General features: G+C 43.7%; 4 protein-coding genes, 1 long non-coding RNA gene and 1 other non-coding gene across 8 annotated transcripts; 2 read left to right on the top strand and 4 right to left on the bottom strand.

Annotated features, from left to right (window-relative positions):
* Positions 1-26,516: 26,516 nt before the first annotated feature.
* On the bottom strand, positions 26,517-82,417 carry CYFIP2 (cytoplasmic FMR1 interacting protein 2). 2 transcript variants are annotated; one of them, XM_075602187.1, is made up of 31 exons: positions 82,183-82,417; positions 78,192-78,359; positions 76,829-76,918; positions 72,996-73,073; positions 70,570-70,671; positions 68,323-68,504; positions 67,566-67,662; positions 66,176-66,304; positions 62,760-62,864; positions 60,911-61,002; positions 58,584-58,701; positions 53,796-53,915; positions 53,023-53,148; positions 50,558-50,724; positions 49,279-49,426; positions 47,566-47,719; positions 46,601-46,757; positions 46,182-46,278; positions 45,234-45,310; positions 44,560-44,668; positions 43,017-43,136; positions 41,547-41,746; positions 39,181-39,268; positions 38,736-38,879; positions 37,897-37,987; positions 36,983-37,113; positions 32,242-32,314; positions 32,034-32,128; positions 29,454-29,692; positions 28,378-28,525; positions 26,517-27,321 (listed from the first exon to the last, which is right to left on the bottom strand). In XM_075602187.1, exons 2-31 carry the CDS (start codon positions 78,306-78,308, stop codon positions 27,154-27,156), a joined length of 3,762 nt encoding a protein of 1,253 aa, XP_075458302.1. In that variant the 5' UTR covers positions 78,309-78,359; positions 82,183-82,417; the 3' UTR covers positions 26,517-27,153. The 2 variants fall into 2 exon arrangements, with proteins under 2 accessions (XP_075458302.1, XP_075458304.1); XM_075602189.1 differs by lacking the exon at positions 82,183-82,417 and adding an exon at positions 81,508-81,951.
* Positions 82,418-86,655: 4,238 nt separating this feature from the next.
* On the bottom strand, positions 86,656-150,773 carry ITK (IL2 inducible T cell kinase). 2 transcript variants are annotated; one of them, XM_075602184.1, is made up of 18 exons: positions 150,671-150,769; positions 149,360-149,543; positions 144,888-144,992; positions 144,346-144,427; positions 143,661-143,789; positions 104,992-105,032; positions 103,844-103,989; positions 102,348-102,413; positions 101,769-101,823; positions 95,071-95,150; positions 94,638-94,771; positions 94,035-94,109; positions 92,604-92,775; positions 91,971-92,187; positions 91,667-91,731; positions 90,377-90,495; positions 88,378-88,535; positions 86,660-87,851 (listed from the first exon to the last, which is right to left on the bottom strand). In XM_075602184.1, coding segments are annotated over exons 1-18 (1,902 nt in total). In that variant the 5' UTR covers positions 150,673-150,769; the 3' UTR covers positions 86,660-87,779. The 2 variants fall into 2 exon arrangements, with proteins under 2 accessions (XP_075458300.1, XP_075458299.1); XM_075602185.1 differs by lacking the exon at positions 88,378-88,535 and having other exon boundaries at positions 86,656-87,851; positions 150,671-150,773.
* Positions 119,160-124,771, top strand: LOC142495991 (uncharacterized). The gene is made up of 4 exons (XR_012801878.1): positions 119,160-119,261; positions 121,579-121,733; positions 122,791-122,846; positions 124,107-124,771. It is a non-coding gene; the product is annotated as an uncharacterized LOC142495991 (long non-coding RNA).
* On the bottom strand, positions 123,587-126,762 carry LOC142495990 (uncharacterized). The gene is made up of 3 exons (XM_075602186.1): positions 126,479-126,762; positions 125,010-125,087; positions 123,587-124,646 (listed from the first exon to the last, which is right to left on the bottom strand). Exons 1-3 carry the CDS (start codon positions 126,753-126,755, stop codon positions 123,595-123,597), a joined length of 1,407 nt encoding a protein of 468 aa, XP_075458301.1. The 5' UTR covers positions 126,756-126,762; the 3' UTR covers positions 123,587-123,594.
* An 11,188-nt stretch (positions 150,774-161,961) lies between the features above and the next one.
* Positions 161,962-164,191, top strand: MED7 (mediator complex subunit 7). The gene is made up of 2 exons (XM_075602183.1): positions 161,962-162,054; positions 163,013-164,191. The coding sequence occupies exon 2, from the start codon at positions 163,033-163,035 to the stop codon at positions 163,717-163,719; it is 687 nt and encodes a 228-aa protein (XP_075458298.1). The 5' UTR covers positions 161,962-162,054; positions 163,013-163,032; the 3' UTR covers positions 163,720-164,191.
* A 3,327-nt stretch (positions 164,192-167,518) lies between these two features.
* Positions 167,519-167,600, bottom strand: TRNAS-UGA (transfer RNA serine (anticodon UGA)). The gene has a single exon. It is a non-coding gene; the product is annotated as a tRNA-Ser (tRNA).
* Between the last annotated feature and the right edge of the window lie 34,548 nt (positions 167,601-202,148).

Here is a 202,148-nt window from a genome sequence, read left to right as displayed (position 1 = left end):
GTACAGACACAGCCCCGACGTACGTTTCGCTACCCCTTGTTCGTCCGGGGGCTTAAATTGGTGGCATTCTTTCAGGCTTAAAAAGGACACCTAACATGAAGATAATCCAATAACGCTGCGGGCAGCAGAGCAGCTGATAGTGAGTATCCAATAGACACTGCAGAGTAATTCAGTGGGTGGGTGTCATAATATTTTTGTGACCGTCATCACATAAGGAGGCTTAGGATTGGTTCCCAGAGTGCCATCTAGCCACTCATCATCACTCCATCTCCGCTACAGGACATTTATATCTATCATCTGGTGTGACTATTGCATTTATACAGCATGGTTCTTGTACTGTGTTTAATTCATACAAACTCCAAAATTGCTGTTCGTTGTTTAGTGGTACTATCTACATAGATAGATTTAGTGTCCTTATTTTATTAACCCCCCCTTTTTTGACCGGCCGGTCTTGGGTTATATGAGCAGGTTATTTACACTTTCTGATATCATTTATTGCAGTACATATTACGATTTTGTGTATTAACCAGAATTCATGTTTTTTGGGGTCCGAGGGGACTGTGTTAATATTGTATAATCCATGTGTTTTTCATTGAATAAATTCTATTATTATTAATTTTTGCTACAGTGCTTTTGGAGGGATTCTTTCTCTTTTTTCTTTCAAATATATATATATATATATATATATATATATATATTATATATAGAAAAACAACATTACCATTCTCTCGTCCGGTAAAGAAAGACTGCACTCGGTTCAGTAATCATGAAAAACTGTATTGGGCATCTGAATAAAAAAGATAAGTCACCCAATCCGACGTTTCGGTCCTGGAATAGGACCTTTCTCAAGGGGGTGCAATGACAGACTGATAGACAAGCATATATACCCTCACCACATGTGACAAACACACCTGACTCACATTACCTACAATCCAAATCTCTGCAAAAATCACCTGCCAGGTGTGTGTAATGAGCCGTCGCCATCTTGGAGGGGGTGTCTGTGAAGGTAATGACGTCACTGATCTGCCTTCATTCACTGCTACTATGTATCTACCCTATAGTAAGGTCAGTCTTGCAGCCTGTCTGCCTGCCAGAACGACCACTAGGTGGCGTACCTGCCTATTCCCAAGCTAAAGTCAATGGGGCATGCAGAAAGAGTGAAGGACAGCCTTAGGCTGTCTATACAGCAGCAAACAAAGCACCAATCAACCCAAAAAATGGAAATAATGATATAGCAAAACTATGGGGAGAGAAAAAAAAAAAAAAAAAAAGGGAGTAATGCTTCCCATAAATAACTGGTAATGTAGCCAAAAAAAAACCCTTACTGCACATCAATAAACTGGATCAATCCTATGGGACAAGGCTCATCAAACATAACAGTGTAACATAGAAACCATCCATACTAACACAAAGGAAAGGGATATGTGAACACACGAGGGATATACATATTTACACAAAGAAAACTAAAAACAATTTAGTCACGCCGTGTCTGATATCGATACATACTACTACCCTACAATACCCTATATCCCAGAGTCACACACAGAGAGACTGAGACAGCAGGCAGGAAGATAATACAAACAATGACTGCAGCAGCAGCGCACCGCACGTTTCATATATATATATATATATATGGACAAAAAACAAACAAAAGCGCAAGCTCCATAGCACGTAACTGAATAAAAATAAGGTACATTTATTTAAAAAATCAGCAACCCATAAGAATGTGCACTTACAGGTTTAAAAAGAGAACCATTCGTGGGAGAGAAATCTCTTGTGGTCATCTTGCGATGGTAGGGGGAGTCCCGGATTAGCAGGGTGGATGTAAACAGCCCCGGATCACCACGAACTCCTATCTCGAGTTTGGCAGCAAGGTAGAAAGGCATTCGATGCCTGTGCGTCCTTTTCTCCCTCATATGGTGGTTGCCAGCAGTCAAATTTGCCACCAGCCGGAGCGCAGGGAAGCCAGGAACTCCAAGTACACCAACATGAACGCGATGACGTCCACAGCCCTACGCGTTTCATCACATTGTGGCGACTTCGTCAGGGGAGATGTGATTGGTTGAGGGCAGCCAATGAAATAGGCTGATTCAAGTAAACCTACTTTCACGTTGATGATAAGTTTCACCACAAATCGTATCAACTACAAATGCTATAAGAATCAATATTACATTAAATAACAACACAAAAAAATCTATATTTATGTTGTTCGCACCAAACAATGAAAATAGCTAAAACTAAACAATAATTCATATATTAATTCACTAACACAATGGCGTGTTAAAAGAAAGCTGCCTCTTTAAGATTCATCAAATATGGAAAAATAAGATTTTTATGTATATACATATATATCAAATCAAATATTTAACCTAAACCTATAATTAAAATTGCAGAAATAAATTAAGTATTCTAATTAACATGTATGATAATATTTACAACCATAAATTCCTACACCATATAAAAAATGGATATTAAAAAATATACAAAAATAAAAAATATGGTAGTTAAAAGTATAGTAGTTTTCTGTTCGGGGATAGCGTCCATCTCCAGACCTGTGGTACGGCCATTGGAGGGAATGAATGAATACGTTAGTGTGGGGTCACACTTTGGAAAAAGAAGGAAGTGTATGTATATGTGATAATGATGTGTAAAAATGGCAGAACAAGAACTAATATATTGTATGCAGGAAAAAGGGGGAAATAACAGAAAAAACTGAATTATATATATTTTTAATGAATTAATAAAAATTATAATAAGAGAAAAAAGTTAAAATAAGGAGATAAAAAGATGGATATAAAGTGAAACAAATGGAAAAATGTAATGGAAAATAATTTTTTTAATGAAAAATGAGTTAGAAGATAAAAATATAAAAAATTAGGATAACAAAACTTATATAATGTAATAGAGTAAAATAAAACATATATGACAGGTAAAATGTGTTTAGTTAGGTAAATCCTTAGTCCAGGACATAAAAAAACAAATCCCTGGAGTCATGAGAAACTCACAAAAAGTGCTTGTAGTCCAGATTAAAGTATTCTTAGGGCAGTCAAGACAGGAGTAGAGTTTGATAATCATATTGGTGTGCTTAATACCAGCCAGAATATTAGGTGTGTTGTTGTTGCTTCTGTACTGGGATTCCTCTACCCCTTCAAGGCAGTGAAGAAGCGACCTTTACAATTGCGAAACGCGTTGGAGGATGAGTTAGAGGAGTTTGACCTTGCAAGCCATCTGTCGGAGCATCAGAGTTCCGAGGTGTGATGTCACCAGCTGCAACACGGGAGTCACGCGAGTTACTGTGATACAGATAAGCTCTTATTTCATGTACACTTGTGAGTGCATTTTACTTATTTACTAAATGTAATACACTTGTTTAGAGTCTACACAATGTGCATTTGTCTGCGCTTCACCCATACTCACTGGCATACGGCCAATTTCTCTGGAGAAAATCCTCTATTCCCGGAGGATTACCTGTGATTTCACTTACTGCACATCAACGTTGATTAGAGAACATTTCAAACACTTTTCACTTCCAATATTAGTACCTGCTCTTTATTAGTGCTTAAGGTCTATGTTTTGAATATATATTGGGTTAATGTGGGTTCCCTGCTAAGCGGCTGCAAAGATCCAATTCTACACAGTAGGAGACGAGTATCCGGCTGTCACTACAGGCACAGCTGTGAGGTTTCCATTCCAACGCACAGACGCCGTCACACCCCCTGACGTCATCGGCTGGTGACAAGGTGATACGGATCGACTGAGCGAGCTGTGTTATCGGAGATTACTCACCTTCCCATGTAGCGGCGTGCACCGACAACCAGGCCATTGCTGTACCGGGATATTTCCCTCAATGGGATTTTACTTTTGTTCTTGGCTGTCACATTAAAGGAGAGTTGCATTATCAACTTGTACGTAGAGCTCTCCTTTGTATCTCTGTCCCAGAGTACACCTGCACTTTGAAGAAATTGTTGTTGCTTTATAAGCTAGATGAAAGTCTCCGTGACTACCGGATATGACAGGATTACCATTTTGCTCCGACTGCCGGCAGTGTTTTTAAACTTTCCTCCCAAGGACCATTCTTCAATTTTATTGTTGCAATGTATTGAACTGAGGGCAGCACCCGTTTCTGACACTCAACATCACAAAAGCCTGTCCATGTCCATATTCCCACAATGGTGGGAGAGGGACAGGAAGACCTTGCAACAATGCTTGTCTCAAATGAAAGGGAGTAGGGAAGATTAAACAATGGCTATGTTGATGGCTTTTCTTCTTCTAACTACCTATTCAATGTATTTGCATTTCAGCAATCCTACATAAAAAGTGCCCCTTTAGCATGTTGTTTAAGTTTTTTTTATAAAGCTAGCAGTGGGAATTCTTATAAAAAAATATTTTACTCTCCAGCTGCATTAAATGCATATACTGTAAGCAATCGACAATGCCTAATGGCTTTCATGTTCCAGGAAGGCCTCCAGAAAGATGATGGTCATTTTTTCCCATCCAGGGCCCATGCTGGCCAACTCTTTGTATATATTACTGAGTCCATGATAGATGATGGAAACGTCTATTTTCTCCCTGATAAAAGTTCTCACCACCCTATGCAAGTCAATGAAAAGATGAAAGCACCCCCCTGGTTATTGTCACATACAGTTTAACACAGTTCAAAAAATCCTGGATCACTAGGCCCCTGTTAAATATATTAAGAAGCCTGAAAAGACACAGTTAACAATGCACGGACTCGAATGAAAGTTACCGTACTGCATTGTTAACGTAGCATTAACGGCTTCTTACTGTATTGAATAAAGGCTTAATGCCCTTATTCTGTATGAGCTGAAGCTGCTTCCTTGTGCTAGAGAAGCACTCAGTTGAATGGAGCTGAACCCTTCTCTGGGAACAAGAAGATGACATCACAGGTTAGGTATGATTTAACTAACATTTGCCCACATTCACTAAATGGTGCTAAGCATTAGCACGACCAGACTCCTATTGAAATGAATGGATGTTTAGACATGCTAAAACTTAGAAGCCTTTAGTGCAGGTGTGCGCAAACTGGGGGGCGCGGGATTTTTTAGGGGGGGGTGCGGCGGTTACAGAGGCCCCACGCTCTTCCCCAAGGCCTTTAAATTAAATGCCGGGGGAGGCGTGAGGCCTCTAACTTCTCTTACCTACTCTCAGCTGGCTCTTCGGCGACGCGTCACCATGACAACGCGGCGTCAAATGGCAACCACGTCGCATGACGTCGTGACGACATGATGCCAGAGAGCAGGTAAGGAGGGGGGTCGCGAGCAGGGGGGGAGAGCAGACAGGGGGGCGCAAACAGAAAAGTTTGCGCACCCCTGCTTTAGTGAATATGGGCCATAGTGTTATTTTCTGCCATTATTTCCCTCTCTTCTTTTTCTTAACTTGACTTAAAGCCCTAGTCAGATAACGCAACATTAAGTTACAATAACGTGATGTTAAGCTAATGCTATTGAGATGTAGCGCGGACGTTGTTTTTGCATATAATTAGCATTGAGGATACGCGTTCACCTTCGGGAACATAACTTCCGTACTTGTTTTAGGTAACGTCACATCCTGAGTTCTGATTTCATAGAGCTTTGTGGATCTAGCACTAAGATTTTCTCTGTATACAGTATAATTATCCTCATTTCGACTTAAAACTTTCAGGTCCAGAGGTGCCTTTAAAAATGTAACATAGTCATTTTTACATTAATCAAAAAACAGTAGAGGACATATATGTCCTGAAAGCTAAGACATAAAAGGTAAGAAGTACTGCAAAATATGTAACAAACTGTAATATTCCTATTATTAAATCTTATTAAAATGTGACACCTGGCAAAAAATGTATTTTATTGATGTTATGTACATCACCCTTGTGAGCGTGTGACCTGCATATGGGACAAGGGATATATATATATATATATATATATATATATATATATATATATATATATATATACAGAAACACAAAAAGAAAAAAAGAGTGTCTGTTGAAAGCACACAAAAAATATGTGAAAATACAAAATGGATTTTATTAGCAACACAAAACACAAAAAAAATATTAAAATATACCTAAACACATACAAAATGAACACTGCTGATCCAAGAGATACACAATATACATGTAGAGACCCAAAATATGTAGCATACAATATACGTGGGTATAATAATGCAAATCCAGAGGAAAGGAAATTCCCCTGGAAATGCAGTGAAGATCGGCCGATCAACAAAATAGAATAGTACAAATGACTGAAAGATTACCAGCATCTACACAAAACCCAAATATGAGCAGAAAAAAAGAGCAAAAATAAATAATGTAATAGTTATATACCCTAAATGCTGTACAGACAGATGATGGCAGCTACACCCTGGCAAATGTAATAAACCAGAGAGAGACAAATGATACACTGGCGACACACTTTATTCGAGCTCGGCTAGTCCCACGAATTCGGGTATACCCGGGTGTATTGAGGTTTGTGACTGTTTTCTGCCCGAGTGCATTGAGTTATTTTCCGGCAGGGATTGAAGCATTTTATTCCCGCTGGCTGCAATACTGCACAGTACATATATATATATACTGCATTACAATTCATGAATTTATGCCATCTGGTAGACACGCGAAGCATTGCAGCCTATTAAATCCTAATCATTATCATTTAACAGATCAGCCGCCCGTCAGCCAGGCATGAACCCAGGCTGGGAAGGCAAACGCAACGGGGCTTGTCAGAGGTGAGGAGCGGCGCATTCCAGGTATCTGCCAGGTACATACCGGGTATTTGCTCGAATAAAGTGTGTCGGTGCAGTAAATGTCTAGGATATGCAAAAGTTGGGTCCACCATAGATATGGAGTGTATAGCAGTGAGTCAGCAGAGAATACAAGGGAGAAAACATATAAGAATGACTCCCAAATGCCAGAGCTAGATGTAACTAATATAAGCTAAGGCAGACAGAGTGTGTTGTAGCCCAAGGGCTCCGTGGAGTATAATACTGTCCAGATACTTGCTATGACGCTGCACAGAATATCCAGAGGAGAAGGGGGGTCTGCTGCCCTGTGCTGACCACCACTCTGACTGGAGCTCTATTGCTGACACTGCTCTATCCTGTCTGTGACTGCTGCGTGACTGCTGCCTGCTGTATACAGTGAGCGGGATGCCGGGGGCTCACAGTGCCTCTTACTTACCTTCATTTTGGACTCCCCTTCTCCTCTGGATATCCTGTGCAGCGTCATAGCAAGTATCTGGACAGTATTATACTCCACGGAGCCTTTGGGCTACTACACACTCTGTCTGCCTTAGCTTATATTAGTTACATCTAGCTCTGGCATTTGGGAGTCATTCTTATATGTTTTTTCCCTTGTATTCTCTGCTGACTCACTGCTATACACTCCATATCTATGGTGGACCCAACTTTTGCATATCCTAGACATTTATCATTTGTCTCTCTCTGGTTTATTACATTTGCCAGGGTGTAGCTGCCATCATCTGTCTGTACAGCATTTAGGGTATATAACTATTACATTATTTATTTTTGCTCTTTTTTCTGCTCATATTTGGGTTTTGTGTAGATGCTGGTAATCATTCAGTCATTTGTACTATTCTATTTTGTTGATCGGCCGATCTTCAAGCTGCAGTTCAGTCTATATCCTGCATGTGTGTTTTTTTTAATAAATCAGTTCTGTAGTAAGAAATAATACTTTTAGCATTTTCTGTTTTAAAAAAACAACTTTGAAAGACCAATTTTCTTGTATTCTATTTTAACAAGCATTTGCTAAGGCACTGCCCCTTCATGGCCTGTCACAAACCCAGGCACACCCCTTTGTCAGCACTGCCCTCCCTCTCTCTAAACGTGCACTAGCATCTGGTCACATGATCTTCCTCATACAGTAGTACATTCAAGGAAGCTGGAGAAAAGGGATCAGCCATGCATAGCAGCTCGGATAGGCGATTTCAAACTTATATTACAGTGTTTATTCCATTCATTGCACGTGTATATAATGTAAAATTGTAATAATTCCATTTATAGCAAACGTGTATATGTGAATATTATTTAGATGTATATGTATGTTACTGAAATGTGGAGTGAGTGTGTAGGTAAATACACACAATACACTTCCACTGCATATATATATATATATATATATATATAGAGAAGAAATGACCTAGGCGCAAATAAGCCAGGAAAGAAACAAAGAGAAAAATATCATAGGGCAGTATGTCTGTTACTTTCAGAGTTAAGGTGGTAAGGTATACACTTACACTTAATCAGCCAAATAAAAGCCTTTAATCCACCACTGGGATTCAGGAACACTGCTGCTGGGATTTCTTTGCTGTTTGCATGGATCTCAGACTCTCCACGACTGCTGCTTGCTTCAGGGGTCACCTTTTCATCTGTAGCTGCGTGTCTCCTTAGCATGGGATATAGCTCACCAGGGAGGGGGGGGGGGGGGGGGGGGGGGGGAAGGGGAAGAGGGACAATGGAACAAAAATAGTATAAAACCTTTTATTGTAAAAACTATCTAAAAAATAACAAACAGTATCTCACTCACATGGTGTGAAATAATTTCAAGCAGTTGAGAGTTTGAATTGAGTCTCTCACACTCGTAGAGTAAGCTGTCCGGTCCACTGCACTGCTGCTAGCCTGGTTTACTTCCGCGTCACGTGCTCCGGCTCCAATTCTCGCGAGACTTCGACCTCCAATATTATGCCCCTGAGGAAGCCCTAGAGGAGAAACGCGTAAGGCAGACCCTGCAGTCATTGCAGGCATTGCAAACCGAGCAGAGTGAGACGCGCTGCAGAACGGAGTGGAGATAGCGCTGTGACGTCATTGGAGGTCGAAGTCTCGCGAGAATTGGAGCCGGAGCACGTGACGCGGAAGTAAACCAGGCTAGCAGCAGTGCAGTGGACCGGACAGCTTACTCTACGAGTGTGAGAGACTCAATTCAAACTCTCAACTGCTTGAAATTATTTCACACCATGTGAGTGAGATACTGTTTGTTATTTTTTAGATAGTTTTTACAATAAAAGGTTTTATACTATTTTTGTTCCATTGTCCCTCTTCCCCTTCCCCCCCCCCCCCTCCCTGGTGAGCTATATCCCATGCTAAGGAGACACGCAGCTACAGATGAAAAGGTGACCCCTGAAGCAAGCAGCAGTCGTGGAGAGTCTGAGATCCATGCAAACAGCAAAGAAATCCCAGCAGCAGTGTTCCTGAATCCCAGTGGTGGATTAAAGGCTTTTATTTGGCTGATTAAGTGTAAGTGTATACCTTACCACCTTAACTCTGAAAGTAACAGACATACTGCCCTATGATATTTTTCTCTTTGTTTCTTTCCTGGCTTATTTGCGCCTAGGTCATTTCTTCTCTACATTATCCATTGCGGCAAGTGTGGAGCCGCAGACCTAATTGGCTGCATTCAAGCAAGAATAGATTGTAAGGTATAACACCTCCTGTTTGACTGATTGGCAAGGGGTAGTTAATATTTTTACTACTACAACCCCACTAAGTGTTTGGAATTTGCGCTGATTGTATTCTGTTTTTTCTATATATATATATATATATATATATATATATATATATATATATATATATATATATATATATATATATATACAGTGCTTGACAAATCACCCAAAAATCTACTCGCCGAACCAAAAAATCTACTCGCCACCTAGTCCCGCCTCTAGTCCCGCCCCCAACCCCGCCTCTAATCCCGCCCCCAGCCCCGCATTTAAAAAAATCAATAAATGAAATAAATTTAATAAATTTCTAGTAAGAACATTCGTTTTTGACATAAGTTTATTTATTGTATTACATTATACTACAATTAGTCCTTGTTTTGTGTGTGTGTGTGTGTGTGTATAAATGTCGAATCTAGAAAAAAAAGCCAGATGTGAATGACTAGTTTCCTGCACCCCTTAACTAGTGCCTGGATGCCCCCGCTTCAGAATGTTTAAAGCAGCAATCCCACCTGGGATCTTACCTGATCCGCAGACCCTCAATGTCCAGGTACCTCATTCCCACAATGTTATACATTGGAGGGGATGTGTTCCCTACCTGTCTTCTGGGTTACGGGGGATTCCAATGTCTTCTGTGTGAAGCTTGAGTCAGATCTGGAAGAAAGCAGTATAGGTTATTTCGGTGTAGTATAGGGCAGTTAAGATATACAGGGTAAATAAAATATCCAGATCCAGATTTTGAGACAGAGAGAGGGTGAGACAGAGAGAGGGTGAGACAGAGAGAGGGTGAGACAGAGAGAGGGTGAGACAGAGAGAGGGTGAGACAGAGAGAGAGAGAGAGGGTGAGAGAGAGACGGAGAGAGGGTGAGAGAGAGACGGAGAGAGGGTGAGAGAGAGACGGAGAGAGGGTGAGACAGAGAGAGGGTGAGACAGAGAGAGGGTGAGACAGAGAGAGGGTGAGACAGAGAGAGAGAGAGAGGGTGAGAGAGAGACGGAGAGAGGGTGAGAGAGAGACGGAGAGAGGGTGAGAGAGAGACGGAGAGAGGGTGAGAGAGAGACGGAGAGAGGGTGAGAGAGAGACGGAGAGAGGGTGAGAGAGAGACGGAGAGAGGGTGAGAGAGGACGGAGAGAGGGTGAGAGAGAGACCGAGAGAGGGTGAGAGAGAGACGGAGAGAGGGTGAGAGAGAGGGTGAGAGGGAGAGAGAGAGGGAGAGAGAGAGGGTGAGAGAGAGGGTGAGAGACGGAGAGAGGGTGACTGTGGGGGGATGGGGTGACTGGGTGGGGTGATGGGAGACTGGGTGGGGTGATGGGGTGACTGGGTGGGGTGATGGGGTGACTGGGTGGGTGATGGGGTGACTGGGTGGGTGATTGGGTGGGGTGACTGGGTGGGTGATTGGGTGGGGTGACTGGGTGGGTGATTGGGTGGGGATTACTGACTGACTGGGTGGGGATTACTGACTGTCTGACTGGGTGGGGTGACTGGGCAGGGGGGTGGGATGACTGACTGGGTGGGGGGTGACTGACTGGGTGGGGGGGTATGACTGACTGACTGGGTGGGGGGGTTATGACTGACTGGGTGGGGGGGGTTATGACTGACTGGGTGGGGGGGTATGTTTGACTTGGTGGGGGGGGGGGTATGATTGACTGGGTGGGGGGGGTATGACTGGGTGGGGGTATGACTGACTGGGTGGGGGGGGTTATGACTGACTGGGTGGGGGGGTATGTTTGACTTGGTGGGGGGGGGTATGATTGACTGGGTGGGGGGGTATGACTGGGTGGGGGGTATGACTGACTGGGTGGGGGGGGTTATGACTGACTGGGTGGGGGGGTATGACTGACTGGGTGGGGGGGTATGACTGACTGGGTGGGGGGTATGACTGACTGGGTGGGGGGTATGACTGACTGAGGGGGTATGACTGACTGGGTGGGGGGGGTATGACTTACTGGGTGGGGGGGTATGACTGACTGGGGGGGTATGACTGACTGGGTGGGGGGGTATGTTTGACTTGGTGGGGGGGGTATGATTGACTGGGTGGGCGGGGTATGACTGACTGGGTGGGGGTTATGACTGACTGGGTGGGGGGGGTTATGACTGACTGGTTGGGGGGGTATGACTGACTGGGTGGGGGGGTATGACTGACTGGGTGGGGGGTATGACTGACTGAGGGGGTATGACTGACTGGGTGGGGGGGGGGTATGACTTACTGGGTGGGGGGGTATGACTGACTGGGGGGGTATGACTGACTGGGTGGGGGGGAGTATGACTGACTGGGTGGGGGGGAGTATGACTGACTGGGTGGGGTGGGGGGATGACTGACTGGGTGGGATGGGGGGATGACTGACTGGGTGGGATGGGGGGATGACTGGGTGGGATGGGGGGATGACTGACTGGGATGGGGGGATGACTGACTGGGTGGGATGGGGGGATGACTGACTGGGTGGGATGGGGGGATGACTGACTGAGTGGGGTGGGGGGATGACTGACTGGGTGGGGTGGGGGATGACTGGGTGGGGTGGGGGGATGACTGACTGGGTGGGGTGGGGGGATGACTGACTGGGTGGGGTGGGGGGTACCTTTGGTGTCCTACACGTTCTCTCTCTTACACACACACACACACACACACACACACACACACACACACACACACACACACACACACACACACACACACACACACACACACACACACACACACACACACACACACACACACACACACACCACTCTCTCTCTCTCATACATACACACACACACACACACACACACACACCACTCTCTCTCATACATACACACACACACACTCTCATACACACACACTCTGTGGAACCGGAGGGCAAGCGGGACAGGGGGGGGAAATCCCCTGCCCCGCGCGAGCAGCCACGGGGACAGGAGCGGAGACCAAAGGGGAAGCAGGTTTGAGGGGGGGGGGAACATTCCCCGCTGTCATCTCCTGCCCCGCGCGAGCAGCCACGGGGACAGGAGCGGAGACTGAGGGGATGAGAAGGGAAGCGCGAGCAGGAGACAGGGACCGCGCACGCGAGGAGCAGCCATTACTTACCCCTGCAGAGAAGGGCTCCATTCCGCGTCACGACCGCGTCACGGCCAATCAGCCAGGAAAATATTTTGTTTTGTTATTTATTTATTTTTTTAAATTTGTGGGGGGGTGGGGAAGCGGAGACAGCCACGGGGACCGAGGGGAACACCCCTGCTGGCATCGGGAGCAGCCACTGGCACTGGGGGAAAGCGGGGACCATAGGGCAACCGGGACGGGGGAACATCGCCCACTGTCATCTCCTGCCCCGTGCGAGCAGCCACAGGGACAGGAGCAGAACCGGAGGGCAAGCGGGGCAGGGGGGGGGGGGGGAGATGGGCGGAGACTGGAGGGGATGAGGAGGGAAGCGCGGGCAGGAGACGGAGACGGACCGCGCGCGCGAGGAGAAGCCATTACCCCTGCAGAGAAGGGCTCCATTCCGCGTCACGACCAATTGGCCAATCAGCCAGGAGGATATTTTTTTTGTTATTTTTTTTTTTTAATTTTTTTAAAATTTGCGCAGAGCAGGGGGGAAAAGTAGCTGGCCACGGGCCAATTTCCGTTCGCACCTGGCGAGTGGGCGACCGGGTTTGTCGAGCACTGTATATATATATATATATATTATATATATTATATATTATATATGTATGTATATGTGAAGTTATGTGAGTAAAAAAGTGACAAAAACCCTCCATAGCAAGGCAAATAGCAAATGGAAATATTACTGTATGCTCATTTGTATGTATATATATATTTATATACACACACACTTCAAATACGGATAGTGATTCACGTAAATGATATATATATATTCACTTTCTGGGAGTATAAGAGTGACTGTCCTGTTGTTCCTTTTTTTGTATCCATCATTGAATGGTATGCACCCTCTCTTTACGTTTATTTTATACTAGCTGAGAGACCCGGCGTTGCCCGGGATGTAATGTTCCCGCTCCTCTCTCTCTCCTCACCCCTCCCCCTCTCTCTGTTTGTCCCCCATTCACATCAATCCAGTTCCCCCCCTCCCTCCTTTACAGCTTCATGCAGTGTGTGTGCGTCAGTCATTGTGTGTGCGTCAGTCAGTCAGTGTGTGTGCGCGCGCGTCAGTGAGTCTGACGCAGAAACACAAACACACACACAGACAGTGTGTGCGTGTGTGTGTGCCTCAGTCAGTCAGTGTGTGCGTGCGGCAGTCAGTCAGTCATTCAGTCAGTGTGTGGGTGTGGGGGTGTGCGCGCGCGCGTCAGTAAGTGTGTGTGTGTCAGTCAGTGTGTGTGTGTGTGTCAGTCAGTGTGTGTCAGTCAGTGTGTGTGTGTGTGTGTGTGTGTGTGTGTGTGTGTCAGTGTGTGTGTGTGTGTGTGTGTGTGTGTGTGTGTGTGTGTGTGTGTGTGTGTGTGTGTGTGTGTGTGTCAGTGTCAGTGTGTGTCAGTGTATGTGTGTGTGTGTGTACCATTCATTGTGTGTGTGCGCGCGCGCGTCAGTCTGTGTGTGTGTGGGTGTGGGGGTGTGCGCGCGTGCGTCAGTCAGTGTGTGTGTGTGTGTCAGTCAGTGTGTGTGTGTGTGTGTGTGTGTGTCAGTGTGTGTGTGTGTGTGTTTGTTTGTGTCAGTGTGTGTGTGTGTGTGTGTGTGTCAGTGTGTGTGTGTGTGTGTGTGTGTGTGTGCAGCAGTCAGTGTGTGTGTGTGTGTGTGTGTGTGTGTGTGTGTGTGTGTGTGCGCGCGTCAGTCTGTGTATGTGTGCGTGTGGCTGTGAGGGGTTGTGTGCATGCGGCTGTGAGGGGTTGTGTGCGTGCGTCAGTATGTATGTGTGTGTGTCAGTCAGTGCGTCAATCAGTCAGTGTGTGTGTGCGTGCGTCAGTCAGTCAGTGTGTGCGTGCGTCAGTGTGTGTGCGTGCGTCAGTCAGGGTGTGTGCGTGCGTCAGTCAGGGTGTGTGCGTGCGTCAGTCAGGGTGTGTGCGTGCGGCTGTCAGTGTGTGTACGTGTGGCTGTCAGGGTTTGTGTGCGTGCGCCAGTCAGGGTTTGTGTGCGTGCGCCAGTCAGGGTTTGTGTGCGTGCGCCAGTCAGGGTGTGTGTGCGTGCGTCAGTCAGGGTGTGTGCGTGCGTCAGTCAGGGTCTGTGCGTGCGTCACTCAGGGTGTGTGCGTGCGTCAGTCAGGGTGTGTGCGTGCGTCAGTCAGGGTGTGTGCGTGCGTCAGTCAGGGTGTGTGAGTGCGTCAGTCAGGGTGTGTGCGTGCGTCAGTCAAAGGGCAGGCGTGGGGGGGGGGTGAAGGGCAGGGGTAGGGGGGGTGAAGGGCAGGGGTAGGGGTGGGTGAAGGGTAGGGGTGGGTGAAGGTCAGGGTTAGGGGGGGTGAAGAGCAGGGGTTGTAGGGGGGGTGAAGGGCAGGTGTAGAGGGGGGTGAAGGGCAGGGGTGGTGAAGGGCAGGGGTAGGGGGGGTGAAGGGCAGGGGTAGGGTGGGGTGAAAGTGAGGCACAAATTGTTGGCAGGAGTAAAATGTCCCTACACACACACACACACACAACGGGAGTGAGAGGTGGTGGAGAGTGGGACTGGCGCAGATCCGAGGCTGCTTGGCCCCCCAGCGGCTGGGGAGTTGGCGGCCGGGGGGGTAAGGGAGCGGGCGGGGGGGGGGGGGTAAGGGAGAAGGCGGGGGGGTAAGGGAGCGGGCGGGGGGGGGGAAGGGAGCGGCGAGGGGGTAAGGGAGCTTTGGCGGCTGGGGTAGGAGGGCCGCGCTTACCCCCTTTGTGAGTGTTTGTATGATATAGATATATATGCACACGCACGCATATACATGCGCACGCGCACACATACACGTGCACACGCACACATACATGCACACACGTATACATGCGCACACGCACACATACACACATACATGCGCTCACGCACACATACATGCGCACACGCACACAAACATGCGCACACGCACACATAAACATGCACACACGTACACATAAACATGCACACACGTATACATGCGCACATAAACATGCGCAAACGCACATATATACACACACAAACATGCACACACGTATACATGCGTACACGCACATATACATGCGCACACGCACACATATGCACACACACACAAACATGCGCACACGCACACATAAACATGCGCACACGCAAACATATACACTGTGTGCGCATGTTTATGTGCGTATATATTTATGGTATTGCTTGACCTGAGGAAGAGGAAAACTCTTGAAAGCTTGTCCCATGACACAAATTGTTGGTCCAAATAAAAAAAAGGTATCAATAAATACTGAAGAACATATATATATATTTATATATATATTTTTTTTTATATATACTGTATGTATATATGTATATGTATGTATGGATATATAGCGAAGGTCAGCAGCCGGCAGCGGAGGGAGAGAAGGACGGCATCCTGCAGCGAAGCTCGACAGCGGCAGAGGACAGTAGCCGGCGGCGGAGGGAGAGAAGGACGGCATCCTGCAGCGAAGCGTGGCAGAGGACAGCAGTGGTGGCGGAGGGAGAAGAGGACCATGTGAATGGGACAGGAGCGGGACAGGAGGGCGGTAGGGAGGAGTTACGCTGTAGCAGCGGCAGACACTGGAAGTCAGAGAATACTTCTGTCAGACCGCTTGTGTGTGTGTGTGTGTGTGTGTACACACACACACACACACAAGCGGTCTGACAGAAGTATTTTGACTTCCAGTGTACACACACACACACACCTCTATCTAGACAAATCACCCAAAAATCTACTCGCCCCAGTCCCACCTTTTAAAAAAAGAAATGGAATAAAATTCCTAGTAAGAACTAATAACATTTGTTTTTGACATAACCGTTTATTTATTGTATTACATTTATACTTTACTTCAACTTGTCCTTGTTACTGTACATAGTTCCTTACTAATCTAATAAAAAAAGCCAGATATAAATGAGTGAGGGAGAGAGTGGGTGGGTGAGTGGGTGGGTAGAGGGTGAGTGGGTGGGCGGGAGAGGGTGAGTGGGTGGGTGGGCGGGAGAGGGTGAGTGGGTGGGTGGGTGGGAGAGGGTGAGTGGGTGGGTGGGTGGGCGGGAGAGGGGGAGTGGGTGGGTGACTGGGTACTTGTGGTGACACACTAATACACACACACACACACACACACACACACACACACATATATATACACACACACACACACACACACACACACACACACACACACACACACACACACACACACACATGTATACACACACACACACACACACACATATATACACACACACATATACACACACATACACACACACACACACACACACACACACATATATACACACACATATATATATACACACACACACACATATATACACACACATATATATAAACACACACACACATATACACACACACACACATATATACACACACACACACACACATATATATATATACACACACACACACACACACACACACACATATATATACACACACACACACACACACACATATATACACAAACACACACATTTATATACACACACACACACATATACACACACACAATCACCACCTTGCTGCCACCACTGCTCCGGGACACAACCCCCCTGCATCTCCCGCGCGGCAGGGAGGCAGGCACAGGGATCGGAGCAGAAGTGAGACACATCTCCCGCTCCCCCCTCCCCACTGGCGGCACAAGCCCTCTCCATCTCGCGCAGGCTGACAGCCACAGGGATCGGGCAGAAGGGGGCACCACACAGCGGCAGATCGGGAGCGAGCACACGTCACTGGGAGACTCATGAATATTCATGAGCTTCCACTGACTGCCGGAGGCAAATTATAAACAAATGCCAGCTTTTAATATGTCACAAAAATTTCGCCGATTAATACATGGAGAACGGATTGACTGACAGCTATACAGTTCTTTAGGTAAATAGAGATTGCACAGATTAAACTATTAAAGTAAAAAAATAAATTAAAAAAAAAAAAAAAAAAAAGACTGAACTGCAGCTTTCATTGCATTTCCAGGGGAATTTCCTTTCCTCTGGATTTGCATTATTATACCCACGTATATTGTATGCTACATATTTTGGGTCTCTACATGTATATTGTGTATCTCTTGGATCAGTAGTTTTCATTGTGTATGTGTTTAGGTATATTTTAATATTTTTTTTGTGTTTTGTGTTGCTAATAAAATCCATTTTGTATTTTCACATATTTTTTGTGTGCTTTCAACAGACACTCTTTTTTTCTTTTTGTGTTTCTATATCATGTTGGGTTGTTAGCACTGCCAGAGGGTAATTTCCACCCCTACATCTGGCCCAGTGATTTATTTTGATTTATTGGGAGTGGTTCTGATTGCGGCTCCAACTCTGTGTGTTGGTTATATATATATATATATACACACTTGCTGAAAGTACACAGTGTTGCACGCAAGTTCTAAGAAACCAAAAGATACTGAGATTTATAAATGGATAAATTCATTTTTTAGTTTCTTGATGACATTTTTTAATGTATTTTTAATTCTAATCCTGTTGGGTACACTATATTTTAGTTATTTCCAACAGGCACATTTTTTCCCAGTTCCCACTCTGGAGCTTCCAACATAAAGTTGACCAATGAGCAAAACAGATTTTCTAAATTCAGTACTTTCCGCTACTTTAAGTGACTGTCCTTGAGATTTATTAATTGACATTACAAAGGCAAGCTTCACTGGAAACGGAAGCCGTTTGAATTGGGAAGGAATGTTGGTAGGACGAGTGGGATTCTTGGTATGAATGTCTTCTCCCTTAGCCCAGCCGGTTAAAATAGTGGCTTCGATGACATTAGGCAAAAGATTTCCATTACATAGTCTTGGAGCATCTACATTTCACAGAAGGATAGTTGAGCCAATTTTAAGCATCAAGTTATGTGGCGGCTTCCCAGATGGTTCGATCGAGTGACCAAGATTATGTGGTAGCCTGAGGGTTATGTGATGGGATCATGTAATTTGAGATGTCATCAGTGATGTAATATGTGAATTATATCCAAACATAAGACAAAAACCTGCTCCGTGATCTCAGGAACCATCATACAACATTTGGTTACGATATCTTGTCCAAATGCATAGCGAACAAACAACTTTACAAAATATATAGTTGTGTGTGTGTGTAGAGATTAGAGATATACAATCTTGCACTGCTTGGGAGATGAGCTAAAACATGCTATAAAAAAACAGTGAGGGAACAGTGTCCCAAAATACCACGGCACAGAGTTAAAAAGTTTTCAGCAGGAGAGGTGCCTGACCCTTTAAAATGTGGTAACAGAACTGATAACCACTGCATCCAGGTGGAGGCAGGGGGTGTCAGTAAAGTCCCCAAATAGCATGCGCTCTTGGACCCACCCACAAATAATAGGGAGTAGCTGCACAATTGCAGATGGTGTAATAATTAGGAGCCAAATGATAACTTATTATGACAAGAGATACCCCAAATAAACTCGACAGGGAAATGGTATGATTTAAAATACAAATAGTTTATTAAAGCAAAACTATATAAAATGAATAACAAACCAAAAGATAGTACCAGCACTCTCTGTCTCACAGCTACAGATATAAGCAAATACCAGTGTAGGGAATATGAATAATTTAATGACACTAATAATAAACTGAAAATATAGCAACAATAGCCAATACGCCAATGCAAGAATAAATATCACCATGGAGAAAATCAAAAATTAAAGGGGGTAGAGGGGAAAGAAGGAGAAGGGGAAAAAACACAAAAGAAAAGCAAAAAATCACAAAAATGGAAAAAGGAAAGCAAACTAGGGGGGCGACGTTTCGAGGGGTGACCTCTTCATCTGGCCCATTCCCCCTAGTCCCAAAGGGTCCCTGAGGTACTTCCCTAAGCCTTCCCTCCCCACTGTCAAATAATCCCACACTCAGCTAATGATATAAATCTAGAGTCTAAAGAGGGCAAATCACATAAGCAGATATCAAATATCAAACAATAAATGTAGATACAAGAATATTGTAAAAGACACAGAACATATGCAGATATCAGATGTCAATCAGTGAACAAGTATAAGCAAACCCTCTTCCTGGTGCCCTGTCGAGTGCTTGAGGAAATTATTCATATTCCCTACACTGGTATTTGCTTATATCTGTAGCTGTGAGACAGAGAGTGCTGTTTGTTAGTACTTCTGAAGGGAATTAGGGTCCCTTCCTGTTCCGTGCACCCTGCAACCTTGCTGAGTCATTGTGTCAGAGTGCTGTCTATCACCCCCCCTTTCTATATAAAATGAATGGGGCGATAAAAACACCTATAGGCAGCATCACTGCTCTAATGTAACACACAGTGCAAGTCACCTGAAGTGGGTGTGGTGACTGGTTGCTGTGTATTGAGAGGAGTCCAGGGCTAAGTCGATCTAATGTCTACACCAGGCATGTCAAACATGCGGCCCGCGGGCCGCATGCGGCCCCCAATGGATATTTTTGCGGCCCGCTCACAACCAGCGCGGCGGGGGTCGTGTGTGTCGGCGAGCGCGTGGGCGGCGGTAAAAAGTTTTGGCCGCGGGAGAAGCGAGCGCGGGTGTTGGGGAAGCGAGTAGCACGGGCGGAAGTAAAATCTGTCCTGCAGGGGCTGGAGGCGTACGGTGGCCGGGTGCAGTCAATCTGCACTCATGCCATGTGTGGGAGGACACGGGGGCGGAGTCAAAACCCCTGCGGAGAGACTGCATTCTCCTTGAAGCCTGGTAAACCAGAGAGATCATGGCCGCCCCCCTCCATGAGGTGCAGAGAGTTCAGCAGTTCAGTGGAGATCCCACGGACAGGGGTATGTCTTCACAGCAGCCCCCCTCCCCCCTGTCAAATCTCTGTGTGAGCTGCACGTGCAGAAGGAGATCTCTGTGTGTGTGTGTGTGTTTGTTTGTGTGTTTGTGTGTGTGTGTGTGTGTGTGTGTGTCTGTGTGTGTTTGTCTGTGTGTGTGTGTGTGTGTGTGTGTGTCTGAGTGTGTGTGTGTGTGTGTGTGTGTGTGTGTGTGTGTGTCTGAGTGTCTGAGTGTCTGAGTGTGTGTGTGTGTGTGTGTGTGTGTCTGAGTGTGTGTGTATGTGTGTGTGTGTGTGTGCCTGAGAGAGAGAGAGAGTGTCAGGGAGAGGGAGAGAGAGAGAGTGCCTGTATCCCTGTGCCCCTGTCCCTGTGCCCCTGTGCCCCTGTCCCTGTCCCCCTGTCCCTGTGCTGCTGTCCCTGTGCCCCTGTCCCTGTGCCTCTGTCCCTCTGTCTCTGTCCCTGTCCCTCTGTCTCTGTCCCTCTGTCTCTGTCCCTGTGCCTTTGTCCCTCTGTCCCTCTGTCCCCCTGTCCCTCTGTGCCTGTGTCCGTGTCCCTGTGTTCCTGTCCCTGTGTCCCTGTGCCTGTGTCCCTGTCCCTGTGTCCCCCTGTCCCTGTGTCCCCCTGTCCCTGTGTCCGTGTCCCTCTGTCCCTGTCTCCCTGTCTCCCTCTGTCCCTGTGCCTGTGTGCCTGTGTCCCTCTGTCCCTGTGTCTGTGTCCCTGTGTGCCTGTGTCCCTGTGTGCCTGTGTCCCTGCGCCTGTGTCCCTGCCCCTGTGTCCCTGTCCCCTGTGTCCCTGTGTCCCTGTCCCCTGTGTCCCTGTCCCCTGTGTCCCTGTCCCCGTGTCCCTGTCCCCCGTGTCCCTGTCCCCCGTGTCCCTGTCCCCCGTGTCCCTGTCCCCTGTGTCCCTGTCCCCTGTGTCCCTGTCCCCTGTGTCCCTGTCCCCTGTGTCCCTGTGCCTGTGTCCCTGTGTCCCTGCCCCTGTGTCCCTGCCCCTGTGTCCCTGCCCGTGTCCCTGCCCCTGTGTCCCTGCCCCTCTGTCCCTGTGCCTCTGTCCCTGTGCCCCTTTGCCTCTGTCCCTGTGCCCCTTTGCCTCTGTCCCTGTGCCCCTGTGCCCCTTTGCCCCTGTGCCTCTGCCACTGTGCCACTGTGTCCCTGTGCCTCTGCCCCTGTGTCCCTGTGTGCCTCTGCCCCTGTGTCCCTGTCCCCCTGTCCCCCTGTCCCTGTGCTGCTGTCCCTGTGCTGCTGTCCCTGTGCTGCTGTCCCTGTGCTGCTGTCCCTGTGCCCCTGTCCCTCTGTCCCTGTCCCTCTGTCCCTGTCCCTCTGTCCCTCTGTCCCTCTGTCCCTGTGCCTTTGTCCCTCTGTCCCTCTGTCCCTCTGTGCCCCTGTGCCTGTGTCCGTGTCCCTGTGTCCCTGTCCCTGAGTCCCTGTCCCTGTGTCCCTGTCCCTGTGTCCCCCTGTCCCTGTGTCCGTGTCCCTGTGTCCCTGTGTCCCTGTGCCCCTGTGTCCCTGTGTCCCTGTGTCCCTGTGTCCCTGTCTCCCTGTCTCCCTCTGTCCCTGTGCCTGTGTGCCTGTGTCCCTCTGTCCCTGTGTCTGTGTCCCTGTGTGCCTGTGTCCCTGCGCCTGTGTCCCTGCCCCTGTGTCCCTGCCCCTGTGTCCCTGCCCCTGTGTCCCTGCCCCTGTGTCCCTGCCCCTGTGTCCCTGTCCCTGTCCCTGTGTCCCTGTCCCCTGTCCCCCTGTCCCCTGTGCCCCTGTCCCCTGTGCCCCTGTCCCTGTGCCCCTGTGCCTGTGCCTCTGTGTCCCTGTCCCCTGTGTCCCTGTCCCCTGTGTCCCTGTCCCCTGTGTCCCTGTCCCCTGTGTCCCTGTCCCCTGTGTCCCTGTCCCCTGTGTCCCTGCCCCTGTGTCCCTGCCCCTGTGTCCCTGCCCCTGTGTCCCTGCGCCTCTGTGCCTCTGTCCCTGTGTCCCTGCGCCTCTGTGCCTCTGTCCCTGTGCCCCTTTGCCCCTTTGCCTCTGTCCCTGTGCCCCTTTGCCTCTGTCCCTGTGCCCTTGTGTCACTGTGCCACTGTGTCCCTGTGCCTCTGCCCCTGTGTCCCTGTGTGCCTCTGCCCCTGTGTCCCTGTCCCTGTGTCCCTGTGCCCCTGTGCCCCTGTGCCCCTGTGCCCCTGTGCCCCTGTGCCCCTGTGTCCCTGTCTCCCTGTGTCCCTGTGCCTGTGTCACTGTGCCACTGTGTCCCTGCCACTGTGTCCCTGTGCCTCTGCCCCTGTGCCTGTGTCACTCTGCCACTGTGTCCCTGTGCCTCTGCCACTGTGTCCCTGTGCCTCTGCCCCTGTGTCCCTGTGTGCCTCTGCCCCTGTGTCCCTGTGCCTGTGTCCCTGTCCCTGTCCCCCTGTCCCCCTGTCCCCCTGTCCCCCTGTCCCCCTGTCCCCCTGTCCCCGTGTCCCCGTGTCCCCGTGTCCCCGTGTCCCCGTGTCCCCGTGTCCCTGTGCCCCTGTGTCCGTGCCCCTGTGTCCGTGTCCCTGTGCCCCTGTGTCCCTGTGTCCCTGTCCCCTGTGCCTCTCTCTCCCTCTCTCTTTCTCTCTCTCTCTCTCTCCCTCTCTCTCCCTCTCCCTCTCTCTCCCTCTCTCTCCCTCTCTCTCCCTCTCTCTCCCTCTCTCTCTGCCTCTCTCTCTCTGCGCCTCTCTCTCTCTCTCTGCGCCTCTCTCTCTCTCTGCGCCTCTCTCTCTCTCTGCGCCTCTCTCTGCGCCTCTCTCTGCGCCTCTCTCTGCGCCTCTCTCTGCGCCTCTCTCTGCGCCTCTCTCTGCGCCTCTCTCTGCGCCTCTCTCTCTGCCTCTCTCTCTGCCTCTCTCTCTCTCTCTCTGCCTCTCTCTCTCTCTGCGCCTCTCTCTCTGCCTCTCTCTCTCTCTGCGCCTCTCTCTGCGCCTCTCTCTGCGCCTCTCACTGCCTCTCTCTCTCTGCGCCTCTCTCTCTGCGCCTCTCTCTCTGCGCCTCTCTCTCTGCGCCTCTCTCTCTGCGCCTCTCTCTCTGCCTCTCTGTCTCTCGTTTTTATCTTAACTGCCCTATACCTACACCGAAATAACCTATTCTGCTTTCTTCCGGATCTGACTCAAGTTTCACGCGGGGGACATCGGAAGACAGGTAGGAAACACCTCCCCTGCAGTATAGTACCTTGAGGGACTGCGGATCAGGTAAGATTCCAGGCGGGATTGCTGCTTTGGAAATCAAGAGGGGCATCCTGACACTGGTTAATGGGTTCAGAAGTCATTCACATCTGGCTTTTTTAGTTTTTATTTTCCCTGTTCTACATTTTTTAGTTTTTATTTTCGTTTTGTGAGGTACACACACACACATACACACACACATACACACACACACACACACACACACACACACACACACACACACACACACACACACACACACACACACACACACACACACAACTTTTCGAAATAAACCTACGTTTCTATGAAAATGTAAGTTTGTTTTTTTTTGCGGCCCACCTAGACTTAAACCTTGTTTATTTGGCCCTTGTTAGCATTTGAGTTTGACATGCTTGGTCTACACGGTATCTGGAGAAGGCTGTCTCTATGTGGGGTGATGCAACCCGAATTGGACACTATTCGTATAGAGCAGGGGAGCACAAACTTTTTATGCTGCGCCCCCCTGCCTGGCCTCCCCCGGTCTCGCACCCACTCTCCTGCATGGTATCAGCATCAAATGACGCTCCGGGTCACGTGACATCAGGTTACGTGACCCGCAGCGTCATTTGACGCCGGTGACATCACATCACATGACATCACGTTGCCATGGAGACGCGTCTGAATCCCTGTAAGTTTTAGTGTTGCAGAGGCCTCATGCGATCCCCCGACATTAATTTAAATGCCTTGGTTAGGAGCGCAGGACCTCTGCAACCATCCAGACAAATCTTCCGCCCCCCCCCCCCCGTTTGCGCACCGCTTGTATAGAGTAGACAATGTATCCTTAAGAGGTAGCTAGATACATGCTAGTTAGAGGTCTCGACGGGCTCACAGAAGGTTAGACTCCCACAGGTATATCCACAAGCCAGAGGTGTACTCAGTACTGTACATAAGTGAACAAGCCTGAGAGTCAGAGAAACCAAGGCTGGTGCGGTAACCTAACCTTGTAATTGTGGTCCTAGGGGTGTGGAGTTGCACGGTGGTCTTATTGTGTATTGCCCTAGTCAAGGCACAGGGGGACCCCAGAGTACCTGCTAGACGTGATCCCTATGTGTATTGGGGAGGGAGAGGGGTATTACCCTAATATGTCACGTATTAGGCATGCATAGTATAACCAATGGTGAGTGGGGACCAGGGAAGTCAGGAAGCCCTCAATTAAGGCTGACCTGATTAGCGGCAACCGGAGACCAATATAGGGAGTATCAAACCAGATTCCCCCTTCACTCCACGGCCCCGCCATAACTGCACTGCATGTGGAATTATACAGCACCGTGGTAGTTGTGGTTCTCAAGTGGAGGCAGCACCAGGGTGATTACCGCAGACTACAGCTGGACGTCTCTATGTACAGACGTACGTACCAGCACCGTGGTAGTGACGGTTCGTGGGGGAGCGCTCGTGTGCAGGAATACGCCCCATTATAGCAGGACACCAGTGTACCATTGAGCCTACTAGATATGAGTTTCTAAAAAAAACCTCCCCCTTCCACAGCCGCACTACAACTGTTTATATACGAGTTAGTAATTAATACAGCACCAAGGTAATAACGGTTCTCGAGCGGAGGCAGGAGCAGAAGTGTTTACCACGGTACAGCTATACCCTATTTCATGGGTGTGCAAACTGGGGGGCGGGAGATTTTTCTGGGGTTGAGCGGGCGGTTGCAGAGGTCCCGCGCTCTTCCACAAGTCATTTAAATTAAATGCCGGGGGATCGCGTGAGGCATCTGCAACAATAAAACTTACCGGGATTCAGACGCTGTGACGCGTCTCCATGGCAATGGATCACGTGACTTGACGTCACATGACCCCGGAGCATCATTTGCCGCAGCTGCAAGGTAGGAGGGGGGGCACGAGCTCTGGGGCAGGCCAGACAGGGGGGGGCGCAGCCTTAAAAGTTTGCGCTCCCCTGCCCTATTATTTGTGTGTGGGTCCAAAAGTGCATGCTATTTGGGAACTTTACGGACACTCTGCCTCCACCCAGATGCAGTTGTTATCAGTCCTTCTGTTTCTACAATTAACCCCTCTCCCCTAGTGCACCTACCACACTCTTCCTATATAGGAGTGCTGGTATCCCCCCTTTGGTTTTAGTCCTTTTAATTGTGGCCACACGTATAAACATATAGAAACAGTAAAACAAAAATGTCAGCACCCCAGGGACGTTTCAGGCCCCTACACAGCCTCTCATCACACTTCCCTGATGAAACGTCGCTTAATGTGTGGTATGTTCATTTCCTGAATAAAGGTAACGTGTTGCATCACCAAGCCATGTGTGCTGTTTGATATAGATCCGGGTGCAGCTACGAATTGTTGTGAGTGATACATTTGCTCTAGGACTGAGTGCTGCCTTTTTTTTTACTGTTTGTAAAACAATGCTATCGAAATCAAAGGAGGCTCAGTGAATACTCATTAAAAATGGCATTGAGTTGAATAAATAAAAAAATGCAGAAAGTATTATCTAATACTAAAGAACTGATTTATTTAATAAAACACACGTTGGATTTCTCCTTGAAGGGCTGTTTCCATGATCAACACTGATTTACCGCAATCATTTCACTATTAACATGCACCCATGGCAGTGTATCTGTTCATAAAATGTGAGTGCTCCTCCGTCCTGCTGTACAAAGTATTGTAGAATAAGGCCTCAGACTCTAGATAGGTTACCGCAATGTATAATGGGTAAAGCATGTTTTTGTGAATTGTGTATGAAGGAATGTACTTTATTTCCCTTTCACCTACTTTCAGAGCCTGCTATTCTCAGAACCTGCTATAACTAGTTTCTTCTTATCTCACCATAATACTTTTTCTACTGGTTCCTGTTTATCAGTGGCGAAGCCCACCTAACTGTGACACTACAAAACACTGAAATCTTCTGCCTGTGTGCAGAGAGCTTTTGCAGAGGAACAGCTTAGGATGCTGTTCTCACTCTCTCTCATGTAGCTACTCTAAATAAAATAGGCCCTGAAACACTGTTCTCCTTAAACAAGGGTGATGCCTTGTATCGAGTATAACCTCAGTATCAAGTTCAACGCTGAGCACCAGCCCATATTGTTAGCCCCCACCACATTAGAATAAAATACTGTAATGATTAGGTGGTATCTCATCATGTCTTTATTTATATGGTATTGTCAGCTAATGTGAAGTTACTTCTAGAACCTGATTGTGTTGTCTGAGACATGGCAGCCACTTACAAACTGAACAGATCAATCATTTATAAGCGGACACGCTGGCAAGATATTCTGTTAGCAGGTAGAATAAGCACAGTACTGTACAGAGTCACAATAAATAGAAAGATATAACAGCAGTTTAGGGATGAAAGGTAAGAGGTCACTCAAATACCCGATTTCCAATTAGACACTTAAGGAGCACAGGTAGACGAATGAGCACAGACCAATATATTTTTTTAAGGGGGAAAAATACTTAAAATTCTTTCATATAAAAAACCATATATACTGTACTGTTTGCATCAGGTTTATGCAATATCTGAGCCGTCATGGTGATTTACCCATTGGTAATTGATCACCGGAGTGCCTTATTGCATTGAAAATGAAGTTACATGCCCTGATACGGATGAACTTCATACTGTCCTGATGCTCCCGTATCCATGAGAACTTCACGGGCATGTAAGTGTATGGTGACAAGAGGACAAACATGCACCACGACATAATGGGAGCTCTTATGTAATTAAGACCATCTGACACTCCCTGGCCACGTCCTCCCCTCTTTCAGCAGGTGGTGGCCAGTGACTGGTGAATGGGAGGCTGGAAGCAGCGCACATGTTCCACCGTCGAGCTGTCGCTCTCCACCGACTTCATGTATTTGTTAAGGACGGCGAAAATCTCGTTATTTAGGATCTGGTACTTCCGGATTCGGTCAGCCATTTTCTTTAGAGGCTGGGGATATGGGGGTGACATAATAGACTGTTAGGGAAACACAGACCCCTGTACTATGACTCACAATTTTACTCCCCCTAACCATTTGATTGCCAGAGGACCTACTCTCTACATTTAGTTGCTGGCCCCTCGGGAGCTCTAGGGTTTAAAGCAGCAACCCACACTGTTTAACGTTTTTTTCATTTAATGATTGACTCTCTTCAATTCATATATACAATCAATATGGGTGACCAAAGGTGTTGCCTCTTGCTAGCCAACAGGAAGCTGCCCTGTGGCCATCTTGAAAGGGGAGGTTGGCCTCTTCAATCAAAAATGAATCTCTTCTGAGTCGGATACACTAGGACAGGGGTGGCCAACTCCAATCCTCAACGGTCACCAACATTTCAGGTTTTAAGGATATCCCTGCTTCAGTACAGGTGGCTCAATCAGTGGCTCTGTCGAAGACCGAGACACTGATTGAGCCACCGATGCTGAAGCAGGGATATCCTTAAAACCTGACCTGTGAGTGTCCCTTGGGGACTGGAGTTGGCCACCCCTGCACTAGGTTTCCTGATCTTGATAGATAATAAACCAAAGGGGTCTGTGCTTCTAGTACGTGCCACCAATGCTTATGGAGCAATATGTAAACCTGCACATTTTCCCTCTTGATGTAGCCCTGAGACACGCCTTTTTATGGCTCATGTTGATATTTTTTCCATTATTGCTCTGATGCATCACTCTGGAGATAACTGCTGGTAAATTCATGGGCTTTAAATGGCTACTATTTTCTACCATAGGAGAGACAGCATGTGTGATTATGAGCCATATTTACTAAGCGGTGGTATTCCATAAGATGCCTTTCTGCCCCATAAGCTGTCTTGTGGATTAGCACCACTTAATAAACATGGGATGTTGTATATTCTTTACGAGAGCTTTAGTCCCCAAACAAGGACAGCAAATAAATGGTAACACGGTTGCTGGGAAAATTGTCTTTTTTCCTTCTCTTCCCCCAACAATTGGGCAGTGCCACACATGTAAATGGCCTGAATAGCTTATGCGTGCAGTGCAGAGTCTCACCACATTCTTTATTATCTCATCCTTCCCATCCTGCCGTTGAACCTTCAGAAGGTGGTAACAGAAATCAAAGAGATCGAAACGCCGCTGCTGTCCGAGGAGCACGATGATTGCACAACCTGCCCAATTCAATCCGTCTCCGAAACACTGCCTGCAGTGGGAGGCACGGGCGGAGGGCAGAGGAAGAGGTGGGGGAAGAGAGATGGTACATAGGGCAAGAGATCCAGAAAATGAGGCAGGAAAGAGACAGAAAGGACGAGTGGAAAAAGAGACAGACGAAACAGAAGGAGGAAAAGATGAGGGCAGCAGGGATAGAGATTTGGAGAGATAAGAAACAGAGGCAGAAGAAATGGTACAGAGGCAGCAAGGAGGAGGAAAAGGGCAGGGGGACAATATTAGGAAAGTAGGGACCGAGGGAAATACATATAGAAAAAACATCAGAAAGAAGAATGATGATGTAAATGTAAAGGGACACAGAGGAGGAGAAATACAACCCTGATATATGAATTGCAGCAAATTGTGAGCCATCACAACCATTTTGTATGTTTTGGTTAACACATTAACATATGTTTTAATCGCTTTTCCAATTCAGGCCGAAGTAGAAATGTTATGTAAGCTCTGAATGCCAAAGAGTTTGCCATACAGAATGTTTTGGTCAGGGCTTAAAAAGGTGCTCAAGCAACACTACAAGAAAGAAGGCACCAATTTGTGTTGTATGATATAACTGTATTTGAAATGTATTTTTTTTTTAGGAGAACCTGTATCAATAGTTCCTGTAAAACTACTGGAGGATTTCACAACAAAATATAAATGTTAAAATAAAGGCACCTACATATCTTAGTAGAGGCAGTGAGACTGGAGATATAAGGACAGATTACTTGATGTATCATTGTAATATGGCAAGTAACACAGCAGAGGATGAATTGTTCCTTGACCATGCTGGTCTGCTGCAGATTTTGATGCGATAACAAATGATAACCTTATTTTCATACAGTAGTGAGCCTTTTACTGGTGAGTTGTGTGTTTGCAAACTGTAGGGACAGATATCCTGGCTCCAGACATCATGCACAGTCACTCACTCTGCTGTGAACTCGTTGGTTCCCACTGGTATACAGTACACAAACTGCATAGCGCTCCAGAGCCGGTGGAGTTCCACACACTCATCCACGTGCATCACGCCGTTAGTGGGTGGCGGCCCGCGCCAGATGGGGTCCTGCAGGTAGCTGCGAATCCGAGTCAGGATGACTTCGAACATAGAAAGTCCACAGCACAGCCGCTCCTTGGTCAGGAGGTCCCCCTCCCGAGCGATGGCGATTTGCTGGGAGGAAACACATTCATGAGTATACGCTACACTTGTTCACTGCATTAGATTTGCAACAGAGTCATCGTTCCATAATGAGTGGTCGCTGACCATAAAAATATCTCAATCTGATTAACTGCTCACCCCTTAAACTTTTCAATCTATGGGGTTGATGACGCCAAACCTTCTTAAAGAGTTTGTTATGGTTAACTTCTTAACCTCTCTCCAAACCATTAGACTAGTTGTCCTTTAATCACTCACTGTCTGTATGGTTGGTTACTCTTTGAACTTTTCCATAGCTAGTGGGGTTTACCCATTAACCTTGCCTCCAGTCTGCAGAACTTGTTAAACCTTAACCTTTCCCCCAAAATGTGATGCCAGCACCTCTCTCCTTGAGCTCTACAAAAGAATCTCTAGGACGCTCAGCGCGGTCAGCACAATGAATGCAAATCTGTCCGGTCATGTTCACGCGGCATGCGGCATACGCTCGCGGGCGCTTGGTGCTTGCCGAGACAGATTCATTTGTGTTTCAGGTGCGCTGAAGGGTCACATGACCTCCTCAACCAATCAGCACCAGTCACTGCTCAGCCACGGCTCCCCTGCTTGCCGGACAGCCAGCGCTCATGCTTGGAGAGTTGGTGACGTCACAACTCTCAAGCATGAGCGCGGTCAGCAGCACAGAGGACGCATCCAGGGAGGCTCCTCAATATGCCTTCACTGCCCGTCCACCAAGCCAGCATGGAAGAGGTTGCCAGCATGAGGACAAGAGCCGCTTTACAGCTCCTCCCCTTGGAGTACTATGTGCTGCTAGGCTGCTTTTGTCATTTCTACAAAGGAATCTCTGGAAAATAACACCTGAGTCGCCACAAAGGCGTGAGCCTAAGGCTAAGGCCCCGCTCCCTCAGTCAGCGCTCCCGCACTGCAGACAGGCGGGGCGCTGACAGACACAGACCGCGATATGCGGTCTGTAGGGAGCGGGAGCCGGAGCGGGAGGTGGGCGGGAGTGGGAGGCTTGAGCGGGATGGGGGGGGCGTGGCTTGAGCGGAGGGACCCGCTACTATCCCCCCCCCCTCCCTCCACGGGCTCGGGCTGGAGCTGCTGATGGTTTTTAATCAAAAGCAACACACACACACGCGCGCAGGCACTCAGGCACACACATACACAAACACAGATAGGCACTCAGACACACACACAGACAAGCACTCACGCTGCTTTCTCTCCACACTCCTCCCCGCTCCCCAAAGCCTCTCCTCCTCCCGAAGCCTCCCCTCCTCATTGGCTCACAGCCACACCACGTGACGCGTCGTAGCGGGTCCCAGCCCTAAGGGCAGCCCAAGAGTGTCGCTGTTTGCTGCTGTTTGGTAATATTGCAGCTGGTATATTACATGCTGAAACTCAGCAGCCCTCTCATCCCTTGTACCCAATGTTTACTTACACTGCCTATAGAATGTAAGTTCCTTGAGGCAGGGCCCCTTCTAACACCACATAGTAGGCATATCCTGCCTCTTGTAACACAATTTCAATCCTGTCTGTAAATGTTACTTATGCCCATAATCATATCTCTAACTGTCCATTAAATATCTGTAGACTGAATGTGTATAACCTTAGTTCATTTACTGTAACAAGGTATTATTCTGATGTTTCCCATCTCTCTTGTGTAACTAAATAATTGTATTTAATTGTAGTTCTCAAACTGACTGTAAAGTATTGCAATGCTCCCTTAAATGGAGGCCTATATTTACTTAACAAATAAATGATGATGATGATAATGAAGGGATTACTATTTTACCTCTACCTTAGTTTATGGGACTAGTAATACCTTTTTAATTGACATTATTATTTGACACAATCTAGGTTACTGTTGTAGCCCATAACATTATCCTCAGACTGCAGGATTTGTAATCTGATAACTACTTTTCACTTTGGTCGAATCATTAACTCTGCAGTATCTCTTAAGTCTAGGCTACTAGACCCCTATACTTTTCCCCTTGTGTGTAGGAACAGTAAAATCCTGCAGGAATCTCTCACCCCCTAGGTCTACAAATCATAGACTATTTAGATTTTCTTGTAGGCCCAGAAAGAACTGAACCTGTCATTCAGACTATGGGACTAATATTCCCTTATATTATTTCCCTGTCTATGGTACCAATAGCTCCTAAACCTCATCTATCCTATCAAACCAGAAACATGATCCTTAGACTGCGGTATCAGCAATCGTTTGTTGGTCTTCCAGATAATGAGACGTGTAACTATTGCAATGTCTACTTTATGTGGCTACTGGCCTCTAACATCCATTGAACCAGTAACCACTTCAAATATAGCCCATTACCGAGTAATCCAATGGCTTGAACCTTCTTACCTGTGGCGTTCCAAGCCTCTCAATTAGTGGGACAAGGTGCAGTGGGGCGTACTTAGCTTCTAGTCGCTTCATCCTCACCTCCAGACGTTCGCCCTCTAAAAGACCAAATGGAACAGGGTCAAGTCAAGATGTACAGGTAACTGTTGCATTGTGGTATAAAGAGTAACAGGAATAATGGCTCCCACTCAACCTTAATACCATCACTTGCCTTTGATGAAGACTCGGGGTAAGATGTTCTGGAAAGGAGCTGCATGAAGAAGGTCACACACCTCCTCCTGAGACTGGGAGAGAAAAGGAGGGAGCACAGAGAGAAGAAAGGTTTATAGAACGAGAGGGGAGAGGACACAGAGAGAGTAAGAGGAGAGAGGAAACAGAGGGTGGGGGTGAAAGGAAAGAGAGAGGGAACACACAAGTTAACATAGCAGAGTTACAGGGCACAGTGTGGAATACAGTAAGAGAAAAGAAAATAGATTAGAAGGGAGAAGTGAATGGAAGACCGAGAAAGGTAATAGGAAAGTGGTGGAGAGGGAAGAAGTGTTAAAAAGGAGGCAAAGAAAGGGCAAGCAGGGTAGAGAAAGAAAGATAAATCCAAATGATAAAAGGAGAGAGGGAGGTGGGAGAGAGAAAGAGAGAAAGACATTAGGAAAATGAGAGAGGGGAGGAGAAAGCAAAGACACGAGAAAAACATTGTGTAAAGTAATATCACTGTGCACACACATTGTGTAAAGTAATATTACTGTGCACACACATGATGTAAAGTAATGTCACTGTGCACACACATTGTGTAAAGTAATGTCACTGTGCATAAAAACAACAAAGAAAGGTAGCGCTAACCAACAAAGTGTAATGTGGTATATAATATATAATACCCTGTGTGGAAATAATTAAACCCACAAAGGGGGCTGCCTAGGATACAAAAACTGACCCCCTGGTCAGAACTATAGCATGGAAAGAGAGGAGTATCCAGAGGCGCCTAAAACAACTAATATATACAAAAAAGGATATATGAAAACCAAGCCTGTTGGCTGATGGAAGGTTGCTCCTCACGGTGTGCTTTAAAGAAAAGAGAAAGCACAACACATAGCGTAATACCGTAGAATTAGGACAAACAACACTTAAGACAACATATAATCAGCTGAAGACTAAACAGGTGAAATTACACAATAAAACAATTTAATAACAATTAATAATATTCCATATTATACATAAACATGTAATAATAGGACAAATAAAATTGATTGAAGTGCTCCGCAGCACCGATGGTGACAGTAGTAGTGCCTACTCACCAGATGGAATAGGTAAGCAGGCAGTGGATAATTTACAGAGTATCCCCTCTCGTTTCTGTAAGCTGGTTCCTGCTGGCTGGCGTCTCCATCCACGCGTGTGTGTTGGGCTACACGCAGGATCTCCCGCACCACGCTGGGAAGGACGCCGAGTTGGTTTAGAACGGCAACAGCTGATTCGGCTCGCCGTCGGTTACAGCAGGCTAGATGATTGGAATCCAATACAGATTCGACAATGCGTGGGGGAAATCACCAAGGGTCAAGCTGCAGAGTACAGGAATCGCCACCCTACGCGTTTCGGAAGCTCTCTGCTTTCTTCCTCAGGGGTATGTGAAGTAAAAGAGTCCCATAAAGTCCCTTATATACAGAGTCTTTGATTATAGGAATTAATTTCACCTGCAGTCTAATGCACATGCGCAGTAGCTGATGAAGTAGTTCTTGGGCACAATTGTGCTTTCTAGCACATGCGCAATGAAATATTCGAGATGATAATATAAAGTGCTGCTGCAAATCTACGAAATCTGCTAATATATGACACAAACAACTAAAACATGACAGACATACTATAAACAACAAAGAAACCTTTATAACTATATAAATACATATTTATAAACACAATACATACATTTAATTAAATCCTAATGAATATTCAAATTAATATACATATAATATTGATACTAAAAACATAATAATTGTGAACTATAGTGAGTTATTATACATATCAAATATAAGTGTATATATTACATTAAAGTGAATTCAAAAGACATACAAATATGTTATACACTTAGTTGTATTATTCACTATTAGTTTTAACTCAGTTGAGGAGGAACCTAATGCTAAAGGCTAGAATCAAATGGACAATGGTATCAATAATATACAAACTGAAATTACAATTGTAGTTCTATCCCACCAAAAAGGCTTTTAAATCGAATTCAACATTTAAGCCCATTGGGGAGAGAGTGCGTAATTCATATATCCAATAGGATTCTCTTCTCCCCAATAGGCTCAAAGTATTGCCTCCTCTACAGTGCGGTGTAATGCATTCTATAGCCACGCATTTTAGGCCTTTAGGGTCTTGATTGTGCACCCGAAGAAAATGATTGGACACATTGTGTGTAACTAAACCAATTTTGATATTGTATATGTGTTCATACAAACGTCTTTTTATAGCTCTAGTGGTCATACCCACATACTGCAGACCACATGGACATTCAAGTAAATAAATAACAAAAGAACTGTTTCATGTAATATGTTGCTTTATTTAGTGCTATATTTGCATGCCGTACTTTATTTGAAACAAATGTACGGCATGCAAATATAGCACTAAAAAATCTGAATTTACTTCCAATAAAACTCAAAAATCGTATAAAATAAAGCAACATATTACATGCAACAGTTCTTTTGTTATTTATTTACTTGAATGTCCATGTGGTCTGCAGTATGTGGGTATGACCACTAGAGCTATAAAAAGACGTTTGCATGAACACATATACAATATCAAAATTGGTTTAGTTACACACAATGTGTCCAATCATTTTCTTCGGGTGCACAATCAAGACCCTAAAGGCCTAAAATGCGTGGCTATAGAATGCATTACACCGCACTGTAGAGGAGGCAATACTTTGAGCCTATTGGGGAGAAGAGAATCCTATTGGATATATGAATTACGCACTCTCTCCCCAATGGGCTTAAATGTTGAATTCGATTTAAAAGCCTTTTTGGTGGGATAGAACTACAATTGTAATTTCAGTTTGTATATTATTGATACCATTGTCCATTTGATTCTAGCCTTTAGCATTAGGTTCCTCCTCAACTGAGTTAAAACTAATAGTGAATAATACAACTAAGTGTATAACATATTTGTATGTCTTTTGAATTCACTTTAATGTAATATATACACTTATATTTGATATGTATAATAACTCACTATAGTTCACAATTATTATGTTTTTAGTATCAATATTATATGTATATTAATTTGAATATTCATTAGGATTTAATTAAATGTATGTATTGTGTTTATAAATATGTATTTATATAGTTATAAAGGTTTCTTTGTTGTTTATAGTATATGTCTGTCATGTTTTAGTTGTTTGTGTCATATATCAGCAGATTTCGTAGATTTGCAGCAGCACTTTATATTATCATCTCGAATATTTCATTGCGCATGTGCTAGAAAGCACAATTGTGCCCAAGAACTACTTCATCAGCTACTGCGCATGTGCATTAGACTGCAGGTGAAATTAATTCCTATAATCAAAGACTCTGTATATAAGGGACTTTATGGGACTCTTTTACTTCACATACCCCTGAGGAAGAAAGCAGAGAGCTTCCGAAACGCGTAGGGTGGCGATTCCTGTACTCTGCAGCTTGACCCTTGGTGATTTCCCCCACGCATTGTCGAATCTGTATTGGATTCCAATCATCTAGCCTGCTGTAACCGACGGCGAGCCGTATCAGCTGTTGCCGTTCTAAACCAACTCGGCGTCCTTCCCAGCGTGCTGCGGGAGATCCTGCGTGTAGCCCAACACACACGCGTGGATGGAGACGCCAGCCAGCAGGAACCAGCTTACAGAAACGAGAGGGGATACTCTCTAAATTATCCACTGCCTGCTTACCTATTCCATCTGATGAGTAGGCACTACTACTGTCACCATCGGTGCTGCGGAGCACTTCAATCAATTTTATTTGTCCTATTATTACATGTTTATGTATAATATGGAATATTATTAATTGTTATTAAATTGTTTTATTGTGTAATTTCACCTGTTTAGTCTTCAGCTGATTATATGTTGTCTTAAGTGTTGTTTGTCCTAATTCTACGGTATTACGCTATGTGTTGTGCTTTCTCTTTTCTTTAAAGCACACCGTGAGGAGCAACCTTCCATCAGCCAACAGGCTTGGTTTTCATATATCCTTTTTTGTATATATTAGTTGTTTTAGGCGCCTCTGGATACTCCTCTCTTTCAATGTCACTGTGCACACACATTGTGTAAAATAATGTCACTGTGCACACACATTGTGTAAAGTAATGTCACTGTGCACACACATTGTGTAAAGTAATATCACTGTGCACACACATTGTGTCAAGTAATGTCACTGTGCACACACATTGTGTAAAGTGATGTCACTGTGCACAAACATTGTGTAAAGTAATGTCACTGTGCACACACATTGTGTAAAGTAATGTCACTGTGCACACACATTGTGTAAAGTAATGTCACTGTGCACACACATTGTGTAAAGTAATGTCACTGTGCACACACATTGTGTAATGTCACTGTGCACACACATTGTGTAATGTCCCTGTGCACACACATTGTGTAATGTCACTTTGCACACACATTGTGTAAAGTAATATCACTGTGCACACACATTGTGTAATGTCACTGTGCACACACATTGTGTAAAGTAATATCACTGTGCACACACATTGTGTAATGTCACTGTGCACACACATTGTGTAAAGTAATATCACTGTGCACACACATTGTGGAGCAATATCCCCACACAGACCCTTAATTCCACAAATCAAGGGTTGAGTCAGAGAGCTAAATTCTATATATTTCAAAGCAGTCGTTCTTGCCCAAAAATCCACATCCAAGTATTCAGAGTATATATAAAGTAACACAGAATGTATAAATACAAACCCCAGGTGATTCTTACCAGTGCCTGTTCTATAAGGAGGCAGAAGAGCACCGCGTTCCCCACCTCACGCAGGCTCTGAAACACGTCCGTCTTTAGCTCAGCATACTCTATAATGTCCTTCAACTGGTGATGAAAGAACTCAAGGATGCCTGGCAGGGGATAGAGAGGTGAATGAGAGATTATACGTGTTAGAAAAAGGTGGAGAAAGGAACAGGTGAGATGGGGCAGAAGAGTCAAAGACAAAGTAAAGACAGACGTTCGAGAAACGTGAATAGAAAATTTGAGAGTAATAAAGCGAGAAGAAAGAAGATAATGAATCCTAAAGAGAGACTCAAAAATGCTTGTTAACTCTTTTAAAAGAACTGAGAAACCTCTATTATGGAGTTATTAATTACTGTAAAGGAATTGGGGTTAATATAGGGTCTGCAGAGAGGGAACAGCTGGAATTATATAGAGATATTCTATCCTTATAACAGCAGCATGTTCATTTTCATGGTGACAGTTGTAACATCCCACTCACTTTCTTTCCAATCAATGCACTAAAAAAAATGAACAGAAAAACGTGGAGGAACTGAGAGCTTGATTTAAATATTTTTTAATTCAAGTATGTTTTTTTAATTGTACAATCTCCTATTCCCAAGGTTTGCATCTGAGTGCTTTAGTGGTCGGACACATTGAACTGGTGATAGAGGAATGGAATAAGAGCAAGGAATATAGGAAAATGTTTATTCAGAAGGCTATGAAGCTGCTTCTCCATGTCTGGTGAGCTCTATTTAAATGAATGCTGTTTAGAGGATTCCCTGACATGCAGCTTTACGGCATATTGAACAGAACGGGCCAGAGAGAGAGAGAGAGAGGCAAAGAGAAAAAGCAGGGCGGCATTTCACAAACCTTCCTCCCCTTTCACTCGTATGTATTACACTCCAGCTTACCTGGAGACCCGTATTCGTGCCGTGGCAACCGACAAATTTTGGGCATGACCTCGATAAGGGTCTTCACATATTGCAGTATAGTTCCCTGCAGCTGAGAGAGAAGAGAAACTCAAAGAGTTCACAGACACCACCATTTACCGTGCACCCCAAAACTGGAACAACCTACCGGAAACTCACATCCACCACCAGTTTAAGTTCTTTCAAAACTAAGGCTGTCTCACATTTGAATCTGGTCTGTAACTGTTACATAAGCCTATAATATACATCTCCTCTAACTGTGCATGCAATGTATTGTATATAATGTATACCCTGTTCATTTATGTAACTATTTGTAACCATGTATTATTTGTCATATTAACTATGCCCAGGACATACGTGAAAACGAGAGGTAACTCTCAATGTATTACTTCCTGGTAAAACATTTTATAACTAAATAAATAAAATAAAATTAGGGAATGCTATAGTCTCATCATGCCACTCACACTATGTCCTTTTCACTGGATGTGTCAGTGACACCCTCATGGAGCCACTCACACTCACTCACTTGATTGAGTAGATAAGTACATAATTGATCCACACACTCATTTAATCGATCCCAAATAGTCTGTCTCACACACCATAATACAGTATACAATGTAACTCATTTCTAAACCATACACTCAGCATCATTCCCTCGCCGTCACTCACTCACAGTGCCTCTCTTACACTCAGTGTCACCCAAAATAGTAGTATTGCTCAGTCACACTCCATCTCACATGTCACTCACTCACATGCACTGTCAAGAACTCCCTCGCTCAAACACCATGGCAGACCCCATTCACCTACCACCCTGCTCTCACCAGACTCTTGACGATTTTCAGCAGCTCCTCCATCACCACAGCAATACCCTGATACCCCAGCAGGCGACAGATGGTCTTGAAGTGGGGTGGGCCCACAAAGTTCCGGTATGAACTGTATATGTGGCTGTAGGCAATATTCAGAGGCTGCAGGACCAGGAAACCAACAAGAAGGTGCATTATAAAGCGGAAGATAATGTTTGGATTACCGCTTCCTTACTTTCATACATAATGCTCTTCTCCATGTAATGTACACGTATTTTAAAATGTATGCTTCTACTGCCTTGCCCTGTGTACATGGGCGGAGCTATATGAAAAGAGATAACAATTTGAATTTTGTGGCTGTGATGTTGCCCCTCGCCCATTTATCTTAAAACACCCACCTGCTCCTCCTCTGTCTCTCTTTGACGCTTTCCTCCACCCAATACACTCTCTCATGCCCACTTACCTTTGACCCATACAGGTAATATGGCTGCACATTTGCAGGTTTGTCCCTCTGCGGCTCCTGTGTGAAGGGGATCGCTGTACGGACGAACCTGGCAGAGTAACAGGAGTCAGGGTATCGGTGTACTCAGTGTGACTGTGTGAACGCATGCACAGATCAAGCGCCTACGCTATTTTTTTCTGATTGTGTCAAATGTAAGAACGTTATATGTCACATTCTGCACGGATTTGTTAGTCTTGGAGGTTTATGCTAGCCAAGGTCTGGGAGTTTTTTTTTTTTTTTACAAGAGAAATATAATGACCTAAGACTCAGAATTCAATGTATTCCATGATGTATAACGTGAGCATCCTGTAACTCATCCAAAGCAGGAAAGATTAAAAAGACCTTGTTTGTTACAAAATGAAATTCCAATATAAGCCTCAAAAACCTATTTCCATTTTTGAACATCTTTGTTTAGAACTGTCCTGTCGATCATGTACACAACGCTCTTAATCAACGACAAACTACAATGATATGGCCTTCAGAGGGCTTTGCTTTCGCTCCATTATACCAGGTGATGCATAACGATGTCACTTCACTGCAAGGTCTTCTGTTTATGCTCAGGGACACATCTGTTTGCTCATATTCACATGGTCCTGATTCTCTTATTCATTCACCTGGTTCTGACTACCATTCATTCAGATTTCTCACCCACGGAGAAGCAGTGAGTAGAGATACTGACTCTGTAAAATAACGACACAGAGTTTGAAGCAGGGGAACCTGGTTCACTTTCCAGTGTCGGCTCCTTGTGATCTTGGGCAAGTCACTTTATCTCCCTGTGCCTCAGGCACCAAAATCATAGATTGTAAGCTCATCTGGGCAGGGACTGTGTCTGTAACAATCCTGTGTGCTGCGCCCCACGCACAAGCACTATATGAAATAAAATTGTTATTATTATAATTATTCATTCATACAATGCAGACTCTAAGCCATTAATTACATAATGTATTCATTTAATCACTCATTCATTAAATAATGTATTCCTCAGCTTGTTGCAAGTTCCTATCTATTAATTCAACCGAGGTTAAAGCAGCAGTCCAAGCTGCTGTTTTTTTTTTTTTAACATTTTTAATTTTTTCCCTATAATATGTGCATCAATACTATCCACAAAATGATAAGTAATTAGCTAAGTTGCCAATCGATCCGTTCTCCTGTGATTGATCATCGAAGATTCGGCTCGGAGGTTCACTAAATGGCTGGCAGTGCAGCAGAAGAGGACCAAAGATGCAAAGTTCTTTGGGGAAGATCATGTGCACTGCTAGAGAGAGGGCAGGGCTCAAAAAGGGGTGTGACAGAGCCTGTTTCAGAAGAAGAAGGGGATGTGACTTTGTAAATGGTTACTATAGAAACAAAAAATGCTTGTTACATTATAATACATTAAAAATGTCATTCAGAGTTGTTGTTTTTTTTTTTTTTAAATGCTACAAGTATTTTCTCATAGTACAGAACTCATTTATTTAAAAAAAAAAACACACATGTAGGATATTGCTTGGTCTGCAGCTTTAACCACATTCATTCAGCCCATGCACTAGGATTGCTGCTTACATGCAGCCTACATATAATGAATGAGTGAATCTGCAGCAGGTGAATTGATGAATAAGCCTCCACAGGGTGCATGAGAGCCTGCAGTGGGTGAACACACCAATGAGACACAGAACAAAGTCAAATAAATAAAAGGGAGCTTGATTGGTATGAATAAAATTATTCACGGCTCAATAGTTAAACAAGTTAAAAGTCAAACAAGTGAATGACGACAACGGTGAATAAGGAAAATGAATTAAAGAGAGACTGAATGAGTAAATAAATCGAATTTTGCCCAACTGGTCCGTTGTTACTGATGAGATCTTCTTTCTCATAACACGGAAGGACGTGTGATATGACGACAATACTACATTCTAACGATAAGTGGTTACTGTAGGAGCAATGTACAAGCAGCCTGTTGGCTATATATGTGTTAAGTATAGTGTATACTCTGTACTAGACGGTTGGCCAACTCCAGTCCTCAAGGGCCACCAACAGGTCAGATTTTCAGGATATCCCTGCTTCTGCACGGGTGGCTCATTCTGACTGAGCCACCTGTGCTGAAGCATAGATATTCTGGAAACCTGACCTGTTGGTGGCCCTTGAGGACTGGAGTTGGCCACCCCTGGTGTAGCAGCATTAAAACATATAGTACTGTGCCTTATGTTTGTATGCGGTGGCTAATATAGGGTGCACAATGCATGATTTGGTTAGCAGAAGACAAGACTGAACAATTATCCTAATGTGCACACTATCTGTCCTGGTGTTCAGTGGCACAGGGCTCGCAGCATGTACATGGTGGCACCCACCGGTTGGTTGAGCCGTTATAGCAGTAGTTGGGCAGGAAATCGAAGTTGAGCTCCCAGAAGACGTGCAACGTGTTCCTTCCATATGGAGCTGACACGTTGTGATTGGCCTCTCGGAACATGGCGTCAAAACTGTCCAGAGTCAGGTGCTTGGAGAGCAGCCTGTGAGTAAGGCGGTTTATATCAAGCAGCCACTCCAGCTCCTGAGAGAGTGAGAAGGGAGTGCGCGTCACAGAGGAGCAAACACACGCCGTTTGGAGTGGTTTCAGAGTTTGTATGTGTGTATTCCTGTATGTGCGTGTGTATATATCTGCCCTTGCAGGGCCGGCTTGATGGCGGTGCTATCGGGGGTAACTGCACCGAGCCCCACGGTTACAGAGGCCCACGCTCTTCTCCACAACAATTAAACTGATTGTCGGGGGAAGAGCACGGGGTCTCTTAGCGCTTTTACCTTCTGTTGAGCGATCTCTTGCTGTCAGTATCCTTCGTGGTGTTGCGTTGCCGTGAGGAGGTATACTGACAGCAAGAGATCGAGCAGGAGAAGGTAAGAGGCCCCGCACCACTGCCCTGCACCGAGCCCCACAATTTCCCTAGCCGGCCCTGTGTCCTTCCTTGTCTAGCTGTGCTGCTGCCGTTTTTTTGGCTGTTTCTATGTGTGTTCTACAGTTGGTTTCCTTATAAATCAAGGACATTGTTCCTTCTCTCTTTTATCTCCCTCTCTCCTATTTCAGTGTCTGGATGGGAGTAACGCCAAGACTTAAACAACATCGTGTTATTTGAAGATAACACAGCATTCTCCTAAAACAAGGTGACGTTAGCCCTACGCGAATGAGCTCAATTATGGCTGCTATTTTGGCATTTAATTACTTTAAAGCGTTTACTCAGGGAAAGTAACGACTGATACTGTTTTCGGAGTCATGTTATTTGCCGTGTTTTCATTGGCTCTCTGATAAGAACAAGGTGGGATAAGGACAAATAAAACCCTTGATTTGCAAACACTTCACCAATTAGAGGATATTAAGAAATTCCACTTGTAATTCATTTAAGAAAAAATGAAAACAGTCAAATCTCTGCTATTAGCACGGTTAGAATTGCTTAGGGAAGCCAGTGAGAAATGATTTACAAAAGGGTGTTTACTGGACAGCTAGGTGGGATTGCACCTCGAGTGGCTTATTCATCAAACTGATATTTCAGATGGGGGCAGTACCGCACGGAATCTCCAAATTAAGTCAGTGGGAGTTTCCATACAATAGCACCCCGATTGGCACTATCATAGTTTAATTAATAACGACCTTAATCTCATTCAGTTCTGCGGGAGTAGGTAATGCTGCGCATTGCTAGTCTCCCTCTCCTCCCCCCCCCCCATTGCTGAACAATATTGAACGTATGTTGTGTCCCATGAGACTATCTGGGACCACTCGCAAATACTTCTTCATACTGGAGCACCAACGCTGCTGGAGAGGACTTTCTCACCACAATTGAGGTCAGGTCCTCGCTCTCAAAGCGGCTGATCGCCTGATCTAGAGACTTGTACATTGCAGCTGAGATCCGCTGGGTGATGAGTCTGTTCAGGTCAATTGATCTGCCCAGCAACTGTGCGGATGGGGTGTGGGGGGGAGGGAGAGAGAAAAATAGGAATCAAATACAAAATAAGAATATGGGAGGGGGGGTGAATACAGGGAAAACAGATAGGAGGTAAGAGAAATACGCAGGTGGAAGGGAAGCAGTAAACACACATATATGGATGAAAGGAGGTGGACATTTCAAGAACGTGAGAGATAGGGAAGAGAGACACAAATAGAAGAGGGGGAAGCAAAAGAGAAGTTAGACAAAAGTTGTGAAAGAAAGGAAGGTAACAGGGGAGAATTAGATGAAGAGAGATGGGTGAAATAAGATAGGGATTAGGGGTTAGAGAGGGAAACAGAGAGGGGAAAGAACAAAATCTGTGAATGGAAGCAATGTCTGTGCTATTCTACTGCACACAATGAGAAATTATGCAGCACAAAGAGCTATATATATATATATATATATATATATATATATATATATATATATATATATATATATATATCAATATATATAGCATACCCAGTTAAAATCAACCCCACACTGATGAGACCCATTAAGGTCGAAACAGCTGTCTGTGGGTGGTTTTCTGGGTATGCACCTTAACCCTGGCTGTGCTCAAAGCTGTGACCATGCAGCAAGCTTAAGCCTATAGGGAACCATGTTAAAAATGGTTTTTGAGGCAAAAAGTGACACTGTGTGCTCATTTGCATGTCATTTCCCAGAATCCCTTGCTGCAGTGGAAGTGCTGTATGCTGGGTGGTAATGGGGAAAGGCAGGGTTGCAGACCTGCCTAAGACATGCAGATGAGCATACAGTTGTATTTGCATATATATATATATATATATATATATATATATATATATATATATATATATATATATATATATATATAGTTAAACAATACAAATCTGTGCACGTACCCAAAGCATCAATCCTACATGATTTGTTTAATAGCATTGGAACCGGAGAGGGGTGATTCTCTGTGCTGAACCGCACAATTTTTAACTCACAGACCCACCAGTTCCCGAGATACTTACAGGTTCAGTTACTAAATATCCTGGGGTCCCCCGGACCAATAGGATCAACTCCATTGTTCGTTGCTTCCTATTGGGACGGCCGTTTAAATGCCCTAGGAAAGCACCTGTAACTTAACCAGTAAGCATCTCAGTCAGGAGCAAGGGAATTCAGAGCGGTTCAGCTCCTGAGGACCCCTTGGTTCCAACTTCTAAAAAAATGTTCACTCTGGCGGGCTACTTTCTATGCTAATATATAAACCTGTGTCATTTAATATCTTCTGTCGTACTGAAAAATCTACAAAGGGTTATTGATAGTTCCTAAATATAAATGTCGCATTCATTGAGCAAGACGTGCAAATTACGGCACAAATGGCACATACGTAACAGGCACAAAAGCAGTAAACTTCTCGTTTATAGGACGTTTCTCCCACCTGTACATGCCGCTGTTTGAGAAGCGTCTCATAGCGATTGGACGGCGGGTACGGAATAATCACACCGTAATTCTTGCACTCAGCACGGAAACGTTTATCAAGCAAAACACTGACCAAGAGAGAAGTGAGACCCGGTTAAATCCAACACAGTTACCCTGGGCCTAATACTGCATGTGCTGTAACTCCTATAGCAGGATGACTGACTCCACACAAGAAAGCAGCAATCGTATCCACAATTCAATTACAGCGAAATTCATATTAGGGGCTTCTGTGGTCAATCTCTGGGAGCCTTTGTAATCCATCCCTGATTTTTGGGGCTCTGTATGTATAAGTAGAACATAGCACAGAGACACAGAAGGCAGAGTTCAAGAGAACGGGAACAGCAGTTTGATAATAAATATCTATTTTTGAGTAGAACACCGTGGATTTCTGTTTTAGGGAACTGTGCAGCACAATGATAGAAATCTGCCAATAAAGTTAATTTATTGACTAATACACAAAGGAACATTTCCACGAGGTCCTTTTAAGACACAACGTTTAGTGAGTATCCCAGAGACATCTCCTGATTTTGAACATGGTCCCTACTTGCATACTTGTTTTCTCTCTGCTGTTAGAGCTATATCAGTCTCAGTGCTAAATCTCTTTGGCACGTGTAAATGTAAGCTTGTTCATACCTGCCAGACATGGCCTTGTAATACGCGAAGATCTGATCAGATAACTTGTACACAAATTGGTCAAAGCACAGGTTCACCTGCGAAAAATAAATAAAAAATATGTGTATATGGGGAACCAACATATTTACAGGAAAGAAAAGAAGGAAGGGGAGAGCAGAAGATATAAAGTCCCATATTTATTAAGTGCTTCTATTTCCCCAGACACCTTCAGGCACAGGAAGACCTTAGGGTCTATACACTTGAAGGAGCGATACAGTGTTTCTGGCTGTGGAAGGTGTCTTATGGGATAACACAGTTACTACACTTAGTAAATACTAGCTGATATACCTGGCGTTGCCCGGGATTTAATTTTCCCGCTCCCCCTCTCTCTCTGCTCCCCCCCTTCACAGCTGCGTTCCCCCTCCCCCCCCCCCCACGTTCACATGTCCGATTCCCCCCCCCCCCCTTTCACAGCTCCAATTTCCCCCCCCCTGGTCACGGGCCATGACTTAGCAGTGACTGGGTGGGTGCGAGGCAGTGGGTGCGAGGCAGCTTGGGAGGCAGTGACTTTGGGTGGGAGGCAGTGACTGGGTTCTAAGGTCAATCCCACAATATCATCACAACCATGATTCAGTGAAGAACCCAGCATCAACCCCCATCCAGTGAAGAAACTAACCAAGTCGAAATAGAAGAAACAACAGTTCAAACCAAATACAACAGCAACCGTATCTTCCCTCCCATTGGCCACCAGAGCACGGCTGACCTGGTGGACACAATATGGCTGCCAGTTGCTGGTATCTTTGGAACTTGGGGGTCCTTGGAGGTCTGGGCATAAACTTTGAAGGACCCTCAGTTCAGGTAGTACACAAAAAAATCCCATCCCCCTAAAAAAAAAAAAAAAATCGAGCAGACTGATACTTTAAGGTACCAAGAGCCATTGTGCCAAATGTGAGTAACTGCAACACTCACCTCAGCTTCAATCTCATCGTAGAGAAACTGCTTCTTAAATTTGGTCAGAGCATAATATGCACTATCATTATACAGGTCCAAGGGATACAGCACATACCTGTGAGAGACAGGAGTAAAGCCTAAACATGGGAATCTCAGTCTTGCTACATGTTCTACTCCTTTTATATACGGTGTCTGCTTTCGCACATATTGAGATGGGGGTTTGCCTCGTGGTTAAGGCACGGCCCAGGAAACTTGTGACCTTGGTTTTGGAACATCAGGACTTATAGGCCACCTAGTGTGAATAATTTTATGATAATTATCTGTTATGTATATTGATGTATACTATACATTGTCATAAGTCACCCTAACTACAGCGTATACGCATATTTAAAGGTTTCATCACTAAAATGCCTAAGCATGCTTAAGTTGTGTCTTACTCCATCATGGAAGGTTCCTTGGTCTCTAGGATATGGTCAGTAAGGATCCAAGGCATTGACATCTCAATAGGGAACTGGATGCGTCGTCCCATGGTGAGCTCCAGGAAGAACTCACGGAACCACAGCTGGGAAAGATCACAGCACTGCTGCAGGGCCTCTGAGGGGTGAAAACACAAGTCAGGGAAACAGCGCTTTCAGAAAGGAGAATCCATTGCAATGTGGATATCTTTTACAGGAAAGGCAAATGAGCCCAGTATACAGGTCCAATCTTACACAGGTGCAGATTTAGCTGTTCTCCAATCCCATTTATAACCACTTTACTAGTGTTTACAGCCCACAGTGATAGGATGACAGAGGGGGAAAAAAACGCAGGAGCCCGGCTTTTGACTGCCTAGAATCTACCGTAGAAAAGGACATTACTTGCAAATCAGGTACAGTTTAGTATAAAGACCAGGACCACTTTAACCCAAAAACTAGTGTGGGGCATTTGAGCCAATAAACCAGGACACGTTCACACAAAAGCCAGGTTTGGGTCAGCTAACAAATCTGCATAGAGTAAGGCCCATAATTATTATGCAGTGCTATTCAATAAGACATCTTCCAGTGCTGAAAGAAACCCTATGGCCCATTCACTTGAGGTCATGTATACAGTTGACGGGCATGCCACTTGAATTCAAGTAGTTGAGCCTTAAAGTGTCTTATGTAATAGCACTGCTTAGTAAACACGGGCCGTAACCTGTAAACAAAACTGCATGCAAAAACAGAAATGTCGCAAGCTACAAACCCTGACAGATTTAGTTTGGGGCTATTTCAGATGGGAGAGTAGAGATGAAACAACATCATGGTTTTTTTTTTAACTCCATCCGCAGCCTTGTGCTGGAAACGCTCACACATAAGGAGACCTGGTCTCTTCATCCTAATGCTCCCCGCACCTCTCTCCCTCGCGGTCGCCCCGCACTACGCACCGCTGAAGTTGAGTAGGTGAGTGAAGAAGAAGGACTGTTTGTGGAACTCCTCGATTGCCTGTACAATAGGTCCATCCAGACTGCTGCGCAACGTCTTCTTAGAGCCGCTCTTATCAGCGATCAGAGACTCCAGCATTGTGCGCACCATATATAACTGGAAGGAACGAAGGCCACTAATGAACGAGTACTTACAATAATACTTTTCTCATACTGCACTGAGTATGCAGAACTCTACATAGAATTTTGTACAAACAATGAGTCCCTGCCCCAAGAGCTTACAATCTAATTTCGGTGCCCTGAGGCACAGGAAGATAAAGTGTCTTATCCAAGGTCACAATGAGAGCTGGCACTGGAAATCAAACAGAGTTCACCCACTTCAACTGCAGTGATATTATCACAGAGCTTACACTTATGTATCTTTTTACTGATATAATTTTGACCGTATGTATCTCTTTACAAATAATTGCAGCAATCGTGGTTGCACTAGAGTAGGGACGGCCAACTCCAGTCCTCAAGAGCGACCAACAGGTCAGGTTTGCAGGATATCCCTGCTTCAGCATATTTGGCTCAATCAGTGGCTCAGTCCAAGAGCCACCTGTGCTAAAGCAGGAATATTCTGAAACCTTTACACGTTGGTCGCTTTTGAGGACTGGAGCTGGCCACCCCTGTACTAGAATCATTTCTCATAGGGAATGAGAGTAGTTATGTGGAGTAAATGAATAAGTGGAGGGCTGAATTCTGTGCTGTGTATTAATTACTTCCTGCTTTCACCTTCTCCCCTCTTTTTAATGTCATCTAAGCCACGGGTGCGCAAATGAAATGCCGGAGGATCGCGAGGCCTCTGCAACTTCCCTAACCCTGTCTCCGGCGACGTGTCGCCATGGCAACGCAGCGTCAATTGACAAGGTGACGTCATATAACCCCGCGGCGTAATTTGACACCGGAGACATGGAAGGAGGGGGGGGAGCGCGAGCAGGGGGGGGGGGTGCAGACAGGTGGACACAGGGGGGAAAGTTTGCACACCCCTAATAAGCCATGGCTGCCTAAAAGCCTGCTACAAATGTATCAGCCACGTATTAAAAATGCTACAGCATGAATACTTATATGATGTTCATACATAATCTGTTTCGTAAATACAGTCAAATAGTTTGACACAACTGATTAAACATTAAACAATTAAAAAAAGTGCAAGAGATAGTAAACGTTAAAACGAACAGCTTCCACGTGCCTAGAACATTACGTGGTCATAGTGTCAGCACCAGTACTTCTGGGACATTATGTAGTGCTCCATATGAAGCTGTATGCACACATTAAGGGCCATATTCTATATACGCCAAAGCGGTTGTTCGGGCCTTTTTCGGACGAAAATCCTCATTAAAGTCAATGAGGATTTTAAACTACTTGAACGCCCACTTGAGCATAATTACCCCATAAGGGTCATACGCACATATCCAATGCAATACATCCTAATACAGAGTGAATGGATTATTTGAAAGTAGATGCAAAAGCTTGCTGTGGCAGTAATGAATACCATATCACAGGCGTCCGTCCACATGGCTGTGTGTCTAGTACATTGTGACTGTGGACGGTCATTGCTTTGTGTAACTAGGATCCAGTGCTGTCAGTGTCCTGTGCATTCACGTCAGAGCCAGCCTTGCCATCCTGCGAAGCAGGGATGTGACAAGGATATATACAGTGGTGGCTAATACAAACCTGTGTGCTTGAGGGTCCAACCGCTCTCCGAGGGACTTTGATATCAAAGCCACCCTTGGGGTCCTTCTCCCCACGCAGACATGGATCGTTGGGAGGCTCACGGCCCGCCTCCCAGTCACAGATTGTCTTGCGTATTGCCTGCAGGACGCTGAGAGAGGGGACAAGGTAAGCACTGTGGATATTCTGAACACGATACAGAAAGCTTGGCCCCCTGCAGACGCACTTACCAGAACTCCCGCCTACCATCTCTGTACGTTCTCCCTACCTACCAATTAGACTGTAAGCTCCTCGTGGCAGGGACGCCTCTTCCTTAATGTTACTTTTATGTCTAAAGCACTTATTCCCATGATCTGTTATTTATATTATCTGTTATTTATTTTATTACCACATGTATTACTACTGTGAAGCGCTATGTACATTAATGGCGCTATATAAATAAAGACATACAATACAATACAATACAATTTCAGCTTCCAGATCGTGGTAACATGAACCTTGGTAAATGGATCCTTACTATGATCAATTATTGTTACCTGACTAAAAGCTCCTGTACTAGGTGAAAAGAAAATAAAGACACTAGAAGCAATATTAATACATTGCAGGCGGAAGGGGTGCATTGGTATAGCAATTATACACTGTTTTTCCATAACCCTGGTAGCAACCAACATAGAGAGCCCCAAGGAAAAGAGTGATCTTCATCAGAGACAAGTATTGATATGAGAAGATTTCGATCAGTATTGCAGTCCCTTGGCATTACCAGGGTGCAGCAGTGGTACAAAAATTGTGGATAGATGTAAAAAAAATAGTAACAGTTTATGTTAGATTATAATTCTATGAACATACTCCCAATTCATGACCCTTAAAGCAGACACATATAAATTTCCACCAACCCTTATCTTCTAGCTACACTGTAAATATCTGAAGCTGGAAGCACACATGCATGTCCATTATAAAGGCTGATACTGCAAGTACTGGCACAAAGGGCTAGCATTCTATACGTCCATACCATAATCACTAACTGCATTTTATGGCTCTATAATATTATAATATAGGGTAAGAGATCATTACCACGTAATCATTGGCTAATTAAAAGCTGTATGCACTTGAAAAGTTGTTATTCACACCCAATCATCAATATTAGAGCTTGCAGAGTAACAATGTGACACTATTTGTGTCATAACAGGCTTTACCGGAGTTTACAGAACTTAAATTCTTCCTATAACATGTCCCCACTACCCCCAACCCACCCTCTCTATAACCCCCTGATCCCATTGGTTACCTGATCAGCACATTCTTCTTCTTGCGCACAGCCTGCCTGAGCGGCTCCCGCAGGATGCTCTGAGCAAAGTCCTGCAGCGCGGCGTATATAGTGTTGCGTATCGCTTGGTTAAACACGCTCTCCATGCGGCCCATCAGCACCTGCAGCCCCTTCACCATCGCAATCACCTGTGCGGAAAAGAAGGAGGGACCTCACAATGAAGAAGAGCAGAAGAAACACACAACACCTAATAAGTAGCAAGAGCAGGGAAGGAACAACTGGCCCTGTTAAAAACATTCAGGAAAACATTTTAGATCAGGCCAGCAATCAAAAATAAAAACTTGCTAACTCAATGGATAATTCCCCCTTCCCCGGCCCCCCCCCCCCCCCCCAAAAAAAATATAATAAGACATTTTAAAAAAAATGGTAAATTTATAAAAAAAATCTATTTAATCAAACATCAAGTAATCCACAAAGAGTATACTGGCAAGTAAAACAAATAATAAAAGATACACAATCACCACAAGCATACCCAAATCATTTTTTTACTTGCCCGTGTACTCTTTGTGAATTATTTGCTTGATGTTTGATTACATTGAATTTTTGTAAACTTACCATTTTTTTTTGTAATTTCTTATTAAATTGATTGGGGGGGGGGGGGGGCATTACCCATTGAGTTAACAAGCTTTTATTTGTGAGTGCTGGTCTGATCGAAATGTTTCTCTGTATGTTTATTGTACCTGGTGGTGGTCTGTAAATGACACTGAGTGTGAAGCAGGAGAACCTCGTTCAATTCCCGGTGTCAGCTCCTTGTGCCCTTGGACAAGTCACTTTATCTCCCTGGGCCTCAGGCACCAAAATCATAGAGTGTAAGCTCATCTGGGCAGGGACTGTGTCTGAACCCATCCTGTGCACTGCGCACTATACTGTAAAGTGTGAAGCTCTTTGAAATAAAGTTATTATTATTAAAAACTGGTCACAAAGAAGAATGACTGACATGAAAGAAATGGCATTGAGACATTCCAAAGCAGTCTTTGTTTTTGGATACAGGTAAAATCTAGCAGCATGTGCTGCACACGTTGTGAAAGAAATGAAATCAGTCATGTGAATCATTCTCTATCAAAATATATGTTGCTTTCACAATTTAAGGTTTAATAACTTTGCAAATTGAAGCCCAAAGTCCTAACAGTAAAATGCAGAAAGACAAATATAACTAAATACACATTTGATATTTTTTTGTGGAAGAGAGTAATAAAGGGTCCATAATTATACAAGGAAAGATTGCAGCAATTTTGAAATTCAACGATCAGCCGTTTTCTTTAGAAAATGGCACCACCGACCCTTTTTCTTTCAGTGACATTAAAGCAAGAGATCGGGGGAAAAAGGGAAAATTAAGGCAATTTGTCAAAATATCTTTTTCAGGCTGGTGATTGTTTAAATTAGTAGGTAAGTAGACGGCCTTTACTTGAGAGATCTTTCTCATATAGGCGCTTAGGGTTAGTCATTTTGGTGTGGTCCCTACGTTTGCATTTAACAACAAAACACTCACACTGAAGTCTTAGTGGCTTTGTTAAGTTCCTGACAGCCAGCCTATAAAACTGAAGATGCCAAGGCTGGATTCTGCACCAGGTAATGTTATTGCCAGGGTAATAACACACTCGGGAGTTGAACTGTCATCAGCTAATGTCATAGCCCGAGAAGGAGTGGGTGATCATTGTGTGCTGCATAGTGATGTACAAATCATAGCTTATGGAAGAATGGTCTACAATATTTTCCATCTGTATTGAAATAATGATGCGTCCTAATATGTTCCCGGGCTCTCCAAGGCTCCAACAATGATGAACACACAAAGTTGGAGATACAGAACAATCACATAAAGTATACATAATACCAATAATAGTTGTTTTTTTCTTGTATAGTGCTACCAGTGTAAGCAGCATGGTATATATCAATGTTGCAGACACAGGTCCCTGCCCCATAGAGCTTACAATCTTACAAGCAGCTGGCACCAGGTTTGAACCAGGCTTCCCTGCTTCAAAGACAGTGTCATTGTTCTCAGTCAACGCCTTTACTCACTGAGCTGCTCCTTCAGCCCACACACTTAGAACATCAGTTCTCGTACATGCAGCTTCAGCAGAGAGGATCATGGTTCAGAACATTTAATGCTTAGCACAGGATGTTATGAAGATTGAGACGTGCATACACTTATGATGCTAAAACATTTAAATACAGTATATTGAACAATAGGGTCAACATTTATTGGCCCAAACATGATCCTTTCTTATCTTCGACTGAAATGCAGACACGAGTGTTCAATAAATGCATTTGTCTTTACACTGTCAATGTTTGCACAGCTACATCCGTGTTAGATTCTATAACAATTTACAGTGCATCCTACGCAGTATTGTTCACAAGTGCCCTTATAAATACTGTTTAAAGAGTTAGGGCGATGCTTAGCGGTGTTGGCAGAATTTGGGGTTCCCCACCTCTACAAAGGCAAATTTCTCCTCGCTGGTGTAGTTGTACCGCGTGGCTCGCTCGTACTCCTCTGCTGTCCCTGGGCAATCCTTGTTACAGAACTTATCTGTGGGGTGAACCAGCTTCCAGGAGTACTGGAATGAGAAGACAGGTTGGAGACATAAGTTCATAGAGGTCAGCTACATAACAATATCACAACACAGCACCACACAACAACGGATCAGCACACAGAAGTTATACAACACAAAACAACATTAGATGGAAAAAGAGAGAAATATCAACACAGAAATACATCACAACACAGATAAAGACATTGCAACATGGACAAAACATCATGACACAGAAGGGAATCAAACCTATTGCCACAGAAACCATAATACAGGCATACCCCGCATTAACGTACGCAATGGGACCGGAGCATGTATGTAAAGCGAAAATGTCCTTAAAGTGAAGCACTCCCTTTTTCCCACTTATCGATGCATGTACTGTACTGCAATCGTCATATACGTGCATAACTGATGTAAATAACGCATTTGTAACAGGCTCTATAGTCTCCCCTCTTGCGCACAGCTTCGGTACAGGTAGGGAGCCGGTATTGCTGTTCAGGACGTGCTGACAGGAGCATGCGTGAGCTGACATTTGCCTATTGGGCGAAATGTCCTTACTCGCGAGTGTACTTAAAGTGAGTGTCCTTAAACCGGGGTATGCCTGTACACATAAAAGCTCCACCGAGCACACGTAGCTCATCTCGAACACCAAATACTGTGCTTTGGGGACTCACCACCTCCATGACATGAGCACTCCACTTTGACAGCAGCTGCAGACCCCTCAGTGCCAGGTCAAAAAGCTCCCTGTATTCCTCATCTGACTTCTGGCTGTCCAAACCTGAGCCAGTTACCACCTGCCAGAAGACAAAGTGACCACAGAAGCATGGACTTTCTACCCAACCCATAAAAGAGACACCAATCAGGATCTATCCTGCACATATTTGTACTTATTCAGCATGTATACAGTTCCATCAATTTGTACAAGTAATACAAAGACTTTATATAACCGAGACACAAGGCTGACATGTTACACATTGTTAAAACATTGCATAAAGCAAAAGCCCTTTTGGGAACTCGGTTGCTGTCAAGAGAGGAATTTGGCATTATAGACAATACGAACAAACAAAACAGGATGGATAAAGGGGATCAAAAAAGTAAATACTAGGAAAACCTCAAAGTAACAAAACTGCGGCAGCGCATAAGCTGGGATTTACATGAGTTATGCGTGTGCCTTTAAAAGAAACATTATCATTGGTATAAAGCCCTGTTTATGTTTTTCTGTGTCTTACGTTTGTCTCTTACCCTTTTGGTTCGGGCAAAATAATTTACATGATCAGATGAACTGATCAAATTAAACAGATTCAACACACAAAGGCAGAAAGGGTGTATTTCTAAGCAAGGATACGTTGTTGAAAGAGTCCTAATTAGTTTCAGTGAAATCCAGGTGTTTCCTTCAAGATAAATAAAATACATTATATATGTAAACTAGCTGAGAGACCCGGTGTTGCCCGGGATGTAATGTTCCCGCTCCTCTCTCTCTCCTCTCTCTGTTTGTCCCCCATTCACATCAATCCAGTCCCCCCCCTCCCTCCTTTACAGCTCTGTTTGTCCCCCTTTACAGCTTCATGCAGTGTGTGTGCGTCAGTCATTGTGTGTGCGTCAGTCAGTCACTGTGTGTGTGCGCGCGTGCGTCAGTGAGTGTGATGCAGAAACACAAACACACACACACAGACTGACGCACACACACACAGTCAGTGTGTGCGTGTGTGTGTGCCTCAGTCAGTGTGTGCGTGCGTGTGCGCCTCAGTCAGTGTGTGTGTGTGCGGCAGTCAGTGTTTGTGTGCGCGTCAGTCAGTGTGTGCGTGCGTGTGGCAGTCAGTCAGTGTGTGTGTGTGCGTGCGTCAGTCACTGTGTGTATGTGTGTGTGTGTGGGGGTGTGTGTGTGCGCGCGCGCGTCAGTCAGTGTGTGTGTCAGTCAGTGTGTGTGTCAGTCAGTGTGTGTGTCAGACAGTGTGTGTGTCAGTCAGTGTGTGTGTCTGTCAGTCAGTGTGTGTGTTTGTCAGTCAGTGTGTGTGTCAGTCAGTGTGTGTGTGTGTGTGTCAGTCAGTGTGTGTGTGTCAGTCAGTGTGTGTGTGTGTGTGTGTGTGTGTGTGCGCGTCAGTCAGTCAGTGTGTGTGTCAGTCAGTGTGTGTATCAGTCAGTGTGTGTCAGTCAGTGTGTGTGTGTGTGTGCACGCATCAGTTAGTCTGTGTGTGTGTGTTTGTGTGTGTGTGAAGGGCAGGGGGGGTGAAGGGCAGGGGCGGGGGGGGATGAAGGGCAGGGGCGGGGGGGGTGAAGGGCAGGGGCGGTGAAGGGCAGGGGCAGGATGAATGGCAGGGGCAGGGTGAAGGGCAGGGGCAGGGTGAAGGGCAGGGGGGTTGAAGGGCAGGGGGGGTGAAGGGCGGGGGGGTGAAGGGCAGGGGGGTGAAGGGTAGGGGGGGTGAAGGGCAGGGGGGGTGAAGGGCAGGGGTAGAGGGGGTGAAGGGCAAGGGTAGGGGGGGTGAAGGGCAAGGATAGGGGGGGTGAAGGGCAAGGGTAGGGGGGGGTGGGGAAGGGCAGGGGTAGGGGTGAAAGTGAGGCACAAATTGTTGGCAGGAGTAAAATGTCCACACACACACACACACACACACACACATCCGAGGAGGCTGCTTGGCCCCCCCAGTGGCCGGGAAGTTAAGGTAGCGCCGGGGAGTTAAGGGAGCGGCGGGGAGTTAAGGGAGCGGCGGGGAGTTAAGGTAGCGCCGGGGAGGTAAGGTAGCGCCGGGGAGTTAAGGGAGCGCCGGGAAGTTAAGGGAGCGCCGGGGAGTTAAGGTAGCGCCGGGGAGTTAAGGTAGCGCCGGGGAGTTAAGGTAGCGCCGGGGAGTTAAGGTAGCGCCGGGGAGTTAAGGTAGCGCCGGGGAGGTAAGGGAGCGTTGGCGGCTGGGGTAGGAGGGCCGCGCCGCGCTTACCCTCCGTGTTTCCGGGAGCCGGTTGAGAGCGAGGGGGGAGGAATCTGCAGTTGGCGGCAGGGGCAGGAGGGCCGCGCTTCCCCTTCGTCCGGGAGCCGGTGCAGGGCGGCGCACATGATGGGGGGGGGGACAGAGTGTGTGTGTGTGTGTGTGACCTTTGGCCCGTCACTCCGCCTCAGGCCAAAGAGGTGTGCGGGGGCGGGCGGGCCAAAGGAGCATTCTCATTGGCCAGGCCCAAGGTCCAATCTGATTGCCGCTAGGGACACAGGGAGGGACACAGGGAGACACATACAGACATAGACACATAAGACGCTTTCACAAATATATAGTAGATTAAGTGAAATATTTGTTTACATATCTAGGTTAACCCAAGGTTTTTATTAACCACTGCAGAAAATTATGTAAATTGAATAAAACTTAGGTATTATATGAAAGGATTCAGGTAGAGCTAGAAAATCAACCCCCAAAAGGATAGATCCCTTTCAATCGAGGTGACGATTCCTCAGTACTGATACCACTCTGACAGAGATGGATGAATACATTTAGTACAAGCAAGAAAGTCACAGGAATTCACCTTCTGCCGATAGGACCTTCAAAGTGGTGGGCCATAAACAAGGGTTGGTCGACCGAGTGGCTTTCCAAAGCGTATATCAGTTTGACTGGGAAATAGTTAAGATCTCCTTCCGACTCAGCTGAAACAGTTGGAGAGGGTTTCATCCACTTTCTAAAGGCCTCAGTTTAGTAGGATTGGAGGCGGACGTAGCTTGTGAACCATAAGTGCAGGGAATTGTGGCTTTTTGGGCACACGAAAAAGTGATACAACAGAGCAGATGACATTTAAGATGGGCGCTGACTCAGGAATTTCAGCGGCTGAGAGGGTATCTCAGCGCAAAACAGTTTCAAACTTGGCTTTCCAGCTCTGTGATGTTTCAATGGGGTTCCTCTGAGGCATATCTTGTAAGAGACAAAGTGTGACTTTTATCTCTTTTTTGTGTGTTGATTTGCTGGTTCTGATATTATTGATCAGGTTCGCTCAGATTGCCCCAATAAACAACTTTGGCAGAGGTATTATTCTAAGAATTCAATGGCAAGGTGGTCTCCAATATCTGTTTGATTAGTATTTGATCCAGAACCTGAAAAGTCCAAGGGGAAGCTCAAGTTGGCCCAAGACTCTCTCTCCTGAAGTTAGGTCTTCAAAGACTCATGTTTGCAACGAGAACAGCCATCACAGTAAAATCACTAGGCACTATACTTAAAGAGGCAGTTTAGAAATTATATAATGGAAGATCTTGAATTATGCTGAAATTAGTTTTTTGGCGTTCCGATGAAGGGTGAAACGTTGTGTCCCCGTCTGGGACAGGAACCCTTGGAATAAGACGACTAGAAGCTGCGTAGATACGGGGCATTTTGTGCCATCTGCGACCAGCGTCTCTGTCTCCAGCAGATTGCAAACCAGCAAAGGCTGAAACCTGAACTGAACTGAAGAAACCAGTGCTCAAGAAAGCAGCTCAGTGACCACAGCAGGGTAAGCTGGCTGTTGCATAAGGAATGTACTTCAGGCCCAGTATGATGCCAATATTGTAGTCACAGGGGAGAAACGGTAGGCTGCAGCTTGGATACAGAATACTTGACAATAGGAGGAGAACAGCAGACAATACAGGCCTCAAAAAAGAGCATCGATTTTGTTCTAAAATCCATAATGGATACTCTAGCAATTTTAGTTGGTTGAAGGAGGATGGCTGTGGGTTAGGAATGGTCTGCCACAGAGCATCGGTGTTAAGCTGCCATCTTGAAGAGACGCTTCCGGGAAGTCTGTCCTACACATTTAATTAAGTGTCCAAGGGACATAAAAAGAAGACTACAGATACGAACCATCATGCCATCTTAGTCCCACCCATTAACATCCCTTTCTCTTATTTTTTCCTCTTTAAAAAGGTATACAATCTGTATGTACGCATTTATTTTTTTATTCGTATTGTGATGCATACTTTTCTGGATTGTGTCTAGTCTCCCTATGCTCTTTTGAGATACAGTGTATTATGCACAAGATGACTCATGATGTGGTACCTCCCACCACCTTCTTTATGTCTGTGATACTGTTTCTTATACACTCCCTAATCCTTCCTTGTCACGTTTTCCATTAATCTATAGATCACCAGGTATAATCATCCCCAATTTTGTTTGTCGCAGTCGTCACTTAAATTCTCTCCGAAATCTATTTATTTCCCAATGGTTTATGTGCCTCGTGGGCAAAATGTAACATTTGAAATAAAAGTTACCACAATCTTCAACACTTCACACCACTTACCCAGGTCTTTCCTCATTGCCATGTACAAACCTGATGAAAATCTAAAAGCGCTACATAATAAATTATTAATCTTATTTTATTCCATTTTAAATGTCACAGAGAAACCACTTACTACCCATTCCCAGACTGCTAAAATGGTCTGCCTCTGTGGAATACTAAAGCGACATTTACAACCCCTGATGAAGTAAATGTGATGGCAACAGTTTGCTCTCCATGACCTTGCTTACCTCGCTGTTGCTGTAACGTGCCAACTCAGAGATGAAGCGGATATGGTCGTCCCGGATCTGCACCATCTGCTCACAGATATTGTACTGGGGGCTGATGCTGCTCTGGGTGCAAGTCCACCTGGGCAGGAAAGCAGCTGCTTAAATCTGGGCATCCTCCTTATTAGGGCACATGGGAAGAGCCCCGGGAACAAACAGTAGGAGGTGCTCCACTGCATCAGAAGACACCTAAACAGCTACAGAGACTGTGCATGCCCTTGAAGAGCCCAAAACATTAACAAAGCACCAAGACAGATCCAGATCTGCTGCAATACAGCAATGTATTCTAAATTCTCCACTACAATAATCTAAACAAGAATTTTCACCCACACATATTCCAATGCACCTCCATGTTGTCCTGCAGTTACAGTAGCTTTGCTATACCAGAAATGTCACCCATCTTAAAGACCAACAGCTTTGCCATGTTATCTCAGTCCAGCCATCAGAAAATCATTGTATGTTTATCACTTATTCACACACATCTTGGCCATTGTACAGTACTTAAATCCTGTACAGTACTGTCACCACAATACAACGATTAACCATGAGTTCTTAGTGTGCACCTCAACCATGCCCTGAAATAATCGCCCCCTCCTTCCCCTACACACACATACAGTATCTACCAGCACCGTCTCAAGGCACATGCAGCCCAGACAACACAGAACCATCTACTCTGCTATTGTTACCCTAGCACAATACATATATAGGTATGCATTTGTACCCCAATCCTGCCCCTGTGGAACCCTACACAGTTGTAAATAAACTGCAATGTATGAAAATCTCTCATGTATTTACATATGTATGTTCAATTGTAAATACATGAGAGATGTATCACATCACAGCCCTCACATACACCACAAACTGTCATTTAATCTACATACTGTGACAGAGTCACTGTCCTTATGGACTAGAGACCTAGTAGCTATGGGACTTTTCAGCATACATGGAGTTAATTTCCCTTGGATAAGCTACCCTCAGGTGCAGCTAATCAGCCTGGTCTGAATGAACAAGGATGTCTTTTAAAACAGACACAGGAAGCTGCCATGTGGGGAGTGATACAGAGAGTTTGGCTGCTTTACCTCAGAGAAGGGGACAGAGGAGAGTTTCTCTGAGCTGACGTGGGGCCGAGTTCCCCTAGGAAGGAAGGACGCGAGGCTGTGCTGAAGTGGGGACGTCTGCTCCAATGGACTAACAGATAAGAAAGACGTTATATTGATGTGCTTAAGACTGTTCATGTGGGGTGGATATGCCGGGGCATGTTTTAAGCTGGGAGCCAGTATAGTTGGCCAGCTGCCGCTAGAAAGGGCTGGAGTGAAGTCTAGTTAGTTTCCCTAATGGGAATAGGTGTTTATTTTTATTATTTGGTTTTCTTAAAGGGACAGTGCACCCAGTGTTTATTTGTTTTGTGGCTAATAAACCACTACAGTTAAAGTTTCATACCGTGCCTAGCATCTTACTGACCCTGCCGCGAGGCCGTCCTGCCACAATACGCAGCACATAATTGTGTGGTATGGAGAGGCATGTGGCTTTAAGAGATTTATTTTAAACCCTGAAAAAATTGTTTCAATAACCTACCCAGAGCCAGACCACACTTAACACATACACACAGAGGCTGCTGAATGAACATGTCAAACCCTCAACACACATACCTTTTACTACAAGCAATTCAGAGGTGCTGCTGAATAATGAAATCTGGGAGGCTTCTGCGTTGTAAGCGAATATTCAAATGTTCCTATGGCAAGTGGAGACTTAGAAAGTGCAGACTGACCTAGTCAGCCACTTCGAGATAAGTTACTGCTCCTGATCATTTCAACTGCGGAAACCTAAACCCTGCCATTTACTAACTAGGGTTCTCAGATAAAAGATTTGGAAAAGTGATGAATGGCTGCAACAATCCCATCCCGACCCTGTCATTTTCAAGTCTTTCACTTCTAAACCCAGGTAAGTACCAGGATTCAAACGCCTAATAGTAAAATGTCCAGAAGCAGTTATACTCGTTCAGCATCTTATCTCCAAGTGGCCAAGTAAGTGCAGCTGCTGCTTAAAGACTCCTACACTACTGCAGCATGAACCAGCTTGTAGCTGCAAAACAGGTTCCACAATGAGTGCCTCTTTACAACCACAAGCTGCTTTGCACTGCAATGATCCCGAACGTCTTTAAGTGACCTGGAACAGTACAGTACAGTTTCACCTTGAAGAATCATGGATGACTGCACTTCTCTCTCACCCTCTTCTTTCCATCCCTCCTTATATCTCCCTCAGAGCTGGGACACATTACGGCAGGCACTCACTTTGATTTGTTCTCCTCATAGTGAGCACTGGTCTCAATGTATCTGGCCAGCTCTATCTGCATATCCCCGAACAGCGGCACCACCTGCAGCTGCTGCAAGAGAGAAGAGAGATAGACTGCACACTTAGACTCAGGCAGCACAGGGCAAACAGCTGATAGAGAGTTCCATCTATGTGAACGGAGGCATGTGGAGATCAGTCTGAGACAGCACAGGGGAAACAGTGCAACAAAGAACTCAGTAACGCAGGAGAACTGGAATATCAGTCTGCCCCAGACAGCAAAGAGAAATAGTGAGGTCAGTCTGTCTGAGGAAAAGGGTATCTTTGTTGAAACAGGGAGCTCACGTCTGACAGTGAAAGCATGGAGAATACAGAAGCAGCCTGTCTGAAGCAGCACAGAGTATGTAGGAGGTCAGCCTGTCTGAAGCAGCACAGAGTATGTAGGAGGTCAGCCTGTCTGAAGCAGCACAGAGTATGAAGGAGGTCAGCCTGTCTGAAGCAGCACAGAGTATGAAGGAGGTCAGTCTGCCTGAAGCAGCACAGAGTATGAAGGAGGTCAGCCTGTCTGAAGCAGCACAGAGTATGAAGGAGGTCAGCCTGTCTGAAGCAGCACAGAGTATGTAGGAGGTCAGTCTGCCTGAAGCTGCACAGTAGGAGGGAGGTCAGTCACTGCACATGCGAACAGAGAACCAAGATTGACTAAACGTTGCACAGCCTTGGAACACTTTACATCCCATTCAAATGCATAGGCTTTAAGGTGTGGTAAGGGTTAACAATGTTTAAAACATTTAATAAGCTTGGGTCAGTTTAAGCCAGCAGAAAACACTAGGAAGCAAGTCCAACTACATAAGGAAATAGGGACGTTAGCTCCCTCAGGTGATCAGAGAATGAGATGGATGTGGGATGTTCAGTGGGAGAGGAGACAGGAAAGTCCTTTCCTGGACATTACGGAGAAGTTGTTACGTTTGGCAGGTCTGGTTTGAAAAAAGGGGCTGTTTTTGTGGCTTTAAGAAAATGTTTTAGAGAGGGTCGGGTGAGGCACTTTATGTCGTAATGAATCCCTGTCTGGCAGACTGGTAAAGGGAATTAGTTTACATGTGTAGTAAGAGGCTTTTTGAAAAATTTCAGACAAAGTTTGGTTGGGCTGCCGGAGGTTTTGGGGGGGAACTGGAAAAACCTACTTTCCCAAGGGGTTCTGGTAGAGGAACGTTTTGTGGAACTTTGAGAGGCTGCGAGGTGAGAAGCTGTTAGAGGGACATCAATGGGTTTAGTAATTACTAGAGATGTGCGAATGTGTCCAAAAATGGTTTGCCCTTTTCTTGACGTATTTATTTCGCCAAAGTTGCGAAATTTCACATTGCTTAAAAATTTGCAAAAATTCATCAAAATCACACATTCCAGTGAGAATTTGCAGTTTCTCCGAGCCTGGTTAAGGCACTCCAGACCATGAAATAGGGATTTAGCTTGACAGGAGGACAACAACTCTATTTTAGGGCCTGAATTAAAAAGACTTGGCAAATCACTCTCACGATGGCTGGAACATTTTGTGCATCTGAAAATGGTTTGAGAACTTGGGCAAAAGCTTTGTAACATCTCTAGTAACTACAGCAAGACAGCCGTTTTCACTTATTAACAATCTTTTACATGAAAGGCCCTTAACGAGTGATAATGGCTGTAGCACGTTAGTGAATGTAGCCGTCATAGTATGTTTGAGGAACATTGAACGGCTGTGTTAGGTACGACATCAAGAGGCTATGTTACAGCGATATTAACAGGCGTATGTTCTGGTAACAGTAAGAGGCTGTGTTCGGTGGGACATTGAGTGGAGGGCTCGAGAGCTTTAGACATCACCTTGAAGTACTTGTCGATTTTGCTCAGGTTGATTCTCTTCTTGGCGTCCAGTTTATAAATGTTACTGACATTTCCATCCATCAAGTATAATCCAAATCCCATCACCTGCAACAGAAAAAGGCTGTGTGTTTATCCTGGCCCCTACACCGTGATCCTGAACCTCATACCCCATGACACTTTGCACACTGAACCTGGAGGTACAGAAAACAGATACAGTGTCACCTCCTTCCTTACATTCTAGTGAATTGTTGTGGAGCTACGATCACCCAGCATGACCTAGAACTCAAATGCAGATAACAGACAACACGTACAGTAGAAGCTTAGCATCTGTCCACTTGTCCATCAGTAGCCCAACAGTCACTAAAGTTGTCTCTGATATGGAGATGCTGCCACCTACCTCAGAATAGAAGAACTGTGGGTACAAGTAACATGATAGTGGAGGCGAGGAGTTAGAAATACTGTAGATAAGCAATTACACAGAATTCAACAAGGTGACTCATCTTATTTATTAAATAGCTGTCCAATTAAGTTTGTCAGTTTTTTTTTGTTACATAGTCCATCGTAAACGAAAAGATTTTTCTGTTTTATATATACTGTACATGCAAAATATTTTTTGGGTGCTCCACTGTGGCGTCTGCTTTATATTATATCCAGATCACTACATACAGCTTTTCTTCCCTTCAGACCCTTTACTATTTACCAAAACATCCATGGGTGGATCCTCAAAAGTGCATTATATTTTTAGCGTTACGTTGTCGCCATTTTACGTATCGATATACGTAACGCGTGTCCGCAAAGAGGATTTGCGTTGCGATACTCTCACGTTAACGTCAAAAATATCGCATCGATACATTTTACTGGACGTCTGGCTTACTCATATGCAAATCCTATGGTAATGAGCACTTCACCTAACAACTGAGATCCTCAGACCTCCGTTCATGTTAGCGCATGGGAATAATGCTCCCCCTGGATCACGCACGAATTTGCATAACCTGAGGGACCAGTGGAACCAGTCCCTAACCAGCTGGGTTGAGCAGGGGTTTTTTATACATTTTTTATACATTTTCTATATACTTTTTTATACACCTTGTCATCAATTCAAGTATTTATCACTTGTGTATATAAGTTTGTCACTTTTTGTATCAATAGATTCAAGTAATATCCACTGCACATTAATAGTGGACACTAGTAGAGTTAGCGCTTTATATTCACTAAAACACAGCGCATGGGAATAACGCTGAGATATTTAGCACCTTCAAAAAGCTGGTGTCGCTCACACCCAGGCGCTGATTATCCATGTGTTATTTCTGGGAATAGCCTAAAAGCTGTGTCCCGAGTATAGGACTTAATCCTTTTATTACAAAAAGTCACATGTCATACAAACATAAAATTAGGGATCATATATATGTCTGAAACACATCATAATAGGTAGGTGAAGGGACTCTGAGCACTGCTCGATAGTACCAGGCTGGAGGCAACGTGCAATGAAAAATCTTTATTATGGCATGACAGCCTAGGTTAAAAAGACATGAAAAACAATCCTCTGACGCGTTTCGTCTTGCGACTTTATCAAAGAGTGATTAGTGGCAGCTAGATACACACTTTAAATAGCCCTGAGTTCCCGCGCGTGGGTGGGTGAACCCGCCCCCCTGTGACATAGCGGGGTACTATCGAGCAGTGCTCAGAGTCCCTTCACCTACATTTGGATCCTGCCGCCGGGACGGACGCACGCGACGGGGCAGCTGAGTTCTCTCCCCATTGCAGCACACCGGAACCGGGGTCAGCAACGTGAGTACAGCTACTCTCTGCCACGAAGACCCACTGGGACCGTGAGACCCGCCCAAGGAGGGACCGCCGGGTGCAGCCTTTACTCACCGGTCAGGTTAGAGGTTTCTCTCCCTATAGTGGTTTTGTTTACGGTGTTATGAGATTTTGCTGCTATTTAATTACTGACTTTATTGTTCTACTGGGGATAGGAAAAACCCTGCCCATTGATATATTGGATACTCTGGACCCACTAACTTATAATTGAAGAGAATACATAGTCTTTCACAGGTGATGTTTTAGAGCACCCAATTAGGGATTTTTTTTCCCTTACTAGTTGAAACACATCATAAACTATATTATGGTTTATAGTGATTAAAGTGATATGTTTGTGTGAACTAATATGGTATATACTGTACTAATGACTGTATTAATTATGGGTGAACAATAATGTATATCCATACATACTGCACCGACACACTTTATTCGAGCAAATACCCGGTATGTACCTGGCAGATACCTGGAATGCGCCACTCCTAACCTCTGACAAGCCCCGTTGCATTTGCCTTCCCAGCCTGGGTTCATGCCTGGCTGATGGGCGGCTGATCTGTTAAATGATAATGATTAGGATTTAATAGGCTGCAATGCTTCGCGTGTCTACCAGATGGCATAAATTCATGAATTGTAATGCAGTATATATATATATACTGTGCAGTATTGCAGCCAGCGGGAATAAAATGCTTCAATCCCTGCTTGGAAAATAACTCAATGTACTCGGGCAGAAAACAGTCACAAACCTCAATACACCCGGGTATATCCGAATTCGTGGGACTAGCCAAGCTCGAATAAAGTGTGTCGCCAGTGTAAACAACAATAATAATTCATATTTATTTTTTATTCATGTACTAGTAAAATAAATGAAGGAAGGCTACTATAAATAATGGAAAAAGTTAATAAGTGTAAAAATGTTCCATTTCTCAATATTATAACAAGATGTGCATTAACATTTGGTAACCCACATGAGTAATGAGTCTATCGCATGCGTTAATAACGTACGTTAAAGTTTCACCAATGCGCATGTGCAGTGTATTGGTTAACGCGTCCCTGAGAAATGCAAATCCGCGTCAATGGCGCTGGTACTGCTATTAATGGACGTTATTTTTGCAGCTCATTAACTTTTAGCACACCTGTTAAACTGAAAAAAAAATAACGTCCGTTCCCGATTTCGGTAACGATCGTCATTAGCGCAGATGTGACGGACTTATGAGGATTTACCCCTGGAGTCATATTTATGAAGCAGTGATACTCAATAAGGCTGTAAGGCACTTTACAGACCATTAACTTGGCACGGTGCCTTCCAGAGCCGGAACGGTGCTTTACGGAGTAGCACTGCTTTGGAAACATGGCCATATGTATTGTCTGCTACGTGATGTTTCTTCTGCTTCTTCAAGTATGGTAGAGGTAGAAAATGGTAGAGGTATCGCATTGTTGAGAGCTTTCATGTACTGCAACGCCAACACGTGTTGGTATGTTGGCCTCCACCTTTACATGTCACTAGCTCTGGTAACTACAGGTTTAAAGCGTCCATCCCATTACCCATTTCACACGTTAGACCTACACAGCCCATTTAGTCATACTGAGGAATCTTTTACCTTGAGCAGCATGTGCTTCTCACTTGGGGTCAGGTACATTTTGTTCTCATAATAATCAATGCAGATATTTACAATGTCAGCCAGGAGCTCCTCATAGCCAGGGATCACCTCCAGCTGCTGGTGCAGGCACTGCAGGGGAACACACACAGAGATGTAAAGAGAACACGTGCAGCCAGTGCAGGACCTGCAGTAAAGGGTTAACCGTGACATGGTTACTGGCTTATAATGCTTTGGCCAAAGGACTGACTGATGACCCTTTACTTATGAGAAGAATAACAGATAGTATTTAACATAATGATTTGTCATGTTGGATGTAGCATTGGGATTAGGTTGTCTTTTGTTGAACACAGACAGATCATTAAGCGTTTAAGAACGTATACCACACTCACATCTTACATTGAGGGCTATGCATCAGGCTTCAATAGTGCAATGCAGCACCAGAGCAATTTAGTATTCTGCTCTTTCATGCCTCTGTTATATTTGTAAGAAACTCCCTTTTTCAAGTTTGACAAAAAAAGGGGTATGCAATAAAGTAATTGGTTTGCTTGCAAAAGTGCCCGACGGGCACTATACCACTTTAGTGAATAACCCTCATAAGATGACAATGCTCACACCAGCTCAGAGCTGGCAATTTAACTGGCACACAAGTAAAGAAACACCCTAATACTGGAATATTCTTATGCTATGAACATCAACTGGCTCCTTCTCAAACTCCTCTGACTGGTCCTCACAACCAGTGGTCGAACCTTGATGGTACTAGGGGGTAATGGGTTATCACTGCTTTTATATATTCCCACCCAGAGTACCACTACTTTTGTTTTTACGTACTGGCAATACCACTTTTTTATTACAGAAAATGGGATTTATTTTTTAAAGCCACCTTTCTATTTTTACTGCATAAATATTGCTGAAATACAATGGAGCTTTGCCCCAATGTTTCATGCAATGTTTTTCAACCAGGGTTCCTAGGAACCCTTGGGTTCCCTCGCAATTTTCTGGTCATTTGCAAATTGTATCAAACACAGAAGAATTTACAATGTATCTGATCATAGAGTTGCTATTAGAGATGGTTGGGGGTTCCTCACAATTTCACTTAGGGTTCCTTAACCAAAACAAGGTTGAAAACCACTGCTTTAATGAATGTACATCTGTAAATCTGGCATAGGTGAACCACTTCTCTTTAAGCCACTTTGACCATTACTCATAACCACTCCCCAATCCCCATGCAGTTTGCTCATACAAGAGCCGCAACACGTATACATGAATAAACAGGGACACATATTTGACAAGACTCTATTTCTAAGCCATATTTTATTTCGCAAAGCTTTCTACATATTAGCAACACACGCTGACAGCGTGCACACAGTGTGCAGGAGAACGTGGGACCTACCTGCGTGATCCGGTTGTGATTGGCCAAGAACATGGAGAGATTCTGTGACTCCTGGATAGACTGGGGGTCCGCCATCTTCCGAAGAAACTGGGCAGCTCTGCCGGGAGGTGGAGAAGCCAATGTGAACACAACAGGTACATTAGAAAGATGAAGCAATGTATGGCTAGAACACCCCGGCTCTAATGGGGTTTCAGCCAATTGGGATAAGGGAAGGGTTACAGACTTTGACAGGTGACTGTTTTATTGATTGGTGATTGGACTCCTTAGACCCAAAATGGTGCTAATCAATTGTGGGTCCTAATAAAAAAAAAATAGAATGACCTAAAATCTAATAACAATGCTTTGCAATACTGAAACAGTTAAAATACTAACTAGGGTTCTTTTCATTCAACTACAGCAAATACAAATACAAGTTGTGAGCACATTCACATGTCTTAGACAGGTCTGCAACCCTGTCTTTCCCCATTATCTCTTTGTATACAGTGCTTGCACTGCAGCTAGGGATTCTTGGAAATGACATGCACACAGCGTCACCTATTGCTTCTAATCCATTTTATCATGGAGCCCTATAAGCTTATGCCTGCCGCATTACCCAGCTTTTCAGCACAGCCTGGGTTAAGTACAGTATAGTCATTTAACCATGTTGAATCAAATGAAAGCAGAACATATTTTTTTTGAAATTCAGGAATAAAATAAATAATAACTGTGTATAGCAGACCTACTGCATATAACACCCTAGCTTCCTCTGCCCGCTTACCGTTTATAAGCAGAGTGGTCATTCTTGACACTGCACTTCATGTTTTTCAGCTCATCCAGCACAGCGAACATGTTGATGAACTTCCCCAGGGTCAGCAGGTACGCCTCTGACACGAAATCCTTCCTGCGCTCCGCATGGCACAGGCGCTTCACCTCGTTACAGAACCGCTCTATCGCCTTGCGCTGCAGGGGCGAAGGGAAGCATTTTAACATCACGATACTGGAGTCATTCACAACACAATGATATCAGAGTCCGTTCTCTGTGCATGCTGACTTTGTGTTTTAAATATTTTTAGAAGAAATCCCAAATTTGCCAATAAATACACGAGGTTTGGCTCTAACAAAGAAATGATCTAATTTCAGCAAGCATCGTTTTTTTTTCTTGCTTTCACATTGAAACGGCTTTTCTGCCAGAGGTGTCTGCAAATCATTGCAGTTCAATGCATGTCAGCTAGAATAAGGTGATGATGTATTAAGTTTTTATTTAACATTTTCTGGTGCGTCAAAATTTCAGTGTAAAAAAGTAATAGAAACTTACAAAATATGTGCATCGTATGTGTGAAGAATAATTTGCGAATGTAAATGATTTTTGGCGCATCCCTCATGCTTAGTACCCGATTGATATAATTTAAATGAAAACAGAACGATGTGTATTTTTTATTAAGCTCTAGTATTAGTAAATATCAATTATGAGTGTAATATTATTGATAATAGCCATAATGTAAAAACATAAGAGTCTTTTTATGGTTTACGCCAAGTTAAACTTGGCAGATGATTTTGACGCAATTTTATTGATTTTGTGGCACACAAAAATAGTATTTTTTTAGTATATACCATTTCAATCTGTACGCCAAGTGCGTCTGTTTCTGTGCGCCAAAACAAATGTAAAAACGTTTTGACCAAGCTGGCGCGGCTGGGGAAGTACAGATGGACACACAAACGCAATTTAAATAGATCAGCGGTGCGCAAACTGGGGGGCACGAGCATGCTTGCGGGGGGGCACGCGGTTTACAGAGGCCCTGTGCGATTCCCGAAAGCACTTAAATAAAGTGCCGGGGGAGCTGCAAGGCCTCTGTAAACCTTTACTCACCTTGGCTCCACACGCGTCGCCATGGCAATGCGGCGTCAAATGACGACGCAAGGTCATGTGACGCCGGAGCCGAGGTAAGTGGGGGTGAGGTGACCGCCGGCAGGGGGGGGGGGCAGGGAAAAAAGTTTGCGCCCCCCTGAAATAGATTATGACATGCGGCAATTTTGCACCAAAACCAGGTTGTAATGCTTTGTACATACTGTAGGCCAGGGTTAGGCAACTCCAATCTTTGACTGAACCAGTGATTGAGCCACCTGTGCTGAAGCAGGGATATCCTGAATATCTGCCCTGTTAGTGGCTTTTGAGGACTGGAGTTGCCCACCCCTGCTGTAGGCCCTTTAATATCCACAATTTGCCCTGCTAGTCAAGTGCAAAAAGACAATACAGGCATAACCCGGTTTAAGGACACTCACTTTAAGTAGACTCACGAGTAAGGACATATCGCCCAATAGGCAAACGGCAGCTCGCGCATGCGCCTGTCAGCACGTCCTGAACAGCAATACCAGCTCCCTACCTGTACCGAAGCTGTGCGCAAGCGGGGAGACTATAGAGCCTGTTACAAATGCATTATTTACATCAGTTATGCACGTATATGACGATTGCAGTACAGTACATTGAAAAAAAGTAGTGCTTCACTTTAAGTACATTTTCGCTTTACATACATGCTCCAGTCCCATTGGGTAAATTAATGCGGGGTATGCCTGTAATGTGTTTCTTTCTGCTTCAGCTCACCCTTCTTGGAAGTGAATCAGTATCTTCTCCCTGTACCACCTGCCCTTCATATAACAATGAAATCGTGATTCCTCTGCTCTCATCATAATAGCACAACTGTTACAAGTCTATTTGATGAAAGAACGCCATCGGAGTGGCATATTTGCAGTATTTTCAGAATATGACAGTTAAACAGGACATGCAAACATGTTGGAGCATCCTTATTTCTCCAGCGCAGTAGGAGGATTGAATAATTAAGTATATAACCATGAGAAACTAGGAAAGCCAAAGTGCCATTTTTTACTGGATTGTCTAAATGGGATTGGGTCTTTAGGCTCAGAATTTCAGATTTGATTCATGTATTTTCAACTTTATGTCAAGGGCGCAGAAGATATTGGTTTGTCATTTTTATTTCTCACCCCTCTGCATCCGTCCCCTTCCGCTCACCTGGAAGTACATGAATTTCATCAGTTTTGTGACTTCAGGTTCTAAAACTTCTACAGTCTTCTCATAAATCTCCACACGGTTTGGCTGCTCGTTACACTTCACCTAGAACAGGCAAATGAGACACGAAAACGTGTAAGGTTAGGGGTTCTTTAGGTCTCTCATTTGAGAAGCATTATGTAAACTGCTAGCATCGCGTAGAAAAGTTGCAGAAATGCATTGAACCACTCTGCAGAGAAGTAAACAAAAATATATTATGTATGTCTATCTTTATGTATGTAGTGCCATCTATGTACGCAGAGCTTAACAGCAGTAATACACGTGACATAATATAACAAATAATGGGAATAAAGCACTTCAGACATAAAAGTAACATTAGGAAAAGGAATCCCTCCCCCAAATAATATTATTATTATTATTAATGTTATTATTAGCGTTATTTATAAAGCGCCAACATATTCTGCTTTGCAGTACAACAGGGGGTACCGAATTATATAAAATGACATAAACAGAATGACATACCCAATAAGGATAAAGAAGCGCACACAGATACAAAAGGTAAGGTGGTCTCTGTTAGTGAGAGATTACAACCTAGAGGGCATAAGGGGCAATACTGAAACAAAACATAAAGTGGCTGCTCATTGTGGGATGGAGTATGTCTCAGGATGGAGTTTGGTCCAGGAACACAGCTGGTCCCTTTAAGGTTTAGGGGTGTCAGGTAGCATGGAGTTCAGTTCAGCAGAACAGCTGGTCCCCAATTGGGTCAGGGGGTGTGTATGTTAGGGGTATGCCAAACAGACTGCCTTTAAAAGGTCGGTTTCAGGGAGCTTTAAAATGGCTGAAAGGTGGGGGAGAGTCTGATGGTGCGTGGTAAGGAATTCCAGAGGGAGGGTTCAGCACGGGAGAAGTCTTGTAGGCGGGAGTGAGAGGAGGTGGTAAGGCAGCAGGAAATAAGGATGTCGTGGGCAGAACAGAGGTGGAGTTATTAGAGGAGAGTATTTAGTGATGAGGGTGAGATGTAAGGGAGGGCAACATACTTGAGAGCTTTTTAAGGCAGAGCTAGTATTATAGGAAGCCAGTGAGGGGGGTTTGCGTAGTGGATAAGCAGATCTGGAACGTTGAGTGAGGTAGATGAGTCTGGCGACAGCATTTTGTACGGATTGGAGTTGAGACAGGCAGCCAAGAAGGATGCAAACTAGGAGAAGGTTGCAGTATTCAAGGCGGGAGAAGATGAGTGCGTGCATTAGGATTTCAGTTGCGTCATGTGTTAGACAAAGGGCACATTCTAGCAATATTTCGGAGGTGGAGATGGCAGGACGTTGTGAGGGACTCAATGTGAGGAATGAGGGGGAAGAATCAAAGATAACCCTAATGCAGCGGGCTTGGGGCGTTGATGAGATGGTGGCATTAGTGACAGTGAGATTTTGGGTGTAAAGGTAACAGTGGAAGGGGGAGAAATTAGTAGTTCTTTTTTGTACAAAATATACCCTTGAGTCTTCTTTATTCAGTATTAATCCTAAACGTTATACTCTTGCAGCTGGAAGGGCCGGCTTGATGGTGGTGCTATAGGTGCCACTGCACTGAGCCCCACTCTCTTCCCCACAGCAATGAAACTGATTTTCGGGGGAGAACGCGGGGCCTCTCTAACTCTCTTACCTTCTCCTGCACCATCTCTTGCTGTCAGCATCCCTCCTCATGGCGCCGCAACGTTAAGTGGTGTCGCGCTGCCATGACAACGGGACACCACATGCTGTCATATGGTGCCCTTTTGTCATGGAAACGCGATGCCATTTGATGTTGCGGCGCCATGAGGAGAGATGCTGACAGCAAGCGATCGAGCAGAAGGTAAGCGGGGCACACCACAGCCCTGCACCACACCCCGCAATTTTCCTAGCCGACCCTGGCTGGAAGGGACTGCAATGAATTACCTTGCAATGTATCACAGGTCCTTTCGACAGCAAAAAGTGTTAATAAGATCAGCAGTGACCTGCTTTCTATGTTAGGGGTGATCTAATCCCTATGTGAAGAGGACGTCTCAAAAGCAAGATGGTGGGTTTGGATCTCACTCTTTTAAGTCAAAACAACTGCAAAGTTTGAAGTGGTCTACACCTTCATTATTTGGCTATCAGATCTGAGTCAAACATTAAAAAGTTGATAGGAACATTTCTTATATTAATACACAAATAAGAAAAAAGTTTCAACAGTGAAACAGATTCAAGTCCAAAGCAACAAAGAGTCAATGACAGTGTTCCATGTATGAGCGCTCTGCATTAGCACTGGTTACAGGGAAATAATATGGTGTCTCCACATAAAATGGAATGATCTGGGTGGTTAATAAAAGGACTCTGGTTATTGGAGAGGAGGAGCAGAGCTTTCTTGTTAACCTGGCCATTCTCTCCCTAAACTGCTGGTCCAACTTCACCACTCACCTGTGGAATGGCTCGAGAGCAGCTTCTCCATGTATACAGCATGACAGCGTATTCCTGCCCCTCCTCCAGCATCTCATTCTGTAACACAGGAACCAGAGCACATGAGTGTCAACAACACCGCAGCAGTAGCACCATACTGTGTGTGTTTGCATATGTATATATATATACAGCTGAAACCCGTTATAACGCAGTCCTCGTGGGCCACCCGATCCGACCGCATTATAACCGGGTTCGCGGTAAAAAAAATAATGGACGCTGCGATCAGGTGTTACACGTCCGCCGGAGGGGGAGAGCCGGGATAACTTTCCCAGCTCTCCCTGAGCCCGGCGTCACAGCGGCAGCTCCGCACCCTCCCCACAGCAGCACGCCCCGGAAGCGAAAGCTGCGCGTGGATCACAGTTGGGCCTCGCGCAGCATATCATCATTGGTCCCTGTCCTCGGTCAGCCCATGTACGCGTGTGCGCTGAGGTTACCAGGGCTCCACTCGCAGTCCCCGCTCAGAGAGGAGCAGGGTTGGGGATTGCGGCACAGCGGGTCCGCCTCAGGCTTGTCGCCCCTCTCCCGGCACCATGTCTTCACTCCGCGGGGCCCGGCTCGCGCGATGTGGCCCGGGGAGAGTCCCGTGGGTGCTGCTTCCTTCTGGCTCCTTTCGCTGCTCCCGCGGGCTGACCACGGTGGCCGAGCAGCAGCAGCAGGGACTGTGCAGCCGACAAATCCACGTGGACTGTCAACGGAGTGTGTAAATCTGACTTTTCATTATGCAGTTGTACATTCTTGTACATTGATCTTATTCATAGAACCGGGAGTTGCATTTTATGTATTTCAAACTCCATGTGACATAGAGGGGAGTGGAAACGGGAGAGCTCATGGCTTTCTCCTACCAGATTCACTATAATCACTATAATCATTATTGCATGTCACTTTGAAAGCAATTCCCGGTCAGCTTTACATGCCTAGTTTTCAAATACTCACTCCGTAGGTACAGGGAGGGAAGGAAAGGTGTGTGTGTGTAAAAAAAATAAAAACATTTTTTAAACGGGAGCCATGCTCACACCGCGTTATAAGCGGATCCGCGTTGTATCGGATCGTGCTATAACGGGGTTGAGCTATATATATGGAAATGGAATATATATGGAGGAAATGGAAAAGAAGAGGCAGGCGTTTAGATTCTTTAAGTCAGAAGGGACGGAGACATCATATCAGAATTATAAGCAATGTAACAAAAATTGCAAAAGGGCAATCAAATTAGCAAAAATGGATAATGTAAAAAGGATTGCAATAGAAAGTAAGAACAACCCTAAAAAGTTCTTTAAGTACCTTAATAACAAAAAAAAGAGAAAATAAAATATAGGCCCTTTTCAGTGTGAGATGGGCAGGCAGATTATTGGAGATAAGGGAAAAGCAGAGGTATTAAACAAATTATTTGCCTCTGTGTTTACCAGGGAAGAATCAATTTCAATTGTAGTGCCACAGGAGGAAGCCACAAGCTCCATATTAATGAACAATTGGTTAACTGAGGAAGAAGTTCATAGGCGGCTTGATAAAATTAAAGTAAATAAGGCACCTGGCCCCGATGGCATACATCCAAGAGTTCTCAAGGAGTTAAGTTCAGTAATAGCCAAACCATGACATTTAATATCTCCATTTCTACAGGCTCAGTACCACAAGATTGGCATAAAGCAGATGTGGTGCCTATATTTAAAAAGGGAGCTAGATCACAACCAGGGAATTACAGACCTGTAAACCTGACTTCAATAGTGGGGAAACTACTTGAAGGTTTAATACGGGAATATCTAATGGAAAACAAAATTATAAGTAATAGTATGGATATATGAAGGATAGATCATGCCAATCTAGCCTTATTTGTTTCTTTGAGGAGGTAAGTAGGAATTTACACCAGGGTAATGCAGTTGATGTGGTCTACTTAGATTTTGCAAAGGCTTTTGATAAGGTTCCACACAAGAGGTTGGTGTACAAAATAAAGCAAACTGGACTCAGTAAAAATATATGCACCTGGATTGAAAACTGGTTGAAGGATAGACAACAGAGGGTTGTCATAAATGGAACTTTTTCAGGTTGGGCTATGGTCGTGAGTGGAGTAAATCAGGTATCGGTACTGGGACCACTGCTTTTTAACATGTTTATTAATGACCTTGAGGTTGGCATCGAGAGCAAAGTCTCCATCTTTGCTGATGATACTAAATGGTGTAAGGTAGTAGAATCAGAGCAGGGTGTAATTTCTCTCCAGAAGGACTTGGAACGACTAGAAACTTGGGCAGCTAAATGGCAGCTAAGATTTAATACAGATAAATGTAATGTTATGCATTTGGGAAGCAAGAATAAGCAGCGACTTACAAATTAAATTGGGATAAATTGGGGGAATCCTTCAAGGAGAAGGAATGATGACTGCTTGTAGTCAGCAGGCTTAGCAATAGTGCCCAAAGTCATGCAGTAGCTGCAAAGGCAAACAAGATCTTATCTTGCATTAAAACAGGCAATGAATGGAAGGGAAGTAAACATAATTATGCCCCTTTACAAAGCATTAGTAAGACCACACCTTGAATATGGAGTACATTTGTGGGCACCACTCCTTAGAAAAGACATTATGGAACTGGAGAGAGTGCAGAGAAGAGCCACCAAATTAATAAAGGGGATGGACAATCTAACTTACAAGGAGAGGCTAGCTAAATTAGATTTATTTACATTAGAAAAGAGGCGTCTAAGAGGGGATATGATAACTATATACAAATATATTCAGGGACAATACAAGGAGCTTTCAAAAGAACTATTCATCCAAAGGGCAGTACAAAGGACTCAGGGGCATCCCTTAAGGTTGGAGGAAAGGAGATTTCACCAGCAACAAAGGAAAGGGTTCTTTACAGTAAGGGCAGTTAAAATTTGGATTTAATTACCCATGGAGACTTTGATGGCAGATACAATGGATTTGTTAAAAAAAGGTTGGACATCTTTTTAGAAGGGAAAGGTATACAGGAATATACCAAATAAGTAAACATGAGAACGATGTTTATCCAGGGATTAATCCGATTGCCAATTCTTGAAGTCAGGAAGGAATTTATTTCCCCCCTTATGAGATATCATTGGATGATATGACACTGGGGTTTTTTGTTTGCCTTCCTCTGGATCAATAAGGAAGTATAGATATAGGATAAAGTATCTGTTATCTAAATTTAGCATAGGTTGAACTTGATGGGCGTACGTCTTTTTTTCAACCTCATCTACTATGTAACTACAGTATGTAACTCACCTGCCCTTTCAGGTCATGTTATTATTTTTTAATATGATGATCCGTTAGGAGATTTGAGCAGCTGAAGTGTCCGGGAGATTAAAATGAATGTCTCTCCAGAGCCTAGTACAGCCTGAGGTTCTAAAACATTTTGTTTTTTAAAGAACAGGTAATGCTCATAGGGAAAGATGCTAATATTATAGGAGTTAAACTCAGATAAGTTTCTGTGGGGATTGCGGCTTTCAAAGTATCCATTACAGTAGTAATAACCCTCATTAATTATATATTATAGAATACATATATGAATATACTATATTAACTGAAATGTCTTGTCATCCGCTCAATGTATAGAAAAGGTATATATATAGAATATACCGTGTATATGAAGAAAGGGTGTACACAAAGTGTTCACCACACTGCAATGCATTCTTTGTATACATGGTTTTTATAGCACATAGGAAATAAGTGGAGAATATGTACATTCCATATTACTTGTACATGACGTGCTCACTGTGACATAACATAAGGTATGTATACTTAGTACACATGGTTTTCATATGGGAATATTAGGTGTATAAAAAGTACTCACCATGCTTGAATGCACAGTAGCCTGTTCAATGTATCTGGCTATTCCTGTTACAAATGCGTTACGATCCTCAAAATTGGTGTCAAAGTTAGCCTGTGAAGTTATAAGATAAAGGACTTTAGCACTGAGCGGTATAAATGCTGCTCCTCTATCCAGATCTGTAAACACTCCTCCTCTATACACACCTATAGACACTGATCCTATACAGACAAATAAGTATTGTTCCTCTATACTGACCTATAAACACACAACTCTTCCATACACACACATTATTCTTATTATCGTTTATTAGTAAAGTGCCAACATACGCCGCGTCGCGGTACAGTGGGGGGCACAGAGTGACATCAATGACATAAACAGAATGACATACAAGTAAGGACAAACAAGCACGAACAGATACAGAGTTAATGAGAGCCATGCTCCTGAGAGATCACGGTCTTTCTAGAGAAAAACAATGTCGTTCTATGCAGAGCTACTGTATGAATATTGCTCATGTATACAAACCTATAAACAATACTGCTCCGCTATAAAGACTTAGGGGCAATCCATGCTGCCGACAACCGCGCGGAGGCGTCTGCGTGTGGCGCAATCACATGCCTTAAAGCATTGATCGCGCCCATAGACAGCGCGCGTCAGCAGGAGGGGGTGCTCGTGAGCGTCAGGTCACGTGAGTGGTTCGCCCAATGAGGGCGAACCAGCTCTGTGACGTCACAGACACGCCCCTGACGGCGCGTCTAGCATGTGCCGAAAAACACACCCGCTTCACGCGGGTAACATCACAGACGCACGCGCCTCTGCGCGGGGGCGAAGGCTGTATGGACGCAGCCTTAGCCATGCTGTTCTACTATGTAATCCTATAAATATTGCTCCTCTACAGTACATAGACCAGAAAACACTGTAGTTCTATGTAAACCTATAAATATTGCTCCTCTATGCAAACCTATCAGCACTGCTTTTCTAATAATAAGAAAAGTTTGTTCTTGTATAGCGCTGCTAGTTTTACATACAGACACAGTCCCTGCCCGTAAAGCTTACTATCTATGTTTTTGGTGCCTGAGGCACTGTGAGATAAAGTGATTTTCCCAAAGTCACAAGGAGCTGACTCCAGGAATTGAACCAGGTTCCCCTACTTCAAACTCAGTGCCAGTCAGTGTCGTTACTCACTGAGCCACTCCTCCTGATACTCCCTCAATACTTGCCTGTCAAACATTGCTTCTCTATACTGACCTTTCTATACAATTGGGAAAGTTGCCTCTATGTGATAGATGTAGTGCTTGATGGAGGGTGTATCTCATATTGGATGGAGAGGAAAGGGGAGGTATTAGAACTGTAAATGGCATGTCCTGTGGAGGTCCAAACATGGTACCTGGTACATGATGGAGGACGGTGGGGGCTCAATACATGGCTGCTGGTCAGGGAGGGGCAGCTCCTCCAGAAGGTCCACGTTGGACAAAGCATCCTCCAGCGTCACGTGGGTTGTCATGGTTATCAGATCAGTCGGCTACGCGCCGCGGCAAACCTAAGGGAAGAAAATCTGTGGAGGGAGAAAAGTATGAAAAGCGTCAAAGCAAACATGGCTGACTCATACAGAGAGTGCACCAACAACTAACCATTCTCTTTGATTAGGCTGGCACAGAGGAAGCTGTTGGTGGCCATTTTGTGTACATAACACCTGTGGAACCAGGGACTCTGCGCAAACACTACGATTTAACGCCTTTTATCTGTGGGATTAGGAGTATGACATTCATAAACTGTAAGACTCCCGCAGCTGAAATCATCAAGTAATTAAAAAAAAAAAACATTTGTTGTTGGAGGGTCGGTTGCTTTGTTGGGGCATTATATGTTTCCTTTCGATTGGGAAATATCTATTGCCCAATCAATAATGAGCTTGTCACTAATACTGAAGATGTGACATTCTTCGTAGTAATTGGCAAGGGGGCTGTTTATTCCTTCAATGATTCCAGGACCTATAATGGAAAAGCCATAGATCTGGGGTCTCTTGGATGTAAGACCAGTGGCTCATGCTCCAGGCGACCCCTGGTATCATGTATATTTTAACACATTTTTTTTGTGGGGGGGGGGGGGGGGGGTTGGGGATACTGCAGCTTTAAGATTAATTTCAGTTATTAATACTCCATAGTACTCCACGACATTTTCTACTAATGACGTCGCTGATCTGTCTCAAAAGGCATCAGCTTTAAATGTCACAGGACACGTTCTCAATCGCTGCCGTCTGAGGCAGGAAATGCTTCTGAAACAAGTATGAAAGCATCAGTTCTTCTTGCATGGTTTGTTATCAATAGAATATTTTTTTTAACAGCCATCCAAGGTCTTCTCTCTCCTTTATTCCTGAATTCCCAATATTTCACTGAGAACTCTGGGAAAAGCTGTGTATCAAGGCAATGCATGTAATAAATTGGGTTAATCTTTCCCAGACCCTTTTTTTGATGCTCCACGCACACTAGGAGCTAAGTACCTTGATACTTTGACGTAAAGAGGACATTCCACTCTTTGCACCAGGTTTGACCCAAAATGATACAAAGACCACACATACTGTGCAGTTTGTCTTGGTTATATTTATATACTTGAGAAACGTTTGAGCCTGCAGACCAGAAACATGTGTAAGGCATTGCCTCTTAGGGAGCTAATATTTGATTGATTCCCTATTCATACATAACCCACCCCTACAATGAAATCCTTTATTTGAAGTTGCCATGGCAATGGCCTTAGCACTAGTCGCTTAGAAACAAAAATTGCTTGAGAGGCCTCACATACTTTTAGTACTAACCATCTTCCCATTTCCATTTTAATCCGTAGCTTAAAACTCATGATGAAATAATTGAGTCGTTTTTCTTTTTGAACTACTGTTCACCCGATTAAACAATAATTAGCATTGAAATAATAATTGACAATAATTGACATTTTCAAAAACTGCATTTTAAGCCACTGCACGTTCAGAATTATACGAGCACTAATTCCTCTGGCAGGTACAAATTACCTGTTTACAGTTAGCCTTCCTGGAATAAACTTGTAAAGCCATTAAACAGTTAAAACAAAATTAAACGTTAACTTCCATAATGAAATCCACGTTGCGTGTCTGAATTCTTGTTAACTATTCACTATGGAGGACGACGTCTACAAGAAACAAAACACTGTATCTTAGAACATACATTGTATTTCCATTTATTCAATATATTATACCATGGAACAGAGTATACGCAGAAATATTATGTTCCTTGTATCTAAAGAAATAAAGAACATGCCAGTGCATTTCTTTATATTATATTGTACTGTATCACATGGAATGCAGAACAATCACAGCCATTTCTGTCCATTTTATCTTTTATACCACACGATATGCAAATCCTATCCAGCCCTTTTTATCCTCATATCACTGTAGTACAAGAAATGCAAAACCCAACCAAGGCATTTGTGACCTTGCTTCTCACAACATCACACGGAAGTCAAAACAATAATATCTGCAAAGTTATAACCATTCTGTTTTACTGGAAACAAAAGGGATAGTCAAGTAACACAGACTCTTGCCATATATTGAATCCTATCACTAAGAGTGCAACTAAACACTTTGTATCACTGTGTCACAAGGCAAAAACCATACAATCACTATTTTACCATCACCATTCCTCTCCTGCGTGTCTCACTGTATCATCGCTGTATCACAGGGAATGCTGTGCATATCTTGGCCTTCCCCTTCTGTATAATTCATTGTATTTTATATTACAGAAAATCCAGTGCAAATCCAGGCCAATCTTCTCAGATATCTGAGTGCAGTAAATGTCCACACATATCTCTCCTGTATATCAAAGCACTCCACAAGGAATACACTTGACTATGAGGAATATCTATCAATCTATATTAGGCCATTTGGAGAAAAAAAATGGATGCAAAGAACACCATTTTTTCATTTTGCTCCTCAATGTCAAATTAGCAGGGGTTGTTGTTCCAATTTGAGCCATCTGATTGAGAGTTGTGTAGTTTCAATAGGAGGAATAACAGCAACATGAGTAGCAATATTGCACACATATTTTAGTGAGATGTCAATGGCACTTAATGCTGAATGGGGGTCCAATAGCCCGCACCGGAACTTAGTGAATCCCGGCTATATACTAATACCCAGGACTTTCTCTTCTGTGTATATTTGATTATGTAACATGGAGTGCAATGCATAGCCAGGCCTCTCTCCTGTATATCTCACCACATCACAAGGGGTATATGGAACAGCAAAGTCTTTCTGTTTCTGCTACAGAACCCCAATAAATCACATGGAATGCAGAATACCAAAGCTCTGTGTCCTGCAAGAAATACACAACATGCAATGTACACATTCTTCTTAACTGCATCCTATCAGCTCGTGTGGAATATATGCAGATATGTCCAGCCATTTTCTGTAACATCACAAGGTATATACTGTAGAACATACCATGTTATTTCTATACAATATGTGTGACTATATCAGGGGTCTCAACCTCAGTCCTCAAGGGCCACCAACAGACTATATAATAAAGCACACAGACAATGCCATAGCTTTTTTACCCCTCTCTGTAGCAAAGCTACAGGGTACCTAGGATATACTCATACTGTTACATTCATGTCCCTGCTCCATTAGCTCCATCACAATAATAACATATGGCTGGTAGCCCCTGTGTCATGCTTGTGTTTACCTCTCTTGTGCCTCTGCTTGCTGGGGGAGGAAGGCCAGCTCACAGGGATAATACATTACAAGCTGCCAGCCTGTGATGCTGCGGATGTGTGTCCTCTCTGCGCTGTGGGAGAGCAGTCAGCGCTGCAGAGCTAAGCCCGGCCCTTCCTGTCTGAGCACCTGCTGCACAGCACATCACATGCACAGTAACAATAACCATGCTAATACTGAGCCAGGCAGGGCACAGGCAAACACATAGGAGACATTGCAGGACGGCCTGATGGGTGGGTAGGGCTGATACGGAATACAGTATCAAAGGAGAAAGCTCACAAATATAGGGTCACACAACAGGAAGAGGGTCACATGCAATACAGACCCTATACAAAGGAACTTCTGGGGTAGGGTATGAGGTAAATATTAATCAGGTTGCAAAAAAGAAGGGGAGATCAGCTTCACACACACAGCAAATCATGGGGTAATGTGGTTGGTATACACCAGCTCATCGTGGGAGGGGCACGCAGGGCATTAATTTGGAGTGGGCGGTGGATGAACAAAGCTGTCTAGTGCTGATACAGATCGAGTGGTCTGGATAAGATCATCATGTTACCCGCGTTACATCCGATGACCAAAAAAAAAAAAAACATCAATGGCACAATGCTAAAATATCAAAGTAACCCCAGACAGGACATTCACATACCAGGATGTCCCTGCAGGTCCCAGCACTGGTCCTCTCTCAGCTGCAGTAGGATGGACACTTGAAGACCTCTCTCTTGCACCAGATGACTCTTTGTCTCTCCCTGTGTGCTTTATTTTACCGGTCCCCACTCTCTCTTTCTGTTATTGTCCCTGGTCTGTCATTGTGGCTGATGTCTCCCACCATCCTCCATCTCTTTCCCCCTCTACCACTCTCCTCCCCTCCCCTCCCACCCCCTCACAAAGAGCTGAACATGGCTGCAGCAGAAGAAGGGAAGAGCTGCTGTGATGATGCTTATGAGTGAGCCGCACCCCCTCCCACCACTCACAGTCACAGAGCTTAACACACATCAACATGCAGACTGTTACAATATATCATCCTGGTGGTCAAATCACACTGAATTGAGGGTGTGGGGGCAGCTCTGCCTTTCATATTATTAGTGCTGGAAATGTGAAGTCCCTGAAAGCCTTTAAGCCATTATTTGCTGCAGGGGTATCACATGCATTGTAAACTTCAAGGGTTGATCCAGTAATGAAGAGGTTGCTTATATTGTAACTGAAATTATATGATGGAATATCTACTAGATTGTAAATGAAGTGATGGCTCTGATACCCCCATATATGTGAAGCATGTGCCTCTACTGCGTCATTAAAAGCACCCCCCCCCCCCCCAACAGATGGCTCCTAAAAACAGTTACACTTTCATTCCTCTGTCAGTGTGAGGTAGGTGGAGCCATAGTAACATATAACTTTTGTATGATGTTTATTTGTATACACACTCTCAATATAAGAGGTGATAAAGTGCCATATTTATCACATTCTGCTACAGGACACCTTTCACCGCTGGGAGGTACTTCACAGCCCATGCAAGTCAATGGGTATTTAGATGTCTAGCTGAAGCCAGAAGGTGTCTTATGACTGAAGACTGCTTAATAAATATGGGCCAAAATCCCTTTGATGATAGCATTTATCAGATCTCTTTCTCATATTAAAAGTAATAAGTATATCAGTATCTGTCAGGTGTCCTAATTGACTGAAGGGAGGAACCTCAAACCAATGAGTGCAGAAGAGAGACAGTCTCCACTAATCTCAAATATTGGCAAGAATAGGTACAATAAGTAAAACAGTGTTCTACTGGGTACAGAACACAAGACGTACTCAGCAGCCTAATAAGGTACAGTTAGAGTGGAGGGTATGTCAAGGCAGCACAGGAAGGCATGGTTGGGTGACAATAACATGGTCACATTGGCTAATGATAAAAAAAAGTATATATATATATATTTTTTAAATAGTCTTTTTATTGGGTTTCCAAACATATTATATTAAACAACAACGTAACATTACAATACAAAGAATAAAATTGGAATAGAGAAAATAAACTTTATTATACACAATAGTTTTTAAGTATTGCACATCATACTGGTAATCTCAAAGTTATACACAATTACACAAATAATAATTTAAAAATATTTTAAAAAAAAACAGACATAACTTGTCCTAAAATTAAAGTTACAGCTATCATCATACTATTTTGAATCATAACCTGGTATGAGGTGGTCCAATTATCATCTCACACTATCCTGTATTATCGTATTTCCTCACAAGTGACGTTATCCATGGCTGTCCGAAATTAGTCTGAGGAGACCCCAAGAGGTGTGCTCGAAGGTCTGTATAATTGAATCCCTATCTTGTTGTGGCATAATATCAATAAATTTTTCCCATTTAAAAAAAAAAAATCTGGGTTCTAAGTTCATTATTGGTCTCCACTTCCAACTTGTCCACCACCATCAATTTATTCAGATAATCTTTATCGTGGGAGACTCAGGCTTAATGCATTTTACAATCACCGTTTTAAGAAAGTAGTTTTTAATCAATTTAGAATCAGAACACAAAAAAGGCAAAGAAGATTTCTGGCACCTCTGGTCAATTCACTGTAATGATACAGTGTAAGTAGTTCTGGGGTCTTGAATGTCTGTAGATATATTTAGAAGAGTTTTTGGGTGAAGCATGAAAATTTATGTTGTGCATGGTTCTCGTTTCTTTCCCTAGACATTTACAGCACAATAACTCAAACTGCCCTGCAGTTACACAGCAATCCAATGAAGTCCCCCAAGGTCCAAAGGGAGCTGTCTTAAGCCCTAAGCAAAGTGCAACCATGACTGGCGGGCCATGCTCCCTTTTACCTTTACGTTGGCTCTCGGGTCTCTCTTCCTCCCCGCCTTCGGGTGACGGGGGTGACGCTGTCAGGGGGTGGGGGAGGGGCGAGGCAGATTATTTGTTCGGCTGGTAGGATGCATGGTCAGTCCGCGCCCTGCCAACAATTCCCGCCCACCTGCCCCTTTTTTGCATATGTTGTTAATGATGTGGTTGTTACAGTTTGAAGTTTAATTTAAAAAAAAATTAAAAAACCAAACAAATCAGAAATATGAGAATAAGGACTGACGTTCCTTGAAGGAGAGATGTCTCTGTTTTTTGTTAAGGGGTCAAAGTGTTGAGACGTTTGTTGCCTCTGTCGCGGCGGCACATGGGGGGTAAATGTGCTTATATCCTTGCCAGAAGGGGCTCCGTAGTTGGTAAAGCCCAATGGAGCTGGGAGTGGCAAGTGGGCGGGGCTCATTTAAACGTGCGTTCCGGGAGCCCACTCGCGTCAACGGCCGTGTCACGTGGGCCCGGCTTGAGTGTCATGAGTCATTGGTTCAAGGACCTTTGACCTTTAACCCTTTGAACGAGCGCTCCGGCAGGGGTAGCGCTTACCAATTATTTAATGGTTAAATAAAAAGTGGCTGTACCTCCAGACCATGTCTTGTCGTTATTTGTGGGGTTATTTATGTGGGGTTCCTGGTACTTGGGATGGAGGGGAGCTCCCTCACAGTCTCCCAGGTCATGTAATGTGGTTGCATTGTGAGCTCAAATTACAGTAACCCTAATGTCTATGAGTCCGTGTTTAACTCAGTGACTAAACCAATGGTTGAACCCCTTGTATTAAAGTGTTCCATTTGAAAACTTCCCCTTTGGGTATAGCCGTATAACATGATTACCCCACCCTTTCACTAATACTGTGACTGTTACACGTCATCAACCACTCATTTCCTTAAAAACTGAAATGTAACCTGCAGCTTCCACCTGCAATAGCGTATGTGGTTAAAGCTCAGAGTACATAGAAACAGCAGCTGCTTAAAAGCTGCCATGCACATTGCAAAAGTCGTATGCATTCTGCAGAAGCCTGTTCTTCACATGCCCTACACCTGCACGTGCTAAAGGTTGTTCTGTATATCCCCCCAAAATGTTCTGTTTCTTTCAATTTTGGATTTAAAATCAAGGCCGCCACTTTAAATTTCAGAGGTAAAATTCAATCGTTTTACAATCTACTCAAACACGAGACGCTGCAGGATGCTTTGAAATCCACATCCTTCCCCACAACGTCTCTTGGCAGACTCTCTTAGTACTGTATGTTAAATAATATTATATAGTGGCATATTAGTTTACAACAGTCTATTTCATTGCACTTAGCACATATTGCATATGCTTTAGTTTGACTCAAGTCTCTTGCATTATATTGCACTGCAGTTTAGTACGCTGCTTATTGCCACATTATTAATGCTGTATGTAGCTGGATGTTATTTATGTATCATGTCTTTTACATATCGCTGGGCGATTTTTTTGAGTGTACTTATAATAATAACTTTATTTCATAGATCGCCTTTCTCCCAATAGGACTCAAAGCGCTTCACAATTACAATATAGTGCGCGGTACGCAGCCATAGGAGTTTTTGAAGTGAAACCTCTATGCTGGCACCTACCAAATGAACATTTTTGCTTGGATTAATCGCCTTGTTGTAGATGGAAGTGCAGTCCCGGAAGTGACGTCACTGCTGGCAGACAAGGCTGTTATAGCAGCTGGAGCGCATGCGGAGGCCTGCCACGCTCGGCGCATATGCGCAGGAGCCGTTGCCGGCGGCTCGGCTCAGCGCGCCTGTTCAGTAGGCACCGGCTGGGCACGCATGCACTACAGGCACAGGCGCAGAGCACACACCACAGGCACATGTGTAACACGCGCACACACACACAGAGACAGACACACACAGAGACACAGAGACACACTCACACAGACGCCAGCGCAGTAGCAGCCGTCACACACAAACACACAGACATAAACACACACAGAGACGCGTGCACGCACACACAGAGACGTACACACATAGAGGCACACACACAGACAGAAACACACACATTGACACACGAGGAATTCACAGTTACTATACATATAGACATACAAATAGCTAAAACAGGGGGAGTGCTGCACACACGCGTTCTAAGTCAAACTTCTTTGCGTTTTGGCACTGAAATTGTGTTTTGATTTTTAATTAAAAACATCACCATCACAAATAAAATTTCTGCGACAAAACACAAAGAATTTTCACTTAAAATGCGCGTGCTCGGCCACACACTTTTTTTTTTACAGACTGTCCCTGCCCAGAGGAAATGACAGTCTATGTTTTTGGTGCCTGAGGCACAGGGAGATAAAGTGACTTGTCACAAAGAGCCGACATCGGGAATTGAACCAGGTTCACCACTCTGTGTCATTGTTTTCAGAGTTAGTGTCTTTACTCCTTCTCCCTGTATTTATGGACGATTTATGTTCTTATATCAGTAAGGATTCAACATGTTACATAAAATTAAGAAACAGTGCAGACAAATCCAGAATTGTATCTTGAAGTGATAATCAGAAATAAATAACCATTAACCCATCATATCCAATATTCTGTAGGTTCCTGGATCCAGTATGTGAAAGTACATGTGAAGCTGAGGGATGGATTCAAATAAAAACAACTTACTTACTGTAATCTCAAATGACATTAACAGATTCGTGTGAAAACTACTTCCATAATTTCAACGTCCTTATTTTATTGATAATGGTACATACAGAACGTTAAACACAAGAAACATAAAATAACATGAAAGCCTTATGATTACTTGAATTGCTTGTTGCTTTTCAAGGACCAGATAAATACTGTACTACATATACATAGAAAGGATATGGCTCATGAGCCTGGCATCATCATGTACATTGGATCACTTAGGCCCAATAGCAGTGCTGTTTCATATGACACCTTATGGCCCATAACATAAGGTGTCTTCCAGTGCCTGAAGGTGTCTTATTGAATAGCACCGCTTAGCAAATATGGGCCATACCCTTTGCCTCAATGTGAAAAAGCATCTACCAGGGCGAATCTCACAAATCATCATCCCCTTTACTGGCGAGTGCCACTCTCCTTATGACAAATCTCCCACTTATACACACATCCCTTGCCCTGATAATCATATCTGTATCCTACCCTTAAAGAAAAGCTTTCTCCCTATAAGCTTTCATGGGATAATTGGACTATTACTTGGGTTGCCATTTCAAACATTGTTCTATTTGCTGCTTTGTCAGGAGATATTATAGTATTGTTATTAGATTTCGTTATTGGGATATGTGATGTTAAAGAGGTTATGCTAGACATGTATGGGTCTCTGCCCTCCCACTTCCCAATGACCTATGGTAACATATATCTAAACATTTGATAGCAGTTCTTCACCATCTTTCTCCTGGCTGACGGGTCACATTTCACACTCCGCAATTTCAACGATCTCTTTCATCAGGCGGTAGAATGTTGGACGTAGCTCTGGTTTCTGTGAAAACATATGAAAAACAGTGCTACTACATACCAAAATCCAGTATGGTCCATATTCACTAAGCATCGCTATTCCAGAAGACAACCACCAATGCCAAAAGACACCTTATGACCCATTCAAGTGAATGGACCGGAAGGTGTCTTCTGGTGCTGGAAGCTGTCCTGTGAAATAGCACAACTGTTAATATTAGCTAATATCTTATATAAGGAATTTTCTACCCTAACTTCAGGTACTCACATTCGAACTAGGTTTTGGGTACACACATGAATTCTCAATTTAATCTCAGCTATAATGTGTCTGCATAGATATTGGCCTCTGTAGACATTCCTGATTGTGACTATGGGTGGGTTTGGAACCTCCTGTTCAAAAAGTTCTAGTTAGCTAATTACCACTGTATCTTATTTCTTGTAAAAATGTGTGTATATATATATATATATATATATATATATATATATATATATATATATAGTATACAGTTAAAGTAAGACTCATTGCAGTCAGCTATGTACCCAATTTATCTTACCTCCAGCCAACAGCTGCTCATTAGCTGGTACATACTGGGCGACGCCATCTTAGGCTTGTAGAGTCTCAGTCCAGCTGAGATTTCTTCCACTGCGTCTGGGTTACTAAGATGCTCAAACGGCGTCTTCCCCTCACTGAATATTTCCCAGACCAGCACTCCTACCAGGTACAAAAGCACTGAACTTAAACCTATGGCAAGCACCACACACAAACTATACTGTGTATTTCACATTAACATGGCAGATACTAGCCACAATTTACTAGTATAGAACACAAAGCCCAAAGGTATATGGCTACTGAGCTATTTAACCCAGGAGTGGCTAACTCCAGTCCGCAAGGGCCACCAACAGGTCAAGTTTTAAGGATATCCCTGCTTCTGCACAGGTGGCTCAATCAGTGGCTCAGTCATTCACTGAGCCACTGAGTGAGCCTCCTGTGCTGAAGCAGGATATATCCTTATAACCTGACCTGTTGGTGGCCCTTGAGGGCTGGCATTGGCTATCCCTGATTTAACTCCTTTTCTAAAGGGCGGAGAGGAACCTGTCTTTCTCAGTGAAGCCACAAGTGCGACGCAATATAATTTGATAGTTGTAATCACATTTTTGTTAAGCTGAATAGAGGTATGGTGTAGTGGTTAATGTACTAATTTCTGGTCACACAAACGTCTGTCAAACGTCTAGAAAAGAGAGGCAAGCTTTTGTGAAAAGTTCAAAGTTTGATTGAATTTTGAAAAAAATTGATTGCTTTTCCCAAAATTGTTAAGTCCAAAATCAAAAACTCAACATTTTTTATAACCAAAAACAATTAAGTGAAAATGCCGACCCTTACCTAGTTACTTTACCTTTCTGTCCACAACAATACCATCTGCTTGTGAGAAGTTAGGACAGGGATGAACTTTGTCTGTATTTTGTTAACTTTTAAAGTGTAGCAGTAACTTAAAAAATGGATATTCTCATGCTGGCCCATCCTCTGGTTACCAAAAGGCTATTGTGTGATGTGGGGAACACATAATCCCAGCCAGGCATTGAAAAAGGAATGCGCTGTATAATTTCATAGAAGCCCAAGCGGGTGGAAGGTATCAGCAGCAGTTGGCTGAACAGCCTGGGAATCTACAGTACATTGAAAACATGTCCAGCGAAGTGATGCAGTGACACTGTACCACAGGCGCTGAACTAAATACTGAGAAGGGTGCATACTGTCCAAAAAGATACCGGAAAGGGAAAACAGGACAGGCACTCCTAATGCAAAAAGGTGACATTTATTGACTCAACGTTTCGTTCCCCACTTTTTCTTGAGAAAGATCCCAGTGGGGACTGAAACGTTGAGTCAATAAAATTCACCATTTTGCATTTAGGAGTGCCTGTCCTGTTTTTGTATGTATGTGTGTTAGGTATTAAAAAAAATAGGAGAAATGGTATTGGTGAACTTCAAACATCTTAAGTGGGAAATTCATACCCCTGCCTCTTGTGCTTTTTTTTGTATCAAATCATACCATAAAAGTGTATTGTATACCTTTAAAAAAAACAACTGATGACAATTAATTCAACAGTATATTGAATTGTAAGACAAACAACAATTGTCGAGAATGTTCAGAGCAGAGAGCCGCATTGTTTCCGATTAACAGAATGTTCCAAATAGAGTAGCTTGATAGATAGATAACGTGCATACTGTATGTATACATTTTGATGATACATTTACAATGACTTAGTCATTGTACAGTATGTATAAATTAGGTGCATACTTACAGTATATATTTGACTTTTTAGAGGGAATTTAGCACTACTACTGAATATATAACTGTATTTCTGACGTCATTCTACCATTAGCTGATACATTGGTCAGTGGTTCACAATCTCAGGGGCTATTACATTCTGGTCTGGTATGTGGCTACCAGCAAGAAAGAGGTCAGGTTGTGGCTGACAATCAATTAAGGCCAGATATGATGACTAGTGTGGAATGGAGTAAATTGGAATTGTATCCAACTTAACTAAAATTCATACCAAAAGACCACACATCAGATTTGCTGCTGTAAAGTCCAAACCGGAAGACCTCTGGAGCTGACCATTTCACGGGGAATTTGGTGCCTGTGGAGCTGGTGTACTGATCATCAAGAACAAATCTGAGGGGCACAAGATGAGAAGATCAGAATTGAGCAGGGGAAAGTTATTTTTGGACCAAAAGACTGTACAGCAAATTCTCGATCATCACCATAGTATTAAATAAAGAAGCACGTTTGTAAGGCTCTCCTAAACAGTCTTCATAGTGGTTGTAGTTGTATGTCTAATGGCAAATAATGCAGCAAAAATAGACCTAAAATTTAAAACGATCAAAATGTAGGTACATGTCTTATTAACGCAGCAGTTCAAGCTGCGGTCTTTAAAAAAAAAAAAAAAAAAAATCCATTTAATATGTGCATCAATAAAATCCACACAATGATAAGTAAAAAGCTAAATTGCCAATCGATCCGTTCTCCCATGATAGATGGGCGAAGATTCGGCTTGGGGGTTCACTAAATGGCTGTCAGTGCAGCAGAACAGGATCAAAGATGCAAAGTTCTGTGGGGAAGATCATGCAGTCACTAGATACAATTGGTGCACTGCTAGAGAGAGCACAGGGCTCAAAAAGGGGTGTGCCGGAGCCTGTTTCAGACGAGAAAGGAGATTTGACTTTGTAAATGGTTGCTATAGAAACAAAAAATGTTTGTTACAGTATAATACATTAAAAATGTCATTCAAAGTTGATTTAAAAAAAATGCTACAAGTATTTTCTCATAGTACAGAAATTATTTATTAAAAAACACAAACATGTAGGATATAGCTTGGTCTGCAGCTTTAAAGGACAGATATCATGTGGAGGTTGATGTGGGTGCATCTCTAGGACTCTAAAATGTAACTTACACTGGGAACCAACGCTCTGCTTTCTTAAGTTGTGTCTCATAATGCCTTGCATGGCACTATGCAAAACATTGTGGGGCACGACTTCAGGAAGCAGAGCATTGATTGACAGTGCTTTCAATGTGGTTCTTCGACATCCGTGCTCTTCTCAGCACCATACATTGCACCCAATTTTCCACTTTTCCTAGACCCTGGATTTTTCTGGGTAACTATTGCATTACATGGATATTTTGTACTGCACATAACAATTCTTCATTATGTAAGCCATACGGATATAGAATGGAGGAAAGGGCTCCCAGGATACTAAAATAATCTGCATATCTTTGCTTTTTTTAACTTTAAAGTGCATTCATTGAGAGCTTATTTAACTGCGTAGAGTTCAAAGACGCTTCTCACCTTGTCATTCCAAAATCTGAAACCTTAACCACTAGCGAGTCTCCAATCAGACAGTTACGAGCAGCCTGTGGGGGGAGATAAGACAATAAAAAATAAGAAGATGTAGTTGTACTCGTAGTGTTTAAAGGGTCCTCAGATCATTTTAATAGTATTCAGAAAGACAAATACAGCAGTGGCCCAACATCTCAGGGTAAAAAATTAGCCATCCAGCTGCATAAGATAATGATAATTATTATAATTCCTCAAACCTTGCTTACAACAAAGTTGGCAGGAGAAGTTCTAGTAAATAACACGTGGGACATACCAAGTCCCTGTGGATGAAGTTAGATCTCTCCAGGTACTCCATCCCTTCACACACATCTTGGCCCATCCCCGAAAGTGTTTCCTGGGACAGCTTCCCTCGATGGCTGTGCAGGTACTCCAACAGGCAACCGTGTTCCATGTACTCAAACACAAGGAAGATGGGAGTTTGCTGAGTGCAAACACCTAGCAGTTGCACCAGCTTAGAATGAGACAGTTTCCTGCAGAATAGCAAAGCAGAGAAAGTGATAATGGACAAACAGACCAAAGATAGGGGTCTGGGGGTTGACAAATAAAGAGAGAAAGAAATACATTGGGACAGTGGAGGTAGTAGAGACAGAGAACAGGTGAAAATGTGGGAAAGATTGAGAGAGGAAAAGGAGGGGAGACGCATAATGATGGAGAAAGGATACAATATGCAGAACAAGCAGAATACATAACATGGGTGAATTTATAGAGAATAAACTAAGATAAGAGAGATAGAGATAGGTGGAGGGAGAGGAGAGAAATAAAGAGTTAGAAAAACACAGTGAGGAAGAGAAAGATTGGAACATAACCACTATATACATTATATAAGCCACCCGTTTCTCACATCATTAAACAACACCAATCAAACAGCACAAGAATATTATCTTACATTAAGACGTGTGCTTCCGCCACAAAGTCCTCTTCTGACATCATCCCTTCCCGAATCATCTTCACCGCCACTTTGGTCAACCCCTGCAAGTACGCAAGCTGCACCACCCCAAACTGACCACTGCCGATCTTTTGTACCAACGTCAGGTGTGTGGGGTCAATTTCCCATTTCCCTAAGGGCAGGAGTATAGAGGAATAATTGTGAAGGCTCATATACTCTTCACAGAGCTTATTATACAAGTAGCCTGTAAAAAAAGCAAATGCAGAATACATTTGAAAATGCTATCCTGTAAACTATTCACATCCCCTTCTAAACATACTCACTACTGAAATCTAATGCCCTGCAAACACACTCTGCCAAGTAGCAGTAGCCAATAAGTTACCATTATTCACATCACGTTCAATCCCTGCAAGTCCCTTCAAATGACTTTGCTGTTCACTACAGATAAGGGAGGAGATGAATATTTGATTGTAGCATATTTTGAGTTAAAGCTATGTCAGGGTCACTGAAGAAAATAGAGTAGTTGATTTTTTGTAGTTGGGATAAGGATTGTAGATCTTATTACAGTATCACTGGAACTGTGTCAGGAGTTAGGGGTATCCTGAATAGTTGGAGAAAGGGCAGGAGTTTGAGACATTATTTAAAAAATCTTTCAAGCTTAGGTAGGAAGTACAGTATAATGGGAATGAGAGATATTGCCGTGTTATATAATAGTTGGAGATACTGCTCCGGAATCTCTGCGGCTTAGGTGCCAGATTGAGATATAACTCCAGTATAGATGGAGCTCGGGTAGTAGCTGAAGATGTTACTCTGAGAACAGTGGAGCAGAAATATCCCTCAGGATATATTCACTATAGTAGGAATTAGCAGTGAATGCACAATCTGGAAATATTACTCTAGGTCTGAGGTCTTTGGAATGAAGGTAGGAAATTGAGTTATAAGGTTTATACTCCATGGTCCTCAGAGGAAAGATAACTCTAGGATCTTTGGCATTAAAGCAGGAATTAGAAAGTTATTACCAGGACCTTGGAGATCCAATAAGAAACAGATTAGATACAGTATGTGATATTATGGGTTCTGTGTACCAAAATATACAGTATACCATGTTATCATTAAATTTGGGGTTATTTACACGGCTGCAAAACTAGAGGGAACAAGTGCAAAATACTGTAATTGCACCAGATTTATCAAAGGAATACTGTATGTGCAATTGTCTTCAATGGGTTTCATTTTCTTTGATAAAAATTGTATTGTTTTTTGCACTGTATTTTCACCAGTTTTGCACCCAGGAGAGAGTTAGTTAAGTTATACACAGGGGCACAAAGAAACAATGATCAATAGGCCCCAAAGTGTGCAGGAAACACAAGGTAGGAGATGGATATGTGAAACATTGGATAGCAGCGACGAGACTGACAATTCAAAATGGCTCACCATAGCTCAAGCCTGCAGTAATAGGAGCCGTTTCCCTCCAGGAACACACGGGATAACGTAGTCGCGTCACCAGACCTGCAAAAGTGACACAAGAATGGATACTAACCATCAAATTACATGTATAACTATATCTGTGACCTACAAGAGATCCATTAATGAACTATAGCAGTAATATTTTATTCTGACAACCAGGTAACTAAAGGCACCTTAAATTAAAGAGGCACACGCCAAAATATCTCAAATGGAATTCAATGTGGTATCTAATTTATTTTCATTCAGCTATGTTGGCTCTTGGAAAAGTATTTAAACTTGAGGCTATGCATTCTGCCTCTGCTTATAACATTGCTCAAAAGTTCACTGAAAGTTAGTGACAGTACATCAAATGTATGTGTATATATATATATATATATATATATATATATACACACACACACACACACACCGTATATATATATATATATATATAAATATATATATATATATAAAAATATATAGTTGACACCCTATATATATATAGGGTGTCAACTCACAGGGCACAATGACACTTTAACCAATACATAATAATAATAAATATGCATATATGCATACGCACGGAGCACTTACCCCCTCCATTGTGCTGGTGGTAGGTAATGAGCTGTGGGATAGATTTGAAGATAAGTTTCACTGCCAAATAATATCTGGGTGGAGAATCAGTCGTCTCGTTGATATGATAATGCTTGACTGTGTGGTTTTTCTCACTGTGGAGATCGCAAGACTAGATATTATTCCCATTCATATTCAGTGTTGGAGAAGAATACGCTCAATCCATTCATGAGTGGGTATTACATTAGATAACTAATTGGTAGCTTGGAAGTGAAGGGTTAGGGTAGGGTTTGTAAACTCCAGTCCTCAAGACCCCCCAACAGGTCAGGTTTTAAGGATATCCCTGCTTCAGCACAGGTAGCTCAATTAGTGGTGGGGGGGGGGGGGGGGGTCTTGAGGACTGGAGTTGAGAACCCCTGGATTAGTGGATACGAGAAGGTAGCATCAGCATTACCCCAAAGCTTTGGTGAAGATGGATACAGTGTATATTCCTGGATGCCTTGAGTCCCGAACCATAAAGGCGCCCTCTTTGCCCTGTGCAAAAGAGAAACCGGGAACAGTGAGAGTGGAAGAAAAAGGGTGTTGATGGGGACAAGAGAGTGCAAGAGAAGCGGAATAGAGTGAGAATGAAGATGTATGTAGACAGCAGAGAGAGAGAGAGTAAAGAGACGGAAGATCAAATCTGAACAGATGTTTTAAAGCAGCACTCCAGGTTTTTGGTTTTATTATAGGCTTGAAGAAGGGGGTTTCCAGAGGTGAACTGCGTTAGTTTCAGCTTCGTGGACCCCCTACTTCCTGAAATACTTACCTCTGTAGGGGGTGCCGGTATCTCTGCAGGTAGCAGCTCCGACGAGGCTTGTTGGGGCTAACATAATGGCGGCTTTAATTGTCACATCTTGCGGGCCAATAGGAAGCCGTGACGTCATCTCTTGCAGCTTCCTATTGGCCCATGTAACGAGGGACATTTAAACATGAAGGAGATTCCGGCACCCCCTTCGGAGGTAAGTATCCTGCAGGGGGTACACAGAGCTGTAATTAGTAGACCCCCTGCTTCAATCCTGTAACAACAACAAAATAAAAGAAACAAACTGCAACCTGGAGTGCTGCATTCAAATAAATACTTTTTGCTCATGAAAAGAAGGAAATGGTAGGGCCGGAAAATACTTCAAATGCACCTCAATCACTAACAGAGCCAGGGGTTTCCCCCGTTGCAACTGATAAAAACCTGAGCACCTCTCTTTCTTACAATTCAAGTTTACCCTCTTACTGCCTAATTTTTGCTGCGCTCCCCCTGCCTGGTCTCCTCCATTGTGCGCCCCCCCCCCCCACTCCTTACCTCGTGCGGCATTAAATGACGCCGTGGGGTCATGTGACGTCACGTGACCCACATCGTCATTTGACGTCACGCAACCAAGGCAACCGGGACGTCACATGACCCAGTGGCAACATGTTCCCTTGTTGTTCAGTCCCAGCCTGCTACTTTCTCTTGAAATAGTGAATATGTTTAGTCCACAAGACAATATGTATTTACAGATGTAGCCATACCTGTTTTCGGTGCCACGATCACCCATTACGGCCCCAAAAACAGTAAGCGACCCGGGAGGGTTAACTCTGTTGGGGGTCCCTGCTTCTGAATGGGACCGCACAGCTGCGCAGCTGTGTGAAGAGCACTTGCCGACCGCGCTTGGTTGATCTGCACTTCCCAGAGCTGCTCGAGCGCATGCGCGATCGGCACTTACCGACTGCTCCTACGCATTCGGGCCCGGCAAACGCTGTTCGCGCATGCGCAGTTAGCAAGTGCCGATCGCACATTTGTACGAGCGGCCGGGAAGTGCCAATCACCCAAGCACACAGTAGGCAAGTACTCTTCACATACACCAGTGCCGACTGCGCATTCGTGAGATTTTGTCCTGGTTTTCGCAGGGACAAATCTGGTCACCATATGTCCAGGCCCTGTTATGACGTAGATCAGGTGTCTTGAAACTCAGTCCTCAAGGGTCACCAAAAGGCCAGCTTTTATGGATTTCCTGCTTCTGCACAGGTGGCTCAATCAGTGGCTCAGTCAAAGATGAACGAATACGGTCCTATAGTATCCCCCTCATGATGTAGAGACCCATATTCAGGCATCTACATCAACCAAGGGGCTGGGGCAGACCAGAGACAGCTTCTTACCTTCAGAGCTGCTGGAACGATACACGGGCTCAGCTGTGCAGCTCATCTCAAAGGTTAGTATTGATGGCTCGTCAAGTGAAGGATTAACTAATCCTCACGGGCCGCAAAACATGCTGTTTTTTGTGCCACGGACGGGCCACGGATTTCAGCATGTTTCATCTGCGGCACCGAAAACATTAAATCTGGCTACATTTGTAGTGTAAGTACAGCTCAACCCTGTTATAGCGCGATCCGTTACAACGCGAATCCGCTTATAGCGCGATTTAAGCGTGGCTCCCAATTTTCGTATTTATGAATACTTTACACCACAATTATTGGTATCTTAAATACTTTATTGTACAATTGTACATTATTTCTAACGCGGTCCGTTTATAACGCGATGTGATTCTTTGGACCCCAAGCACAGCGTTATAAGGGGGTTGAGCTGTACCATCTTTAATTTGGCTTAAATTGCCGTAGTTAGCAAGCTTAAATCATTTTCTGATCAAAAAATGCAACCAAATTACTTCTTTGTGAAAAGACTTAGAAACGAAAATGTAAAATGTCCCTAATAAATTCCAAGCCAATTTGGAAAGTAGCGGAGGGTTTTTGTATTTGTTTTCTGTAAATGTATGGTCAATTCTCTTTCCCAAGCAGCACTCCCAAGGCATTGATACATAGAAAGTGTTACTGATGCCTTTTGTTACAGGGTGAGGTCTGTTTTGCTAAATGATTTTCTAAAGGTGCCTGGTCCCTCCTTTTAGGTTCTGAGCTCTGGCCAATTCTCCAACTAGCAAATAGGTACAAAACACACCTCTTCAATGTGGTAGTCTGGAGTATATATATATAATCAAAAAATAAATAGATGATACCGTTCTGTGGCTAACGAAATGCTTTTATTTGTGCGAGCTTTCGAGATACACTGATCTCTTCTTCCGGCGATGTTACAATGAATGAAGCAAGCAAAAGGTATACTTAAAAACAGTGTCTCTAGAGCATCAAGGCTCATGGCAGTCTCGAACTACTTAGATAGTTGCAATCTCCAATTTTTAACAGAGAAGGAGAATGAGACACTCAACGGGAAGATCACGAAAGAGGAATTGGCAGATGCGGTATCAGCACTAAAACTATCCAAAGCCCCCGGCCCTGATGGATTCACAAACGCCTACTACAAGAGGTTTCTCCCGTCTCTATCCCCTCACTTGCTAGACTTGTTCAACTCCTTTATGGAAGGTGACCCCATACCAGCATCAATGTCATTGGCTAACCTAGCAATAATTCACAAAGAGGGGAGAGACCCAGTGCAGTGTGGGAGCTACCGCCCCATATCGCTGTTGAACAACGACCTAAAGTTATACAGCAAAATACTAGCTAACAGATTAAACCCCATCTTACCCAGACTTATCCATAACGACTAGGTGGGATTTGTCTCGGGCCGTCAGGCCTTGGATAACACCCGTAAAATTATAAATATAATAGACCACATTAACCTTACAAATACCAAGGCAGTTCTCTTGAGCTTAGATGCAGAGAAGGCGTTTGACAGAATAAATTGGCTATTTCTAGACAAAACCTTGCAAAAATTTGGCTTTAAGGACTCATTCCTAGAGGGGATCCGTGCACTGTACCAAAACCCGTCAGCAGCAATTAAACTCCTGGGAGGCACAACGCAAAGATTTTCAATAACAAATGGCACAAGGCAGGGTTGCCCCTTGTCCCCTCTCCTCTTCGCCCTGACGATCGAACCACTGGCGGCAAAAATACGCGAAAATGCAAACATTCAGGGCGTACCAATTGGCGATACAAATTATAAAATTTCGCTCTTCGCCGACGACATAATATTGTCTGTAACTCACCCCCAAACATCGCTCCCCAACCTTCATAAAGAATTGGCGGAGTTCGGCACAATTTCGGACTACAAAACTAATAGTGACAAATCAGAAGCCCTACACTTAAATGTACCGGAACCGGAAGTTAACTTAATGAAACTGAACTTTAATTATAGATGGAGTTCCTCATACATTAAATACCTGGGAGTGAATGTATCAGGCAACTACCAATAATTATACAAATACAATTAACCGGCTTTGTTCAGAAAAATCAATAAAGATCTAGACAAATGGGAAGACTACCAGATCTCATGGATCGGGAGGATGATCTCGGTAAAAATGAATATACTCCCCAGATTGCTATACTATTTCCAGACACTCCCGATCCATGTCCCCGGCTCCGAACTTAAAAACATCCAGAATAGAATGTTTAAATTCATTTGGAAGGGCAAAAGACCCAGGGTTGCCAGGTCTGTCCTCCTAGCATCAAGAGGAAGGGGGGGCCTGGGTTTCCCAGATATCACAAAGTATAATTTAGCATCCCAGTTGAGGCAAGCCGTAGTGTGGAACGTAGAAACGGGTCTCTATTGTTGGCTAGACATTGAATCCCACTACGTAAAAACGCCTTCTCTGCAGGCCCACCTTTGGTGCATAGACAAGGGGGATAGACCACCCCGTAGGTTTGATCTTGGAGCTATCAGACACACCTGGGTAGTTTGGCGGAAATGCAGAACGAAGTTTAAGTTAACTGCTCTAGGCTCGCTGCTTACTCCGATACACAACAATCCCCACTTCCCCCCAGGATGTGAACCAAAACAATTCGACTATGTCCGTTTGAAGGGGATTAGGGTGGTCGCCGACCTGCTGAGCGATGGAAGGCTGCTGAACTTTCACGAATTACGAACAAAACATGAGGCCCCAGAACTGAGCCCATTTCATTATCTCCAAATTAGACACTTTCTCCAAAAATTGTCCCCAAAATTTGAGTATCCTACCCTCACCACCTTTGAGAGGCTTTGCCGAACTGGCATGCACTAAACAGCCTTGATCTCTAACATATACGCTGGCATGGAGAGAACAGAAGGCCCCTCCACTCACGACTACATGTCCAAGTGGGCGGCAGAATTAAGTATAGACATAGATAGAGAAGACTGGGAGGATATATGGGACGCAGCTTCAGGAACTTCCATTTGTACCACGACAAAAGAGAATATCTACAAAATCTTGTTCCACTGGTATCTTACCCCAGTTAGATTGAAGCAAATCTACCCCCTGGCCTCAGACCTATGTTGGAGAGGCTGTGGACAGAGAGGAGACATGGCCCACATTTGGTGGTCATGCCCAAAAATCCCAAACTTTTGGCTTTCAATCCAAACTTTAATCCAAGAGGTAACGAGCCTCACAATAGCCCCAGATCCACTGACCTTCCTTCTGGGCAGGCCAATAGAGGAAATTGACCACCCGGTAGGAAAATTAATCTCCTCCATCCTTACCTCGGCTAGGTGTGCTGTGGCATTCTCCTGGAAAAAGATCTCCCCCCCTCCATTCAGGCGGTTAAGAGAAGAATAGATGACGTAATGCTTATGGAGCGACTGACAGCGTTCCTCAAATGTAAGACCGCAAGTCACTATAAAATATGGGAACCCTGGGAGGTTCATTGACAACCAAGAGAACCTGAAAGGAGTAACCACGACCAACCAGACCATAGTCTGAAGAATGATGGGGTCAGCGGGATAGGGGAGGCTCACCCCCAGCCCCAAACCCCTCCCCCCCACACCACCCCCCCCCCCCTGTTACGCCCCCTCTTTTTGTCAGACCTCTCACTCCCCTGGTCACCCGGTGACCAAGAGGTCGCGCCAATCTTGGCGTTACCCCCCCCCCCCATTCTTCAACACGAAAACCAGTAAACCAAAATGTATTAGGATACTGTGATGTGATATAAGCCTGTAATTTTGTCTGTTTCTTAATAAAAATGTTCAAAAAAAAACAAAAAAACAGTGTCTCTTGGAATGTTATCTGTGCTTGTCCTTCCCCCGGTGTGGATGTGTTAACACATCCACACCGGGGGAAGGACAAGAACAGATAACATTCCAAGAGACACTGTTTTTAAGTATACCTTTTGCTTGCTTCATTCATTGTAACATCGCCGGAAGAAGAGATCAGTGTATCTCGAAAGCTCGCACAAATAAAAGCATTTCGTTAGCCACAGAACGGTATCATCTATTTATTTTTTGATTATTGAAGCTCGGCTAACACGGTACTGATACCTCTACATGTATGTATATATACACACACCATATTGTCCTGAATATATAGAGCTATGTTTTTTTCTTAAAAATGTCCTTCCGTAAACTGTATTTGTATTATATGCACAGTGTAACACCTTTTTATTTTTCATGTAGAACACCTTCAAAACTTTAGGGTCGTATTATGTGCGACGCTGTACTATATTCGGGCCAATACGGTATATAACTTTTTACTAAGAAACTTGTGCACTCACATGTTTTTCCTTCATACAGCTAAGGGAATTTAATTTCTGTTTTTTGCCAGTATTTAAGTGCACTGAATCGCAGATAACGTACATGCTTCATTCATTTAACCCTTCAGGCATTTTCACTTGCCCAGTTGTGGCTCAGTCCCAGCCTGCTACCTTCTCTTGTAATAGTGAAGATGTTTAGTCCACAAGACAATAAGAAATGTTCTGTATTTATAGTGTGCTTGCTTAAATTGAGTTTACCTTGATGTGGTTAGCAGGCTTAAATCATCTTTTGATCAAAAGATGCAACAAAATGTTGTTAAAGGAAATGCGACCACTCCTTTGTTAAAAGACTTGGGATCAAAAATGTAAAATGTCACTAATAAAATACAAGCCAATTTTGAAAGAAGCGCAGGGTTTTTGCATTTGTTTTCCATAAAATATTTCCACAGCCTGATAGAGAGAAAGACCTATTTATTGATTTATAGACCTCCCAAAACACTGACCTATACAACACGAGAGTGGTACCTGTGAACACACAACTTTGTTCGAACATTCAAACCTTTTTAAAAGTTTCAGCAAGACATACGCGAAGCAAATTTGGGCAAATTCGCACCTCTCTAGCAGACATGCTAACCGTATCCCTAGTCATTTTACACTTTGCCAGTTTTATCCAGCATTGGATCAGAAGTTTACCTGGTTAGAGAGGAGTCTTTCTGCTTGGTTTCTGCTGATGTTTCTGTTGTACCATCTAGAGGAATGAGAACAATAACTTCTCAGTTACCACTTAATAACATTAATTAGTTAGCAACTAGTAAGCAAGTGACCAGTTACTAGAAATAACCAAACAGTCGATGACTAGTTGTTAAATTGATAACAATCAATTATTGACTTGATAACTAGTCAGTAAGCAGTCAAAATCCATCATCAGGCGGGGAGTGGACTGAAAACCATATTACTTATTAAAATAATATTTTACCAGGTAAGATACATTACATTGAGGTCAATATGGTGATTTTGACACATATCCTCGGTTACATACATTACCAAGAAAATACAGTTCAATCACCCAGTCAATAAACGTGTAGTAAACATTTTTGATATGGGGTAGAAGGTAAGTCAGATTTGTGCATGAGATGATGAACTATAGGGGATGTCCGGCATGGGTCTTGTTAATGCCATCCTCTTAATTCTCCATTATGTACTGCATGCAATTGCTTATGTCCTTTAGGCCATGCGATAGGATGTAAAAGCTCATGAGATCAGGTCACTCACTCATATGACAGCAGACTGTCTTCACTCTTCTTTGCTAGGTAGCTGCTTGGTGCATATCCTATGTGCCTGTAATAAGGAAATACAGTATTAACATTGTATTCCTAGAGAGACCAAAGGGCAACACGTCCTCCCATGGACCAACTCTACTTGCGCATCCCATCACTTTTATTACAATGAATTGTATACCCACAGAGAGTCACATTACCCCACACACTTCCCCACATGTCCACAGAACAGATGTGACCAAGACAAAGGCCCATATTTACCAAAACGTCTTCTACCATAAGACACATTCTGGCTCTGAAAGATACCTTACAGCCTATTGACTTGAATGGGATGTAATGTGTCTTCCAGCGCTGGAATTGCCCTATGGAAGAAGAGTGTTTAGTAAATATGACTCAATCTCTCTGCAGTTCACTATACAGCTAGAGTCATGTAGATCAGCAGTTACCAACCTTAGTTTATATTGTATTATTATGCAAATGTAAGACCATTCTCTGTAATCACAACTTTTTATAGATGCATCAAGGTATGTACATACATTATGGTATTCTCTGAATTCAATTGATTTTAATACTTACCCTACAGAGCAATAAACAAAAAAGCCCCAATGCACATCCAATACGACAAATTATTGAGTACATTAATGTATGGTTTTTTTCTCAGAACGTTGGGTCATTTAATTCAATCTTTGCTGGCTTGAAATGTTTGGGCCAAATGATTGAACTAAATGACCCACAGTTATGAGAAGGAAAAACCATATAGTAATTCATGAAATAATTTGTCCCGTTGGATGTGCATTGGGGCTTTTTTTGTTTATTGTAGTAATAGTTGGTGACTTTCCCAGTAGCACTCCAATTGGCACGAATGAATATCTACATATGTAATATGGTGGCTCTGGGTTTTCAACTTACGAAGATTGTGTATGTCGAACCTACAGAGCAATACGAGTATGGATAAGTGCTGCACACCAAAAATAGCATACAAAGTCAAAGATACAGTTACCGGTGCTCGCGTCTTTGAACGAAAGGCTTCATCCAATCCAAAACACGCAACGACTGATCGAAGACGAGGCACACGGATTTGAAATATAATCAATTAATTTATTGAGCTAAACACAACGTTTCAACCTAAGTGGTCTTTATCAAGCCACTTAGACTTCACTTGATAAAGACCACTTAGGTCAAAACGTTGTGTTTAGCTCAATAAATTAATTGGATATTTCAAATCCGTGTCTTCCTGTCTTCCATCAGTCGGAACCTACAAAGCAAAACATTATTTGTACTCTGTGCAAGAAGCGGGAGCAAATAGAGGTAAAAAAGACCATGTCATTAGAGAGAATAGCAGTTTAAACAAGAGATTAACATTTAATTTTTCCTTTTCCTTTGTAGTGCGGAACAGTAGAGGTAATTCATGCAAGACAATGGTTCAATCACTGCATCTACATTTTTTGGAATTGGGAGGGATTAGAGATGTGGCCAAAGTTGTCCCCCTACCCATTCTTGTCCTGCACTTTCCACCAGTGAGGTTCAGAGGTGTCCAGCGGCAGATACTCTTCCCCCCGGCAGAGTGCTAGCGCTTGAGAATCTTGTGTCTTGTAATCATATAAAGCCAGTGCGTAGCCTGGTTCCAGCAGGGAGATCTGGAGGGACAGGAAACAAATGCAGTAGGTATCAAAGGAACCGCGATATCACGTACAGAGCACAAATGAGGCTGTACATTGATACTGTATGTGCTTTATAGGAGACAGTAATAGGGTTTGGTACAGCTAGATTTACAACATTTGTAGCAAGGGGCAATTTATCCAAATATCGCTGCTGCAAAACTATTGCAATATTGCAAAAAATATGTGTACCAGCACCAGGAATGTTAGAACGATAAGTTATACATGAGCAAGTCATATACGACAAATTTTATACAGTTCAGACGAGGTTTTAAAAACGTATCATCTCCCAAATCTGCCAATGCAGCGTTTTTTTTTAGCTATATTAGTGCCGGGAAGTTTAGCTTAGTCGTTGGTCGTGATGCAGCTTAATAAAGGGAACATTAGAATTCCTAAAGCAGGCTGTTGTACACAAATTTTGAAGACCTTCCAAGACTCATCTTACCTTGTCTGACAGTACATCTGACAAAAGGACTTTTGATGGCTCAACTTGTGTATAAACGGCACCTCTATTGTTTACTCTAACTCATGTTTATTTATTATATAATATGCAATTGACCTTCAAATGTCTTCTATGAACCCCCAAAGTTCCTTTATTCTGCTTCCACGACTGGGAAACTGAGTTTTCGACTGTAAAGTGTTCACATAAAACCCATGGCTACTGCAAAATATAATGCACAACCAGAACCGGGTTATAATTGAAAACACACTCTTAGACTCTGCCCAACTTAGTTGGAGGCTACTGTAGGTGTGTGTATTAAATGTGTCTTGAGCACTGGTATCCCCATGTATTCTGGGGTTCAGCGGAGGCAGAAAAGCTTTGGGAAGTTTTTAGCCATTTTTAAAAGGTTGAAAAAAATGCATCTTTAGAGAATGTTGCCTTCAAACTTTACACAAACATGGTGAACTTGGGTTCTGTATCCCAAGGTACGTGTAGATCAGCTGACCATCGTAGCGGCAGCGCTGTATGGATACACTCACCCTGTTGTCATCTGGTGTGGGTGGCAGTGGCTTCATTGAAGCTGCAAGAGGAAAAACACAGGCACATGTATAGAAACCAGGATAGTTGCATGAACTAATACAAATGTTTGACACTCTAAAATTTCACTCATGTGCCAATCTATTCACTAAACTATCAAAATCGCTATTAAGTAAGGATGGGCACTTTCACTGGTGTTTTGGTTCTAAAAAATATTAATGTTTGGTTGTGATTCTCGTTCTACATTTTTTTTTCTTCGTGTTTTGGTTTTGCCAAAACTCCATTTGTTTTGGTTTTGCAGTTTTAATTATGAAAAAATATCAAAATAAGAAGGGAAATGCTAACCTGACATCATGAAGCATAATAAATGCTTAAAATAAGTATACATCATCAACATTTGGAAACTAAAATGCCATAACTGGAATCTTTATGCCAACCTATATACCCAAGACATGTAACCAACTGCAACGGATTGACTGGTATAGTGGCACACAGTAGAGACAGTCAGATGGTGGGATCTCTATGTCAACCTAGTATACATACCCAACACCCACAGGTAACCTGGCGGTATTAACCCAACTGGAAATGATTGACTGGTATAGTGATATAGTATAGACAGGTCAGATGATTATATATCTTTGCCAACCTAGATTACTATATTAATATATGTATACAAGGCACCCAGGTACAGTAACTTATCAGTGTTAACCCAACTGGAACTGAATTGACTGGTACACTGGTACAGTTTAGATGGTGGAATTCCACTCTATTATACAATATACTATATACTCAACACTGAAGGGTAATCCAATGGTGTTAACCCAACTGGAACTGAATTGACTGGTACACTGATACAGTTTAAATACTGGTATGGCACTCTAATATACTATATTCTATTGATCAAAAAAAGGGGGGAAAGCACTAACAATATTAAGCAAGTATCTCAAAATTAAAATAGTGCAAACAATGTGAACATAAAATCAAAAACAAATGTGAAAACACAACAAAAGAATCTTGAAAAAAGTCCTGAGAAATTGTGCTGCTATACTCCCACCCTTCCCTCCCGCTACCAACATGAAATGTACAAAAGGGAAGGGAGGGGCATTTTTATAGGAAGGAAAATGCAGAGATATCCAAGCAGCAATCGAATGAGCTTCTGTTTCGGTGTTGATTTGTCTCAGGTAGGGGAGCTGTAAACCACAATTCGGATTCATACGAACGGCGAGAAAGCCCAATACTGGGATTCGAGGAATCCAACAGACCAGAAATCCCACACTCCCATCTTTACTTTTAAATTGTTCCAATTAATGGGAAAGTTTAACAAACGTACAAATATGACACATATATAACTCAGTGGGAGTTACATATTAAGTGTAAAACTGGAAGTATTGTTTCCAGTGGATTTGTGTTTTTATTGATTGTACGTAATTCTGATCTTGTGTTTAGAAACCAGGAACATTCTGATACATGAGACCCTTTTGTCTTTATCCTTATAAACTAAGATCCAGATTCCTAATAAGAAAATAGGATTATGGTGATCCACTGCACCATGTATGTACAGCTCAACCGGTTTTTAAAAGCTAATCAGCATTTATTTAAAAAAAACATTTTTAAATAAAAATATTCAATGCTTTATTGCTAGCAAACACACACGGGGAGAGACACACACACGGGGAGAGAGACACACATGGGGAGAGAGACACACACGGGGAGAGAGACACACACGGAGACACACACACACCACTGTGCCCTGAGTTTAATGCAACCGTTTTATCTGCAGCATTCCTGTGCTGTACAACAGTGGGTGCAGATAACACCTATTTCCCTGTTCTCAGGCACATCACAGTCATACAAGACCTATTTCGGAGCCACAATAAAGCACAAACACTAAATCATTCAATGCCATTTTTAAACCCGTATCATTGTAGCATTTTGTAAACCTCAAACAGATCAGCTGCAAAAGTAATTTTATTGTCAATATTTCTTGTAGTATGTGATCTTGACCAAATAAAGGGTCTCCAGTGTCATGTAGCTTTCTGCTTCCACTTCATTTCTATTCCGGGTTATATTTTTCAGTGGAACAATAACTTTATCGACACAGCAAAGGCAGATCTCAATCGCATTAAGTATAATAAGTGCCTCCTGATCAGCTGCGGGTAAATGCAAAGTGCAGCGATCGCTTATCTGCAAAGATTCACTTATTTGCGAAGAGGGCCGGAATCGAGAAAAAAACATTGGCAATTAAACCATTGATGTTAATGGCTGTTTGTGTGTGCAGATTGTAAGGGTTCCAGTCCAGGCTTTGGCTGTAACCTGCCCTTACCTGGCTGCTGTGGACATTTTGATCACTGGCAGTCTGCTATATTTGCTGCATGTTTTTAAGGGCTTGACAAAGTTGAGACATTAGGGGGTCTGGCATAACAACATAACAGCATTTAGGATGAAGCCATTTTGTGTGAATATTTCAATCCGCCATCTTGTCTTGTCTTTGTGAGTCTAATTTCTGTGTTTCATTTCTGTATAAACAAATGTGTGAAGCAGAGAATGGAATTTTTTCGCTCCTAGCTAAATTTATTGACTCTTCCTCATCCAATCAGCTTCAAATTAAAAGAGTAAACAGGCTAAAAGTTATGAGAACCCATGAGATAAACTTAGATTCTCGCAGTGAAACTAGTTCTCACACAAATGCCAGGTGGTAGGATAGGCACATCCCATTTAAACCCAGAATGGTTTTTAGCTGACAGACAGTTATCCAGTATTGTTTTGTATTACAAAATGACATCAGCTTTAGTATTGTTATGTATTACAAAATGAGGTAATGTTTAGTGACGTGCAAGCCCCCCCATAAAGGGGTGGAGCTTTAGGATTTAGGGTATAAATATATGGCATACCATGTTTATTGTTTAGAGAGCTTTTGTTTTGAAGCTGTCTCCGTTGTGCACTTGACTTGAATAAATTCACGTGTTATTCTGTTTCAAAATAACCTCAGACTGTGTTTTTTATTTACGCTTTTCACAGATGGCGCAATCCTCATAGGGACTCAATATCATCGGAATCGAGCACCCGGATGAATCACTCCTCCATCGCTCAAACCTGAGCGCTCATATGAATCAAGGTAAGGCTACCTGCATTTTTTAGACAAACAGCCTGATTAAATTGTTTTGAGTGGTGCGTGGAGCTGATTTTTGAACGGTGTCTTATCTGATGTGACGAGTAAGAATCCCTAGCAGTTTCACGTGAATTTATTATTCTCTGTTCCTATTCATTTTAAAGTGTAAGAGTTGTTAAGAGTTGTTAGGGGCTAAGGTAAGAGTCCCGTTAAAGGTTTTGGTGTTTTGGTGATGAAGGTGAGTGTTTGTGTGCTTAAAGGGATTGTTTTCAGACCGTCCTGGGTTGTGATAAATACTTTTGTTGTCTGAGCAGGACGGGTCCCTGATTGTACATTTGCTCTGTTTTGTCATTTACATACCAAGTGAGTTATTCATGGATATCTGTTTAGAAGGTCTTATCTGTATCCATGTTATAAAAGTATAAGGTTTATCAGGACTGGGTTGGACCCGCTGAAGTGATTCAAGTTTTTCTTTGGTATAGTTATGGTGATAAAATGTGATTGGGGAACAGTCTTGTGACAGGTTCTTATTTGCATATTTACACTATTCAGAACAATAACATGCCAAAAGAGTTGTACGTAATCAGCTTGCGCTGATTATTGTAACGCTAAATTGTACAGGTCAATTAACAGTTGATTGCTGTAGCCGAAGTATTGTACAGGTCAATTAAATTTGATTTCTGTAACCGAAGAAGTATTGTACAGGTCAATTAAATTTGATTTCTGTAACAGGGGAATAAAGGGAAACCAAAAATTCCCAAAGGATTGTGTGTCTGCAGACAAAGATAATAAAGAATGAATACAGAGAACGAAAAGAGACAATATAAATATATTTTGTTGGCCAGTGAATGGCACTGTTTGTACTATTATCAACAAATTGCGCAGATGTTTAAATGAAAGAGGGGTCTTTTTCTGTGGGATTGATAAGCTGAGGGAGCGCCATCTCATGTGTTTTTGAATCCCACAGGGAAACATACCTTACGTTAATATGGGTCAAAAGAATTCTGTTGAGGGACAGAAGGGTCCCGCTGCATTAATTTTTACCATTGCCAGGACAGAAGTTAATATAATAACAAGTGAAAAAGAAGGTGAATAGGAAAGAAATAGCAAGTGAATTTGCCGATAGATAATTAAGGCATATGTGTTGTTGAGGAAGTAGATATTGAGGGTTATTTTTATGACAGGTTTATATGCAGAAATTGGGATAAAATTAGAGACTGTGTGTATATCGTTTGGAAGGGACATAAAGTGTTATAAGTGTAAAAAGGTAGGACATGTTGCCAGTAATTGCAGAGCAGCCCTAAGAGAGAGAGTAGAAGAAAAATAATGGAATTTAAAAGGTTTGTTCGTACTGGCCACACGAATAGGTCTTTTGAACCAGAAAATATTCTTTTTCCTTCTGTTCTAATGGCAACTAGAAAGAGAATAAAAGCAGGTTATTTATATGAGAAGCTGATTCGCTGTGTAGGAGAGAAGTTTGTGTCTATGTTCTTTGTGTGTCTGTATTGTGGTTTCTGTATTGTGTGTAAACCAGTAAAAACATGTCAATTGCATTTCTATAGGATTAGGAGAGATTTTAAGCTTGCACGTATTGTTTAAATTATATAGGGTGTGTTCATAAGTTGATCTAACCTCAGTTTAGTTCATTGTCCCATTTTTATTTTTTGAGAGGCCATATTTTTATTTTTGAAAGGTCATATTTTTTATTTTTGAGAGGCCATATTTTTATTTTTGAAAGGTCATATTTTTTATTTTTGAGAGGCCATATTTTTATTTTTGAAAGGTCATATTTTTTATTTTTGAGAGGCCATATTTTTATTTTTGAGAGGCCATACATTTTTTCGGTTTTATTGCTGTGTAGACAGCTCCATTTTTAACTTTGAGCTGAAGTTTCAATCCAGTAATTAATATTTAGAAGACGGAGAAACTGTTTTGTTATCTGTTTTGCACTTTCAAGGTCTTTTTTGGCGAAACGCCCGGGCTGGCAAATTGCCCAAGATAAACAAGCTCTGAATTTTTTCTCTGAGTGTCTTTAAAAAATAATAACGCTGTCAGTGTGTTCGGCACTGTGCAAAGAGATTATATTACAAGAAATTTAGTGTGAAGTCCTATACAAAAGCATTTGACTATTATATGAATATGTGATGTATTTTATAACTTCTAACCATTTATTTTTTCCATAGGTGTACAATTTTATTATAAGCAGTAGTTATTGTTAAAATATTTGTAGAATGTTTTGCCAATGTGGTGCATTGGGAGTCACCTCTCGTTTTTGGATATTTTCTAGGTATAGAGTTAAAGGACAGGTGATACATATTTACAAATAGAGTTACAGAAGTGAGCAGGGTATACATTATTTGCAAGGCATTTCACATTTTTAGCAGAATAGTTACAATGGAGTGTTTGGGGTGGAGGCCAGACTAGAATTGGCTAGGGGCATTTGTCTTAGTATAGTAATTGTTTAATTGGGAGTGAACACATTTTTGACCATGACTTTGGATAGTATTGTAGTGTATTATGACTTTATTTATATATATAGCATCAAAAATATACTCAGCACTTCAGAAAGAATACAGTAGAGGGAATTATGATAGAATAGTAAGTGCATCAAAATCAGACCATAGGAAAGGAAATCCCTGCCCTTAAGAGCTTACAATCTAAGGTTTGAGGGGAATTTACAACAAATTGCGCAGATGTTTAAATGAAAGAGGGGTCTTTTTCTGTGGGATTGATAAGCTCAGGGAGCGCCATCTCATGTGTTTTTGAATCCCACAGGGAAACATACCTTACGTTAATATGGGTCAAAAGAATTCTGTTGAGGGACAGAAGGGTCCCGCTGCATTAATTTTTACCATTGCCAGGACAGAAGTTAATATAATAACAAGTGAAAAAGAAAGTGAATAGGAAAGAAATAGCAAGTGAATTTGCCGATAGATAATTAAGGCATATGTGTTGTTGAGGAAGTAGATATTGAGGGTTATTTTTATGACAGGTTTATATGCAGAAATTGGGATAAAATTAGAGACTGTGTGTATATTGTTTGGAAGGGACATAATGTGTTATAAGTGTAAAAAGGTAGGACATGTTGCCAGTAATTGCAGAGCAGCCCTAAGAGAGAGAGTAGAAGAAAAATAATGGAATTTAAAAGGTTTGTTCGTACTGGCCACACGAATAGGTCTTTTGAACCAGAAAATATTCTTTTTCCTTCTGTTCTAATGGCAACTAGAAAGAGAATAAAAGCAGGTTATTTATATGAGAAGCTGATTCGCTGTGTAGGAGAGAAGTTTGTGTCTATGTTCTTTGTGTGTCTGTATTGTGGTTTCTGTATTGTGTGTAAACCAGTAAAAACATGTCAATTGCATTTCTATAGGATTAGGATATGTTGGAGAGATTTTAAGCTTGCACGTATTGTTTAAATTATATAGGGTGTGTTCATAAATTGATCTAACCTCAGTTTAGTTCATTGTCCCATTTTTATTTTTTGAGAGGCCATATTTTTATTTTTGAAAGGTCATATTTTTTATTTTTGAGAGGCCATATTTTTATTTTTGAAAGGTCATATTTTTTATTTTTGAGAGGCCATATTTTTATTTTTGAAAGGTCATATTTTTTATTTTTGAGAGGCCATATTTTTATTTTTGAGAGGCCATACATTTTTTCAGTTTTATTGCTGTGTAGAGAGCTCCATTTTTAACTTTGAGCTGAAGTTTCAATCCAGTAATTAATATTTAGAAGACGGAGAAACTGTTTTGTTATCTGTTTTGCACTTTCAAGGTCTTTTTTGGCGAAACGCCCGGGCTGGCAAATTGCCCAAGATAAACAAGCTCTGAATTTTTTCTCTGAGTGTCTTTAAAAAATAATAACGCTGTCAGTGTGTTCGGCACTGTGCAAAGAGATTATATTACAAGAAATTTAGTGTGAAGTCCTATACAAAAGCATTTGACTATTATATGAATATGTGATGTATTTTATAACTTCTAACCATTTATTTTTTCCATAGGTGTACAATTTTATTATAAGCAGTAGTTATTGTTAAAATATTTGTAGAATGTTTTGCCAATGTGGTGCATTGGGAGTCACCTCTCGTTTTTGGATATTTTCTAGGTATAGAGTGTGACAGAAACCAGGGGATGGTAATAAATTCCGTATATAGGGCTCCCAGGATACTAGACAGTTTCTATCCTGTTTGGCCTGGGAGTGCAGCCTTATAATACATACACTCCATCCCACAGTTTGGCAAGCGCTGGAACTGAGGGATGAGAGATCCAGACCAGAGTTTGTCTGCTGCCTGATTTCTGTCACCTGTCATGCTAATTAGGAATCAGGTATGAAAGACTGATTTCCTGTTTGCTCTGGTCTCTCCCCACAAGAGCCAGGAGGCTGGAGGGCTGCTGAACTACAGAGGGGAGAAGCCTCTTCCCCAAACAGGTTCAATCTTTCTGTTCATTTGTGTAAGACTGCAAAAGTACCGTGTTTTGTTGTTGGAAGTGGAAAAGCCACTTCCAACCCTGAGTCAGGGATATCTAAGTTAAGTTATCGCTCAGGTGAGCAGCTTTTGTTTTGATCTGTTTTCTGTTGTATGCACTGTGGCAGTCTCAGTGCCTGGGACTGAATAAACCAGGCATAGCCTGTTTAAAGGAACAGTACGTGACGCCTCATCATTTAACCTACCCTAAAAGACCGTGTTCTAAACAGTCCCGGACAAACGACGGAGCCCCGGAGTAAGCCGTTTGTCACATATGGTGGAGAATGCGGGCAGAGCACTAGGGGGTCTGCGGGTTGAAGAACTTTGAAAGAAAAAAAAAAAAAAAAAAAAAAAGTTTTTTTCATCCTCTGCAAACAAGATGGAAGACGTGGTGGGTGCCGCAATGTCGCTGCCCAGAAAGACGCGAATGAAATCCAGCAACAGCTGTTAATAGCCCAGCAAGAGATTAATGCAAACCAGCAACAGGCGAATGCAAACCAGCAACAGGCGAATGCAAACCAGCAACAGACGAATGAAGCCCTGCAAAACGCGAATGCAAACCAGCAAGAGACAAACCGCTTGCTGAGAGAGGAGCAACAGCGGTTCGCTCAGGGCTTACAGCAGGAACTCGAGATCCTGAGGGGGACTATCAGTAACCTTCCACTGGCAGCGGCAGCCCCAGTTCCGAAAATGACCAGGGCAAGCCACTACCTTCAGAAGATGGGACCCTCGGATGATGTGGAAGCCTATCTTCTCACGTTTGAACGCACGGCGCAGAGAGAGGGATGGCCAGAAGCTGAGTGGGCTGGTCTAATCGCACCCTTCCTAAGCGGCGAACCCCAGAAGGCTTACTTTGATCTAGAGCCAGCCGAAGCTAACGTCTATGCAAAATTGAAGTTAGAGATCCTCGCCCGCCTCGGCGTAACCACGGCTGTTCGTGCCCAAAGGTTTCACGCATGGTCCTTCACGATGGATAAAGCCACCCGAAGCCAGATGTATGACCTCATCCACCTCGCCCGGAAGTGGCTACAACCCGAGATCAACTCAGCCAGCCACATCGTGGAACGGTTGGTCATGGACCAGTTCTTGAGGAAACTTCCCTCTGCCTTACGCCGTTGGGTCAGTCGGAGTGACCCCCACAATGCGGATGAGCTTGTGGCCCTCGTAGAAAGGTACAATGCAGCAGAAGAGCACCCGCAACAAACAGTCGTGGAGCAACCCCACTACCCGAGGTTCCAGGACTCTTCCAGAGACGGTAAAAGGGTACCGGGGTTAAGGGGTGCTGAAGAGCGGCGACCACCTTCACGCAGCACCAGCAACAGTGGTTCGCACACTAAGGGCAATAGCCAACATGGGGAGCCGGGAAAAGGCTCTAAGTGGGACACAGACTATGTACCTAAATGTGTAAATTGTCATGAGAGGGGCCACACAGCAAAAATCTGCCCACTAAATGATGAGCCCATGCAATGCAACAGCGTGGAACATTATTCGCTGTTGTCCCAATGTATGGGCCCTAGCCCAGAGGACCCCTTGAATAACCATCTGTGGGCATTTGTAAAGGTTAATGGTAAGAGGGTTCGGGCACTTCTTGACTCTGGGAGCATGGTCACACTAGTGTCCGAATACCTCTTGCCCATTAAGAAGAAACAGGGAAACAGTTCGCAAAGAGTGGCAATTTGTTGTATACATGGGGATAATCATGAATATTCCACTGTTGATGTTTTTTTTGAAACAGAGTTTGGTTCTTTAGATTTCAAGGTGGGTATTGTACCCAAACTGGCACATGATGTGTTAATAGGGACCGACTTTCCCCATTTTCTAAAAATGTGGTCCCCCGCTCAGAACAGCGCCCAGAGTTCAATAGCGGACCATAACGAAGTATTAGAAGAAACAAATCCTTTCCCTTTTTCAGAAATGGAGCTTGACGAGGGCCCAAATAAGAAGGGGGAAAAGGAGGAGTGCTGTAAAATTCCCTTCCCCATCACTACTTTGGTAGGGAATACCCCAAATCAAGATGTTGAGCAGACACTTACCAACCCAGAACCGGATAAGACCCTCGCTGACCTAGAGGTCAGTCCTGGGAGTTTTAAGAAGGCCCAGTGGGAGGACCCCACATTAGCGGTAGCAAGGGGAAATATACGGGACCAGAATAGTACTCCTGGCCAACCAGATAGGTCACTTGCTTACCCCTACTTCGAGGTAGAGAACGACCTAGTATATCGGGTTGATAAAAGGAAATCAGTTACAACTAAACAATTGTTGGTACCACGGACATTCCGTAACGTAGTATTACACCTCGCACATAGTCATCCATTGGGGGGACACCTAGGGGTGGAAAAGACAAAAGAAAAGGTTCTCCGAAGCTTCTATTGGCCTGGGGTTCTGGCAGAAATTACGAATTATTGTTCCTCATGCCCAGAATGTCAGATCACCGCCCCGTTCAAGGCGTACCGCAGCCCATTGGTACCCCTTCCCATAATAGAGGTACCATTTGACCGGATTGCTATGGATCTAGTAGGACCCCTAATAAAGTCTGCTAGGGGACATCAGCATATATTGGTAATATTAGATTATGCCACCCGATATCCGGAGGCAGTTCCCCTACGTAGCACCTCTGCTAAAAACATAGCAAAAGAGTTAGTAGTTCTGTTTTCCCGGGTCGGGATTCCTAAAGAGATTCTATCTGACCAGGGAACACCATTTATGTCCCAAGTAACAAAAGAGCTATGTAAACTCCTAAAAATCAAGCATCTCAGAACCTCAGTCTATCATCCACAAACAGATGGTTTAGTGGAAAGGTTCAATAAAACCTTAAAGAGCATGTTACGGCGGGCGGTTGATAAAGATGGGAAAAACTGGGATTGTTTGTTACCGTACCTGTTATTTGCCATTAGGGAAGTTCCCCAATCATCCACAGGCTTCTCCCCATTTGAACTATTGTATGGCCGACACCCAAGGGGCTTACTGGATATAGCCAAAGAGACTTGGGAACACGAGGTTACCCCTTACAGAAGTGTAATAGAGCATGTTGCCCAGATGCAGGACCGCATTGCTGCAGTCCTACCCATAGTGAGGGAACACATGGAGAAAGCTCAAGAAGCACAGAGGAATACGTATAATAAGGGTGCTAGGGTCAGAATTTTTTTTCCAGGTGATAGGGTACTAGTTCTGGTTCCCACCGTGGAGAGTAAATTCCTTGCTAAATGGCATGGGCCATATGAGGTCTTGGAAAGAGTGGGAGAAGTAAATTATAAGGTAAGACAGCCAGGTAGGAGGAAACCTGAGCAAATTTACCATATAAACCTACTCAAGCCCTGGAAAGATAGAGAAGTCTTGTTAACCCTAGTACCCCCAGGTCCGTCAGAGAATCAAGAAACTGACCCAGAGGTTAGCATAGCTGAAACCCTGTCTGTTCATCAGAAACGAGAGGTTCAGAATTTAGTGAGAAGAAACAAAGAAATCTTCTCTATACGGCCAGGTAGAACTAGCGTAATTGAACATGACCTAGGGCCTCATGCAGTAAGCGTTGATAAGGGAAATATGGCCATGTTATAGCCAAAATTGGGTTTGAGATTCAGTAAGCGCCGATAAGTGCTTCATATCGTCAGGTTTCGGAGCCGATAATTTGGTTATGGCCAGTCGCCTGCCGATAAGCCTGTTTTCGACACTGATCGCCACTTTTTTAAATCGGCTGGATTCAACAAAAAAAAACAGCTTATCGGGGCTGATCGGCACTACGAAATTGAGATGTTATGGCCGATTTCTCCCGCCAACTAAAGTTGGCATTTTGGACGGGAGAACGATCGCTAAGGCTGCCGGAACGGCACTTAGAAAAAAAAAATCTTCTGTACATCAATGGAAGTCAATGGAGCGGGGACGTATAACAGTATAGTACTGTTTACGTTTCATTGCTCACAATACAAGGGGGATTTGCATTACAGTGTGGGGGCATTCCCTGCATTGTGTCACAGCTGACGTGTCTTATTTGCATAACATTCGACTTTTACATGTTTTCAGCATTTGCGGGTCACATTACTCATCATGTGATGATGTGGCAAGGGAAAATACTATACTACACTCTTAAAGGAGAACCTCACATCATATCACACATTTTACTCAACTCAGCGACAATTATTTACATGATGTCACACATGTCACACATGTCACACATACACAGTATATTCATCTTCCTTTACATTACACAATGCTTGTAATGTGACACGCATCTTTAAACGTTCATGTACATCTGTCTTCTCATGTTTACATATACTTTTGGGTCCTCCCTATTTTCATGACGTCACTTATTGGACGCTCAATCACATTGCATGTTTACATTGTAACCGTTGCATTACAAGCACTTCAACCTAACTTATACACACATGTACAGTAATTCATCATTGGGACACCTTGTAAACTCATTCTATACCAACTATCCTCCTTACACAAATGCATGCATATGCACACGACTATTCATTGTTGCCAACATGTCACAATAACATGGATAATTACACATGTTACACAAAACTTTTCCCACGTCAATCTCAGCCTTTTTGTCTCATTACATGACTGACTCTTGCGTTCACAAGTGTTACATGCATTGCACATGCAACTATTTATTTGCAAGCAATCTTTGTACAAAGCTTCACGTCACATCATTGCCAAATATCATCATTCCCTGCAGAATACACACAACAAATACTTAGAACAACAAGTGCACACAGCTTGCCACAGAAGTACTTTATTATGTTAATGTAACACCTTGCATTTTACTATGTCACCTGACATCATCACATACCTATTTAAAGGACGCACATTACCTGCTCATTCACAGCTACTCATTTCAAAATGTTGCGAATGTTTAGGAGACGCAGGAACATTCTTTTCTATGACATGCTTGATGATCAAGAGAATCATATAGGGCAAGGTAGGGACACACCGAGGGACAGTGACAGTGACGCGGATACGACAGGGACAGGGAGAGGGACAGGCCGAGGGACAGGTAGAGGGACAGGAGATCAGAGGAGAAGACAGAGGAGACAACTTGTGCCTCGTCCGCGTCTGTACAGGGAGAGAACCCTGTTAGATGGGATGAGTGAGGAGGAGATTGTAAGTCGCTATCGTTTGAGTTCAGCAGCAATCTTAGCTCTTTATGAGGAGATAAGGGGGGATTTAGATTTTTTCACAGCCAGAGGTCGTGCAGTCCCTGGGCTTGTTAAAATGCTGTGCTCATTACATTATCTTGCTTCCGCGTCATACCAGACAACTGTGGGCATAGTGGGCGGGGTCTCGCAATCTACATTCTCGCGGGCCTTGACCCAGTTTCTCTATGCACTCAATAGACGCGCTAGGAATTATATTCATTTTCCTACAGAGGCAACAGAGTGGCTGGAAGTCAGGACTGGCTTTTATAATATAGCAGGGATACCATCTGTGCTGGGTGCAATCGATTGCACACATGTTGCTTTGATTGCACCTAGTCAGAGTGAGCATGTGTACCGCAATCGGAAGCACTACCATTCACTCAATGTACAGGTGGTATGTGATGCCACGATGAGGATAATGCATGTGGTACCCAAGTTCCCTGGTTCCAGTCACGATTCCTCTATCCTGAGGAACTCTTCAGTCTTCCATGCGTTCGAAGAGGGACATTTTGAACCTGGTTGGCTGCTGGGTGAGTACATATTTACATGTTCTAACACAAAACACATGTTGATTTAGGAATGTTGGCATTGTACAATTTGATCACTAATGTCAGCTTATGTGTGCTCCATTCATTATAGGTGACTCAGGATACGGAATTAGGCCGTGGCTCTTGACTCCGGTGCTAAACCCTCAAACTGAAGCAGAGGACAGGTACAATGCAGCCCATATATCTACAAGATCTGTTATAGAGAGGACATTTGGCCTACTCAAGACCAGGTTTAGGTGTCTGGACAGAACTGGTGGGGCTCTTCTATACAAGCCTCAAAAAGTGTCTGATATTATCCTTGCCTGTTGCATTTTGCACAATGTTGCACTCAGGCACAATGTACAGTCAGACCTAGCTGAGGCTTTGGTAGACGAGCATCCCACCCATGTAGCTGCTGAAAATGAACAAACAGCCAGTGGTGGCCAGACACGACAGAATCTCATCAATTCATTTTTTTCTTGTAAGTACAAACTCATATGTTCCTAGTACTACTTTTATAGTTTAATTATGTTATATTAACAATAATGTTTCTTTATATAACCTTCTGTTAGGACACAGATGAATATGGGTTGCACACCTTTCTTTTCTCTGCTGTGTGCACAAAGGGATGTGGCACCGGTATGTTATTGTTGCACAGGTTATATAATCCCTCTTCAATTGTACTTTAGTTGTGTGTATGTGAATACAACTTGGGTAACAAAGCAATAATATTTTAGCATTGTGTTATTCCTTATGCTAAGACAAAACACATATTATGCCCATAATCATTCATGCTTCTAGTATGCTTACATACAATGTTATTGGTGCAGTGTAACATGTACATCCATATGATGTGTACACCAGGCTGATTTACATTTTGAATGTCATGAAATATACATGGTGTTGTACATTTAACACCAAATACACACTTTGCTGTGTTGTTTACGGTACTGAAGATGGCATGTCAATGTTTGCAATTTATATATTGTTCCTTTGCATTATAGGTATATCTCCAGTATGACTGATCATGGTATGTATATTTGCTGACATCTCTCATAAGATGTGGCTACCTCAATCTTCCTATAATTATTGGAACTAAAAACCCAACATATTGGTTTAAACACAAATGTTACATATATGTACTTTCTGTATCATGTATATGCATTTAGCTACTCTTGAGCTTTCATGTGCATTGTATTACAAAATGATTACTCACATTTCATCACATTTTATGTATGTTTCCTTATAATTTCCATTAATGTAATATAGAGGTGGTTGGAGAAAAGGGGATAACTGTACTTATTTGTTTACTTACGGGAGCACATTCATCACTAGCATAGACACACTTTTTAAGACAACTGTTTGTGTCTCTATCAATTGGTGTAGGATCCATGTATAACACCGACAAATGATAACACCAGCTTTATTATGGTAGCTTATATCATCATATTGACTATACTATGTATTTCTAAACGATTAATAAACACAGTAAACTATAGTTAGTTAGGTTAATGAAATATACACAGAAACGTACTTCATAACATGATGGTGATGTCATATTCAGAACATCATGCATTGGAGGGGACCATAACATCTGGCCAGTAACATTATTTGCTACAGTCCCAAACCATTTTATCTACATACCCATGTAACAAGAGATTTTAAAAATAAATGGCTACTTGGTTGTAAGTGTCCTTTACATTGGGAGAAGGAGTGGCTCACTGAGTAAAGACACACACTGGCACTGATAGTTTGAAGCAGGGGAGTCTGGTTCAATTCCCGGTGTGGGCTCCTTGTGACCTTGGCCAAGTCACTTTATCTCCCTGTGCCTCATGCGGCAAAAAAACATTTGTACGTTCCACGGGCCAGGGACCTCAGGCTGAAACATGTGTCTGTAAATCGCTGCGTACAACTAGCAGCCCTATACATGAACATGCTCATATTATTATTATTATTGTTACATAGTTTCGACAGTCATACGTTCCATTACATATTAGAATACACAAATGTGTTAGCAGAGTGGGAATGGTTGTTATATATAAAACACACCATGTCATAAAATGTTAGTAGTCATTAAAGAACACTCAATAAAAATTCATGAGGCACTCTTTTGCAACATCATTATGTTAATTAAGTGCTTATGCAATATAGGCATAAGGGTATCACATTTTTAATTGTTTGTTAATAAGCGCTGCAAGCAATATAAAATTAGTTCCATATGTAGTATAGTAGTCGGTGGCTCCTCCTCACAATCATCTCATATAAAGGTAGACTCTTCTGAAATCATACATTGATCCGATTGTATCTTCCCCGACATCTCTGAAATACAGCAAACACATGATGGTCAAAGATGGCACCTTACTAGATATGCATCCGTGACAACGCGTTACGCAGCTCTATATGATTGTGTAGATACACACGTCAGTCACTTATATGTTAGAAGTAAAACTGTTCATCAGTATGTAATGTTTCTTTAAATTTGTAGCAGGCATAACTATGTATAAGAAGTGAACGTTGCCTGTATACTGAAAGATGTGCGCGCACATCTTTGTGTGCGCACGCACTTCACGCTTGGCTCCACTAACTGTTAGCGCATGCGCAAAACAAAGCGTACGTTGTGCGTTCAATACATGTTGAAAATACCAGTAAACATAACATCTTTATTTCAAATACAATGAAGACGAAACTACATTCGTTCTAAACGAGTACATCTGTATTCTTTTTAAACAGACGTGTTTGAACAGAAAGCACGGCCGATAACACAATGCGCAAATGCAATACGTGTGACGTCATGTTAAGCCAGCGTGAAACGCACGCTAACACTCCTCCCACTCAATTAACATTCGGCTAACGCCCAGGGTACGCCTACAAACACTGAGCCGCACGCATCACACACTGCAGTTACCGTTACTATAACAAAACATGACAGCCAATAGGCTTTGAGGCGCGCACGTCGCTTGGGGGCGGGACTTACATCACTAATCCTTTTTAAGGACGCCTTGGCCCATGACAAGGGTCCCACGTCATACGTGGTGGACCCGGTTTTCAATGTTGTAGATGTTGCATGATAACAAAACAGGTATGTGTTAGAGTAATGGTAAAATGTTGCTAATATGTTTAAAGGGATAGGAAAGTACGTATATTTATTCCGTCAGCAATGTGTACTACTCTTTCAGGTCCTACTATATTGTATTAGGAAACAATTTGTTTGTGATCGCTACATGTTATGCAGTCTGCAATGTTACGCTGTATCCACGCATTGAAAGTGAAAATGGTGGTTACAAAAAAAAAAAAAATTTAAACGCAGAGTCAACGCATAACGATTGTTATATTTACCATTCTTCTAGAATTAACTCTTCGCCTGGCTGCAACTGGTCGCTCCAGAAATGCAAGCCATTTTCATCCACGCTTAACCCAACCGCTGAATCCAGTATGGCACATATCTCCTCCAGGATGCGCTCATAGGAATCGCCACTGCTTTCTTCAAATAATTGGTCGGGAGGTAGGTTCATTTCTTCCGGTTCCCATTCCAATGCAATTTCAGCTGAAAGGCTTGGTACATAATCATAGTACTTTTGTTCTTGTATAATGTGGGTTTCAGGAATGGAGGCTGCAGATATTGCAGCACGTATCGATTCAAACGGATCAGTAGTAGCGGATACATTGCTATTGCCATTAGGAATAAATATGCCTTTCACGACAATATAAGTGCCGTCTTTCAGGAGAAATTGTTTTTCCGGGGCAATCTTCCAGAAACCATAGGTGTGTTGTAGCTTATCCTGGTCACGTTCAAAAAAGTCATTACTTGATAAAGTGAATCTTATTGAGGAATTAAAATTCCGTGCATGCTTACGGTCTTGGTAATAAGGATATTTTGCTCGAATGAAATCATCGATTTGGCGTGTGCTTGCTTTCTGTCCGCGACTGTTCAAGATGGCTTCACAGATCATGTACTTATACCCTAAAAGGGGATTAATATTGTTAACGAATTCATCAGCCATGTCTGAGTAGCACAAAAGCTGTGTGCAGGTCTGTGTTATTTGCTCATCAAAATGAATGTGCTGAATGGCTAACAAACTCCTGTTTTTCCTTGTCAAGGTCAACAAAACTAACTACTTTGACTCCTTATTTCAAACGCCAATTGGATTTGTTTGTCTAATTGGGTTAACAGTTGTGGTTCGTGATATGGGACTGTGGGAGAAACATTTCTCCTTCTTTTATCTCGTTTGTGAAAAACATCCCTAGACTGTGAATGCGTTCACATAGTGTTTTTTTGAAAACTAACAAAGACCAGTGTGTGAAAATATTTCTTAGCCAGGCATATCAGTAAAAACACACCTGCAAAAAGAAATGTTTTTTCCCCGCTTACATTTCTGTGTGTATGTGAAAGTCTGGTTAACTCCCTGTCTGCATGAGTTTAAATACGTGTGTATATATATATATATATATATATATATATATATATATATATATATATATATATATATATATATAAATATATCTCTTATAAAAATATATATATATTTATATATAATATTTTATTTTTTTTTATATTGCAGGAGTACACACAACATTGATGGCATTAAGTATACCTTGTATGAAACCTATTTAAATGGTGAGAAACATGATTGAATTAAGTAATAAACATTTGTTTAAGCACAATACTGTTAGAGTCTCATACTTAGGATATTTCTCAAACATTAGGCCTGTATTATTAAAATAGTGTTTTCACAAGGAAGCATGAAGTGTATTAGTTTGTGTATACCAGTTTATATAGTACTATATATATATATATATATATATATATATATATATATATACATATACACACTCACACACTCACACTCACACTCACTCAGTGTGTGTGTGTGTGTGTGTGTGTGTATATATATTATTATACATTCTGAGATGTTATAGAAACGAACACACAACTGATTAAAGGACAAAATTACAATGGCCAAGCAAGGCAAAGGTAAGTAATAATTTACACATAATCCTGCTGTACACGTACAAGAAAGATGTTTGCACTTACTTAGGTGTTTTAATAATTGCATGTGACTAATATGCATATGCAATTCTTACATCAATTAACACACCCAAATGCAATGTTTTGCTGCAAAGTCAATGGCAGCTTCTCTAAACTTAGCAACTGGCTCCTGGTGGACCATTACTGAACAGACGATTACAACATAAATATTTATAACACAATTAATTATGAGTGTTAACATTTCCAAAACTTCACGTGTACAAGAACATAGTTGAAAGTTTGGAAACAACACAGTCTTCAGCATACATACAATAGTAATTAGATAATCTGAAGTCAACAAAACAAGGCCAAAGACATATTTTCTGAATTATAACATTTATTTTTTTTGTTCCTTTTGCGAGCGAGTAACAGGCCTGCTTGTTGTCTCTTGAATTTTCCTTTTTCTTTTGCCACCAACTTTAGGCACAACAGAGCCACTTTGAGTGGCCTCTGGCACTTCACGGGCAGGGCTTGTGGCCAGTGACTGTTCACCTACGGGGCTTGTGGCCAGTGACTCACCTACAGGGCTTGTGGCCAGTGACTCACCTACAGGGCTTTTGGGCAGTGATTCACCTACAGGGCTTTTGGGCAGCGATTCACCTACAGGGCTTTTGGGCAGCGATTCACCTACAGGGCTTTTGGGCAGCGACTCACCTACAGGGCTTTTGGGCAGCGATTCACCTACAGGGCTTTTGGGCAGCGACTCACCTACAGGGCTTTTGGGTAGTGACTGTTCACGGACAGGGCTTGTGCCCAGTGACACATGTGAGCAAGTTGGTAGACACTGCACAAGTGATGGTTGGTCTGTTTCATGTGTGTCTTGTTTTGTTTTTGTCGCCTCCTTTGTAGGTGTCTGCTGCTGAATTTGTACAGATGGCAGCGGTAGGATGTCATCAGGAACCTGCACAGCAATGTCTGCTACTTGACCGGTAACATTTGGGCCTGGTGAATGAATATCAGATGAATGTGGTGAAAACTGACCTGCATGAACAGATCCTGGCTGGGAGGTGTTGAATTGTGGTACATTAGTCATTCTCCAGTAATTAGCTTGTGTTTGCTGAACAACTAATGCTTCGAATGAGGTGTTGATTTTTTGCAACTGTTTAGGCACTTCAATGAAGACTCTGTGGAGATGTGCCAATTGTGATACTGTTTCTTCCTGCAGTCCAATCATCCTTTCCAGCACTGTCATCATGTCTGAATGGCGACGATTTTCTGCGTCCACTATTTTTCCCTCTGAAGCTACAATTGCATCGTATGTGGAAGTTGATGGACGATTTGGCGGTACAACAGTTTCTATTGGCACCTCTTCATGGTCACATGATTGTATTTCAGTCTCTTCTGTGGCGTCATCCTCATCATACTCATCATCCTCATCACCATGATGTTCTAAAAAGAAATGTACACATTATTAAATGGCATGTTAATGTTTGCTGTGTTACTATGTAATTGTACTGTGTCCTAAGTAACACCTAACATGTTAGCATACGTTTTATAACCTCATTAAAAACTACCTTGACTTACGAATAATGTTTGGACTCAGTATGAAATATGAATGAATGAAAAGTTGCTCTAAACTCAGAAGTCCTACATGATAATTAACATCACTAACACAATACATGTTGCCTTACACTTAATTTTCACTGACACTAAGTAATCCTATTTAAAGAAGATGTGCAAAACAAATAATGCACATGACAACATAACATATAGAAGAGCACATATTATATGGCCAGCAAATGATACACTCACCTTCTAGTAGTGTTGAGCTGGCTGACCCAGGTGAAGACACTTGTTCCATCTCAGGTGACACATGTCCTCCAGGGGCAACTATATATAACAATAACATAAGTTTTACATTTACATGTGTAAATATTGAACAAACACTTATTGTATGTTCTGTATTTATGATTAACTAACAACATCAGTTCCTTAACCGAAAATGTGTGTGAAAGTGAACATAAATAGTTGTAATAACACTGTACATGCCTGTGTACTTAGAATTTTTGAGTTCCCTAACATACAACATACTATGTTTCTGCAGTAATGCGTGAGGATAAATAGATTAAATGAGTACATAAAAATCATATGTTGTGTAGTGATATCAGTATCATAATGTACATAACTATCATGAGATGACCATTCACAATGGTTATCATGAAGGTGGTCATATTGCAAAAAGTGTTGTTTTTGGTAGAGGATATGTGTGGTACATTAATCGAAGATGTGGCACACCTGAATGTGGCTGTGACTCAACAAGACAACACATGCAGTGTGTGATAATGTGTCTTTCATAGTAGTTCAACTATAGATATGAGTGAACTAATGTGTGACGTACGCTTTGATAAGTAATGAGTTGTTGGGGCATTTAGTAGCTAGAGTTAAGCTTTCAAATGAGTGTGATTAACTTCAGTTGTGCTATTCAGGTTGTAAGAAAGGTATTCCCTTCCCCAAAAAGCCTAATCAGCCACACCTTTCAATGACTTGAAACAGGTGCAAATGGTCTGAACTAAGTTGACCGTGAAATGAGGCTGTAATTAGTGTGTGTGCTGAACCCCACCCCCTCTGTTGAAGTGTATGCTGTGATGAGATATTAATTGCAGCTGCTTTAACACAATGGTAGATGAGCTAAGTAGTCATCTGCAGTGTTTAAGTTATGAAAACAATGACATAACATATGATACGTGTGCCTCATTATGCTGTCTGTATATGACATAAAGCAAAAATGGACCTTTTCATAAGCAACTATAGATGTGTTAGTGCCAGTGATGTTTGTAGGCCGTTACATGCAATTTCTTTGATGCATGCTTAAAATAGGCAGTAATGTCATGTTTGTCGGAGTAAAATCAATAAAATACACAATAATATGATACATATTTCTGTTCTGTACCTGTAGCTACTAATAATTTCTCATGAACATGTGTTACACATGTGTACTACCCTGTTGTTCCCCATCTTCGCCCACCATCAATTGCTTCCACTGCAGCTATGCATTTTGGGAATTCACATGTAAATGAGCACGCAATGGCACGTGCTATATTAGTTACTGCTTTTAGTAGGACTACTACATATATGTCTATTTTGAGATATATATATACAGAATCAGACATATACATATATAGATGCAGGTATGCTTATATTGTGAAGACAGTATAAAAAGCAGTGTAAATATGCAAAATAACTGTAAGCAACGACACGCCTAGTACAGTAATATTTATCACCTGCTGGAAATTGTGACGGATAAATTCCAATGTCACGGTCACCAGCCAAGCCTTCCACGACGACGGTAAGTAATTTTGGCCGAAGCAGCTCCTCCAATGGAGTCAATATGAGACGTTGTGGTGTGGGCCCACCTCCAGTGCCAGTAGCATGCACGCGTTGGTCTTGTATTTTCTTTTTCAATTTGGACCTAATATCATCAAATCTTTTCCGACAATGATACTTGTCCCTGACACTATTCCCACAGGCATTGACACCAATGACTATTGTGTCCCACATTTCTTTTTTGCTTGCTGCACTTGTCCGCCCTTGAAAAACATATAAAAGATATGAGGTAAATTAATAATAATATAAGCACCAGTTTCCTACACTGCTAGCTGTTCCAAGAGATAGCAAACATGCTGTTTTATGTGTAATATGTGCAGCACATGAGCATTCACTACTAAACCTATACATGTAAGCAAGGTTGCATTCATATTGTATGCAGTTCTGGCAAATTGACCGCCTGTGTTTATTTGTCCTTGTAAGGCATGATAAAAAGCTGTGTTTCCACACTAATGAACATAGAAAGATATTGTGTACCCATATTTGCATATGAACAAAACTCAGATGACCTAGGATCACATGTATTTGAATAATAAATGTAAAGTTACACTTACCTACTAAATGTCCATAGAGACTGTCATAGTGCTCCAGAATGCCAGTGACAAGAGCCCTATTTTCCTGGTCATTGAAGCGAGGATTACGTGGCTTCTCCACACGTTTTTTCCGAGCAGGTTTAGGGTCAGAGCTTGGCTGGTGCTGACTGGACTCTCCTTCTTCCAATGGAAGAGCCTCCAAAAGCTGGCCACCAGCAAGCACGCCACCACCAGACACCCCATCAGCAACTGCGCCACCAGCAGCACTCCCAGCACCAGCACTCCCACTCCTAGCACCAGCACTCACACTCCTAGCACCAGCACTCACACTCCTAGCACCAGCACTCACACTCCTAGCACCAGCACTCCCACTCCCAGCAACAGCACTCCCACTCCCAGCAACAGCACTCCCACTCCCAGCAACAGCACTCCCACTCCCAGCAACAGCACTCCCACTCCCAGCAACAGCACTCCCACTCCCAGCAACAGCACTCACACTCCCAGCAACAGCACTCCCACTCCCAGCAACAGCACTCCCACTCCCAGCAACACCACTCGGTGCACCAGCAACATCACTCCCCTGAACAGTACGTTCACTCCGACGCGTACTCCCACGAGTAGCACTCCCACTCCCACCAGCATCACTCTTCCCACGCTTTGCGGGCATACTTCCAGCACTCAAAAAAAACATACAAGATATGTACAGGCAATCACACGACCCACTTCCACATATAAAACAAGACAAAGATGTAAACAAAACAACAAAGGACAAAGCTCACCCAATACACAACAAGTCTCTCAGTCAATATGCAAATCTTCAATCGTCCAGCTCTGTGCGTCTCTCTCTCTCTCTCACTCCCAACAACACAGAGAATGATTAGCAGTACACGTTGCCTTTAAATATGGCGCGCAATCAAAAACATGCTTGTTTCGCCTGATTCAGCAAGATTTGTGATTGTGCAACCTAACAGCACCCCGCCACGCACGCCGATACACCTGTGTGTGATCGGCTCATCATCGTGAGAGTGGGCGGATTTGTTTTCTGGTTGATTTTGAATGTATTCGGCACTTACTGCATACGGAGAGGGAAAAACGCCAATAACATGACTAATCGATAAGCTTGCCGATTTCACATAATCGTCGCTTACTGCATGAGGCCCCTAGTCTCTGAACCGGGGGTTCGAGTTAACCTTAAACCGTACCGAATCCCAGAGGCCAAAAGAAAGGCTATAAGTTTAGAGGTTAAAAAAATGCTAAAACTAGGTGTAATTGAGGAATCCCAAAGTGGGTGGAACAGCCCTATAGTCTTAGTCCCAAAGCCAGATGGTACAACAAGGTTTTGTAATGACTACCGGAAACTAAACGCGGTGTCAAAATTTGATACTTATCCTATGCCCAGGGTAGATGAACTTGTAGAGAGACTGGGCAAAGCCCGATATCTCACAACCCTAGACCTAACAAAAGGGTACTGGCAGGTTCCCCTCACAGAAAGGGCAAAAGAAAAGACAGCCTTCTCAACCCCAGACGGCCTCTTTCAGTATAAGGTGTTGCCTTTTGGCTTACATGGAGCTCCCGCCACATTCCAAAGAATGATGGATAAAATTTTAAAACCACACGCTCGGTATGCTGCCGCCTACCTGGATGATGTGGTAATCCATAGTGAAGATTGGCAATCCCACCTTCCAAAGGTCCAAGCTGTGCTTGACGCAGTCCGGTCTGCTGGACTAACTGCTAACCCCGCTAAATGCACTATTGGTCTGGAGGAGGCCAAGTATCTGGGATATTCTATTGGCAGAGGTTTACTCAAACCCCAAACACTCAAAGTGGAGGCGATACAAAATTGGCCAAGGCCAGTTACAAAAAAACAAGTAAGGACCTTTTTGGGGTTAATTGGGTACTATAGAAGGTTTATTCCCAATTTTGCAACTAAGGCAACCCCACTAACTGACCTCACAAAAGCAAGAGGACCGCTAATGGTAAAGTGGTCCCCCGAAACCGAACAGGCCTTTAGAAGCCTGAAAGAAGCTCTCTGTGCCCAACCAGTGTTGGTCACACCTGACTTCTCCAAAGAGTTCGTAGTCCAAACCGACGCATCTGAGGTAGGGCTGGGGGCGGTACTCTCCCAGGAGTCTCAAGGTGAGGAGCACCCCATCCTTTATTTAAGTAGGAAACTAAATCCCCAGGAGAAAAATTACTCCATAGTAGAGAAAGAGTGTCTCGCAATAAAGTGGGCTGTAGAGACGCTCAAATACTACCTGTTGGGGAGAAAATTCCGGTTGGTCACAGATCATGCACCCCTTACCTGGATGTGTCAAAACAGGGAAAAGAATGCTAGAGTGACCAGGTGGTTCCTAAGCCTACAACCCTTTAAATTTTCTGTGGAACACAGGTCAGGGCACAAACATGGCAATGCTGACGGGTTGTCAAGGATGCACTCCCTAATATCCATGGTCGCTCATCCCTCGAGGTCTGAGCTGGGGGGGAGGATATGTGACAGAAACCAGGGGATGGTAATAAATTCCGTATATAGGGCTCCCAGGATACTAGACAGTTTCTATCCTGTTTGGCCTGGGAGTGCAGCCTTATAATACATACACTCCATCCCACAGTTTGGCAAGCGCTGGAACTGAGGGATGAGAGATCCAGACCAGAGTTTGTCTGCTGCCTGATTTCTGTCACCTGTCATGCTAATTAGGAATCAGGTATGAAAGACTGATTTCCTGTTTGCTCTGGTCTCTCCCCACAAGAGCCAGGAGGCTGGAGGGCTGCTGAACTACAGAGGGGAGAAGCCTCTTCCCCAAACAGGTTCAATCTTTCTGTTCATTTGTGTAAGACTGCAAAAGTACCGTGTTTTGTTGTTGGAAGTGGAAAAGCCACTTCCAACCCTGAGTCAGGGATATCTAAGTTAAGTTATCGCTCAGGTGAGCAGCTTTTGTTTTGATCTGTTTTCTGTTGTATGCACTGTGGCAGTCTCAGTGCCTGGGACTGAATAAACCAGGCATAGCCTGTTTAAAGGAACAGTACGTGACGCCTCATCATTTAACCTACCCTAAAAGACCGTGTTCTAAACAGTCCCGGACAAACGACGGAGCCCCGGAGTAAGCCGTTTGTCACAAGAGTTAAAGGACAGGTGATACATATTTACAAATAGAGTTACAGAAGTGAGCAGGGTATACATTATTTGCAAGGCATTTCACATTTTTAGTAGAATAGTTACAATGGAGTGTTTGGGGTGGAGGCCAGACTAGAATTGGCTAGGGGCATTTGTCTTAGTATAGTAATTGTTTAATTGGGAGTGAACACATTTTTGACCATGACTTTGGATAGTATTGTAGTCTATTATGACTTTATTTATATATATAGCATCAAAAATGTACTCAGCACTTCAGAAAGAATACAGTAGAGGGAATTATGATAGAATAGTAAGTGCATCAAAATCAGACCATAGGAAAGGAAATCCCTGCCCTTAAGAGCTTACAATCTAAGGTTTGAGGGGAATTTACAGAGGTAGTAGGTGAGGGAATAAGTGCTGTAGATAGCAGTGCTTGGCCACAATGGGTGGTGGGAGTGACTGTGTGTGGAATAATAGCCATGAGTGCAGGCTATTGGGATGCTTAATTTGTGGGGCAAGTTTTAAGGTTAGTTAGTATTTTATGAAAAGGTTGATACCATTTGCATCGGAGGAGATGACAGTGAGGCATGAATGAGAGCAAGTGTGTATGGGGAGAAGAGAGATTGGTCTGTAGTTTGAGACAGTGTTTTTGTCCCCACTTTTGAAGATTGGGACAGCTCTGGTAGTTTTCCAGGTCTTAGGGATATGGCCTGTAGACAGGATAGAGTTGATTATGGAAGCAATTGGTTTGACAATGACTGAGGCACAAAGCCTTAGGAACTTAGATTGTAGTACAGTAAAGTCCACATTAGCTGCTTAGTTTTAAATATGAGGAGCATTAATAGGAGATACCTCTGTCTATATGCGGATGTTAAGACAGTAGTAAACACATTGATACAAGAATTTGTTCCTAGGTATAAATTATCTCCCTATGGGACACTTATGGGATAACTTATGACTATCAGTAGTTCAAAGGAACAAATTAAGGACCATCTATTGGTAATAAATCAATTAATAAGTATTGTATGCCACTAATACATTTTTTGAGTCTCGCTAGGCATAAGGTATGATAAAAGTGCACCTACACGAGACGAAGTTAAAGGTCAAGTAGTTCCTAAACAAGCATGCTCTTCATCCCAGATGAAAGGGCCCATACTAACCACCAATACAGCAATTAAAGTGGCAGATTTCTTTCCCTGGACCCAAAGTACAGTAAAGCTCATTCCAGCTCCACCAAAGACCAAAGTCACCTAAAGCACAGCCGCATCAAGTTAACGTTTTGAAGAGACATAAACTTTGACCGTTAACCAACGAGGAAAATAAGATACCAGGCAGAGACCTGATCTTATCAGGAACATTTCATTTTTTCAAAGACTCAAAACATTCTATTTTTTCAGAGACTCAATATTTCTGATTTCTATCAGAACATTTTATTTTTCAGAGACTCAATATTTTTTATTCTTTAGAGTGTGTTTAAGTTAGAAATTTAAGGTGTATGTACAATTGAGCCTTGATGGGAGGATTGGTTTCCTGGAAGCGTGGCTTGTGAAAGCTCTTGTATGTGTTTTGGCAGTACTCATCACTCTCTATGTATGTGTCATATGCAGCAAAACTTTGATCCAGAAGTGTGTTGCACCTCCACCGAGAGGAGGGGGTCACCCAGGGGGTGTGTCAGCCACAAGGAAAGGATCATAAGTCAGCCATGTTGACCATCGCAGACATTGTCTGTTCTGATATTCTGAGTGAATGATGTATATAATGCGTGCAGGGGTGAGGATCATGCATTTCGCTTCCACAGATACCAAACCCCTTCAATTCTCAGTAATAGCTGAAAATATATGATGATAGAGATAGATGCCATATCCTTTATCTAGCAACTGCATACCCAAAGAAAGGTTGCTTGCATAAAATAAGGTGTTTAGTATTATGTGTATAATTTCTGTATTTTCCCATTTTTTAAGGGAACCTCTTTAAAGGGTGTATCACACACTAGGAACAAGAATCAATTTATGGGTCAAGTGTCTCCACCAAACAATGAAACCTGTGTAAAAATGTATGTTCAGTCAGATAACAATTTACAGGAAAAATGTGGCCTTAATTTTGCAGTTTTTAATTTCATCATTAAACCAAGAACAGGTTCAGATCAGGCTTATGGCCTTACAAAACAGAATGGCTTTAGATTACATTTTAGCATCAAAAGGAGGTGTATGTGCCCTAATTAAAGAACAATGTTGTGTTTTCATCCAAGATCAGAGTGGCAAGGTACAACATGAGTTAGATAAGATAGGAGAAATTCAAGAAAGACTTAGTAAGGAAGGTGACACAGACTGGGACCCTTTGGGGCTGACTGGATTGGTAGGATCACTAGGAGCGAAATTTTTGAATGCAGCAATGTGTGTGATTGTGATACTCGTTGTCATCTATGTTTGTGTTACGTTTGTCAAAGGCATGATCCACAAATATGCAACCCCATCTGCAGACATAATGCCATTGTTTGCAGAACCAATCTACAGCAGTCCCTTGAAGAAAGAAGATGCCAAGTACAATGTTCTAACTCTGGAAAAGAATTTGGCTATAACGCCATACTACGAGACTATGACTACATTTGGCAGGCACCCTCGTGCACTGTCCTATACCCTCAGGCAGCATTATGAAATGATGGAGCACCCTTGTGCCTCCCAACGTGTTTCTGGACTAAAATCATACCAATAATTCTCAAAAACAATGTTTTAAAGAATCAGAGGAGGGACTGACAAAGTTGAGACATTAGGGGGTCTGGCATAACAACATAACAGCATTTAGGATGAAGCCATTTTGTGTGAATATTTCAATCCGCCATCTTGTCTTGTCTTTGTGAGTCTAATTTCTGTGTTTCATTTCTGTATAAACAAATGTGTGAAGCAGAGAATGGAATTTTTTCGCTCCTAGCTAAATTTATTGACTCTTCCTCATCCAATCAGCTTCAAATTAAAAGAGTAAACAGGCTAAAAGTTATGAGAACCCATGAGATAAACTTAGATTCTCGCAGTGAAACTAGTTCTCACACAAATGCCAGGTGGTAGGATAGGCACATCCCATTTAACCCCAGAATGGTTTTTAGCTGACAGACAGTTATCCAGTATTGTTATGTATTACAAAATGACATCAGCTTTAGTATTGTTATGTGTTACAAAATGAGGTAATGTTTAGTGACGTGCAAGCCCCCCCATAAAGGGGTGGAGCTTTAGGATTTAGGGTATAAATATATGGCATATCGTGTTATTGTTTAGAGAGCTTTTGTTTTGAAGCTGTCTCCGTTGTGCACTTGACTTGAATAAATTCACGTGTTATTCTGTTTCAAAATAACCTCAGACTGTGTTTTTTATTTACGCTTTTCACAGGCTTAAATAGCTGTCAGTGACTCCCAGCCCCTGCCTGAGCATTGTATGCATTTCCCCGTGTGTCTGGGTCCCTTGTATTCTGATTCCTGAGCCTGTCCTGTTCCTGAGCCCTCCCTGTTCTTTTGGATTCCCTGTTGCCGACCTCAGCCTGTTACCCGACCACTGCTCCTGTGCCGTCTGCCTCGATCCCAGCCTATACCCGGACTTGCACCTTTGCTGCCTGCCTTGACCTCTGCCTGGATCACGACTACTCTAACGGGACTCTGTCCCCTGGCTCTGGTCGGTGATCTTATACCTCTAACTCAGCCCTGCGGGTCCGCTTCCTATTCAGATAAAATGCCTGTACTATGCACTGTATATTGTCATGTACAGATACTGCCTATACAATCACTAAGGTCTTAGCTATTTTGCTCTTGGTCCCAAAGTGTCTGTACGTTCTCTGTACTTCAGACACTAAGCAGAGGGATTTGCAGAGTGCACAAAAAGCTGAAGGAGCGTGGCTCCCATTTAAAAAAAGCTAAGCACACGCACACACACACATACACACATACACACCCCCACACACACCCGGGCCGACCTGTCTTTAGGATCTGGCACTTCCTGTCTCTCTCTCCCACTAAAGCCTCGTCCTGCTTACTCCTCCTCCCTCCCCCAGGGTAACCCAGGCTGGGCCACTATGTGAGACAGCCCGGCTCAGGTGAGGTCTCGGGCCGCAGGCTCCAACAGGGAGATATTATAGGGGCAGGAGAGAGTGGGCCTAATGGGGGCAGCATGGTGGTCTGGGACAGCTGGGAGAGTAATCCCAGCACTCCCCCTCCGGCCGATGCAGAACACCTGATCGCGGTGGCCATTTTTTCCCCTGCGATCCCCATTATAACGCGGTCGCATTATGTGGACACCAAGCACCGCGTTATAATGGGGTTCAGCTGTATTGTGAACCTGATAAGAGTGAGCCTCATTGACAGGATTCTGTTAAGGAAGGCAACTATAAAGAAGCTAAACTGTGGCTTGGATTAACAAAACCAAAGCTACAAATTTATTTATTTATGGTCCATATTTTGTTCCAAAGACAGCTGTGATTGGATGTATCCATTAGGGACTGAAGCAAACAAACTACTTGAATTGAGATATACTGTCTGACTCACAAGACTCCAGGGAGAGAAGATACTTAAGAAAACATTACAAGTCTCAGAGAACCCACATGCAACGCAGCCTATTATAATATATTCAAATTAACTTATTATAACGTCTTATTATGTCTTAATTTAAATGTAGAAAAATGGTTGGATATAATGTAGAACTTTTTGAAAGCATTGCTCTTTTTTTTAACATTGTTAACTTGTTTTGCACTCATGATTTCCCATGCTGATAGCAAACTGTTACTTCTAAACCCAAGGACTGGGTGGCTAGCCCTGCAGACTTCCAACTTGCACTATAGTCATTGGGCTATTAAAGGAACAAGCCAAGGCAGTGATTTTTTTCGTTTTTTTTTTGCAATTTATGTTCCTATTGGATTGAAGCATGGGGTCCCCGGGGCTGAACCCCATAAATTTCAGCTCCGGAAGCCCGTGCTTCCGGAGATATTTACCTTCATAGTAGGTGCTGGTATCTCTCTGTTTTTCAAAGCTTCGGTGTCACGCGGGACAATAGAAAGCCGTACCGGATAACGTCAAGGCTTTCTATTGGCCCGCAGGGCGCCGGAGCTTTGAAAAGCGCCCATTACATTATCCCTGCTAGTCGAGCGGAGTGGCCAGCGGCACCTACTATGGAGGTAAGATCTCTGGAAGCAGGGGCTCCCCAGAGTTGAAATGAATGGGGTTCAGCTTCGGAGACCCCCTGCTACAATCTTATGGCAAAAAAAAAATTCGCTCGCTTGGTTTGCCGCCTTGAAGGATTAAACAAATTTGCTGAATCATATATCCATGTATTGATGTGCTTTAATACATTTGATGGTGATTTTTGCAACACTTTTAACTTCAATATCACAGCCACGAGACTTTGATAAAGTATTCCCATAATATACAAATCAAACCTTCTGTTGCGTCTTTCTTACGATCTACTGTAACCTACCTATACAGAGCACAAATGAGGCTGTACATTGATATGTGATTTATAGGAGACAGTAAGGTTAGATTTGGTACAGCTAGATTTACAACATTTGTAGCAAGGGGCTATCTATCCAAATATCGCTGCTGCAAAACTATTGCTATATTGCAAAAAAACATGTACCAGCACTAGCACCATTCTCTCTCTCTTCCTATAAAGAGATACAAAGCTGAGTTTCGACCACTTTTTCTAAGTAAATAACAAACTGCAACTCCCACTGTCTCTTCTTGTATGTCTCTTTTGTCTTTCCCCTTTGTGTCTCTGCGTGTCTCTGTTTGTCTCCTTCTGTATTTCCCTATATGTACAGTATGTCTTTCTCTTTAGGGTCTATGAACTAAGGCAATATTGGAGCAAAAAGCATAATTTTCATCGTGCATCAATGTACCAAGGTCTTTGCTAATTTTTTGCCCTGTGTGCACCAGCTTGCGATTGGTGGAGCGACAACAGGAGGAGTGAGTTACATGCACATATTATAATGAGATAATCAAATTATGCTCTACATCTAACGCAATTACTGTATGCATCAAAAGTGGTGCAGAGAATCAAAGCAGACTTTCTCTGCTTCAAAATTGTCCTAGTTCCCCCCTGTGGCTGTCATACACAGAAGCTCTGGTGGTATTTACGGGAATTCCACCCTAGTTTACTGTATCTATACAGTTGATTTCTTCGCCCATCTGCTTTGACTCATCAACAGTTCTATGGGGGCAGCATCCGTGGAAATCCCTGATTGAATATTTTTGCAGCTAGAGAAGCCTGCGCAAGACTTTGTTGTTTTTCAGCGTGTTCCTGTGGAGTTGTTGCCTTTTCCTAAATAAATATTTACTGCTAATCTCCTGCCACTTGAGGTTGATCCTATTGAGCACATTGCATTTGGGGACAACGAATGGATTCTATGACTCGTCTAGAAGGTCTTTTCATATATATATATATATAAAAAAAAGAGTTAAACTGTAATACCTGGCAAGAAACATGTCTACTTAAAACGCCATGAATTTAAACCCCTTCCCATGATTTGCTTGGGCAACGAAGGGGTTAAAGTCAGCATTTTTAATTCTAACTACCATGGATCGATGGTTTTAAACAAATTTTAAAAAAAACAATGAAAAAATTTTAAGAAAGGGATTTTTTGTTTTGTTTTCCGTTATCGCAGGAAATGTTCTGCCTTGTTCTGGTTAGCAGATTTTTGCAGGGCTGCAAAGTCAATATATATATATATATATATATGGCTATTTTCTGCTTTATATATATATATATATATATAAAATATATATATATATATATATATATATATATATATATATATATATATATATATATATATATATATATATATATATACAGTGTTCGACAAACCTATACATTTGAACAGGGGAACATACATTTTCAAGGTACAACAAGATGCAAACCTCATCCCTGGACCGCAGTCCAGTTAACCCCTTGTCTCTCTGGTGAGGTCAGGGGATGGCCATATGGGGTGCAACCCCTTTAATACCGGGCCACCCCTTTTCTCCCTCTACACTAACATAATACAACATTAACTAAAAACGAACAACAATCGCAAACATTTGATTACCATTAAGCAGGAAAAAACAAAACAATGACATCCACATAAGAAACTGTAATTAAAAAAACCAACAGCAATACCAAGCCAGAAATGCCCCCCCAAATATTGTCATAATAATGTATTAATCTGTACCCTAAAGTGGTACAGATTAACATATTATCAGTCAATGTGCCTCCCCAAAAAAAATCAAAAAACACATCCAATGAAAAAACCTGTGAAAAAAGACATTTACAAACATTCAATATATTACTTACCATTAGAAGCGGTGGCCCTCTGACTCCCGGGGTAACAGGAAGCTCACGTACCTTGAAGGCCTCCAACAGCATCTGATGCCATCCGCCATGAAGATCCGGATCAGGTACCCCAATCTTCTTTTTTCTTTCTTTAATCACCTTCTTCTATCTTCATCTGTCACCATTTCTTGATCTTCTTAATCTTCTATCTTCTTGTTGTAATCCAAAAAGCCCCATGGTAGATCCCAACCGATGTTGTCTCGTCATCTTCTTGGGCTCAAATGAGGCGTCACGGCCTTAAATAGGGCTTGTGACATCACATTTAGCCTCAAAATGGTTAACAGCCACCTGATTGGCTGTTAAAACCATTGCAGACTTTAATGATTTTTTTTTTAAAATGACGTTACTTAAAGGGAATGATGCCAGCCAATCAGAATGGCTGTGCTTCATTTGCCTTTAAGATGACGTCACGAAGCCGGATCGTGGGTTCAATTCCACACTCTGATTGACTGAAATACCATGTGACGTTGATAGGGTGTTACTGCACCTGTTAGAGTAGAGCACAGGGTTTATATATTCAGCTATTAGCATGAATAAGCCACTCCTGAGGAAGACGTCATTACGTCGAAACGCGTTGAGCGTGGCTCGTTAGCCATCTTGGAGGAGAGAAAGAAGCAGAGGGATTCAAGCTTAAAGAGCTGACCCCACAAAGAAGAAAAATATGTTTTTAAATAATTATTTCTCAATGTACCTGCCTTTGATTAAAATGATTTAAACGTCCTAACAGTAATATTTTCCCTTATTTCCTCCCTGTGCTAAAATGAATATGTTTATTTTCTGTGTTGTACTGCCATTCCTTGACAAAGGCTGCCCAGTCGGCCAAAACATTGGATAACTCTGGCGGAATACATTTGTATTTGGCAAAATCCGTGGTGCCGCTACTTTTCTGTTTTGAACTCTGCATTTGGGACACAGCGGGCCTTCCCCTTTGGTGATGAGAGCACCAGCAGAAGTATCAGCTATTTTTTCTTTGTTGTCCTTGCTATATATATGTAACGGTATTTCTGGCCCGGCCTGACCCACCCAATCTCACATTGGCCCCTGTGGTCTAACCGGTCCCCATTACAGTGTGGTAGTGTCTGGTGGTGCACCTGTTGGCAACAGGACTCCTGAGTCTCCCGCATGATGGTGTGTGGGGAGAACCCGTCCAGACAGGCAGCTGAGGTAGTGTGCTGAGTCCTACCTAGTTCCAGTGCAGCGCCTCCACCTCATCAGGGTTCCTTCGGTCACTTGGGGATGGTACTGGTGAGGAACTCCTCGGTGGTGCAGCCCCCTGTGCAATCACTTGACTCTTACACACGAGGGTTTCTGTGATCAGCTTCATCTTTATTGATACGGTGGGCTAGCTGCCCTCCACAATGGGGTGTCTCTAACCCATCATGGTGCCCGTGCTTCCCTTTAAAAGGTATGTCACCTTGATCAGGGATTCCCTATCCCAGCCGGGATATCTTTATTCTGCGCCAGGTCCCTGGACACAGACTCCTACTGCAGCTATTAGAACATAACTGTCTTGACTACTTGACTTGAACTTGACAGAACTGCTCAGAACTCAGGTCTCACATAGAACTCCTGCCAGAACTAACCAGAACTCCTCCTCCACTTAGCAGAACTAACTTTTAGACACAGTGCTGTGCCTTATGTACATTCTGGAACTGACACACCTCTGACATCACTAACCATGGAGTCAGAGCATTTGACCACTCCCATCCATACACAGGGCACCCCACCAGGGTGTGAGGGCAAACCTCCATAATTACTGCTGCATGCCCACAACTTACCAGGCCTTACTGTCAGCAGGAGAGATGACTGTAGCCATTTTACATGACCGCTACATATATTTTCTGTGAGTCATGTCATTCTAATCTTCTCTGGAAATTCCCTTTATCTCTTTGGTTAATGAGGGCGACATACATATTGTAAACAAAACAACAAGAGGGAAAAGTTTCCCCTACTCAATAAGTTTTTGACCCCCCTATTTTTACATGGACGGGAAGCAGTGGGTCCCTTGAGCTGAAACACTCTACTTCCCAGGGACTCTCTGAGATACAGTTGATTATATTGACTACAGTATATCTTTGATCTTTGTTTCCGCTTTTCTCTATGCAGTGGAGGAAATACAGGCATAACCCGCTTTAAGGACACTCACTTTAAGTACACTCGCGAGTAAGTACATCTCGCTCAATAGGCAAACGCCAGCTTACGCATGCGCCAGTCAGCACGTCCTTAACAGCAATACTGGCTCCCTACCTGTACCGAAGGTGTGCGCAAGTGGGGAGACTATAGAGCCTGTTACAAATGCCTTATTTCCATCAGTTATGCACGTATATGACGTTTGCAGTACAGTACATGCATCGATAAGTGGGAAAAGGGTAGTGCTTCACTTTAAGTACATTTTCGCTTTACATACATGCTCCGGTCCCATTGCGTATGCTAATGTGAGGTATGCATGTACACAGAACACAGTATAAAATTGATAGTGTCAGTACCTTCTGATAAGGTCTAACCTTGATGTGGTTGCAGTTTAACATGTTTTGGTCAAAAGATTGAACTAAGTGACCCATACTTATGAGAACAATAACATATAGAAATGAATCAAATAAGTTGTTATATTGGATGTGCATGGAGGTTTCTTTGTTTACTGTTGTATATTTGAGGTCACTTTCCCAGTAGCTCTCCAGATGGCACAATTAAATATATAAATGTATAATACTCCGGGACTGGTTTTTGAGCTCGCTAAGATTGTGAATGTCTAATTGGAAACTTGCCTCTGAAGGTACTGTAGCATCTGTACGGTCTCCTCCCGGGGAAACAAAATCTGATCTAAATCTCCCATATCACGCAGGCCAATAGGAAGCCACAACATCATCCATCACGTCTTCCTATTGGCGCATGTGACATGGACCATTTAAATGCAAAGACGTACTGGTGCTACCTTTCCAGATAAATATCTCTGCAACCAAGGGTGTTTCGGAGCTGAAATTAACGTGGCTCAGCTCTGGGGACCCCCTGCTCCCCAACCATGTTAAAAAAAAAAAAGGGAGGGGTTAGTGTTTCTTACTTAGTAAAAATACAAAACACATACAGTATGTACAAAATGTATATATATTTATAGTATGCATGTAGGAAATGGCTGCACACTCTATTAAGTATCCTAAAGACGGTGACTGTGCTAGATAGAAAAAAAATTTCAACTTGAAGAAAAGACCAGAATGGTCTAATTATCTAATTACCAGATAAAATGAATGCCAAATAGAGGGTGTTTATTAACCCATAACACACTGGAGCCTGACATTACATATATGGCAATTAGACAGAATATCTGAGAAATACACTTACAGTCCAAGTCTCATCAGCGTGAGCATATACCGTATAGATCAGGGTTTCCCAAACTTTTTTTTCCGTGACCTGGTTATTTTGGAACTTCTCCTTCGTGACCCACTAAAAATTTTATCGCCTATACTGGCCTATAGGGCCTGCACAGACACACACACAGCCACTGATACACACACACACAGCCACTGATACACACAGACACACACACAGCCACTGATACACACACACACACACAGCCACTGACACACGTAGCCACTGACAAACACACACTGATACACACACACAGCCACTGATACACACACACAGCCACTGATACACACACACGCAGCCACTGACACACACGCAGCCACACAGAGACACTGCTACACACACACACTGATACACACACAGAGACACTGCTACACACACACACAAACACTGACACACACACACAGCCACTGATACACACAGACACACACACAGCCACTGATACACACACACACACACAGCCACTGACACACGCAGCCACTGACAAACACACACTGATACACACACACAGCCACTGATACACACACACAGCCACTGATACACACACACACAGCCACTGACACACACGCAGCCACACAGAGACACTGCTACACACACACACACACACTGATACACACACAGAGACACTGCTACACACACAAACACTGATACACACACACAGACACTGATACACACACACAGACACTGATACACACACACATACACTGATACTGATACACACACACTGATACACACAGACACTGATACACAGACACTGATACACACACACACACTGATACTGATACACAGGGTGGGAGGGGGGACTGGGTGGGTTGGTGGGAGGGGGGACTGGGTGGGTGGGAGGTGGGAGGGGGGACTGGGTGGGTGGGAGGGGGGACTGGGACACTTGGGTGGGAGGCAGTGACTGGGTGGGTGTGTGGGAGACGGTGAGTGACTGGGTGGGTGGGTGACAGTGACTGGGTGGGTGACAGTGACAGTGACTGGGTGGGTGACAGTGACAGTGGGTGGGTGGGTGACAGTGACAGTGACTGGGTGGGTGGGTGACAGTGACTTTGACAGTGACTGGGTGGGTGACAGTGACTGGGTGGGGTGGGGTGACTTACCTTGCCGCCGGACGCTTTCCCCTGCTGCCCCCGATATCCCCTGCTGCCCCCGATATCCCCTGCTGCCCGGGACGGGAGGTGGGCTTGGGGGCACGGGAGGTGGGCTCGGGAGGGGGTGCCATGGGAGGTGAGCTCGGGAGGGGGTGGCACGGGAGGTGAGCTCGGGAGGGGGTGGCATGGGAGGTGAGCTCGGGAGGGGGTGGCACGGGAGGTGAGCTCGGGAGTGGGTGCCACGGGAGGTGAGCTCGGGAGGGGGTGGCATGGGTGGTGAGCTCGGGAGGGGGTGGCACGGGAGGTGGGCTCGGGAGGGGGTGGCACGGGAGGTGGGCTCGGGAGGGGGTGCCACGGGAGGTGAGCTCGGGAGGGGGTGGCATGGGTGGTGAGCTCGGGAGGGGGTGGCACGGGAGGTGGGCTCGAGAGGGGGTGGCACGGGAGGTGGGCTCGGGAGGGGGTGCCACGGGAGGTGAGCTCTGGAAGCGGGTCGCGGGGGGAAGCGGGCCGCAGAGGAGCTGGTACTTCCTCCTCCGTCCCACGTTGGGAGCAGGGGGGAGGAAGGGAGCGGGGGGAATCGCTGCCATTTTTTTAAACTTGAGCGGGGGGGGGGGGGGGGGGGGAGACACCGTGCGGCCAGCCTCGCTGCGACCCAGCAATTTTGGTGCCGTGGCCCGGTGCCGGGTCGCGACCCACCATTTGGGAAATGCTGGTATAGATAATAATGGTGTCATCCCTCATAACATTGTATTACTAGTTAATCGACCTCCATTCTGTTTACCCCATCATGACCCAGGGCGTCTAATCTACTGGGGGTGCATATGAGCTGATTAGCAGCGGGAGCTGTATGCAAAACAACAAGCTTTCCTTTATGTATTATATACTGTATATATTGAAATCCACCACTTTAAAACATAAATCCACATTGTACCCTGACTCCCCTCTTTGTTCCTGTTTGTTGTGTAGTTGCAGGCTCCTTAAAAAGGCAGTCCAACATAAAGCATATATTAAGGAAACAACTTATCAGTGTAATGGGCTTTCTTGGAAAGATTAAATCACCCTTAAAGTAACAATTCTACTTATTGGCATCCTGTTAAATTACAGGCATACCCCGCATTAACGTACGCAATGGGTCCAGAGCATGTATCTAAAGCGAAAATGTACTTAAAGTGAAGCTGTTGCAGGGTACATGCAACTACACACGCGGGTTTCTTGACAAGGCTTATTTATTTAGCCTCAAAAGATATACAGCACACAAAACAAAAATAGCTTTTCATCAGCAAACAAAAGGAAAAAATGGCTTTTCATCAACAAACAAAAGAAAAATGGCTTTTTCTTCAGACACTACCGCATGGAAACGCCCATTAAAGTCAATGAGAACTTCCGTGTGGTTCAGCCAAATGGGCACTATAGCCATTTATTGAATAAGCCCAATAGACCCCAGGATTGTAGGTGAAGAGAGATCCTAAATCTAAATTGCAACACATATTTGCAGGAGTGAATGCATCTTTGTATATGGTTCCAGTAACGGCACAGAAATGGCTTCACTGCCCTTCCAGCATTAAGGGTTTTCCCTGTTGCATACAAAGTAGCCCCAAACCCCCTTTGTATACACACAAATAGAGGACACCCCTCACCGTCTTTGGTTGGGTCATACACAGCACACCCGGCTGCCAACTTTTCAGTTTGGGAGCAGCATATCCATCTCCCCTCCAACCAGAAGTTGGGGTGATACTTAGGTATTAGAACATTATTGTTCTTGATCTCTGCAGATAAAGAAGGAAAGAGTGGGTACTAGGGCAAAACAACAAGACTTAAGCCACTGACACATTTTTTGTGTTTATGTGTGTGAGTAGGCAATCAGAGATGGGAGGGACGTGGCCGTAGGTTGTAAATTTTAGAGGGATGGACAGTGAGTTTGTGATGTCAAACATCAGGCACATAGGCATGTGATGTCAAACATCAGGCACATAGGCATGTGATGTCAAACATCAGGCACATAGGCATGTGATGTCAAACATCAGGCACATAGGCATGTGATGTCACAGGCATAGGGCAGTAGATCAGTAATAGCAAAGGCAGGAGGCGGTGAGTCTGTAATGTCAGTGAGGCAGAGTTACCAAGTCTATGATTTGGACACTAGAGAAGGACTTGTTGATAGTTAGACTTAACTTTGTTACGCCAAGTTGTAGAACAGTGAGTGTTTGATGCAAAAGGACAGTGCACTTATAATATCAAACGTGTTGGTGCCCTGAGTCTGTGATGACTGATGAACAGGGGAGAGCCTCTTACGTCTGAGGTACAATATACATTTCTTGTTACCTTCTTTTAGAGAGAGCACCCATTGCTGCCGACTCTCTCTGTCTGGAGCGAAGACATACAGCAAATAATTATCATGGACGACCTGAGGAGAGAAACGAGCTGTCAAAACGGGCGTGTACTGATTGAAAACTAGTGTGTAATGACTTAACCTGATTAAAGCAGGTGTGTACTGAATCATACTGTTGTGTACCTATTCACACCTCCTTGGCCCAGAGATAGAAGTGTGATGTTACTAGCGTGGTTGAAGGGATTAGTTCCCTCTCTGTTTTTAAACCATACTGTACATATTGTACAAACGGCGCTCCAAAGACTATTTATAACAGGTTAGGAATTTCTCAAGCCTAACTAGAACCATTACTTTTTTAAGGCTCTTCCACTGTTTGTTGCTTATGCTTATACATATTTAGTATCATATGACTTGAGTCCAAATAGAGTGTACAGATCCAGTTGGTTGTGTACCAGCTGTGTGTCTTACATCAGATTGCCATGTACCTGTTCATATATGTCTATACATTTGTTTGTACAAGTTTGCACAGTCTTACCTGGAAGGGGTACTTGTTCCTGCAGGCGATGCTGGTATTAGATGTCACAATCTCTACACATTTAATTCGAGCCAATTCGATTGAGCCCCGAAGAGCACGAACTTTCTGGAGAAGACATTTTCAGTAGTTATGAAGCAGGAAATTGTACTGTAAATAGTACAATAATTATTTCACAGATAAGATCTCATGCTATACAAATAGTGCAACACTGCGTAGTCATAGGAGATTTTTCAATGAGCATCAGCCATGCTCAGATATCTTTGCTGCCACTAAATGTGCAGAAGACATATATTAATATATTCCAACGTATATAATTCTACATAAAGTATTTACACCTGCATCCCTGCTGATGCATACTACATATACAGGTAGCACATACAAATAATCTGTTACAAAAGAAAATGGTGTCTTCAGCACTCAAAAGAAAAAACATAAAGCAAGAATAACCCTAATAAAAGGATTATACTAGTGATCGACTTAAACCAGGTGAACCTAGCCACCAAAAATGTATAAATCACACGAGAGACAAGGTGCATAATACACGCGAGCAAACGTGTAATGAAACATATCATATCTGAATACTCATCAGAAAAAAACATGTTGTGTACACCAAAATACTCCTAAACTGTAAACACCAAAATACTCCTAAACTGTAAACACCAAAATACTCCTAAACTGTAAACACCAAAATACTCCTAAACTGTAAACACCAAAATACTCCTAAACTGTAAACACCAAAATACTCCTAAACTGTAAACACCAAAATACTCCTAAACTGTAAACACCAAAATACTCCTAAACTGTAAACACCAAAATACTCCTAAACTGTAAACACCAAAATACTCCTAAACTGTAAACACCAAAATACTCCTAAACTGTAAACACCAAAATACTCCTAAACTGTAAACACCAAAATACTCCTAAACTGTAAACACCAAAATACTCCTAAACTGTAAACACCAAAATACTCCTAAACTGTAAACACCAAAATACTCCTAAACTGTAAACACCAAAATACTCCTAAACTGTAAACACCAAAATACTCCTAAACTGTAAACACAAACATACTCCTAAACTGTAAACACCAAAATACTCCTAAACTGTAAACACCAAAATACTCCTAAACTGTAAACACCAAAATACTCCTAAACTGTAAACACCAAAATACTCCTAAACTGTAAACACCAAAATACTCCTAAACTGTAAACACCAAAATACTCCTAAACTGTAAACACCAAAATACTCCTAAACTGTAAACACCAAAATACTCCTAAACTGTAAACACCAAAATACTCCTAAACTGTAAACACCAAAATACTCCTAAACTGTAAACACCAAAATACTCCTAAACTGTAAACACCAAAATACTCCTAAACTGTAAACACCAACATACTCCTAAACTGTAAACACCAAAATACTCCTAAACTGTAAACACCAAAATACTCCTAAACTGTAAACACCAAAATACTCCTAAACTGTAAACACCAAAATACTCCTAAACTGTAAACACCAAAATACTCCAAAACTGTAAACACCAAAATACTCCTAAACTGTAAACACCAAAATACTCCTAAACTGTAAACACCAAAATACTCCTAAACTGTAAACACCAAAATACTCCTAAACTGTAAACACCAAAATACTCCTAAACTGTAAACACCAAAATACTCCTAAACTGTAAACACCAAAATACTCCTAAACTGTAAACACCAAAATACTCCTAAACTGTAAACACCAAAATACTCCTAAACTGTAAACACCAAAATACTCCTAAACTGTAAACACCAAAATACTCCTAAACTGTAAACACCAAAATACTCCTAAACTGTAAACACAAACATACTCCTAAACTGTAAACACCAAAATACTCCTAAAATGGACTGTATACAGTAAAGTATACAGTGTACACAGTAAATATACAAAATAAGGGGTCAGAGAAAAAATATGTATCAAGTCCAAATTTACCAAAATGACTACAGTATATACATATACACACAAGTGGATACTTATTCCCCACCCGGAATAGAAGCGGAGAGCAAAAAAGGAGGAACAGCTGCAAAAGTATCCAACATGCTGAGAATTCAGGAAACACAAATCAAAGTGGGAATCAAAGGAAACGGGGGGGGGGGGGGAGCAGGAGAAACATGTAATACATAACGTTCCCAACACTGTATCTGAAAGTGGAAATGTACAATCGTCCTCCGTGGATCCTCAGTGGATAGAAAAATCAGCATGTTGTCCTCTGAGGCTGATTGTGTCTCCACTTTCACATACAGTGCTGGGAACATTTTTTTTGCAGCGGAGAAGGGAAGTACCACGTGTACTTGACACGTGAGAATAGGCCTTAAGGGGGTTGTCCCCCCAAAACACGTTGCCGCATTTATTTAATTTTTCTCCTTCCCCCCCCCTCCCGTTTCCTTTGATTCCCAATTTGCTGCAGTTCCTCCTTTTTGCGCTGTTACCCGATATCTCTGCTTCTACTCCGGATGGGGAATAAGTATCTACTTGTGTATATATGTTACTATGTATATAGTAATTTTGTTAAAGTTTTCCCTGATATATATATATATATATATATATATATATATATATATATATATATATACTTTTGACCCCTTAATTTGTGTATTTACCGTGTACACCGATATGATAGGTTTCACTCCACTTTTACTCACGTGTATTATGCACCTTGCCTCGTGTGATTTTTGGTGGTTTGCTTCACCTGTTTCATGTCTATCACTAGTAAAATCCTTTTATTTGGCTTTTTCTTGCTTCATGTTTTCTTTTCATTTGAGTGCTGGGGACACCATTTTGTTTGGGAATAGCGGTTCCCGTGAGTTCCCGTGAGTTCCCGTTGCACCATTACCTAATATATCTCTTTTCCTTTTTGATAAGGGTTGTGCTGTGTGGTCTCTATATTTTGGTTACATATCAATCTGTTACTACACTGAGATAAGAGCAAAATACAGTGCTACCGACAGACATATATACAGAGTTATGAGGGTGCACATGTATCACAGTATGAAGCACACTACTGTAAAAGGGCACACACCTTAAGTGTGAAAGACACAAGCACATCTGACACACATATTCTTGTGTGGCAGAGGTATCCAGAGCTTACTATGACAACCACACACATAGCTGAAGACCAAACACTCCAGTGATACAGACACACTGGGCCTGATAGCGTGAGGACACGCACAAAGCTACAGACACACACATGGAAAACACACACATTACTATTCTTAGACAAATATAACCCAAAATCTGGAACAAATGTCTCCCATACCCTTGTGTGACAAAGAAACACGCACACACCTTAGAGTAACAAGGGCATAAGACTCAGACTATCACTTGCAGTAAGAGAGCAACACATTGGTGTGAGAGAGACAGATAGATGTCAATATGAATAAGATGTGCACTTTGGACATTGTAGTAACACTCGCATGAGAGAGCCACATAAGCTTTTCTTGGATAGAAAGAATGATACACACCTTGGTGTAGGATAGAGACACACATTGATTGCACTAATTAATATGTAGTGAAGCCACCTTCCCCATGCTGGAGAAAAATGTAGTCCCCTCATTTGAATGGAGCTGAAATCTGTCCCAGTATAGGGAAGACAGCTTCACAGCACATTGAATAAAGTGTGATAGCACCGATTCACGCTTACCCCATGGAATGCCCCACGGAAAGAGGATTGGCGCTCTCACACTTTATATAGTAAGGCCCTAAAAGAGAGACTCTTCTTGGATTAAGAGCTACACACACACACATTAAAGTAAGAAACACATACTTTGAGGAGAAAGGACACACACCCTGATTGTGTGTGAGAAAGGTAGACCCTTCTGGGGACACACACACGTGAAAATAAAAATCTTGAACTGAGAGACACACGTCAGGGAGAAGATAAACACAAACACATACAGTATCCCAGAATAAGGCAGAGGCACAGGTGTTAATGTGACACACAACAAACTCAAAACTTGAAGTGAGAGACACATGGTAGAGTGACAGACACACACAGATATGCTAGAGTGACGGTGACATACACACGATTGAGAGATACAAGTGACACAGGCACACACATGATTGAGAGGACTGCACACTGAAGTGATGTAAACATGTATGTATGTATGTCTTTATTTGTATAGCGCCATAAAATGTACATAGCGCTTCACAGTAGTAATACATGTCATATAAATAACAAATATAAATAGCAGATCATGGGAATAAGTGCTTCAGACATACTGTAAAAGTAACATTAAGGAAGGGGTCCCTGCTCCGAGGAGCTTACAATCCTGTATTTTGTGAGTGAGATAAAATGGGATACAAATGTAAGAAATTCACTTGCAGGAGTGAGAATCACAGCCTGGAGTCAGAGCCACACACATACCAGGGTGAGAAATATCACTTGTCACCAATGAAAAAGACACCATTCAGTTCCTCTGCCCTCCCATTTGCCTGCTTACCCCGTGGCGATGCTCGTAATAGCCGAGTGAGGACTGGGTGAGGATGAAGACCCGGGATTTGAAGTTTGCTGGGGATGTGCGCCTCTTCTGTTGGGATTTCTTAATGAGCGGCTGCTGTAGGATAACCGAGTCATTCATCTGGGACATGAGCCCTTGTTTCCAGGACCAGTAGACCCTGAGGCACCTAACATACAGAATTCCTCCAAATCAGTTAAAATAAGAGAAAACACATTTTATAAGAAACACTCTCTCGATGTGACAGTCACGGATGCTGACACCCACAACCGTGTGACAACATGAGCTCTGATGTACAAGAAATAGTGGAGGGAAAAGGGGGAAGGATCTGGTATACAGAGCGGAGGAGTAGCTCAACAGACCTTATCTATCCATCAGCAAAGGTGTTAAACTTGTGCTATGACCTCAGGCTCCAACCACATCCTGCCTTTGTGTTTGTATCGAGCGACGTACAGAACACTTTATAAGTTAGAACTTATACAAGCAATATATCTCTACTGCACAGATCATCTAGCCATTATACTGAAGTTCATATCCATACTGCACATCAACATATAGGTAAAAAGTGTTTAAGCAATGTAGAAACTCATTTTTATGGGCACTGGATTTTCTAAGTTGTATTAGAAAAGTGAAATCGCCCATACGCCCATTGAGTTGTCAATGATGTGGAAGAGAACAACATGGCAGCTGGCAACTAGACTAATTCTGGGTGGCAAGTTTGTAGTCAATAGCCCCCTACATTTCAAGAATCGTTGATTTCCCAGAGAGCTGTGATGAGGAAACCAAGGACGCACATCACTTCATTGTCCAGGTCGTCCTTTCCTGAATCCTCAGTGTGATGGCAGGGGCAGGATGGCACCCACAATAAACTACCCCCTTCACCCACCCTCTCTACCCCACAATAAACCAAGTACTCTGGTTTAACCCCTTCATTACCTTAGTGGCTAGCCGCTAAGGTAATGATAGAGAATATCTGGGGCGCTCCCTCTAATGAATATAAATATCAAATAAAAAGATGTGCACAGAAAAACCAAATGATACAATACTGGCCCGGTGATATGATGCTGCTCAACCAAAATGAGGATCCTCCATTGATCCTCATGAAACGACAGAGATAAAGGGCGGTGAGAACAAAAGAAAAATAAACAGTGATTAGTAATAATAATGTACTCCAATATAAATCAGCTCTCTAAATAAGGGGAGGAGGGGGGTGATTAAAAAAAAAATATATATATATATATATATACACCGTATGTAAATACTGTACTCACACGGCCATGTGTGAGAGTGACTCACATCGGTTAGTTCTTTATGCACTGTTGTGCCTCCTTCCGTCAGCAGCTGATTCTGGGTATACCTGTGTGGTGTATACGCAGACGCCCAGGGTCTTCGCGTTAGACCCAGTAAGGATGACAGACAGCCACAGGGAAGATGTAACTGTAACGTTTTGCAGTTTATTGGTTAAAAAACAGAGTATCAAGTTACTCACATATAAGAAACTCATTTCCGGTACACGCAGCCACTCTCCGCACCTCAGCACAGCGTATTCCTGCTCCCACGTTCGGTCAACAGGACTTTGAGCAAAGCGCTTAGGGAAGCTATGGTGGCCGTCAAAAAGCTATGGTGGCGGACAAAAAGCTACACGTCCCAGCTCGGAAGCGCTTCACTCACAGTCCTGACACAACCAAAGAAAGTAACCACAAGAAACCAGGACCAGTCATTGCCCAGTTTCGATGTTGTTAACTGCCTATTGAAAGTCCTTCGAAGTACCCTACAATCAACGTAAAGTTATAATCTTCCAGGACTTTGCTGCTGAACTCACAAGAAAGAATCAGCTCAGCTTTATACGTATTGGCCAACCCTGCTGTTCTAAAATTATTTGGAAACGATGGCAGAAAGTCCTCCTAGTCTCCAGATGTTGCCAAAGAGTTTCTGTCACAAATGCTTAGCCCTGACTTAACTTTAGACAATTAAATGGTCATATCTTTTCTTTATGTTTTACTTGCATTCATATCACCTAACTGCTATATATATTGTATTTGTCATTTAAGGGCAGTCATCGATGCACAAGGTAACTACTTTGCTTTATATTCATGTTTATGGGGAAAATCCTGTGGCTGAATACTCAACTTTTTGATTCTATTACTATCACTGAGAAGCAGCGGCTCAGTGAGTAAAGACACTGACTGGCACTGAGTTTGGAGAAGGGAACCTGGCTCAATTCCCAGTGTTGGATCCTTGTGACCTTGGGCAAGTCACTTTATCTCCCTGTGCCTCAGGCACCAAAAAACATAGATTGTAAGCTCCACGGGGCAGGGACTGTGCCTGCAAAATGTCTGTGTGTGTGTCCCCAAAAAAACTTAGGGTGAGGCACTTGTGCTAAAAAAAAATAGGACTAATTGAAAGAGCCCGTGATATAGTCACGAGTGCCTTCAGAGGGGTACATTTTTGGTGCACATCACACTAATAATTTTTTATTTTTATGTGGAATACATACAGTGAAAAATCAAGGTGAAACCTAAATCTAAAGTGATAGTAAAATGTTAATAAAACAGACACGCCGTGCTTCCTGCTGTTACCAACCACTTGTATGTACACTCTGGTAATTGTGACTTTACAACAGTGTGAGGTGTGCTTGATACACAATAACAACACTAATATTGTCCTCCTGCTGAACACTATGTAACTATGTTGAAGTCACTCATACAATTGCATCATTGAGCCAGTCCTTTGCATATACCAATAAATATTGAGGTTAACGCAATCAAATAATCATGACCCTGCACTATACGGTTTGCTGCTTAGGGTTATGATTATTTGATTGCGTTAACCTCAATATTTATTGGTATATGCAAAGGACTGGCTCAATGATGCAATTGTATGAGTGACTTCAACATAGTATCTGTGAGAGTCACTATTTACCAGATTGTATTCAGCAGGAGGACAATATTAGTGTTGTTATTGTGTATCAAACACACCTCACACTGTTGTAAAGTCACAATTACCAGAGTGTACATACAAGTGGTTGGTAACAGCAGGAAGCACGGCGTGTCTGTTTTATTAACATTTTACTATCACTTTAGATTTCACCTTGATTTTTCACTGTATGTATTCCACATAAAAATACAAAATTATTAGTGTGATGTGCACCAAAAATGTACCCCTCTGAAGGCACTCGTGACTATATCACGGGCTCTTTCAATTAGTCCTATTTGTGAACTATTGTACATTGGCTGCACTCATTTGTGTCGATTATTAGACACTAGTTAATGAAATATTAAGATTGTATAATTAAGAGTGAGCGGTGTGCAATGCTGTGTGTTTTGTATGCTAAAAAAAAAGAGCACACTTGAGATAACTGAGAGATATGCTAGTTCTATGCAAAGAATATTTAAATGAGTCACATCCCACACTTTCTGAAAGGATTTCTATAAGAATTATACTGAGTAAGCTTGCCTAAGGCACCTAATAATTGGAATGTTGTACTGGTGTCAGGCCCAACAGGATTAGAATCCCCAGCCTCTGCTATGCAGTTCTAGTAGTGTGAACTAAACAAGTGGCTGGGTAGCACTGTAGTCACATTAATCTTTTATATTCCTGTTTATGGGGAAAATCCTGTGGCTCAACACTCACTGCTCACACGTCTAGCTAATCCACCTATTGGCATATCTCACAGGTATGCGCCACAAGGAACAGTATACTGTCAACCAGGAAGTGGTCTGCTTTTAAAGGAAGTCAGGGAGCTATAGGTATGAGCACTTAGTGAGAAGTAAAGCTCAATAATTTACATACATATGTAGCCCCCTGTAAACAGCACGGGCTACTAAATCTTCCTACTACTGTGGTAAGCCCTGTTAAAGGCAGGCCCCAGTAGTAATCATGGGTTTTCCCCCTTGCAAAGCCCTGCCTGTGTGATTAATACAAGCCTGTCTCTGCTGCCGGCCTGTGCAGAGGGGAGGTCTTGTTGATGTCATGAGGGGCGGGGCTGACCAAACTTAGTAGCGAACTGTGAGCTCTGGAGTCAGTCTGTCTACTCCCTGAGTTGAGAGAGGAGTGAGTCTGGAGTGAGTTGTTCAGAAGGTCAGATGAGAATGTTGGAGTGTCTGGCTGGACAGTCAGATAGTAAGAGAGAGAGTGTAGCTAGGTTCCTGAGGAGTAGGGCCTAGTGGTTTAGAGGTGGATCCATGCTTCTCACCCTGCTTAGGGGGTGAGGGAAGATCTAGCCCCACCCATAGCGCCCTTGGTTGCGGGTGGAGGCAGGGAGAAAGATACCCTTCAGACCATCCTGAGGAGAACGATCTGGTGGGAGAGGAGGAGGAGGCATATCGTATATCTGTATTGCTGTGCTGCTATTACTGCCCTGCCGATAGTGAGTACAATAAAGACTCTGTTGCTTTCGACATTGTGCCGTGTGATTCTGGAGCATTCACCCCGGGACCAAGGGGGTCCTCCTATAAGGGTCTCTTCCCATATCCCTGGGAATTATAGGAGATGGAGGCGCTGCACCAATAAGACCACATGGAGGCCAATACCTCAGAAGCCTGGTCCTGTCTCCCCCATAACATTGCGGGAAGCTCAGGTATGCACCACCCATCACCTTGTAATCTGCCCTCAAGCACCCTAGATACATCAGTTGAGTCTAGGGGGGGGGGGGACAAGGGTTACATTTGGAAACGCTGCTGAGAGATGGATGCCAGGACAGGTCAGTTATAGCAAGGCGGAACGGGCAGAGTGAGATGCACTCTCTCTGCAGGTGCTGGAGGAGGAAGGGTGCAATTGCACAAGCCGGGGGTAGTCAGGGGAGCGTAGCCTCTCGCACAGTACGCCATGGGCGTCCTTAGGAGGTAGCGTTACGAGGGGTGAAGTAGCTAGAGCTGCCCGAGTCCCTTGAGGCAGGTAGCGTGAGGCAACTGGGGGGGTCATAGCGGTAACCAATCCGGGGACCATGGCCCGCATTACGAGTGGCCAAAAGTAGGAGACACCTGTACCGATGGAGTTGCCGGTACCCAGCTATCAACCACACAGACGCACCACAGAGCACTTGCACATAGACACCGAGAGTACAGTGCATAGGAGGAGAGGAGTTCCGCTGAGCCTGGGGTAGAAGCCACCTCATTTTAGTGGGCAACAGACAGTATGAAGATGCCGAGTTCACATTTGGAGGGAAAACATGATCTAGGTATGAGATACCCGTTAGACATGGAGAGTAGGGCACAGGCACATTTGGAGGGATTATCCAAGATGGCGGCCATCCCTACATGTGCTCCGAGGAGCAGGAGAGGCGAGCTATAATGGCAGTTCCCGCCAAGCCTGGAGCAAGCACGTGAGAATTGCAAAAGGACGCTGAGACAGTGGTGGCGGGAAATGTGCAAGAGTCTGGCGCCAAACCCAGATTCCTTGCAAGAGGAGAGGAGCGGCACGAAAGCCGAGAGTCCACCCACCTGTGCCGTGACTGGTCAGAAGGCCAGACCACGTCACTTTGAAGGAGAGAAAGCCCCACCTATGGATTCCACCAGAGGGAGGAGGCCCCTGGAGAGCCAATCAGGAGAGTCCGCCCCAGCAAAGGGAGGGACAGGAAGTGAGAGCAAGGAGCTTCATTTCCTTCTGAAAGTCACAGAGCGGAACTGAGCTATTGAACTGTTCCAATCCTACGAGAACTATGTCAGAGATAAACACTACCGTGGTCCAAGTACCAGGCGGCCTGCTGGTGGTCCAGATAGCCGATCAGGAGTACCTGCGGTGCCTGTACGCTCATTGCGGAGTGCCCAGCGAGGTACCCAGCACCAAGGCCCGATGCTCCTTGTGTGGTACCTACTACTTCTGGCCTACGGAGCCGGAACAGATGACCGAGACCCCTCGGGGTGCCTTTCCGGGAACGATATCGGAGGTGGCAGAGAGCAGTGAGAGAACGGCACTGGTTCCCCGTTACAAAGGAGCGGGACGAACCCAGGCCCAACCGGCTGTCGAGCCGAAAGAATTGTCCAAGGAGAAGAGCGCGACCGCAGTGGAGGTACCGGAGCATGCTAGCTTCGTACCTCTACCCACTGGCTGTATCACCGAAGATTCCGGTGATTCCCGAGCGGAGGAGCCGATCATAATTTCATCCGAAGAAGAGGTTCGTGTCCCATCGGTGGCGATGCGCCTACCGGCGAACCACCCCAGCGGCATCAAGGAGGAGCAGCCGAGCGCGGACCTCGTACGACAGCGAGCGCTGGTGCGGCCGGAGGCCCGAAGCAGTCCAACAGCCGTGGTGACTCCCAGTGCGGAGGAGATGGAGATCGATGCGAACCTCGAGGAGCCTGATCTCATCAAAGAGCAGCGGAGCGGTAAGGAGACTCCACCACCCCCTTATCCCCGCCAGGAGGAGACTGTAACCACGGAGGACGAGAAGGAGAGGCTTGAGGCCTACTTGTTCGGCCATGTACCGGATGCTCTGCCATTGCCCATGCCGGTCCTCGACGTACTTCTGGTGCGTGACCACGGGGCGGATGGCAATTCTGTGGGCACACCCGACGACATCGTTTCTGGGTCCACCGGAAAGAGAAGGCTGAGATTATTGTTTTCCTCCCGAAGCATCGATACAGCCATTGCTCTGGCTACCCTACGGAGCCGAGGTCCATCGAGAGAGGCGCGCAGCATGGTGGAGCGCGAGTCAAAGAAAGCGTCCATGGGTCGCGGAATTGTCCGCTTGCTGGACACTGATCTGGACATTGCCCCAGCCCCAGTCCCTAGCTCCACTGCCCCGGCCACTGCCCCGTCACAAGTGATACCCTTGGGTCCTACCAGGGATAAGTTGTGTAAATTCCCCACCTACTCTCAGGACTTGTGGGATTGGGAACTGAGTGATGAGGGATCTGATGGGGAGATACCGTATTCAAGCGTAATACCTGTGCCTAACCCTGTACCGTTTTGTCCTACAGCTAGAGGGAGAGCCCGTAGGTCACATACTCCAGCAGAGGCTGGGCCTTCCAGACCAGAGGTGCATAAGATGAATCCTACAAGGTACATGAATGCCAAGGGAAGAAGAGATTGCTCGCGATCTACTGATGCGGGTACGTCAGAGGTAGAACGCACAAGTCATTCCGCAGAATCTGAACACTGTGACAAGTGGTGGGCACCCTTATTCACCGGTTACCACAAAGGGATGGACCGTACACGGTTCCTTCTTATAAAGAATAATGTTGTTGATCATTGGTGGGCGGCTGGGTCTTTCACTCAACAGGAGGTGGAGGATGAATTAGACCATAGGTACAAGGAGATAGAACAAAAGCTCATTGTACCACGCGGCCAAAGTATTTTGTATGACGAGATAGCTCCAGAAGAGCCTGTGTTTTGGGTACTGCCCAGCAGGGTGGGTCGCCGAACACTCACCAAATTAAGTAGGGCTGATAGAGCCATCGTGGCTAGATACCGACAGTCACACGGTTATGAGTACCCTTATGTGCCTGAGTCTATCATGTGTGAGATTGAAGAGAATAGAGACAGTTGGTTAAGGGAGGCGGTCCAAGAGTATTTACGAACAAAGTTTGGTAAGGCCGATTATCACAATGAAGACACAATTAGCGAGCAAGTGCGCATATGGAGTATAGGGAGATGCATCTACATGCATGGTGTGAGTTACCGACCGGAACATGGGTCAGTTAAGTCGTTTTCTGTAACGGTCACTGATCACAATGGCAGGAAAATACGAAAGCCAGATCCTAAGCATTATTATTAGTTTCTCCATGTTAGGAGTAACTGGATTCAGTGTGTACTAATTACTACCTCAAGATGTTATGACCATGTGTGTGTATAACCTGTGTTTGTTCCCCAGGTTGTTCACTGCAGGATGGTACTGCCAAGCGAGGTCCAAGTGGGGACCATTGGATTCCACCATAGGGAGAGTGTAGCCCCCTGTAAACAGCACGGGCTACTAAATCTTCCAACTACTGAGGTAAGCCCTGTTAAAGGCAGGCCCCAGTAGTAATCATGGGTTTTCCCCCTTGCAAAGCCCTGCCTGTGTGATTAATACAAGCCTGTCTCTGCTGCCGGCCTGTGCAGAGGAGAGGTCTTGTTGATGTCATGAGGGGCGGGGCTGACCAAACTTAGTAGCGGTTCCTGTGAGCTCTGGAGTAAGTCTGTCTACTCCCTGAGTTGAGAGAGGGGTGAGTCTGGAGTGAGTTGTTCAGGAGGTCAGATGAGAATGTTGGAGTGTCTAGCTGGACAGTCAGATAGTAAGAGAGAGAGTGTAGCTAGGTTCCTGAGGAGTAGGGCCCAGTGGTTTAGAGGTGGATCCATGCCTCTCACCCTGCTTAGGGGGTGAGGGAAGAGCTAGCCCCACCCGTAGATCCCTTGTTTGCTTGTGGAGGCAGGGAGAAAGATACCCTTCAGACTATCTTGAGGAGAACGATCTGGTGGGAGAGAAGGAGGAGGCATATCGTATATCTGTATTGCTGTGCTGCTATTACTGCCCTGCCAACAGTGAGTACAATAAAGACTCTGTTGCTTTGAACATTGTGCCGTGTGATTCTGGAGTATTCACCCCGGGACCAGGGGGGTTCTCCTATAAGGGTCTCTTCCAATATCCCTGGGAATTATAGGAGATGGAGGCGCTGCACCATTAAGACCACATGGAGGCCAATACCTCAGAAGCCTGGTCCTGTCTCCCCCATAACATCACGGGAAGCTCAGGCCCTCCTGTTCCAAACAGGTATGCACCACCCATCACCATGTAATCTGCCCTCACGCACCCTAGATACATCAGTTGAGTCTAGGAGGGGGGGGGAACAAGGGTTACACATAGAATACTACCCACAATATCCCAGCAAGCTCAAGAACCCCAAAACCCACCCCATCATTTATAAAGCATATATATAGTGTCAAAAAGGAGAGCTACGTGCAGTAAGTATTTTGTCACATTGGATGTAGCATTGGGCTTTTCTGTCTTTTGTTGAATACATACAATACTAGTATGCTGTTAGTGACAGTGGTGCTACATGACGGATATGCACAAAGGTGGCTACAGTGTAACAGAATTTTCATTTCCCTTAAGAAAAGTTGCATGATGTAACAATTAACCCTAAAACAGATAAATAACATGACAAAATATTGGGTGTAAAAATATTATTTGTACTGTTAAGAACTTGAGCTATTCAATAGCCACACTGCAGCCAGGGACAAAAATATTCACCGTACCATCTGCCAGACACATACTGAATTGAAGTTAAAATAAATAAAAGTAGAATGTGAAAAAATCAGCAGCGCACAACCTAGGGAGCCAGGCCAGTTGATAGTAAAAATATAAATGTATTGATAAATCACAAAAAAAGGAGGTCAGAGACCTACGCGTTTCACGCCTTTCGGGTGCTGATTTTTGCACATTCTACTTGGATCTTTTCTACCTGTCGCTTGGCCCACCTCACCTGAGAAGCTCTAGGAGTGGGTAAGAATATCTACAAACTGACATTTATAATCTACAAACTGACATTTATAATCTACACAAAAGTGAGTACATTGTCTTATTGAAGAATTTAAGCTACTTGGCCCCCCCATGAGGTTGCAGCATCGTGGAACACCATCTTTTGCTGTCACCTCCAGGAAGGTTTACAACTATTTATATGTGTAAGACATCTTACGGATCCTGTTTAATACCCACTCTATGCATGAGTGTTCTCTTATTTTTATTATTTTTTTCTACATTTGTGAAAATTACTCAGAATATTTGGACCGGAACTATTTGAGCACCTACTTTTCCTCTACTGTGCTAAAATAAATACAACTCTACAAACCGCAGGAAGGGATCCAGTTGGCTTCCCACAAAGCACAAACTGTTATCGGGTTAAAAAGTCTAAATCACCTTATGAGGATCCGGTGTCCTGGATAACAGAGGTTCTGATCCTCATAAGGTGACTTAGACTTTTTAACCTGAAAACACTTTGTGCGCTTTGGGAAGCAGTGAGGGGTTCAAAATTATAATGTGAGAATAGTGCTACCCAGCCACTGGTTTAGTTCACACTAATAGAGCTGATGCACAAAAAAAGCAGTGGTTGTGGGTTCTAATCCTGTGTGGTCTAACAACAGTACTCCATTCCAGTCAGTATGTGCCTTAGGTTGCCTACTCAATATAGTTCTTATGGAAATCCTTTTAAAAAGTGTGGGATGTGACACCTTCTCCCCTAATAACTGATTTTGACAGATTTTGAAGAATCCAGCCAGCTTTAAAATGAAGCAATCTGATGGCGGATTTCATTCTCCTCTTAAAAGATTTCTATAAGACCTAAACTGACAAGCATAAGTCACCTGGTGAGGAAGGGGTACTAGTGTCAGGCTCAACAGGATCAGAACCCATATTCTCTACTATTCAGGGCAGCACGTCTAGCAGTGACCTAAATCAGCTGCTTGATGTGGGTTTTAATCTGGTTGGGCCTGAAACCAGTACCCCTTCCTCACCAGGTGCCTTACGATTGGCAGTATTGGTCTTATGGAAATCTCCCCACCGCCACCATTTCGTTCTCTTTATTCTGTATCCCTTCTCTCAACTCCCTGCAAAACAATTCACTACGCTTTGAGTTATAAACAAATAAATAATCCTCAACCATACTGGACGCTGAGTATCCAAACCTGACCAGATATCTGTAATCATTTCAGTGTTATATATCACTTTTTTTTTTTTTGTTCTCAATTGTTGCTGATTGGCACCAACATAGTATTTGCTAGGAAACTGAGAAGACAGAGCAGCTGCAGCAGGAGAAGCTAAAGGACCAGCAGATACATCACGTGACATTTCAGCTGACACATTCGCAATAGGGATTTCTTTAGATCTGTGCCTGGTGGAAGAAAAGAAAAAAAGACAAGTCTAGATTAAATTGGGGATCCAACATGGTTGCAAAAATTTACCGCTCAGATTGCAAAATAGTTGAAATACTTGGGTTCTCGTGAAACACAGTAGAGCAGTTATAGACAATGCCAATCTCTAGGAGCATGTTTTTGAAAGTTGTCCTTCCGCTTCTCCAGCTGATTTTCTGGAAGCTTGATGAGTGGTATGACTTGACTTAGGTTGCCACTCTTAGGACTGATGTACCGTGTTGCTACTTCAAATAGTTCTAGTAGTTCGCAAAAATATGCATGGATTTTCTACTGTGGTAGAGTGAAAAAAGTCCCACCCACAGAGGGTGTGGTACAGCTAATAATGGCTTTCGGTAACAGAAGTATATAGATGGATGAATGAATGCCACCTTGTTGCAACCTCTTGATTATGTGGATGACGTAGCATCTCCAGGACATTGAGGCCCGTATGCTTCTTGGTGAAGCCAGCAATACTGCACATAAATCATCTTGTCTGGGAATTACCATCTTCAACGCTATGGAAAACAGAGGATTATGATGAATGAAGAAAAAAACACCCAGTGGTCGTCACTGTCATGTCGTCCTTAGTTTAACCAGTACCTCTGTCCTCAAATCTGTAGCTAAGTGAGTAGTTGGTACAATGGAATTCTTTATGGCGTTTGTCTAGAGGAGCTTTTCTGTACAAATGATTTCTGAATTAAATTTGCTATCATTGGCATGCAATCTCCATTACCATATGAAAGCCGTCTGAATTAGTGGCAGATGTAGGATACAGATCCAATTATAGCATAGCTGCTATGGTCCTGATTAATTGCTGTGCAACAGGGTATCTGTAAATATACTCCATTCATTTTTCAAAAGATTGTTGGACAGTTAACGGTTTCCGAGGAATAGTGCTATTTGGGGAAAATGTGAAGGATGAGATCTCATTACCGTCTCAGAACACTCAACTTCAGAAACAGCACAGAACAATTCTAGAGATCAGGGACGGATTGTTGTGGAGGATTCTGATAATAATGAAAAGTATTGCACTGGCTTGGAAACTGGACATTTCACAAACACAAATCAAATAATCTTTCTCTACACTACAGTCAATATATGACATACATAGATATTGTGTTGTTGAAAATCAGTGGATTGGAATGTGCCAAGGACACTAACAAAATAAAAAGCGAGCCTGCTATTGGTGTCCATGTTTTATCGCTCTTGTTTTACTGGGTTTGATTCTACTGTGCCTCACTGCTGCCTCTTTAATACAATATTGCAGTGAAATAAAGTTCCTGTAATTTTCTGTTTAAACGAAGGAAGCCTTGTACAACCAGAGACAAATACATTTCACAGGGTTCCCTGAGGTTGACGGAATAGAAGAGGAATTCCTCTGAGGACCAAAATATTACACGTGGAGTTAATGCCTCAAATATAACTTACTGAGTGGTGTAGCAGAGGCAAAGAGTAAAGAGAAGATGTCAGATGATGGTATGACCTCTGCCCACATAATAGTATAATAATACACTAACTTGGAACTAACTGGGTGTTGCAGAAAACACACTGGTAGAGAGAATGGTCAAAGAATTGAATATTAGTTATATTAGTTGGCATTACAGTGTCTGTGTGACTATAGCAGCGGAGAGCTAGGTGGCAGCAGAGCAGCGCCCCCTGCTGCCTGTCCTCGTGTGAGCCCAGCGGCGCATGCGCAGTGTAACATCACGAAACCGGGCCGCAGCCAATCATTGCTCAGCCGGGGAGAGGGCGGAAGTGAAGCTGAGAGCTGGCATGACGTGTATTCTCCGGAAGTTGTCAGTGGCGGAAGCAGCGGAGAGTCCCCGGTGCTGGTGTGTGTAGAGCTTCGAGCGCAGGTACCGTGTATAACGCTGGGGCGCTACAGAGGGACGTTCATAATAGTGGTTCTGTTGTAACTGTATCATGGAGACAGAAATATAGCTGCCCTTCATTGAGACGTGTGGATAGTGTGTGTATATATATATCTCTCTCTCTCTCTCTCTCTCTCTCTCTCTCTCTCTCTCTCTCTCTCTCTCTCTCTCTCTCTCTCTCTCTCTCTCTCTCTCTCTCTCTCTCTCTCTCTCTCTCTCTCTCTCACACACACACACACACACACACACACACATTTAAAGTTATGGTGGGTGGAAAAGGCGACAAAAAACCTCCACCGTATAACATACAACAACTGAAAAGATAACGTGCACTTAGGTCTGCAACCCTGCCTTTCACCATTATCACCTAGCTACAGGGGTGCGCAAACTTCTTGAGCTGTGCCCGCCTGCCCAGGAGCTGCAGAGTTTGTGCCCCCTCTCCCAATGACTCAGCATCAAATAATGTTGCGTTGCCATGGCCCCGCTGCGGCATTTGACGCTGCGTTGCCATGGGGACGCGTCGCCGAAGACCCACAGAGAGCAGGTAAGGGAGTTACAGAGGCCACATGCCTCCCCCGGCATTTAATTTAAAGAGCGCATGGCCTCTGTAACCGCCCGCGCCCCCCATTTTTCGTTTTGTGCACTCCCTGTCCCTGTTCTTCCTACTTTTTTAGGGTCCACTGACATATTTCCCACTTATGTGACATATCTCCAAGTTTATTGTCATGTACTCCAATGAAACATTACCAATTTGGTATATACCTTGGTTTACGTTTTTACTTAAATTGAGAGTGCTGGAACAGTGGTTATGTTACCCCTGAGAGTATTGATCGTGAGACGTGAAATTCTTCAGCTCTGGGTTTTCTTGGATTGTTGCTGTCATGTAAAAATATTAATACAAACATTGGGCTTGACATTCTGTCCCTATTTCTTTGTGTTGCAGGTCCTCCTTTCCCTGTCATCATGGGGGAGCCCCAGCAAGTAAGCGCCCTACCTCTGCCTCCCATGCAGTACATCAAGGAGTACACAGATGAAAACATTCGCAAGGGCTTGGTCCCGAAACCTCCACCGCCCATTAAGGACAGCTACGTAATGTTTGGCAACCAGTTTCAGTGTGATGACCTCATTATTCGCCCTCTGGAGGGTCAGGGCATTGAGCGTCTCCATCCGATGCAGTTTGACCACAAGAAGGAGCTACGGAAGCTCAATATGTCCATACTGATCAACTTCCTGGACATGCTGGACATCTTGATTCGAAGCCCTGGCAGCATCCGCCGGGAAGAGAAGCTGGAGGACCTCAAGCTGCTCTTTGTTCACATGCACCACCTCATCAACGAGTACCGGCCGCACCAGGCTCGCGAGACTTTGAGGGTGATGATGGAAGTGCAGAAGCGGCAGCGGCTTGAAACTGCAGAGCGGTTCCAGAAGCACCTGGAGCGAGTAGTAGAGGTGATTCAGAACTGCTTGGCCTCATTGCCTGATGATCTCCCTCTGCCGGATGGGGTAGCTCACGTAAAGAGTGAACCCATGGAGCTGCAGGAAAGCTGCATAGAACAGCAGGAACTGCCCCAAGAGGTGGCTGCCCCTGGGAAAGAGGCCACAGTGGACAAAGATGCAGCAATGTGTGTCATCATTGACGAAATGACCTAGAAACTACTAATCAAGTGTGTCCTTGTTTGCAAGTTATAGGACAACGTTGGCTCTTAATGGCATGAGCAGTGACACAGGCTCGGGGTTACTCTACCCCGGCATTGTCTGGCAGACACTTTCTAATTTGCAATAAGACTGACGTTATTGCCACTTAATTCATTCTTTCACAGGCAGCTAAGCACTTGGGAAATGGGGTGCCGATGTCAGATTGATACTGCCAGAGGGAAACGCATATCCTGTTTGCCAAACCTTCCAGAACTGGGTGGCATTGAACAATTGTTTGCAACACACTTGCTGCACAGAACTGCATCATAGCACACTTCCCATGTGGGCTTTGAGTAACCCTCTGCTAAAATGTACTTTAGAAGTTGGTGGGAAAGTTGGGATTGTGCTCAGTGGTATGAGGGCATAGTTATTTTCTATGGGATTTTTTTTTCTTTTTTTTTAATAAACATGCTCATAAAACCTGAAATAGGATATGTTGTATTCTTTAAAACCAACGTGACTGTAGGACTGTTTTATTGCTAAACCTTTTTTATCCTTTAGGATAAAAAAAAAAAACCATGGCTGCTCAATCATTTGAAATTCCACTGATCCTTTCCCGGTGTCCAGGGAAAGATACGGACGCAAAAGCAACATTTGAATGGGTCACAGCCCAGTTTAGTTTTACTGAGAGAGTTACAGGTTAAGCAATGTTTTAGGTGTACTCTGAAAGCAGCTGCAACGTTCTGGAAGAGTAAGCTGACACTTTCCATAAACACATTATGCAACTGCAGCAAAGGGGCAGTAGTTCAAAACTGATCAGCAAACAATAAATTATCCTATTCTCTCACACACTCTACGTACAACCAATATTCAGAGTAGAGTTGTGTGAATGTGGCATGGGGTGGCCAACTCCAGTCCTCATGGGCCACCAACAGGTCAGGTTTTCCAGATATCCCTGCTTCAGCACAGGTGGCTCAATTGGAGGGTCAGTCATTGATTGAGCCACTGGTTGAGCTACCTTTGCTGAAGCAGGGATATCTGGAAAACCCGACCTGTTGGTTAACCCTGGAGTAGGCCAAACAATCCATTGTAAACTGTTTAACTTAGGTTGATCTGCTGTCAGACTGGCTTTATTATACATTGTCAGAAAATACCTCGCTTAAGAAGAACTGTGCTTTTCTAAGTACACCCCCTGTCCTTTTAACAAAAATGTGGATTATATTTTGTTGTCTGCATAAATAGAAATAGTAACTTTTACATGCGCAATAAATCTCTATGCCAAAGAAATGACGATATTAATTTTGGTGCATTACTGGCCCTCAATGAGCTAGCACACAGCCTGTCCTTTAATCACTTGATGTTCTATGGAAACCTATTTGTGGTGAAAAATATATTAACATTCACAGGTTATTCTTGCATCAAATATCTGATAATGTAAGGAAATGTATACATCGCCGAAGCCAACTGAATCACGGTAAGTGAAGTTGCAGAAGCCTCGCGTGGTCCCCCAGCATTTAAATGAAATGCGTTGGGGAAGAGTGTGAGGCCTCTGCAACTGCCACACAATCCCCCCCCTCAAAAAATCTTACGTCAACCTGTCTTATAGCAATAATATCCCCATAAACTTGAGTTTAACTCCTATAATGTTAGTATTTTGTCCTCTGAGCATGTCCTGCTCTTCTTTTTATTTAAAAAGAAACAAAGCTTTTCTAGTGTTGAAAAAAAATATATATTTTTTTTTTCATCTCCAGCTTCTGAGGTTATCATAGTAACCTTTAGAATGGACTGGCCTGTGGGGAGAGCTCCATTTTAACTTCCCGGACCCTTAACATTTCATCTGAATGAAACATTAGATCTCAAAAAGAAAAAAAAAAACAGTGTTTGGAAGCGCAAGAAGAGATCTATTTAAAGTAAGCGGTGGACACGGACTGTATAAAGTTTTTTTTATTTTTTGAGTGAAAGCAACTTCGTTTTTGTACAGAAAAAGGTGCTGGATACCTAAGCAAAGAAATAATAATTTGACTAAGATACAATAATTAATTTTGTTTTACATAAAGAAAGATGGCAGAATATATCCACTCACTGTTAGTATGGCAGTCCCATTCTTAATAATTGCATATCATATTATATATACTAAATGATGTGTCTTATCTGTAAAAAAAATTAAAAAAATGCAGCAGGCCGCCCGCCCGCCCCCACACCTCTCATTGGCCTGAGGCGGAGTGACGACACACACACACCTTCAGCCAAGATCCACAAAAGGAGGGTGAGCTTTGGCACGCCTTCACTCCCATTCATTTGCATATAAAGCTTAGCAGCGTTTTGGGGATCTGGGCCTTAGTGGGTTATGTTAAAACAGAAAGATGATGAATGGAAAGCTGCACCGATGTCCCCCTGGTTCATGCGGATAATCCTTCTGACACCTACTGTCTCTCATTATTAAGATGCTTGCTCGCAATCGTTTTCATTCCCTTTAGTTCATAATTTAATTACATCTGTTTAGTTTATTCGACTTTTGGCCCCCCACACGGTCTACCAACAATTATTGCACATTTATCGTTACTTCCATATGAAAAATGACCCACGCGTCAAGACAATAGAAATAATATCAAGATAATGCAATCATCTATAATAATAAAAGCGTCTGTGTGTCTGTCTGTCAGTCATACCTCCAAGTCCATGAAACTTAGGGAGCTGAAACTTTTTATGCATACTAAGGGGACTCTAGGGGTGTGCACCTGGGTTATGTTATTTATTTATTAATTTAATTAAAACGCATTCGTTCTATGAGTTATTAACATTCTGCTGACAAGCAAATCAGAGCAATTGCATTTCTTACTGACGAACTCTAGAGGGCAGCACTTTCAAAGTAAAACTAATGCTGTCAAAGCCACAGCTCCAAGTTCATGAAACCTACCAAAAGTTGCGGGGGGGGGGGGGGGGGGAATGGGGATTTAGAGTGAGGGGGAGGAGGTAAAATTGTGAGTGAGGGGGTGGGGGGGGGAGGTAAAATTGTGAGTGAGGGGGTGGGGGGGGAGGTAAAATTGTGAGTGAGGTGGGAGGAGGTAAAATTGTGAGTGGGGGGGAGGTAAAGTTGTGAGTGAGGTGGGAGGAGGTAAAGTTGTGAGTGAGGTGGGAGGAGGTAAAACTGTGAGTGAGGGGGGGGTGGAGTCAAATTGTGAGTGAGGGGGAGGAGGTACAATTGTGAGTGAGGGGGGAGGAGGTCAAATTGTGAGTGAGGGGGGGGGGTGGAGTCAAATTGTGAGTGAAGGGGAGGAGGTAAAATTGTGAGTGAGGGGGAGGAGGTAAAATTGAGGGAATTACTGCAACCCGTGTGATGCTGAGTACTTTAGCTAGCTATCAAATAACATACATACACACGTCAAGATAGTAGAAATAATATCAATGTAATAAAATAATTATCCAATAAAAATGTATCTTAATGTATTTATGTTTTTTAAGACATCAATCCCCTACTTTCAGTTTATACAATCCCTAGGGGATCAGAAATTTATTTTCTTTAGCATTGAACAGATTAAGCCTGCATATCAAAGCCATTATATTCACCATTATATCCAGTTTAATCACATTCGTATGTGTATTCAAATAACTGAATAGCAGCATTAATAATAATGAGTAGATAGCCATATACACACAGTGATCAGAGCTGTTTACTGCAGGGTGACATTAAGTAGCAGCATCCGAGTGGTAGCTTGGAAGCAGCGTGTATTTATGTGATTTTTTTTGTAACAATGTATTCAATGACGTGTTGAGGTGATTTAAAAACAAAAAAAAACAAAAAAACAAATCCACTCGCTGCGAGCAGGGTTCGAACCTGCGCGGGGAGACCCCATTGGATTTCAAGTCCAACGCCTTAACCACTCGGCCATCACAGCACCACGAGGTTTCCTCTGGAATATTTATTTTTACAGGTTCGGTGCTGATTTAAAAATAAAATGTATCTACGGTACATCATAAAAGTCAAAGTTTTTTTTTATTTTATTTTTTAATATAAGGTTATTCCATTTTTTTTTTATTGTGCAAATGACCATTTAATTTCTCTCATCTGGATTATTTTTTTGGACATGACCACACATTATGGTAACAAGTGGGGAAATGCAATAAGATCGCTTGTCTGTAAAGGAAGAGGAGGGATTTAATGTGTAGAAGAGACCTCCCTCTTCTCCCCCTAATTATAGCAACACGCTACTGCTCCTGTCATGCTGCTGAAGACTCAACACTCATCTACCTCCCTCTGCTGGTCATCGGTATGAACTGCACCAAGTAGAGATTGTATTATGTTGCATTGAATCAGTGTTGCCTCCCTCCATGCAGAATTAAATAGCCCCTCAATTGCCAGAGTTAAAACTTCATGAGGAAGATAGTTAACCCCCTTAAATTATGGGAAAGAAAAGCACTGTATGTTTTTCCAGCTATGAAAGGGGTTAAATGAATGGCAATGGCTTCAGTTTCAGAAGTAGTTGGGCATTTATACAAGGTGGTGGAAAAAAAGGATTTGGCAACCAGTTTGACTCATCTATTTAAACCGAGTGAGAAATAAAAAAAGAAGAATATATAAGGAAGGGTTACTCATCGCTCTGCGAGACGCTGGCCCATCTGACATTTCAGGGGATTAAACAACAATCAAACAAATATATTCAAAAACACATGAAAGTGGAGACACAGAATGAGTATTAACTAGCAATGCCTCTAGCAGTGAAGGTGTTAATGTACGTTGGATAAATTGTTGCTATTTATTAGTGTTGTGTTGTGTTTCTTTGCTTATTCCTATATTCAAATGTGCCATTACGGTGACTTTATAACGCACATGGTACATCATGTAGGGGCGCCAGACCCTTTCAAGGGCCCCCGACCTTTCAGAGTCTCCACAAATACTATGCTCCAAAATGTTAACTGAACTAGGATTGCCAGGTGGCTTCTCCAAAAATATTGGACACAATGGTGAAAGGTGTGACACGCTCGAGACACACACACACACACACACACACACACACACACACACACACACACACACACACACACCTCTCTCCGCTCCATGCTGTTTCCTCCTCTCCTTGGCCCCAGGTTACTGACAGCTCTTGCTGGTTGGCTGCATTACCCAGCAGCAGCAAATCAGAATGGAGGAAGTTGGCCAGCCCCCCAGCAATAGCCCTGCTTGGGGAAATCCCCCACAAGCCGTCAGGTCACTATGTCCAGAAAGGTAATACTGGACATATACATTATACATGTCCAGTATTACCTCTCATTTTTTACTGGACAAAGTATATATTGCTTTTCATTTTGTATAGCCTAACTTTTTATTAAAAATAAAATGTATTCAAAGATAACATTTCTACAATTTTTTTTATAGAAAGTTTAATTAATTTGTCTGGAATGTATTAAAAATATGACACACAACAAATAACAATTACAGCACGGCCAACTGGAGTCCACATTTCCTAACATTGAAATTGCGTCACGGATTTTCTTATCGATGATTTGCCACAAGCTGCAAAAGGAGAAAAAGATCTTTTTCAAAGTTGAAACTTATTAAGAACGAGATTCCGCAGTCGCTGCTTCAGCCGAGACTGAACGTGCTTTCCTAATCGAATCAGATCTACTTCCTAAAATCGAATTTGACGACGTTATTTGTGACTGTGCAAATAAAAAACCCAGAAAGAGACGTGTAGATAAATACAATGGTTGTGTTTGTAAGTAATATTTGCAGAATTTCAATAAAAGTTTTGAATTTTCTTCAATAGAACTACAGCCGCTTATCCGACGTAATGCGTCCTGCAAACCACTGTGGGATTGCGGGTCCATGTTAATCGGCGGAGGTGAGCGTCGGATAGCGAGGACTATACTGTATTTGTATTTAAATGTGACCTTTTTAGGGGCCCCACAAATTACTCTTGGCCCAAGGCCCTAAAAACTCTCAAGACGATTCTGAGTGGTAGCACTGATGCCACGGACTGCCGCCACCGTAAAGGTTAATAGTAATTACAGTACAACGTTTGGTGGAAGTGTGATGGTACTAGATGGAATTACTACTTTCACATTTAAGGGGTCTGTGCATCACGTCAAAAGTGGTGCAATTCTGGGGCAACAAATTTGCACCATAAACATCAAAGAAAATGCAATTGAAATCAATAGGATTTTTTACATTTCATACATTTGTTTTCTAAGCCTTGATTAAGCTCAAATATATTTAACTAAAGGGCGAGCTTACTGCCCCATACTGTAGCTGAGTGTTCACATTATGTAATGGGGGCATCTCTGATTCTGAAGAACCGTCTTGAAATGTCATCACGTGCTGAGTAGATGCAACTTGAGCACCATCGTTTGGAAGAAAGAACAGACCTTCAGCCGTCAGGTAAAGATCACCATATTCCTCATCGTACTACTCATTTCCTTCTACTGTCACACGGCAGCCACATACGCCATCCTACATAAAAATCAATACATACTCTCTGTACACTCATAGGCTCTCACATTGTTTTAACCACGTCTGCTAACTGCAGCTGTTTTTATTCTTTCGTTCACGTTAATAATTTTACCCTATGAGTCATTAAAATTGTTTTTATAGCTAGTTATTAGCAGCACCTATAATTCCAAGTGCCTGCTACCATTTCATCATTTAGGTCTCACAATTTGGTACTAGCCCTTATTAGCTCAATTTTGATACTGGTTAGGCTTTAACTCTAGACATTATCTGCCTCTATAGACCAGCTGTGCAGCTGGTCTCAGCTGTTTTTGGGAGGGTAGTGGCCCCTCCCCCCCCAAGGTTTAAGCTTGCCCCTCCCCACTTTCCAAGTTGACTGGAAGTAGCTTTGGGCATCTTTGTTTGTTTTTTGTTGTGTTCTCTATAGACCACCAATATGTTTTTCTTCTAATTTGATGTTGATGGCTTATATGGCCACCTTCCTTACTTTTTAGAGTGTACACCAAGAAAGAGAATTCCTGTTCTACTCTCTCTACTTACTCCTTAGCTAACTCAATACATACAGAACAACCACATGTTGTTCACAACCATCAACCGTATACGAATTTCACGCAACATAAGCTAAGTACTGTATAATTTCCTATCACATTATATATGTAGCCTCTTTTTGGACGACTACTAGGTACGGTAAAGGGGTTAATTGCCTTAAGGTCCGCCATCAGGGGGGGATAGTTGGGATGAACGTCCCACGGCCTGGTGGCTGCAGGGGACCTGCCCGGTGCTGGACGTTGGACCTGGCCAGTGGCGAATTTCCCATTAAGCTGAGTTAATAACAATTCAAAGATATACAAACAAAGATTATCCTTCAGGGTTATACAAATAAAGTAAATTGGGAACGAGAGGGGGGGGGTAGGGGGGTTGGTACCATCTTACTCTATACTAATTCTTCCACCTTTTGTATATCTTCGAGGAAGAAATGAAAACATATAGTAGTTGCTTCCAGACTAGAGCCATACCCCTTCAGACAACACTATATTGAATCTTTTACCTAAATATTTAGGATTACCTAGCTCACCCCTCTACCCACGGGTCCCAGGTCTTCTGGAACCAGTTTGTGGAATGATTAAGGATAGCGGTAAACTTCTCCATCAACATCACATCGTTAATCCTCCTCTCCTCCACTGGCCTGCAAGGGGGTAGTTGTTATTTCCAAGCGGCCACGATAGCGCACCTAGCAGCGGTTAGGATATGTGAAATCAAACATTTTGGGGAGGGATTCAAATCCTCCACTGGTTTTGCTAAAATATATATTAGTGGGTTTAGGGGGATTTTAAGACCTATTGTGTCTTTGATAATCTCTTGGATGATGGTCCAGAAGTTTTGGATAGCCGGACAGATCCACCAGATGTGGACCATATCTTCTTTCTGACCGGGGTGGCAATTTTTTAGGGAGGCAATGTGTGTGTGTGATGTGTGTGTGTCTTACGTTTTCTGTAGCAGGCCGTCTCCTTTAGCATTGGGTAGTCATGACAACACGGCGTCACATGCCGCGTGAAGTCCGTTGCCATGACAACACGGCCTCATATATGACGCCGCGTGCTTCATGATGTCATACACCGAGAAGGGCCGCCCCCAGCCTACTGGCGGCAGAAACCAAAACCCACCTCTGGGTCCAACTTCTGCGTCCGGCTGACTGGCCTCAAGTTGTTGCCGGGCCCAGCTGCTCCTGGCATCTCTCCCCCACCAGTCCGCGTCAGAAGTTAGGCCCAACTTCCACATCCGCGCACAGGAGGACTGAGTCCCACTGAGTGAGAGGGGGGGGGGGCATTCAGTGAGAGAGGAGGATGGTTAAAGTGTGAGAAAGGGTGTAAGATGGGGAGAGGAAGAAAGAGAGAAGAAGAGTGTAAGATGGGGAGAGAGGGGTAAAGCGTGTAAGATGGGGAGAGTAAGAGAAAGAGGGTTGGGCTCGCAAGGCTGCCAACATGGGGTGGAGTGGATGTAGGTGAGGGCCAGGTGGAAACTGCAGTCCTGGGCCAATGGATAGCTGTTGGCCGTCCTGACTGTGTGGGCTAAATCAGGTTACTCCCCTCCCCACTATGTGATGTACGATGTAGATATAAGTCTACAGCATATATAGCCATCCCTTATGTTCTAGAAGCAGGTTCTTCAGAGTTCATGAAGATACCAGCAAGATAAAGATCAGTTAACGAGTGTGGCAGGGAGACATCATGCCAGCAAAGCTTTTCACACTAACACTTTAAGAATTATTTAAGACATTGAATTGGGAGAACAACGGAATCAAACCCGTAAATACTTGAATCATCTACGATTTGCAGATTAAATTGTTACTTTTGCCACAAGTCCATAAAATCTCAGAGAAACTTCAGAGAACTCGCTTAAACAAGTAAGAAAAAAGTGGGCCTCCGTCTGAATATCAACAAGACCAAAGTGATGTTCAACAAATGTGTCAACTCTGCAAATAAATATATGGAATGAAACTAGAAGACGTTGAAGACTATGTGTTCTGTGGCTGTCAAGTAAGATTCGCTGGAAATCTTTTGAATGAAATCAATGCTCACGTATTGATGTGAAACTTGGACCCTAAATGTGAAGCTAATTCAGAAGCTTCAGACAACTTAAAGAAGTCTTGATAGATGTACATTCTGGGTATTGTCACTAAACAAAAATCTGAGACATCATCAAGAAATTAAATGGGTGGTGGGCAGGATAGTCACATATAGAAGAAATGACCATCGTTGGACAAAGATGGTTCTCGACTGGATTCCAAAGGAAATTAAAATACTAAGACGGGCGACCAAAAGTAAAATGAGAAGATTAAATCAGAAAATTAGTTGGAGCGACGGGTTGCAATCGCAGTACATGGAAGATCATTGGGAAGCCCTTCATCTAGCAGTGGATCGATGAGGGATGAAGATGATTTTATTTATTTATATTTATATATATATATTTATATATATATATATATATATATATATATATATATATATATAAAAAATTCCATTAATGATTTAAAAATCAAAATCCTCAATGGAATGTTTAAACACACCCAAGAATGGAAAACATTCGGGGGCCTATTCTATAAGCCTCGATAAGCCACTTATAGAGCACTTATCGGCCAAAATGCCTACTGCTATTCAGTAAATCTCGATAAGTGGGCGATAGAGGCATAAATCGTCAAAAATTTCAGCTGTCAAAAAAAAAATCGCTGGTATTGTTTCTGGCATCGGAGGACATGGGTCTGGAGTATGCTGACGAGGACGCCCTTCCTGATGGCAGGGGTAAGTAGAAAGGTTTATTTACTTTATTTATGCTGGCTGCCTAATGTTTGATTTTATAATGGGCAAATGAGCTATTATCCATATGTGGATAATAGTTATTTTTCCCATCAATGTACTGTATGTGTTGTGGGGTTTTGTTGGGGGTAGAGGAGATGGGTAGTAGCACTGTTGGGTTTATTATTGTTTCTTGGTGGTAGAGGTATTGGGTAAATGGGGTAGTAGCCCAAATGGTGGGTGTTTAGGCCTTCCGGGGGGTAGCGAGACTGGTTAACCCTTTAATTATCATAGCTGTTCCCACCGCTATGGTAGTGGAGGGGTTAACTCCTCTTCCAGGCAGGCCTAAACACACACCCTGGGGCTACTATCCCCTTTATCCACCCCCTCTGCCCCAAGAAATAGGCTATTGATGTTTAAACCCTTGTGTTGCCTTAGTGCAGTGATTCCCAACCGGGGCTCCATGGAGAAGTCCCAGGGGTTGCCACCCGTACTCACTGCTGCCCCTGGCTCTCCCCCCTCCGCTCCCGCTCTCCTCCTCCCTCCTAGGAGCGCGCGTGCAGTCCTCACTGCATCCTGACTGTGAGCTGAGAGGGGAGGGCGATCTGTGGTATCGGCTTCTTTTTGTAAACATTTCATGTGAGCTATGGGAGAGAGGGGGGGAGGAGGGGGAGAGATGCTGCTTCTTCTGCTCAACGTTGCTTGTGTGAAAGAGAGAGTGTGTGTGTGTGTCAGACTGTGTGTGTCTGTGTGTGTGACAGACTGTGTGTGTGAGTTTGTGTGAATCAGACTGTGTGTGTGTGTGTGTGACAGACTGTGTGTATGTGACAGACTGTGTGTGTGAGAGAGGGGGAGGAGGGGGAGAGCAGAGGAGGGGGAGAGGAGAGAGGGGATAGAAGAGAGAGAGGGGAGTGGAGGGAGAAGGAGGGAGAGATGTAGAAGAGAGAGGTAGAGGGAGAAAGGAAGAGGAGAGAGAAGGAGGGAGAGGGGAAGAGGAGAGAGAATGAGTGGAGAGGGGGAGAGGAGAGGGGGAGAGGAGAGGGGGAGAGGTAGAGGAGAGAGGTAGAGGGAGAAAGGAAGAGGAGAGAGAAGGAGGGGAGGGAGAGGAGAGAGGGGCAGAGGAGGGAGAGAGGGGAAGGGGGGAGCAGAGAGGGGAGAGAGGACAGGAGGGACAGGAGAGAGAAGGAGGGAGAGAGGGGAGGAGGAGAGAGGTAGAGAGAGATCAATTGATCAGTGGGGGATGATGTGAGATGCAGGGGGGGGGGGGTGATGTGAGATGCAGGGGGGGGGGTGATGTTTAAAACAAAATCATTACAAAATATATACATATTGTTTGTTCAAAAGTATGAGTTAATTATTATCTATCACCCCCACTACTTTACACGTCTATTTTGTGATTTACCCCTGTCGAACATGTGTCATCCAGATAGGGGTTCCCCGAAATTTTACAAAATACTTAAAGGGTTCCTCCAAACAAAAAAGTTTGGGAATCACTGCCTTATTGAATAGCCGCTAAGGTAATGAAGCTTTTTTAATATAAATGTTATTACTAGTGTAGATGATCAGGGGGTCTCTGGAGCTGAACCGCCTCAATTTCATGTCCGGGGACCACCTGGTTCCCGAGATACAAGCCATGTTATGGGGTGTCTCTATCTCCTATGCATTTAAATGTCCCGCGTCACGTGAGCGTGTGAATAAAATGCACAGGAGATACCGTCACCCCATAACAGGGCCTCTATCTCGGGAACCAGGGGGTCCCCGGACCTGAAATCAATGCGGTTCAGCTCCGGAGACCCCCTGCTCATCTACACTAGTAATAAAATTTATATTAAAAAACATACATTTCTGGCGATATTTGCGCAGGGAGAGGCGGCTCTCTCCGTGCAGCTCTCTCAGCAGCTGGAATAAAATCACCCAGTTTGCTCATTTGAGACAGGCGATCATCACGTCGCCGGCTACTCGCCCGTTTTGGGAATTTTGCTATGACAAGTAATCGAGGCTTTCGGAATACCGTGATATCAACTGTAAAAAAACAGGCGGCGTAAACGGCAGGGCGATTTTTTTTTTATGAAGGCTTATAGAATAGGCCCCTTGAACTCAGAAACTCACCAAAACAAGAAGACTTAATGTGGATATGGGGTTTCTCACACACTATCATAGGCCAGGTCTCCAGTGGCCGCTGCTGCTGTGCGCACTATGGCGTGCTTGCCACACACCATGGCACAGCCCTCTATGGTGCGCGTGCAGCAGTGAGCACTGGGACTGAAGCCTAAGACAAAGTGAAACCTTTTAGATATACACATTAAAGACTTTATCACCACATGACCTTGATCTGGCAGCATTTCTCTAAATACTACCTCCATGGTTCCCCTGTAAGCTCTTTTATACCTATATTCACATCCCTATGTATCTCAAATTAATTTGGGGATTGCAATAAGATTATTTTTAAGTTTTTGGTTTTAGAGTAGTTTTACACACACACACACACACACACACACACACACACACACACACACACACACACACACACACACACACACACACACACACACACACACACACACACACACACACACACACACACACACACACACATTTTTTTCTCCATTTTTATTATCTTTGTTATTATCTAAAATGTTATACTTACTTCCGTAGGGGATGCTCTGGTTCGCTAGCTGGGTTCATGTAATGGTGGTGGGGTTGGGGGGGAGGGGGGGTTTCAGCTTCGGAGACCCCCAGCTTCAAACCAATGTAGAAGAAAAAAAGCCTAATTGGATAAAATTGATCATTTAATATATTATTATTACCAGAGAACAGCAGCCTCACTGGCAGCTTAGTGGTTAAGCTCATGGCGTTTTCTCTTTTGGGACCAGGCAAAACTGGAGCAATTTTGTGGCAATAGACCTGCGCCATATAGTATTTATCAAAGGAAACCAATCCCATTTAAAACCAATAGGATATTTTTCTTTGTGCAATTTTGTTGCCCCAGAATTGCCCCACTTTTGCCTTGATACATAACCCCCGGGGGCTCTATGTAGCAAGAGGTACCTGTCGCTGGCGCAGTTGTGTAAGAAAATTAGCAGTTTTCTCCGCCTGAAATGCGACATATTTCTGATGTGTATTTCCACTGAGGTACAATTTGGCGCTTCCGGTGCTCGTATTCTGCGCTGAAAAAAGGCTTAAGTGGTCTTTAAGGTAACAGAGAAAACCAACGCATAAAACGATCAGCAAACGTAACGCACGCCAAACATTTCTCAATGTGTAGAATTGCGACAATATGCAAATGTGACCCCGCCCCTAACTCCTCCCTCATGCCCCATAAATCCCTCGTCGTGGACGTTCGTGAAAGTGGAGCAGATAAAATGAAGACGCGGACGTGGCCTCGCACAGGTATGTTGCAGCGCGAGGTGAGACAAAATAACGACTTCGCGCCAACATTTTGCCTGTGGTACATAGAGCCCTTGGTATTTAGGATGCTTGGGGGGTATATCTATCGTGGCAAAAGAGGTGCAATTCTGGGGCAAACTAACTGCACTTGAAGTATCAAAGAAAAAAGGATTTCAATAGGATTTTTTCTTTGATACATATGGTGCAGATTGCCCCCCCCCCCCCCAATAGTATCACTATTCCTTTGATACACAATCCCCTAAATGTATCAAACACCCACTGAAATTAGTATTAACAGTTGAGTGAAAATTGTGACGCATCACCAGATCACTCACAGAATGTACATTTGTGGTGCACTCCACACTAATTGTTTTTAAATTTTATGGTGAATATACAACGTGAAACACAAGGGTGACAAAGTGAAAAATAAAAATATTTAAAACTGACACGTGGTGTTAATGTAGCTAATTCCTGCTGTATAGTGTGTAAATCTATATAATATATAGTGCTAAACTGACCTCCTGCTCAAGTTGAAAAATCAAGATTTTTACACACAGTTGATCACCCAAAAATCTGGCAATCAAGCTCATATATTATTGCCCCAGCAATTAGATGAATAATGCATAGACTGAGAACAACACAACGTCCATGCAGACTTCAGAGTCTCTAATAAACCGTTTCTCTCAGAGGTATGTTTGCAGGGTGGAAAAGGGTAATTTAAATTAGTGAGCGGTGTGATATGTCTCTTGTGTTTCTTACCCACTGAAATTAATAGGATTTTTTCTTTGATACATATGTGCAGATTGCCGCCCCCCCCCCCAATAGTATCACTATTCCTTTTATACACAATCCCCTAAATGTATCAAACACCCACTGAAATTAATAGGATTTTTTTGTTGTTGACATTGTGGGGGTTATTTATTAAAGTCTTCTCTAAAACAGTGCAAAGGAAATGACCACATTGAACAAAGTAAAGACCCTATAGCTTTCTAGAGAACTTCTTTTCTAAGATAACTACTGTATTGTGTTGGTTGTCCCAGTCTTTCAGCCAAGAGACCCTAATAGACCCTAGTTCTTTTGCTCCACTTTTATTTTGATACATAGATCTTTATGACACTATTATTTTAACGTGAGCATTCATTTTTCTGTGTGCTGTGGGAGGCACTATGAAACAAGTCACTAATCACTTCCCCTTGTCTTTTCCTGTACACATGCACCCTTCATAACATGCAAGAACGTCCTCTACGAGCAAGGAACCCAAGTATCAATCCAGTTGCCATTCACTGGGACGTCACGAGAGATGGCACTGTGCTTCCTCTGGACATGTATCCCTATCCTGCTCCTCCAAGGTACTGTATGAGACAGGGGTTAAGGACTTAACGTTTACCCACTGCAAAACTGGGGAAAAAAGTACAGTAAAAAATAGCACAATATTTATTGAAGATCAAAATCCCCTTGAAAGAAATGGGGTATTTTGGCTTTGATACATTTGTTGCTATTTTTTGCCCCAGTTTTTCAGCTGTTATATATCAAGGTCTGCAAAACAAGGGCAAGAAACCTGATTTATTAAGAGTAAATATTCATATTGAAACCAATGTGGTTTTCATGCTTGATAAAACTAAGGCAGTTTTGCAGCTGGGACAGTATGATACAGAGGGGTCATTTATTAAAGTTTCCCATCTGCCAATCCATGGAAAAACAGGAGCAAAAAAAACCGCACAAGATTTATTTAAAAATGGTCCAATAGGAAACAATTGCGTGTTTATTTTACCTTGCTACATTTGGTGGTTGTTTTGTTCCAGTTTTAGTTCTACACCACATAGAGAGACTACCAAGAGGCTTTGCTAAAACCACATTGGGTTCCCTGGGCATCCCTAAGGCTGCGTCCCCGCTAGCTCTGAGCTCACTGAGCGGGCGGCGCTTGGTATATATATGCAAGTCCCTGCTCACGCGATGCGCGCTCGCGTATGCGCGTGCACACACGCTCACCGGCGCTTATGTAAATAATTTTTTTTAACTTTCCCGCTCGTTCAATGCCGCCCCCCTCTCACTCCCCTCTCTCCCCCCCTCACCCCCGAGGGCGCGCGAGCAGACGGAGGACACCCGGCTCGCATGCTTTGAGCACCAGCGCACTCAGCGCCAGCGGGGACTCAGCCTAAAGTGTTCACTGCAAGTTTTAGGTAATTTGAAATCTGTACCAAACCCAGAATAATTTACAATGCATCTGATCTCAGACGCGCTACTCAAGAGGGTCGGGGTTCCTTACAATGCATCTGATCTCAGACACGCAGTTAGAGAGGGTTGGGGTTCCTTACAATGCATCTGATCTCAGAATCGCTATTAGAGAGGGTTGGGGTTCCTTACAATGCATCTGATCACAGAATCGCTATTAGAGAGGGTTGGGGTTCTGCAGAATTTTCTCCTTTGATACATATCATGCAGATTTTTTTTGCCACAGATTTGCACCACTTTTACCTTAATGCATATGCCCTGATGTATCAAAGTCCCCCAGCTGTAAAACTGAGTCCAAACGAATTGCACCAGATTTATCAAAAGAGAAAACCTTTATGTTTTCATCGGGTTTGCGTTTCCTAGATACGTAGACTAGTGTAGGTACCCCCGCATCAGCTATAATGAATTGGTCGGTGGTGGGTCTCCTTGGGTGAATATACATATAATCTGAACAAAGGAAAGAAACCCAATTTGGGCATTCTGCCATCAATCTGGATGATTGTTATTGTTGATACAATTAAAAGTACTTTATTTACAATTTATGATTAAAATAAAGGGTGTTAAAATCGAAGCGTGACGTATACACGATGCACTCAGGGGTGCTATGATAGGCACTCCGGATCAACCAAAATGGGCGGGATAAACAGATAGCACTGTAGCACCTCTAAGGGGAGGTGCCTTGGCTGGTACAACAATTAATTAACCCCCGTGGTGTCTGTCTGACAAAAAATTATGGGGGGTGGGGGGGGGGGGGGAGTACATGGAACAGGCAGTGATTACTACAACACGGAGAGTATAATATAGTGTTGCAGGCTGCAGTTATAGCACTTAGAGAAAAATGTAATATATAAAGTATTAGGGATCAGTACCCTCTACACACTCTACACACTAGTTGAGCAGCTCAACACAATGGAAAATGTATCTACCTTTAAAAAGATAGCAGTGTATTTGTCAGTACCAGCCCAAAAAGTGCTAAAAAAAGAGGCATCAAAGAAAAAAATCCCATTGAAATGAATAAAAAAAAATTATTGTGTGCATCTGGAGCAGTGTTTTGCCCCCGAATTGCCTTGCTTTTGCAATGATACATGCCCCTGGAGACTTTGTTTCTTCTGTAGCTTTTATTTACTTTTGTAAGGACCTTACTCTAACCCAGGGGAGCGCAATCTTTTCCCCCTGCGCTCCCCTGCCAGCTGTCCCCTTCTAAGTGCCCCCCCTTACCTCAGCTTCGGCGTTCTGGGAGCATGACGGCATGTTGCCATGGCAACGCAACGCCACTTGACCCTGTGGCATCATTGGATTTGCCATGGCGACGCGTCTCCAGTAGCCATCTGAGCCAAGGTAAGAGAGAGTTACAGAGGCCTTCGCCGCTTCCCAGCATTTAATTTAAATGCCTTCGGGAAGCACGCTGGGCCTCTGTAAACCCTGTGCCCCCCCCCCCCCAGACAATCTCAGGGGCACCCCTGCTCTAACCCACTGTTTTTCAACAGGTATTCCTAAAGGTTTTCCTGCAATTTTCAGGTAATTTGAAAATGGTACCAGATACAGAAGAATTTACAATGCATCTGATCTCAGAGTCTATTAGGCCTCGGGGATGGTCAGCGCAGGTGCGCTCTCACTTACCAGTGAGCCCCTGCAGCCGCAATAAGAGCGGCTTTAGTAGGGGCTCGCCTATGCTTCCGCAAGCGTGTGGAAGCGTAGGTCTTAGGAAGATTTTAAATTTGCGTGCTCACGGGAGCGCAGGGCCGGTCACGTGAGCGGTTCGCCCAATGAGGGCGAGCCAGCTCCGTGACGTCACTGGCTCGCCCCCCGTCACGCCCCCGGACGGCGCGCTAACCAAGGCCAGGGAAAGCACCCGCTTTCCCTCAGCCTCAGCGCGCCCCCGCACGGGCTGAGTCACCATGGACTCAGCCTTAGAGAGGGTTGGGGATCCCCAGAATTTCCCATAGGGTTCCTTAACCAAAAAAAGTTGGAAACCACTGCTCTATCCTTATTGGCCAATGTAACTGTGAATCTGAGGGCGGTGTTTGATCCTTTTTAGATTGCATTGTTATTTTAAGGATTGTAAGTAAAATGCATGTGTTTTATGGTGATGTTTCCTTTTCATCAACATGTTCAATCTATATATGCTTAAATGTGCAGTCCCAGTTAAGTTCAAAGGGACATCAAGTAAGTAATAGTTGATGGGTTTCATGGGTTAAAGACAGGTTTAAAACTGAGTCTTAACATGTTTCAAAATGCATACATGTACTATACAAAGTATACAAAACAAGAGACTGTTACAGTAAATAAAACTGCAGGGGAAGTAATGGTACTGTACACCTATTTATATACATTTCTCTCACATGTTTACTCTATATGTATAAATCACTTACATGCTATAGGTGAAACAAATAATTAACAATATAAAAAGAAGCTTTCACTCCTCGTACATAAATAAATTATGCTGTATATGTAGCTAGAAATATGTTGATAAAAGTGCTGTCACATGTATGTGTAAGTACACTGAGCAATACTTACCTGTGAAGTGTGAGAAACACGTTGAGCAATATCCAAATGTGTATTTATCAGTATACAGGGCAGTATATGCCTATGTACAGTGATGACTAGGTAGAGAGCAATGTGCAATTGTGTATGTACGTGATATTACAACAAAAGACAGAGAACCCCAATACGACATCCAACATGACAGATCATATAATTAAGTACGTATCTGTTATTTTCTCATGTGAGGGTCACTTAAATTCTTTGGCCTAAATATATATGGTGAGGTGGGTCTCATTTTGAACTTACAGTGGTTGTATGTGTACATATTGCAACATCAAGCAGTCCAGCCCGGAAACCATGGTTCCTCTTTCTCTGCGACCAGGTCAGTAGTGGCTAACGCCAATCTGTTCTCACTGTTGGGCTGCATGTCAAATGCATATAAATGTTGCCTCAATTTTGCAAGTTTACTCATGAGAATACGAACATTGAAGTATTTAACTATATATTTTGTCACATTGGATGTAGATTTTGTAGGCATTTTTGTCTTTTGTTTCACTTTGTTGGTAGAAATATTTGATTGATTTCTCTTAATATTGTCTGTGCTACTTTTCCTACTATGTTAGAAACCAGACACAATAAAATCACCCACTGCACAAGGTACAGAAAAGCCATGAAACGCAGAGGGTATCTGCATGTTTTTCCTCAGCCACGATCCTGCTCCATTCACCTTATTGTCACATAGAGGTGAAGCGCAGACAGTTTCTGAGAGGATGCTAAATACAGTTATTTCCTTGAATGCTTTCTGCATTTTATATTAAAAAAGTTATGTGGGTAAAAAAAAGAGGTGACAAAAACCCTCCACCGTGCAATAAATAAAAATACTTCTTGTGGTGCATTTATATTTCTGCATCCTTGTCTTTCCCCATTGTCACTTAGGAAACCATGCTTCCACTGCAGTCAGGGATTCTGGGTAATGATATGCAAATGGACCCTATAAGCTTATGCCTGCTGTATTACACAGCTTTTCAGCACAGCCTGGGTTAAAGAAGTGCATAGCCAGTAACCCTACTCACAGACAGCTGTTTCAACCATTTGGATCTCATCAGTGCAAGGTTGGTAAGCTTGTACATGGTTATAACCAGCATCACATTGCATGCAGAAGACGAGCAGGGGCATATCGAGAGATGAAATTAAGGTTGTCTCAATTAGAAGAGAAGCATCTAGAAGATGCTATGATAACTAGGTATATATTAAACATCAATAAAAGGAACTTTTGAGGGAATTATCCATCCCAAAGAGTCTAAGGGGGCCTATTCAATATCTGCTAAATGGGCAAATCGGGCTGTTTTCAGCCCAAATTCTCCATTGAAGTAAATGAGGAATTTCGACCAAAAACAGCCTATTCAGCTGCTTTGGCAGATATAGAATAAGCCAAGTACATACAGTACATAAAACACAGGGTCTTCCTTTGAGATGGTAGGAAAGAGGATTTAATCAGCAGTCAGGCCCGATAGGATCAAAACCGATGACCTCTTCAAATCAGGGCAGCAGCTCTAACAGTGAGTTAAACCAGCTACCGGATATCGCCACTGCCACAGCATACTTTTGAGTTCCACCTGCCTACTGCTCACACCTGTTACTGCCAATCAGCCTTGTGGACACGCCTCCTGGCTTCCTTTAAAAGCAGACCACTTCCTGTTTGTCAGATCAATGGCTCCACTCAGTTCCGCCTGCTCCAGCCATCGGGTTCCCCTCCCTGTTGTTGAGCTCACCATCATTGGTGCCTTACAAAGGTTCTTTACAGTAAGGGCAGTTAAAATATGGAAATTCCTAACGATGGAGACTGTGGTGGCAGATACAATAGATATCTTTAAGAAAAGGTTGGACATCTTTTTAGAAAGGAAAGGTATACAGGAATATACCAAATAGTTAAACATGGGAAGGATGTTTATCCAGGGATTCATCTGATTGCCGTTACTGGAGTCAGGAAGGAATTATTTTTTTCCCCTTATGGGAAGTAATTGGCTAATGTTTTAGTGGGGTTTTATGTTTGTCGCCCTCTAGATCAATGTCAATACAAATGAAGGATGAGTATCTTGATGGGCATATTTCTTTTTTTCAACCTTATCTACTATGTCACTATGTACAGTAACATGTCATTATTAATGCCACTTCCCTTCCACCAATTTCTACAGAATCTGAAAGGGGAACAACCTCTCGGAGCGGAACTGTATTATTTATATCCCCGTTTCCTGAAATATTTACCCTTTTTATGCCGGTGTTTCTGGTCCCTTTTGGAAAATCACTATGGCTGCCGTCATTACTTCACTCCTACAGACCAATAAAAAGCTGCAATGTTATCAGAGCGTGACACTGCAGATTCTTACCTTTATTCTACTGGAGTTAGGAATATAGGGGTTCTATTCCCAGGGACCCCCTGCTTACGATTCTATACGACGAGAATATTCCCAAAATGGGATTGCTGCTTTAAGCTTACTGTTCATTTTAAACATATAAATAATCCAGAAAGATCTGCAGTTTCACTTCTGTATTACATGTGACAGTGGGGTGGACAACTTAATTTTTGGGAAACTAGTGAAGAATTTACCATTGTAAATATCTTACCTTAGCTGGATGGTGGAGGATTTTTGTTACATTTCTTACCCAGCATTGGGCCTCATTCTAGTAGCTTTGATGAGTTTGTTGCTATCTCGCAAGGTTTGGCATGTTCCCGCCGAACGGCTTGAAATTTGAGTTATCACGGTATTCAGAAAGAAGCTGAACCCCTTCTCAAGCCGTGCTATTGGGAAATGCCCAAACCGTTTGGCGTAGCAGCAAAGTCATCGGAGATTTTGTCTAAGTTCTCTGGTCTGTGATTTTATCGCAATCCGAGCTGCACAGGGAGACTTGCCTCTCCCTGCACAGCTAACGCTGGCGATCGCAGTGTTTTTATTAAAATTTGAATACTAGTGTGGGGGTCCTGGGGATTGTGGGGGGGGGGGGGGGCTGAGGACGGTGTGGGGCTGAGGAGCGTGGCTGGTTACTCGGGGAGAGCGTGGGTTAGGGCCTGCCTGCCCGGGCCCCTACAGCAGGCGGAGTGGCCTTTTTTTCCCCCCTGACATGGGCCCGGCGTTGGCCGTGGGTGGCCGGGCCCCCTGAGACACCAGGCCTGGGACGCCAACCCCGGCAGACCCACCTTGTTGCCGGCCCTGGTTACATGTTGATGAGAATATCATGCTACGAGAATGTCAGTTGTGGGCAAAAAAAGCGAGTTGGATGCTTTTTTGATAAACTAATCGGATTGTCAGAACCAGAGTGAAACGGATTCTAAAAAATGCAGTTTAGACACGGTTTGGACATGCAAGCAGGGCTTGCAGAATCGCAAAGCATGCCAATCTGCTTCTAAAGTGAACTTTAGAAGCGGTTTGTCACACTTCAGAGCTACGAGAATAGGCCCCCTTAGTCAGTATGTGGTTGGAAATTTGAAAGACGCACGCCTGAATGGGTTTTTACTAAAATCACCAACTGCTATTTAAATTACAACGTTTACAATTTTGCAGTGTAAACATTTCCAGAGGTCCTCAACTACCAAAAAAGTGAAATGGCCGCTAAAGGACCCAATAACCCTGGTGTAACTCTGACAGAAACATGCCTAGTAATTGTTGTGCGTAGGAAAATGTCAAATTTTGGACATCATATTAATATTGTTTTCTAAATGTGAGATGGGTTGAAAAAAGATTGTAGTCTCATCCTTACATTTCTTATCATGCATTTTCATGACTCTTCTTCACAGCCCTCTCTGCATCATTGGAAAAGGTAACAGGATCAGTGGGTGATACTTTGCTCTTACCCTGCACATACTCTGCTCATAAAGGCACCACCAGCCTGTGCTGGGGACGAGGCAGATGCACATCTTTCTTATCTTGGCAATGTAACAATGTTATTATCCGGACTGATGGCAGGACAGTGACCCAGAGGGAATCTGAGAGATACAAGTTAATGGGGAACATAGCACAGGGGGATGTGTCGCTGACTATCACTGGGGTGCAGCGCGCTGATGAGGGAACATACTGCTGCCGTGTGGCGATCTCAGGCCTATTCAATGACCACAAGAAGGAGATAACAGTGGAGATAACGGTAGGTGAGTACACCTCCCTTGCTAGCGATTTTATTTTCGGAAGTAGAGATTTGCTTCTACATCAGTCGCATGAACCGCGGTACCGGCAGCATGTCAGAGAAGCTTCCGGAATAACCAAATGTTTATACTGTGTTTATAATACAGCAATCACTCAAAAATATAGATTATTTGCAGTTCATCGGGGGGTCTCCCTCAGTAGAACCACCCAAATTCAAAATGGTCGTCAGTAACTTCCATGCTGCTCGGCAAAGGTGATGTTGTTGAAACATAAATGCGAACTCTCCTGACTTTAAGGTCAGTCCTCCCCTCTCTGTCCCACCTCCCTCTCAGTCCCCCCTTTCTCCCTCCCTCTCCTCACGCCCTGCTGGTGCTGCAGGCAGTTCTCCACATGACAGATTAGATCCCCCCCCCCCTGCAGCACTCAGGAGGGAGGAGGCTCCACGGGTGCACTGTGTGCTGCATGGGTCAAGCAGAGGATGTGGCTAGTGAGACACTGGGGTGGAATCATTGACATCATGTGGTGGGTCAAATCCCCCGATTCCCTCTGAGGAACTGTGTGTGTGGTTGAAATGACAAGTCATTCCTTCTGATGTCACTGATACTGATTTTATACGTGGCAGGTCTATTTTAAATATTCTTTGGGGGGGGGGGGGCGGGTAAATGTTTTTCATTTCATATCCCTGGGGAGGTTGCAGATCTACTGTAATCAGCCTCATTGTTTCTGCTAACACAACATATTGTGTTATAGGTCGGAATATCACAGATTTTCCATAGGATTAAAGAGGCTATCCAAGCGATGCATTAAAAATATAAAATAGGATTAAAGCAGGGGGTCTCCGGAGCTGAACCCCACTAATTTCAGCTCAGTGGACCCCCTGCTTCCCTAGATACTTACCTCCATAGGGGGTGCTGGTAGCAGCTATCTGGGGTTCCCGTAATGGCAGCTTCAAAGCTCCCGCGTCCTGCAGGCCAATAGGAAGACGTGATATTATCCCTTGCTGCTTCCTATTGGCCCACATAATCAGGACCTTTAAACAACACCGAGATACTGACACCCCCTACGGAGATACGTATCACGGGAAGCAGGGGGTTCCCTGAACTGAAATGGGGTTCAGCTCCGGAGACCATCTGCGTCAAACCTATTTTTTTTTTTAAACCCCGCCACGCTTGGCAGAGCTGGTTTGTGGCGTCATATGATGTTGAGATGTCATGGCAATGTGACACTGCGACGTCGCTGAAGTGAGGCAATGCTGAAGGAGCAGCCGGATAAATAGGTAAGAGATACATAGAGTTACAGAGGCCCAGCGCACTCCCTTCAGCAATCAGTTTAACTGTTGTGGGGAAGAGCGCAAGGGCTCTGTAAGGTTGCGTCCATGCTGCGGAAGACCGCTCGGAGGCGTGTGCGCGTGTGATGTCACGCACGTTTAGCGGGAGTGGCTTTTGGCCATGCTAGACACGCCGTGGGGGACGTGTCTGGGGGTGTCACGGAGCTGGTTCGCCCCCATTGGTCGAACCTCTCACGTGACTTGGCTGTCTTGCCGAGGAATCAGATTGAACTGATTAGTCGCGCACCGCGCGCCCCCTCCTGCTGTCGCACCTGCATGGGCGCGATCATTGCCTTAAAGCTGCAGTTCAGTCTTTTTTTTATTTCTTTTTTTTATTTATTTTTTTACTTCAATAGTTTCATGTGGGCAATCTCTACTTAACTAAAGAACTGTATAGCTGCAGGTCAATTCGTTCTCCATGTATTGATCGGCGAAATTTGGTGACATAATTAGTGAAGGGATATGTTTTTAATCTGCTTCTGTCCGTCAGTGGAAGCTCATGAATATTCATGAGCACTCCTGCACTGACATGTGCTAGAGGGAGGGCAGGGCTCACAAAGGGGTGTGCCAGGGCTTGTGACAGGACATGAAGGGGCAGTGCCTTAGCAAATGGCTGTTAAAATAGAACACCAGAAAATTGGTCTTTCAAAGTTGTTTTTTTAAAACAGAAAAGGCTAAAAGTATTTTTTCTTACTACAGAACTGATTTATTAAAAAAACACACATGCAGGATATTGACTGAACTGCAGCTTTAAGGCGTTGTGATCGGGCGCGCACGCCTCCGTGTGGTCTTCGGCAGCATGGACGCCGCCTAAGTGGGGGCTCGTGCAATTGCACTGACAGCACTGCCATCGAGCCGGCCCTGATTATTTACTTGCCATCAGAGGGAATAAAGAAGCCTGCTATATCTGTATATCTCTGATCGCACAGCAGGAAACACCATTGTTCTTCTGGAAATAACATTGTTAATAGGTGTTTCACTTCTTCATTCATAAATAAAAAGCAACATTGCAAACCTTTAATCTTTGGGAATGCAGACCCTTCAATATCTGTATCTTGACTTATGCAATACACGCACGCGCACGCGCACGCACACGCACACGCACACGCACACACACACCTTTTACTGGTAAACCTTTGAGTTTATTTATATACGCTTCTGTATGCACGCAGAGTAGGAGGAATAAGTCTCTCTGATAATGTAATGTAAAGTTCATCACATTTGTATTTTATTTCGTAAGTACCATAAATAAAAATACCACTAGATCTGCAATCATTGTCTTTCCCAATTATCGCTTGGCAAACAATGCTTCCACTGCAGCCAGGGATTCTGGGTAATGACATACAAATGAGAACAGTGTGCCCCTCTTTACTTTTTATCCATTTTAACATGGCCTCCTATAAGCTTATACCTTCCGTATTACACAGCTATTCAGCACAGCCTGGGTTAAAGAAGTAGTATGTCACCAATCCATCAGCTGATCAAATTAGCTAAAGGCTTCAAGGTTCAACCAGTGGTTGTTGGAGTCAGAAAGTTGAACTCTCCGCCACTTGCACACACAGGCAGAATTTGGTGCAATATGTACTACTGGGTCTTCAGTAGGCAGAGTACCGCAAAGCAGGTAAAGAGGTGAAGTTGGAGGATGTGATATGTTTCCAGGGTTATGGTACTGTAGGTTGGTTGTTATATATAAAAAAAGAAACATTGCATATTACTACTTTAATATTAAACAATTATTTTATTCAGAAAAGAGAACGTTAGCAGGTTAAGAAAGCAGGTGGAGCTCATTTGATCCTAGTCGCAAAATGTTGTATTACAACCTATTTAGATGAAACTTGCATTATTTTAAAATGTCACGTTTCTCGAAAACAAAACTGGCGCTGCAGGTTAAGTACAGAAAAGCAAAGTCCAGAAACGGTGCGGTGCTCAGAACAGTGAATAAGACATGTAATAAAAAACATATATGTATTTCCAACCAAAAATACCCTTAATATATATATGCCAGGCTTATGTAGGAAGGGAGTAAACGCTTGCCTGGAAACCCTCATATATCGCAGCACTATGGGTTAACACATCCAGTGTCCAGATACGCACATCAAATGTTACTCCGTTTCTAGGTACAGAAAAGGAATGCTCCGTTCCACCAAGTAGCTCAACACTTTGACCACACGTCGTTTTATGCACCACATTTACCACGCGTTTCTGTGCATGTTCCTGCAGTTTGTTTCAAGATGAAGAGCCCACGCCACTTCAGAGTTTGTTTCGGGGTTTCTGAAAGGAAACGGGGAAACCGCTTTGGTGTGACAGACGTGACGTTACTGGTGAATCTTACCAACACAAGTTTAACCCTTGTTGATAAGCACCCATACTTTGCATTCTTGGGACACTCACCCATTGCGCATGTTGGTCCATGTTAACTAAATGATGCTATGACATTTCACATCCTTCTCTTCTTGTGTCTTATGGTGTAGCCACTTGGTAAATGCAGCCCATCATCTCTTTTATGATTACTTCAAATCTGAAATATCATATTTATAAGGTGCCAGCATTTTACTGAACATTGTGTACACTGCATCATTATTATAGTATACAAGTTCTTAAGCTATCAATTTTTCTTATTTCTTTCCACACAAATAGCAATGCCCACTTCTCTGGCTAGCACCACCAATTCCCACCAGACTAAAGGTAAGTGCCAGCTCACCTAATCTGAAGGGGATTTACCATGGCTATCAAAGGGAATAAATAAAACTGATGTCTATTAATTGAGACCCATTCATCATAAGTTAGACTAACTAGCAATGAGTGAGACTCACTCCAAACAAATAAGATTATATTCCAGCGAGTGAGAATTATTGTAATTCTTTGGAAACCGCGCAAATAATGCCAGATGAGTAAATACTTGTTTCCAATAAATAAGATTCAGCCCGTACAAGTGAGAATGACATCCATTTAATGAGGCTTACTCAATATGAGGAATATGGTATGTTCAATATTACCAAGCGACAACCCTGTAGCACTCATATAATGTGTCTTTTACCACCCACAACACTCCTACCTGGTGCCCCTAATCAATTTCTTCAAATAGGTACCCAAGTCAGTGCATCAGAAGAAAGTATAGGTATAGGTAGTATAGGTGCTGGTGTGGCCACTCACCAAAGAGTAAAGCCCACAGCAAAATGCGTCATAGAAACAAAAAATATATGTACAGTGCACAACATAATTTAAATACAGTATATGAAATGCACTATGGAAATGATGACCATCGTTTAGGTGTCCGAAACTGATCCTCATTTCCATAATTAATTAGATATATTTTTGTACGTTGTGTTAATTTTTTTGCGAACATTGTGAAGTACAATTGTTTTCCAGTGGACTAAGCCCCAAAACTCAATAATAACTTAAGTGCTAATATGTCTTGTATATCTACTGCCGTCAGTGTAATATACCATGTGTAAAGACTATCCTTTTTTTAAGATTGACGTAACATTAAATGCCCATATTTTGGGAATGATTTCTTTATCAGAAAAAGCTAGTTCCAGATCCCCAACCAGCACGACCACCTCCCACCAAATTACAGGTAAGGGACAGCTCACCTTACCACCTATTCAAAATAAGATTTGCAAGACTGAGTGATTTGGAGACTAGAGGTAGTGATACCTTCTCCAAATAACAGACCGAGCATACTGTAATACCCTATTAACCCGTATAGTAGACAGACCAAAAAACAGGAAAAATATGCACGAAGAATGGACTTAAGTGGGCCTGAAAGTTTAAACCATTAGTTAGCCAGTAAAGGTATTTACTTCTACCCTACGTTTGTTTCATCACAAAGAAGATGTGAGACTTCTTCCAATAGAAGACATTCACTCTGAGTGATTGTGGCCTACAAGAAGTATGATGCACTCCATTTGTGTGCGACATATAATCAACATATTATAACCAATAGACGCCTGTTTCTTTCCACACGAGTAAGACTGACTTCATTGTGTGAGATTGTTCAATATGTAAGTCTACTTCCAGATGAACAAGACATGATGTTCTTAGTACCGCATGGAAAGTAGCAAGCAGGCAAATTCTGTAGCATAATTAAACCACAGCTGTACACATCACTTTAAAAAAAAAAAAAAAACAGTATTTTGGACCACAAGGGGTAATACTTCTGTGGTTTCATGCATCATTTAAAGGTCTTAACATGGATAGATTTTCAGCAAGTGATGGTATGCCTACTGGCTACAGGCTTTATCTCCCCCCAATGAAAAGCAGGACACTGCTATCTATCTTGTTCTCTAATGGAATGTGTTTTTTTACTTGGAATTTACATTAATACATTTACCCTAAGTGCAAAATATGTTTCTGGAGATATCTTCCACTAGGGACCGGGTGAAAAACTACAACTAGGTTTCGATATCAAAGTCTCGTCAGCAAAACTAGAGAAACAAAACTGCTATCAAATAAAAAAGGTAATTTTAACACCCGGTGCAACTCTGCACCAGTTTGCAACTAGGAGACTAAAAATACAGGTCTCCTTAATCTCCCCTTTATAGGCCTCTATTCGATATGCTACTGTATGAAGCAATTTTCTTCTCCCACTCATTTAAATGTGGCAGGCAGAACATATTGGACAGGGGCCATTGGGATAAAAGGCAGACCACTTTAATTGCTGCATTAAGAAGCATTAATTAAGTATAGAGTATTCTGAAGTCAAGTAAGGGTTGTGTTTTCATGTCAGTGCTTATGTTATAGAAAATAGAGGACTATTGTGCACTTAAAGAAGTACTAAATGAGATATGCTTGAATATAAGGAGCTTAAAAGATGCCATGGTTCTTGATATCCCTGTGTGGAATATCCACATAATTACTCTCAACTAGCCACCAAATAGGAATATTGCACTGGGATTTTGTGTGACGTGCAGTTAATGCGGGATTGCACTGTGATAACGCGTATCGGAGGTTAGTGAATGCTGGTGTTATACACTGATCATATAAATCCATGTATCTGATGTAATATGTAATTCATTGTAATATGTACTCTGCTGAAAGTGGCCACAGCATGGTAAAAGGAAGAGACTGTTCAGTTCTTGGTCTGTCTTTGTCCTGTAGCCACCCTGTGATGAGAGAAACTCCACGAGCTTGAGGTTTCATCTCTCTTTCTGTTAAATATATAATTTTTTTTTCCAGTGGTCTCCCTACGTTTTATTAGGGTTTGTTGTATACCTTCTCTCAGATGCTGGAGTCCAGAATACAGACATCAGCCATACAACAGATTCCACAACATCCTTTTCTGTGGCCACCCCACAGGTTGCAAAGGTTGAACGTCTTATGTTATTTTAGCATCACAAACTTGTACTGGAGAGTAAAAACTATTTCTTCCAGACCCCAACAAAAAAGCAAGCCCTTGCTGTTAGGACACACTTGATAAAATCTCCCGCTTACTCACGCGGCACAGAAAGACTTTACAGATTATTATTTTTGCACTGATTTGTCTGTTTGTGCTCTTCTGTCCTGTCGGATATAACTTAATTTCAAATAGCACCTCACAATGACACTATAGCGCTGTACACAGACATTCGCAGACAGTGCATTCCCAGTCCCTACAAGCTTCCCAGGACATACTTGAAAACGAGACCTCTCTCTCAATGTATTATTTCCTAGTAAAACATTTTATAAATAAGAAATAAATCTGTTTGAGGCATAAGGGCGATACAGTGATTTGCCCAATGTCACAAGGAGGTAACCCTGGGAGGTGAACCAAACTCCCCTGCTTCAAAGTCAGGGCTATTGTTTCCCGAATACTCACAAAGCTGCTTCTTCAGCCCTGAATACATCTTTTTCCTATTATAGATACAAAACAGAACTGATGCAGTACCATATATTATTGTAGCGGTTGTGCTTCTGAGTCTCTTCTCCTTGGCAGTGATCGCATACAGATGTAAGTATGACTATATTGTTACATCTTAGCTTGCTCAGTTACAATGAAAGATTATAATCATGAGGCTCTTTATGCATTTATGTCCATTACATAACAAAAGATAAATTCATGTTTTTAATATTCGTTTCCAACAACACAGTTGCCAGAACAGAGAAATAATGTAAAGTAGAAGCCTTTATTTACAGAAAGTGATGTTGGGGTATGGAATAGAAAAGTGTATGCTGTTCTAAAATAAATAGTTTATTGTGAATACAGATGAAGATTGAATATTTGCCTGTGGGTTAAGAATAAAGAGGTTGTAAATAGGTGGAGTTCCAGAATAAGTGATATGGGCTATTTCTAAAGCAGATTAGCAGATACCTGGGTGTGGGTCATAGAGAGATCTACTGTGATAGACATCATTATTCTGAGCTTATCTTTCTCTGTTATGTTCTGCAGGTAGGTTCCAGATAAGGAAAATAGCTGAAGCGCTCAAATGCAGGTATATCTCAAAATGATAATAAGCCAGACCACTGTACCAGGGTACTAACAATTGATATAGTACCTATTGTGTCATATAATGGGTACTATCCTCCTGAAGACAGGTGGTGTGTGGTGCAACCCACTCACCATCAGTCTCATTGGCAGGTTCCCCTGAAAAATATACAAGTACTCACATCCTGGTAGGGCAGGCAGGCAGGCTGTGCAGCTACTCAATGCAATACAGGGAAAAGGGAGACCAAAAAGCGCACCAGCACAAACGGAGCAGGAAGAACCCAGGACAAAAAATGATTAAAAGGGCACTTTAATGTGACAAAAGACCCATCCAATGCGTTTCGAACGTCACAGCGTTCTTTTTTGAAAAAGAACGCTGTGACGTTCGAAACGCGTTGGATGGGTCTTTTGTCACATTAAAGTGCCCTTTTAATCATTTTTTGTCCTGGGTTCTTCCTGCTCCGTTTGTGCTGGTGCGCTTTTTGGTCTCCCTTTTCCCTAGGTTCCAGATAAGGAAATTGAAAATGTCCTTCAGGTAATTACTAAAATACCATTAGAAACCCCATACAGAATCCCATACAATGTTTAAGGATCTAATACAAGGTCTACAGTTTCTGTAACTGGGTCCTAATAGGATACATCACGTATGTCACCCTGAAAACGTATCTGCCCTACAATCCCTTCGGTTTCTAATTGTATAGCCGTAGTACAACGATAGAAGCTGTGTCAATCGTGGTTGGAGTTATACTATGGCGCAGTGCTAAGAAATTCTTCCATAATATGTCTGTAAAACAAAAATAAACTTGCCTCATATATAGGGGTATATGTTTTCAGACACTAAAGAAGGCACAAAAGTGGATTTAAAACGTTTAGACACACAGGCGTCCACGTATCAAGGGAAAGAACAGTTTGCTGATAGAAAAGGTGGTACAAAGAGGGAGGAACAGAGAACTCCATCAGCATGGAGCCGACATCTTCCAGAGGGGAGATAATTATTGCCACAGATTATTTGCAGAATATTGAATAGGGGCCAGAATGAGAGAGATGTGTACATGTTTTGAAAAAAATATTTTTAAAAATCTGTTACTCTTATCAGCTAACAACATATGGTGCTAATTAATTTCTCTGCAGTGATGTTTCAATGGGAGGCAGCGAGCAGGGGAATCTGGATGCTTCAAGGAACCAGACTGTGGATAATGTTTATATCATGGAATAAAGAACGGCTTCAACCTTTTCTAACCAAAGCGGAAACATCAGCACCTCTCCCCATGCTTTTCCGAGCTGATGGCTCAGATATTATCTGTGCAGACAATGTACATGTAAAAGCATTGAAGTGTAAACCTGCAAACCATGCTGTACAACTGAGAAATAGATAATCTGCTCTATTCCTGAGATACAGAGAAAAGAATGGCAGAGGATCAATGAAAATGCCGGCCAGAGACTGCCATAGAAACCATAGAAGTCAAACAAGAAGAAATACTTCTTCACCTTTAGGAATGTCTAAATAATGGGGCTAGCAGGGCTGGATTATGATATGAACTCTGCTATATGTGCATTTTGCTTGGGGTCACAAATATAATATATTGATATTGATGAAAAAGGTGCATGTTCTGATATAGTGGGGTTTTTTTTAGGGGAGAAGTCTGGAAAAATGTTGCTTTATTCATTCATTAGGAAATGAGAGATGAAGATCTTTTCATCAGCTCTAAGTAAGAAACACTATACAGATTTTTTAAAATTCAATACACACCGAAACCGGCATAGAAATGGTGAATTGCTAGTTTTACTACTTTATATTCCCTTGTTACATTCCCCATGACAATTTTGTCACTTGCAAGTCTTACTCTCTCAGCCTGCACTGTGTAGCAGGCCCCCCTGGCAGTGAAAGGGTTAAGCCACTGTGATCCTGCAGTAACTACAACTCAGTTCAATGGCAGTTACCGTGGAATTGGAGTGTGTTAACCAATAACAGAAGTTTGTGAATCTCCCCCGCTAGGCCTTTATTCAATATGCTGAAAAATTGCTTCTTTATATCAGGGTCATGAAGGCTCTAAGCCAGGAGTGGGGGAGCTAGACCAAGGATGCAGCCCTCAAGAGCCACCAACAGGTCGGGTTTTAAGGATATCGATGCCTCAGCACAGGTGGTTCAGTCTTTGACTGAGTCACTGATTGAGCTACCTGTGCTGAAGCAGGGATATCCTGAAAACCTGACCTGGGGACTGGAGTTTACCACCCCTGCTTTAAGCCCTATTGAAAAGCAAGAAGCAGCTTCACAGCTCATTGAATAAGGCCCTTTAATATAAAATACGTGATGCAGATAAGACACAAAAAGTGGACATACTTTGTCATACATACATACATACATACATACATACATACATACATGCCAGCAAGATTCTTCCTAAGGAGGGCATTTATTAGGTTGAAGAAAGCACATTTTTTTAATATATATTATATATAAGGGCTTTACTGGTAGCATAACTATGCTGCAACCTCCAAGACTAACTGTAAAGGCTGCCGCGACTACAACCACCTCCTGCGCATGCGTGAACCTCGCGCCAACCGCAACATGGCCGCTGGATCACCTCTGCGCATGCGCGACCCTCCGCGCATGCGCGGACACATTAAACATGGCGGCGTCCTGCCGCAGCTGCCACCGGGAGTCCCCGGCGACGCGCTCGCCCCCGCAAAAATTGGAGGTAAGGGAGAAGGGAACCGGGAGTCTGGGGGCCCGGAGGGACCCTGGCTACATATATATATATATATAATATATATATATATATATATATATATACTAGCGGAGAGCCCCGGCGTTGCCCGGGATGTTTGTGGTGTGGGGGTGGCATTTGGGTGGGGAGTGGTCCACGCGGCCCATGGCAGTGTGCGGTGGTACTGCTGCTGTGGCTGTACTGATGGTGATTGTATCGGTGTGCTGATTTGGGAGGGTTTGTTGCTGATGTGGGGGTGCGGATGTGGGTGTGCCGATGGGGAGGTGCGAAGGTGCCAATGTGTGGGTGCTGATGGTGTTGATGGGGGCTGGGAATGGTGGGGAGCCGAGAATGCCAGTGTGCTGGGGGGGGGGGGGGCATGGGATACCGGTGTGCTGATGTGGTGGTGCTGGGGATAGTGTATGTGTGTGTATACGTGTGTGTGTATATATACACACGTGTGTGTATACATGTGTGTATACATGTTTGTGTGTGTGTGTATACATGTTTGTTTGTATACATTGTGTATGTGTACGTGTGTGTGTATACACGTGTGTGTGTGTATACACGTGTGTGTATACACGTGTGTGTGTGTGTGTATACACGTGTGTGTGTGTGTATACACGTGTGTGTGTGTGTATACACGTGTGTGTGTGTGTATACACGTGTGTGTGTGTATACACGTGTGTGTGTGTGTATACACGTGTGTGTGTGTATACACGTGTGTGTGTACACACGTGTGTGTGTACACGTGTGCATGTGTACACGTGTGTGTGTGTACACGTGTGTGTGTGTGTATACACGTGTGTGTGTGTATACACGTGTGTGTGTGTGTATACACGTGTGTGTGTATGTATACACGTGTGTGTGTGTGTATACACGTGTGTGTGTGTGTATACACGTGTGTGTGTGTATACACGTGTGTGTGTGTATACATGTGTGTGTGTGTACACACGTGTGTGTGTGTGTACACGTGTGTGTACACGTGTGTGTGTGTGTGTACACGTGTGTGTGTGTGTGTACACGTGTGTGTGTGTGTGTGTACACGTGTGTGTGTGTGTGTGTGTACACGTGTGTGTGTGTGTGTGTACACGTGTGTGTGTGTACACGTGTGTGTGTGTACACGTGTGTGTGTGTGTACACGTGTGTGTGTGTGTACACGTGTGTGTGTGTACACGTGTGTGGGTGTGTGTGTACACGTGTGTGTGTGTGTGTACACGTGTGTGTGTGTGTGTGTGTACACGTGTGTGTGTGTGTGTGTGTGTGTACACGTGTGTGTGTGTGTACACGTGTGTGTGTGTGTACACGTGTGTGTGTGTGTACACGTGTGTGTGTGTACACGTGTGTGTGTGTGTGTGTGTACACGTGTGTGTGTGTGTACACGTGTGTGTGTGTGTGTACACGTGTGTGTGTGTGTACACGTGTGTGTGTGTACACGTGTGTGTGTGTGTGTACACGTGTGTGTGTACACGTGTGTGTGTGTGTGTGTGTACACGTGTGTGTGTGTGTGTACACGTGTGTGTGTGTACACGTGTGTGTGTGTACACGTGTGTGTGTGTGTACACGTGTGTGTGTACACGTGTGTGTGTGTGTGTGTGTACACGTGTGTGTGTGTGTGTACACGTGTGTGTGTGTGTGTACACGTGTGTGTGTGTGTACACGTGTGTGTGTGTACACGTGTGTGTGTGTACACGTGTGTGTGTGTGTACACGTGTGTGTGTGTGTACACGTGTGTGTGTGTGTACACGTGTGTGTGTGTACACGTGTGTGTGTGTGTGTGTGTACACGTGTGTGTGTGTACACGTGTGTGTGTACACGTGTGTGTTTGTGTACACGTGTGTGTGTACACGTGTGTGTGTGTGTACACGTGTGTGTGTGTGTACACGTGTGTGTGTACACGTGTGTGTGTGTGTACACGTGTGTGTGTATACGTATACGTGTGTGTGTGTACACGTGTGTGTGTACACGTGTGTGTGTGTGTACAAGTGTGTGTGTACACGTGTGTGTGTGTGTGTGTACACGTGTGTGTGTGTGTGTACACGTGTGTGTGTGTGTGTGTGTACACGTGTGTGTGTGTGTACACGTGTGTGTGTGTACTCGTGTGTGTGTGTACACGTGTGTGTGTGTGTACACGTGGTGTGTGTGTGTGTGTGTACACGTGTGTGTGTGTGTGTACACGTGTGTGTGTGTGTGTGTACACGTGTGTGTGTGTGTGGGTGTACACGTGTGTGTGTACACGTGTGTGTGTGTGTACACGTGTGTGTGTGTGTGTGTACACGTGTGTGTGTACACGTGTGTGTGTGTGTGTACACGTGTGTGTGTGTGTGTACACGTGTGTGTGTGTGTGTGTGTACACGTGTGTGTGTGTACACGTGTGTGTGTGTGTGTGTACACGTGTGTGTGTGTGTACACGTGTGTGTGTGTGTGTGTACACGTGTGTGTGTGTGTGTACACGTGCGTGTGTGTCTACGTATACGTGTGTGTACGTGTCTGCGTGTCTGCGTGTCTACGTGTGCCTGCGTGTCTACGTGTGCCTGCGTGTCTACGTGTGCCTGCGTGTCTACGTGTGCCTGCGTGTCTACGTGTGCCTGCGTGTCTACGTGTGCCTGCGTGTGTATGTGTACGTGTGTGTGTCTACGCGTGTGTGTCTACATGTGTGTGTCTACATGTGCCTACGTGTGTGTATATACGTGTGTGTGTACGTGTGTATACGTGTGTGTACGTTGTGTAGGGCAGGGAGGGTGGGGGCGAGGGCAGGGAGGGTGGGGGCGAAGGGCAGGGAGATAAGGGCAGGGAGGGTGGGAGCGAAGGGCAGGGAGGGTGGGGGCGAAGGGCGGGAGCGAAGGGCAGGGGGTGAAGGGCAGGGACGGGGGGGGTGAAGGACAGGGCCGGGGGGGGGCGAAGGGCAGGGCCGGGGGCGAAGGGCAGGGCCGGGGGCGAAGGGCAGGGCCGGGGGGGGGGTGTGAAGGGCAGGGCCGGGGGGGGGGGTGAAGGGCAGGGCCGGGGGGGTGAAGGGCAGGGACGGGGGGGGGTGAAGGGCAGGGACGGGGGGCGGGGTGAAGGGCAGGGACGGGGGAGGGGAGGGTGAAGGGCAGGGCCGGGGGGGGGGTGAAGGGCAGGGCCGGGGGGGGGGGTGAAGGGCAGGGCCGGGGGGGGGGGTGAAGGGCAGGGCGGGGGGGGGTGAAGGGCAGGGCCGGGGGGGGGGGCAGGTCCGGGGGGGGGTGAAGGACAGGGCCGGGGGGGGGAGGGTGAAGGGCAGGGCCGGGGGGGGGGGGCAGGGCCGGGGGGGGGGCAGGGCGGGGGGGGGGGGTGAAGGGCAGGGCCGGGGGGGGGGGTTGAAGGGCAGGGCCGGGGGGGGGGGGGTGAAGGACAGGGCCGGGGGGGGGGTGAAGGGCAGGGCCGGGGGGGGGGGGGTGAAGGGCAGGGCCGGGGGGGGGGGGGGGTGAAGGGCAGGGCCGGGGGGGGGGGTGAAGGGCCGGGGGGGGGGTGAAGGGCAGGGGGGGGGGTGAAGGGCAGGGGGGGGGGGTGAAGGGCAGGGAGGGGGGGTGAAGGGCAGGGCCGGTGAAGGGCCAGGGCGGGTGCTCTGGGGGGGGGGAGGGGGGGAGCACCGGGGGAGCGGGTGAGCACCGGAGAGAGGGTGCTCTGGGGGGGGAGGGGGGAGCACCGGGGGAGAGGGTGCTCCGGAGGAGAGCGGGTGATGTTGAGGTCCCGCGGAGTGGTGATAGGGGGTAGTTCCGTGTTGCGGGCCAGCGGCCAGGAAAGGGGGGGGGCGGACAGAGGGTGAGGAGGGGGGTGAGGTGCTCCGGAGCAGCATCGTGCGGTGGATGTTCGGGTGAGTGGGGGGGGGTGAGGGGCTCCGGAGCAGCATCGTGCGGTGGATGGTGGGGGGGGGGGGTGAGGGGCTCCGGAGCATCGTGCGGTGGATGTATGGGTGAGGGGGGTGGGGTAGTTTTGGGTGTGCTCCGGGGATGTTCGGGTGAGGGGGGGGGGTGTGATGGAGCATCGTGCGTTGTATGTTCAGCAGCGTGCGTTTGCTGTTGGTGTGAGGGGGGGGGGGGTGATGGAGCATCGTGCGTTGTATGTTTGGGTGAGTGGGGTTGGTGATGGGACTGCAGTAGCGGGAGAGCTGTGGCGTGCGTTTGTAGTGTGCATGAGGTTGGGGGGGGTGATGGTGGAGGGGGGTGCATGAGGTTGAGGGGGGTGGTGGTGGAGGGGGGTGCATGAGGTTGGGGGGGTGGTGGTGGAGGGGGGTGTTTGTAAGAGGCAGTGCGGTGAGTGTTAGGTGCTTAGAAGCATTCCCAAAGGTCACTGAGGGGTGGGACAATGTGGCAGTGGTGTTGGCCAAAGGCCAATGAGAGTCAGTGAGGGGTGGGACAGTGGGGTGAGGGGTGGGACAGTGTGGCAGTGGTGTTGGCCAAAGGCCAATGAGAGTCAGTGAGGGGTGGGACAGTGGGGTGAGGGGTGGACAGTGTGGCAGTGACACACACACACACACACACACACACACTGCAGCCCGTTTTTCACACACACACACTGCAGCCCGTTTTTTCACACACACACGCACAGCACGCACACACACACACACACCTTGGTGCTGTCTGGTGTCCTCTGCAGTTGCAATGCCGGGCAGGCTGCAGCCCCATTGGATGGGAGCGGTCACGTGACCGCTCCTCTGCTTCCCCTCAGAGGTTTTTTTTTTTTTTTTTAATGAGCTAGCAGCCCTTGTTTCCCGCTGCTGGCGGCCCTGATCGCGGCGCCCTGGTGCGCCCAGTTTGGGAAACACTGCTGTACCTGATTCGGCAGTCTGTGGTAGCAGACGTGAAGGTTTTGATAGCTGTGAAGCGTGGCCCCAGAGCAGGTTGAGGATTAGAGGATTAGGTGTTGCAAAAGCAAAGCGTTCCCAAAACTCAGTGAGGGGTGGGACAGTGTGGAAGTATTAGGGCATTGGTGTTGGACGCAGGCCAATGAGAGGTGGTGCGGGGGCGGGCATTGGACGCAGGCCAATGAGAGTCAGTGAGGGGTGGGACGCAGGCCAATGAGAGGTGTGCGGGGGCGGGCATTGGACGCAGGCCAATGAGAGTCAGTGAGGGTGGGACGCAGGCCAATGAGAGGTGTGCGGGGGCGGGCATTGGACGCAGGCCAATGAGAGTCAGTGAGGGGTGGGACAGTGTGGCTTTGGTGTTGGACGTAGGCCAGCAGGCATGGCCTGAGCAGGAGTGACAGGCCCAAGGTCCAATGCGATTGACCCTTGGGACGCAGACATACAGTGATTTCACAAATATATAGTAGACTAGCTGAGAGCCCCGGCGTTGCCCGGGATGTTTGTGGTGTGGGGGTGGCATTTGGGTGGGGAGTGGTCCACGCGGCCCATGGCAGTGTGCGGTGGTACTGCTGCTGTGGCTGTACTGATGGTGATTGTATCGGTGTGCTGATTTGGGAGGGTTTGTTGCTGATGTGGGGGTGCGGATGTGGGTGTGCCGATGGGGAGGTGCGAAGGTGCCAATGTGTGGGTGCTGATGGTGTTGATGGGGGCTGGGAATGGTGGGGAGCCGAGAATGCCAGTGTGCTGGGGGGGGGGGGGGGCATGGGATACCGGTGTGCTGATGTGGTGGTGCTGGGGATAGTGTATGTGTGTGTATACGTGTGTGTGTGTATATATACACACGTGTGTGTATACATGTGTGTATACATGTTTGTGTGTGTGTGTGTGTGTGTGTGTGTGTGTATACATGTTTGTTTGTATACATTGTGTATGTGTACGTGTGTGTGTATACATGTGTGTGTGTGTATACATGTGTGTGTGTGTATACACGTGTGTGTGTATACACGTGTGTGTATACACGTGTGTGTGTGTGTGTACACGTGTGTGTGTATACACGTGTGTGTGTGTGTATACACGTGTGTGTGTGTGTATACACGTGTGTGTGTGTATACACGTGTGTGTGTGTATACACGTGTGTGTGTGTGTATAGACGTGTGTGTGTGTGTATAGACGTGTGTGTATACACGTGTGTGTGTGTATAAACGTGTGT

The sequence above is a fragment of the Ascaphus truei genome, chromosome 5 (genome assembly GCF_040206685.1).
Source record: "Ascaphus truei isolate aAscTru1 chromosome 5, aAscTru1.hap1, whole genome shotgun sequence".
Lineage (NCBI taxonomy): Eukaryota > Metazoa > Chordata > Amphibia > Anura > Ascaphidae > Ascaphus > Ascaphus truei.
Note: the sequence above shows the minus strand (reverse complement) of the source record. Positions and strands in the feature narration are given on the sequence as shown.

Excerpts from the sequence above, each read along its gene's own strand:
- LOC142495990 (XM_075602186.1), bottom strand. The coding sequence starts at position 126,755 with ATGTGGGACACAATAGTCATTGGTGTCAATGCCTGTGGGAATAGTGTC. Across the intron at positions 125,088-126,478 it reads TCCGTCACAATTTCCAGCAG|TTGCCCCTGGAGGACATGTG; the intron begins GTGATAAATATT and ends TGTTATATATAG. Across the intron at positions 124,647-125,009 it reads CAGCTCAACACTACTAGAAG|AACATCATGGTGATGAGGAT; the intron begins GTGAGTGTATCA and ends ATTTCTTTTTAG.
- CYFIP2 (XM_075602187.1), bottom strand. The coding sequence starts at position 78,308 with ATGACAACCCACGTGACGCTGGAGGATGCTTTGTCCAACGTGGACCTT. Across the intron at positions 67,663-68,322 it reads GACCACTCTGCTTATAAACG|AGCTGCCCAGTTTCTTCGGA; the intron begins GTAAGCGGGCAG and ends ACCTCCCGGCAG. Across the intron at positions 38,880-39,180 it reads ATTACCTGTATGGGTCAAAG|CCTCTGAATATTGCCTACAG; the intron begins GTAAGTGGGCAT and ends CTGGTCCTGCAG.
- ITK (XM_075602184.1), bottom strand. Across the intron at positions 144,993-149,359 it reads ATTACGAGCATCGCCACGGG|AAAGTTCGTGCTCTTCGGGG; the intron begins GTAAGCAGGCAA and ends TGTCTTCTCCAG. Across the intron at positions 88,536-90,376 it reads ATCTGATGTGTGGTCTTTTG|GAGTGCTGGTCTGGGAAATA; the intron begins GTATGAATTTTA and ends TGTACCTGGTAG.
- MED7 (XM_075602183.1), top strand. The coding sequence starts at position 163,033 with ATGGGGGAGCCCCAGCAAGTAAGCGCCCTACCTCTGCCTCCCATGCAG.